The sequence below is a fragment of the Grampus griseus genome (assembly GCF_964374135.1).
Source record: "Grampus griseus genome assembly, chromosome: 3".
Lineage (NCBI taxonomy): Eukaryota > Metazoa > Chordata > Mammalia > Artiodactyla > Delphinidae > Grampus > Grampus griseus.
Window position 1 is genome coordinate 148,090,510 of NC_139019.1, and position 284,047 is coordinate 148,374,556.

Below are 284,047 nucleotides of genomic sequence, written 5' to 3' on the forward strand. Positions count from 1 at the left end.
GTCAGATCTGGGTTTGAATCTCTGTCACTTAACTAACCTTGAGGAACTTATTTTCCCCCTCTCAGCCTCAGTTCTCTCTTCTGTAAAGTGGGGATAATAGTGAGACCTACTTCATAGGGTCATTGTGAGGATGAAATGAAGCGATGCATATATGGTGCTCAATAAATGTCATTAGTTATCATCATTATTGTTATTAAATGGCAAAGGTTGCAGTGTCTCCTGACCAGGCTCACATCCCACCCTCAATCCTCCATAAGGTGTTGTGTTGGAAGGAGGGAGGATTGGTGGAAGGGAGCTTGAGAATCTATTATAAAATAGTAGACCTTATAGAATCTTTGGGAACAGCCTCTGTCTCTTTCAGAAGTCAGGTGTGGTTCAGGGCATTACCCAAAACCCATGATGTTACTGAGACTTTGTGGTCCATAAAACCACCTACAATTCTTCTGGTCCAGTGGTCTCTTTCTTTATTTCCATTATTCCAGGACCTCAGAGATTAGGGCTATGGGAGGGAAGGGTCCATCCAGGTTGGAGATCAGACTCATAAGGAAGCTTCCTGCTTCCCGAGGCTACCTTGGAGTCCCACTTGGAGGATGCTGGGATGCAGCTTCAATTGGCCCATCTCACCACACAACATGGCAACAGCCCTGGAATGTTTCCTGAGATGAGGCCCTCACTGACTTACAGGAATGAAGAGTCACCTTTAATTCTTGGTCCAGAAGGATCCCAAATGAATTTAGAACAACTAAATACTCTCAGTCAGTTCAGAAGGACACTTTAAAAAGCAACCAATAATTACAGTTTGGGAGCCATGAAGTAACTCGAAGAGACCACGGCCTGTCCAGAAGAGACCAAAGAAAGAAGTCTGTTTACCAACTTTTCATTTATGCTCCACCCACTTCCAAAAAGAATTTGGGGTGGCTGACTGGATAAAGCAAACAAGAATCCAAGCTCTAAGACTTTGCCCACTGCTAAAACTCCTGAGATGGATCCACTAAAGTGGGTTATTTTTCCAAGTGGAAAAAGAAACAGATCATGGAACCAAATAAATCACACGGACGAACCAGCTACTTATATGCATAATATATGTTGAAAAGAGAAACTATTCCAAATGCTTCTTTTTTTAGCATCATCAGGGAATGGAATTTTTTTTAATAAATTTATTTATTTTATTTATTTATTTTTGGCTGCATTGGGTCTTCGTTGCTGCTCACGGACTTTCTCTAGTTGCGGCGAGTGGGGCTACTCTTCATTGCGGTGAGCGGGCTTCTCATCGCGGTGGCTCCTCTGGTTGCAGAGCATGGGCTCTAGGTGTGTGGGCTCAGTAGTTGTGGCTTGCAGGCTCTAGAGCGCAGGCTCAGTAGCTGTGGCGCACGGGCTAAGTTGCTCCGCGGCATGTGGGATCTTCCCGGACCAGGGCTCGAACCTGTGTCTCCTGCATTGGCAGGTGGATTCTTAACCACTGCGCCACCAGGGAATAGAATTTTTAAAGCACATGTTGCCATATTTAAATTACTGATTCTTCTCTGTTCTAGGCACTGAAATTCTACCATTAGAATTCTTTTTTTTCTTTCCCTAATCCCTATTTTAATTAATTAATTAATTAATTTTTATTTTTACTTTTTGGTCTTGCCTCATGGCTTGTGGGATCTTAGTTCCCCACCCAGGGATTGAGCCCAGGCCCTCAGCAGTGAGAGCACGGAGTCCTAACCTCTGGACCACCAGGGAGTTCCCTACTGTTTGAATTCTTAATGCAAATGTTCCAGGGAAGTGACAAGCATAAATATATCAATTTATCAGGTGGTTCCCATTGTGACTGTTGGTCTATGAGTGGATGCTAATTTGTGACTGAAAATTTGAGGGTCCAGACGCTCGGTACTGCTGGGGGTAAGACAGCGTGGGCTGGGGTGGGGCACAGGTAGAGGTGGGTTGACTGCACGGGGTGGGTCTGGGGAGAGAGTGGGGAGTATGGTGAAATGAGTGGGGAGTATGGTGAAATGAGAAGGTGGGCAAATGTGTGAGAGCACGAAACTGACATTTGTTGAGCATTTATTTTACGTTTAGGCCTTTAAATGTTATCTTTACAACAAGGCTGTGAGATCAGTATTATTATCCGTAATTTTATTAAGGAGGAAACTGAAGCTCAGAGAGGCACAGTGATGGGTCTAAGTCACACAGCTACAAAGGAAGTGAGTCCTGGCTTGTTCGCAATGTGATCCAGCACCAATCGATCCAAAACTGTGGAAAGTGTTGACTCCTCAGCTCCTAGAATTTAGACCTGGGGACATTTTAGGAATTCTCCTGTTCATCTTCTTCTTTTGATGGGGAGGGAAGCAAAAGCCCAGAGACCCAAGGCATCTTGACTGCTGGGTGATAGCAGAGACTCACCCTGAAACTCAGCTCTAAAGCCCAGGGTCCTGCTGCTTGCTAACAACCACACACTTCAGCTGCCTGGACGGCTGCCATGACACAGCCTTACATGACAGAGCTCCCGAAAATTCTCTAAGCCCATGGACCATTTTCAAAAATGGAAAATTTCAGCAACCACACCTGCTGGGAAGTGGAGTCTATTTTGCACTGGAAGCCACTTTATTTACCATACCTGACCTTGATCTGCATCAGAGAACATTCTTAAGGATCTAGAGACATGCAGGTCAAATCCTGTTACAACCAGTACTTGGGGCCATGGGGAGGAGGCGGGGGGTGGGAGGAAATAGTTGTGTTTCCTCGTGTCAAGTATTTCCAGGCATAAGTGGCCTGGGGCTTGGAAGTATTTTTGACATAGTGTGCTTTTTGTTGCTTATGGGATTTTATTTTATTTTAATTTTAGGTAAATGTCAGCATGAATTCCAGTGCAAACACAGGCTTCTCTATATCATTCACAGGTAAATTAAAATTAACATCACTTCCACTAGTGTCCTGTTGACAAACCCGGGCAAATTTAGGCAATTGGGATATTAGAAATTAAGTTGTTTACTTTTTTTCTTTTAATTTTTTTGACCATGCCCTGCAGCATGCAGGATCTCAGTTCCCTTGATCAGGGATCAAACCTGCACCCCCTGCAGTGGAAGCACCGATTCTTAACCACTGGACTGCCAGGGAAGTCCCAGAAATCAAGTTGTTTAAAACTCACTATGACATATATGAAAAGGTTGGATATGTGAAACCAAGGGCATGTGCCCAGTTCTTACGGCGGGGAGGAGGGTGGAGAAAGCAACAATACATATAGGTGTTCAGAACTCTACAGCCAGTAAGCACATAACGGTAGGCAAGAGCTGCCATTTTTTGAGTATCTTTTCCCTGTGCTGGGCACTGTTTTCCCTACAAGTTATTATTTAACAGGAACTAGTCAGACTGCCTGGGTTCAACTCTCATCTTTGCCATTTACCAACTGTGTAACCTAGGGCAGTTTACTTACACTCTCTGTCCCTCCACTTTCCTCATCTGTAAAACGGGGACAGGATTGGTCCCTACCCAAATAGCAGGGTTGTGAGGGGAAAGGAGATTATCCTGCTAAGGCATTTAGCACAGGAGCCGGGCTGGAATAAACACTCAGTCCATGTTAGCAGCTATTACCTTTTGACTATCACAGATATGCCAAGTAAGTTTCCTTTTCTTCATTTTGTGAATGTATGCGGTGGGCTCATAGAGGGCTAACACACTGCCCAGAGCCATAAACAGTGTCTGGGGCAGAACTGGGGCTTGAAATCAGACCTTTTTACCTGTGAAACTAAACCCAGTGAAGAACCAGAGTGCGTGGTTTCAGGCAGGTAGATGGTGGCGGGAGGTGAGGTGCCTTTGAGGAGAAAGGCCATGCACACATTGTTTCTCCTGGGGTTGGGATGGGTCTTTCTATTTCACAAATGTAATGAGAGGAAGCACATTATAGTTACCATAAAATTGGTTGGCTTAAGAGGAATTCCATTTTAGGAAAAAAAAAAAACACATCTTACTGTTCTTATCTGATTTGAAATGTGAGGTCCCCTTGGCAGAGCCGATCACATTGGTCTTCTCTCTACCAGACACAATGGCTCCTTCTTACAGAAAATGCTTCGTAAAATCCCCTTTGCCATCCTGAAATGAAATGTATCTACACACGTAATTCCCCCTCCCAAATTAATTTAATGCTCTAGTTGTAATCGAAAAGAGAAATACAAATAAAGCGATTTATGATAAAATCATATGTGCACCAATATCTAGACACCTGGGCATGACCAGACCAGGGGATATAGCTTAAGTGATCAGATATGTGCTCTGAGCTATAATGACTATGTTTGGATTGAAGAGAAGTAAGACGATTATCCAATGAAGATTGTCAAAACTTCCTTTATAGTAAATAGTTTGAAAAGGAGTCAACTAAGTATGTGTGCCTATTTCAAACATAAAATCATCTAGAAATGTAGACAGATACAGGTGGGTTATATGGGTATCTCACGTAACTCAAGCAACTCTCCTGTCAGTGGCGTATTTCTTCTGAAATGGTGATTCAAATCTTGGTAAAGTTCCAAATAAAACAAAATATAATCATCTCTAAATTTACACAGGAGTTACATTCTGGGAAACTCAGTGTATATTAAACTGTACAAAAAAATACTTTGTTTATGTGTAAAGCTGAGCTAGGCTCTAGGTCAGATCCTTATAAACAGGTTTTTCATCTTCATGGATGTCTGATGGATCATTCAAAAGTGTGTGGGATTATAAATCAGAATGTGAAAGGTGAAACTATGAAACTTCTAGAAGGAAACAAAGAGGTAGGAAATGATGACTTAGCACAAAAAGTTATTAACCTCAAAGGAAAAGTTAATGAATTTTACCCTCTAAAGATTCTGTTTTATCAGATGACACTTTTAGGAGAGTGAAAAGACAAGTCACAGAATGGGTGAGGATATCTGTAATCCATATATTCATTGAAGAAGTCATACCTGGAATACAAAAGAGCTACAAATCAATAAGAGAAAAGACAAATGACTCAACAGTAAACTGGGCAGAAGACTTGAGCAGACACTTCACAGTAGAGGATATCCAGATGGCCAACAACCACAGTGTGATACCACAGGACACCCTCCAGAATGGCTAACATGAAACAGACAGTACTAAGTGTTGACAAGGAAGCAGGGCAACAGGAACACTTCTACTGGGCAGGTGGGAATGTCAACTGCTACAATAACTTTGGAAAACTCTTTGGCAGTAGCTACTAAGGCTGCGTATATGTCTGTCCTGTGATCCAGGTATTCACTTCTTGGTGTCTGCCTAGGAGAAATGTGTACATCTGTCAATCAAGAAGTGTGTGAGGGAATGTTTGTGGCAGTGCTACTCCTAATGGCTCCAAACGGAAAACAACCCACGTGTCCATCAAGAACTACAAGCAGCAACATGGAGAAATCTCACAAACATGATGTTGAGTGGAAGAAGCCAGACATGGCATGAAGTCATTTCTAGGAGGTCTAAAAAAAAAGGAATTCCTTAGAAGTGTTAGGAGTCAGTGGTGGTTATCCCTGGTAGATGGTCATGGCTGCAAGGGGATCCAAAGGGATTTGGGGATGCTGACACTCTTCTGGTTTTGGTCTGGGAGCTGGTTACATGAATATGTTCACTTTGTGAAAATGTATTGTGTGTACACTCAAGATATATGTACGCTTCTCTATTCATGCCATAGTTCAATAAGTTTACAGTGAATATTGAAAAAAAATGTCAACCCTTATCCACTGATATCACTGGCTCCCCGCCAATCATTGAGACAGCTGAAGATGCCACACTCATTTCCAAAACGGCCCCAAAGATCCCCCCGTGAGAACCACCGGCCCAAACAGAAGGGGTTAAGACAAAGGAATGGAGAAATTCTCTACACAGGAAAGTAACAGGGATTGAGGGGTATATTGGTTCGCAACCAGGAGCAGATGGGAGGAAGAGTCTATAAAGGGAGCAGAGAAGCAAGGAGGGGGATTGGAGCTTGGAAGGGGTTGCTCTAAAGCCACCTGGGACGCAGCCCCACGTGTTGGGCTGTGAGCTCAGGTGCAGCAGGGGCACCAGCTGGTGACGCTGTGTTGGCCCACACTCCATGCCCACGTGGTGTGAGTGCTGACAGCCAGGTGCTGGGGTGGGGGTGGGGGGCAGGTGGTCTGCCAGACCAGCAGGCTGAATGGAGGACAAGGTGAGAGGTTGGGGTTTGCATCCAGTGAGTGTCCAGGGGTGACCAAGTCAGTGAGAGGGAGATGGCCAGTGCTCCCTGGGGTGTTTCTGAGCCCAAAGAACAAGCCGTGAGGTCACACTGGTCACAGGTGGGGGCATCGGAGTCAGCAGGGCACCAGCAACCAGGTGGGAAGGGTCATGGCTCTGGATGTCAGCAGGTCCCAGCCAGCACCCAGGCCAGGGCCCCTTCCTTCCCACTCCGGGGTGGTGTGTGGCCCCTTCCCCACTCCTGGATGCAGAGGCGTCTTGTGGGCATCACCCATCAGAACACACACGAGGCAGGTGAGTTAGAGCAAAACCTCAGACCCTCACCACCCCAGATGTTAACCTTTCAAGTTGCTGGATTATGTGAGTCTGAGAGTTATAGGGAGAAACTGGGGACAGAGTAGGGGTACACTAGTGGGGCTTGAAGCAGTAGCTGTTTACAACCTGCGTGGTAGTGTTGATAATTTATCAGCCAGTACAAGTGTGTCTTTATACACTGGCTGAAGGTCAGCCCAGCCTCACCACTCTATCCAGATGAGGACTGGGGGGAGGTCATCTGAAAGACATTTTTATCCAAGAGACACCCAGGCAGCACACACACGTCTCTTTTATAAACAATTGTACAAACCACCTGAGAAACAGAACATCCTGGCCCACAAAGTGGGTTAAAGCAGTTCACTGGGTGTCGATTCTACATGGAGAGGGAGGGGAAGAGGTATCTCAGCTGGCAGTCAGCCCAGGGAGAGACGGTCTAATGGGTAAGATTAAGTTCATAGCAGCTGCTATGAAAGCACCGTGCCTAGGAAAGCGGTAGTTTATACACAATAATGTTGATTTTTCTCTCATTTCAAACAGTTCCACAAGTAGTTAGTCCAGGGCTGGTGTGGTATTTCCATGGTCAAAAGGGTGCCAGGTTCCTTCACTATTTCTGCTTCTCCATCCTTAGCCTTTGCTTTCATCCTCTAGTTTCCCTCATGGACCAAAGAGGCTGTTGCATTTCCAGCTACCTATTACGGATTCCAGAAAGAAGGATGGAGGAGAGGGGAAAGGGATACTCCATCTAGCTGGCTTCCTTCTAAGAAGCATCCTTGACATTGCCTAGTATGGACTTAGAGTGATTTCCAGGGTATCACAGGGAAAGTGAGAGAAGCAAGTCCTCAAGAAAACAGAGAATTGGAGAAGCCTTCCAGGCAGTCAGATCTGGAGCAGGCATTTTGCAGAGCATATTGGGGGAAAATGCCTTTTTAGAAATCAGTAGTTGAGTACTCTGTGATTTACGACCATTGGGAGAGGCAATTAGCAACAAGAGCTCTGGGCCCACAAAGCAACCTGGGAGAAGGTAGAGGGCAGAAGGTTAGGTTCAGTTGAGTCTAGATGCTGGAGGAAAAAGAGGATCCAGCCCCATCAGAACAGAGAGTGGCCTCTGACATACCTGTCCAGTGGGCTTCCTGCTCCTTGGTGATGCAGGGCCTGGTATTGCCAGTTCACCACCATGTGACACATGCATCTGTATCCAACCCATCCCACATAGGTAACCAGCTTCCTGGAGTCCTTCCTGAGTCCTTCCTTTCTCAAGACACCCGGGACTCTCAGACTCAGGGTAGTAGCCTTATCACAAAATTAAATCTCTAAGTTTAACCGGTGCAAAAACACGTTCGTTCAGTGGTGGCGATGCGAAGCTGAGACACTCTGGAGCCTTGGAGAAGTCCGTCATCTGGCTTCTTCTGATGGCTGAGCATGGGGACAACCTTCCCATCCCCATGCCACAGGCAATTGAGTTGGAATCCAGCCCCACTACCGGGCAAATGCAGGACCTTCTGCACTTCGTAGTGGACAGCCTCTAACCCCTCCATTGCCCCCACCCCAGGCCCACAAGTACATCATTTCAAATCAGATCTTTTGAGCATCTACTGAAAATGCCAGTGGTGTTCTAGGTGCTGGTGGTCAGGTCTGTCCCTGGAAATGTAAGGCCCGGGCAGGAGTACCGGGAAGACCCCATATCTTATGCTCAACAGTTAAGAGTTCTAATCAAGCCAACAAGCCATTGAAGTACAGTATGCTCTAAAAGTTTCTCTTGACAAATGTACCTTCCTAACTATCTTCCCCCGGGGGTGAGGCAATAGGGCCTGGTGGGCACTGTGATGAGCTGGAGTGTATGCCCAGTCCCAAGAAGGTAACTGCCCCATAGCTCCAGAGAGGCTGCCCATGTGAGGATATGGGCCCTTCACCTCATTTTATAAGCAAAGACAGAAATATGGATTTTATGTGAAATATCCCAACTTAAAAAATTTAAAATAGTGACCCCCCCCCCCCCGTTCAGTTTATCAGACACCAGGAAGCTGAACAGAGGACATCTGGGGGCCAAATCTGGCCGACGGGCTGCTCTGTTGCCACTTCTGTGTCGCCTACCTCTGTGTATTTCTCAGCATCCTGGAGTAGGTGGTCTGTGTTGGTTGATTTAGTTGTATTTCCCCCGATCCAGTCTCCAGAATTATTAAATTTTATGCATTTTCAACGTCACCCTTGAGCCGACAGCCAACTATGCAGGAAAAAAAAAAAAGAAAAAGGGATCAGGGAACTGAGTTGGATTCCAGAGACCCCAGACCCTTTCCCCGGGGGTTCGCAGGTTCGCTTCAGCCTTCAGCGGGCTGTGGTCCTGCAGCTCAGCGAGGGCATCTCAGGCTCTGCGGACCCGCGTTGCCGACAAGGAGGAGTTGCGGGCGCCCTCTAGTGGACAGAGGGAGGCACTGCCGAAAGCCGGCGAGCTGGCCGGGGGCGATGGAGAGCTCCCTCGGGCGGGGGTCGAGATGGGGAAGGCAGAAAACGACCTGGCCCGGGGCCCCAGGGGTCGAAATGACCTGACCTGGCACCAGGGACACACAAAAACAGGCGACTGTCTGCAATTCAAGAACTCGAAATACTAACAATATCAATAATAACAGTAACAATAATAATGAAGAGAATGACAAAGAAATATAATAATTAATATTTAACAGCTTATGAGTTACAGTTCACAAGAGGTTTTTATTGACTGTGCCTATTTCACAACTGAAAACACTTCACACTTTAGTAACATCAATGTTTTCTCATTGAACAAGATTCAAACAATATGGAAGAACATACTGCAAACGTTTTTAGGGCCTTTTAGATAATTTTTATTTTGAAATCATTCCAAACTTACTGAAAAGTTGCAGGAATAGTGCAGAACTTCTACACACCTTTTATCCTATTCATCAATTGTTAATATTTTGCCATATTGGCTTTATCATTCACTCTCTTTCTAAATATATATTATTTTATAAGTCTGAGCCATTTGAGAGTGAGTTGCAGACGTGATGATCCTTCACCCTTAAATAGTTCGTGGGTGTTTCCTAAGAACAGGGTCATTCTCTCCCCTGACCCAGTCCAGTTATCAGAATCAGGAACATTAATATGGATGCAATACTATTATGTCATCACAGACCTTATTCAAATTTCACCAATTGTTGCAATAATGCCCTTGCTAGCATTTCTGTTGTTGTTGATCTCTGTTACAAAATAGGAGAGTTCAAAGGTTTTTCCTCACCCTCTCCTCTCCCTTGCCCAGAGATGCCTCTCCCAACCATGGGGGGTGTTCTCCTATGAAATCCTATTTTCCACTTCTCAATATGCCTTGAGAATTCTTGTTCAATCTCTTCCCCAGCCGTCCAAGGGCAGACTTTCCCGTCCCATTGGACACCAAAGGGAACAGAGTCTCATCTCGATAAGGAGAGTGACTGTGGTGACAAAACTGGGACTCCAGTCCTGTCCTGTGACCTCAGGTCCCCAGACTTGCTAAGAAGGCAGGAGAAGATGACTGTCCTCAAGGGTGATTACAGTGCCATCGGCGAAGCCCCTTCCCTAGTCCGTCCTGTGCTGGGTCCTTTACACTCAAATCTTGCCCTTATCACCGTTCTCGGCTCCCATCTCTGTGGACCCACTGGCAGCATTTGGAACAGCCCGTGGTGCCCCCTCCTTTACACATCTTCATCTGGCTTTTCAGACACGTCTCTCTTCTGGTTTCCCTCCACTGCCCTGTTCTGGTTTCTCCTCACAGCCTCGCCTCTCAGCGCTGGAGCCCGGGGCTTAGTCCTGGACACCTTCTTCTGTGTCCCCATTCTCCCTGCACAGGTGAGCTCATAACCTCCTCACCCTAAGATGCACCTAAATGCTGGTCACTCCCAAATTTGTCCAGCCAGCCGGGAGTCTCCCGTGAACTCCGGGCTCATACATCCAGCTAGTTTATTTGACGTCTCCCCTTAGATTACCAATAGGTGCCTCGTGCTTAATAGCCCCAATGAAACTCCTAGTTTCCCATTCCCAGTCTGGTCCCATTCATCCCCAGCTCAGAAAGCAGCTACTCCTTCCTTCTAGTTGCTCAGGTTAAAACCTGGAGCTGCCTGTAATGCCTCTCTCCTCTCTCACACTCCACATACGATCCAAAAGAAAATCCTATCAGTTCTCCTTTCAAAACGCATCCCCAATCCAACCCCCCCTCACACCTCCATGGCTTTCCCCCAGGTCTCCGACCTGGGTGATCACAGAAATCTCACTAGTCTCTCTACTTCTTCTCCACCTCCCTTAGAGTCTGTTTTCTACACAGTAGACAGAATAATGTTTATAGAACATAAATCAGATCACGTCCCATATCAGAGCAAACGCCTCCTCTACTCTCTGATCTCTCCCCCTCCCTTCTTGTCCTGGCTGTCTTCCAGCCACACTGGCTTCTTTGCTGTTGCCTAAACACACCAGCAGGCTCTTACCTCAAGGCTTTGCACAGGTCTCCTCTGCTGGGAATGTTCTTTCCCCAGTGATTCCCATTGCTCAACCTCTTCCTGCATGACCTGGTTAACTGTCACCATTCAGTGAAGCTTCCCCAATCATTCATTCATTCAATTCATCCATTCATTTCTTCAACTAATATTTGTTGAGGGCCCACCATGTGACAGCACTGTTCTAGGTGTGGGAGAAACATCTTTGAACCAAACAGACCAATGTTGCTACCCACATGGAGAAAGACTATAAACAGTAAGATAATAAAATCAATATTAGAGGATAACTGCTATTTTTTTAAAGGGGGAAAAATGAGCAGGCCAAGGGAGATTGGGTATGCTGGAGAGGTTGCAATTTTAAATTGGATAATCAAAATAGGGCAATTCAGAAAATGCCGTTTGAACAAAGTTTTGGAAAGGTGAGAGCTCAAGTCATGAGGGCATCTGGGGGAAGAGCATGATAGGCAGAGGGAACAGCCAATACAAAGGCCCTGAGGCAGGGAGCATTTTTGTAGGTTCAAAGAACAGCAAGAAGTCCAGTATGGCTGGGGTAGATGAGCAAGGAGAAGAAATGGGAGAGGAGAGGGCAGAGGAGTGATGAGGTTTGAGGGGCAGAGGATGAGGGTGTCCACGTCTATATTCTGAGGAAAGCAGTGGCCACCAGAGGGGCTACCATAATAAACACCCTCCTTCTACCCAGTGTCCACACGCCCTGCCCTGCTCTGCTTCCTCACTCAGCAAATGTATGTGCCATTTCTAGGTTTGGGGGACCCAAGAGGAAGTTGTTGTTGGCTGCCCTCAGAAACTCCCCAGGCTGGTGGGAGGGACGGTGGTAGAGGGGTGATGACGGTACAGAGACTTACGTGGAGAGCTTTGTGGAGCGATGTGGGTGTGATGGGGTCCAGGCCACCTGGTCCTCCAGTGGCCTATGGTTGTGGTGGCCACACCAGAGGTTCTCAGCAGGTAGCCCAGCAGGCTGGAAGCCCATGCCTGGTGACACTGTTTGACTGGGCTCAGTGGACCTGAGTGCAATGGTAGAAGTAGGGCTTTGTTGCCACGAGAGTAGGGATAGGAGAGGTTCAGAGAAGGAGGATGGAGAGGACCCAAATCACCCGTGTGATTTTAACCCAAATCCTGGGAATTCCCTGGTGGTCCAGTGGTTAGGACTTGGTGCTTTTAATGCCGAGGGTCCGGTTCAATCCCTGGTCAGAGAACTAAGATCCCGCAAGCCCTGTGGTGTGACTAAAAACAAACAAACACAAATCCCTTGCAGCAGACATGGCCTCTGGCCCCAGGTCTCTTGGTACTGGGGACAGAGGACAGAGCTGAGTGCACAGAGAAGACTGCACACTCCCCATCCCAGCGCAGCTGAGCCGCCCCCTCCTAAGAGTCCCCGGATCTCAGTGGGGAACTGGGGACAGAAAGGGGTGCTGTGCCCATCTTCTGGGTCCTCCGCTCCTGTGCCCTGCTTTGTGGGACACTGTTCCCAGATTTTACTCTCCCTGGATCCCAAGAATTCGGACTATGAAACGCTGCCCTCTGAGGAGTTGGGTCACTGGAGGACCCGGGTCTCAGCCCTGATTTGGTCCCATCGGAGCTGTTGAAGGAAGTTGACGGCTGGTGTCCTGGGGGCCAGCAATGATGCCCAAGGGGTCACGGGGAGGAGTTTCTAGGATTCCTGAAGGCTGTAAGTGAGCATCCCGGCTTCGGAGTGTTTCAGTCCATGAGTGACATAGCCGGGTGCACAGTTTGTCCTTCAAGTTTTCATTCCCACCACACCATGTGCCGGCCCCTCAGCGGGTGCTGGGGACACAGGAGTCACAGCGTACAGGCCGAGCGTGGGGTCTGCTGGAGAAGACGGGCAGGTCAGCTGCAGGTCCCCTGCAGCGTGAGAAGTACCACCAGTCAGCAGTGGGTGGCAGTGGGGCTCAGAGGAGGCCACCAGCCCCGCCTGGGGTCCTGGAAGCCCTCTGATCAGTTTCCTGTGGCTATCACAAATGACCACAAACTCAACGGCTTAAAGCAACATAAATGTCTTCCCTTCCAGTTCTGGAGGCCAGAAGTCCGAAATCAGTGTCACTGGCTAAAGCCAAGGTTCCTTGTGGAAACACTGAGGGGAGAACCTGTTCCCTTCCTCCTTCTGTTTCCAGAGCCCGAGCCTGTTCCTCGGCTCAGAGCCCCTGACCCCGTCTCCAGAGCACACCAGCCCAGTCTCTGCTTCTGTCATCAATGGCCTTGTCCCCTGTCGTCAGATGCCCCTCTGCCTCCCTCTTTAAGGACGCTGGTGATGACATTTAGGGCCCCCCTGGCTAATGCATGATCATCTCCTTGTCTCAGGATCAGTAACATAATGGCATCTGCAGAGTCTTTGCCATACAAGGTGACACTCCTGAGGTCTGGGGATGAGGCCCTGGACCCCTGGGGGAAACCCCACCGCTTCCTGGAGCAGGTGACTGTGGGGGCGGGGGCAAGAGGAGTGCAGCTGCTCCAGAGTGGGCGGGGCTAAGGAACAGGGGGCGGGCGGACCTGGGACTGGAGCCGCAGTGATGTGCTCCCCCCTCTTTGGGAGGCTGTGACCACCCCAAGGAGGCGGGCAGGGAGGGGTGATCAGAACCCAGAGACAGCGGCGGCATGGAGAAGGTCACGGGAAAGGGGTGCAGCTGACCATGGTGAACAGGCAGGGAAGGATGCAGGGCTACAAATGCCCCGAACCCACTCTCCTCTCTCCCTCCCATGACTGCTGCCGCCCCCTGGACAGGGCAGCCTCGTGGCAGAGCAGGGAGGCGAAGGACTGGGTGAGGGCAGGGAGAGTGCCAGCACAGCTATCACTTGGGCAGTGGCACAGTCAGGTCATGTTCGAGAAAGTTCATTCTGGCCACACAGGAGAGGATGGATCCGAGTGGGAGAGGGGGAGGAGGCGGGAGGCCAGATCACTCTAAATGGCCCCAAGATCACTTTTCAAATCTGAATAACCCTACTTAGAGGCCTATTTACCCTACAGAGTGTCTGGGTTAGTTTTGGAATCAGCCGTGCCTGATAGGGTAAAAGGTGCCTGATAGGGTAAAAGGCATGCCATGCAGCCGTCACACCGTACACTAAATGCCTCCCTTTCAAAGATGCCAAAACGGAATTGATTACAGGATGCTGGGGGCTCCCAGTGTGTCCTGAGCAGCCCGAGGACCAGGCTGGAGGCCCTGCCCGTGGGAACACGGCCCAAACGTGCCACTGCAGGGCAGCTCCAGGGAGCAGTACCGTGGCCAGCACCTAGCAGAGCCACTACACCAAAGGGCCCAGATGTAACCGTGGACCTTCTGCCCCTGGACCCTGCCGCCTCCCCGCCATCCGTGCGAACCTGCTTCATCTGAGAGCCGCTGACTCTGAATCTGAGTCCACGGCTGGACCGGAGAGCCTGCTCCTGTGCCTGCACCCTAGTTTCTGAGAAAACAGAGTTTCTGGCTTCTCGGGGGAGTCAGAGACCCAGGAGGAGAGAATTCTTCAAAGCTTTGAAGGGTGTTCAAAATGCCAGACCAGCAGAAGGACAAATGTGCATTACAAGGAAATAAGGGAAAATCATTTTCAAGTTCAGGCCATCATGCACCCCATCATCGGAAAGGAGAGACAGCTTGTGTGCTAGTCGCTTTTGTCATTAGGGAGAATAATATGAGAGGGGCTTCTTCTTTGAGAATCCTACCCAGGGGCCTCCCCTGGCAGGGCACAAGCACCCCAAGACACACGCCAGCTCTGGGTCATGTGGTTTTGTCACCATGTGTAAAGTCCCCTGGGCAGGGTAGAGGGCTGAGTCAGTGCTTCCCTGGGGTACCCTTCATTCCCCCCACTTCCTCAGAAGCGTATTGACAACCTAATCTCTTCTAGACTCTGGTGGGGGGCGGGCATGAACACAATCTTGTCTCACTCCCAAGCTCTCTGAGACCCACTCTGGGAATCAGCAAGAATCATAACCCTCTCCCTTCCCAATCCATGGACTCCACGGAGACCAGTGGGCACAGCCCATGTTGCTGGGTGAGACCCACCCAGAGGCAACCAGCAGGGCCGCATGGCCTGAGTCTTTTGACTGTGTAACAAGTAAGAGACCTTCAGTGGAGGCGCCCAATTCCTGGACTTGCCCAGAAAAAAACCGTAGCTAGATCACCCAATTGATAACCTACATCCTCTCCTTTCTGCGTTGCTGCAGTGTTGCTAAATTTTCCCCTCCCCGTAACGGAAGTCCCCTTTCTTCCAGTTTCCACAGTGTATCCCTGCGCCTCTCCACAGGCTGTTCCTGCTTCCCGGCATGTCTCTGGTGGCAGTGAGGGCGATGGGTATGTTCACACACAATTGCTGGGAGTAGGGACAGAAATGAGGCAGTATCCGTGGAAATGGGACCCGTGCAGGCTCCACCTCGGCTCTACCCCACAGAGCCTCAACCACCCCTGTACAAGGCTCCTCTGCTGCGTCATTTATAATAGTGGAAACCTGGACTCAGCTAAAGGTCCCTCCAAAAGGGCATGCGTATACACAATGGCCGGTCCATAGCATGGACTGTGATACCCTGGTTAAAAACGAAGCATTCCAGAAGAGTGATTAAGCATGTGTGCTCTGAAGACAGAAGGCCCAGGTCTAAATTCCAGCTTGGCTACTTGCTGTGTGATCTCGGGCAAGTCATTTAACCTCTTTGCGCTGTGATTTCTCCATCTGTATACTGGATGATAACAAGGGCCCCTGCCTCAAAGGGTCATTGTGAAGATACAAGGAAATTAGTATATGTATATATACTAATTTAATTTAACTAATTTAATTTAATACTAGTATATGTATATATTCTATGTATACCATAGAATGACCCTCAAAATGTATTAAATGAAAACAGCAACTTCCAGAAATACGTATGTATAGATACACCTACATTCGTTATGGCATTTGTGAAAGAATTTTGCCCGCGAATCCAAATCATATCAATGCACACATATTCACATGCATAGAAAAAGTTCTGGGAAGATCCACAGCAAATATATAACCCTTAAACAAACAAATACAAACAATAAACCCCTGTGAGAGAAACAGCTGCCAGTTTGTGAGCTCTTCTACCCTGGGTGTAGCTTACTCTCTGATTTCATCTTGTCTGTTGGCAAGAGGATTTAGTTTCAAAGAGGAAGCCATTTCCCTCTAACCCACTGCTTGAGCATTAATGCTCATTTGGCGGGGGCTTCCTTGCTCCATCCTTGAGCATCTTGGCGGGGTGGGGGGGGTTGGGGGGGAAGAGGCGGGTCTAGTTCTTGTTGGCTCTCCCAAGACTCTTCTTCCCGCCCGCTCATAGCGCGCCCTCTGGTGGTCGTAACGTGTAGCGCTGTGGGCCCATAACACTTGGGGGGAAAAGCAGAAAAATGTTGCTGATTCTCACCGGGACCCAGCCCCGGAACCCTTGACTCTGGGTTGGAGGCTGGTGGTCTCGCCAGATCTCCGTGGAGTGGAAGAAGTCTTTCCCTTTATTGCTTTTTAAGTTGTCCCTATCTGGGGTTTTCAGATTTAGCAACAAAAAACACTGGGTGCCTGGTTAGATTTGAATTTTAGTAAATCACGGGTCATTTCTTTCGTACGACTGTGTGGCATAGTTGCACGGAACACCCTTATCCTAAAAAATTATTCGCCGTTTATTTGAAATTCAAATTCCTGTATTTTATGCGTCCTGCCGTCCTGCCCGTGAGAGAGGCTCCAGTTGGCATGGGGGAGGGGAGGAAAAGGAGGGAGTGAGAAAGCAAGGGAGAAGAGAAGGTTGGAGGGAAAAGTGCATGAGGGAAAGAAGTGTGGGTTCAGGTGATTCTTTTGCTGCGGGAGGCCATAAATGACATCGGTTTTCTGTAGGGCTGGTGTTGGCAGGGTCCCTTGCTCTAGGGCAGCGCTGCGAACCCAGCCGAAAGGACCTGGAAGCTCTGAAAACCTGATGATTGTGATGTCATTGGTTTGGTGGAAGGGTAGGCTCGGCACGTTTTTTTAAAGGCCTCAGGCAATTCAAATTTGCAGCCAATGTGGAGAATCACTGCTCAGGAAGATCTGGTCCTGCACAGGAGTGTGTGTGTGTGTGTGTGTGTGTGTGTGTGTGTGTGTGTGTGTGTGTGTGTGTGTGTGTGTGTGTGTGTGTGTGTGTGTGTGTGTGTGTGTGTGTGTGTGTGTATGCTTGCACACGTGTATCCCAGATGCCTTAAGTTTGCATATCCCCAAGTTCACCAGTCTGGGGTCCTCCTTCCTGAGAGCCCACATCTGCATATTACGGCAAAGCCTGGAGCTCTTTCCCAAATGTTCCCAGACCCCCACCCCCTGGGGCTTATACTTTACTGATCACTTCCTGCCTTTGATTTCCTGTTGGCTCTGAGCACTCAATCTCATTCCTGTCTTCCCCCTGGGACTGTCTCTTTCTTTCTGTCCCTGTCAACTTAATGCTGGTTTTCAATGACCACCGGCACACAGCTGTCAAGTTTAGCAGATGTTTCCTGAAATTCTGCAGTTAACAAAGGGTGTCATCCCCAAAGTAAATTACTCTGCCCTCAAGTCCCCCATTGACTCCTACAAACCATGCAGCTGCTAGCCAAGTTCCAAGCTGCTGTTCCCTTTTTTTCTTTTTTTTTGCTGTTCCCTTTTAATCAGAGCAATTAAACTGTTTTTTTTTTTCTACGCATCTCTTGCGTGTCTAGGTATTTCCAAAAGTGATGCACTATCCCTGTGTAGAACTGGGTGATGCTCTTCTTAGGCAAGCCAGCTCCAGCTGCAGCCGCGGTTTAACAAAATAGCATCGCCCTCTTCCTTCTACATGTGCAAATCTTCAGGGATTGTAGCAAGTTATCTTAACAGCTAGAGGATCCTGCTGACTTCAGCGCAAATATTTTGGCCAGAGAACCAAGGTCCTTGGATGAAACTGAATAGTCAGAGGGGTCAGGGGTTCCCTGGTCCCAGGAGAAGGCAGCTGGTGTCCTTGCAGATATTCCTAAAGACCCGGGTTTGGGCCACATCTGTCCTGTGGGGAGAGCAGGAAAAGAAGAAGGGCAGAAGAGAGTGAGGAAAGGAATGGAAGAGAAAGCAAACGAGGTGAAGATTAAACAAAATGATGTAGGAATCTAATTTTTAAAACTGATACAAATGAACTTACAAAACAGAAACAGACTTACAGATATGAAAAACAAACTTGTGGGGGGCTTCCCTGGTGGTCCAGTGGCTAAGACTCGGCTCCCAGTGCAGGCGGGCCAGGTTCAATCCCTGGTCAGGGAACTAGATCCCATATGCCACAACTAAGAGTTCACGTGCCACAGCTAAATATCCTGCTCACCACAACTAAAAATCTCGCATGCCACAACGAAGATCCCATATGCTGCAACTAAGACCTGGGGCAGCCAAATAAATAAATATTAAAAAAAACAAAACAAACTAACAAAAAACAAAACAAAAAAACAAGCTTATGGCTACCAAAGGGGAAACGTTGGGGGGAGGGATAAATCAGGAACTTGAGATTAACATACACACTACTGTATATAAGATTAGATAACCAACAAGGACCTACTGCATAGCACAGGGAACTCTACTCAATATTCTGTGATAACCTATATGGGAAAAGGATCTGAAAAAGAATGAATATATGTATATGTATAACTGAATCACTTTGCTGTACACCTGAAACTAACACAACATTGTAAATCAACTATACTCCAATAAATTTTTTAAAAAAATCAAAATGATATAAGTCCCCCTAAGATAGAGTCTCTAATCCCCAAGAAAGAAGTGAGAGAGAAACAGAAGGAGGAGGCCTCTTGGTGAGAACAAGGCTGGATTCCAGCCTCCCTGAGCTCCCAGGTTTCCTCTGGGAGGCAACCACAGCCAGCCTTGGTCATACGGGATGGACTCCTTCCAGCCAAGCTGCCTGGGAAGCCAGCTTCCCAAAGTCCAACTGCATTTCTTCCTTCTCCCCAAGGTGGCCCATGACCACTCTGTCTGCACATTATTAAAATGGAAAACTTTGGGGCTTCAAAGGACATCAATGAAAAAATGAAAAGGCAACTCACAGAATGGGAGAAACATTTTGCAAATCATATCTCTCATGAGGAGCTTTATAAATGCTTATGACTCAATAATATAAAGACAACCCCATTTTAAAAATGAGCCAAGGATCTGAATAGACAGCTTTTTAAAGAAGATATGCAAATGACCAATAAGCACATGGTAAAATGCTCAACGTCATTAGTCATCAGGGAAATGCAGATCAAAACCGCAATGATATATTACTTCACACCCACTAGCATGGCTATAACCGAAGATAGGTAAGAAGAAGCATTGGGAAAAATATGGAAAAACAAAACCCTCATAGACTGACTGCTGGTGGGACTCTAAAGTGGTGTAGCATTTTGGCAAACAGTCAAAGCAAAGATGGAAACACAGTGGCAGTTTCTCAAATGGTTAAACATAGAGTTGCCACATGATCCAGCAACTGCACTCCTAGGTGCATATCCAAGAGAAAGGAGGACATATGTCCACACAAAAACTCGTACACTTATGTTCCTAGAAGCAGTATTCATAACAGAAAAAAGTGGGAAACACCCAAGGGTCCATCGACTGATGAGTAGATAAATAAAATGTGGTGTATCCGCACAATGGAATATTATTTGTCAATAAAAAGGAATGAAGTACTGATACATGTTACAACATGAATGAATCTTGAAAACATTATGCTGGTCACAGAGGACCACATATTGTATGATTCCATTTATACGTAATAGGCAAATTAGGCACATTTGGAATAGGCAGAATAGGCTAATTTATAGAGACAGAAAGTAGATTAGTGTTTACTGAGCACTGGGGGAAAAAGGTTGAATGGTGATAGCCAAGGGATATGGGATTTCTTTTTGGAGTAATGAAGATGTTCTAAAATTGATTGTGGTGATAGATGCCCAGCGTATGAATACACTAAAAGCCATTGAACCTTATACTTTAATTGGATAAATTGTATGATATATGAGATTTTTGTACCACGTTTGTCATAAGATTCCAATCAGTTAATTGAGGTGGGCTATAACTTGAACTTTGAGTTTCCTAGTAGTCAAAGCAAAGAAGGAAACGAGATCCAAACAGTGTTATCCTCAGCAACATCCTCATAGTAAATAAAAGTGAAGTTCTTCCGACATCCTCTCATGGCATCTTTCAGCGTCCAAGGCAAAATACCAAAGCATGATTAAGAGAAAGTAATTCTGTAAGGGTCCAAAGATGTTTTTTCATATCTTGTTCTTTTTATTATTGACTTTAATATTTACAGGTGTAAATTTTTATCCAAAGAGGACAAGACTAATTTGGGCAGTAAGAACTGTGGTTCTGTAATGGGTTGGTTTCCCTTTAGTGTTGAGTAGAAACGTGTACGTAATCCAAGGCAGCGAAGCGCATTTGTCTCGCCTACAACTTTGACTGAAGGTAAGTTTATGGATAGGCGTTTATAAGATAATGACATGGACAAATATTTTGTATGAACCCAGCTTCAAAGATTAACATTAAAAGCTAGGGTTTATTCTTGGTTGGAAGAGGGTAGATGAATGCAGAAGGAACAGGGCCAGGGTAGAGGATGAGCTGATAAATGATGCCAGACATAAGGCAAAGATTTTCTTAACTGCTGGAAGCAGGGTCCAGGGGACTGTCTTTGAGAACACATCTTGGTGAGCTGCTTGGGATATAAGGTGTGACCCAGACTCCAAGGGCACGGACAAGAACCCTAGCAATAAAAATATTTTTATTCTTTTTCCTAAGAGGGGGAGCTAGAGAAGAGCCCAGGATGGGGGTGACTTTGGGGAATTTGTGGGGCAAGGGGACCAGTGGAAAGCGCCTTGAGACTCCAGAGCAGGTGACCATTTACAGATAGTGATGCCCAGTGTCTAGCTGGCAAGTATTTGAGTTGCTGAGACAAAAAATCCTCCTTCATCTCCCTCCATGCCCTTGAATTTCAAAAACATCTCTTTCTTCTAACGAATGCTTGGAGTCAGCGAGATTTTGTAGAAATCAAGGGAGGGGATGAGTTTCCCGGAGTTTGCGTACACAGGGGCAAGGACGCAGAGGAAGAACTGGGTTGGGGACATTGAGTCTCTTGCTTCCTTGGAGAGCCTGGTAAACCTGAGAGGTCTTTGAACCACCAGGGCCATGGGATTGGGGTGCAGTTCAATTCTTTTGAGGGGCTGGGGGGCTCCTGTATCTTCTTTCAAAACTGTCCACAGAATATTAGCAGTACACAAGTTATAAATATTCTTTTTCTTCTTTTCCCCCTCCTTTTCCCCTCCCCCTCCTCCCCGGAGAGCCTGAGCTCCCTGTGAAAGATCTGATTTAGCCAAGTAGCTACGCAAAACGCATTCGAATAGGATGTTGGTCCCAGACCCTTGGGAGCTCCCTTAAAAATGCCTGAGGAGGACTGAGGGATACTGGTGTGTCCATCTCTGGATGAATTACTAGCTGGGTAGACTAAACTTTTATAAATACCCCCGAAGTGGGAGAGCAAAGTAAATAAACTGGTAAATAGATTTAAAAAGATGTAAGACCAGATCAAAGATGCCAAGACTCGTAAGAAGGTGATGTAAGGGGGCAAACAAGGAAGGCAAAAGATGAAACCAAATCCGTTCATTTTGTAAAAGAAACTTTACATTTTCAAACAATTTTAGATTTACAGAAAAAATTCACAAAGGTCATACAGAGAGTTCCCATTTATTCTACACCCAGTTTTCTCTGTTATTAACATCTTATATTAGCATGGTAATCAAAATCAATGAGCCAATATTGGTATATTATTATTAACAAATATTAAGATTTCCTTAGTTTTTAAAAGATATACTTATTTTATTATTTATTTAGGCTGCAACGGGCCTTAGTTGTGGCGTGCAGGATCTAGTTCCCCAACCAGGGAGTGAACCCGGGCCCCTTGCACTGGGAGTGCAGAGTCTTAACCACTGGACCTCCAGGGAAGTCCCGAGATTTCCTTAGTTTTTACTTAATGTTCTTTTTCTGTTCCAGGATCCTAGATGGGATCCTTATATTTAGTGACCTTATATTAGCAACCACGTCTTTTTAGGATCCTCTCGGCTGTGACAGTTTCCCAGACTTTTCTTGCTTCTATGACCTTGACAGTTTGAGAAGTACTGCTCAGGTATTTTGCAGAACAGCCCCCAACTGGAATTTGTCTGTTATTTTTCTCATGATTAGACTGAGGTTATAGGCTTTGGGGAGGAAGACCCCAGAGGTAAAGTTCCATTCACATCACCTCATGTCAAGGGAACACACTCTCGACATGACTTATCACTGCTGACGTTGACCTTGACACCTGGCTGTCACGTTACTTTTTCCTCATTTCTGTAGGTCCTCTTTGGAGGAAGTCACTGTATGCAGCCCATACAGAGCAGGGAGAGTTATGCTGCCCCTCCTTGATGGAGGAGTAGCTACATCAGTTCTATAGCCCCGGGCTGTCTCAACCCTACCATGTCAGGTTGGCTGACATGACCCAGAGTCCTGCCATAATATACCCATGAGTTTTCCAAACAATAATGGAAAAAGTTTTCTTTTTTCTGCTCTTTTTTTAAAAAAAAAGTCAAATAGTTACAAAACCACAGCAAAATAATCTGTCTCGTCCTTTCTCCCCTCTTTGATTGTGTGGCCAGTGCTGAACTGTGTGTCCAGAGCTCCCAACATGACTTGCTCTCCCATGAATGCCCCAGAAGCACCTGGTCAGGGGAGATGGGGCCCTTGGGACTCGTGATTGGGTCCCAGCTCTGGGAGAATGCCACCAAGAATTTTTCCACTCTGTGATGAAAGGAAAGGCTCTTCTGGGTTGGGCTGTGCAATGAAAGGCAAAAGCAATTTGGAAAAAAAAAGATGTGGCTACTAACGGCAAAGGTTTTTTTTTTTTTTACTGCAGAGACCGGGTCATCGACTAAAATGCTGCCATTGCCAAAGTTTGTCAGGCCCTTGGGAAAGGTTGCGGGTGCTTTTCATTCCAGAGCTCACTTGCTGTCAGTGTCTCAAGGAGTTAAGCGAGAGCCTGGCCAAGGTCACACAGTCCCTGCCAATGGAGGTGGTGTCACCTAAGGGCTGGGGTTTGTTCGTCACATCATGCTGCCTGATGCTGCACTCCACCCACACGCCAGTACACAGGCCGCAGGAGACACGAATTTCTGGGTTGCTCTGTCCTTCTCCCAGACCTGAGATGCAAGTTTCTCACAGAGGTCGCGTGCCCTGTGCACGGCTCCATTGCAACGGGACAGAAAATATTCTCTAAGGGCTGTCTGTGGCCGGACGCAGGGCTGAGTGAGATTTCTGCATTCCTGAATCCTGAATTGAGAAGATGTGTCTAGCTGAGCCATTGCTCTCCTAGCAGCTATTTGAAATGAGCTCTCAGCTGCTTCCAAATGCTTGCTGCAGGCTTCACAGCCTCTTCCAGAGAGATGGGCAGAGTGATACTCACTGCTGGAGGGGATGACATGAAGGTGGATCCCAAACAATAAAGATAGTGCGCGGTGAAGAATATATTTCCTCTTCCTCTTCTGGCACGGATCTCCGGCTCTTGATTCTTAAAAAACAAAATGATTCCACATTTCCATTCCTTTAAAAAAAAAAAAGTATTCATTTGGTGCGGTGGGGGGCAGTTTTAGGTTCATAGCAAGATTGAGAGGAAGGTATAGAGGTTTCCAATATACCCCCTCCCCACACGTTTCCAGCCTCTGCCATTACCTACGTCACTCACCAGAATGGTACGTTTGTTACCAAAGATGGGTCTACATTGACACATCATAATCACCCACAGTCCAGAGTTTACCTTAAGCTTCACGCTTGGTGTTTTTTGGATGAAAGTATCATGACATGTAGCCATCATTAATTATAATGTCATACACAGTGTTTTTACTGCCTTAAAAATCCTCTGTGTTCATCTCCCCCTGCACAACCACTGGCCACCACTGATCTTTCTACTGTCTCCCTAGTTTTGCCTTTTCCAGAATGTCATTTAGTTGGAATCATACAGTGTGTAACCCTTTCAGATTGACTTCTTTCACTTAGTAATATGCATTTAAGTTTTTTCCATTGCTTTTGGAAGAAATGCTTTCTTCCAAACGCATTTCAGACTTTCTTCCAAGTCTCTTCACGGCTTGATAGCTTATTTCTTTTTAGCACTGTATGATATTCCATTGTCCGGATGTACCACAGTTTATTTATCCGTTCACCTACTGAAGGACGCCTTGATTGCCTCCAAGTTTTGGCCATTATGAATAAAGTTTCTATAAATATTGCATGCAGGTTTTGTGTGGACACGGTTTTTAACTCTGAGTAAATACCAAGGACCATGATTGCTGGATCGTATGGTAAGAGTATCTTTAGTTTTGGAAGAAACCACCAAACTGTCTTCCAAAGTGGCCATACCATTTTTTTTTACTGACGTATAGTTGACTTATAATATTATATTAGTTTTAGCTGTATAACACAGTAAACACAGTGATTCGATATTTTTATAGATTATACACAATATAAAGTTATTATAAAATATTGGCTATATCCCCTGTGCTGTACATTCGAATGGACCTTTGTATCCTTGTATCTTATCTATTTTATACATAGCAGTTTGTACCTCTTAATTCCCTACCCCTATCTTGCCCCCCCTTCCCTATCCCCACTGGTAACCATTAGTTTGTTCTCTATCTGTGAGTCTATTTCTGTTTTGTTATGTTTGTTCATTTGTTTTATTTTTTAGACTCCACATATAAGTGAAAACATACAGTATTTGGCCATGCCCCTCCCTACAGGACAAGGGTCAAGGGATGTGCCCACCTGGATCCTATGTCTCCCCTTACTTCTCGACCAGGCCCTGGGTACTCTGTACCCTGGAATTCCCTCCCCAAACGGCTCTGTCAGGTAGGACCCGGGTGACCCTGATCAAAGTATGTTGGAAGGAATGGAGATGAAGTACCTCACAGACAAACTCACTTTGTCTGCTCAGGCTGCAATTACAACATACCATAGATCGGGCAGCTTAAGCAACAAATTTCTTTTTCTCGTGGTTCTGTAGACTGGAAGTCCAAGATCAGTGTGCCAGCCTGGTCAGATTCTGGTGACGGCCTTCTTCCTGGCTTGCGGATGGCTACCTTCTCACTGTGTCCTCACATGGCAAGGAGTCAGAGCGCAAAATCTCTCTGGTTTGTTTCTCTTCTTATAGGGACACTAATTCAATTGGATCTGGCCTAACCTAACCTTAATTACTTCCATAAAAGCCCTGTCTCCACATACAGTCATACTGGGGGCTAGGGCTTCAACATACGAATTTAGAGGGAGGAGAGGACAGAAACATTCAGCCCATAATGCTTACCAAGAAAAACATGGGAGGCTAGGTGGTGAATGATTCAGGCTCAACGGTGGGACAGCAGTGGAAGCTGCTCAGGCTCTCATCTTGGGGAATCATGTCTGAACATGAACCAAGGGAACCAACTTTGGAGCCCAAGTGTGGGACACCACTGCAGAAACAGCAGATACAGAAAAGCAGGGACCACCCCACAGTGGTTTATGTGTCCACAGGGCTGTGCAGAACTGGTGTTCAGCAGTGCCCCCTTGTGGTGCAGAGAGGCAAGAGCTCTTATCAAAGAGGGATATGGGCTTTCCAGTTCTCCCTGCATCCGGTATTTCAGAAGCAAGACTAAGGCCCTGGCGTCTTCGGAATATTCAAAAGCAAGATATTAAACTTTATAATAATAGAGTTTGAGAGGGAGGGAGGATTCAAGTGATGAGTTAGGAAAAAAGAGATATGCCCAGATTCATATTGGTGATATAGGGCCTACCAGTTCCTCAGGAAAAGAATACATCTGCATAGCCACTAAGCAACTTGGTAATAAAAGGATTTCACCTGTTCACATTGGCTAACTTTTAAATATTCACAGTACATAAGAGCACAGGCATGCCTGAATATCCATAGAACATGGCACAAGACTTTAGTGGTTCTCTCTCATAAAATAAAATGCTTCAAATACTTTTTATAATATAAATTTGTTTATTTTTAATTTTATTTTTGGCTGCACACGGTATTTGTTTTTCTCTTTTTGGCTGCGTTTGGTCTTCATTGCTGTGCGCGGGCTTTCCCTGGTTGTGGCGAGCGAGGGTTACTCTTCGTTGCGGTGCATGGGCTTCTCATTGCGGTGGCTTCTCTTGTTCCGGAGCACGGGCTCTAGGCATGCGAGCTTCAGTAGTTGTGGCTTGCAGGCTCTAGAGCGCAGGCTCAGTAGTTGTGGTGCACGGGCTTCGTTGCTCCTCGGCATGTGGGATCTTCCCAGACCAGGCCTCGAACCCGTGTCTCCTGCATTGGCAGGCAGATTCTTAACCACTGCGCCACCAGAGAAGCCCGCTTTGAATACTTTTTAAAAGTGAAAATCCAAGGCAGAACCAGGGCAGGGGCCTCTAAAATGTTGGCCTGGAGGAGGGGTCCTTTTTGCCCAGGTCTAGAGCCAGGCTGCCTGAGCTCAATCACGGCTCCACCATCCACTAACTGTGAGCTTGGGGCAGGTTATTTTCTCTCCTTGAGCCTTACTTTCCTCACCTGGAAGATAGGGGTAATGATAGGACTCACCTTACAGGACTGTCATGAGGGTTAAATGAGTCCATCCATGTAAGACACACAGAATAAGGCCTGACATATGAGAGCTATTATTTTTATAAAACTCAGCCACTCTGAGTGCTTTCAAAATCATCCACTCACACATAGCAGCAGTGGTCAATGTAGCCTTTACTCAAGATTTAGTAAGTGGGCCAGAGGCCTGGGGTTACATTATGTTTTCCACAGTAAAAACCCTAAAGTTCTCCTTTCAGGAAGTTCTGTTCTCTGCATTCTCTTTGGTTATCCTGCCAGCAGGCTGTCTCTCCGGTGGCCCCCTGGCAGCCCCTACCATTCTCATTCCTCATGAACAGAATTTACCCTCTGTCCTTGGAGAAGACTCATTCCTTTTCCTGCCTCCTGGTCTCTGAACCATTCAGTCATATCGTTTTGTATTTGTACATGTGCTAAGGGTCTCACCCTGCATCTCGATCATTTTATCAAAGTACTTCTTTCAAGGAGATAAAACGTTCTCCCTCTGAGGATCCTGGCAGAGGACATTTTCTCTGTCCTTCTATGTGCGGGACTGAAAGCAGGGCCTTGTCGGGCTTGTGAGGCTCAGCTACACTATTTCAATGCTGCCTCTGAACCCACAGTTGAAGTGAGCTCCCCAGAGGCAGGCCTGACACCTTATTACAGACACTAGGGTCTGGCTTCCAGAGGCACAGACGGCGGGTGTGTGTGGAATGGCTGTGTGAGTGCTGCCCTTGGTCTCTGATGGGTCCCCAGGAACAGGGGGGCTCACCAAGCTCCCTCCCGGGAATGGCCCCTTTTTACCTCCCATGAGTCACTTGCATTTTTTATCTTCACCTGAGGGCTTCTGAGAAGCTCTGCTCTGTGCTTTCTCCTAGCAACACAATGTTCTCAGCTTTGGTGTTTAAAACCAGCCCTTTTGCGTTGTTTCATCTTAAATAGAAAGGGAGCAAAGCAACTCAAGTGCCAAGCTTAATGGGGAACACCCCCCCTCCCCCGCAAGGGTTCCCGATCAAGGCCTGATGTCCATCTCTGATGTAAAACGAAATATAAATTAAGATTTTGTGCAAAGGTATCTAAATCCACAAGCAACTGAGAGGTAATATTTTTATCAGGTCAGATACTAGCTTAGATAACTGCATAATTTTAAAGGTTCACACAATGTGACCTCCAAAAATGAATTGAGACAGCTATGAAGTAGAATTATAAATATATGTATATATGTATATATCTTTCTATTATATTGAGAACTAAAACCAAATCAGTAAATAAAGGATTTTGCAGCCTTCAAGCCATTATATTACTGCCACGTGGACAGTGAGCCCTGAGGGAACTCAGGATGGAAACAAGGATTGCCCGCCATCTAGCAGTCATCAGACTGCAGCCACCTCCGGACTGTGCACCTGAGAAAATTCAGGATTAGAAAGTAGAGGATACTGGCCCCAAATAGCTGAGGTGCATATCAAAGGAATGACTTCAGTGAGCCCAGGCTCTTGCATCTTCCCATACATAGAAGAGCACTAAATTCCTTAATGTGAGATATCTAGTTTTCTTTTATTAACAGTAAGCTTTTGTTCTGAACTATCTGGTTTGTTGCAAAAACTCCTATATGTCCTGGCTCTCCGCCTTCCTCTTCAGAACAGTTTTCTCAGCATTATCTGAGTTGCTGTCTCCCAGGCTTGAAGTCCTAAGAACGTCCGCAGAATGAAACAACTCTCAACTTTTAGGCTGTGCATTTTTTTTCAGTCAACAATATATACATATAACTTTTTTAACTTAACAAACATTTCATTGGAACTTGTCTTGTGCCAGGAAATGTTCTAAGCATGTTACAAATGTTGACTCACTGGCTCCTCATATCAGCCCTCTGAGGCGGGCCCTACTATAACCCCCATTTTACAGATGGGAAAACTGAGGGACAGGAGAATGAAGTAACTCACTCAAGAACACACAGCTGGTTGGGGGCAGCCAGGATGAGGAATCTACGTCGCGGGGCTCTGGAGTCCACACTTTTTACACCTATACTATCCTTCTAGAACTTCAAGGAGCCTAAGAAGTAACCTGTTTACCTGTGGGTCTATTCAATGACCAGACTCGTGGTGCTCACCCATGCTGGGCCAGGTCCACGCCGGGTGGTGGCCCCACAGAGGGGAAGGCGTTTGTGGTCCTTACCATGTCAGCATCCCAGTCCTGGGTCCACACTCAGCCCTGCCACTTAAGAGCAATGCACTCCTTGGGCACCTTACTTAACCTCTAGTCTCCATTCTTTCAGTTGTAGAATGAGGATCAGACCACTGACCCGATCGGGTGGTCTGGAGGGTGAAATGAATGAGCACTTGCAAAGCAGTATGTGAAGTCCTGATGAGTGCTCAATCCACGCCCTTCACCTTCAGATAAACATTTCCCACTCGGATTCTTGTTCCTATATCCATGTGTAGAGCCGTTCAGCAAACTTGCTTGTTTCACTGGGTGTTGGAGTGTGCTTGGTGCTGACAAAAGAAGGGTCAGCAGAGCCTGCGTGGCTCTGAGGGTTGACTCCAGGGCAGGTAGAAGTGATTTTCCAGGGTGGAGGAGGGTAAAACCTGGGGTTTGGAGCCAGACTTGGATTCCGATTCCAGGCATCCCTCCAACTTTATGATTTGGGGCCAGTCGTCTTACTGAGACTTCGCTGCTTCATCAGTGACGGCACCCATCACCTCGGATGGTGAGGGCATTCACGAGATGCTGTGTGTAAGGTACCCGGGGTGTGTACTTTTGTCAAGGCTGCTGCTGTGGTCACTCCTGGGGGCAAGGCCAGCGGGGGTCACTGAGGGGCAGATGCTAGCTCTGGGGTGGGGCGGGTGATGCCAGGCCCGTTGGGGTGGCGAGACAGAAGCTGGGGACTCGGCCTGGATGCCCTCTGGCTTCAGCACCTGTCTTGCTGCTTTGCCTGGCCAAGGGTCTTTCGTGGCCTGCCCTGTCCCTGGGCTCGGTCGTTACTTCCATCCAACCGGGCTGCCACCCTCCACCTGACCTCCTTCGAGGCCGGTGGCCTCCAGGGCCAGCAGGGAGCGCCTGTTTACTTACACTGCCTCTGTCTGTTTATAGCGGTGGCACTGATGAGACCAGCGCTGTGGTTGGGCCTGGGTGGCTGCCCCACGAAAACAGCTTTCAGGCCACACTCAGCTGGAAAACTGGGGGCAAAAGCAGGGTGAGATAGAAGTCAAGGTCAGGCCAGGATCTGGCTCAGGCCGAGAGTGAAACAGACAGGCAGTAATAATAACAACTACTCTTTTTTTTTTTTTTTTTTTTGCGGTACACGGGCCTCTCTCTGTTGTGGCCTCTCCCGTTGCGGAGCACAGGCTCCGGATGCGCAGGCTCAGCGGCCATAGCTCAGGGGCTCAGCCGCTCCGTGGCATGTGGGATCTTCCCGGACCGGGGCACGAACCCGTGTCCCCTGCATCGGCAGGCAGACTCTCAACCACTGTGCCACCAGGGGAAGCCACAACTACTCTTTTTAAAGTCCTTACTACATACCAGATAGTATGCAGGGCTTCACATGCGTTATCTCAGTAATTTACGCCACACGGAGGAGCTCTGCCACACGGAGGAGGAAAAAGAGAGGCTGAGAAACTTGTCCAAGGCTGCTCAGCTACTTTTTAGGGGAGCTGGGATTTGAGCCTGATCTCTCTGAAGTCGGAAGTCTGTGCCTTCTCCGGCTTGGTTATTCTGCCTCCCCAGGTAAAAATTAATACCAGTATTTCTGTTTAAAGAATTTCTATAGTCCTCAAGGCAATTTTATAGATGAGGAAACTGATGTTCGGAGAGGAGCAGTCACTTGCCCATGGTCGCACAGGTAGAAGTGACAGAGCTGGGGCACATCACCCAGCTCTTCCAAATTGTGAGGGAAGGAGCTAAGCAGCTCTCTTCTGATAGAAACTTTGCCTCTAGGAAAATGCATGGCGGGGTCTCACTGGTTCCTCCTGTCATGACCGCGCGGAGTGGATCCGAGAAGCACGGGTCTGCCATGTCTCTTTGGCTCTATGCTAATAACCGCAGCTTGGCTGAGCGATGATTAAGAGCTGCGTGCTGCACATTATTTCCTCAATTCCCTCAGCAGCTCCGTGAAGTAGGAACCACCATCTGCCCCATTTTACTGCAGAGGAAACGGGGGCTCAGGGCGTTAGGAAGACTTGCCCCAGATCACCCAGCTACTGAATGCGGTGCACTCACCCGGGTGGGTTTCACTTCAGAGCCCAGACCGGTCGCCGCTTCCTCCTGCTTTCTGCAACGCCCCCAAACTGCTGGGGACCCTCCTGTCCCCCAGCTCTCCTCTCTCCCAGGCTGCGTCCACACCTCACGCTTCCTATCTCTCTTTTCCCTTTCCCCGCATCTTTTGGATCTTGCTCTAGTTCCACGCCTTGAGCTAGGCTCCCTGATCTCCGGCAGGAGACAAGCCCTTGCCCCAGCTCTGCTGCCCTCAGGCCAGCAGGCAACCAGGCTGCTTCACAGCTCTGGACATCAGTTTCTGTAAAATGGGGGTATAATGGCTAGTCTGCACTCTGGGGTGTTGGTCAAATGAGTCATCAACAACAACACCTACTGCTTCTGTTGCTCCTATGAGCAATCACAATATTTAATGAGCGCTTACTACGTGCTCTGCACGGACCGGTAGTCTGCAGGCATGGGTCACTAACGGATAAATGATGGAAAGGGATGAACTCAGGGACGTGAGTGTTTCTGAAGTTCCTCTTAGCTGCTGTTCCCTCCCCTATTCCTATTTCTCTCCTATTTCTATATCCTATTCCTTTTCTATCCCTGCGGAGCCTGGCCATGAGTGGAGTGCCACGTCTCAGAGCCCATGGAACAAGAAAGCTGCCAGATAACAGAGGTAGTGGTTGAGTAAGGCGACCCTGTCCTTCGAAGATGTAGCTGTGTCACTCCTCACGAATGGACAGGCCACAAGTCAGTCTTACATTAGAACCTAAAAACCATCCCCTAGGTAACCTCTGGGAACCATGCACCTCCTGTTTCCAATTATTTTATTTTATTTATCTATTTTTGGCTGTGTTGGGTCTTTGTTGCTGCGTGCGGGCTTTTCTCTAGTTGTGGCGAGCGGGAGATACTCTTCGTTGCGGTGCACGAGCTTCTCATTGCAGTGGCTTCTCTAGTCGCGGAGCACGGGCTTTAGGCGCGGCGGCTTCGGTAGTTGTGGCTCACGGGCTCAGTAGCTGTGGCTCACGGGCTCTAGAGCACAGGCTCAGTAGTTGTGGCGCACGGGCTTAGCTGCTCCGCAGCATGTGGGATCTTCCCGGACCAGGGCTCGAACCCGTGTCCCCTGCATTGGCAGGCGGATTCTCAACAACTGCGCCACCAGGGAAGCCCCGTTTCCATCTTACAACCACCTTTGACAGATTTGTGGAAGGCCTGCTTTTGCCTCCCTTGGCCCCTCCAGTCCCCTTCACTCTGCACTTGGGTTTATCCCACCGAGGAGACCCCCCTGGCCAGGGGGAACAGCCCTTGTTGGAACAGTTCAATTCTAGGGCCCTAGCAGGGCAGCAGGGCTAGTGCGATGTCACTGGTCTCCACTCACAGGTCCAGTGCCCTGGTCGTTGCCTTTCTCTAACTGTCATATGAGATTAGAGTGGGCCCAGAGGTAACCCTGCTCCCTCAGGGCAGGCCCTGGCATCCTCTACCTCTTTTTCTTCTGTTCTGGAGGCATGTGATGAGAACACAGCCTGGCTCTATAGGCCCTGGTAGGGCCTTCTCCATATCTCACGCTGTCCCTCCCCTCTCTAGCTCCAGGACTCAGCTCTGCTCCACTCCACGTGCCCCTCCTGCTGCCCATCTTTCTCCCTCTCTTCCTCTGCCTCAGGTGGGAGAGGCCTGCATGCCCCTGGAGTGGTAAGTTCCAAGACTTGGGTGCAGCACCGGGAAGCAGGCAGAGCCGCCTTCTTCAGGCTGGCTTTGGTTCAAGGCCATCCGAGAGCTGGCTGGGGTGAACACAGCCCCCATGTGGTCCAGCTTGTCTCCCTGGAGTTCTGTGTCAGGGTTTAGGGCCAGAGGCTCCGCTGATCATAAAGGACCGCTTTGCCAGCATCAACTGTGCAAACACCTCCTCGGGGACTTGTAAGGAGGTGGGAGCCTGGGCCAAGGCAGGAGAGAAGTGGTCCTGGGTCTCCAGGTTGCATAGAACTCATCTTACAACTGCAAACCACAAAATGTTCCCAGGGTGAACTTAATGAGGAAAAGTGCAATGACATAACACAATACTCCTTTTACGGCGATTTCAGCGAATAACGTTCTCTGTGTTTTCATCCACACTTGCCAAGCGTTTATGGAGAGATTTGTGCTTGGAATGGACGTCAGTGAAATCCTAGCTTATTAATAACTTATGGAATATAAATAAGTTTCTGTTAGTTTCCACAGCTTGTGGACTTTCGCCAAACTGGTGGGTAGTTTTCAGGTGGTCTAACTTGGTGATGAGGAATAAGCAGACATCAGAAAGACAGGTGGCCTGCCACCCGAGGGGCTGACACTGAGCCATGGCAGGAGGACCCAAAAAGTGGATGGGGGAGGGGTGGGGATGATGAGACAGCAGGCACAAAGGAAAAAGGAAGAGTGAGCTTGACCCCAAGGCCTCTCTCTGTGGTCCCCACCGTCTGGGAGGTGACCCTACTGTTTCCTCTTGCGGACAAGCCTAAAGTCAGCCAAGCCACCTGCTCCACCGGGCAGGGGCTCTCAAGTGGTGTGGATTCGATTCCACTGCTCCTGCCGTTTCATCTCTTCACTCTCACCATCCCCTGGCCCATTCATACCATAGGACCTTGAAGTTGGGGTCAGGTCAAGGGTTTGCAAAGTCACGCAGGGCCACCAGGTGGGACTGAGCAAGGTAAGCGTCTTCCACGGAGATGGAAGAGTGGGGGAAAAACATCAGAGTGCAGTGCCGAGGGGCATCAATGGGAGCTTGAGGTGGTGACAGTGATGGGAGATGGGTTCTGAATCGTGGTACTGATCAGTGTAAATGTGTTTAGGATCATGGGAAAGCGGTAGAAAAACGATTACTCTTAAAGGAAGGAAGGAGACTAGTTGAATCCCGAGAGGGTCTGGGAGCAGAGGCACATCTAGCGCTCAGATTTGATTTTTAAATACCAGCCAAAGGAATCAAGCCTCCTTGGAAAAACGGCAGATTCCAAGGGGAAGTACAACATGATCTTGGGGCATCTTCTTGAGCCAGAAAGGAAGGAAGTGCTGAAAGAGAGATGGAGACATGTCCCACGGATACAAAAACCCACTGGCCAAATCTGGGACAATTTGAGCATCAAAAGAAATAACTAACCCTAATAGAACACATTGATTAAATAGGAATCCATGGGTCAACACGAATAGAAATAAATAAGAGAATAAGTAAATGAGGACAAGGGAAAGTTTTCATTACAGTAGGATGCCAACTAATAATTGTAGAAGGAATGATGGAATTAGAAAATTACCACTTGGCCCTTGTCACAGTGATACCTAGTTCAGCGGAGAAACATCAATAGGTGTGAATGTTTGATGAAGAGCAGAATGTTTACAAAGTCTAGAAGTATCTCCCCACAAGATATTAATTAATCACAAAGGGATAAAACAGCAACCTGGCAGACACATCTTCAATCAAGTGATCAAGGCGAACATCACCAGCAAAGGGACAATCTAAATAATGCACCTAGTTGGATGCTATGAAAAGAACACAGCATCACTTCTGTGATATTCCTGCCAAAGATGCAGAATCTGAATCTAACCACGAGGAATCGTCAGACAAACCCAAGGACTAGTCTACCAAAGATCTGGCCTGTTGTCTTTATAAAGAACTATACCAGATTGAAGGAATCAAAGGGGACGCGACAACTAAATGTAGCACGTGATTCTGAACGGAATCCTTTCTCTGTAAAGGATATAATCGGGAAAACTGGCAAAACTGAAGGTCTGCAGGTTAATGGTAGTAATGTATTAATGTTAATTTCCTAATGCTCTTACTGTGGCTATGTAGGAAATTGTCCTTGTTTGTAGGAATTACGTGCTGAAGTACTTGGGGGTGATGGGGCACCATGTGAACAACTGCTCTCAAATGGTTCTGGAAAAGAGTTATTTGTACTATGCTTACAACTCTTGGGTAAGTTTGAAATCATTTCAAAGGAAAAGGAAAAAGTTTTAAAAAGTTATTCAACATCTACTAAGAGTCAGGCATCTTTGCTCAGTGCTGTGGTTGAAAGCTAGGCTTTGCAAAATGTGCTGTGTGTATGCCACGGAATATTATACAGCCTTGAAAAGGATGGAAATTCTGACACATGCTGCAATATAGATGAACCTTGAGGACATTATGCTGAGTGAAATAAGCCAGTCTCAAAAAGACAAATATTGTACGATTTCACTTACATGAGGTACCTAGAGTAGTCAGACTCACTGAGATAGAAAGTAGAATGGTGGTTGCCAGGGGTTGGGGGAGGGGGAATGGGGAGTTATTGTTTAATGGGTACAGAGTTTCAGTTGGGGAATATAAAAAGTTCTGGAGATGGATGGTGGTGATGTTTGCATAACAAGATGAATGTACTTAATGTCACTTAAAAAAGTGGTTGAGATGGTAAATTTTATGGTATGTACATTTTGCCACAATAAAAGAAATTGGAGGGGGAGAAAAAGCTAGGCTTTGGAGGTGAACAGCTTCTCAGCTCTGACACTTGTTACTGAGATCTCAGGTGAGTGCTTGTTTCTTTCTTTGTTACTGGTGACAAGGACACTGTCTTCATAGTGCAGAGTCAGAGACCCCATGGGGAAGCCTTTCATGTAGTGGCTGTAGTGGACAGCACAGAGCAAGTTCTCAAAACGGACTACCTCCTCTTATCCTGATCATTACGCATCACTGACTCCATAACTCCGCAGGGCGGCTGCCGTTTTCCCCACTACCCCTCTTCCCACCTCCAAGACTTGTGGACTATTCAGCCCCCAGCCCACTATCTTCCCTTTCCTAGGAACTTCTTCTGTGGACAGTTAGAGAGGTGGAGTGTGTCCCAGCTGAAGACAGATATGAAAACTTACATGCTTATATATGCACAGACTGTCTCTGGAGAGGTCTGTATAGACCGGGTAACAGCGAGGGTATCTGGCAGCCTGGAGGGACACGGTGGGAAACTTCTCCTGTTAAACCCATTTGTACCCTTGGGATGTCTTCCCACATACAAGCATTATTCCTTTAAATAAATAAGATAATTAGCTGGATCAATCAAACAAATTACCCAAAGAGGGGGCCCTCAATGACAACTGAGTTCCTTTTGGAGGGTCTGTCTTTAGGCAGCTAAGAGGCGTTCAGACAAAGCCTCTCCCTGCATTTGCTCTTTCTCAAGGGCCTACAGCTCAAAGTAATCAGTGTGCTAAAGCAGCTTATTTTGTGGAGGCACGTCCTCAACTCCCACTGCCATGTTTTGGAGCGGCATATTCTGCTACCCTTCCCTCTCATTCACAAAACGTTAAGCTACATACACTGATTAGTTCCACACATAAGCCTTCTTCTGGCCTTGGCTCGGGGAGACTGCCTCTTGGGGCACCTCTCAGAGGCTTCTGAGAACACTGGGTGCTGGTTTCTGCCTGCTTCCTCCTTGTACCTCACACCCGCCTCTCCATGCTGTCTACATCCTGTCACCCTCACGCATCCTCGGGTGGTTCTATGCAGACACCCAGACAGGGATGTGAGGGAACCGCAGGGACCCCTTCCTCTCTTGAAAATTCTAGAACCAAAATCGGGTAGCTTAACAATCTAGTCTCATGGCAAGTTAAGGTCTAGATGACAGCTAAAGAGATCGTTTTGAATAATTTAAAATCATCACAAGATAATGACCCTCTAGGGCAAGTATTTCCAACTCACATGTCCTCAGGGGCCAGCAGGGTGATGGAGATGGGTGAAGCCAGCCTGTGGCATCTGCGTGTCCCACTCATCTGAAATGGTGAGCTGCTATCAAACTTGGGCTGATGTTATCCAGTGGGAATATGAAAGTGTTTCCAAACCTTGACATTTTCCTTTAGGAGCCAGAAATACAGATCTATATGGAAATCTCCCCAGTTAAAAATATCGGTAATTAATAGACAACAGTCACAACTCCTTGGTCAACAGAATATGGTTAGAGGGCACAGCAGAGCAGCCTGTCAGTTGGCAAACTCTGCCCTGTGACGTGCACTTGAGTGAGGGGAGCAAAGGCTGGCTAGAACTAAGGGCATGTGTTGAGATGTAGGAGGTCAAGTTGATTTGATTTGGGGCTACCTTTGGAATGAAGGGAGGACCCCGGAGGACTGACAAGTTGGAACTTGTTCTGTTAAGTAATAGGGCGGCAGACTAGCAAACGGCGAAGCGGACGGGGAAATATGGGCTTTGAATTCAGAGAAGCTTGGCTTCAAGCCTTGCTTCCCTATTTGATAGCTGTGTAATGAGTAAGATGCTTCACCTCTCTGAGTCTTGGTTTCCTCATCCATAAAAGGGAGGATAGATCCTACCTAACAGGGTCATGAGAATTAAATGAAGTTGTGCCTACGAAAATGTCTACCACCTCGTAGGTGCCTAGTTCACTTGATCCTTCCTTTCAAAGGTTTGTGAGTGAGGACGATACTTGCTGAAAGCAGTGTTTCAGGAGGAATGGCCAAATGGCAGCTTGGAGACTGGAGTCAGAAAGACTGGCTAGGTCTCAGGCGGTGTGACCAGTTTGAGAGCACAGGTAATCATTACTGCACGGCCTTGGAGTTCAGCCCATCCCCAGGGACAAGACCATAAAAGCGGACCCCCTGGCTCCTCCACGGGTAAGGTGATGGACAGTGTGCAACGCGCAGTGCTAAAGAAAGCTTGGCTGCTCCTGTCTGCTTCCCACCAGAGTCTGGCCTCTTGCCACTGCTGACCCAGACGTGATTTTCGAGCCCAAACCTCAGTGCCGGCCTCAGGCACCAGCCAGGCCCTGACCTTTGCTGGGTCCCTGCACGTCTCTCCTCTAACTTTAGGAGCCACTGAAGGCCCTTCTGCAGAGTTCCTGGCAAAATTCTGAGCTGCTTGGCAAACTCATCTTCAGAAGATGGTTTATAGCTTTTGAAAGCTAAGGAGGTTTAAATTACATGCAGACATTTCTAAGCCAAAATGGCCAAATGCACAGTCCTTGCAAGGGACTAATGGGAGAATTAGCAAAAAAAAAAAAAAGAGCGAGATGGTAAGTCTTGCACCTCAGGAGCAGAAGAGACGCTGAGTTTATACACTATGTAGACACTATGTTTATCCACTAATATAATCAAACCGTCATTACCAATCAGCATCGCTGACTTTCCAAAGTGTTCCTAAAGTGAAAATGATTTTTAGTGTGCATCAGAAACATCTGGAAGGCTTGTGGGCCCCTTCTCCAAGTCTCTGAATCGGTAGATCTGGGATCAGGGCTGCATTTCTAACAGTTCCAGGGTGATACTGATGCTGCTTGCTGGTGGTTGGGTGGCATGCTTTCAGAAGCACTGCTGTAATGAATCTGCTAGTATTCATTCAGTCCACAGTGCTAATGAGTGTTACAGAATGCATGGGAATCCCGACATCCATCCCCTGATGAGTAAATAGAAGTTAATGTTAAACAACAGAAATAGGATAAAACAATGATTGAAAATCTGATCTAGGAGCCACCAACTTCACTACAAGCCAAGAAGGAGTTAGACAGTCAGGACTAGGTGGACATGCTGGTTTGGCAATACCAGTCAAGCACTTAGGCTAGTAACTGGGAACATGCTGGGGGCGATCGTCTCCAGTAGTAATTGTAGACACTGCCCCAGGTCAAAGAAGTGGACTACAAGAATGAGCATGGGGTTCTTTGGATCACCGTGACTCTAAGGCTTTGATGGTTTCTAAAGGTTGCTAATATTTGGTGATGTCTTACAAAGGTTAGTTCTGTGCTTCACGAGGCTTTTGCAAATGGCAGTGGTTTTTCCAACTATAGGGAGAGAAGCCTTGAGGTCCGAGACTAGTTTCTTGTTTAGGAGTGAATACAGCAAGGGAGTTTCAGGATGAGCTATTTTTCGGTGGCCTCATCCTCCTCAGGGAGGAATTCTTCTACTTTATCTCAGAACACATGAATTTTCTAGGTTCTGCATGCCTAACCTAATACACAAGCATGAGGACTCCACTGACAATGCAAATAGGCTTCGCGGGAGAGAAGGAGAGAGCAGAGGTGGCTCTGGGCTTCCCAGCCCCTCTGGTGCTGTTTACCTGGTCTCGTTTTCCCGGCCTGCCGAGTTAACTACATTTACTCAAGGGAATATGGGCACTACTTCCATTTCAATTGGGCTCAGCTAAGAGTCCAAGTCAGCCCTCTGTCCCAACAGTAGTGAGGAGTTTAGTTACTCCTGTAACCTGATGATTTCATTTGAAAAAATTATCTCTAGTCTACAGTGACTTAGTGGATGTAACACTGATTTTAAAAAAAGAACAAAACTCCTTGGTATCTTGGCATATTTAACATTCTGTGAAAATTAGGGTGTTTCTCATCAACTGGTACACCCTTCTCTCATAATGGAAAAAAAAGAGAACTGAGATGGACCAAAAACTGTCTGCCAAAAAGCATACACAACAGTCACTTGGGCATTTGTGGGCAGAAGGACACCTTCTCTGGGTTGCTCTATTCTGCCCTGTCACTGGGTTGAGGTCAGTGTTGGATGGGCAGGATTTTGGCCGAGTTGACAGAAAGGGGCTCTGCTGAGGCCTCCGTCCGGTGGCAGAGGCCTCCCAGGGAAGGAGGTTCATGGTATTGAAGAGGGGATACTAGTCTGAGAAGCTTCCTTGCAGAGCACAGGACTGGTAAGACTGGTCATTCCATGTTTACCTATTAGTGGAGTGAAGAGGACTAGAGGGGCCCTTCTCTGGGTACTGAGGACTTGGTAGTTGAATCCTAAACTGAAAAGGACACCAACCTGTTTCAGCGGGAAGCAGAACACACTTCAGAGGTAACTGCCGCCTGCCCTAAACACGTGGTCAACTTGCTTTAAAGTAAGGGCACATGTTGCCCAAACATCTTGCTAAATACGGAAGTGCAGTCCTAACTTACAGGTATTGATGGTAAAGGTGGAAGTCTAAACAGGTTAAAGTCTGAGTAACAATATCCAGGAGTAGACTCAACTAAGAACGAAAGACACTTAGTTTGAAGTAATTTTTGACATCATCCAAGGCTTGGGATGCAATATGCCGAGTCATCACCTGGAACCTGTCAGAAACACTCTCGGGTCCTCCCAGAACTTCTGAATCAGAATATGCATTTTTTTCTTAAAATCCCCAGGTGACACTTCCGCAAACAAGTTTGGGAAACACTGACAGAGCACAGTACGCTCAACTAAAGACTGACATCAGGGATAGTCTGGGGAAGAGAGGAACGTCTTGCTCACTTCCAGCTACACCCACTAGCTGCAGGACGACGGTAGTTCCAAGGCATGTCTACCAGTCCTTCACTGCCATTAAGTCGTGTTGTGCACAGGAATGGCATGCAGGCCGAGGACAAAGGTTACACTGCGCACCTGGGGTCTAAGAATTAGTCGAAGCTTCAGAGTATCAAATGATTTAATTACAAAACTTAAGCCACTTATTAATTATTCACCTTCTAAAAAACACAAACATGAGAATAAAATAAACACACCCAAGACTCACTAGCCCTTGCAGGATAGGAAGCAGCCCTGGACAGAGAGCCTGCAAATGTTTTTCCTTATACCTAATTCTACATTTCCTCATGCATTCTAGGGTCCCATGTTTTGACACCTCTTACAGGGGAAAGGAAACGGAAGCTAAAGAGTCATGGACAAGAGGGTCACAACAACCTTAAAGCTATTTGATGCTAACGGCCTGTACACTCTTATTTGAAACTCTGAGAAACAGTATCAAATAAGCATTGTCAAATACCTACTCCTGGCCAACCTTTACTGTCATTCTTTGAAATTGCATCTTTGGGACTGGTTATGTGCCTTCATTGTAGCTGTTGCTTATCCCCAAGCACAAACCCTAAAATTCATACACAGTCTCTAAGTTCAAGTACAGAGGTTTGTTTCAGGACAACCCCAAGTTGATGTAGTGTTTCTTAATGTATCTGTAGTGTCTAGTGGGTGTCACCGCTTGGACAGGCTGGCCAGACGGCAGCACGACGTGGGGCCCACATGGTCAACTCTCCTACTGGCCCACTTGCTCCCTACTTTATCTGGACACCGCCCCACAGTCAACGTTGAATTGTGAAATCAGTGATGACCTTGGCCTGTCTTCACTCTGAAGTTGTACTCTTATGTAACTGAATCCAGTTCTTCACCATTAATTCAATGGAGCTTCCAAAACGTGTCAGGCATATTCTAAAAAGAAAAGATAATCATATCAAAATGTTAGTTTTGTGTTATGTTTAATTTTATATCCCCAAAGGAATTAAACTAGAAAGACAGACTTGAAATGAATGTTTTCCTCTCCATAATGGAATTGAGGTCTTCTCCTAATATAGACAGGTACAAAGGGACAATTTCTCTCGAGTGCCCCATGTGAGCCTGATGTTCTCACTTTGTTCACTCACTGATGCTTATTTTATTTATCAAAAGTAACAGCCATCTTAAAGACTCTTACAAAGAGAACACCGAAGTAGCATGAGGGGATGAGGCACACCCTGATGGTTACCAACAATGGCTGAGCTGAGTCCGCCACTGCTTACTTGGTGATCGCTGCTTATGTTTACTAATGTCTCCCAAGCTCTGCAAAAAGCATTGTTTTGTGTATCTAGAGCTGATTTTTAAAATTAAATTTCAAATGTAAAAAAAAAAAGAAAAGGAGTGCTCATAACAGAAGAATCCCACGGTAACTGACAGTGGTGAATTGAAATCCTTACTAAATACAAGGAAATCCAGCAGGGCTTAAAGCAGACTCTGAGCCCCATTTAGGATGCCACTTTAGAATGCATTGCTTGATTTTACATAAAAACTGTAAACCCAAGTTAACTCATGTCCAGGGGAGAGACTCATTTAAACAATTTCAGAACAACAAGACTTTCATGTGAATTTGCCTTGTGCACACCAATCATCCCAGATGGTTTCTAATGAAACATCTATTCACAGCTTAAACGTTTAGCTCTGCTGGCACAGAAAATCATACTCACAGACACAGGAAAACATTACTAATTAGTTCTCAGTAAAAAATGACTCATAACAAAATGAAGTCCATTTGCAGTAAATACTTTTCTGAATAGACAAGAAACATGACCCTCAGTAATGGCTTACCCCTTTTCTATCCATTTTCTATATCTATAAGCCAGAGGTGAATGTTCCTGGACAAAAGACGGGATACTGGGGCTTCCCTGGTGGCGCAGTGGTTGAGAGTCCGCCTGCCGATGCAGGGGACACGGGTTTGTGCCCCGGTCTGGGAAGATCCCACATGCCGTGGTGCAGCTAGGCCCGTGAGCCATGGCCGCTGAGCCTGCGCGTCTGGAGCCTGTGCTCCGCAACGGGAGAGGCCACAGCAGTGAGAGGCCCACGTATCGCAAAAAAAAAAGACGGGATACTGGACCTTAGGAAGCATCCTGGGATGGGGCTGGAGGGTCCTGGCTTTCAGGCTCTGGAGGGGGTGCTGGCACAGCTTCTTTTTTCTGGGCTGCCAGGAACTCATGAATTGCTCGTTCTATCTGTGGCCTGAAGATGTGGTTTAGTTTGGGATCCACCACCTGGGAAATAATTCTGTCCACTCCAGCTTCCAACATCCCTGACCTTGAGAAGACAAATAGATCATTCCATTATTTAGCCTCCAAATGTCATGAGAGAGCCCAATAAATGTCCACCTGGTGCAAAGTAGAGCCCCTTGAGGGAGTTCTTTCACAGGGCGGTCCACTTACCACGTAGGGTTCAAGCCACGATATATCTAGAGGGCAATTCGTGACCAGCAGCTATCATTATTCCTAATACACAATCTCATCCACTCCCACCTCAACCTTGTACAAGAGAACCAAACAAAACTGTCCCAAAGACAAAGAGCAAGTAACAATATGGTAGGAGAGAACCGACGGCACGGGGAGAGTTGAAAACCTCAGTCTGTCAAAGCCAGTAAGCCTCCCACTTGACTCCATTTCCTTCAATATCTATCCTCTCACAAGTCAAAGTAGGAGAAGCAGCCTCCAGCAGCAACCTGGCTAGTAAGCCCTAAATCTTATATAACACAAATCAGTCAGGGCTGGGAATGTTTACAGCATCACCAGCAATTCAACAAGGCCTTCGGCTGTGGTTGTTACCTATGACACATACTAGGTAACTTGGAAGCAAACAAGTAAACAGACAAGAAACAGACTGGTTCTCAGTTCCTAAGGGGCTAAAATACATCCCTAATCCTTTCTGAAATAGAGCAAAAATTAGTCAAGATGTCTGTATTCAAACACCAGGGGTGGGTAGTGAGGAAGATTATGGTCACAGGAAACAAATCTCATTTGAAGGGTTTGGAAAATAGTCCATGCAGGGTCAAACTGAATTGTTCTCCTCGAAGGATTAAAACAGTCAAATACCATCACAAGCATGGTGGACAGGTTTTACTTACTTTCCTTTAGACTTGAGTTCTTAGCCCATTCAAGCTTTTGCTTGGGTAAAAATAGGTCCTGCAGTAATGGGGCAAATGGTGTGTCAGGGTACAGCCAAGGAGACAACTGGGTGAACACACACAGTGATAAGTGAGATGAGAAACAGGCCTTGAACTGGTTAGGCTGAGTAGTGAATAAAGTGCTTCCTAGATCCAGTGGGAACTGACAGCTTATCAACAGAAAGCCTAGATGTAAACAGACCACCATTACAGTACAGGGGCACTTTGGGGCAGACCCCAATAGACAATGTGTGCCCTTAGAGATGAGCACCGTGGAACACAGAGAGGCCAGCAGCAGGCCATGGGTCAGTGGGGAAGCAAAGCCACCTCTCCTTAGGCACAAGCCAACGGCTGTCCACCTACACCACCCCGCTTCCCAGGTCAGATTCACAGGGGTCTTTACTGGAGGTGAAAGCCTGACCAAGGAAAACAAAGTACCAAGAGTGTAGCTCCCTTTCTTGGAGATTTTAAAAGTGTTCGGAGAAAACAGGATCTTGTCAGGAGCCTAAAACGGAAGATGAAATGAACAAATATGCAGTTAAAAGACTTATCAGTCATAATTAGGTTCAACAGTAGAGCCTGATTTCCTGTTAAGCCCTCCACGCTGCAGAACTGGGATACAGGTTCTGGGCCTGAAGAGCCAGGCCAGCCAGCCAATGCTGAGGGCTGCAGTGTTTCATCTACAGGGTTAAGCAGCAAATCTTCACTTTAAAACTTCATTAGAATTTGCCTCAAATTCAAAATGTTAGCAAGAATCACATAGAAGTGTCTCAGTACTACATCCAAATTCATGTTTTCAGGTTAAATACATTCTAGCTCAAATCAAAAAGGAGGAAATATTTACATAGGTGGTAAAACTATGAAAAAAAAGCAAGGAAAGAATGACCATCCAACTCAGAAGTATGGTAACCTTCTGAGAGGAGGAAGGTATATCAAGAAAGGAGGGAGGCAGGGCCGGGGTGTTTTGGAGGGTGCTGGTAAGTTCTATTTCTCAACCTGGGTGGTGACTACAGGGATGTTCTAATTACTTGTTAGACTGCATCTCTGTTCTAAGCACCTTTCTGTGTTACATTTCATATTAAAGGTATATAAAGAGAAGCGCCACATGCATACTTCAAGAATGACATCATTGTGTATTAAAAATTAACAGTAACGTTGACAGTTTTCATACCATTAATGGCACCCTTTCAAATATTTGGTGCTTAGATTTAGTTTCTTAATATGCTTTTAACCCTTAAAAGGCAGGGTTAAAAAAAAAGTTTCATCTGATTTGTTACTGCAGCTGTCAAATATGTTTTTTGTAAGGATTAGCGATAACACATATAGGGACCAGTGCCAGACATGAAATAGTTGCTCAGTAAGTGGAAGCTATCGTCCCCTTCTCTCTGAAGGATCCCTGTGCCACAGTCTGCTCCCTAGAGAAACAGAAAGGCAATGGGTGATAAATCCAGAATGACAAGGCACTGGGCATCTTTTGGTATCATGCTTCTTCCCTAACTCTGAGAGTTTTTGTAAATTTTAGTTTCGTTTAAAGATTCAGATTTCATCAGCCATACAGCCATACTGCAAGTGCCAGCTTGTTAATAAGCATCCTTTTCTATTTTACAAAACTTATTTTGAAATTATATATCCATAGAAAGTTGCAAGGAATTACATAGGGAGGTCCACGCACTCCTTTACCCAGCCACCCCGAATGCTTGTACTGTACACGACTGCAGTACAACATCAAAGCCAGGAACACAGGAAAAAGGAAAAATTCTGTAACTATACGTGGTGATGGAAGTTAACTAGACTTACTGTGGTGATCATTTCAAAATATATACAAATATTGAATCTTTATGTTTGAAACTAATTATACCTGAAACCAATATGCTGTATGTCAATTAAACCTCCAAAAACAAAGGGGGTGGGCGCAAAAACCCAGAAAACCAGCACGGGTACTCTCCTGACCTCGGTTACATCTCAGTTACAGTTGCACTCACGTGCGTCGGCGTGGGTAGCTCTGCACAACTTTATCATGAGGACCTTCATGTAACCACCACCACAATTAAGATACTCACCTGTACCCCACCCCCTTCATGCTACTCCTTTCTAGCCACACTCACCCCCCGACCCTGACCCTAAGCCCTAGCAATCACTAATCTATTCTCCATCCCTATAATTATATGTTAGTTCACGCATGTTACAGAAATGGAATCGTGCACCACTACCTTTTTGATACTGGGTTTTTTTGACTCGGCACAATTCCCTGATACTTCTGTTTTTAAAGGGGAAGGCTTCACAAGCTTTTAGATATTCCAGGAGAGACAGTGGATCAAGAAAACCTGAACATAAGTGCTGATATGAAGAGCAAAAAAAGGATTCTGAATGGATTAGAAAAAGCTTATCTTAGGACACTGGATTTCATGAGCCACCACCACTTTTGTGACAGTGACACTGAGAAGTCACTTGGATGAGCGATCAGTAGCACCTCATTAACTAAGGTTCAGTTTGCTGCTGTGAAGAATATACCTTAATAAGACTCCATGCCTTCCTGAAAGCTGCCATTACACTTTAGAGGGGCCGTGTGGATTCAGAAAATTTGTATAACCCACACTGACTTGTGAGAAGATCCAGCTGCTCTTGCCCAAGACCCAAACATTGATATATCGGTATGAACTCCAGCGTATGTTCACATTACACTGAAAACTTCAAAGAGTGTGAAATATGTCTTACAATTTGGAATATCTTTCCTGGTAGAGGTGTGCATGGGAGGCCTATGTGGGTAGCAAGAATTTCAATTGAGTTCTTTGCTTACTTGAACCTTAATTTTAATAGGGGTGGAGTCTGCTGTAACTTGTATGTCACATTTGCTGGAAAGTACCATGCACCTTGACCAAATAGTGCCTTGCATTGGCCTTCTTGCGAGTCACGCTTGTGATAACTGCCTTTACGCTCTCAATTCTGCTTACTTACTGAACCACACTCTGCCTCAGACCATTTCGCAATTGGTTTTTGTTCATCGTAGGATTCCACTCCTGCTTGTCCAGATGTGTTGACACAAAATTATCCACTTTCTGCCTCAGGTTTTGGTAAGCTGGCTAAAATATTAAAAAGAAGGGGCAAGGTCAGAAGTTACACGCACCAAAGTTTTGGAAATTAGTCATTCAGAACACTGCTTTTCATAGAAATGCAGAATTTCAGGTCCTTAAATACACTCCCATCGTGTCCATGAAGATCATCACGCAGCATGGCAGAGCATGGATTAATGACCAACATGTGTGCCTGCTACAATGCCAGATGCTTTATTACCCCACTTACTTTTCAAATAACTCTACGAGGGAGGTCCTGTTGGCTCTCTCCTGCTCTCATGTTAGACGATACAGGCTTAGAAAAAGTAAACAACTTGCCTACAAGGCTAAAATGTGGCAAAGCCAAGGTTAGACCCAGGCCGTTTCCAAATCAAAGGAAATGGGTTCTAGTCCAGGTCCATTGCTTACTAGCTCTCTGACTTTCGACAGGTCAGCCAACCTGAGTCTCAGTTATTTCCGTCTGTAAAACAAGTATTACTGCCCTGCTTACCTCACAGGGTCTTCTTGGCCACAAGCAAGGCCTCGGGAAAGTTCTCCGCATAAAATGAAGGCCCCCCCAACCCTCAGCATGACTCATGAATGCAGACTGAAGTCAACGCCTACGGAACACTGGGAAAGGCTAAAGGGAAGCAAAACTTAAGTCCCAAAAGGAGCCTGAGAGGCACTTGTTGGTCTCAAATGTTCTAGACCCAACTAGGGTCAGAACAAAGTCACAAAGGAACTTGATGAACACAAGGAATCCATGTGAACATAAGGAATGCATGTTCTAAGCCTCCAAGACCTTCTGGCACCACTAGTTGTTCTTCTCCAAACCAGGTGTAGCAGTGTGCATTGCTGTTCACACTTCATTCCTCTCTCCTCCCACTGTGGGCAGAGAATACTTCCCTACCCCAGTGACACTGCGTTTAGCAGTGTGATCTGCTCTGGCCAACAGAGTGTTAGTGACAAGAGGTCCTAAATGTGGCTGTGCCACCTGGCTTGGCTCTTGTACTCTGGTGACCTTTGATGAGGGTAGTCCTTTGCAGCCCCTGTCCATTTGGCCTGGGACCTCGGATGAGCACATGTGCAGCAGACCTACCCCAACCCACAGCTTGGACCCAAGCCCAGGCCACCTACAGCTGAGCACCGAGCCTGTCTAGATCAGAGGAACTTTAGCTGACTTGTAGCCCCATCAGCATGAGAACAAATGCTTGTTGTAAGTCACTGAGATTTGGTTTATCATGTAGTGTTACTGTGACAAAAGTTTGCTAACAGTCAGGTCAATGAAACTGACAAAGGAATCGATTGGCCTCAACTCCATGAATGGGCTCTTCCCAAAGGCCATGACTCACAGGCATAAAGACTCTCCACCAAACCTGGAGAGAGTAAGGCAGGGAGACGGGTGAGGACTAAAATTCAGATACCCCTGTACCATCTGCCTAGCAACTCCTGTTTCCTGGTAACCATCTTCCCCTCTTCATTACCCACTACTGTGGGGAGGGCAGTGGGTGCCACATTCTCCTGGCTACAGGGGTGGGTGCCTCCCCATGCTGAGACGATGCAGACACTTCCTGGGATTTTTTGAACTGGAGCTGTTTCTAGAGGAAGAAGCTGTAAGATGTAACCAATAGATACTAGTAACCAAATGGATGGCTCTGCTCTGCAGTGACAGTTAAGAGAGTTATGAAGAGGCATGAAAGACAGCCCTAGTGGAGCATCCCTGGTTCCAAATGCATCCCTACCCTTCTGGCAGTTTATCCATTCTAGCTTTCCTTAGAGCCCATGAGCCAACAGAGTCTCCCCTTGGCTTACAGGAGTTAGAAGTAGATTTGTACCTTTTAACCATTAATCCTGATACTATACCTTCTACGATTCAAAATAACTCACCCAGTTTTAGATAGAAACGGTTCACAGGGAAAAGGACAAAGGACAGCTAATGTCACCACCAAACCTTAAGAGACCCTGACAATACAGAATAATCCCTTCAGTTCATGAAGTGAAAGGACCTAATGTGCCTGCCACTGACATTTTATTATACTTACTATCACTATCTCCGTCTCTTCTTCACCTATCAGTTTGTTCTGTTTGTTTATATTTTGGATGCACTGCAAAGTAAATTACAAACACCATCAGTACACTTTTTATGTTTGTAGTCTGGGGTGGAGCCTAACAGTAAATCTGACAAGTTGTCAGGTGATGCTGATGATCTAGGGGCCACACTTTGACAACCATGGGACCAAAGCAATAAAGGATGTGTCTAAAACACACTATCTTCAAGAATTAAGACAGGGCTTCCCTGGTGGCGCAGTAGTTGAGAGTCGCCTGCCGATGCAGGGGACGCGGGTTTGTGCCCCGGTCCGGGAAGATCCCACATGCCACGGAGCGGCTGGGTCCATGAGCCGTGGCTGCTGAGCCTGCGCGTCCGGAGCCTGTGCTCCGCAACGGGAGAGACCACAACAGTGAGAGGCCCGCGTACCACAAAAAAAAAAAAAAAAAAAAAAAAAAATTAAGACAACCAGGTGACTACCAGAAAGAACATCTAAGGAGATGTTAAGTGGTGAAGGCTCCAATTCCCTCTCCCCCAACAGATTCTCAATACCGATTTAAAGAAATGTATACTACATTGATTAAGCCACACAAAACCCAGTGAGACAAATGAAACATGAGTGGAGAACTTGCAATGGGAAGTTGAAAACACCCAGTACTGGAAAAGGTGAAAGCTCTGTCAATATGTACCTGGGAACCTTAAATAAGGAAAATTAAACACCCCATTTCAAGGATAGCACTTCTCCTTGAGTTTTTAATCTTGGAGAATAACAGCATACACCACTTACTATTTATACTATCTGGTCTACGTTTCAGTTTTCTACCCTAGAATACAATCTTTGAGGACTGGGTAGTGACTTGCTCGTTCCTGTATCCACAAGCCCCATCAATAAATGTTTAATGGGTACATGGACAAGGTCTTTCCCTATTTTTAAGGCCTAGTTTTAAGCTCACAATCTTGCTGTGAGGTACGCAAAAGATTTCCATGACAGGCTCAGAGGGGAGAAATCACTTCCCTCTAGCAGCCCATTCAGGAACAGAGCCTCCTAAGTCTTGTTGGAGAAGCTTCTGAAAAGGGAGTAAACGAATATTCCAGCAACTGCTGTTTGTCTGACACTTAACACACGTGACTTCACTGAATACAAATGAACCTTGGCAAGTAGGTAAAGTGAAACAGCATTGTACTATCTGTTGACTTGGTTGACCTATGGCATTAGGATCTAAGATAGGCACCAAATCCCTTTCAGTCAATGATAGAGAACAAAATAGTGTGCTGGTTCTACAACAATGTACCTTAATTAACTGTGCATGCAAGTCTGCAAATCACTAAGCTAGAGAAAAGGAACAGTTATTATAGGCTGATGATCGTGCATTCAAACCATTCACGCTTACTTACCTGGTTTCCTCCACTGTTTTTAACATCTGAGATTTGTTACTGAGGGCTTTAAAGGAGTCCCATCTTGGGAAAGACAGGAGATAGGCAGGCTGTGAAACCGGTGTTGGATCCCCAAGTTGAGAGATGCGACTGGGCTAAGGTCGCACAGAATAGTGACGGGGCTGGGAGCCGAACCCACGTGGGCAACCCTCAGAAAGCTTCCTATACTGCCCTAAGCGGTCTCCTCGCTGCTGAGATTTTTAAGGTGTCTTTTGTTTTTCTCTCTCCTTTGGAAATGCGAAATGCAACCCTGGCAGCCTCATGCCCAGCCCGGCCCGCCTGAGCCCAGGCGGCCTAATCTACCTTGGTGTCCACGTCGGCCAGGCAGTCCCGGCGGAAGCTGTCAAACAGCCCCCGGCTCTTGAGCTGCTCCACGATGAGCGCGATGAGCTGCGGGTCGCCGGGAGGCAGTGAGGCCGGGTTGATGGGGCCGCCGCTCCCACCGGCTCCCGTCGCGCCTGTCGTCGCCCCCGCCGAGGCTTGGCCGGCGCCGCCGCCGCCCACCGCGCCGGTGCCCCCTCCGCCCCCGCCGTCCGCCATGGCTGCGCCCCGGGCCCGCGAAGGAGACTGAATACGGATTCCTCTCAAGGACAGAGGACCTGGGTCGTGTAGAGGTGGCCGAGGGGCCGGAGAAGGAGGAGGCGGCGGCGGGGGAGGAGGAAAGGGTGGCGGCGAGCACGGCGGCAACGGCAGCTTCTGAGGCAGCAGAGGTGGCGGTAGAGGCGGCAGAAACCGCCCACCCCATCCATGGCGCTCTCCGGGTGACGACACCGCCGACCTCTGCATTGTGGGGCAGGAGGTTTTCCGGCAGTCATCTCCGGCTTTCTTATAGGCAGAGGTCTGGCCGACGAAAACTACATCTCCCGGCAGGCTCCGGACTCTCGTCTCCAGTTTGCGGGGCAGTATGGGACTTGTAGGCTTAGGCCCTCGTGATTGCTGCAGCCTGGGCTGGCCTTCCTCTCTCCGTTACTGCCCTCTCTCTTTAAATCAGCGCGTCCTCAAAGTGCCTGATTATAAGAATCGTCTGCTAGGCTGATTGAAAGTATAGATTCACAGGTTTGTCCCTTAGAGATTCTGATTCAATATTTCTGGGTCGGGGCCTAGGAATCTGTGCTTTTAACATGCATTCCCGCGCCTTTCTTGAACAATACGATACAGGAAATGTGGGAAGCAGTGGACTAGTCAAATTTCTTTTATTCAGAAATTGTGGGTGTATTTCCCCTTCTGATTTTAATAGAAATGCATACTTATTTTAGCAAATTGAAAAATAATGGAAAACTGCTGTAAAAAAATTTCCCTGATTCTCTATTTTATGTATTTCCTTCCAGATATTAAATATTGTCAGTAATAATAAACGAATATTGAGTAATTGGAATATTACAGGCATGATGCTAAGTACTTCACATACACTACTTCACAATCTAAAATGCAGATCTTGTCATCGCTATTTTACAGAGGCAGAAATGGAGGCACAGAAAGTTTGTTACCCTGATCACGTAGCTAGAGGTGGAAGAGGAGGGTTTGAACAAAGGTTTCCTGAATCCAAATCTTGGCAATGTTTAACCTAAGGTGTTCTACATTCTGAGAGCTAGCTGGCATCAAAGGTAAGGCTTTTTTCTTGATTTTTTTGTAGCCCCAGTTTACTGTTGGAACTGCCACCACTGTTCTCTCTTCCATTCAGCCTTTTGTCCATTATTGACTGAACTCCTGCCCACAGCCCCTGGCAATTCTGCCTGCTATTGTTATTTCCTCATCTTCCATAAGCAGTGGAGGGGTTGTAAATAATAAATTCTTCAATATCCTTGTTTTCTGGGAAGAGGCATAATAGACAGAGATCTGGGATGCTCTCCACTCCACCATTTCCTATTTAACAGAGTTTAACCCTTAAAATGAAAATCGGGATGTTAGTTTATACTCATCCTTTAACTCAAGCTAAATCTTCCTCAAAGGTTAAGTTAATGACCAACATTCTCTCTTAATACTTCACCATCCTGGAGATTACCTAATGACTATTCTTCCTAGTTGTCCCACACTCATCACCCACCTTTAGCCCCAGGAGAGGCCCTATTCAGACCACCTGGGCCTCATGTCCATTCTCCTCCAAGCTCCCTGACTTTGACCAGCCTCTTCTCCATTTTGGCACAGCACACCTTACTCTCTTTCTCCAGGGTAACTTTTCTGACCCTCTGACTTAATCTGGTCTTGTCTCACTGGTATAGACTCTCAGAGCCTCTTTCTTGTACCAATTATTATAATCAAAAGTGAATAATTTATAGGCTAGTTGGCCACCTGGTTCCCCTGCTACAGTGTAAGCTTTAGAGCTGGAATCACAGCTTGCTCTTCATCACTGTGTTCCCAGCCCATAGCTCAATGCCTAGCTCAAAGTAGATGTGTAAATTTTTGTCTATTTCCTATAATCATGGGGTAGAGTCAGAGAGAGAGAGAGAGAGAGAGAGTGTGTGTGTGTGTGTGTGTGTGTGTGTGTGTGTGTGTGTGGAGCGGGGGAGGTGGGTGGAGGAGGGTGTCATTTGTAGCCACTACTTTCAGAAAAGAAAGTAGGAGATGATGGATTAATCCATCATGACCAAATGGGTCAGTGATCCTGGAGATTGGCAGCAAATGGTTTAACCCTTTGTCAGTCTCATGGGGACCTTGTGTCCTAGTTGCTAGAACTCTCAACTGTGAAAAGAGGCTGCACCCTATACCTGTGACCTTGCCTCTGGAACTGATATAAATTGGGTGTGGTGGGGTCGGGGGAACGAGGAGTGAAGGAAATCAAGACTAGGGGAGGCTTATTGTTCGTCCAAATTTGCAGTAGGAAGCTTCCACTACATCCAAAATGTATTCCTCCCCCAAGTCAAGGAGCATGTAATACACAATAATTGTCACCAGGGAGCGCCATTGCTGTATTAATAATACAGGACCTTTAGAAATTTCTATGCAGAACACTGTTTTAATTTTGGCCCAGGTGGTGATCTCATTTTCAGATATCCTTTAGGAAAAAATAATTGTTGCCTCTCATTGTTAAAATTTGTCTGTAACAAGTTTCCTGAGCCCAGTGAATTGTACATATTAGGTGTTGGAATATTTTATGTCAAAGACTGCAGGCCAAACCCAGATCTCAAAGGAGGAAGGGCAGAAACTAGAAATGAGATACACAGTTTGCCAAGGGAGATGTGAAAAAGGAGCCAAGTGCATGGGCTTTTTGCATCAGGGGGCACTGGATTGGAAGCCCAGCTCCATCACTTTGGGGTGGTGTGACTTTGGGAAAGTTGCATCACCTCTCCGAGCCTCAGTTTCATTTTAGCAATCCACTTAGCATAACAATTCGTGGTCCTCAGCAAGTGTTGATAACATATTACAGCCACAAATTCACATTTGGGTTGGGAAGTTATTTGATTAACCACTGTCTCCTCTGCTAACTTCTAAATTCCATGACGGAATGAATTGTCTGTTTCGTTTATCATTGTGTCCCCAGCACCTAGAACAGTGTCTGGTACATATGGGCTCTTTGTAAATATATGATAGATGGATGGAAGAAGAAAGTAATGAATGAGTAAATGGGAAATTTGCTCTTCTAAGTGTAGGATCAGGCCATTCAAGATTTTTTTTTTTTAATGCGGTACGCGGGCCTCTCACTGTCGTGGCCTCTCCCGTTGCGGAGCACAGGCTCCGGACGCGCAGGCTCAGTGGCCACGGCTCACGGGCCCAGCTGCTCCGCGGCATGTGGGATCCTCCCGGACCGGGACACGAACCCGTGTCCCCTGCATCGGCAGGCGGACTCTCAACCACTGCACCACCAGGGAAGCCCCATTCAAGATTTTTGATACCTCCCTCCACCGAATGGCAGAATATACTCAATATATTGACTATATATACAGAGGGGTTAGATGTTCTAGTGAGCTTTCCATATGTGTGACTGAACTGGACTAGGAACCTGGGGCTGGGAGCAGGCCCCAGGGTTAGAAGTCAGTCTGTGTGTTGCCTTGGTAACCTTCCAACCTTCTAATCCAAGATCCGGTTATATAAGCAAGAGCATTCCAGAGCCCAGGGCTGCATTTAGACACCACATCCACTTGGGGTAGACAGGTTGTGGGTCCTTATTCATATTCATGGTGTGGCCCTTTTTCTCCTTGCTTCCTTGTTTTCATCCAAAGAGCCTTACTAATTCTTAGGCTGGACAGGTATTCATTTCTTAATTGACAGCATCCAGCGTTTCCCGAGATTACCTGTCTGTAGTGTATTGGCTACATCTGCATCAAAGGATCTTGGCTGCTTTTTGTTTGTTTCTGTGCGATGTTTTCCAGCATCTCTAATGACAGATTGGATCCAAATACACACTCAGAAAACAGGGCTTTGATAAGCAGGCGTCCTCAGCACCAATCGATACTACCACTGCCTCTCCCACCTAACATGCATCTTAGATAACATTTCAGGCTGCAGTGTTTTTAACACGTCATTTTTAATTATCATTACTAAAGAACGCTGAGTGGAAGAGGCAACCTGATATAATGGAGAGAAAAGAATGGGAAGTTTGGAATCTGGCTTGGGTTTGGATCCAGCACCTCTGCTATCGTCTATGTGACCTAGGACAATCTTCTGAGCCTCAGTTTGTCGTGAAATGTAGAGATAATAGATATGCAGAAGGTGGCACATGGTAGGCACTAATATGGTCTTGAAACAACATCCTAATGTACTCATCTGTAGTCTGTTGTGGGCAGAAATCTTGAATAATATATATTCAGAATTAATGCATATTTAATTACTTTGCTAGTTTTAATCTTGTGATGACATAGAGAACCACTCAGCCAGTCCCTAACTTGGTGGGCTCAGGGAAGCCAAGTTCACAGTCGAGCCCTCCATGCTATTGCTGCTGTGGTCTGGATCCGTCCTCTGCCTTTGTCTTCACACCTACAGTGCCGTCTCTCATTCTCCAGTGACACACATATCGAATCATTTACTTCTAGTTGCCTATCCGGTATCCATTCCCCTTCTTTATCAACAGAACCCAATTTTGTCCGGGGCTTCGGTGTGCCCTGTTGAAGTGTGTACTTCCCTAGATTCCTTTGTTGCTAGGAGTGACCATTGGTGCCATTTCTGGCCAAGGAGATAGAAGCTGAGGGTATCTGGGAAAGCTTGGCCTTGCTGATAGAAGCATTACCCCTTCCTGCTGTGGCGTCGAGATGCAGCAGTCCTAAACCAACACCCTAAGGGTTAGTTAGGGGCCAGTTACAAACTGGTTCTGGCCAGTGAGCTGTGAACAGAAGTGAGAGTTGTGTCACTTCTGGGCCAGGACATTTAAGTACCAACATGAAGCTGATTCACTTTGCTGTACAGCAGAAACTAGCACAACATTGTAAAGCAACTATACTCCAATAAAAAATTTTTTAAAAAGTACCAACAAGAGACCCTCCAAGAATTCTCCTTTCATCTGCCATGATAACCAGCGCAATTTGAGATAGTGGCTGATCTATCATGCTGAGCCCCAGAGTGAGGGGACATGGAGTAGGGGCCCTGGTTGGCCCCTAAGGAACCAGCAGGAGTGAGAAATAAACCTTGGTTGTTTTACGCCACTGAGGTTGTAGAGTTGTTTGTTACTGCAGCATAATCTAGCCCATCCTGACTGATATAACCCTGACCCCATTCCTTCACTAAACCCATCATTTATGGAATGACTGAATGTAAAAACTAACTGACAAATGATTAACTAAAAGCATGACTGAATTAACTTCCTTCTCCTGGGCCCCATCCCTTCAGATCATGTCTAGGAATTACTATAAATCCACCTAGTTTACTCTGTGTACCTTTGTAGACAGCTGAAGTCAGTCTTTCTTCAACTTTGGCGTTCATCAGAATTCTCTGAGGGCCTCGTTAAAAATACGGATGCCCCGCCTTCCCCTCAGATCTGCAGAATCAATCCTTAGAGGTGGGTTTTGGCCATCTGCATTTATTATAAGTTTCCTAGGAGGTTCTGACAATGGGCCAAAGTTAGGAACGGTTGCCACTTCGGGTAGAAAATTCAGACCCCCATCAACAGGTCTGAAAGGGTGATTGTTTCTGGCATGTGGGTTTTCCAGCATCTCTCAGTCATCCCTGCCTCAGCTCCTACCCTCAGCCCTCCCCCTTGTTCCCAGGTGGCTACTTCTATCTAAGTGATCACCTTTGATTAAAGGTTCCCTTGAAAATATCAGCGACATCTCCCCTCTGGCTCTTGCATCTCTTGTCTGTAAAAAGAAGGGAGTTTATACCTAGAGGGAGGCCATCAATAGTGGTGCTTGAGAATGGAGGCAGGTACGAAGGGTGCAGAGGAGTGCCGGTAACTGATCGAGGCAGCTCTGGGGCCGTCCCACAGAAGGTGGCATTCAGACAGGGTCCTAATGAGGGTGGTGGGCATCGCCCTTCTTTGTAGAAGTGCCTTGGAACATGTTCCTGCATTTGGGCCCTCCCCACCTTATGAGTCTTGGCAGGCTGGGGAGACCCCCTTCTACCTGGGAGCCCGGAGACTTGCTTTCCCAGCTTCCCAAACATGTGGTCTTGACTTCAGCCATCAGAGGACGATCTGGCGCTTAACACAGCAGGTAGCATGTGAAGAAGGAAGCTTCATAATTGGGGGAGGTGGTGTCTGCCTCCAGAAGGGCCATGGCGGGGTCCCGCAGGGCGTCCGGCACCTGCACGGGCAACATCAGAGGCACCTGATGCTGTTCTGTGCCAGCACTGGGACAGTGGCATCTCCATGGTGTGATTTGGCGGTGGCTCCTGTCCATGTCGTCTCCAAGCCTGGATCTCTGGCCCTCCCAGGGATTCTGGAAGCCACCCCATATTCTTTACCGCATACCTTTACTGATTAAACCAGCCAGAATTCATTTCTGCTGCGACTAAAGGACCTATCCTGGATAAGTAGGTAGAGAGGAGAGAGGTTCAGGGTCCCAGGCAGAGGGTACAGCTTGAGCAAAGGCCCAGAGTCTTGAAGAGCGTGGATATATTCTGAAAAGCGTTGCCAGTCCCATGGGTTGCAGAGCATGTATTTGGGGTGGAGTGGGGACCAGAAAGAGATGAGGTTGATGAAATAAGCTGGGACCTCAAAGGCTACCATTTCAGAGGCTGAATGTGACCTTGGAGTGGAGACAGTGGGTTTTAAATAGGGCAGGGGCAGTATCAGATGCAAAATTGACAAAGATTTCTCTGGGACAGCACAGAGTATGACTGGACCCGGTGAAGCTGGGGGCAGGGAGACGGATGAGGAAGCTAGAAGGGGCATCTCATGTGGTAGGTGTTGGCTAGGGCGTCCCTGCCCCTTGAGATCTGGCTAAGACTGCTCACTCCTTCCTCATCACCTCCCCCCGCCCCACCCCATTGCCTTCCTAGGCCCTGCAGAAGGCCAGGCGGGACCCCTTCCACAATTCCTGCAACTTCTCCGTGGTCATCTCTGCTTCGGAGCTCCTGCCTCTGCTGTATTCATTTTAGTTTATGGATTTTCATGTGAACCTCAGCACCTTGATTCTTTGGCACAGGTTGAAGTTCTGAGAGTATCAGAGGAGACACTGACATTTCAGCAACATTAAAAACAAACAAACTGCAAATTGTACTTTCAACCGTCTTGTTCTTAGAGGACTCTACATGTCCCGAGGGATTCATGGTCAGCTATTTCTCCCCACGGGTGCACCAGCCTCAGTGCAACTCATTACCTCTTCTCTCCCCTCCCCGGTTCCGCCTACCTCTTCACTCCCACCCTCATGGTTTGCCTGTGAAATGCCAGATACTCCTGACGGGATGCACCACAAGTCAGCCCTCTCAAGCCCTCTCTTCCAAACTCAGCTCCAGGCCCACTTTCGCACCTCCAGGCCCATGGAGGAGGCCATCCAAACATGAGGTTATCCTCTTAAAAAGCTCCACACCCCTTTGAAGATAGCAGTGTTAACAATTATTTTTCTGCCTCTATGATAGCTTTTCACGGTTGAATTTTGCTGTTAGTAATTGTTTTATTTATTTATTTACTTTATTTTTTTTGTCTGTGCCGCGCGGCTTGCGGGATCTTAGTTTCCTGACCAGGGATTGAACTCGCACCCTCGGCAGTGAAAACGCAAAGCCCTAACTATGGGACTGCCATGGAATTCTGAGCTGCTAATAATTGTAAACCACAAAATAGAAGAATTTTGTCTATCTCATGTAAAAGTCTGGAGGAAGGCTGACAGGGCAGCTCCATGACCGTCAGGCTCCCAGGCTCCTCCGCCGTCTTGAGAGCTCTGATCGAAGGTGGCTGCCCAAGTCTCCAGGCCCGAGGGAGCTGCGGGCAGGCTGGGAAGTGTTGCTGGACCTTTGTGTTACAACCTCTGTTTAAAATTTGGTGTTCATGTTATTAAGGAAGAAGGGGCAAATGCACATTGGGAGGAAACTAGTGTTCTGGGCTGTATCTATGAAGACCACTTACCTCAGAAGTTAACCTGAACTTTTCCCTGGACTGGGTATTGAAGGAAGCTTAAATGTTTAGTCTGTTGGTCATGGTGTACAATGGTACCAAGAGTTGTTCTCACTCCTTTAGAAGTATCAACATTGCAACTTCAGGAATGGCTGGGGGCCAGTCAGACCCGGGGTGTTTGAGGCCCCTCATAGGTACAGGCAGACCCTCACTCATAGGGCTTTGCTTCCCTGTGTTTTCCTGGGACTCAGTCTGGCCAGTCACCTCTCTGTAGCTGAAATAGAGTATGGGCCCAAGAGGCCTGTGGATACACCAAATAGCTCAGCTCCTGCTGCCCGTAGAGACTTTATTTCTAGAGGGATACTAGGGCTACTGAGAAGTGCCCATCATTCTGGGGAGACAGTACAATGGCTAAGGAGCCTATGAGTGAGGACGAGGCTGCCTGCCTGCCTGAGCTCCAGGAGGCTGCCTTGGCTCCTGGCTCTGGGTACTCCTGGCCCCTCCAGTGCTTCATTGGTGGGCTGTGCTCTGAGCATCTGCTGCTGCCATGTGCAATTTGAGGGGACCACTTCCGTGATCACACTCCAAAGTTGGGGTTTCCTCTGTCCCTTAGAGGTGCTAGAGGAACGTAGAGGTCCCAGTGGCTCAACCTGGAATGAAACTCGGGTCTCCTGACTCCATTTCAGTGCCTTTTTCTTCTCCTCCCTCCCTAGGAAGGCTCTGGTTGGCGGGCTCCATGTAGCAGACTGTGGGCATCATTAATGCTGTTCACTGGATGGTCTCAGCTCTCTGCTTTCTAGACCCAAGGCAGGATTGTAACTGCCGGCCTCAAGGCAGGACCATGTGACTAGTTCCAACCAATGAGCCATGAGTAGAAGTGATGTCACTTCTGGCCTAGAGCCTTCAATGGCTGCTCCAGATCTCTCTTTCCATCTGCTGAGGTGACAGTGGCCAGTGATGGTGGGTGCTCCATCAGCCTGTGACCGGGAGCAGAGCCCGCAGCTGACCCCTGATGGATCTGTAGCGTGAACAAGAAATAAATCTTTGGCATTTTAAAAATTTAGGATTTTTTTTTTGTTATCACAGCATTACCCATCCTAACCTAACAGTGCACACCTACCATCTATTTGGTTGCCTGACATCTCAATGCCCTTCCTATTTTGGGGGTAACTTCTACCCTCTTGAGACTTGTTGGGAGGCAGAGCCTTCCTATAGATGAAAATGCCAGGTACCACTTTCCCAGCTCACCTTGCAGCTCAGGTGCAGGCATGTGGCCAAGGCCAGAGAAGATAGTGCTACAGCAGCAGTACCATGGGCTCGGCATTTGTAGCAGCTGCAGTGGGTGACGTTGTTGGGCTGGTTCCATTGCAAGAGTTTGGGCTGTGATTCTGGCTGTGTGGCCTCCCTTTTCTCTTGCCTACTCCCTACGCCTAGTTCTCCAGCCTTCCTGTCTCATCTGTGAGCTGCTCAGTATCCTTTCGATAAATTCACATTCAACTTAAATCACCGAGTTCATTTATGTTGCTTCCCCGACTAAGAGACGTGGATGGATGCAACCAATTTAGAGGGCAGCGTGGGGCGGCACGGGAGCCAGGAGCTGGAAGGAAGGATCTGGCAAGATGAACTGACTTCTCTCCCCTGCACGAGCTGCTTCTCTGGGAGCAACCTTTGTCTGTCTTAGGCCAGAGCAAGCCAAAGGGTGCTGGGCAGGGGCTCTGGTCAGACCTGGTCAGCCTTTGGGCATGTGAACCTCACTTTTCTTATCTGTAAAATGGGGCTAATTATAGGACATCACTTATAGAGTGGTTGTAAGGAATGTATTTGAAAGAGAATGTATTTGAGAGAGTTCTGGGAACCATAAAACAAAACCCCAGTGCAAGTTCATCACTTTATTCTGTGTTAGCTTGCCCGACTATATCCAGCTGGGGAATCTTGGTTGGCGTGACAGGGTTAAATGAAAACTGTTCGTCCTGATGCCACCGTCCTATCACTTACCTCTTGGGAGGTCCCAGGCCAGTCCTTACAATTCAGATCCATCTGAGAGTCTACTCAAGAGACCAGAGACCTCAGACTGGAAGCAATGAAAAGATTCCTGATGGGCTTGGTAAAGGCAGAGAAGCACAGAGATGGGAAAGGATATTAGGAGTTGTTTTATTCAATCCCCTCCATTTTCATAGTTCAGAGAGGGAGAGCCACCAACCCACAGCCACACAGCCACTCTGTGGCTCAGCTTGGGGTTGGGATGCAGATCTTTTCACTCTGACAGTGTGCCTTAATCTGGAGCTATGTTTGTGCTGTAATCCAAGGATGCAAAGTAAATTTTGGGAATAGGATGACTCTCCCTCAAATGAATAACCCCCATTTCCTAGCAACCTATGGTCAACTGGTCCTTATCCCACCCTACAGAAGGATCCCTGGAGTACCCCTTCTCTTTTTTCTTTCTCAGCCCTCTAAAACACTGTATTGAGGAAGGGTGAAAAATTGCTGAATCGATCTTTTTCAATTAGCATGGCATCTGAATCAAAGAAATTTGGAAGAAGAGAACTTTCTCATCCGAGTGGCTGCCAACACCCCCGCCCCAGCTGAAGTGCTCCCTTGTTCTCGCCTGCTCTGCCCCAGATCCGTGGGCCACTCTCCGAATCGTTGGCAATTTTCTCTGCACTGTCCTGACAACCTCCGGCCATGAAAATTAAAAAACTAGTTACCGAATCTCGCTCCTAACGGCTTTGTCCTTGTCAGCGATTCGACAGAAAAATCTGGAAGAGGGAGCCTCCTTAGGCCTGCAGTGGGCTGAAATGCCACCAGAATGACAATGGGCTTTGCCGTGGGAGGAGGGGAGAATGTGCAGTGTGCCAGGAGTGAATGAATGAATGAAAGGGGGAGAGAGAGAGAGAGAGAGAGAGACAGTGCGAGCGCACAAACTTTGGGCTTCAAATTAAAAAATTCCAGTGTCTCAGCAGAGGTCCTGGTGTCTGTACTCCAGGACCTTCTGCCAAATGCTGAGCAGGGCGCTTTTCCCCACGCCATTGCCCTCTGGTCCTCCGCCAGGGTACAGAGCTCTGGGCTGGAGAGGGGGGCAGTCAGAATTTGGTGAGGAAATGGCTCCAAAGTGGGGAAAGCCCTGGGAGGCCGGCCCACCTAGTCAGCTTGCTATCTGCCCAAGCTTCCCCCACCACCTCAAGGGTCTCCCCTGATTTCAGACATTAGTACTCACTCCACATACTATCACCGCCCCCCTCACCACCCTGCTGAAGGAATTTTAAGAAATCCTCAAAAACTGGAGGAATTTTAATTACCCTTGATTAAGAAAAAACTTTCTAGAAGACCACTGTGATGGGTGACTCACTGCGACATGGGTGTCCCTGAGCTGCAGGAGGGTGGGGCTCAGCCTCGTGGCTCTGTGTCCCCAGCCCTTGGCTTTGGGACCCACACAGAGCAAAGGCCTGGCAGGTGCTTGTTGGGTGAAGGAGTAGGAACGGCTTCATTCAGAGAGTTCTTGTTCCTGCCTCATCCCCCCGGGGGCGTGGACTTGCAGACTGACGTGGGGATTTGCAGGGAAGCAGGAGAGAGAGGTATCAAAGCACTGGGTCCTCAGGGCCAGGCCGAGCGAGGTCTGTGACTTCATAGCCAAGAGACCTTGAACAAGTTGCTTAACATCCTCAAGCGTGTCTCCTTATCTCTGACATGGGAATCACCATGGTGACCACGCGGAGGGAGGCTGTGAATTAAACAAAGGCCTGCAGGTCTGCTTGCTGTATAGTCAGTGCTCAATAAGAAGAAAAACTTAACCAGGCCTAGACCCAGAGCCCCTCCCGAGATAGGGAGACTCTTCTCAAGGGCTTCTGCCTCATCATCCACGGATCTTGGGATTAGTCTCATTACTGGACAGGCCTGGCATCGAAGGGACCCCGGGAAGCTGGGCTGGTTCTTGCTGTTGAACTGAGCACGTGCATTCACTCAGTCAGTCTCTCATTCGTTCATAAAAGTATCAGTATTTATTGAGCACCTTCTACATGCTGCCTTGTGCTGGGGTTTGGGCTAAAAGAGTAAGTGAAAGGTGGCCTGATCTCAGTTCTTGAAGCTAACAAGAAACAAACAAGCAAAGTCAAGATCAGAATCATTTGGGGTCCAGATCAGTAGGTGGTCAGGGAAAGCTTCTCTTGCGGGGCAGTATTTGAACCGAGATCTAAATAACAAGGAGCGGCCATGCTCCGGCCGGAGGGAAGAGGGACCTGGGAAGGAAGCAATAGTTCAGAGGCTTGGAGGTGGGGACAGGACTGGTTAGGGGGCACGTGTGGCCAAGGTTGATGGAGCGGCGGGGTGGGGGTAGCAGATGGTTTCTGGGAAGCCCTGGGAGAGCTCATTTCATAGGAAGGCTGCCCGGAGGACTGGGGCTGGGCCCAGAGTCCAGAACACGTACTGAGGGTGGAGTGCTTTCACCAATGTCTCCCTGGAGGCCTGCTCTGGCCCCTCTTTGCCCTACACCTGCTGTGACTCTGCATTAAAGGACAGATCGTTCAGAAGAGAGGTGTAGTTCCGCCATTATTATGTGTGGCCCACTTTCACACAGTGCATGTCTCCCTGACCGTGGGGGTCGCGCCTGGGTGGAGGGGGTGAATACGCTCTCCTGTCTGCCACCAGGCTCTCCTGCTGCTCTTAGCGTGTGGAGCACACACTGGTGCTGGCTGCCAGGGGTGCAGGTAGTCCTGCTGGAATCGGAGATACCCTTCCCCAGCTGGGTCCTGATTGGGGCAGTGGTCAAGCAAGCTCCACGGTGGGCCCATCCTCCAGGCCCCCAGCCTGAGATCACTCCCATGACCAAGCCCTCCTTGGTCCCAGCTGTGCAAACAGAGGACCTGCAGCCACCCTGGATGTTGGATCTGGGGTCCCAACACACGTCGGCGTGACCAGCCAATTCACAAAGGGCTGCCTGCTTGGGGTCAGGCACCAAGAGACATTTAACCCAGCACCATTCATTCATTCATTCAGTAAATGTTTGTTAGGTACCTACCATGTGCAATGCATTATATTAGTGCCATGTTATATACTATACATGGGGAACTGTGTGGTGAACAAAATACAAATGATTCTGGTTTTCACAGACATCAGTATTTTTAAGGGGGTGAAGACACACAAAACAAGGAAACCTACAAATACGTAATTCTGAACACAGTAAGTGAGAGAAAACACAAGACATACAGCATATGTTACAGTTTGGTCAAAACTGATCTAATGGTCCAGGTATGAAGGCTTAGGTAAGGTGCCAGCCACATATAAATACCCAGAATGCCCGTATCATCTGTGAAGTTCATTACTAATAATACTGCCAGCATGAATAAATATGAAAACCATGTTGTTGAGAAAGTCTGAAATGTGGCCAGTATTGAGATTAGCTGGCGAATCCTGATGTTAACGAAAGTGGTTAAATTTGACAGTCACTGACTGTGTTTGTAAACTCAGAGATGGGAACAGGTGAGAGGTTTGTGGAGCATCTCCTGTGTCAGGCTCTGTGGGGGGCACTGGGGGTCCCCAAGATGTTAAATGTTAACTAGAAGTAAAGTGCCCCTGCCTGCCCGCCCCTTGGAGCACCTCACAGGGCCTGCCCGCGCCGTGCCACGTGAGGCATGGCCAGGCTGCAAATTCCCGCTTGGCTGTTTTGTTTTGCTTCAAGATTTGACCTTGTTGCCAGATTTCTGTCGAGATTAACCCGACAGAGTTCCGAATGTACTTCATTCTACGGCGGGTTAGGTTTCCACAGTCCATGAAGTCAGTTATGCCTTACATCTCCGTGAAGCAGGCGCAGAAGGGGAGGTTTGCATGGCAGAAAAATCTCTTTTTAGATTGGGCAGAATAGAATTCATGCTTGAGAGGCGTGCTATTTCTGTCTCCAGTCTCATTTTGTACCCATTTCTGTTTGAAGCTGTGTCCTATTCCAGTGCAAAACCCTCTTCCTCCTCCTCCCCCCACTCATCTCCTTCCCCCTCCCCCCACTCATCTCCTCCTCCCCCACTCATCTCCTCCCCCTCTTCCCCCTCCCCCTCCCCCTCATCTCCTCCCCCTCCTCCTCCTGCCACTCATCTCCTCCTCCTCCTCCCCCACTCATCTGCTCCTCCCCGCACTTATCTCCTCCTCCCCCCACTCATCTCCTTCTCCTCCTCCTCCCCCCACTTATCTCCTCCTCCCCCCACTCATCTCCTTCTCCTCCTCCTCCCTCCACTTATCTCCTCCTCCCCCACTCATCTCCTCCTCCCTCCTCCTCCCCCCACTCATCTCCTCCTCCTCCCCCCCACTCACTCCTCCTCCCCCCACTTATCTCCTCCTCCCCCCACTCATCTCCTCCCACTCCTCCTCCTCCTTTTCCTCCTCTTCTTCCTCCCTCCTCATCTTCTCTCCCCTCCTCCCCCTCATCTTTCTCCCCTTCCTCCACCTCTTCTCCCATACCCCCTTCTGCCTCTCTTCCCTCTCCTTCTTTTAAAATCAATCCACATTTATTTGGCTTTGATTTGGGGTATAGTAGCAATTAGGAGATTTAGTGTTAGAGGAAAATCAGATAACTGTGGAGCTGCTGACCTAATTTATAGGAGTTCCTCTGTTTTTCTCTGTAAAATGGGAATGGTTCAATCCCACATGTATTTGCGCATATATTTGTTTATGCCAGTCTTCTGGGTTCTGTGAGGAATAAAAAAAGGAATTAATAGGACAATATCCTTCTGAGTAACTTCCTATCTCAATGGGAACCTCCTATCTGATGGGGACTTTCTGTCTCAGGACACTCGAGACAGATCACAGTATGTACATAATTGAAAGACAGAGCGAGAGGCACAGACATGAGATGCTAGCAGAGATTGGGGTCACTGTGGGCTGGAGGAAGGCTCTGTAGACAATGTGGTGCTTAAACTGAGTCCTGAAGTTGGAAGGGTCTGGAATTGGAGGGCTAGGCACTCCTGATTCTGGTGGAAGGAATAGGTATGGTCACAGAACCAACTTGTCTGTCCCTAGACTCCCTGTTCCTACACTGCGGGGACCTGCCTTCTTGTTTTCCTACCTGTCACCCCTGCACTGCAGTCCCCTACCCCCAGATCTTTTTGGTATCGGGCTTTCCTCTCCCCTTTCCTCTCACTGACAGTGACCAGCACTGTCAGCTGTGCCCATTGTCCGGGAGAGGTTTCCCTCGGCTCTCCCAGGAGAACCAGACGTCCTAGTACAGCGGGAGCAATGAACGTGGCAGGAAGGGCTTGGGCTCTGAGCTCACGCTGACTTGAGTCTGGATCCTGCTCTGACTGTGGACCTAGGCAAGCCAGTTGACAAGTTGAGCCCCCCAATCCTCCTGTTTACAGGAGGAAATAAGATAATGCATGGGTCTGGTGCAGGTGAAGGCTCTCCCAAAATACTAGTTCCAACTTTTCCCCAGTTCATTTCAGCTAAGCGTGATGGATGGCAAAGAGAACCAGCCAGGGCCCCAGAGCGAAAGCCCTCACACCATGGAGCTGATCACACTGGCCTTGGTTCCTGGTTCCTGGGTCAAGGAGAGGTATCTTTTGGATGAGTGACTTATCCACTGGGAGGTGCACTTTCCTCATCTGTCAAACAGAGGTATCCAGACTCCCCCCGGGGCCGTGCTCAGCGTGAAACTAGACAATGCAGGAGAAGAGTTGCACCCAGGGGCTGGAGTATAGAAAGTGCTAGCTGTGGTGACCGCGGCTGATCCAAGGCCACAGAAACGGTACCCTCCGTGGCATCGGGCAGAATTTTTGTACCAACCTTAGAAAGATGATGAAACGAGTGGGAAATGGCATCAGGTCTTTGCACGGAGCGGCTCACCATCTCTAATAACAGTATCTGCAGGCCGGAAGCATGTTTGGAAATAGGACTCGGGAGCCCGGATGTAACTGATTTGCTTGTGTTGCCCTTTGGAGCTCATGCACACATCCTGCCCTCCTCAGAATTCACACAATCCCAAGAGCTCATCATATCTGGAGAACAGAGTAACCGAACCTGAGGCAGCTCGCATTCTAGGGCGCTTTGTTCACTGACCTTAAAAACAAACCCAGCACACTGACAACAGCCCGCCAGCCTGCTTCAGGCGGGGCAGGGCCCAGGGACTGGAGAGTTCTCCTCACCTGCTGATCAGAGTGACAGCAGCAGAGATCAAAGTTCAAGGCACTGATTATCTTTCTGGTTCGGGGTGCCCAGCGGGACTGAAGGGGCTCGGATCCCAGAGAGGGTGGTTGGGTCGAACTGAAAAAGGAAGGCGGCTCAGCTGATACAAAGCCAACCCCACTGAAGTTTTTTTTAATGAGGGCCCTGAGTGCCCTGGGCCTTCTCTGCGACTCGCCTGGAGGGCCTGGCTCAGTTATTTTCAGACTTCTCAGGTCCATGGAGGTTTGGCAGGCATGAGGAACAGAACAGAGGGACCCAACTGGAATAAGTCCCCAGGAATAGAACTGCTTGCAGGAAAATCAAAGTAATAAATATCTGGACATATTTTCACGCTTCTAGACCGGCTTAAAATGCATCTTGTTACCGGAGCCTGCCCTTATTATGGGAAAGTGGGCCATGAAACTGATAAGAGCAAGAAGGTGCTCACCCCCACTCCCTTAATATTTGACAGCGATAATTATTATTATGATAACAACAGAAGCAGCTCACACTGATTGAGTCCTTCCTATGTGCCAGGCAGTTTTCTAGGCGCTTGACGTACATTAATGCATTTAATCCTCACCACAACTCTATGAGGTAGGGTGCTGATATCGATTTTACAGAGGGGGAAACAGGAGGCTCGAAGAGCAAGTGCAAGAACCAAGAGATAATATTCTTAGACCATGTGGTCCCAGCCATCAAAGAGCCTGCAGTCCAGTGATGGGTCATTAGGTTCGAGGAGTGGATAAATGAATCGATCAGTAGCTGTAGGCAGACCATGATGCATGATGTGAACTCAAATAAGAGGTGCAGACAATTAGAAAGGAGAGGTTGTCTGAGCCTGAAAAGACTGGTAGGATTCCAACAGTTGATCAAGATGGAAGGGGGCAGGGACTTCTGGTGGAGGTCACTGCTCAGGAAAAGCCCGAAGCAAGTCTGGATGAAAGGATCCTAGTGTGGCCGGACTTAGGATTCATGGAAGGCAGGGCTAGGAAAGGGACATGGAGCTGGATTGGGAGGCCTTGAATGCCGAGTGGAAGGGACTAGGTCTTTTTTGGTCAACTGTAGGGAGCAGCTGAAGTTTGGAGCACTGGAGGCCCAGGACACTGCTTAGGGAAGGAAATAGAAAGAACAAAAGTGACCTTTGGAGTCAGGCAGTCGGCTTTAATCTTGATCTTCCTCACATGTTTGCTCTGTTGTCCTTGAGGAAGTTACCCAACTTCTCCAAGCAAAGCGGATACTTAGCTGCATTTCAGAGGTTTTTGGAGACCATTAGATATGATAATGTATGTAAAGTGTAAGGTGTATAGTAGGTGTTCCATGGTGGTGGCCAATATTATTAATAATATGAACTCTCTTGTTTATTTTCTTTATTGTACCTGTTTCCAAAAGCAGGTCTGCACACTGCTAGGGATTCCCCCAGACTCTTTTAGCAGGTTCTTGAGGTTAAAACTGTTTTCATAATAACTCTGGGACATTGTTTGCATTTTTCATCCTGTTGATATCTGGACTGGTGGTGAGTAAAACTGCTGGCATCTTAGTACACACCAAGGAAGCAGCACCAAAGTGTACAAGGAATCGTTGTGTCCTTCACTATCACACATATACCAGTTTCACTTAAGAATGTTCTAAATGAAGCAGTAAAATGATTAACTTTAGAAATCTCCTCCCTTGAGTACCTGTCTTTTTAATGATCTGTGTTTAAAAAAAAAATAAAAAGGACAGCTACATAGAAAGCACTTCTGCCACATACCAAAGCACACTGGTTGTTGAAGGTAAGGTCAAGAAAAACACGTGTAATTGAATTGTCCACTGGATTGGTCACTTTTTTAATGGTACATCATTTTTACTTGAAAGAACAGCTGATACACCAGGGTTTTCAAATTTGGGCAGATATTTTCTCAAAAATGAACAAAGTGAGCCTGTCACTTTAACGAAAGCAACAGGCAGTATTTGTCACCAGTGATAAAATTCAAGCTGTTCAGTGAAAATTAGAAGTTTGGAAAACTTTATCTGCCACTCTGAGCTTGACATCTTCTCGTGAAACAGTCTCTGATGAGAACTATGGTGATACTAATGAATTGGAATTTTTTTTTTTTTTTTGGGAGGTACGCGGGCCTCTCACTGTTGTGGCCTCTCCCGTTGCGGAGCACAGGCTCCGGACGCGCAGGCTCAGTGGCCATGGCTCACGGGCCCAGCCGCTCCGCGGCATGTGGGATCTTCCCGGACCGGGGCACAAACCCGTGTCCCCTGCATCGGCAGATGGACTCTCAACCACTGCGCCACCAGGGAAGCCCCAAGACCAAAGATTTTTGAGAGATGCTGCCTCATGGCCTGGCACATAGTAGGTGTTCATTAAATAGGTGTGGAGGCCAGGCCTTTGGGGGTGGTGGCAGGCCAGGCCGCCTGGTCCCCATGTCACTCTGTTTCTCTGTTCTTTGAAGGACAGTGTCTAGACTGCCTGGTCCTCCCTCCTGTGACTCTAAGCAGGAGCTGGACGTGGTGACCTGGGAGCTCCCTCAAACCAAGTTCTGCTGCCCAGTTTATGCTAAGTAGGATTACCCATGAGCCCTCACATCCACATCCCAACTCGCCTCTGCAGACTGCAGGTTCTAATTCCATTTGTTTTCGGCCTTTATCGCTGGGTTTAGGCCAGATTGGGAAGCCTGCAGAGTTGCTGAGACAGTAATTTGCAACTAAATGTAAGACATGTTAGGGGTCAGGCCTGAGGCAGATGTAGGCTATTTTTAAAGATGGGCCACTTAAGAAGAGTAAAGGTGGACCACTTAGCACTAGGGCCTTCCTCGGCCTGGCTTGGGATATTGCCTTCTGCAGGAGGGGAAATGCTGATTCCGCTCTCCTTGCTCAAAGGCAGGAAGAGGTGGGGGAGCGGTGACTGTTCCCTGACACCCAGCCATCCAATCTCCTCTCTCCTTTTCTCCTTCTCTGGGCTGCTCCCCGTGGGCCTGAAAGAGCGCATCTTCCCCAGTGGCCTGAGCAGCTGCCTGTCATCAGAGTCAAGGCCACGATCCACTTGATGGGATCAAGTGGATCCCAATGGGGCCTGGGAACAAAGCTAATTAGCTAATGTACTAAGATATATAAATAAAGAAATCCAGCCACCTCCAAGATTGGCTTGTGGAGGTTGAGGTGACCCTGGGGCTTCCGTGCCGCCAGGGCCCTTGGAGAAGATCGGATGCACCTGTGCTCCCTTTGCTTGGGTCTGCTTGGGGTGGGACCGCTGGGGAGACAGGGCTGGTTGCAACGCTGGTTGGGGACAAATGCTTTTGGACGGCGTCTTAGATGGAGTTTCTCAGGCAACAGACTCTGAGAGAGAGGGGCTTTGGGGGAGCAGGCTTGGGAACCACACCTGTGAGGGAGGGAGTGGAGCGAGGCTAGCCAGAGAAGGTGGGCTGGGGTGCAGCTGCAACAGAGGCCTCAGCCCATCCCCCGGGGAGCTTTGGTGGCCCCGCAGAGTTGTTCTGAATTGAATCAAGGGGTTTCAGTTTTGTTCCCCCATGATGGTCAGTCCCTGCTTGCCGGCTGCCCCCAGGGGGAATGACTAGAACCGACATCCACGCAGTTCTCTGTGGTCTAGTGCAGTTCCCAGTGAAGGACTCAGTGAGGGCCACCAGCAGCCGCCAGCGCTGGAAGCCAGAGGGACGAGTGCCTGGGTCCTGATGGGCCACCTGGGCAGTGTACCATGGCACGGCCCACAGAGGCAATCGGAGGCCATTTGAGGATGGCAGGGAGCTGGAAACAGCAAGTTTCATTTAAAAATAAGCATTGCTTCAAAGGAACCACAGAAGATACTCAATGCATATCTGTTGAATGGCTGGATGAAAGAATGAATCGAAAAATGAAATTGTATATGGGAATCCAACATGTACAAAGGATAAGGACTGCTCTTGGGCAGGTATTTAACCTTTCTGTGCTTCCAATTTCTCATCCATAAAATGGGACTAGTAATGGCACCATCGTCATCAATGTTTTTGAGAGGATGAAGTAACTTAATATGTGTAAATGCTTAGAACAGTGCCTGGTGCATGATAAAAGCTATATAAATGTTCAGTCTGATGGTGGTTGTTACTACATCGCGAGGGTTGTGGTTACTGCTGTTATGCAAGGTGCTCACCCATCGCGGCAGGCCCCAGGTACAGCCATGGAGCTCGAGGTCTCCAACGAGCATAGTTACAAACCAACAGCTGCCGGGAATGGTGGAGACACGTGTATGGTTGGGGTTTGGCTCAGATTTTGGTTAGGACAGAGTTTCCCCAAGTGTTGGGGACACTAGTAGTATCTAGGGTTCCTGTAGTGGGGGACGCAGACAAAGCATCAGAGAGAGCATCTCTCAGCCCTGATTATATCAAGAAGCTCTCAGGCTGGTGCTGGGGTGTCCCTAACGCCTCCCTAACAGTAGCTCTTCTCTCTTTTTAATGACAACGAGAGAGCAGGCTGCAGGCTTAGCAGCTCCCCGAGTTGCAGAACCTGGCTGGGTTTCAGGAACGTTATCTTGTTTTCAGTGTTCTTATTTTTGTGATGATCATCTATCTATAGCAAGTGAAACCTATTTTCCAATTGCTGCGATGAGAGAAAGATTCTTCTTAACATACATTTTATAAAATAGCAATCGGTGAGTTGATTTCAGGAGAAATGTGACATAACTAAGAGCCCAGGTCCCACATGGATATGGCAAGCATGCAAAGGGTTTCCACGAGTAACTGAAGTTTGAGAAGCCCTGGGTTTAAGGAAACAGACAGGAAGTGTGAGGGAGGCAGACTTGGCGGGACTGGAACCTGCTTCCATCGCTTTGCACACAGAGAATGCCCCTGCCTTCTCACCTCTGTGCGGCTTGGATCCACACCTTTCCCATCCTGGCTCCAGGGCCACTTCCTTCACCAGATTTTCCCTGGTTCCATCCCAGGTGACAGTTACCTCTCTCCCTGCTCTATCCCCATAGCACCTAGGAGGCAGTGAGGCTCTTCTGTTCTGTTAGACTAGTGCACCCCCAATTCCAGTCATTTGCAGTGAGCACAGCACAGAGCATGCAGCAGGTGCTCAATGAATGTTCACTCTGAATCTGCATCTTACTCAACCATGGCCAGATGATAAGCATGTGCACTGCTCCAGGTAAATGGAACCCATGGCAAAGTACAGCTGCCCGTTGCATGGGCATCCTGTGGTTGAAGACTTTGCAGTGATTGCACATAGCTCAAGCTGAACTCGGTGGGAAGTGGGCCTCAGGGCTGGGCGGTGAAGGCCAGAGGTGGGCAGCCACTATCCCTGTTTCTGTGAGGTGCCGCGGGCAGCTAAGGGCCATGGGAGTTCATCAGAACTGATGTCTGTGGCAGCTCTTGTCCTGTCCCCAGGAGCCATCTGCTCTTATCAGAGCCACTCATCCTCCTTCCCCCTCCTCAGGACACTGCCGTGTCCTCCTCCCATCGTAGATGACTGGTGCTCTGCCCTGGTGGTGGTAGCTGCTCATTAGGAGGGGACAGGAGCTCCCTTCTCTCAACGCCATGATTACCTTTCTCCTGTTCCCATCTGGGGAGAGATAGTGTGGCCTGGTAGGAAGCTCCGCAGGGTACCCTGATGCCATGCAGACTGGGTTTTGAACCCTAGCTCCTCCATTGATGGCCTTGTGACCTTGGCCAAGTGACCTCCCTCTTGGAGTCTCAGGTTCTCCATCCTGATCCCTGCCCTCCAGGTTGTACCAACCGGACCAGCATAGTGATGGGTGTGTGGCAAGAGCTCCTGCTTGACAAAGCTTGGGTTCCTTCGCCTGCTGTGCTCCAAGGTTGCAGTGGGGTGGGGGGGTGGCACGGCTTGGGAGGAAAATGCTAAAGGGGAGGTGCCCCTGCCTCCACCCTTTGGCTGCAAATGAAGAGTTTGATTTCCTCTTAAAATGGAAAATCCAGAATTTGTAACCCTCAAATTTTAGTGAACGTAAGCACCATCTGAGGATGCTTGCTAAAATGCAGATTCCTGGGTGCTGCCTCCCGAGAGTCTGGGTGGGGCTGGAGAAGGCACTTTATTTTTTTTTTTATTTTTTATTTTTTTCCCTGAGGTTTTTTTTTTTTTTTTTTTTTTTTTTTTTTTTTTTTTTGCGGTACGCGGGCCTCTCACTGTTGTGGCCTCTCCCGCTGCGGAGCACAGGCTCCGGATGCGCAGGCTCAGTGGCCATGGCTCACGGGCCCAGCCGCTCCACGGCATGTGGGATCCTCCCAGACCGGGGCACGAACCCGTGTCCCCTGCATCGGCAGGCGGACTCTCAACCACTGCGCCACCAGGGAAGCCCGAGAAGGCACTTTAAATAGTCCCCTCAGGGGTCTACGGCAGGTGGTTCCTGGGAACATCTCCGAGAGCCCTGCCCTAGGTCACAGGGCTGGGCCGTCTAGTCCGGAGGCCACAGCTGGGGGACCACCCCTCGAAACTGAGAGAGTTTTCCATTTCTATTCAGCTTTCTTGTTCTTTGGGAAAGTGTGGAGCATTGGCAATCCTGGGCCTGCCGTTCTACACGACAGGGGGCCAGAGCTGAGTTGCTCCTGCCCCCTTCAAACGGGGCTGCCGTTGCTATTTAAAGTCCTGGCCTAAACTCCGGGGTCATTGGCATCTGCGGCCTCTCGCTGGTCCAGTCCCCTCAACCCACAGACCAGGAAACTGAAGTCCAGAGCGAAAATAGCTCAGGCGTGGAGAGCCAGGTTTGGTGAGGCTGCAGGAAGCAAAGGCCAAGACGGGAACGTGAGGAGAGAGAGTCCTCACGACGTTACTCAACTTCTGGATCCAGCTTGTTTCATGAGTTAAAAGTACCCACCCCACCTAGGGTCGTCAGATAAAACACAGATTGGCCAGTTAAATTCGAATTTCAGATAAACAAGGACTCTTTTTTTCTATAAGTATGCCCCATGACATATTTGAGACCTATCTATACTAAAAGTTATCAGTTGTTTATCTGAAATTCAGATTTAACTGAGCATCCTGTATTTCTGTATTTTTGTTTGCTAAATCTGGAACCCCAACCTCACGCCTCTTTTGGGCTGAAGCCAGTCTGGTTGGGTTTCTGAGTCTTACAACTAAAGGGATCCCAGTGGAAGCAGGCAGTTGAGAAATGACTCAACTTGCCTGGCATCACAAGGCCAGCAAGTCACAGTGGCTGGATTGGAACTCAAGTCTGTGACTCAGGAACCTGTGATTACTCCTCCGAGAGGCTGGGGTGTGGTGGAGAACAGATGATCTGGAAGCTCATGTGACAGAACTGGGCTTGAACAGAACATGGGGCAGGGAGGAGGGCGAAGAGAGAAGGAGATAGGGACTTGTACCTTTGCTGACTGACAGATGACAGTAGTTTTTATTATTTGCTAATTCGCTCACTAAATATTTATCAAGTACCTATCAGGGACAAGGCACTGTGCTTGTTTCTCTGATATCTGAAATGGGCTGCTACTATCATTGTTTATCTTTTGCACTGTGCAGGATGGGAGAGCGATGCTCAGTGAGGCCACAGGACTGGGAACTGAGGGAACTGGGGTTTTTCCAGGCCTACTGAGCTCCACGCCCCACCCTGCCAGCCCACATGGAGGCCAGTCTGCTCTGCCACTTGCTGCATGTTCAAACCTGACTCCCCATCCCCTGCCTGGGCAAAGCAATGCAAATTGAAATTGCTAGTAAAGGCTCAGGCGGCACCCGCCCTTGGCAGGTACATCTATTGTGAAATATCTGATGTTTAATCCTGACAGCCTGTGTCCCACACCTGGCCACAGCCCTCCTTGCACACCCCTAGTGTGGGTGCCCAGCTGTGTCTCCTTTCTGGGTTGTGGGATGGAGGCTGCTGGGGGAGGGGGATAGGAGCTCTGGGCCTCAGCAATGCTGGAAGTTGGATCCAGGCCTCTGGTGCCATGGTGACGGTTACTATAGAAACACACGGTCTGCACTCAGCACTCCTACCGGGATCTGTGGGGGGTTTTCATAGACTGGAGTTGATAGAGAGGGGGGACTCAGTAGTGGTTAGAGTCTTCCTTCCACAGTGAGGGCCAGGTCTGTTATTGGGGCTGCCCCACCTGTGTCTCCATCTTCCTCTCCTTCCACTTCCCCTCCCATCCCGTCCCGTTACCCCGAACAGTCTGCGGTCCAAAGGTGGCTTTGGCTGTGGCACTCTCAGCCTGGAGGACCCAGGCTTCTTCCCTTGGCTAATTCCTACTCATCCTCCAAGCCTCGTCCTGATATTCTCTTTCATTCAGCAAATATTTATTGAGTGTCTACCAAGTACAGGACACTGTTCTGGCCACTGGGGACCAAGACAGACAAGGGCCCTGCTCTCATGGAGCTGCCAGTCTCGGTGGAGAAACAGGCATGAAGGAAGCACCCAAGAAAGTGCACAAGAATACATTCTGACGGTGCCATGGAGAGAGCGAGGAGGGCGATGAGGCAGACAGTACGGGGCTGTAGGGATTAGGGGTCAGGGAAGGTGTGTCTAAGGAGTGACATCTGTCCTCTCTGCACCCTCCAGCTATCTCACCTGCATAGTCTGGTCTCTGAATCACAGCACTGATGACGCTATAATGTCACTGCCTGGCTCCCACCCTAAACTGCTTCCTCCTTGAAGGCAGGAGCAAGGTGTCATTTGTCTCTGTGTCCCCAAGGTCTGGTGCATAACAGGGGCTTGATAGAGCACACACACGTACCAGCTGTGACCCAGGGGTCAGGCAGTGTCACAGATGGCCTCTCATGTCCTCTTCATGTTGAGTCCAGGACATACGTATAATTTGATTATTTCCTATCACTTTAGAGATAGTGGAACCAAGCTCAGCTAGGTTAGGAAACTAGCTTCACACCCCGCCTAGTCCACAGAAGGCCTGAGAGTCAAACCCAGTCCGCCCTCTCTGTGCTCCTTTTATGTAACGTGGTAACAGCTTTATGGAGATATAATTCACATACCGTACAATCCACCCTTTTATTTTTTTGGCGGTACGCGGGCCTCTCACTATTGTGGCCTCTCCCGTTGCGGAGCACAGGCTCCGGACGCGCAGGCCCAGCGGCCGTGGCTCACGGGCCCAGCCGCTCCGCGGCGTGTGGGATCTTCCCGGACCGGGGCACGAACCCGCGTCCCCTGCGTCGGCAGGCGGACTCTCAACCACTGCACCACCAGGGAAGCCCCAATCCACCCTTTTAAAGCGTAAAATTTAATGGCTTTCAGTGTATTCACAGAGTTGTGAAAACATCAGAACAATCAGTTTTAGAACATTTCAATTGCAGCCCCCCAGATAACCAAATTCCTCCAGCCAGGGCCCCCAACCTGAGCCTCGCGGGAGGACTTGAAGTTCAGAAGTTGGCTGCAGTTGTAAATTTAGAGCTGAGGGGTTCTGCGTGGGATGGCTGCCTCTCTCTTGGCATAGCAATAATGAGCTTTTGCTTGTTGGCATTTTAAGTGTATATGCTTGGCTTCTCTGAATTAAGACACTGATTCTGTACTGAAAATTTCAAAACAACCTACAGACAAATAAGTTGAATTCCAGGAGAGCCTTCAGAAGGCTTTCCTCGCTGGGACATGGCGGGTGCTATCCCTGCAGTGGCTCAGAATGTCCGGAATTCACCAGACTCTGCACTTTTAAAGCCCGAAGCTTTCTGGAAGCCTGACTTTGTGGCATGTGCTGACGTAGAAGGGACTGCAGCCAGGAGGAACCGGGGACTCTTTGAACCCCAGGACCACTCTGCCCCCACTCTTCGTGAAGGGCCCATGGTAACCAGTTTAACCCATATGTCCAGATCACTTAGCCCCAGAACCAGTGAGTGGAGTAGGCAATGGATTTATCCTTTCCTCAGTGCCAGGGGAGGCTCCATTGCCCCAAATTTTCACATCCTTCCCCCCTCCCTCCTTCAACTAACCACAGGTGCCTGAAATTCACCTCTGAAGATGTATTTATTAAACTATTGAATGGGAGCGGTTTAACTTTTTCCCCAGCTTGGTGCACGAAAGAGGTCACGTGTCATTTTACCATGCACACCATAGCCCCCAGTTGCCCAGTTTAGCAGAAGGTTTAGAATCTCTCTCCTGGCTCCATCTCTCCCTCCCTTGGAATCGTGCAAGAGATTCAAGTTCTTCATTGGTCTCCAGGGGTCAGGCTGCAGTCAAAGATGGGTGACGCGAGCTCTGGAGAACCTTACCAGTTCTTGCATCCTTTTCCTCATGGCCAGCTCTGCATTTACTGTCCCTGCTCGATTACAGGAACCAAACCTGGCCAGTTGAAGCAGGAAAGGATTTCTTAAAGGTTGCTTGTTGACTAGCTTCCAGAGTCTTTCCAAGGGCCAGAGACCCAGGCTTGGAGGTCGCTCAGCTAGGAACAACTTCCAAAACCACACGACTCTTCCTCCACTGGGTACAGGCTCTGCCACTGGCACCACCAGCACTAGCAGGGCTGGACCCCGCATCTGGGCCTGATGTTGCCACTGGAAACCGGATTCAGCTCGTGGCTGCCATGCTCTCCATACAGTCCCTGCTTCCCTGTGTCATTAGTGCCCACGCTGTCCTGAGAGGGCATGTCTGATAGGAGAAGCCTAGCTCACGGGCCATCTCGCTAGCTACACGGGAGGCTGGGAAGTGAATTTCAGCTTTTGTAGCGGGGGGTGGTCTCTGCCCGCCGGCTAGACTCATGGGGTGGCGAATTCTCCCTCAAATGAGCCACACAAATGAATGCTCCGTTACCAGTGGCTTCTGTGCAGATTCGTCCATCTCCACCCTGTACCTGTGTTCCATGGGGTTTGAAGAGGGACAGCCATTGGCCCCTCCTTCCCCCTTCCCCCAGGACCATGAGTGTCTGCCTGGCATTTCTATAACTGAGAGGAGCCACACGTGACTGCACGGAATAAAGAAGCCTACTTCAAGGTGACCATAAAACCCACATGGACCCAAGTGGGAGGAGCTGTTCCCCAAAGGAAATCAGGGTACCGTTTCCAAAAGCCGGGATGCTGGGCAGGAAAAACGACACACATTCACCACAGCTGAGGAATCCTGTGGCAAATCAGTTAGGAAACAAAAGTAACACATTAGAGAAGACACAGAGGGGTCTCAGCGAGTACCAGTGTCTTCAGTGGAATGATCTGGAATGTGCATGGCTCTCAGCCTAACACCCTGTTGCCCCCTCAGGATTCCCTTTCCTCTCCTCTTTGTCCTTCAGGGGAGGCCTTTCCCCATTCCACCCTACCTGTTCCGGAGAGGCTGTGAGGCCTTCATATGGGTATCCATCCCTGACAGGCGGTGCGCTCTGGGCTTAGAGGTCGGGCTTTGGCTTTGAGCAGATCTGGGTTCTGCTTGGACTCTGCTCCTTTCTTTTTTAAAAAAAATTTTCGGCCACACTGTGCGGCATGCGGGATCCTAGTTCCCCGACCAGGGATCGAACCCACGCCTCCTGCAGTGGAAGCACGGAGTCCCAACCATTGGACCGCCAGGGAAGTCCCAGACTCTGCTCCTTTTTTGTAAATTGGGTAGCTTTACCTTTCTCAGCCTCGGTTTCTTCACCTCTAGCATAAATAAAATGATAGTATTTATGTCCTAGGATGGTTTTGAACTTTAAATGAGATTGTTCAAGTAAAGTATGTAACAGCGCATGGCACAATAACTTGATAAAAGGCAGTCGTTTAATATTACTGATGGCAGCATAAATAATCATTATTATCATTTAAGAGTTGGGGCAAGTTATTCACCACCTCTGAGCCTCAGTTTCCCCCACAGTAAAGGGTGTGAAAATATGGGTCCCCTATTGCTTGAACCATGTTTAGTGCAGAACAGTGGTCCAGGAAATGTTCATTATTCAGTGACATCATAACGAAGCTTTCCCACAAATGTTTGTGGAATGAGGGTAGGGATTTTTATAAAGGGAGACTGGTGCTTGTAGCCGTTCAGGCAGGGTGAGGTGGAAGGGATGCGCGATTACAGACTCTGTGGGCAAAGCATCTTGGGCCAGAGGGACCCCAGGGGCACTGTGTAGGCCTTGATCAGTTTAGCACTTCCTAGGATTTTGATGTCCTCTTTCCGTTCTTTCACGACTCAGGCATCCAAGGTCACCTCGTTACGGTTCTGTGTGAAGACAGCACCCCAAAGGGGCCATCGATTTGGAACATCTGATCGGCTTTCTGAGTCGGATCTACTAGCTTGTAAAATCCAATAAATGTCAAAGATCTGTCAGGCCCATTAACCTCTGGAGGTCTATTAAAAGACTCTGCTTTCGCTAAGGAGATTCGGTTTCTGTCACACAGACGCCAGGGCGGCCAATTCTAAAACGCTGGAATTTAGGAAGTTAGGAAGGGGGCAGGTTTAAAACGGGATCCCCTGGTCTCTACCAGTTTTGCCTTAAGACTCCACCACCTCTTCCACTGGTACATACAGAGCCTCTGTCAACGTGACCAGCCCTGTGGTAAGTATGTGGGTGGGTGGCCTCCTCCAGGAAACGGTCCAGAACTTCTGTACCTGCCTCCGAGAAAACGAACCCAGTCCTTCCCTTCAAAATAACCCTCCCCCATCTCTGTTTTACCCCTTACAACACTGAAGCATGATTACTTGCTGCCCGTCGGTCCCTTCCATTAGTTTATGAGGGCCTCAAGGGTGGAGTGTTGGTAGGGATCTCTTTGACAAGAAGTGAGGGAAACCCGAACCCAAATTACTTTAGCAGGAAAGGAAATTTGGTTGGCGCGTCTGTCACAAGCCCTCCCCGTACATGACAAGACGAGTGCTGGCCGATCCCATGTGATGGTAGGGCTGCCTGTAGCAGCTGCCGGCATCCTGCGGCCAGCCTAACATTCCTGTGAAAAGGGACTTCCTTTCCCAGTAGAGCCAGCCAATCTGCCACGCTGATTTCCGTTGGCCCGGCCTGAATCCGCCTTCCAATCCCCATGCGTTCCTCTGGCAAAGCACTTAGCATGTTGTGCTGTAATTACTGCTTTGCTTGCCTGTTTCCTACCTGGAACTGTGAGTTCCCTGATGGGTGGAACCAATTCCATCTTCCCAGTGCCTAGGTTAAGGCCTGGCACAGAGTGGGCACTTACTAAATGTGTTATGAATGAAATTAACGTTGTTGACAGTCTTCTGTGTATTAGGCACTGCGAAAGTCTTTTTGGAGGAAATTATGTTTCCAAAGTGGCTGCAAAAATATCCCCTACCTCCCATGCCTCTTTGTGAGGAGAACTGCTATGTCCACACCAGTGGCAGAGCCCATTTGCCCTGGCGTTGAATCCTTTGGGGCTGGCCCTCACACCTGTTATGACCAACAGAATGTGATGGAGGTGACACCGGGTAACTTCTGGGCCTTAAGAGAGCTGTAGCGTCTGTCTTCACCTCTTGCAATATCCCTCACGGCCATTCTATGAGGAAGCACAAGCAGCCATGTGGAGAGGTGCATGGAGGAGAACCAAGATTCCTGGCCAGCAGCTCCAGCTGAGATCCCAGATGGTGGTCAGAGCTAACTACTAGTCCTATGGGCAAGGCCATTTTGGGCTTCCCAGCCATCCCTGAGCCTCTGCTGCACCACGTGAAGCAAAAGAACCACTGAATCAATCTACAAAATCGTGAAACATAATAATAACACAATTTTATCCTCACATCAGTCCTATGGAAACAGGCTCAGAGACATTAAGCAGCTTTCCTTCAATCACACAGTCCTTAAACAGTAGGGCATCCGACTTACAGCCAAGATGTGCCCGTGGAAACTAATTTTGCCAGCAATTAATAATGGAAATCGGTAATTGGAAAGCAAATCATTTGGCAACATCACAGGAATGCATCTTAGAGCGAGGCAGTGGATTTGGTTTGATTCTTACTGAGGACTTTAGCATGGTAGCTAGATTTAGCATAGTAGGACATAAGGTAGGGGCTACGTCAGTAGCATAGTGGGAGAGATGTAGGCTGCTGTGCTGTGATAGGGGATGGTGAGGACTGTGGCAAACAGGAGAGGGCATGCCTCATCTAAAAGAGATAGCTGTCATGAAGGCCATGCCTTTTGCTGCTAGGTGTGTAGGTTGGCCCAAGAGCACCAGCTCCTTCAATACTTCAAAAGCACTGAGTATTCAAATCCCTCAATTTTGTCTGAGTCGGGGGTAAGTGGGGTGGAGAAGACATTTGCATGCCAGATCTGACCCACAGAAGCCCAGTGTCTGACTTTCTTCCCAAAGAGCCCTGCCAGTTTAGTCTCTAGAGAGAGAAACTTACCCACTGCCTTTGTTCCAACAGAAAAAAAGCAATTTTTTTCACTATAAGCTCTAGAAAGGGTTCCAAAATGTTCCGATTTTTTTTTTTCCATAGTTAAGATAATTCACAGGGACCTGCTGGTCCATCTTCCACCTCCCAACTGGCTTTTGCTTCTCTGAGCTCATCTCATCTTGTGAAATGCTGCTGCTTCCCAGGGAAGGCCAGCCAGGGAAACTCCTTGTTGAGAGGCAGGCAGCTCCTGTTTCCCTAGGCCTACCCAGCCATGGGTCCCCATCCCAGGCACGGGGCCCCTGGCAGTCTGAAGGGATGTTGTACTCCCTGAATACATGTGGTCCCATGGAGCCATCCTGGGCAGAAAACATCCCACTAAGTGAATTCACTTACTGGGTCCGTGACCCGAAGGTGGAGGCTTCTGCAGAGAGCCTGATCTAGGCCTGTGATGGCCTCAGAGGCCCTCAGAGAGGCTGGGCGGTCGTGCTGTCCTCATCCTTGACCTTGCCTTATGGCCAGCCTCAAGCTCATGGCCTTTGTTTCTATGTGTTCTTCTGCCCTTTTACAGAATGGTAACAACCTCCCCCGCTTCTCTCTGTCTCCTGATGCTTCACGCTGCTGCTTGGGTAGCTGTTTACAGCTACATCAAGTGTTTCACATCCATGAACTGTTTAGCATTTACTGCTGCCCATCAGTATTGTAGTGGTGCCTGACCAGGGCTCCAACGGTAGGCAACTTGTTCAAGATCAATATGGTTAGTGAATGTAGTAGACCCAGCTATTGTCTCATTATTTCTGTTTTTCACTCAGCAGATTTTAAAAGTAATAGTGGTAATAATAATTCCTATGTTAATCATTGAAAAGTCCCCTTTCTTACCCTGATTCTCCTATGCCCAGTCTGCTCCTCAGAAGCAGCTGCTGTTACTGGCTTTTTGTGTGTCCATCTGGATATCAAATGTAATAAAATTACATGAAGTTGGGACTGGTTGGGATTAGCCAGACTCCACAGGCACTTGACTAATGATCACTGCTTCTTGGAGAGAGCCTGGTGTGTGCTCAGGGATGCCCATGCTTGGTCACTGGTAGTGGTGACAATGCAAGGCCTTTCACCAGGGTACTACAGTGGACCCAGCGCCTGACCTGGGCATCAGCGGCCTGATACAGGCCACTCAGTTTCACAGGGCAGCACACTCCACTTTTACAAGATGAACCAGGAAGTTCCCAACGTGGGTGTCCATCCGAATTATGGGAGTGCTTTACAAAATTCAGATTCCTGGGTGTCACCCCAGGCCAATGGAATCAAAATATCTTTTCTTTTTTAAACAATTCACTGTTTTTTTTTTAAATTTAGTTACTTATTATTTATTTTTGGCTGCATTGGGTCTTCGTTGCTGCGCAGAGGATTTCTCTAATTGCAGTGAGCGGGGGCTACTCTTCGTTGTGGTGAACGGGCTTCTCATTGTGGTGGCTTCTCTTGTTGCGGAGCACGGGCTCTAGTCACGTGGGCTTCAGTAGTTGTGGCTCATGGGCTTAGTTGCTCCGCGGCATGGGGGATCTTCCCAGACCAGGACTCGAACCCGTGTCCCCTGCATTGGCAGGTGGACTCTCAACCACTGCGCCACCAGGGAAGCCCTCAAAATATCTTTGAGAAGGCCCAAGAATCTGTCATTTTAAACCTCCGTAATATCCTTTAGTGAATTCACAAAAGTATACAAAGATTTACGTATAAGGGCTAGAAAGCTTACTGCTGCCTTGTTTGAGCACGTAATTAGAATGTCCATAGATGTCCATCGATAAGGGGCCAATTCTGTACGATGGAATACTATGCAGTCATAAAAAATCAGTTATATCTTCATGTCCTGGCATATTGATACAAACATCCAAAGTACACTGATAACAAAAAGAGCAGGGAGCAAAATGGTGTGTGGACTGGGCAGCCAGGAGTGTAGAGGACAGTTTTGCTTGCACATACATGGATTGCCTTTTGGAAGGTACATAAGAAAGAGTGGTTGCTTCTGGAGAGGAGACACTGGGGGACTCTTTACTGAATACCCTTTTGTACAGCTGGAGGGTACAGCGGCGTGCATGCAAAAGAAAACCGTTCTCATGCTAGCATCTGCGGAGCTCCCAGGTAAATCTGATGAGCCCCTAGGCTTGGTAGACCGCTGGATTAGATGATTCTTGCCCTCCTGGGGATGTTTCAGCTCTAAAACTCAGGCCCTGGGATTAGTGACTAATACACGTGACAGAGACTTGTGAACTGTAAGGTGACATCAGAAGTGCGGTGTCACCATCGCTAACCCCCATGAATCGGTCTGGAAGGGCCTCAGCGATGACACGTTCTCTAGATGGGGCTGAGTGCTGCTGTCAATGTATGCAGTTCATCAATGCCAGCCCCTTGCCAGTGGACACCAAGCATGGGCTGTGCTGGACCCCTGAACAGTGGTTGGCCTCCCCAGCTTTTTAGGGAGAAGGACGGTGATGGGGCACACCAGTAGGCCAGAGCCGGAAGGCCCTGTGGAAGAGGCCCTGACCTGGGACTCCCTGCCCGTTCCCAGGTGAGTGCATCACAGCTGCCGTTTAGAGAGCGCCTACTCTGAGCCAGGCACTGGACCAGGCTCCTCTGTGTGCACTGTCCTCTTTACGTCACTTTGTACAGATGGGAAAACCGGGGCTCAGAGAGATCAAGTGATTTGCCTTTCTGAAAGAACTTAGATCTTTCTGACTATAGAGCAAGTCCCGTTTCCCGGTTTTCATGACCCAAGTGACCTCCTACTGTAATGGGACCTGCTGCCATGGGGTCCCACGTCCCCAGCATCCTTTCCTATGTGCCTCTCTCAGAGCCCCCAGTGACCCAACTCCCAGGGGTTTAGGTGACTGGAGTCTCTGGGCTTTGAGCTCAGAGTCACTCCAGTCAAGCGTGTGGGTGGTGATGTGGGAAAGAGGCGAAGGCACCTTGTGGTCGCAGAGTTCAGGCAGACTGGGTGGGTGACCTTGGCGAGTGCCTGAGCTCCGGCTGTACTACGGGATCGCACCTGCTGGGGTTTTGTCTGCGAGGATCAAGCAGTGCACCGCACGCGCTTGCAGCAAGCTTGGCACGGGGTAATTTTACACATTCACTCTACCAGCAATGGACCCTTCGATTATCCCACGCCATACTGCTAGCACCTTGAATAGTGCCTGGTACATAGTAGGCACTCAATAAATATGTTGCCTAAAGGAACAAATGAGCCGTTGACGTGTTTGCTGGAGCTGCTGCTGACAAACTAGGTAACAATGGACCCGTTCCTTCCCCTCTCCTAGCCTCAGTTTCCCCAGCTCCGAGGAAGTGGGTCCCTTCCACCAGGTCTCAACCCACCCAGCCCAGGTCTCATCCCCTTCAGGGACCTGTGAGCAGCCCAGAGCAAGTTGTCCTGTTTCCCTGAATATTAGTCTTTGAACTAAACAAATCTATTTGGAGTATTCAGCATTGCCATGGTATTACAACTGCTCTCGCGCTCTCTCTCTCTGTCTCTCTCTGTCTCTGTCTCTCTCTGTCTCCCCCAAGCAGCTGAGAAGTCCTTTCCTCCTCCCAGGTCCCCTCCAGCCCCACCCCAGGAGGTGGCCCACGGGCCTTAAAGCCCAGCTCTGCAGTTCCCAGAGAGAGATGTCTTCTGAAGTCACAGGATAGCTGTTGCTTCCTGGCAAGGTGTTCATTTGGTTTTATCCTTTGGGGAGGCAAATTGTAGCTATAGGAGCTGTGGAGTCAGGGCTCCCCAAGGAAGTGGTGGCTCTCCCCAGGCTGCAAGTGGTGACTAGCCTACACCTGAAACGTTAGAACCTCATGCCACCTGTCCAATTCGCATACCAATATGACCCCAGATGCAAGCTGGGTGGGAAATGGGAATGACCTCTAAATGGGCCCATGGACCAGAGGACCCTGGTTCTGTGAAAGGCCAGAGCACTACAGACATAGTCCACTCCTTTGGGGCAATAATTAATGTTGGTTCAAATTTGAGACTTAAATTTAGTCATGGCTGCTCTCTGAGGCCACTGCCAGAGCTTCGGGGCTTTGGGGATGGAATTTTCTTTGCCCACTTAATTGAGATGTAATTGACGCATAACATTTGTAAGCTTAAGGTGTACCATGTGGTAATTTGATACATGGATATATTGCAAAGTGTTGGCCCTAATAAGGCTTGTTAACACATCCTTCACCTCACATAATCACCATGTTGTTGTCCTGGTGAGAACATTTAAGATTTACTTTCGTATCTACTTTCCCAATTGTTCGCTGTAGTTGCCATGCTGGAGGTTATTCATCTAATAACTGAGAGTGTCTGCCCTTTGACCGGCACCTCCCCATTTCCCCACCCCCCAGCTCCTGGTAGCCATCTGTCTCCTCTCTGTTTCTGAGTTCAACATTTTCAGATTCCACGTCTAAGTGAGGTCATACTGTATTTGTCTTTCTCTACCTGAATGATTTGGGGTGGAAATTCTTAAAGGCACTGCCATGGTGGGAGGGAAGGGCCAGCAGCTTCCGTTAGTAACCAGATTCTGGCAAGGGTTAATAAGTAATAATACCTTTTTAGTATATAAATAATTATTATAATAAATGAAACTTGTGTGCCTGGTGTGTCCTGCACTAAGTAGTAACATCCCCATTTCACTGATGAGGAAACAGGGGCTCAGAGGGGTCCAATATTTGACTGAGGTGATTTGGACTGTGTTGTTCGGAATCCGCTTCCCTGCATGGCCCTGGGTGTGGCTGGGGGAAGGAGGCACGTGTGCGAGAATCCGGAAGTGGAGGTGAGCGGCGGCCATACTCAGCTCGGACCTCGTTGGATGTGGTGGCGGTGAGATGCTGAAGGGCCAGTGGTGCCTGGGGGCCTTTGCTCTCTTTGACTCTGTGTCCAGCTCTCCTCCCCCAGACACTCTGGCAGATGCACGAAGGCAGCAGCCCCCTGGTTTCTCCCCCACCAGCTCCCCCTTCCCAGTCCCATTCGGCTTCCCGGATCCACCAGCCCATCAGCCATCTGACCCTCCCACTCCCCTGTCCCAACCTTCCTTATCCCACAAGGTGTAAGGTCGAACTCCGATAATAAAGCCCTTATCCCATGACCCTAGTGGCCTCTTCCCCACTTGAATCCTGACTGATCCCTTGACAAAGGCACGGATACTAAGAGGTGTAAGAAACCTCGACTTAAACCCAACTCTGTCCGACGGGGGAGCCTCTATTCTCCCGGTGATGTGCTCTAGGATTTTCATCAATAGGGAGTTGTTGGTCAGCCAGGTGCCCAGTGCTGTGTTAGACCATGGATGACACTGAAGAAAGAGAAGCCAGGCCTGCTCTCAGGGAGTTTTTTGTCTGTTAGAGAGAGAAAATGAACAGGCATGGCACTTTGAGGACATATATGTCAGGGTCTTTCTTAGCAGAGATGATGTCAGTTTACTAGAGTTTAATTCCATAAGCTTTATGTGTAGGGCATAAAGCCACACCCTGGAGGGGCTGCAAAAGTGAGCCAGCCGTGGGCCCTGGCGGAGTAAGGTACGTAATTAAAGAGACGTACAGCCAAAGAGCCGATGACATCTACTGTGTGTGCTTGGAAGGCATCCCAGCCCTCTTCATCCAGAAACTTGTTCCTTTGGGAAAGGATGCTTCCTCTAGTCTCGCCCCATGTGATCTAGGCGTGGCTGACCCTTCTCTCCGGCCACAGTGAGTGGTCCAGGGCGCCGAGGGTCAGTTGAAGGACTTTCGCTGGAGCTATGGGAAAGGGGGCTCTTTCTATGGACTTGTCATGCTGGCAAGAAGTGAGCCTGGGTCCCTCAGGGGCTGCCACCTGGACAAAGGTTGCCCAAAGGTGGGCGGGGAGGCAGGGTGAGAGGTGTAGAGACAGGCAGCTTCCTGCCGTCCTTACACCAGCCCTGGGTCTGCTCTGGCAAGTATAGATTTGTGAGTCTCTTCTCCCAGTTGGGTTTTGTCCTGGAAGACCACCTGACTTAAACGCAAGGATTCAGGAGGGAGTGGTCACACTTGGTGAGGGCCTCAGAAAGGCCTCCTGGAGGGGTTGGCTTGGGTCCTTGGGAGAGAGGTCAGGAAGGGACAGATGAAAGCAGGGAGAGGGGAAGGTGTTGGGGGGAGTGATGAAGTAGGGGAGGGGAGGGGACGCTCGTCCCCTGGGAGATGTACACTGGGGCAGTTTGGCTGGGACCAGGCTCTGTGGGACAGGAGAGTAGGGTGAGGTAAGGACGGCACAAGGCCAAGGTGAAGCAGGCCTTGAGTATCAAGCCAAGGCCACGGGGAGTCATGGAGGGTTTTAGATCAGCGGTGCAGTGGGTGTCATGCCTGGTGGTGCTGAAGATGCCACCTGTTCAGGGAGATGGGTTTATCACCATCGAATGAGCTGGGGGGACGTCTGTCGGAATTCGAAACGTGTTCCATGGCATCTGAACTGGGAAAAGGCCCGGGTGACTCGCTCCACACCTGGCTGCCTTGGTCTCGAGAACATCGCTGGGTCTGAAGCTCATCCGCCTCAGAGGACAGGATTGGGTGACCCAGATGAACGGGGGCCAACAGGAGGCTCCCCTGCATTCCGTAGTGGGAGGACCGCAACCCCATCAGGCCAAGGGCTCAGGAACCCTCTTCTGTTTTTCCTCTGTGTCCCTCATCGCACACGTGATCAGCCAGTAGGAGGATTATCTGATGATTGACTGTCCCTCTCAGGTGCTGACAAGGGCCAGAGAGCTGATAGGACTGAGTGTAAGTCCACAGAGAGTGGGAGCACTGATGGGGTGCTGAGGTCATGACCATCTCGGGGGGGGGGGGGTGGCAGGAATTAAAGCCAAGAGGGAATGGAATCCTCCAGCTTTTTTTTTTAAGAGAAGCCAGAAATCTAGACTTTGATGTGAAATGGCCTGTTTTAAATGTTGGAAGCCATTTTCTTTTAAGAACAAACAAACATGCCCAGGGCCCAGGTGCTTTTAGCACCCCACCTACTCATCCTGCACCAGCTCTAAATACCACGAGGACAGGACCAGCTCCGTTGTAGCCCCAGGGCCCGGATCAAGGAAGGCTGTCATCGTCTGCCGTGTGAATGAAGGAATGGATGAATGAATGTTTTCCGTGGTATGTTTCTGGCTGGGCCATGGCATGGGGATCCAGAGAATCCTCCTTTTTCGGATGCATTGTTATGACTGCCAGGACTCTTTGGCTGGCCTGGGGGCCTGGAGTCGTCACGAGTACGACTACCTACCTCTTTGCCTCTCAGGCAGCTGCAGAAATGTCATTAGCATTGTACAGCCCACCAAGAAGGCATCCCCCCATCTTCCCCAGCTGCCTGGCTGGAATTTCTGGAGCCCGAGGAAGGTACTGGCCACCTTGCCAGCTTCCAGGGCCCTATTGAGCCTTGGGCATCCTTGGGCATCAAAGCTTGTGGGAGGGACCGAGGTGCCGCCTGTCTATGGGTGGCAGGTGGCAGCACCTCGCCTTCCAAATACCTTCCCCAGGTTTGTTTTCTCAGCAATCCAAATTTGCTCGTGGAGAGAGGTGCCCTGCAGTGAGCCCAAAGCCATTTTCCAAAGTCTGCCCGCAGCGGGGAAGAAGGAGGTCAGTGCAACCCTTCCATCCCAGAGAGACTGCCAAGGCCGTCCTTGCAGTGTGGTGACGGAGACCCTCCAGGAGTGCGTCCTTCTCCCCCACTCGCCTACAGGTCCCATCTGTGCCATACTTCCAGGCTTTAGCGTCTACCCATAAAAAAAATTTACAGCAGGCTTGCTGTGTGTAGGACCGGGGATGGGTGGGGACAGTGCCTACTCTCCTGTAGCCCCAAGTGTCAGACCGGGCAATCACAGACGTGTATGCGGAAGTGTCACCTTTGCTGAGAATCAGGGAGGGAAAGAAGGGCAAGTCATGAGGCATAAAACAGGGCATCTGACCTAGTCTGGGGGCAGGAGTCTTTGTCAGGGAGGAGTGTTTGAGCGGTGCCCTGGGAAGCGGTTTTCAGCAGGGATTCTGATGTGCAGAGAGGAAGGCCACCTCGGCTGCTCCAGGAGTGCAGGGTGATGGGTGCGGGGGCGCTGTCAGGAGCCTGTGACGGCAGTCCAGGAGGAGCTGGGGGTGCGGGAAGGCGGGCGGCAGCAGCAGCAAAGATGGGGCGGAGCAGTGGGCAGATTCGCGTTATATTTAGGAGGATTTGGTGACAGCTTGGACGAGTGAGTGGGCAGGTGCCAGGGTGCCACCTGTATTTGTGGCTTGTGACCCTGGGGGGCTGGTGGTACCTCTGCTGAGACGGGGGATCCTGGGGAGAAGCAGGCTGTAGGGGGGTGCTGAGGGGAGTGGGGAGGGGGACGTCTGAGCCAGCCACCCGACGTTATCCTCTCTCCCCAGATGTGCTCTGCTTCTCACGTGCCCACACTTTTCCACGTGCAGCTTCCCAGAAAGCTCTTCTTTCTGCTCTCTTGACCAAATGCCTGTTCACTCTCCAAGGTCCAGGTCAGATGCCGCTTCCTCAGGGATACTCAGCTGCACCCTTGGTGGGAGCTCAGCATCTCCCTTTGCTCATAGCCTGAGTCACACTGGACCCGAAGGAACATTTCAACTGGGGAGGAAGGAAGTGGGGAAGCTGGCAGCAAGCTGAGGGTCACCTTGGCTTCTGGGAGCAGGAGGACAGGGGGTGTGCATGTGTGTGTGTGTGTGTGTGTGTGTGTGTGCACGTGCTCGCGCGTGTGTGTAAAGACTGTGTGAGTGTGTGTGTGAGAGAGCATGAGTGTGTGCTTGCCTGAGAGTGGAGGGGGAGGCAAGTGCAGGGAGGCAAGGACGGGGAGGCTGGCCTTGCCTATCTCTGCCACTCCTGGGAGGACTATATGCTGTTTGCTCAGGGTCATGGGCGATGGAGACAGGTCCACCTGGCTATGAGTCTGAGCTCTTGAACATCATAAGCCCTGTGACCTTGGGCAGCAATATTACCTCGCTGAGCCCAAGGGGACTTGTCTGTAATGGGATTATAATGGCATCTGCCCCACTGGGCTGGTGTGAGAAGTGAATAAGATGATGCTTGTAAGAATACTTAGGCAGGACGTGGCATGTGAAAGCACTCAAACCTAGTGGGCATTCACCCCAAACTCCCTCACACCCCAGACACGCTGCCTACCACACAGGTCTTGTCTCCTGGTTATTCCTGCACTCATGTGCTCCCAGTGACACTCAGCAAAGCAACAGTCTTGTGTTTATTTATTCATGTATTTATGTGGTTGAAGTTATCTCCTCCATAAGCTCCAAGAGGGCTGGAGCGGGGTCTTGCTTTGCTCGCTACTGTCTCCTGGGCACCTAGTGTGAGTGGCACATAATGGATACGTAACAAGCTTTTATTCAATCAGTTAATGACTGTACAATGGTCGTCTCTTCCCCCCTAGCCTCCTTCCCTCCCTCTTCCCTGTTTCTTTGACACTCCACCCCCACTAGCAGAGCTGACCCTCACACTCACCCGGGACAGGACCCACTGTCCTCTCTGGGTGGGATAAAGCTGGTAGCCAGAAACTAGAAGGAGAGTGAAATGGCCAAGACAGATCTGAGGCTCCCCTGAGACTTCATGGTATGGCCAATGTCTGTCAGAGAGCTGGTGCTTCATTATGTAATCGATGGCTGCTGTCACCTTTCACACCTCTGAGCACACTTCAGAAATTACACTTTCCTTTTTTTTTTTAATCCTGAAGCTCATTATTATTTTTATTACTTTTAAGATCTCATTCCTTGTTTTAAGCCTCCTAAATTAAGGCCACTAATTCATATTCGGCCATAATGGCAGAGTTTTCTAATTTGTTAATTATTGTTGAACTCTAAGCTGCTAGGAGATCTTACCAGAAGGTATCTTTTGGCCTGGAGAACCCTTAAAATTGTTAACGAATTTCTTCCTGCTGTGAGTCCAGCCAAATAAAACAAATGCAAGAAAGCATTTCACTGCCATCTGAAAGATTGATATTCATCCTCCCAAAATAAAGCCGCTTCTTTCCCATTATATTTGGGAGCTGAGGCTCTAGATATTTACATGGAAAATGAGGAGCGGCTAGCAGTTGGATTTTTTCCCCCTTTTTTCTAACCTTCAGGAAATTGCTCTCTTATGCAAGAGAAATACAAGTTCACTCACAGCAGAGCAGTCATATGATAAGAAATCTGTTTGCAAGAGAGGGAGGCTCATATCGCCTTTGAGAAGCTGCATTTGTTTGAGGGAAACACGGAGAGAGAAAGCATTTTTCTGGGGGACAGCGAAGGGATTAAGGCATCATGACAAGCACATGGCTTAGAAATGAGCCCAATTAAAAAAACATGATCCCATCTGACCCTCATAGGAAAATCCGGAGCTGTCACCGTTCACTCCTTGATTTGAGAAACCAGCACAATTATTCTGGAGATCATTAAGATTCTGGGGGAATGAGTTTTCTGATTTTGCCTGTGATTTCCATTTTCTCATTACTGACAGAAGCTGCATTTATGGATCTTTCTCTTTTAAACAGGAGCTTCTCAGACTAGAGTATTAAAAATTGGCCTCCCCCAAAGGTATCATGCCAAAGCTTAAATGGGCTCATCTCGGCTGGTTCCGCGAGAACTGTCCCCGTCCCCCTCACCCCCTCACTTAAAACATATATATATATATATATATATATATATATATATATTTTGCCTTTGGAGATGGATTCACAGCCATGGGCAGGCAATTAGATTTCAAAGCCGGAGAACTCCGTTGCACTTTGCCAGGAACTGCTGAAGCAAGCAAGACAGCCCATGGGCTTTCAATGCCTGGCCCCGAAGCAGCCCCTCCCCATGCAGCTCTCCCAGGATGGGCTAGAGGAGTGTGTGTTTGTCTTTGTTCTGCAAAGGGAAATCTAATTTCATCCCTGGAGCCCTATCTGCGTGGTAGTTCCGTAGCTAGGTGATACTGGCACGTTCAAAAGGCTGGGAGATAGCCGAGTTCGTGAGATGCTGAGAGCTGGCAGGGTTTAGGAGAGGGTCAGCTTCCAGCGAACAGGGCAGCCCTCGGGACTGATTCTCAGGCTTTATCTGTGGCTCGGTTCCTTGGAGGGCTGCTATCTCTCTCAAGACTGAAGGCACCCTTGTGTCCCCACCCCAGCCTTCTCTCTTGCTGCCGACTGAGTCACGAGGTTTGGGAATGAGATCTGGTTTCCAAAGCTGCTGAGGACAAAATGCCAGCACTTGTTCCAGAAGCAGGCTGGTGCTGTGGCTAGAACTGTGAACTGGGAGCCACCTGGAGACGGACCCAGAATCAGTGGGTTGTGTCTGTGACCCCACACAGTGCTGCTTCTCTCATGGAGCTCATCTGCTCACGGGGAAAAGAAAGTGCACAGCTAAGTAACTAGAAAGATACTGCTAGTGATGAGTGCTGTGAGAACTGAGTGATGTGAAAGAGCAAGAAGGGAGGGCTTCTCGGTGGAGGTGACATTCAAGGCAAGACGACGAGAAAGAGCCAGCCAAACAGAGATCTGAGGGAACAGCATCCTAGGTAGAAGAAACAGCAAGTGCAGAGCCTCTGTGCAGGGAGTGATCTTGGCATGTCTGTTAAGCAGCGAGGAAGCATGTGTGGCCGGAGCCTGGGTGACCAAGGAGGAAAGGGCATGAGATGAAGTCAGAGAAGTAGGCACAATCATAGGAAGGAGTCTGAGGGAGATGCTGAATGTGTTTTGGTAGTTTGGAGGCAGGGGAGAGACAGATGACCTGATTTATGTTTTAAGAGTATCTCTCTGCTTTCTGGATGGAGGATGGATTGGATGGGCACAAGGCAAGAAGCAGGGTTGCCAATCAGAAAGCTACTCAGGCACTCCAGGTGGGAGAATGGAATCGTTTTATCTTCCAATGACAGAGACACCTTCCACAAAACAAATACAGTGCCCTTCTTCAAGAAAATATTTCTAGGGTTTTGCTTATTCTTGACATTGAGAGCCACGCCCCAGTGGACAGCTGGATGGAGGTTTGAGTGCACTCTGACGTATGTTTTACTAACCAGGCCCCAGAAACTCACCTGTGGGCAAGGGTCTGATTTTTTGAGCACCAGCAGCCCTGCAATAACAAGCCAGTGAGAGTGGACTTGAGCACGGTGGATACTCAAAGCAAACCCCCAGTGGAATATAGTGGAATAGCCACAGTCTGTGCTGTGTAACTGTGAGGCAAGGCAAAATAATATAAGCCATGTCTGATTTTCAGGGATGCATTCCAGACCACGGGTCTGATGCCTAGCTGTCTATAGAAATCAACATACACAGGGATAAATTTAAGACATACTATATACCTATGCCCTACATATTTCATAGCATTCTGACACAGTTATCAATTACACTGTACAAAGGAGAGCAGATCATGCCCATTTTATTGCATGTGATGCTGGACGACATTCAGATTTCTTAAATTCTTTGTGATTTCTGACTCTTCACAAGCTGAAAAAATATCAATGCCAAAAAAAATCAGAAAAGTTTCTTTGGGAAGATTTTGACAGTCATTCTCCCAATTGCTGTGTGACTTTGAGCAAATTAGTTAACCTGTCAGTGCCTTAGTTTGTTCTTCTGTGAGGGGGTGTCTCCTTCTCAGGGCTGCTGTGTGCATCGAGTCAGATCTTGACCACACAGAATTCTCGGACAGTGTTTGGGCCATAGTGCGTGCTAGAAAAGTGTTAGCTGCTCCTGATGAGACAGCTTTTCTTCATATGAGTAGGGCTGCATTGGACATGAAATGCCACAGTTGTAAATGCACAAAGGATATAAGCGTGACTCTGCAAATCAAACTGCTAGCAAGTCAAGGGTTACATGTCAACAACAATGGCAATAATAACTATACAGTGAACAGAGATAGTGCTACTGTTGTAAGGTATATTTACCAGGGTCCTGGCAGGAAATAGAACGTCATTCAGATGATTCTATTGAAGAGAGATTAATGAAGGCACCACTCGCATGGGAATGGAAAATTAAGAGAACCAAAGAATTTGAGGTATCCAAAAACTATGGTGCTAGGTTGCAAGTTATGGTCACAGATCCTTCCCTCTCCAGTATCCAGGCCCCTTTGCAAAAAGACTTTGCAGTTGCTCCTGTTAAAAGACAAAGTCCATTTTCCCACTTCCTGACTCTGGCCTAGTCTTGGGACTTGCTTTGGTCAAGTGCTAGAAGTGGTGTTGTGAGAGGTCCAAAGCAAGGCTTCTGGAAGCCTTGCAACTTCTGCTTTCACCTTCTCAGAAGCTGACCTGGACTTCCAGGTACAGAAGCCTAGTCTAGCCTACTAGATGATGAGAGGCCATGTAGAGGAGAACCAAGGCGCCCAGCCAACAGACAGCACCAATCCCCAATCAGGTCATCCACCTAGTCAACCTGTCAGATGATGGCAGCTATATGAGTGATTCCCAGACCAGCAGAAGAACTGCCCAGATGAGCCCAGCCCTGACTGCAGAATCATCTGCAAATAAATGATGATTGTCTTGAATCCCTACATTTGGGGTGATTTGTTACACAGCAGTAGATAACTGATACAACTAATAATAGCAGAAGCCATTACCATCCCCAGGTCTGAAGAGTCACACAACTGCCAGAGACCTGTGCCTTAGGAAGACAGCAACGGGGAAGAAATGCCCCAACCTCTCTCCCTTCCTCACTTCCCATTTCTTTTTAGTGCCTCCTATTGGGCAAACAACCAGAAACCAGAGGCTGAGTGAGACTGAGTGACACAGTCCAGAGGGGTCAACCTTCCAGGGCTGGGAATCGCTCTGGGGGTTGGTGGAGGGCACAAAGGGAAAATAGCCAGCAGAAAGGGATAAGTGTGAGGCCTCCCACTTATTCCACAAGAGTCCCCGGTCCCTGTGGTCCTGTGGACCCTCCATCCTCTGAAAAACCCAAGCACACACAGGGCCAGTCCTTCTAGACATCACTTGATTTCCTGAAGAAGAGAAAACAATTTGAGACTGCTCTGTTTGTCACTGTTTTTCCTGAACTTTAAGGGAGTGATTTTCTCCATGGCCCGTGCCGTGCTCACCACCACCCAGACACTCCCCATTTCCCGTGAAATATGAGAAGGGAGAACGCGCAGACATCAACTCAGGGACTTCATCTCCTGCCATCCTTGCCTCCCAGGCCATGTGTCCCACAGGGGAGCTCGTCAGTCATCCTCCAAGCTTTAAAAGAACTCCTGAGTCCCCGTTGCTGGGTTGCTGGTGAGCACTGTTCTCTTGGTCTTACCCTCTCTGCAGGACTGTGCACTCCTGCTGCAAAATCCTACTGGCAGTGCTCACCAGATGAGCACAAAGTCGGTGACCGCTGGGAACAAAAGGAACTTGTCATGGCCGACGGACCCCAAAGTTCTGCTCTCAGGCTTGGAAGGAACCAGGGGGCTTTTTTTTTTTTCAATCTCCACCCTTGTGGCAGGAAAAGTGAAACCACATTTTTAACACTGCTCTTTCATAGGCGGCAAGGAGAGCCTTAGCAAGCTGGTGATAATTTAAACTTGATTCTGGAAATGTGGAAGAGATCATCATTTTCCTGTTGTTTTGCCCTGAAATGCCATCAACAGACTAGAGAGTGGTCTAGCTTTAGAAAGTAGCAGGGCAGGGCTCCCTGGAGGGATGGGTTTATTGTGACAAATGCAGGGCTGGAGGAAAAAGCCCAGAGAAGGAATTGAAGCAGTTTGCTGACTGGGGAGCAAGAAGACTTTGCAGAAAAACCTGGATGTTGAATACAAGCAAAGTAACTCTTTAGCTTCTCACAAAGGAGCCCAAAGGAGGAGCCAGCTGAAGTTGGGAGGGCGGAAAGGGGGCTGTCTGAAGATGATGGGGTGCCTGAAGATGATGGGGTGCTAGCCAGCTCTAGCAGAGGTATAGCCTGACTCCCCGGAGCAGAGCAGGGGAAGCGCATCTCAGATGTTAACCCCCAGGATGGAAAAGCAATAGAAGGAATGTGAAAAGGAGCTGCTCCCCTGGGAGACAGACCTAATAGGCCTGCTTCATCTTGGGCCTCATGACGCTGGGGTCCTGTTTCAGGTAGTGACTTCTTAATGAGGCCCAGTGTGGGGAGGCTGCACGGCTGTGCTTATCTATCACACAGCCGTAAACAGGGCTCCACTGTTTCCTGTCCTTTTCTGCTGCAGAATCCAGTCCCATCCATCCTCCTAAGTGATGAGCCCTGGTCAACACCCCACTCTTGCCATCTATGGCCAGAGGATAATGATGCCGGTTCTCATTGTGCTTCCAGACCTTGGGACCCGAGGGATGAGGCTTTCTTTCCTGCCAGAGATAGGGAAAGGGTGGGCCAGGGTTTCAAACAAACACTTAACCTTCCTCCAGTTGAATGGATGTATGGAGGGGTGTGGAAAAGGGAGAGAGGCTGTCTGGAAGGCTCTGCAACCGCGCCAAGAGAAGCATTCAATCAGGGACCTGACATTTGCCTATTGACCTCTTATCAGAGTTGCTAAGTCACTGAGGCTTTTGTGCTGCAGAACTGGGAAGGAAGGGATAGCGGGGCCCAGCCAATCGCGCACCCAGCTCCCTGGCCGGCGCCCGCCATTAGCATTTCCCTGACATCTGACTGATATCTTCATTTCACTTTGGTAAACAGGCCACCTCCAAGGCCAAGGTGACGGTGACCTCTGGCGCTGCAAGCAGCACAGGATTCTCCCTGGAGACCCCGGTAAAGCACTTTCACATGGGCCAGGGCTCTTATTTCCCGTCCCCACCACACTGATGAGTGCTGACAAAAATAAAAAAATAAAAAACCATCCTGCAGGATAGACAGTTGGGGCGTGCCATGCAGAGAAAGAGATGCGAGGGAGGGCGCCAGGGAGGGTTAAGCAAAGCAAGGGGAAGGTCGGACTTAGAAGGTCGCCTTTGCTTCTCTGCCACTAAGAACAATGCGGCTGCCCAGGAAACACTACCAGAGACAGGCTGACTATTGATAGGCTGGAGCACGAGGCCGGCCAAGCTGCTGCATTTCTAACGTTTGGGAAGGGTCTCCAGTGTGAAGTTGCTCGCAGGCTTCGATTCTGCAAAGACAATTAAATATAAATCCTTTGGGGTGAGGGGTGGGTGGATTGTAAGCGGGTGCCACAATGCAATTTAATTCTGAAGGTTTCCGTGGATCTAGTCACAGGCTCAGTGAGTGCATTTGAGCACGTACCATGTGCCAAGTGCAAGGTACACCCAGAAGAAATGCACATTGCCCCCCAAAGAAACCCGTGGTCCAGGGGGTTTCCTTCCTCCTTCCTACAGGGGCCAGGCAGGCAACATAAATAAATGAAGCAGACAGGGTGTGAGACAGTAGGGAGTTGTTGGGTCTGCGTGAAAAGTACTGTGTCCTCTGCACAGGGATTAGGGAGCCACTCAGTCCCAGCTGACTGTTCCTACACAAGAATAACTGCTCAGTATGACTGTACTTTATGATTTTTAAGGAGAAAACAAATATTTGGAGTTTTGTATGATTTTTCTTTTCTGTCTTCTTTAAAACACTATGTGGGCCGAACAACGTCTGTTGGCCTGTTGGGTCCAGGGAGGATCTTACAATAACATACGATAAGAGCTGAAATAGAAGGAATCTCAGAAACTTAGGGGAGCCTGGGGTGGGGGTGGGCGTTAACCCAGCCAGTGTGGGGAATGGGAGTGTCTTCCCAGTGAAGATGAACTGAACTGAGTGTTGAATGATGGTAAAGGGAGCCTAAATCATGACAAAAAGATTGGGAGAGCCATTCCAGGCAGAGGAGTAGAAATTTCACTGGAGACATTGCCCGTGCCTGCCCAGCCAAAGACTGCATTTCTCAGCCTTCCTTGCAACCATGTAGCCAAGGGTGGCCATCTGGCTAATGGTGTCTGTCTTGTGTCCTTAAAGAGGGGAGGACATGCACTGCTCCCGCCTCACCCCGCGCATCTTACTGAAGGGTATGGTCGCCAGGAGCACAGGTGGTGGAGCTGGTGACTCAACCTCTTTGTTTTCTGTAAAACTGAGATACTACTATCTAAAAGAGTCACAGCTATAAAGTGTTTAGAATGGGGCCTGGCATGTACATGTGCTGCTAAAACATTATTCCATCAGTATGATTCTGCAGCACTCCAAGGAGGGCAGAGCAACAAGAGTGTGGGAGCCTGGGCCCCAGTTCCCACACTGCACTTGCACCGATATGTGGGGACATGCTGACTGCTCTCTCCTTTAAGCCACTGTGTCTTTGTATCTCTGATGCAGCACTTGAGCTTATATCCTTCCAATACAATGAATAAGTCAGAGGTCAGCTGGGGTTTACCAGGTGAATTGCCTCAAACTGCCCCAAAGTGCATGGCCCTTGAGAGTCCAGAGTGACACTAATACCCAGGTTCTGTGGCTCCTGGACCTTGTGAGCCCAGCTTCCTCTCATGCCACCCTAGCCTACACCACACCATGACCTTGAGTTCCCACAACAGTGACAGCAACCAGGTACCCAGGTGACACATAGGTGCACTGAGCTAACGTCACTGAAAGAGGTTGACTGAGTCCCTGGGTGGCAGGGCACATGACCATCACAGACTTTGATCTCCGGCTGGACCCCCATGTCTCCTTCTCCCCCACCCCGTGAGCCCATTTTTTCTTCCCGAGCTGCCTGTGACAGCCAGGGAATGCCCCTTGCAGCCCTCTGCTTACAGGGTGTGTAAGTGACTAAGGGCCCCTGCTGCATCTGTGTGGCAGAAAAACAAAGGTGGGCCATCCCTGGCAGACATAGGACTACTCTGACAGTAGACTTTGGCTCAAGCACGGCCCTCCAAACCATTGTGATAGCACAACAGCCTAGGACATCTCCACCCAATCTTCCCTCTCTCCCTCACTCAGGGTTAGAGTGCATCATGGTCTGACTGCTGTCCAAGCCCTCGCTCTCTCCCCCATTAATCCCATGGGCATTTCCTTTAATAAAACCCCTGTACATTTGCTCCTGTCTTGGCACATTCTTCTCCAGTAATACACATTGACCACGTTTCTTACAAGAAGAAAGAGATATGATTAATTCCTTCACAATTAGGGGACTTATTCTATCCCAGGACCTTTTGCCTACCTAATGAGAACCATGCCTCACTCAGAGTGGTATTCAGACACCAGGAATATATTTTGGTAATGGTAGAGCTTTCCCAGCTGCCTTTGGATATAAGGGTCTGCTCTGTCTTTATACAATTGGAAGGGTGGGAGTGCAATGCCTGCGAGTTGGGAGAGGTCTGGAGCTTTGACTAGGCCTGTTTGAATCTCTAGAAGGAAAGGAGAGGTGATTTCATGTGCCAGTTTGGATGCTTTGGGGAGCAAGTAACAGAAACCCAAACTCAGAACAGTTTAAACAAAGGAGGATCTATGATTCAATGTAGAGTGTCTTCGGGGCCTGTTGACTCCCTGGTTCTTCATGTTACCAAGCATCCAGTTTCCTTTGATCCCACTGCTCTGGCATCTTAGGCCTGTCAGTCCTGCCTTAGCCTGTTTCCCTCATGGTGCCAAGGTGGCTGCCACAGCCCAGTCATCACACTCAGTTGCAACAACATTTTGCCATAAGCAAAAGAGACTGAATTTCTCTGTGTTTCTCATTGTAAAAGTGAGCAAACTTTCCTGAGTCCTGCAGCAGGACTATGGTCAGAATTTTGTCACATGCAGTTTTGCACGTTTTACTGTCAGAGGAGTGGGACTGCACATTTGGCTTGGACAATTGGGATTTAGTCTCGAGCTGAGGGTAGGGCTACCTTGCCTGAGGGGTGGAATCTGAACACAGTTCTGATTCCATTTTTAGTTGGAAAATGTGTTGCTCTTCCTTCACTTTCCACCATTCAAGCTGTTCAGCCCCTTTCTATTTTTGCTGAACTGTCTCTTGGTCTCCCCAAAGGCAGGACGTTCTTTTTGGTCTCTTGATTGCTAAATTGGTTCTATTTAGCAACTTCCTGGCAGCCAGGAGTGGTCTGATTCCTGAGCTCATTTTACTAGTGAGTTGCCTTTGGCTGCAAATGATTAAAATCTTTTAAAGTAATCAGAAGTAACGAAACATCTTTTTTTAAAAAAATGACTTTCTGACTATGTGATTTCATATTAAAGATAATCTCTAAGTTCCCTTCCAGCTTAATGTCTGACCTTGAGAACATAAACTAGGTGTCCAGCATGGTGACCTGGGCTTTGCCTCTGGCATGCTATGAAATTTGGGATAAATAATGGCTCTTCTCTGGGCCTCAGAATCTCAATCCAAAAATTGATTGGGGTAGGCCAGATCTGGGACAGCAGATCATTTCAGTTAAGTGGCAGAGGCTGCCTGGAGCAATATGTTAAGAAGGACTCAGAAGTTCAGTGGGGGAAAGTACTGTGATCTATTGGTGATGTCTGCTGAGGGCACAAGAGGGGAAAGGGGTAGGACACATTTTGTTGACTCTGGGCTAGAAGGTCTTGAAGAGCCTTCTAGCTCTAACATTCTTTGGCTCTTATTTTTTCCTTCCCCATAGTTTATGCTGAGATTTTGAAGAGGCAATCCAGTGCAGTTAGGAAAGTGGCTTCTGATGGACCTGGTAGCTGTATGACCTTGGGCTTATGTTTCTTCAAATACAGCATTGTTTTGCCTCTAGAATTCCTCCATGAATACAGAGCCAGAAATAAAATCTTGTATCCCTTTGTGAATGAGTATGTTCTGCTTTGTGTTTTATAGATAGATATAGATAGGGATATGAATATAGACATGAATAGTGTGTGTATGTAAATATATGTGCTTGTAACAACATATACACATGCATATCCTCATATGTCTAGAAAGCATACCTAACGCATACTAATTCATTCACTCAGTCACTCAACACACATATATGTTGCACATCTACTATACGCCAGGCACTGTTGAGTGCTGAAGATAAACAGCAGTGAACAAGACGGTTAGTCTCTGACATCCTCAAGGGGCTTTTATTCTAGGAGGAGAGAGAGACAATAAGCAAATGAGTACATAATTGTCTCTTGTACAGAAATGTAGAAACCTGAAGGAGGGAAGGGAACAGCATGCCAGGCAGAGGGAATAGCAACTGTGAAGGCTCTGAGTCAGGAATGAACTTGGCAAGTGCAAGGGACAGCAAGGTGGCCAGAGTGGAAGGGACATGTTAGCCAGGGGGAAGCATCATGGGAGGGAGGATGTGAGGTCCGAGAGGCCAGGTCCTGCAGGGCTTTGTAGCAGGTGAAGGTGTGGATTGTGCCCTGAGTGGGACAGAGGCTAGTAGGGTTCCGAGCAGCGGAGGGACTTAGCTTTTAAAGGATCCTTTGGGTGCTGTGCGGTTGGAGAGTGGGAGGGAACACAGCAAGGGTGGAAGCCGGGAGCTGGGTCAGGAGGAGGCTGTTGTGACAGCAAAGGCAACAGGGGATGGTGCCTCGGGCCAGGGTGGTAGAAGTGGGGGTGGGGAGAAGTGGTCAATTTCCTGATGTATTTCCAAGATGGAGCTCAGGGAATTAGGGGATGGATTTTGCCCCAGGGATGAGGGAAAGAGGACTCAGGGATGACTCTTACATTTCTGGCCTTGAGCAGCTGGTGAAAGGTGGTACGGTTTACTAAGAAGGGAAAAACTGGGGAGGAGCAGGCATGGGGCAAGGAGATCAAGGTCCTACTTGGACAAGTTAAGATGATCACTGGACAGGTGTGGGAGAGCCCAGCGCTGGAGATAGAAATTAAGTGTTAGTTGCTGGTATGTATTTTAGGACCATGAGTCAGAGCCAAGGCTCAGAATTTTGTAAGTGTAATCTCCTTTAATCCTCACCACAAGATTGTCGGACGGGTAATACCATTTTTTATTGCATCTAAAGCTCTGTTGGCTGTATGGCATGTTCTGATTTCAGAGCTGCTAAAATGTGAAAAACTGTGCCTCTTAGAACTGATGAAATATGGTCGTATTGTTCCCATTTTCCCGATGAAGAAACTGAGATTCGAGTAGCTGGCTCGGGGTTTCCAAGCCAGTAATTGGCAGAGTTGGGATTCCTGTTCTTGTCCTATGGTTACTGCTCCTCATGCACGTGAAATGCTTAGCAGTGACTAAGTAGTCAGCCTCCTTAATGGGGTCATGATTATCAGCTGTTGAACGCACTGGATCATAGACACGCCACATACGTTCAGCAGGATGCCATGCACTACAGCGCAACGTACACACCTGTACAAAGGTCAGGAACATAAAAATGTCTTGGGTCTAAAAACACACATTTTGGTATATGATTGTGTAGCTTTTCATACCCAAATCCTCTGGGCTCAAATTTGCGTGTATTAAAGCAAGAAAAAGATATTCTTAGGAATGAACAGCCTCCATCCTGCCCCAGTTCAATCTCTCTTGCTTGGAGCATTCGCTTTTGCTCAAGACTTATCCCACAATCTCCCTTGATTTCCAAGGAATACCAGCTTCCCATAAGTGGAGAGACTCGAGTCAAAGAGCAGCTGCTCACGGGGCACGTGTCTGTGACTCTGGGGTTTTTCAGGCCTCAGCAGCTGCAGAGGAACTGGAAGTGAGTGAAGGTCATTTCCACCCCCTGCCAATTGAAAGCTACCCAGGTGAGAACTGCAAGATGTGAGGAACATAAGCCTACACTTGGTTCTTAGATGGTTCCAAGTTCCTCTCAGAAGCTCAAGGTTGCTCTGAGCAGGATCTAAGCAGAGTAGGGTTGGAAGATTTAGAAATGCTGCTCGCATTCTGACATGTGGAAGTTTGTCCACTTTCGTGGCCATGTGATGAGTTTGGATCCACCTGGATAATCCAGGCTCGTCTCCCCACCTCAGTGTCCTTAGCCTTAATCACACCTACAAAATCCCTTTTGCCATGTAAGATAACATTTTGATGTGGGCATTTTGGGGGGTCATTGGGTCATTATTATGGCGACCGCATCAGTCTATTTCCTTTCTTATCTAGTGTGTAGAACAGACCTGAAAATTAGTAGGTGTTCATTAAGTTTGTTGAATGAGTGAAGAGCTACCATGTGCGGGGCAGGGACCAGGTGGTGGGCAGATGTGAAATGCTGGAAATGTGGTTTCTCACTTGCTCTTTACCCTGGGTGGTAGGTTTTACCCCCATTTTACAGCTGGGGAAGCTAAGGCTCAGAGAGGTGACATTACTTGCCCAGGACCATCCAGCTGGAGAATGGCAGAGCTGGAACTTGAATCTGTGTCTTTCTGTCTCCAAAGCCCAAGGTCTATACTCCTGTCTTCTGTAGCTAAGGAGGATGTCTCAAGCCTGGGCCTGCCCCTGCCCACAGGTATCTTATTCACATCTGCTCACCTTTCCATGTTGGCATTGCCTGTTCCAAAACTGAAGATTGTTTCAGGCCTGTCTTCCTCCCTTTCATTTGGAAAACTCCTTAAGTTCTTTTGATGAAATCAGTTCCACCAGCCTGACGTAAGGATTAGATGAGGTTGGGGTATAAGCTTTGCTACTCCATGTGTGGTCCAGAGGCCAGCAGCACTGGCATCACCTGGAAACTGTTAGGAATGCAGACTCCCAGGGCCCCACAGCAAATGATTCAGGCTCTGTGTGTTGATACAGTCTCTGGGTGGTTTGTTCACACATCAGTCTTTTTAATTTATTTTTATTGAGATGTAATTGACATATTACGTTGTATAAATGTAAAGTGTACATTGTATACATGTAAGTTGATTTGATACATTTACTGTATTTATTGCAATAAATTACCATATTTATTATGGTAATTATGATACCCACCATAGCCTGTTAGCTAACACCTCCATCACGTCAAATAAATCAAATAATGATCATTTCTTTTTGGGAGGTGAGAACACTTAAGATCTAGTCTCTTAGCAACTTTAAAGTATATAATACAGTATTGTTGACTATATTCACAGTGTTGTGCATTAGATCTCCAGAACTTATTCATCTTCTAACTGCAAATTGTACCCTTTAACCAGCATCTCCCCAGTTCTCCCGCCACCCGCCCCCCCCCCCGCAGCCCCTGGTAATGACCATTCTGCTGTCTGTTTCTAATGAGTTCAATTTTTCTAGATTCCACATATAAGGGGTCTCATACAGTACTTGTCTTTCTCTGTCTGACTTATCTCACTTAGCATAAAGCCCTCCATTTTCATCCATGTTGTCACAAATGGCGGGACTTCCTTCTTTCTCATGGCTGAATGATATTCCCTTGTATGTACATATACCACACCTTCTTTATCCATTCATCATTGATGGACACTTAGGTTCTTTCCATACCTTGGCTATTGTGAATAATGCTGCAATAAACATGGGAGTGTAAGTATCTTTTCGGTATCCTGTTTTCATTTCCTTTGGATAAATACCCAGAAATTGGATTGCTGGACATGCAAAAATCAACAAGTGGGGTACTGCATCAAACTAAACTAATTCTGCACGGCAAAAGAAAGGATCAACAAAATGAAAAGGCAACCTAAAGAATGGAAGAAAATATCTGCAAATCATATATCTGATAAAGGGTTAATATCCAAAATATGTAAAGAACTCATACAACTCAATAACGACAACAACAAAAATCTATTTAAAAATAGAACTACCACCCATCCAGACACACTGTAAATGCTCGATAAAATGTTAGTTGATGACTGCAGGAAGCTGGACCTATTATTTTTATGATAAAAAAGAATCTCAAATTCTCCTGTGATGTAAATAGTCTCGAAGGTCCTTTTAAGTCAGTGTTTTATCTAAATCAGAAATAGAAAGAAAATAAGCAATGGGCAGATTACAAAGACCCAGATTCTTTGGGCGAAAAAAAAAAGGGAGAAAGAAAAGAAAAATATATTGAGTGTAGTGAGTGTTTCCTAGGCCATCTGTGTGAAGAAATAACAAAACCAACCTTGAAATACCGGCAGGAGAGAACACTGGATAGCTTTACTTGACAGAATTATTGGAAATGGTGCTTCCTGGTTCAGGAAAAAAAAATTTTTTTTCGAATATATTTGTCCTTTTCTTCCTAGCATGTTTACAACTCCCGGTAAAGCCAACAATCGGTTTTCAGCTCTTTTTGATTCTACTCATCCTGTGGTTAATAATTTCCAGTTTACCCAGCAGGCTACGTCACCTCCCCTTTCCTGGGAAAGAATTTCTGTGCCCCGGCTGGCAGCAAACCTGTCTTCCTAGCAGCTGCCCAAGTCATGCAGCCCACCCCTGCCTTCTCTCCAACAGGGACCCTCCCGGTGGGTGTCAGAACAGTGACTCAGTGTTCTGCATGGGGGAGAGGGAAGAAGAGAGGGCTGTCTCCCTGTCCTTTTATTAATCTGGCGACGAGAAGAATTTTCTGTTTCCTGGGAAATAGCTGATAAAGGACATTTTGTCTGCTGCTCTTTATGTATACCTAGGCTGAACGAATCCCCAAACTCTGCTCTCCCCAGCCCCCTCTGGAGCTGGAACTTTGAAAACAGGGGACAATAATGAAAGCCTAGATCCGGCAGCCTGATATGAGCCTGGGTACCCCATCTCCCCTTCCTCCTCTCACCTGCTGTTGAAAGCTATGCCAGCTGCTGCCACATCCAGGGGTTGGCTTCTCAAACCTCCATGGCCCTGAGAAATGTCTCTTTGGGCCGGTGGGGTGGGGTGGCATGAGGGGATTTGGCGGAAAGTGGGCTAGAGTAATCAGAGGGCACATCCCTGCAGCCTGTAGCACCACCCATCGCCTGCCCCCTCCCCGGGTGCAAATCTTTGCCCAGCAGCCTTGCTATCACCAGATCTGGCCAGCGTCAGTGCAGGGGGAGGTGCGGGCTGCCAACAGGCTCAGTGAGTTTCTGATCATCCTCTCCCCAGTTTATCTGAATGGGCAGAATGGCTGCAGAATGAACCGGCAGAAAAACACAGGGTGTTCCTGAAGAGTGTACCTGCAACTTCCTGTTTACAGCTCCATGGGAGAAGCCCTGGGGACCAGTTCTGCACACGTCAGTTTTCTTTCTGCTTCCTCTGAGATCCCTGACATTGTGAGGGCAAAGGCCTTCCCTTTGCCACCTGGAAAAATAACACCCTGGGAACGGGAGCTTAACTGTGAAGGCTGCTCAGAAAAAACACCAAGCTGGCAAGTTGGGGTTTGTGACTAGGGTTGACTTGAGCCAGAATCTTCAGGTCCTTCTGAGAGCATCCCCCATCCTATTGTGGGGGTCACAGTCTGAGACCCCGTGAGATAGCCCACTTGGGGACTTCAGGGGGTCAGCCGTAGGGAGCGAGGAAGGCTAAGGCAAAGGCATCCGAGCCCCACCCTACCTGCTGTGTGTGCTTTGCTTTCCACATTTCCCTTTCCTGGACTAAAATGAAGAGTTGGGCATTCTCAAAGGGCTTTATCATGGTGATGCCAGGCAAATGGTTGTCCCAAGGACACCCTAACGATTGGGAAGATGTTTCTTTCAAACAGCCAAGCAGCAGAGGTGGTGGCCACTGAAAGAGTGTGCAGGGCCCAGCAGGATTGTCCTCCCCCTGGAGCTTGTTCGAATGCAGAGTCTCAGGCCCTGCTTGTCCCCACTGATCTGAACGTGCCTTTTAACAGCCTCTTCCCCCAGCCCTGCCCCAGGCGGTTCCTACACACGTTAAAAGAGAAGCGCTGCCCTAGGGCACCCAGCCCTGTGTCCTCCTTGGGTGGATGCTGCGCTGACTTTGGACAACTTGTGCTTTAAAAAAATCACATGGGCACTTTGACTTTTGTAACTGAGCTTGTTTCCCTCTTTGCTAAGAAGAAAAGGTTTAATTCAACTGAAGTGTTGGCTTATTTGGCCTCACGTATAAGACATGCCACATAGCAGAGACCTAATAAGGACACTGTTATGTCCTCAAAAGAAGAGTTTCTCAGATGAATATGATGTGTCCCGAGACCTGAAAATTCAAATGCCAGAGTGGGCAGGCAGGTGACAGAGATGCAGAAAGTGGGCTGGGTGGACCTGTGAGGACTGGACAGCAAATGTCCTGGCTGAAGGGGCAGCTGTTAACCCCGGCCTGTCCTTGTCATGCAGGGATCCAGCCCAGGGTGACCAGAACATGATATTTTTCAAGAGAAGCCTAAATTTGGATTGTTTTGAAATCACCCACTATTAAAATGTTGGCAATTAATTAAATTTTTTTTTTGAAAGAAAGAAAACATGGGGGTAAACCTAACACAGCATGTCAGGGAACATCTTGGGGCCATGGGTCTATAACCTCAGGTTGACTCCCGCCACCCTGGATGAGCTCTGAGACTAGTGAGGGAGATGGAGTATTTCGATATAATACCACAAGGGAACATGTGCTACCAGACCTCTGAAAAGAGGTACTGAGTTCAGCCTAAGGGCATCTTTATTCAAATTGTCCATTCATTATTCAGAAGTGTTTACTGATCCCCTACTAGGAGCTGGGCTTTATGCTGAAGCTAGGGATAAAACAGTGAACAAGAGAGATAGAGTCCCTGCCCTCAAAGAATATGCAGACTGGAAGATGGGACCAAGAGGCTAGACATGGGAATGGTGTTCCAGGCAGAGAGACTTGCATGTGCAAAGGCCCTGAGGTGCAAACAACATGTTGTAGGTGGGGAGCTACAAGCACATGGGTGCTAGGGGAGTTTGCTGTGTGATTGAGGAGGGGTGTGAGGCGAGGCTGGGAAGGGAGGCGGGGCCAGAAGACAGTGGTCCCTACTGTACCTACGATTAAGGAGCTTGAATTTAGACCCACATGGCTGGAATTCAATTTTCCTAAATTCATACTAGTTGCTGAGAGGAGGATGAATCTAACGAGCAGGGAGCGGGGAAATGCCAGAAGTCCAGAGAGCAGTCAGGGGAGACTTGGGCAGTGGTCCAGGAGTGAGGTGATGAAGGCCTGAACCGGGGGCATTGTGCAGGGATGGAATGGTGCGTGTGGATTCGAGAACTGTGCAGAGTTAAAATCAGCGGGATGATGCTAGCTTGATGGGGACCGTGGGGAAGAAGGAGGAGCCAGGGTTTCTGGTCTGTGTGCTGGGTGGATGTGGATTGCTGTGGTTGGTGATAACAGTGGTTACTTGCATGGCCAACAGAGGTAGAGCGTGCCTGGGTTCGAATGCCAGCTCCACCCCTTATTCTGTGAGTGACCCTGGCCAAGTTCTTTCAACCCTCTGAGCCTCGCGCTCCCCATCTGGGGAAGGCGGCAGGAATACTGGCTTAGTTGGTGTGAGGATAAGATGAGATAAATGGTGAAAAGCACACATCGGCATGCACTGTGAAACCTACTGGCCCCCTAGCAATAGAATGTAGTTCAAAAAACACTAAAATGGTTTACAAGGTACCTGTCATGGCCTGAATGGTGGCCTCTCAAAGATATGCCCATGTGCTAATCCCTGGAAGCTGTGAATGTGACCTTATTTAGAAACAACGTCTTTGCAGATGCAATTAAATGAAGGATCCTAAGATGAGATCCTCCTGGACTATTCGTGTGGACCCTAAATTCAATGATGGGTGAAGAGACACACAGAGAAGAAGACATACAGGTAGAGATTGGACTGATGGAGACAAGAGCCAGGGAATGCCTACGGCCACCGGAAGCTGGAAGATGGAGGAAGATTCTCTCCTAGAGCCTTCGGAGGGGGCGTGGCCCTGCCGACACCTTGATTTCAAACTTCTGGCCTCCGGAACTGTGAGGGAATAAGTCGTTGTTTTAAGCCACCCAGTTTGTGGTGATTCATTACGGCAGCCCCAGGAAATTCACCCAGTGCCCTTCCACAGCGTCTCACCTTGAAACCGCATGAAAAGTAGAGGAAGTCAGTAGGTGGCCCTGGCTATGCCCATTTTACAGAGTAGGACATTGAGTCTCAAAGGGGTGGAAGCAGCGGCTTGAAGACACACAGCCAATGAGCTTCACGAGCCTAGAACTCTGCTCTCCTGAGTCCTCTTCCACCCACTGGCCTTTCTGGAACATTCCACCCTCCTCCCTGCACCAGGCACCAGTGGGTTATGAGGTGCGGTTCACTGTGTAATCAGGGAAGGTTTGCAGGGTCCCAAAGCAGCTTCTTCCAAGACCAGGCAAACAGCTGGTGGGGATGAGGGCCCTTCTGAGAACGGGGAAGGGGGCAGCTGTCAAAGGGCATCCGCCCTGTTTGGTTTCATTAGCTCCCAGCTCCCCTGAGCGGCTCCCAGATTCCCTCCTAGAAACACAGCCGAGAAGAACCGAGCTGGGAAAGCATTCACACGTTTGCTGGCGAGAGGCGCTACTTTGAATAACTGAATAACTTTACAATACTTGTACTACAGATATACCTGGTAGTCTTACATGTTTCCTAAGACAAGGTAGGGTTTAACAAACACCAACAAGCAAATCAAAAGAAATAAACATGTAAGTAAATGTTATGGTCTTGAATATTTGTGGCTAAACTTGCCTTTAGTTAACGTCATATTATGAATTTAAATTTATTGGAAGGACTCATAGGGTAACCAGCTCTTACCGTATTGAGTACGTAACGAGTCCTGCTGTCTCAGCAAATCTCCGTACCATCCTTGTGAGGCTATATTACTACCGCTGATTTTTAACAAATGAACACATCAGGACTGCGGTGAGTTGAGTGCCTCATGTAGGGCTGCACTTAGATGTTCCAGAACCAGGATTTCACCCCAAGCCACTCTAATCCCTGAGCTTGTCCTTTTGATTTAAGCCCCTGGTTCTCAACCCTGGCTCCACACTGGGAGCACTTGGGGAGCTTTGAATGATCCTGCATCAGGTGCTGCCCCTGTGAGTCTGAACCAGTTGGCCTGGGGTGTGGCCCCAGTGTAGGATTCTTCAAAGCTCCCCAGGAGATTTTGAATGTGCAGCCAGGGTAGAGAACCCCTGCTTGAAATCCATGTCACATGTTGAAGTTCAGAGAGCCAAGGGGCTGGTTTCAAGGCCAGGCTTCCCTTCCTGATTTTGCTTTTTGTAATCCCAGGTTGGGTTAAAGGGAAATGTACTGCCACACTTTAAAACAAAACAAAACAATTGGGATTGATGGGGCGTGCAATGTGAACCAGAACCGTGCTAATCGGTTCCCTGCGTGATGTAATGTCATCCTCACCACACTGCCCTCATTGTTCAGAGGAGGAAACTGAGGCCCAGAGGGTGGAGGTGTTTGCCGAGGTTGCAGAGCTGGTGGGTGGTGGTACCAGGATTCAGACTTGGGGCCCTGTTTCCTGTCCAACACCGGTAACTGCTCTGCTGTGTGCTCACAAACACACACATGTGCCCAGCATTCTTTATTTCTGTTTGTTAAGGTTGTGGCATGGGCTTAGGAAGAGTCAGTGGTGTGTGGGGTTGGACGGGGGGGATCTGGTTTCAGTACTAGCCTCCAGGGGCCCAGGGAAGTGTGTGCTCGGCTGGGCTGAGAAGGGGCAGGAGGGAGACAGAACCACCATCCATCCCTGAGGCCTGGCCTCCTCTCTCAGCAGAGGACCCCTTGCTGCCCCTCTGCGCCCCTCCAGGTTTGGCTGCCCCAGCTGTGTTGGCAGAGGGGATTGAAGAACCAAGCACCCCCAAACTCCTGTGACTTCACTTCCTGCCTTTACTTTTAGACCTTGTATTCAGTGTGAAGGCTGTTTGTACCAGGATGACAATAATTAAAAACTTAAAAAATAAGGATTCTACCGTTTCTTGAGAGAGTGTTACATGTAGGTAGCAAGAACCAGCAAGTAGTACGAATCAGCACTCTCATTCGAGTCTCATAACATGTCACAGAGAGTGGGAAAATTGACCCCATTTTACTGATGAGGAAAACTGAGGCCCACAGCTCACATGACTTTCTTAAGATCATCCCACAGCTAGGAAATGGCAGGTTTGTTATTTTCACCTGCATTGTTAAACTCCATGCCGACTCTGCTGCAAAAGAGGGATTTTTCCTGCCCCCTTAGCTAACCACCTTCCAGGCTACACTGCCCAGTGCTGGCGAAATTACAGGTGTAGACCGTGCTTGCAGACGCATTCAGGGTCTCATACCCTGAATCATAGCTTACCAGTTAAAGTTGGAAACAATCTCTGCAGAAATCCAAGCCCAATCTCTTTGCTTGACAGATGGGGCAACTGAGGCTCAGTGAGGCAAAGCGACTTGCCCAAGGTTATGCAGTCAGCTAGCTCTGGACTAGGACTAGAACCCAGGTCTCTAGACTTGACATCTGGTTCTCTTATCAGCCATAGGCCAACTAGTTTCATTCATTCATTCATTCATCTCTTCAGTCTGTTCATAGTATTTTGGTGTGTTTGTGAACATTATTTCATTTGACTCTTGAAACAATCCCATGAGGTCAGTTATATGACTACACATGAGGAAACTGAGGTTCAGAGGGACCCCAGAAGGCAAGTGGCAGAGCTAGAATTTGAAGCCACGCCTCCTGAGAGAGGGGAAGAGCTGCAGAGTCAGGAGGGTGGCAGCACAGGGCTGCTGCACGGGTAGATCAGGGCTGCCTCGGCCTCGTGGGCTTTGCCTCTGTTCTGGAGGTGGGGGTCAAGTCATTGCGCTAGCATTGAGGGTGGGGGTGGGGCTGGGCCTGTGGGTGAAGGGAGGCCATGGAAACAGGTATCTCTGAGGTGGGCTCCTAGGAGGGATCACGGATGGTCCTCCCTGAGAGGTTTCTGAAAAAGGATCTGAGCAGAGCACACTGGGCACAGTCATCTTACGAGGGCAGGGTGGTTCCTGCCCGCTGAACCACACAGGGACCACCAGCAGGGCATAGCCCCTCTCAGGGGTGTCATCCAGGTCTGCTTCACTGGGCGGGAGTAGAGGGGACAGGGGGCGTGGCCCGGTGCTTCGTGCCTGGTCATTTCCACCTGTTCTATAGAGTTGATACATTCACTGCATTGAAGAGTTTTCTAGCTGGAAACGCCTTTTAAGATGATCGGGGCCAGCATTTCCCAAAGTGCAGGGCAAGTAGGTGGGATATTACCTGTGGTCTGCAAGAACACGGAGGTGGTCCACACACCTGGTACTAAAGGACATTGTGTTAACCAGCGAGGCATTCCCTCTTCAGGTCTCCTTCAACCTTACGATGCTGCAGGGAGAGAGTCTCACCTTGCTAAAGTCTCACCTGTATGTTGGGGTGTCTTTAAATACCTCCCAGAACACCTGCTAATCTCCTCCCACCCCCTCACCCCACCCCTCCTGAAGGCCCAGAGTCTTCAGGAAGTGACAGCATCTGACTAACGATGTATCACTGTGCTGTGTTTACAGCTATCTTCTATCGATGGCAAATGATACTGGCTCTTCAGTTAGGGCAGTGTTATAAAGTTTTCGTTTAAATGAGTGATTTAAGTTTTTAAAAGGGTGTGCCTCGGGCTTCCCTAGTGGCGCAGTGGTTGAGAGTCCGCCTGCCGATGCAGGGGACACGGGTTCGTGCCCCGGTCCGGGAAGATCCCACATGCCGCGGAGCCGCTAAGCCTGTGAGCCATGGCCGCTGAGCCTGCGCATCCGGAGCCTGTGCTCCGCAATGGGAGAGGCCACAACAGTGAGAGGCCCACGTACCGCAAAAAAATAAAATAAAATAAAATAAAGGGGGGTGCCTCTGTTTTGAGACAAATGTCAAGCCAATTGTCCTGCAGGCTTCTCTGGCTGTGGCAACTTGTGAAGTAGAAAGGAGGTGACTGAGGCAGAAGGCACCGAGCCGGGGCCCTCCCATGCTGGAGGTGGAACCGTAGCCTTGCCTTGCCTTAACTTCCAAATCTGCAGAATGGGGGAACAAGCCCATCCCTCCCAGCAGTGACATTGGGAAGGGCCTTGCCCAGAGGCTCGCAGTGAGGCCAGGCGAGCAGGCACCTTCTAACCACTTTTCACTCCTGCGGCCCTAGAAAGCCTCCTTCGGCTTCTTCTATCGTTTATATGTCTGGGAGCCAAGATTGGGTGGGTGAAGTTCTCCAGTAACGTGTGTCTTTATCCCAGCCTCCTCGGATCTGGCTGTACCTTCTGATCTTGTCTCTGACTTGAGGGGCCCCCCGCCCCCGGGCAGATTGCCCGCTGCTCTGGGCAGCAGGTGTCTGTCTGCCCCTCTGGGGACTCCCGCTGCCGGGACAGGCGACTGTGTTTCTGACTTCCGGGCTCTGACTCCGCTGTTGCTCTTCTACATAACCCCAACCCACCCTCCCCGACTCAGAGGTAGTATCACCTTTTGGATGATTTCCCAGGTCCCCAAGGCTGGGGTGTCCCTGCTCCGTGCTCTCAGCCCCCTGCTCTCTCCTCTGTCACAGCACTCATCATGGGATATTGTCATTCTCTAGTCACTCATCCGGAGGCCCCATTACATAATGCACTCGCTGAAGGAAGGACAGTGTCATTCTTGACTTGGCATTCCCATAGCCTGGGGCCTGGCACATAGAAGGCCCACGTGAAGTTTGTTGAGCAATATAATAACAACAACAATCATTGTTCATTGAACACTCACAAGGTATCCCCATTTTATGAAAGAGGACACTGAGCTCAGAGATGATAAGCATCTTGCCCAAGGACACACAGCAAATGACAGAACTGAAACTTGAACCAAGGGCAGCCTCTGGAGCCCACATTCTTGTTGCATGTCACAGCCATTCTCTCTGTCCCTCTCTCTCTCCACACACACACACACACACACACACACACACACACACACACACACGCATGCACCCTACACACGCCACACACAAACATGGTGAGGCTGGAGAGGCTGATGCAAGGTTCTGGCCCTTCCTGCTTCTCCCCGGCTATTTGCTGTTTGCTAACCCGGCCTCTGTCCCTTCCGGGAGCCTGACTCTGGCTGCCTGTGGGTGCAGCCGCCCTCGCCATGCGGACTCGCCAGGCAGCCCACTAGGGCCTGGCTGCCCACCGGGAGCCCATTAGTCAAGTCATCCTACAGCAGGATTATGCCTTCGCCATGGTGATTTCAGGCCCAGCTGCCAGGCCCATGTGCAAATTTGTGCTGATTTGATTAGCTTGTTTAGTCATCGCTGCTGATGAGAGCGGGCTGCGGCCACCAAATGACATTCTGCTGCCTGCAACTCTGTAATCGCTTTTGGAAGGGATATTATGTTAATATCTCACACAAGAGCCTCCGATCACGCAGAACGTCGGGGCGGCCAGGCCCAGACCATATGGTACATCCGAGGTCCTCCTTTGTAATCCTGGGTAATTGAAATCCTCTGCCTCATTCAAACGTGGAAAGCCTTCCTCCTGATGGGTACCAGAGGGCCCTTTGGCAATTTACTCACCACTCCTTATGGGAACATTGTCTGGGGGATGATGGCAGGGTGGGCGGGGATTCAGGCCAGAGAAACTTGACCCTTTTTAAGAACAAAAATCCCTGGTACCTGATTGTTTAAGAGGAAAACCAACAATAATAATAGTAACTACCAGTTACTGAGCTCTTCCAATGTTCTAGGCACTGAGATAATTACATCCGGTGCCTTATGGCAAACAGCCAGACAAGTGTTACTCCCATTTCAAAGATGAGGAAACTGAGGCTCAGAGAGGGCGACAAGCTTGCCCAAGACCACCGGCTAGGAGTAGAGGCACCAGGACTTCTCCCAGGTCTGTCTGACCCCACGCCCTGGACTTTGCCAGCCACAGTCAGACTGGGAGCTGGAAAGGGTTTCGAGACTGTCAATAACCCCCAGACAGCTACCACTTAATGTGGTGCCTTGAAATCGTGAGTGTCAGAAACCGCTGGAGGTCTCATTAAAATTCACAAATTTCTGGGCCCCACTCCCAGAATTATGATTCAGTAGATCCAGGGTGGAACCCGAGAATTTGCATTTCTAGCCAATTCCCTGGTGCTGCTGAAGCTGCCGGTCCGAGGACCCCACTTTGAGAACCACTGGTCTAGGGAATACCTACTGTAAGCATGGTACTACCCAAGTATAAGAGGTTTTTCACCCCATTTTTCTGAAGAGGAAACTGAGGCTTGGAAAGCTGAATCGCTTTCCTAAAGGCTCTGAGCTAGCATGTGGGATTTGAAAGGACGTGACTTGTCCACAGCCCGAAGGTCACAGAGCCAGGATTCAGCCCAGGTCTTTGATTTGCGATCCAGAGATGTGGCCTCGGGGAGGTGGTTGTTACATTTTGATTTTGCCTCCACCAGAAAAAACACAGAAAACTGTGTCAGTGCTTGCTCTTAACAGGCTGTCTCTGTTGTGGGCCCAGGAGGTCGCTCACATTCTCCCGCGGGCCTTGGCTTGGGCCACGGTGGGCTCTTGGTGAGTGGACGTGTGCACAGGCCAGCCTGTCCTTTCTGAGGACTGGCTCAGGTCCCCTTTGAAGCTGACTTGTGCTTGAATGGAAGGACCCCAAGCTGGGCTAGGCAGCCTGAGGGGCCAGAACCTGGGGCAAGTGAGGAGCTGGGAGGCTCGGGGTGGAGTGCGTATTCTGCCTTCCGTTCCGCTATCCAGGGTGTTGCATGCTCCTCAGGGAACCCTGGTGACAGTTAATTACAGTCTCCTCCTTCTTTACCTAGTGACCAAGGTCTACCCAGACTGGCCAGCCGTATACTCCCTGGCCAACCTCCCCTCCCTGCCTTCCATATTCCTGCCAGGTGAAGGAAAAGGAAACCGTCAATCACAGGGCATCACCCCAGGCTGGGTGCAGACCCACGCCCTGTCCTATATAAGATGCAGTGTTCCCATCATTCCCATTTTACAGACGTGCAAACTGAGGCTTGGAAAGGTTCCTGCCAATGTCCCCTGGTTAGTGGGACAGAGCAAGGATTTAGAAGTGAGGCAGGCCAACCCTGAACCCAGGCTTCTGTCCACTCCCCTAACTGCCTCCCTCCTCCCTGTCCCCTTCCTTAAAATGCTGATGAGCATTTGTCAGTCTCCTGGAGGAGAAGTCTTGTTTTCAGTGATTCCCAAGCACATTCGTCAGTGGAAACTTTTTTCTTTTTCTTTTTTTTCTAGTGCAGAGTGCCTTATGAGAATCAGATGCTGGGGAATCGAGGTCTTCTGATTTGTGCCCTTGACTCCAAAGCACCAGCCCTCTAGCTCAGGCAACTGGGCGCCTGTGACAGGCTTGCTGGGCTGGGACCTGTGGAAGGAGCAGGAAGGGGTCCTGTCTGCTGTCTCCAATGCTGTGTCCCCAAGGCTGGCACAGGCTGGCGCTTGATATTGGGTTGGCTAAAAAGTTCATTCGATTTTAAGTAAAAATAAAAGACATTTTTCATTTTCACCAAGAACTTAACTGAACATTGTATTCACTGACCGAACGAACTTTTTGGCCAACTGTGTGTGTGTGTGTGTGTGTGTGCGTGTGTGTGTGTGTGTGTGTGTGTGTGTGTGTGTGTGTGTATATGTATATGTTTGTGGCAAACGTTTGTATCTTATAACTCAATGTATCTAGCAGGGCCACCCTCTGAGAGCAGAGGCCTCAGATCCCATCCCATTTGGCTCTTCAGAGGCTGGGAGACCTTGGGAAAGTCACCTTTCCTCTCTGGGCCACAGGGGTTCCCCTCCGTGGCCTCTCTCCTCCATCTCTCCCAGGGTCTGTGCCAGTTTGGCAGGTGTGAAAGGCTTCTGTGACAGGGGACCACGTTGGCGAGGTGAGTTGTCATGGCTGCATTGGTGAGAATAAGAATTTGGACTAAAAGGGAGAGAAGTCACAGCACTTAGACAGGAACCGTTGAAGTCTGCCCTGTCCAAAGTGGGAGCCACTCGGCACATGTGGCTATTAAACTGATTAATTTATTTAACTAAAATGACACATGCAGTTTCTCTGGTGTGGCAGCCACATTTCAAGCGCTCGATAGCCACGTGTAGCTGGTGGCTACCGTATTGGACAGGGCAGGTAGGGGACACATCCACCATAGCAGAGTCCAACTGTTCTGTGCTGAGGAGCTTGTGCTGCGTCGTGACGTTCCTAGCTGTTCATTGTTTTCACGTCCTCACATGGCTAATGACATTTAGCCTTTTGGAAGTCCTTTTGCACCTGCTTTTAGGAGGAAGAGGGAAACATGCGTTTGGAATCAGCTCTTGTATGATTAATGACCTCCTTTGAAAAACAAACAAAAAAAAAGGAGGCGCAGTGGCTGAGAGTCCGCCTGCCGATGCAGGGGACGTGGGTTCGTGCGCCGGTCCGGGAAGATCCCACATGCCGCGGAGCGGCTGGGCCGTGAGCCATGGCCGCAGAGCCTGCGCATCCGGAGCCTGTGCTCCGCAACGGGAGAGGCCACAACAGTGAGAGGCCCGCGCACCGCAAAAAAACAAAACAAAAACAAAAACAAAATCAGATAACCTGAAAAAAAATCAGATAACCTGAAATTCTTGAAGAGTTAGCTGAGATTGGTTAAGTGTCCTCCCTCCCATTTTAGCTCTATAAAACTTTTGAACACCTAGGACAGCCTGGACCTCAGCTCAGCCCAGGCTGGATTGACAGTGTGTCCTGCGTTAGTGATATCCAGATAAATGAGGCTGTTACTCTATTTCCTGGGCTGACACTTCTGGATGGCGTCAAGATCCCAGGTCCCTCTCTTCCCTGGAGCACAGCACAGTGGGGTCTCCCCACTGCTGTCCCTCGCAGGCCATGCAGGCAGAGGGTGACTTGCTGACCTAATGACTTTGGACTGTGACTTCCAATCTCCCCAGGAATGCCACTGGCGTCCTCTGGAGCCCCCTGCACCATCCTATTCTCAATGATGGCTACTGTATTGGCAGGTCTAGTTGGGGTTCAAATTCTATCTTTGCAACTTCAGCTGTGTGACGTGGGCATGGGACTTAAACTTTCTGAGCCTCAGTTGCCTCTTCTGTAAAGTGGGAGTCATGCCGTCTTGCTCTCAGTGTGGTGGTGAGTTCACATGCAATAGTACAGTGTTTCTCAACCTATTCTATTCCGTGTCTTCTTTTGTTAAATACAAAAATCTCTGCCTTCTTCCTCAAAGGCTCCACCTCTCCATGGCCTGTTGATAAATATCTCACACACATCCACCAACCAAGAACACTTTGTCTAGTTTTCCCACAATTTGTATTATGAAATAGAAGCTGTCCCCCCAAAGTATAAAATCATATTATTATTCTGGCTCTATTGTTTGGAGCTATACACATTCCCCTCTCCTTGCCTCTCCCCATCTTTGTTCTGGTACATCTCCTAGAAGAATGAACCCCTTTCCCCACTCCCATAGCAAATGTAACAGGTGGGCAGTGCCCGGTGATGAGCTGCACAGAACAGGCACTCACTAAACAGTGGTTCCCTCCCATCCCTGCAGACAGATATGCAACCATGGCCAAATGACCATCAGCCAGTTTATGGATTCAAGCAGCATCTCTGCAGGTGCTCAAGTGTAGCTAAAGCCCCCTGTTACAGTCTTTTATAATCGTCTTCACTTTTTTCAAAAATAGACTTTATTTTTCAGAGCAGTTTCAGGTTTACAGAAAAATTGCACAGAAAGTGCAGAGGGTTCCCATATACCCCCTCTCCCCCCAGGTTTCCCTATTTCTAACACCTTGCATTAGGGCGGTGCCCTTGTTACAACCGCTGAACCAACTGGGACATTATTATTAACTAAAGTCCATAGTTTCCATTCGGGTTTATTCTGTGTTAAACAATTCTACGGGTTTTGACAAACGTGTCGTGCCTACATCCACCAAGACTGTATCAGACAAGGTAGCTTCCCTACCCTAAAAATGCCCGAGCTCCACCCACTTGTTCCTCCCCCTTCCCTCTGAACCCAGCTTTCTCCACTTTTTCTTCAGTGCCCTTATTGCAGTGTGTAATGATATAACTGTGGGCTTATGAGAACACAGGAGGCTGAAGGGAGGAGGTGTCAGGGTGAGAGGAGGAAGCACTACCCAAATCGACTTTGCCTATCCCAGCCACCTCCCTGTTAGGAAAATGATGTGGCAAGACGATTGCTCCTGAGCAAAAAGCAGCTGTGTCATGTGGGGTTATCCTGGCGGTCAGCGCAGCCCATCCTCACCCCATCGGCATGGCAAGGTAATGTCACAGGAGCTCAGCCCTGAAACCGATCAACAGGGTACAGTCCACCACTGTCTTCATCATTGTGACTTTTGGAGTCACCTCCAGATTTTTTGGCCCAGTAAATGACTAAGCAGTTAAATAAAGACGGATTCATTAAGGAAACATGCTTCCCTGCGTATCTGCCCCAGTTACTCCTAAATTTAATCTGTCCATGAGCCAATTTCCAGGACAAACACACACTGTCTTTTTTTTTTTTTTATCTCCAGAGCCTTAACCTTGAAGTCATTCATTCCTCGGGGCTTTTCTTGATTCCCCTCTCCCACTTCCCCTCTCCTCAGTGGCCCAAGGATGGGGTCCCTTCCGCGGGCCCACCCCTGGGCTGTGAGGGGCCACAGGTCCCAGGGGGCAGATGCTTGGAGAGAGGACAGGACACCTGCGGGACATATTTTGCAGGCAGGGAGGGCTGAGCCCATGAAAGCACCCTTTCTTCTCTGCTACGAGGGAGCTCCAGAGCGTAAGCGGATTGAGTTTCCTTGGTGGACAGGTTGGCTTTGTTCTGTCCAGATTTGCGTCTGCTGGCCTCCCCGAATCGCTTCTCGAATGTTCTGTGACCTGGTTTCACTGAGGACACATCAGACTTTTGTGGGGGTCCACAGGGGTGGCCAGAGCACAGGGCTGGGGGAGGGTTGGGTGGACTTTAGGGGGAAGAAGGGCAGCGAGGAGCCAGGCCAGCCCATGCAGGATTTTCTCATGTCAACTCGCGTGTCATCTGCCTGGCTTTCTGCTTCCTTTCCCTGTGCCCTGAGGGTGGGGCCACGAGCCCCCCTCCTGGGCTTCCTCGCAGTGGCCAGGGTGAATGGCACCCTGGGCTGCAGTGCTTGTAATCAACAGGCCAGGAGGGGACCCCCGGGTCCCCTTCCAAGGCTCTGCAGCTCCCCTGAGCCCTGGATGTCCTCACTTCTGCTGGTCCCGGGGTCCTCCCTGGGTGAGGTGTGTGCAAGGAGGTTTTTGTTCGTAAAAACACCAGGAGGAAACCTCTTTTCCCTGAATGCTGAATAGAAAGCTGTTAAAGGGGGACTTCTTTTCAGTCTAGTTGAATCCTGGGTAAAGATGAGTGTCCAGAGGGGAGGCAGGGACCCCCCGGGCTTCCTCCATTCCTTGGCAGTCAGGGCCCTGGTGGTATGTGAAGCTACAATTATGGGCAGCTGCCGTGCCCACAGTCACTCACCTCTCACTCGGGCCTCAGGGGTTGCATCTGTGCTGTCCCCCTCCTGGGAGCAGGTGCAGCCGTTTTGGCTATGGGCTGGGGCCCGTGAGCCTCTCTGCACCGGTGCCAGCACCCGACCTCTCCCGGCCACTGGCAACGCTCCAGGGGAGGACAGGGGACCCAGGCGGAGCTAATCAGGATCCTTTCCTATGTTTGGTTTATTTGTTTGAGTTTTGTTTTTTAGCAGGAATTGGTGGGTGTGTTAGAAGGTAAGTGAAGGCTGCAGGCAGCCACGTTCCTGCCCCTCTGGTCGTGGTAAACAGAACAAAGGCACCACATTCAGAGATGTCAAGGTGGGGATGGAGAGGTGAGAGTGTCTGCCTCCCTGGACCCAGCGGGCCCCGATGTCTGCTTCCCACCTTTCTTTTCTGGATTTATTTTTGTCATCCACTAAGTCCTCCTTTTTGCTTATGTTCATTCATTCGAATTGTTTTGGTTTTTGTTTTTTTGCAAGTAAAAGAATGCTGATGGATTCAGGACTGGGCAAGGGGTTGGCCCTCTCCATCTTGTGGGAGATGGCCTAGCAGAGTGGCAGGGGGTGCAGGGGCCAGGCTGCCTGGGTTTGAAGCCTGATCTCATCACTTATTAGCATGTGTTACTCTGGGCCACAGCCTCGATTTTCTGTGCTTTGGTTGCTGATCTGTAAAATGGGAATAACACAGTACCTACCTCGTGTGGTTGGTTATGAAGATTAAGTGAGTTAACATGCACGGAAGGTTAGTTAAACAGTGCCTGCTGTGCAGTCAGCTCAAGAGCTGCTATTATTACCACCTCCCTTGGGGCCAGTGGCTTGCGAACAGAGCCTCACTAGGCCCAAGTGCCGAAGGAAAGGGAACAAATTCAGAGAGCGATGCTCTCTCGTGACCTAGTTAGTAGCCAGCTGGAGGGTTGCTGGTCTTGCTGGCAGATGAGGGGCGTGTGAGGTGCCTGCCGAGTCCTGGGAGACGACTGAGGACTGGCCTGGGCCTGCCTGCACACGGCTGCCTCACCCCAGGCTTCCCGCATGCTGGCAGCAAGGTCCACATTGGGGAGGTCGGGCCTTGCTCAGGACAGAGGCTTGGAGCGGACACTGGGCCCCGCAAGCCAGTAGTTCCACCCCCAAGGTTGCCTAGAGAAACTCATGCACAGGTGCTCACGAGCTATGCCCACGAATGCCTATAACAGCACTCTTTGAGATGGCAAAGAGCTGGATGCCACCCAAAGGTCTGCCAACAGGAGAATGGGTAGGTAAGTTGGGTTATATATGCACAATGGTATACACCATATACTTGTGAGAGTGAATAAACTACAGCCACGTACTGGGAGAAAATATTTGCAAATGATATGACTGTTAAGGGACTAATATACAACATATATAAAGAGCTCATACGTCAAACAAACAACCCGATTAAAAAATGGGCAGAAGAACTGAATTGACATTTTTTCCAAAGAGAAAATGCAGATGGGCAACAGGCACCTGAAAAGATGCTCAACATCGCTGATCATCAGGGAAATGCAAATAAAAACCACAATGAGATACCACGTCACACCTGTCAGAATGGCTCTCACCAGAAAACACAATTAACAAATGTTGGCAAGAATGTGAAGAAAAGGGAAACCTCGTACACTGTTGGTGGGAATGTAAATTGGTGCAGCCACTGTGGAAAACAGTATGGAGGTGTCTCAAAGAACTAAAAATAGAACTACCATATGGCCCAGCAATTCCACTCCTGGGCATTTATCAGAAAAAAACCCCAAAACCACTGATTTGAAAAGATACATGCACCCCAGTGTTCATAGCAGCATTATTTATAATTACCAAGATATGGAAGCAACCTACATGTCCATTGACGATGAATGGGCCAAGAATACATGGCGCGCACACACACACACACACACACACACACACACACACACACACGTGATGGAATACTACTCAGCCATAAAAAATAAAATTTTGCCATTTGCAGCAACATGGATGGACTTGGAGGGTGTTATGTTTAGTGAAATAAGTCAGACAGAGAAAGACAAATACTGTATGATATCACTTATATGTGGAGTCTAACAACTACAGCACACTAGTGAATAAAACCAAAAAGAAGCAGACTTACAGATATGGAGAACAAACTAGTAGTTACCAGTGGGGAGAGGGAAGGGGGGAGGGGCAATACAGGGATAGAGGAATAAGAGGTACAAACTATTAGGTATAAAATAAGCTACAAGGATATATTGTACAACAGGGGGAATATAGCCAATATTTTATAATAACTATAAATGGAGTATAACCTTTAAGGGTTGTGAATCACTATATTGTACACCTGTAACTTATATAACATTACTGTACATCAACTATACTTCAATTAAAAAAAAACTACAGCCACATGCATCAACATAGGTAAATCAGAGACACAGGATACCGAACTTAAAATGCAGGTGGCAGAAGGATCTAAGATTCATTTTTTTTTTTTTTATGTTTCCAAGGAGAACATTGGCTTGACTTTGCTGTTAGGTATGTTTCTCCCATCCTTCTATTTTCTTTCTTCCCTCCCCTCCACCCCACCCATCTCTCTCTCTCCCTTCCTTCCTTCCTTCCCTCCCTCCTTCTCTTCTTTCTTCCTCACTCCTTCCCTCCCTCCCTCCCTCCTTCCCTCCCTCTTTCCCTCCCTCCCTCCTTCCCTCCCTCTTTCCCTCCCTCCCTCCCTCTCTCTCTCTCTGTCTCTTTCTTTCTTTCTTTCTTTCTTGTATTTTAATGAGCAGGGATAATTTTGCCTCTAAAAAGATAAATTACAAAACAATTTTCAGTCCTTCTGTCATTGCCTGGATGCCCCCAAAGCTCCCTCCCAGTCTCCATCCTCACCCCCTCCACTTCAGCCTCTACTCAGCCTCAGAGGGATCTTTGAAGCCACCAATGGCATTGGGCCACTTTCCTGCTTAAAACTCACCAGTGCTTCCTGAAAGCCCAAGGCTATCTGAGTCCATTGTCCTCTGTAGCCTGGTTGATCCCTGACCTTTGTAACCAGAAGTAGAGTTCCCTGAACCACAGAGCAGCCTCCTGCCTCTGGGCCTTTGCTCAAGATGTACCTGAGAGAACAAGTCAGGTCTGGGCAGCTTTGTCAGGATTTCAGGGTGCAGCAGCCAAAAGAGAACAGGTTTGGGCTCCATTCACTGCAGGGCTCATTTTAGGTAACACTTCCTCCAGGAAGCCTTCCCTGATGCCCACCCTTTGTTCTCACAGCCTCTCTGCTAACCACATCAAAGCACCCTGAACTGTTCACAGTGCTTTTAAATTTCCCACCTGTGTGTCTCTTCGAGTAAATTACGGCACCCCAAAGGCAAGAACTGGGTCTTAGTTTTCTTTGTTTCAGTAGTGACTGCACAGACTCTGGCACTGTGGCAGTCGAATATCAGCTCCACGAGGATGGGGATTTTGTCAGTTTTGTTTATCTGTGAATTCCAAGTGCCTAGAACAGTGCCTGGTACATGTAGACATGTCATGAACGTTGATTAAATGAATGAATGGATGGATGAATGGATGCTACACTGTACTGAGTAGAATTCTACTACTTAGTAGCTGTGTGAGCTTGGGTCAGACACTTAACCTCTCTGCACCTCCCTTTCTTCCTCTCTAAATGACGATATTAAATAGTACTATTCTTTTTTTGTGTGTGTGGTACACAGGCCTCTCACTGTTGTGGCCTCTCCCGTTGCGGAGCACAGGCTCCGGACGCGCAGGCTCAGCGGCCATGGCTCACAGGCGCAGCCGCTCCGCGGCATGTGGGATCTTCCCAGACCGGGGCACAAACCCACATCCCCTGCATCGGCAGGCGGACTCTCAACCACTCCGCCACCAGGGAAGCCCGATAGTACTATTCTTGAAGCATCACTTTGAGGATTGGTGAAAAGACGCATGTGAAAGTACCTAACAAATGTCAGACACATAACCCAAGCTGGTTGCATGTGAATCTAAGTCTGACCCCAAAGGCCTGGGACTAATTCCCGATGGGCCTTAGGTTGTCCATCTGAGTCAGAGGCCCTCTCCCCTCCCTATGTGGTCCACAGGAAAAGCCATCACAGGTCTGTGCTCCTTCTCCTCGGCCAGGGGCCCTCTGGGGGTCACCTCTGACCGCCGGGTCTGTGAATCTATTGTGCAGGGGCTGTTGATGGCTGGGCAGCTCCATCGACTCCCCAGAGCCCAGCTGGTCCGTGCAGCCACGGTCATGGTCCCCATTTCCTGAATGGCTCTTTCTTTAAATAGAGGCGAACTCTTTGGCAGCCACAGGCAGCTCCTAACTCAGCCAGCTGTCTGACCACTGTCTCAGGTCACTTTGGGTTCAGAAATTCTAGAAAGGAGGCAGCAGGGAGGTGGAATCACACAGACCTGGACTCCAGGGCTGCCTCCCCCCACTTCTGTCTGTGTGACACTGGGCAAGTAACTTCATGTCTCTGAGCCTCAGTCTCCGTATCTGTGAAATGGGGAAACCAGACCTATCCAGTGGGGCTGTTGTGAGGAGTAGAGACAATGCATATGATTGTCCTGGTAAAGTGGTACTCACTAAAGAGTTATATAAATATCATATATATATATATATAATCTTATAAAGGAGTATAAGATGTGATAGTTATATAATTATGAAGATGATGATGACGGTATCCGCATTTCAATGAACTACTTTATGTAGACCTAGCATCAGGGAGAAGAAAGAAGCAATGTGCACATGTGCTTGTGCATATGTGCGTGTGTCTGTATATTTATAGATAGACATATATGGTATATAAATACTTTGCATTATGCAAGAGAAAGTGACGTCACAGGAAAAATGCATCGATATTATTGGGCATGTTTGTGTAAATGAATGGGCAACGAAGCACCTGGAATGCCCGCTCAGTGGGGTAATGGTGCCTGAACACAGGCCAATGTCTTCCTGTTGCTAATACATAAAGAGAGGGCTCCTGGACGCGGCCTCCTAGCTCTGCAGCACCTGCTCGTCTGTACCACACTCACCCACGTTCTCGTTGCTGCCACCACATGGGGCTTTTCCTGTCCCCCACACCAGGACCAGTCACCCTGTAACAGAGCTTTATAGCACTGTTGATTTCACCTTCAAAAGTACTTGCCACCGTTGATATTTTACCCTTATTTGTAATCATCTATTTACATGTCTCCTCCCAAAGCGCACTGTTAGCTGCAGTGAGGGCAGAGGTCCCATCTGATTTTGCTTTCCATTTTATCCTCAGTACCCACTGGAGTGTATGGTACAGTGTAGATGCTTGACTGGATGGATGGATGGATGGATGGACCTATGGATGGATAGTTGGACGGATAGATGGATAGATGAGTGGTCGGATGGATGGAAGGACTGATGGATAGATGGATGGATGGATGGATGGATGGATGGATGGTCAGATGGACAGTTGGATGGATAGATGAGTGGTCGGATGGATGGATAGATGGATGGATGGATGGATGAATATCACAGACCTACCCTTGAGGAGATTACTGTCCATTTGGATTAACAAGATTTAGACCCATAAAATGGTCAGTAGTAACTCAAGGCACTTTGTGGTCCAGTGTCTTTGATGGAAGGACCTATTCCTGTGAGAGGAATGAAGAAGAGGAAGGGCCTTATGGCTGGCAAGTGGGGAGGAAGCCCATGATCATCTCCTTGAAGGACAGAGATTTTGTTGGTATGAAACAGGAGACACATTCTCAAAAGACCCAAGGACAACCTCTTCCAATCGTGAACACCCTTTCTGTGTCTTGGCTGAAATTCCATACTGTACTGTTTCAGTTCCTCACGTCTTTATTAGCCATTCCCCCTGCCAGGCCCTGGGCCAGGTTCTGCTGACACAGACAAACCAGAGGGTGCTTGTCTGAGAGCCTCAGAATCTGAGAGACAGATCTATAAACATAGTACAACCATGCAGGCCACAGAAGAAGGGTGTCAGCACAGAGGAGGAGCATGACAATCTGACCACTTTGGTGAGACAAAGAGTCAGAGGAGGTGGTGTTTAAGCTGATTCCTAAAGGATGGACAGGAGATTGTCCTGGTAGAGAAAGAAGCACAGGCAAAGCAGAAGACCAGATGAGAGCTTGTGGCTTCCTGGCCTGAGTGCCTACTGCTCACGGGGAAGGTGAGAGACGACGCTGGGAAGTTTGGTGGCCCCACTGGTTGGCTAAGGCCTTAGACTTTATTCTGGAGGTGATGGGGAGCTCTTGTTGGCATTTAAGCAGGAGGGAGACCTGGTCACGCTTGAGGCAGAGTAAAAAAGGGGCAGGAGGGGAAGAGGTGGAGGCAGGGAGGCTGGTTGGGAGGCCACAGCAAATTTGAAAGTGGTGCAGGTCTAAATAGAGGCTCCAAACAGATTGGGCACTTCCTTTATTCATCTCTAAAAGTGGAGGAGAGGCAGGTAAAGATTTCTTATCCCACTTTCAACCCACGGGGGTGGGGAGTTGATGATTGTTTTTCCTGCTATAAGAAATTCAAGACATCTGACCCCGCCCCTGCCCCACCTCCCAGGTAAAGAGCGCATTTCACAGCGCTGTCTGGCCTTGGATCCTTTTGCCACACACCACCCGACCCAGATGCAGAAAGGAAGGGCAAGCCCCTCTGAGCTGCAGGAGGCAGAGCACAGGGCTGGGCTTCTGTAGGGAGGAGGGGAGGAGAGGTACGTCATGGGCAGGCAAGGGATTGGGCGGCGGGGCGGGAAGGAAAGAATGTGGGAAAGTAAGCACTGTAACACTTGGTAAGATCCAAACTGAAAGGAAAAGTGGGGAACCTAGAGAAAGGGCCCGACTGTGACCACAGGCAGGATTTTCTATCTGCAAGTGGATATGAGGAGGAAGATTTCATTTGCCATGTGTTTGGGAGAAATGACTCAGGGTTACACAACAGAGGTAATATGGTACAGGTGTATGTATAGCTCTGTCTCCCAAAACATTTTTTTACAAAAAAAACCACTCTAGGGCCAGAATCATAAATGCATGACTATAGGACAGGGCAGGTCACATAAATGAGGGAAGTGGGCCACGTGTTCAAAACAAAGTAGGTCAAATATAATGGTACACTGCAGGCAACACCAGGCTGTAGTAACCGGGAGGCAATAGAGAGGGGTGGAGACTGTGACAAACAGAGTGCACAGAGCCAGCCAGAGGAAGCAGCACCAGGTCAGCTCCAACAGCTTGTTGCCATGAATGAATACAGGTCCAGGGTGGCCCCGTCTTCTGATTAAAAAAAAAAAAATTCAGAAATTTGGATTTTTATATGAAACTTCCTGATTTGTAAATTGTAGCAACTAGTTCAGGTATTTTTCTAATCATTGTGCTGCCTGTCCTGTACAAACAGGCAAGCCCACCCAGCCCGTGGAACACCTGTGTGCCCCTCTGCTCTACGCCCACCTTGCAGTCAACTGAAAACACATGTTGTGTAGGTTCTGCTGCCTTCACTCGTGTCCCCGGCTCTCCCAATGGAGGTCTGGAGAGAGAACTGAACTGGGGGTCAGGGTGTGGCATTTACTCCCCAATCCTACGTCTAATGGGATTCCTAGAGCAGGCCCTTTGACCTCTCCAGGCCTCAGTTTACCCCACCTATATAATGGCAGGAAGATCTCTAAGGGCTCCGCTAGCCAAAATTCTCTTCTCCGGTCTCACCTTCCTTAAATCACTACCACCTTCCATTACGTAAGGCCCTACTATGTGCCAGGCCCTGTGCTACCCCTCCCAAGCTCACACAGCTATTAATGTAGCAAGAGCTGGTTTCCGGCCCAGAACTGTGTGACTCCAAACGCCATTGGCTTAAACACTCTATTCTACCATCTCCAGGAAAAGCAAATTATTAAATAATTCAGGCGATGCTCAGGGGAAAAGAAAAGAAGTTCAGTTGCTTCTCATGCTGCTACCCAACTTCTAGGAGACCCAAAAAGCGATTTTTGGTAGCTCATGGGCCAGTACAGATTTTTGATGATTCCAACTTTGCAAAAGGCAGGAGACTAGAGAATGTCACCAGAGGCCAGAGGAACGACCAACACCAGATGCACTGGACGTCTCAGCTTGGCAGCCCAAGCTGGGCTCCCCCAAGGCTTTAGGCAGGCCTTTAGACAGGGGCTTCAGTTTGCACGAAGGGCAGAGGGAGCCCCAGGGAAAGAACTGACCTGCAGAGAAAGAGAGTTGGGGTGCATGGGCAGGCCAAGAGCATGGCCTCTGCTAGGGGTTGCTGGTGACTTTTCAGGCAGCTCAGGCTTGTCCCTTTACTCTAGTGTGGGGACCGGGATGGAAACCAGAAGTCCTATTTAATTAAAGTCCTTCCCCCCAAAATTGCTTTTTCTTCAGTTAATTCAAATGTCACCACTTTCCACTCAGTGGTTGAAATCAAAACTCGGACGATCCTTGGCCTCTTCTTTCCTCTCAAGCCCCAAATTCAATCCATTGCCAGATTCTGTGACCCTCCCTGAAATGTCTCAAGAACCCGTTAGCTCCCCTCCGTCTACATGTGACTCCACAGCCTCCCTGCCGGTCTCCAGGGTCATTCTTACTCCTTCCCAATCTACTCTTAACCCAGCAGCTGGAGAAATTTTTATAAAATGCAGATCTGGCCTTTTTCACTCTTCTGCCCTGAAACCCGTTGGTGGCTCCCCAGGGCACCATTAATAAAACCCAGGCTTTTCTCCATGACCTACAAATCCCTCCATCCTCTGGCCCTGACGCACTACACTCCAGCCACCCTGGCCTATTTTCAGTTCTTCCAATGCTTTGAGTTCTTTCTGGCTTTGGAGTCACACTGACCTGGATTTGAATCCCAGGTAACCTTGGGTAGGTGACTGTACCTCTTTGAGCCCCACTCTGCTTACCTCTAAAATGGGTATAATTGTGTAGCTTATTTCAAGGCTTAAACAATACAACCAACCTATGTGGAGCACTCTTTTGCCGGAAACTTACGGAAAAGGGAGAAGAGAGGATGAATTTAGTCTAGTGACAATTTTACCTGCCACCTCTACTTTAACAACAAAATAAGTCGAGATGTTCATAAATTTTGGCTTCTTTTTAAGTGAGCTATACAGTGAAGTATCAACTATTTTCAGTTTTTAAAGAAAATTACAAAGTCTATGCCACCTTGTTTTGAATGTTGTATTACTCCCTCCCTTGCTTTTCTTTTTTTTTTTTTTTTGCGGTACGCGGGCCTCTCACTGTTGTGGTCTCTCCCGTTGCGGAGCACAGGCTCTGGATGCACAGGCTCAGCGGCCATGGCTCACGGGCCCAGCCGCTCCGCGGCATGTGGGATCTTCCCGGACCGGGGCACGAACTCGTGTCCCCTGCATCGGCAGGCGGACTCTCTACCACTGCGCCACCAGGGAAGCCCCCTTGCTTTTCTTTGTATTTGTATGCCCTGTTTATGGATTCCTAAACAATGGATAGCTAGTTTTGGCTGCATGGGAACTTTGCATAAATGAAATCGTACGTATGTGGCCTGTGACTTGCTTCTTTCACGCACATTAGGGTTTGGGAGCCCCCAAGCCCACGCACGCAATGGTTGATTTGTCTTCACTGCTGTGTTGTGTTCTATTGGAGGAATATCGCCTAGTTTCCTCACATGTTCCCCTCTCTGTGGACATTTGGGCTGTTCCCGTCTTTGCGATTGTGAATGGTATTGCTGAGCACAAGAGGGTGCATCTCCCGGCTCTTGTGTGCAGGAGTTCCTGGAGGGTTCACAGATAGGAGGGCAGTTGTGGATCCCCGGGTACACGTGTGTTCAGCTGAACTGGGGAATGCCAAACTGCTTCCAGAAGGATCATTCTGCGAGGATTCTCCCACCAGTGACGGATGAGAATGCCCATCGCTTCACATCCAAGGGCATCTCCTTTCAAGCTTAGTTTGTAAGAATGGTCAGGGCATCGTGCAGCACCTATAGTTTCTGCCTGAGCCCACCAGAACCTTGGCTGGACCTCTACTCGGACCCTCCAGTGTAGGGCCTGGACTGATGGCAGTCTTGAAGAAGCCCAGAAACAGTGGAGCCTGCTTTTCTAGAACAAATTTGAGACCCCTCAGCCAGTCTGGCCGGGGGAAATAAGACCATTGTGTTCCTCTGCCCAAAACCTTTCAAAGGCGCCCAGCTCATCTGCATTAAAGTTCAAAGTCCTTCCTGTGCCCGCGTGCCACCATCTCCTGCACTAACCTCCTTCTGTGTTTGAACTCACCAAGCGTGTCGCTTGGGGATTTGCCCTCATGGGTCCTCTTCTGGAACACTCTTGCCCGGGTTTCCCCTTGGCCCCTTGCCCCCTCAGGCCCTTCGGGTCTGTGCCCAGGGACCTTCTCTGGTCACCCCATCTAGAAGATAGGCCACCACCCATCACTCTCTGTTCCCTGCCCCGCTCTATTTTTCACGCAAACGTGACCACGCAATGCAACGCTTTATACACCGGTGTTCATCTGTTTGTTGTCTGCTTCTCCCCCTGGATGTGAGCTCCAGGAGACAGGGATGCATCTCATTTCCTGTTGTGTCCACCGTGCCTAGAGCAATGCCCGCTTAGGAAGTATTTGTTGAATGAATCAATGAATGAATGAGTCACTTGTCATACTTTAAAACCTCAGCTTTGGAGACTGGTTCAGTACTGAGTTCTTTTCATTTAACAACATTCCTTACTAAAGTCTTCTGCAGAAATGAACAAAGTAGGGTTCTCTCATTACTATGCGTGAAAACACTCAATGATCCACATAATCTATATATACACATATATACAAAAAGTAATCTCTCCATATTCATTTTGTTCCACCTTTCTTGCCCAGCAGCTAATGTTAGTAGTCGTCACGCTGAGACACACACAAAAATAGGGCTTTCAGTTGCTTTTACCAAAAAGTGGGATTCTGTTATTGACATTATTCTATATATTGTTTTTCTCATTTAACTGTGTCCAGAGACATCAATCCAGATTATTGGCTATATAGCTAATTTCTTTTTTAAATTGCATTAATATTCCATTGTGTGGGTGACCCATAATTTACTCAACCAGTCCCCAGTTGATGGACATGCAAGGATTGTTTCCAGATCTTTGCCACTACAAACACTGCTGCAATAAACATGTGATACTTATAAATCTTGTCCACTTGTGTTTGTTATGTTGGATAGATTCCCATGTAAAGGATTACTTGGCCCAAAGATATGCGTAATTTTGTATTTTAATAGATATGGCAAGGTTACTTTCCAAGAAGTCATTTGTCCTGCCCCTTTGCTTTCCCAGGTGACTTTCTTCACTTATGTCTTCCCCAGTCCTGGCCCCCTACTCCCATCCCACCCGAGGTTACCCAAAAGTTGGATACATCCTGAACTTCTTCCCTGGAAGCCTGGTTTCCAGGCACATAGTTGCTCCTGGCCAGTCTGCTTATTTAGGGAAAGAGATTCCAGCCCGATTCTCCTGCAGGTGCCTCGACCACATTCTCTTCAGCTACTCAGCTAAGCCCAGTCTGGTCAGGAGAGGCGGCTTCAGGAGCAAACACAGAGAAAGGGCAAGGGGAGGAGGAGGAGAGAGGAGGGAAGTGGCTATTGGAATAAGGGCATGTTCTCCATGGTCCCCTTTCTGTTCCGACTGTCTTGTAGCTAATGTCATCCTAATGATGATGATGACAATCATAGCAACAAAAATAAGAATAACTGTCAACATTTACAGCAGTGATTCTCAACGGGGGGAGATTTTGCCCCCGCCAGGTGACATTTGACATTGTCTGGAGACATATTTTGTTGTCACAACTTGGAAGGGGGGAGGCTATTGGTATCTAGTGGGTTGAGGCCAGGGGTGCTGCTACACATCCTATACTGTGCTGGACAGCCCCCAACCACACAAACACAACAATGAATTATCTGGCCCCAAATGTCAATAGCACCAAGGCTGAGAACTCCTGATTTACGGTGTGCTTACTGTGTGATGAGAGCTGTGCTAGGTGCACCATCTAATTTAGTTCCCACACTATTCTTTGAGCTAGGATTAACATCACACCCATTTTTCAGATGAGGAAACTGAGGCTCAGAGAGGTGAAGTTACCTGCTCAAGGTCCACAGCTTTGGGGTGGCAGCAGAAGCATTTGAACTCTGGTCTGCTTGACTCCACTATTACAAATGGTCTCTGGTTCCCCCATTTTTCCTGTCCTTGTGACTGAGTGCCAGGGTCAGGTGGCTTCGTGCTGTAGCAGCAGTTGGAGTGTCTAATACAAACCATGTGCCAAAGACTTGTGTGGGGTGAGGGCCTGGTGTGATCTCGGTCCCTCCCATGTACCTCTGGGACAGTGGAGCGGTCTCCTTCTGATTCCCTCAGCCCCTGAGCTCCCTGTGGGGACGGGGGGGGGGTACTTTCCTCCTTGCACCCAGACACGTGGCTCAGGCCCAGCTCACATCATCTGTGAACTGGGAAGCTGGCAGCCAAGGGGGCACGTGGGCAGCCGATCCTATTATGTCTGATGTGACATTCCCAAGCGAAAGGTGGGCTGTTCTGTACTATAGCTGGGAGTATATATTCACATCCTCTGCTTGTGTGCGTGTGTGTGCGTGTGTGTGAGTTCACCTGTATGTGTATTGATTTGTATGTGTCATGGTGGGTCTGTGGATGTGAGTATAAGTTTGAGATTGTGCTACGTGTCTTTGTGCCTAGGTATCTTTCTTTGTGTACGTGGTGCCTTTCTTTCTGTTTGCCTGTGTTTGAATATCCAAGCGGACATGTCTGCGGGCTTGCTTACTTCTGACTGTGTTAGTGCTGTGTCCGTGTGTCCGTGTATATGTAGGTGACTGTGGGCGTGGTTGTGCCTATGTGTGTGTGAAATGAGTCTGTGTACCTGTGTGTGCACACACGAAGGTGTGTTGATGTGTTTTTATGTACACAGATGTTTGTGGGGGATGTGTCTGTCGCTACCTATCTGTGTTTGAGTATACAGTGTGTCTGCCTGTAAACGCGTACCAGTGACTATGTAGGCTGTGTGTTTGTGTGTGCATGTAGATGGCGGTGACTGTGGGCAGTGTCTGTGTGTGTGTGTGTGTGTGTGAGAGAGAGAGAGAGAGAGAGAGAGAGATTCCAGGATGTTATCAACACAGACAAAGCTGCAAACACTGCTCTTCATTTGTTCATTGCAGCCTCCGAGGGTCTCAGCATCTTACCTCTGCTTAGGTCAGAAGAGGTAACCATGGGCAGGAGCATCATGGGACCCAGGCTCTCCCTCCCTGCTTCCTGCTTGCCCCCATGGAGCCAGATGTCAGGGACAGAGGTTCTATAGCCTTGCGCTGCCAGCCAGTCACCGAGGTTGAACATTTCCTGAGCCCTGAGGCTGTGTTTGCTTATAGGGTCACTGCACACAGGCAAACTCTGGCTTGAGCGCTTTCCCTCTGTGGGCTGGGGCGAGTGGGTGCTGGGCAGCAGGTAAACTCGGGTTGCAGTTTCCCTCCATGGAATGGGCTGGCTTAATCAAGGTTTGTTTCACCTCAAGAAGTTTAACCTTGGCGGTGCATTCACTGCCTCGTTCATTTCAAGCAACATGTGCTAAACTCTGATGTTTTTGCCAAATCTGTACACATCCTCTAACTGTTATTTACTTAACATTTAAAAACACTGATCTGCTTTTAAAAATGTAAATACCTAAATTTTATTTATTCAAAGCAATTATATCTTATGTAATCAAAGATTAGATGTGCTACTTACACATATATATATATTTTAAATTTATTTAATACATATTAAAATAAAAGGCACGAATCCCAATACTCCTTCAGATCATCTCGCTTGCCCCGTGTCGGGATGCGAATGGCCTGCAAGTCCCCTCTTGCCTTCAGCTTTAAAAGCAACAGTCTGTGTCAGGAGATCTGATTTCCTTACGACTTGCTCAGAAAGACACCTTTTGCGTGAAAACAGGCCGGTCTGGTGTACCTGCCTTCAGTTACTGGGAGAGAGGTTTCCACACCCCCAGATGGAAAATGCTTAGTCTCCTCAGTCAGAGCAGGATGCCCAGGGAGCTGGGAAGGCAGTGCTGGAGGGCAGCTTCAAGGAGATTCTGAGGAGCTCCTGAGGAGCTCTCTGCCGTCTTTCCTTGGTCAGGATCCTCCCCTGGGGAACCGACAGCTCAGTGGTGTCACTGCCTTGGTGATCCTGGGCGGAGTGGCAGGCACAGAACTCCTCCCTTTGCAGGTGGAGAGGATAGAAGGGGAGGGTGGGGGGGAGGTGGGAGAAGGGAGGGAGAAGAGGGGGACAGATGCCCAGACAGATGGGCCTGGCGGCCAGCTCTCCCGGCCTAATGAATTTCCTTCCCTGGCCCTCAGGCAGGTCAGAAAATGAGACCAATGACAGCATCTGGGATGATTCCAGGACGAGGCTCATAAATCAGGCGTGGGATGAATCCTGCTTTCCTGGAGATGGAGGGAGGCAGGCGAGGCACGGGGAAAGCTGGGGAGTCCCTGGGGCCCTGCAGCAGCCGGCCTTTGGGTGACACCGGAAGGAGCGCCCTTCTGACAAGAGTCGGTGGCCTTGGAGGCACTGGTTGTGCAGGGTTGGGTCCCCAGAGCTGACTGGTGGGTGGGTACGGGGGCTTCCTGACCTCTGGGCCTCAGCACAGACCCCTCTCCTCCACTGTCACTTCATTCATTCCTTCAAATCCACTGTTCTCCAGGAAGGCATCATTCCTCTTCAGGGAAGCCTTCCTGGACCCCGAGGGGCTCCATCCATGTGCCCCTAAGGGTCCCTGCACTTCCACTCTCAGCTCCCCCGACGATACACAGGCAGGATTCATCTGCTTCTCTTGTGGAATGCAAGCTCGTGGGGCAGGGGTGGCCCCTAGCCCTCGTGGCCGGTGCAGTACCTGGTGTGTAATAGGTGTTGAATATTCATTCAGTTATCGTTGAGTGAAAGAAAGGAGGGAGAAGCTAGAGGTAGTAGGGATGGTTACTTCTCTGGGGGAGAAATCCCACCCGTCCCTGGATGGAGGAGGCGGGAAGAAGTCTGGGCCACTCAGGCAACCTGCCAGGTGCTTCGGGCTGGTCCCGCCACTAGCCCGGGACGCGGCTTAGCCACCTATTCACCTTCCTGAGCCTCCAGGTTCCTGTCTAGGTTGTGCGAATCCAATCAGGTAGGCTATTTGGAAATGCTTTGACGGGCGTCAAGTTTCTCACACCTGCCAAGTGTTAACTATGAAATCACACACTCTCCATCCAATGGTGGGGAGGGAATGAGAGAATACCTCCTTCAACTTCATTTAGCAAAAGGGCAACCTCAGTCCCGATTAGGGCAGTGAACTTGACCCGGCTCAGACACAGGTTAAGTGAGCACAGCACTGGCTCTGGTAGTCCAGTTCTGGAACCAAACCGCCCGGGCCAGAACCCAGCTTGTGACTTGGTGGTTGTGTGCCCACAGGCGAGTCACTCACCCTCTCTAAGCCCCACTGTCTCGTCTGTGAGGCGAGGGTCCAAACGGTACCTTCCTCATGGTGTGGGTCACAGGATGAAACAAGGTATTAGTAAAACTACCTTTTTATGGACTGCTGGGAGTAAAGTCCATTTCTGTTCCTGCCACGTGTTCCTCCTCCCCTGCCCCAGCCCACCATCTACATGCTAATTTCCTCCTGCCCTCTTTGCACATCCCGGGGAAAGTCTGCATTGTCCCAGGGAAGAGGATTGTGGGAGTGTGGTGTGAACGTGAGTGTGTGTGTGTTGGATGTCGGAGGCATTTGCGGATGCTCCTGTGCCCACGTGCACATGCGTGGAAGTGAGAGGGCTGTATTGAAGGGCACGAAGTACTCTGCGAAGTGCAAATTTGTATCTATAAACGGGAGCGTGCTGTGAGAGGGTGAGTGGGCGTGCATCTGTGTGTGTGCATGTACATGTGTGTGTGGTGCGGCTGTGCGCCCCGTGCATGTGCACCCCCCGCTTCCTGGAGTAAAGGGAGCCGAAGTAGGAGGGAGATCTCTGTGGGTGAATTCCAGATGACAACAGAGAGGCTCTGGGCTCAGCCAGGAATTCTGGGGTTTGCCCTTCCAGGCCCAGCTGGGCGAGGCTCAGGCCAGAGAAGGGATGAGGAGTCAAACCTTTGGAGGGGATATTCTGGGGCCAAAGTGAGGCTGGCCCCTGTGTGGGCAGCGTTTCCGTGGAGAAATCCCTAGGGGAAGCAGGCTGTGGCACTGAACAGTGCATCTGCAGAAAACCGCCCCTCTCCACCCCCCAGCATCACGTGTCCTCAGGGACACAAAGCAGGCTGTCTCAACTCTCAAATGTCTCTCCGAGAATTTGCTACCTCTTGATTGTTGAGTCGAACATTTTGCACATCCTGTCACCTGGAGAAGGACTCACCTCTTCCCTCAGTTCCCTTTCAGAAAGACCTTCAGAAAGGGAAGGTCTCTGATTGGTCTGGGTTCAGCCAATCAAAACTGCTTGAGGTAGGAGGGTACCATGATTGGCTCAGTTTGGACCAAACAACAGAGGTTGGGGAGCAGGGTCATATGCGACATGGCCTCTCCAGAGAGAGGTTCAGTGGTTGGAGTGGGGACAGAGTTATTCCCAGGAAAGGGGAGTGGCAGCCAGGCAGGTAGGATCATGGTTATTGATTACACCCGGTCCTCTGCCCAAATGCTTGAATTTTCTTCAGAGGTTTATTCGACTGGACCCCAAAGGTGTTTCAGTCTCCAGGGGCTCCTATTGAAACCCCTATTAAACTCACGCTGAAGTTGAAATCGGCTGCCAGGGATTTGAAATCCTATGGGAATAGGGTAAGAACAGATGCCTATGGGACGGCTTTGCAATTTGGCTCCAGGACCTGCTAGTGCATGCATAAAACATAAAGAGAAACAGCTTGGGAAAAACACAGGCTTTGAAGTCAAACGAGGCTGGGATCAAATCTCCATTCGGCTTTCCCAGGAGCTGGCTGTGTGGCTTTGGGCAAGTTACTTCACCTCTCTGAACCCCTGTAAAACCAGGAAATGAACACAGTGGGGCTGTCATGAGGCCTTCTGGATGAGTTCAGGTATGTCATTCACAGCTTATCGATGCTCACTGAACAGGGGCAGCTGGATGCCTTCTTTAGTTCAACCTGGTTGGTCCTTATCCTCTGGTGACCAGATCACAGATCTTGTGAGCTATGTATCCTTAACCAGAAAATGAGGCCACACATTCTCCTGGCAAAGCAAGCACTGTGCTTTCCTGATTTCCCCATTCAGTTAGAGGCAGCAGGGAGAAGTGGAACAGGCATAGCTTTGAAGTCAGGTAGAACCAGGCTTGAATCTCACCAATGCCACCATCTAGATGTGTGATCCTGGGCAAGTCACTTCTCCTCTCTCATCTGATCTTTAAAAGATAGGTAATTCTTTCTCAGAAGCTGCATGTGAGGATTAGATGCAATAAAACACATAACTGCCCAGCATACGATACCACTGCCCAGTCACTGATTTTAAAAGATCATACTGAGTACCTACTATTCATTCAATTAACTGACAAGTATTTATGGAGTGCCTCCATGTGCCAGAAATTCTACTAGTTGCTCACAGCCACGTACAAAACAGACTGTCTCTCATCATCACAGCCTAGCATATGTGATGGAGATAGACAACAAACCAATAGATGAATAAAAGTCTGGTGTCAAGTAGGGGTACATTCTTTGAGGAAAAACAAAGGGAATGGGGATAGTAAGCGATGGGACAGGTGTTTGGAGCAGAGGATTCAATGTGAGTTCAAATACTGCAAGCCAGTTGTGTGAATTGCCAGGGGCCAGAGATGGAAAGACCCAGTTCCTCCCTTCTAGGAGCTGGCATTCCAGCGGGGAGACAGAGAGAAAGCAGAAGGTGTGGTTGGAACTGGAATGGAAACATGCAGAGGGAGGCGCTCTCTACAGACTCGTGTGCTTACTGAAGCCTGGCTCTGTCCCCCATACCCTTTCTCTCCTGGGAGGGAACTAACCCTGCTCATAATCCCGTGGGATTCAGAAATCCAGTTAGCAGCATCGTGCTCCCCTGAATGCTGCAGGCCCCAAGCATTTCTTTGGACATCTGTGGAAGTAAGATTGTACCCTCCCTGCCTACTCCCTGTCTGCCTCCCACTCCTCTCTCCAGGGTGCCCTGAGCAGAGGCAGGAGGGCTTGATGTTCAGTGGTTCTAACCCTGACTCGGTGCTTACTGGCCGTGTGACCCTGGATGGGCCCTTCCCTTCTGAGCCTCACCTTCCTCATCTGGGAAATGAGCATAATAATGGTGCAGTGATAGTGTTTCGAAAGCGCCTCTCCCAGGGTCCATCCAACCAATGAGATGCCACTGCCCTGCTCTCCTCTTCCATCCCCTCTCCTCCTCCTCTTAGTCCGCCCTTGTTTGAGTTCTCTTCAATCTGGGGAGCTGGTCTGTGCTCCCCTTCAACATTCCATGACACACCAAGGGTGGGAGAGGGCGTGGCATTTCAAGTGAGGAAAACGTGAAGTCTTGGCCATTCATTGCATTCATGTAATCTGGGACACTCCCGTACCCTCTCTCTCCCTTATCTCCCTCATCGGTCAGGCACAGAGGAATAATGATCCCCGCCTCCCAGACAGGTGGTGAGGGTCCGTGAATATAATGCAGAGAAAGGACCTGGAACATCTCAGATGCCTGTTAAGTGGCAGCTGTTGTCTTTCATTTCTAGACCTCGGCACTTCATCTGAAAACGAGTGACGTTTACCCAGCACTCACCATGTGCCAGGCTTTACCTGTATTAGCTAACACTGTGGTATTTTCATTATCTGCCTTCTATTTGAGGTTACTGAGCCAGGAGAGGTTAAGTAACTTGCCCAAAGCCCCTGAAGTTAGTAAGTGCTGGGTTCAACCTTCACAGCTCAGTATCTGGTTCTGGGTAGATCCAGCCTAGAGTAGCCACTGCGGCGCTCTCTGCCTCTCAGCTGTCAAATCACTCTAATTGCTGTTCCTGGCGTAGACTGCTCAGCCCCTGAGAGCCTTGGTGCTATGAGAAGATGCACTCGGCCCAGAGCAGGGGCCGAGTCCTACTCTGTCTCCCGGTGCACTGTTTGAATTCTCTGCAGAGCATCTGTCACTCCCACAGGGCTAGATTGTCAGTGAGGGCCCCTCCTGCCCTCGAGGAGCCGAGAGTCTGGTGGCAGAACATCATAGGGTGGCCAAGCAGAGCTGAACAGGTGCTGAGTCCAGCAGCCTGCATCTGAAACTCAGCTCCAGCACTTAAGAGCTGTGTGCCTTTCGGTAGGTCTCTGAGCCTCAGTTTCCTCGTCTGCAAAATAGGGATAATAATCCTAGTGCTACCCCTGAGGGTTGTTTGAGGAGGGAGTGACTATACATAAAGCACGTAGAAAAGCCCTTGGCTCACAGGGAGTGCCCAGCGATGGTCGCTTTTAGAGGAGGAAGAAGCCAGAGCGATCTGCCCCGTATGCGGGGCCAACTAGGGCGTGTGCTCTAGGAACGGCTCCGGCTGGCTCCTTGTCTCTGCTTCCCAAGGCTGGTTCCCCGCGGGGATCCATTGCAGGCCTCTGTCTCCTCCTTGGGAAACTCATCTACTCTCTGAGCTTCCCAAAGGATACCTTTATTTCAGGTTCCTGTCCCTCAGGTGTCCAGCCTGTTTGCCTGTGGGTGCCCAGCTACCAAGTACAATCAAGCAGGGTCCCAGTAAGAATTCATCATTATGTGCCAGGATGGCCACCAACCCTGGGCAACTCCCATTCACATTCCCCATCTCACACCCTCCCCACCATCTGTGGCCAATTCCAACTGGTCCCATCTAGCACTGCTCTGAGGGCCAGCCCTACTTCTCCCCCACCCCCCCAGCCCAGGCTGGCCCACCCCATCCTGGCCCACCCCATACTCAACTTGGGTCTTATTTAAAGCCATCTTCGGGGTTTCCCCGGTGGCGCGGTGGTTAAGAATCCACCTGCCAGTGCAGGGGACACAGGTTCGAGCCCTGGTCTGGGAAGATCCCACATGCCGCGGAGCAACTAAACCCATGTGCCACAACTACTGAGCCTGCGCTCCAGAGCCCGTGAGCCACCATAAAAAAAAAATTCCCTCTTGCTTGGAGGCCTGTCTTCTTGTTCTATTCAGGCCTTCAACTGATTGGATGAGGCTCACCCACAAAATGGAGGGCAATCTGTTTTACCCAAAGTTCACTGATTTAAATGTTAATCTCATTTAAAAACACCCTGCAAGGTGACACATAAAATTAAGCATCACATATGTTATCTGCCCAGTGCTCTGCTCCATGCTGAGGAGAATACCAAAAAAAAAAAAAAAAAAAAAAAAAGAGAGATTCTTGACATTCTAAAGCTCAAAGTTTAGTGAAGAAGTCATCCTGATTCTGTTATCAGTCTCAACCTGGGCTTTAAGCTCTTTGCCCGCTCCATGCCACTTACCATGCTTGTCTTTTCTGAGGAGGGACGTGAGCTTTCGTGCTGGTTCCCACACAATCCTCTCTCTGTCTCATTCCTGGCTCCTGGGAGTTCTGCTGCCCTGAAGGGGTCACCATTGTTTTATCTTCCTGGCACTTCACCCACTTCTTTGGGTGAACTACTCCTCCTGCTCCTACCTCATGATCTGCCTACCCCCTGCCCAGGAGTGACCATGTGACCCAGGCTGGGCCAATCAGACACCTGCCTTGGGAGTTTGGGAATGAATGCTGATGGTAAGGGGCAGAGAGTCCTTCTCTGTGGTCAAGCTGAGATGTGAGAGCTTGGAGCCCATTAGCCGCCCTGGTTCCAGGCTCATAGAGTAGAGCAAGGTTGATGGGGCTAGAGAAGCAACAGTGAAAGATGAAAAGAGGATATTCTGGTGATTTTCCAGTAGCTGATTCTGTGTGTCTCTGAGACCCAGCCTCACCCCTGCCTTTCCCACCTTTTGGTCACATAAGCCAATACCATACCTCCCTGTTCCCCCACCTCTGTCTTATTCTAGCACAGAGGCTCTCAAATGGGGGTAAGTTTGGCTCCCCAGGGAACATCCTGGAATATATAGAGCTATTTTGGGTTGTCACAATTCAAGGGATGCTCATGCATCTAGTGGGTAGAGACCGAGGATGTTGTAAACAGTTTACAGTGCACAGGATAGTTTCCCACAACAAAATGTCCTGGCCAAAATGTCAACAGACATTGAGGAATCCTGACGTAGAAGACCTCCTTACCAAGACCATCCCTGCTACTCAAAGCACCTCTATGGTCACATTTCTGGACTGGATTCCCTGCTTTGAAGTGTATGAGCTGGGTGACTTGAGACAGAGCATCTCACATAGCCAAGCTTCCACTTCCAATATCAAAGCTGCAGCGTCCAATATGGTAGCCACGTGCGCCTACCGTGGGCTTGAAATGTGCTAGTCCAAACGGAGGTGCACTGTAAGGATAGAAGACACACTGGATTTCTAAGACTTGGTAAGAAAAAAGGATATAAAACGTCTCAACAATTTGTCTATTGGCTACATATTGGTATGGTAATATTTTACATGTATTTATTGGACTCAATGGAATATATGATTTAAATGACTTTCACCTGTTTCTTCTTACTTTGATTCATGTGGCTCATAGAACCATTAAGATTAATGATGTGGCTAATATAAAAAGATGAGGAGCGGTCAGGACCTTCATGAGGTGGATGGGCTGATAGACACGGAGCCACCTTTCTGATGCCAGGTACCTAGTGCTGACAGACCTGGAAATCTGAATCTTGAAAATTGCCTTAGCTTCTCACTCCAGCATCTAAGCCAGAGCCTGGCAGACAACAGTTTGTGCTTGTGATCTCAAGGCAAAGAGCAACCCCTGTGCTTGGGATCTCAGCACAGGTTAAGTCTTAAAAAGGTTTCTTTCTCTCAGCCTGAATTTGGGTTGATCCCATGTCTTCTCGCTGCATTCTTGGTTAACTGAAAAGGTAGGAAACGTGACTTCCCCTCCTTGTCAGCTCCCCGCAGTGCCCTGGTGTGATTTTCTGTTCATGGCTCTCACTTTCCAAACACGTTTTAGGTGACTCTGCCATTGTTATGGAAAATTCAGGGGCAAATTGGAAGATGCTGCCTGGTTGCCATGGCAATGCCAGCTACTTCTGCCTTTGCACAAGGAGAAAGCGGCCATGGGGCTGACAAGATGCGATTTGAGCCTCTGAAAACAACACACACAAGGACTTTCCAGTCTCTTTTAACACCAGCCTTCTTCCAGACCCTCAGCACCGCCACCTGTTTTCCCGGGGTGGATGGGGGCCATCCTACAGCTAATCTGCTGGTACAGTGAATGAAACACATCCCTCTGGGTAGAAGTGGAGGCTTGCATTGCCCTTGCCAGCCACCCTGAGGTGCAAAGACCTACTGCGTGACATCTTTACACATAGACATTAGTGATTTCAGCTCCTACACCAGCCTTCATGATGCTGACAGAGAGCCCTGCCCTGTTGGCCTGTTTCCTGAGCTACTATCACTGGAAATTTCCCTTTTTGGAAAGAGAGGCGTTTTGCAGTGAATGTGACAGCATCTTTTCTGATTCCTGGATGATGAAAGAAAATTATTTGTGTCTGAATGGATGGTGTTCCTAAAAAAGAGGAAAAGGCAAGTACCCCGGGCATCTTTAGGGCTTTTGCATCCCCGGGTGAGCCCTGAGTAAGTGCTCAGCAAAGAGATGTTAAATGGCTGATGGACTGCTTTAGATGGTGTTTAATCTTTACCACAACCCTGTGGATTAAAGAGTCTCATTATCCCCATTTTATAGATGAGGAAACTGAGGCTTAGCGAGGCCAAACAAGGTGCCCAGGATGACACTGCTGGCAGGCAGCACAGCCACGATTTGAATAGAGACTTCTTTTTCCAGAGGCCAAGGTCTTACACAACTTTGTAGCACTATTATGAACAAATGTGAGGGTTAACTTTTATCACCCCCAATTTACATCTGAGGACACTGAGACTCCGGAGGTGAGATCAACTGCCCAAGGTCATTCAGCTAAGAAGATGCAAAGCCAGGATTTGAAACTCAGTCTATTGCGTTCCTACCTTTGCTCACCCTGCTAGGTCACTGGAATCGGCAGAAAAGCACCTTGGACACAGGAAGGTGCTTTCCGGCTGTGAATGGGCATTTCACAAGCGGAAAGCGCTCTCAGAGCCCCCAGACATGCCCAGAATGCACGAGTCCTGCCAGGCTGGGGGAGCCAGACTCCCGTCAGAGCTTGGGGCTCGTGCAGTGATCTGAGCCCAGGAAGCAGCTGCACCCACAGCCCCCTCGGCAGGCCCCGTGGTGAATCAGGAGCAGGTGATCCTGCCGAGAGGGGCTGAGAACGCTTAGCTCGCTTTTGTGCCACGAGGCCCCGGCATTTGCTCGGGGAGGTTAGTCATAGCTGCTTAGCCCACGCAGATGTAACCAAGCCACTGACAACTGAAATCTCTTCTAAACATGCCCCAAGACCCCAGGGAAAAGCGTGGCTCTCTTCCTAAAAATCTACCTGGACCTTCCAAGGAGGAAGACACATGCGGGAGGAGTCTTCTGAGGACTGTCAGTGGGGAGGAAATTTCAGGCGCAGCCTGTTTCAGGGGTTCAGGAGAGATTTGCTTTCCTAGGGATTTATAGCCCAGAGAAAAGCAAGGGAAGACATCCAAGAAAGAAAAGCAAAATACAAGAGCCCCCAGTTTGTAACCAAACCACTCAGTCTTGTGATGTCACCCTGGGCTTCAACATCCCAAAGGCTGCCTCGGGCTTCTGTCTCACGTGCATTTGGGGGATCCCCAGCAGGCCCACGGCCAACCTCGTCTCCACATTTTGCTTCTCTGCTGCTCCCCGCTGTTCCTCACGGTTTCTCAGCTCCAGAACGGACCCGCCTCTTCCCCCATTTCCTTCTTGGAAGAAAACAGGCTTTCGGATTCATCCGGACCTAATTTTGAATCTTCATTCTACCATTCTTAGGTGTCTGAGCAATTTGCTTCACTTCTGGAAGCCTTCATTTTCTCCTCTGTAAAACTGAGAAGGTTACACCTGTTTCTCTAGGTGATTGGGGGAGCACATGAGAAAGTGGAGGTGAAAGCCCCAGCTTAGCTTAGCCCTGGCCCATGGGCGGCATTCATCACAATTCTCTTTCCCACCTTCCCTTCGTGCTCTGCAGGGCCAGCGTGCGTGTGGTCTGGAGCCGGCTAGATGCTGAGCTGGTGGCCAAATGAAGTGCTCCTGCAGGTCTGGACACTGCCCACCCCTCTCTACCCCAGGCCACTCCTTGCTGTCCAGCCTGCCCACCTCTCATTACAGAGCCAGCCTGTAATTAGTGTGCTGCCTGGCTTCGGAGAACGTCCCGGGCAGCACCCCAAGCTCCCCGCCTCTGCGGGAGCCCCTTGATTGTCGATGAGACCTCAGCCCTGGGCACAGAGACATCTTTGAAAATGAAGCCATGTCAGTTGTCCCCATGGCCTCCTTAACTCAGGGTTGATGAGACAAGGCCCGCATGACATGGATGGCTGGAGAGAGGGATTACCAAGGAGGCTTCTGCCCTGCCAAGGCCCAAGACTTCAGTCCTAGCAGGGAGAGTGAGGAAAAGTGTCCTGGGAGATAACTCTGAAATGTCCTCCACCAAGCTGCAGGCCACCTCACTGCAGATTCTGGAACAAGTTAAGTTTCCATGGGATTCCTTGGCATGACGGTCCTCATCCTGACATCTCAGCCTGAGACAGAGGAGTAGAGGGTACCAGAGTCAGGCAGACCTGATTTGAATCCTGGCTCTGCCTCTTATCAGTTGTGTGACCTTTGGCAGTTGACTTCACTGTCCTGAGTCTCAAATTCTCCATCCACAACATGATACTTCTGCAGCTTGTTGTGAAAATTAAATGGATGCAAGCACATGGACATATATCACTCCAAACAATGAGTGATAGCTATTTTTGTTTTCTTTAGCCTGGTCCCATCCTGTTTCTGCCCTAAATAGGCCTTCCATATTGCTGTGTTTTGCACATGCGGGCCCCTCTACCTAGTTCAACAATCTCCTATGTGACTTGCTTAGCAAACTTCTATTGATCCTCCAAGGCCCAGCTCAAATGTCACCTCCTTTGTGAAGCCTTCCCAGACTCCCCAAGCAGTTAGTTACTTTTTCCTCAGTACTCTGACAGTAATTTGCTTATGCCTTTTATATGATCCTATCACATTGTATGGTAACTATATGCAATTGTCTCTCTCATCTTTTCTGCCCTCTGCCATGCCCTGACCCCTTGACTCAGCTGTGAGTTCTTGGAAGATAGAGTCTCTACTTGTCCTTCCTGGTAATTCACAGAGTGAGTGCTTTGTAATTCTTTAATCAATTGAATAAATTAGTGCATGGAACAAATAAATGAATGGGTCAGCAATTACAGAAAAGGGAACATTAGACATTAATAAAAGAAAACACAGAGAAAACCTTCCTCTTTCACCACATTTCACTCAAGCCCAGGCTGGGCTAATTGTTCAGGAAGAGAAGGAAGCGTATTCTCTGCCTAGAGACCACCAAGGATGGAGGATCATGGCCAGAAACTGGAGAAGAGGCTGAATTCTAGACCCACCTGCCCCAAGGACCTGCTGAATGACCTCAGGCCAGCCTCTCAGCTTTTCTTTGCTGTAGCACAGCCAGTTTCATCGGGCGCCCAGCCCTGGAGGTGGGAGAAGAGATACATGATCTGAGGAATGTGGAGGCCCAGCTAAGGATGCATTCCCCACGGCCCTGTCCTCTGAGGAAGGCCACACTCCTTGACCCATGATAGCAGGGATTGGTGACATGGGCCTGGCCCCACCCAGGGAGCAAGCAGGACCTTGACTACAGTCATAGCTGTCTGTGAGCTGGAATGTTTCCAGGAGAGGCTGCTGGGTAGGGAGACGGCACTGGCTCCTGGAGAAAACTCCAAACCCTTCATTATAGATATGGGCCGTGTAGGTCTGGGCCTGACCATGCCCCAGGGCCTCATGGGAGCCACGGTCGAAACAGGCCGTCAGTCACCCCTTACACCACTCTATTCTCCCCGGCTCTGCGGGCTTTGCACTTGCTACTCTATGGGCTGGCTCTCACTTTTCTGACTACATTGTAAAAGTCATCTCCTCGGGGCCGTTCCCTGGCCACCCTCATCGCCCCTTCAGTCACTCTAATTCCTCATCCAATTTTATTGTCTTCACGGCACTCATCCCCACCAGAACCATTTCATCTGCTTCTGTGTTGATTGTCTGCCTCTCCTTTTAGACCCTCAAATCTGTGAGGTCATGATTGGGTTTCTCCTGTTCAGGATTGTACCAGGTCTTAGCACAAGGCCTGGTACAGCATGGGGCATAGGAGTTGGGTGAATAAATGAGTGAGGTAATGAATGAATGAGTGAGTGAGTGAATGAATGAGTGGGCCACATTCTCTGGGCCTGAGTGGGAACAGGCCTCCACGCTTGGTCCATCTCACTAGCTAGACTCTGTATTGAGACCTTGGAGCCCCTCCATGGGTTCTGGAGGGTCTGATTCTTGGCCGAAGCCCCAGCTTCCAGGACAAGACTAGGTACAGAGCAGATGCCCAAAAAAATATTGCATGCCCGCATCCAATGAATGGACGGATGGGATCCGATTCCCGTGGCAAGTGCTGCTATGAAGAGCCTAAAAGCATAGCTCAGGAATCAGGAGCCGACTACTTGGATTCGAATGTTGGCCGTAGCACTTTCTTGCTCTGTGAGACGCAGAGCATGTTTCTTACCCTCTCTGAGCCCCAGTTTCCTTCAGTACAAAACAGACAAAAATGGTAGCGACCCTGGGGGGATATGGTGAAGACAGAGATAATGCTTGTATAACCGCTGATGCGGGGAGGCCCTGATGACACTCACATCAGCAGCCTGTAGCTCCGGCACCTGCTGAGGGCCTGACCCACCCACAGCAGGCTCAGGAGGTGCTTGTTAAATGAGGGAAGGACCTTACATGAAATCTGACTCCCAGGCTTTTCAAGGAGTGTGGCCTTCCTCAGAGGACAGGGCCGTGGGGAACGCATCCTTAGCTGGGCCTCCACATTCCTCAGATCATGTATCTCTTCTCTGAGATTTTGAAGGGAGTTGAGACCCCCTCTGACATCCCTCTCTTTCTGATCCTGCACCATCACTGTAACTGGGCTATAGTTATGTCGTGGATGAAATTAGCAGGGTAACACGTGTCGCAGAGAAGAGCAGGGAACACCTTCATTTGTTTGCCTCGGTCAGGGGGCCAAATTGGCGATCGTGGTCTAGCTGCCTAATCTGTGAGTGCTGGGAAGATGAGGCTAAGGAAAGAAATCCCAGTCATCTCAGATAAGCATGGACTTGCCAGCTGGGAGAACCTAAAGGCTCACGCAGACATCTCACTTTAGAAAATGGGGAAACTGAGGCCCAGAGTGAGAAACAGGCTGGCTAGCTCATGGCAGAGCTGGGACTCACTCCTGGGCCTCTTGGCTTCCAGACCTGCTGTTCTTGCTGAGTCTCGGGCCCAGGAATGAAGCCTTTAAATGTCTTGAGAAAAATTTAAGTTGTACTTGGAAACTAATTTGTCTTTTTTCAATTTTTAAAAATTTATTTTTAATTTGTTTTACTTTGTATCTGTTAATCCCATAGTCCATATTTGTCCCTCTTCCTCTCCCCTTTGGTAACCACAGGTTTGTTTTCTTTGTGAGTTTGTTTCTGTTTTGTATATACATTCACTTGTATTATTTTTTAGATTCCACATATAAGTGATATCATATATTTTTTGTCTTTCTCTGACTTATTTCACTAAGCTTAATATTCTCTAGGTCCATCCATGTTGCTGCAAATGGGATTATTTCATTCTTTTCTATGGCTGAGTAGTATCCCATTGTATATATAGTGCATCTTCTTTATCCATTCATCTGTCAATGGACATTTAGGTCGCTTCCATGTCTTGGCTATTGTGAATAGAGCTGCTACGAACGTTGGGGTCCATGTTTCTTTTCGAATTAGTGTTTTCATTTTTTTGGGATATGTACCTAAGAGTGGGATTGCTGGGTCATATGGTAGTTCTATTTTTAGTTTTTAAGGAACCTCCATACTGTTCTCCATAGTGGCTGCACCAATTTACATTCCCACCAACAGTGTTTGAGGACTCCCTTTTCTCCACATCCTTCCAGTATTTGTTATTTGCAGACTTTTTTTTTTTTAACATCTTTATTGGGGTATAATTGCTTTACAATGGTGTGTTAGTTTCTGCTTTATAACGAAGTGAATCAGTTATACATATACATACATCCCCATATGTCTTCCCTCTTGCGTCTCCCTCCCTCCCACCCTCCCTATCCCACCCCTCCAGCACCGAGCCAATATCCCTGTGCCATGCGGCTGCTTCCCACTAGCTATCTACCTTACTACGTTTGTTAATGTGTATATGTCCATGACTCTCTCTCGCCCTGTCACAGTTCACCCTTTTGATGATAGCCTTTCTGACAGGTATGAGGTGATACCTCGATCTGGTTTTGAAGTGTGTTTCTCTAATAATTAGTTTTAATTTGTTTTAAAAATACCACAACTATCTCTCATACAGTTAGGAATCTTAAAAATAAAAATGAACAACAACAACAACAACAAACCTTAGACTGGCTTAAACAAGGAAACAGCAAATTTAGGGATTGTCCAAACCTAGAACCTACCCTTCATTCAACTCTACCCTACTGGTGCAATGGCCTTGACCTCCATCTAGATCCCCTCACCACACAAGGTGACAATGGGTGAGACAGTTGCAGCCTTCACATCCACATACCGTCTCTTCCTATGGCTATTCTAGAAGACCCCAATCCACCTCCCTTGCATCTCATTGGCCCAAGTTGGGTCACATGCCCATTTCTTTTTAAAAAAATTTTATCGAAGTATAGTTGATTTACAATGTTGTGTTAATTTCTGCTGTACAGCAAAGTGACTCAGTTATACATATATACGTTCTTTTTCGTATTATTTTCCATCATGGTTTACTACAGGGTATTGAATATAATTCCCTGTGCTATATATAACAGTTTGCATCTGCTAATCCCAAACTCCCAATCCTTCTCTCCCTCGTACCCCACCTCTTGGCAACCACAAGTCTGTTTTCTATATCTGTGAGTCTGTTTTTGTTTCGTAGAAATGTTGATTTGTATCATATTTTAGATTCCACATGTAAGTGATATCATATGGTATTTGTCTTTCTCTTTCTGACTTATTTTGCTTATTATGATAATCGCTAGGTCCATCCATGTTGCTGCAAATGGCATTATTTCATTCTTTTTAATACATGCCCATTTCCAAATCAGTTCCTGTAGCTCTTTTTGGCTGAAGACTGGATTAACTTATTCCTCTTCTCAACATATATTTAAGAGCCTACTACATGCAGCATAGTGATGAACAAAACAAAAGTTCCAAAAATGGACTTATATTCTAGAAGGAGGATATAGACAAAAACAAGGAAGAAAGTAAAATACACAGTATTTTGAGATGTGATAAGTAGAGAAAAATATGGAGAAAAATAAAGTAGAGCAGGGAGATGGAGAGCACAAGTCAGGGACGTTGCAATGTTAAGTAGGGGGGCGTCTAAGCAGAGACCAAAGAAGGTAAGGGAGTGAGCCATGAGGGCATCTGGGGGAAGAGTATTCCAGGCAGTGCAGGCAGCCTGTGCAAAGGCCCTGAGGCAGGAAATGCTTGATATTTGTGAGGAACAAGGAAACCAAGTGACTAAAGTGAGGAGGAGGGTAGAGGAGTGAGGTTAGGGAGGTAAGGGGAACAGCGGGTGGTACAGCCCTTGAGGCCTGTGGTGAGAACTTTGGCTTCTACTTTGAGTAAAATAGGAATTCCATAGAGGGTTTGAGCAGAGAAATGACATGATCTAATTTTAAAACAGAAATTTTCAATCTTGGCTGCACATTAGAATCACCTGCAGACCTTTAAAAATACAGATGCTGGACTTCCCTGGTGGCACAGTGGTTAAGAATCCGCCTGCCAATGCAAGGGACTCAGGTCTGAGCCCTGGTCTGGGAAGATCCCACGTGCCGTGGAGCAACTAAGCCTGTGCGCCGCAGCTACTGAGCCTGCGCTCTAGAGCCTGGAAGCCACAACTACTGAGCCCGTGTGCCACAACTACTGAAGCCCACACGCCTAGAGCCCATGCTCCACAACAAGAGAAGCCACCGCAGTGAGAAGCCTGTGCACTGCAGCGAAGAGTAGCCCCTGCTCGCTACAACTAGAGAAAGCCCATGCACAGCAACGAAGACCCAACACAGCCATAAATAAATAAATGCATACATACATACATGCATACATACATACAGATGCCCGGGTCCCATCCCCAGAGGTTCTGATACAGTTGTGTGGAGATGGGGCCTGGGAATCAGGATCTTTAAAAGCTCCCCTGAAATCCACATGATTCCAATGTACACCTGGGGTTGAGAGCCCTGGGTCTATATGCCAAATCCTTATCTCTGACTTAAAACTCTCCCTGGATGTCCATGTTTGAGTTAACTTCTAACTCCAGGTCTCCATTTGGATGCCTAATAATCATAATAATCATCTCCCGACTTAACCTGGCCTCAGTCGAATTCCTGACCCCTCCCCAAACCTGCTGTGCCCGTAGTGTCCTCTGTCTCAGTGAGTGGGTTTTCTATCCTTACAGTCCTCATGCCAGAAGCTTGGCATTGTCCTTGATTCGTCTCTTAGTCTCACATCGCACCTCCAATTCTTTAAAAGGTCCTGTTCACTCTACCTTCAAAATATATCCAGAATAGGGACTTCCCTGGTGGCGCAGTGGTTAAGACTCTGCACTTCCAATGCAGGGGGCCCAGGTTCATTTCCTGGTCAGGGAACTAGATCCCACATGCATGCCGCAACTAAGAGTTCACATGCCACAACTAAGGAGCCCGTGAGCTGCAACTAAGATCTGGTGCAACCAAATAAATTAAATAAATAAATAAATATTAAATATATATATATATATATATATCCAGAATCCACCACTTCATATTATATCCACTGCCACCCTCATCAAAGTGCCCATAATCTCCAGGTCTTGCCGGGCATTTAGCTGGTTCCCCTGCTTCATCTCCTGCCTGCAGCAGTGGTTCCCAACCCAACTTCAATGGATTCATGTGGGGAGCTTTAAAAACTATGATGCTGAATCCTCAGAGTTTGGTGGGCCATAGCCAGGCATTGAGAATTTTAAAACCTCCCTAGTGATTCCATTGTGCAGACAGAGTTGAGAACCACTGAAATGGAATTTAAATCCATGAATTTGGCTGTGATCACCTGGGCAAGGGGTGTACTTCGAGAATCAAAGAGATGCATAGACTGAGTCCTGGGTTCTCCTACATGCAGAGACTGGGAAATGAGGAGGAACCAGGAAAAGACCAAAAAAGAGACTGATCAAATCACTGTGGCAGAGTTAGAAGGACATTGACCCAATCAGACACACCACTTGAGTTGCAGGTGGGAGGCCAGAGTCCCCCAGCACCCAGGGCAGCACAGACAAACAATTGAATGGATACCTGAATCAGCTACTCCTGGAGCAGGGAAGGAGCAAGATGTATGTTGGGTGGTCAAAAAATGTCTACTAGTCCAGTTTGTTTCTTCTGCATGTAGCTGCCCAGTTTTCTCAACGCCATTTATTAATGAGGCTGTCTTTCCCCCATTGTGTATTTTTGCCTCCTTTGTTGTAGATTTATTGCCCATATAAGTGTGGGTTTATTTCTGGGCTCTCTATTCTGTTTCACTGATCTATGTGTCCTTTTTTTGTGCCAGTACCATACTGTTTTGATTACTGTGGCTTTAGAATATAGTTTGAAGTCAGGGAGTGTAATACCTCCAGCTTTGTTCTTCTTTCTCAAGATTTTTTTGGCTATTTGGGGTCTTTTGTGTTTCCATACAAACTTTAGAATTATTTGTCCTAGTTCTGTTCTGGTATTTTGATAGGAATTGCATTGAATCTGTAGATTGCCTTGGGGCCTATGGTCAGTTTAACAATATTAGCTCTTCCAATCCATGAACATGATATATCTTCCCATCTGTTTGTGTTATCTTCAATTTCTTTAATCAATGTTATACAGTTTTCTAAATATGGGTCTTTTACCTCCTTAGTTAGATTTATGCCTAAATGTTTTATTCTTTTTGATGTGATTGTAAATGGGATTGTTTTCTTAATTTCTCTTTCTGATAGTTCGTTGTTAGTGTATAGAAATGCAAAAGATTTCTATACATTACTTGTGAACCCTGAGACTTTACCAAATTCGTTGATGAGTTCTAATAATTTTGGGGTGATGTCTTTAGGACTTTCTACATATAGTATCATGTCATCTGCTTTTTCACACCATATACAAAAATAAATTCAAAGTGCATTAAAGACTGAAATGTAAGACCTGAAACCATAAAACTTCTAGAAGAAAACATAGGCAGTATATAAGCTCTTTGACATTGATCTTAGCAATATTTTTTTGGATATGTCTCCTCAGGCAAGGGAAACAAAAGCAAAAATAAACAAAAGAGACTACATCAAACTAAAAAACTTTTGTACAGTGAAGGAAACTATTAACAAAATGAAAAGGCTGCTTACTGAAAGGGAGAAGATATTTGCAAATGATATGTCTGATAAGGGATTAATATCTAAAATATGCAAAGAATGCATACAACTTAACATCAGAAAAAATGAACAAGCCAATTAAAAAATGGGCAGAATGGCAGAATAGCCTCACATCTGTCAGAATGGCTATTATCAAAAAGACAATAAACAATAAGTGTTGGAGAGGACGTGGAGAAAAGGGAACACTTGTGCACTGTTGGTGGGAGTGTAAATTGGTGCAGCCACTAAGGAAAACAGTATGGTGATTCCTCAAAAAATTAAAAATAGAACTACTATATCATCCAGCAATTCCACTTCTGCATAGTTATTTGAAGAAAAGGAAAACACTACTTAGAAAAGATATATGCACCCCTATGTTCATTGCAGCATTATTTTTAATAGCCAAGATATGGAAGCAACCTAAGTGTCCATCAACAGATGAATGGATAAAGTATATCTATATCTATACACACACACACACACACACACACACACACACACTGGAATATTACTCAGCCATAAAAAAGAATGAAATCTTGCCATTTGAGACAACATAGTTAGACCTGAGGGTATTATGCTAAGTGAAATAAGTCAGACACAGAAAGACAAATATGATCTGATTTTCACTTACATATGGAATCTAACAAACAAAACAATGAACAAACAAACAAAACAGGAAAAGAGTCATAGATACAGGAAAAAACAAATTGTCAGAAGAGAGGGGTGGGAGAAGGAGAGACATAGCTGAGGGAGATTAAGAAGCAGAAACTTTCCATTTGCAAAATAAATGAGTCACGGGTATAAAATGTACAGTGTGGGGAATATAGTCAATAATTATGTAATATCTTTGTATGGTGACAGATGGTAACTAGACTTATCATGGCGATCATTTTGAAATGTGTAGAAATATCAAATCGCTATGCTGTGTAACAGGAACTAACCTAGTGTTGTATCTCAATTATACTTCAAAACAAACAAACAGACTCATAGAAAAACAGATCAGATTCATGGGTACCAGAGGTGGGGAATGAGGGGAGGGGGAATTGGATGAAGGCAGTCAAAAGATACCAACTTCCAGTTATAAGATATATAAATACTAGGAATGTAATATACAACATGATATATAGAATTAACACTGCGGTATGTTATACATGAAAGCTGTAAATCCTAAGAGTTCTCATCACAAGGAAAAAAATTTTTTTTCTATTTGTTTAATTTTGTATCTATATGAGATGATGGGTGTTCACTCAACTTATTGTGGTAATCATTTCATGATGTATGTAATTCAAATCATTATGCTGTGTACCTTTAACTTATTCAGTGCTATATGTCGATTATATCTCAATAAAAGTGGAAGGAAAAAAAAGAAATGTCAACTAAACCAATAATGATGATGACGGTCATGAAAATAAAAATAACGTTAATTGTATTAGTTAGCTCGGGCTGCCGTAACAAATACCACAGACTGGGTAGTGTAAACAATACAAATATATTTCTCACAGTTCTGGAGGCTGGAAATTTCAAGATCAAGGTGCAGCAGGGTTCAGCTTCTGGCAAGAGCTCTCTTCCTGGCTTGTAGGTGGCTGCCTTCTCACTGTGTTCTCACATAACTGTTCCTTGTTGCATGCACATGGAGAGCTAGAAAGATCTCTCTCTCTTCCTCTTTTAAAAAGGCCACCAGTCCTATTGAATAAGAATCCCACCCTATGACCTCATTTAAACTTAATTACCTCCTAAGAACTCTATCTCCCAATACAGTCAGTTGGGGGTAAGGGCTTCAACGTATGAATTTAGAGGGGACAAGATTTCAGTCCATAGCGTTAACACATCCATGAAATGGAGAGAACATTAATGCCTACTTCATAGAGTTCTTGAGAAGATTAACTAATAGCTGGCTCAATGCCTCGCACACAGCAGGAAGTCAAGGAATGTGGGCTATCGTTAGGTTGATTGTGCATTGTTAGTATTTGCAGACTTAACCTCAAGTAAAGTTAGTCCACCAAACCTACATTCCTTCACTTTTCCATCTTTCCAAATGCTGTTCCCTCCTCCCTTATCCTCTCCAGGCTAACTCCTACTCTTCCTGAAGGTTGCAGATCAGACCCCTCAGCTAAATTTCAGGGCCCTTCCTCTAGGCTCCACAGCCTCATATAGAAAGATCCCCCTCCCATCTTAGCCCTCAGCCCACTGCATTATATTTGGACCTGGTCCCCCATTTAGACTGTAAGCCCCATGAGGGCAACAGCTGGGTGTTAGCCTCTATAATCTCAGTGCCCAGCCCAGGGCACTGTTGCAGAAAAAGAGCTCAATAAAAGTTAGGTGAACAAATAAGTTAATTAATGATTGATTAATTATAACCATCAACATAAAACAAGTCTCAAAAAAGGCCCATTCTTACAGAATAGATGTGGCCTTCATAACCACACCGGAAAGGATGTTGCCGCTTTCTTAGGAAAGGAACCTGATAGAGTGATTGAACCACAGTCACTGGACTCATGGTCTCTTGCGGGGGAACCCTAAATCCCTCTCGCTATAAATACCAGTTAAACTTACTTGGCTATAGGCCCCAAGATATTACAACCAAGTGTGATATTAAGTGTGAATGCCTATCTGCCCTCTTCTGGCCTTAATCCAGGCCAAGCCCCAGGCACACCCCAGGCACACCCCGGGGTTGTATCCAGCCACCTTTCTGTCCCACCTCCAGGCACATAGGGCAAACAGGAAGTCAGCTCAAAAGACAAAGTAACATTTAAGCCAACACCTGAAGAATGAATCAAAGTTATTTAGAATATTAGTCAAGGTAGGCCAATTACTGTAACAACCCCAAATCTCAGTGGCTTAAGCTAATACAAGTCTATTTCCTGTTCCTGTCACAGTCCAAAAAGTTGGTGGGACTTTGCTTCACACAGTCACTCAGGGTCTCGGGTTCCTTATGTCTGGGCTCTCCTCTAGGTCTTTGGAGTCTCCTCTCTTCGGAGAGTGGATGGGGAAGTGGGGCAGCACTGTTCATGGGACGTTTTAATAGGCTGAGCCTGGACATAGCAACGTACTCCACTCACATTCCATTGGTCTGAACTCAGTCTCTTGGCCATAGCCAACTGCAATGGCTGCTGGGAAATGTAATCCAGCTGTGTGCTCAGGAAGAGGAGGAACATGGATATTGTTGCTGGAAGGGGTGCTCTAGATAGGGAACCATTGTGTGCAGAGGTCTGGAGGAAAGCTAGCAAAGGAAAGCTAGCAAAGCATACTGGGAAACTAGCACACGCTCAGCCTGGCTGTCACTATATGTAGAAGGAAGGAATGGTGACAGGAAGTGACCTGGGTATCGTGCTCACCCTGGCCCTTAAAGGGGGGCCATGGATAGGAGCTTATGCTCAAGAACATCAGTTTGGGTCAAAGAGCTGAAGTTTTTTCCAACTCAGACTATCAAGTAATTCTGTGAGCATGTGATTGCATAGGATTTTAAAAATAATTCTTTAATTTTTTATTTATTGATAGGTAATACACTCATATGGTTCAGAATTTTTAAAGGGCACATAGGTAAATCATGAAATTTCCTTTCCACTCTATCTCTCAGGCACCCACTTCTCCCTGGAGGTGGCCAGTGCTATCAGTTCCCTATATATTCCTCCAGAGATGTTTTGTGACATGTAAGTACCATGTGTATTTATATTTTCCCTTTGCCCATTTTTGCACTAATTGTAGCATGCAATATCAAGTACCTTATTTTTGTCTGAGAGATTTTTTTCATGACAGTGTGTAAAGAGCATCTTCACCTTTTTTAGGCCAGCAGAGGATTCCACTGTATGGAGTCTTAAACCACCAAGGTAGTCCCTTATTGATGGACATTTACGTTGTCCCCAATTTACAAATTATCTTGCAAAAATTAAGTTTGTACACGTCACTTCACAAATGGGTGAGTCTATTGGTAGGAAAAACTCAGATGAATGGAACTTCTAGGTCAAAAGGTCACACTATTCAAACATGACAAGACATGAACCACCAGGCCACTCCCTCTGCCCTGTCTGAGCTCTTCTCTATTCCTCTCCAGTGATACAGACCTGGATGACACCCCTGAGAGGGACTGTGCCCTGCCATGTGGCCCCTGGTGTGGTTCAGTGGGCAGGAATCACCCCTCCCTTGGAAGATGGCATATACTCTCCTCAGAGTTTTGGTCAGAGACCTCTCAGGGAGGAACATCCCTTGATCCCATGGCCCAAGCTCATGGCTTCCCTTGGCACACCATGGCTTCCCTTCGCACACTAACCCAGCCCCACACCCACCTTCAGCTCCAGCCGAGGAAGTTGTGGTAGCCAGAACAACGCCCCCTGCAAAGATGCCCATGTCCTAATTCCCAAAACTTGTGAATATGTTGCCTTACACAGCGAAAGGGACTTCACAGGTATGATGAAATTAAGGATCTTGAGATGGGGAGGCGATCCTGCATTATCGGGGGTGGGCGCAATTAATTACAAGGGTCCTTAAAATATGGGAGAAGGAGGCAGAAAGTGAAAGTCAGAGAGAGAGACTGGAAGATGCTATACTGTTGGCTTTGGAGATGTAGGAAGAGGCCATAAGCCAAGGGATGTAGGTGACCTTTACAAACTGGAAAAGACAAGGGGATGTACACTCCCCTAAAGCTTGCAGAAGTGACACCCCAACTGTCAGGTAATACATTTACATTGTTTTAGCCACTATGTTTGTGGCCGTTTGTTACAGCAGCCACCAGAAACCAACAGCAGCCCAGTACTTTTTCCCTCCTGACTCTCCAGCCTCCTCCGTTCTCTCAGAAGACCTGACCTCCAGTCCCAGTTCTGTTTACCCAGGGGCTGCTCTTGGGCATCCACAGTATCTCTTTGGGACTTGGTTCTCTCATCTGCAAAACTCAGCTCATGATCAAACTGACCCCACAGGCCTGCTGTGAGGGTTAAATGAAATTGTGCTTGTGAAGTCTCTTAGCAACAGTGGCTGGCACAAAATTGGTACTTGATGATATTTTTAGTTGTTGAGCATAATTCTGTAACTTTCATTTCTGCTTCTAGAACCACCTCCTGCTCTGGCCCTGACTAGGGCCCTACCCCTCCCTGAGGGGTCAGCCCCTTCCTGCAGTGCTTGGACCAGCAGGGACCCTCAGAGTATAAACTCTCTCCTTCCCACAAGTCCCTGGGGACAACACAGCCCTGAGCACTGCCCTCATAGCCAGGAGGAAACTCAAACTAGGTTCAAATCCTTTCTCTGCCACTTCCCAGCTATGTGATGTTGAGGGAGTTACTCCAGCACCCTGTTTACTCCTTTGTAGAATGTCCACAGTGAGGTCTCGCCCGGGGTTAAGTGTGCTCTTGGCTGGGCTTGTAGAAGATGCTCAATAAACACCATTAACCACTGGTCTCCCAAACTAAGGAGGCCTGCCTTCTCAGCCAGGACCCAATCCAGGTTTGGTGGACCCTGGAGCCTATACAATTTGTGGTCTCTCTTTAAGAAAGAGCACCCATTCTGGAGCTAATAAGCAAGTATAACATGTTGCAGGACACAAGGTTAATGTATAAAAGTCAATTACTTTCCTCTATATTAACAATGAACAAATAAAATTTCAAGTTAAAAACACAGTATCATTTACATGAGCACCCCCAAAAATTAAACACTTAGGTATAAATCTAACAAAGTATATTCAAGATCTATATGATGAAAACTACAAAACTCTGATGAACAAAATAAAGAAAAAAAAACTAAAAACATGTTTGTGGATAGGAACACTCAAAATTGTCAAAATGTTAGTTCTTCCCAACTTGATCTATAGATTGAACGCAATCCCTATCAAAATCCCAGCAAGTTATTTTGTGGATATCAGCAAACTGATTCTGAAGTTAATATGGAGAGACAAAAGACCCAGAATAACCAACACAATATTGAAGGGGAAAAAAAAAAAAAAAAAAATGAGGATTGACATTACCCAACTTCAAGACTTACCAGAAAGCTGCAAAGTAATCAAGACAGTGTGGTAATGGCAAAAGAATAGACAGATGGATCAATGGAACAGAACAGAGAGCCCAGAAATAGACCCACATAAATAGAGTCTACTGATCTTTGAAAAAGGTCAAAAGGCAAACAATAGAGCAAAATAGTCTTCTCAACAAATGGTGCTGGAAACTGGACTTCCGCATACCAAAAAAGGAATCTAGACACAGACCTTACACCCTTCACAAAAATTACCTCAAAATGGGTCATAGACCTAAATGTAAAACACAAAGCTATAAACCTCCTAGAAGATAATAGAGGAGAAAACCTCGATGAACTTGGAGATGGCGATGCTTCTTCAGATACAACACCAAAGACATGACCATCAAAGACATAATTGATAACCTGGACTTCACCGCTAAAATGAAAAACTTTGCTCTGCAAAAGACTGTATCAAGAGAGTTAGAGGACAAGCCACAGACTGGGAGAAAATATTTGCAAAACACACATCTGATAAAGGACTGTTATCCCCAATATACAAAGAACTCTTAAAATTCAATAGTAAGAAAACACACAACCTGATTAAAAAATGGGCCAAACCCACACCTCAGCAAAGAAGATACTCAGAGCATATGAAGATACAGATGAGCATATGAAAAGATGCTCTACATCCTAAGTCACCAGGAAAAGGCAAATTAAAACAACAGTGAGATACCCCTACACACCAGTTAGAATGGCGAAAATTCAAACACAGACAACACCAAATGCTGGAGAGAGGATGTGAAGCAGCAGGAACTCTCATATGTTGCTGGTGGGAATGCAAAATGGTACAGCCACTTTGTAAGTCAGTTTGGTAATTTCCTACAAAACTCTTCCCATACAATCCAGCAGTTACAGCCCTTGGTATTTACCCGAAGGAGTTGAAAACTTACGTCCACACAAAAATCTGCACACAGATGTTTATAGCAGCTTTATTTATAATTACCAAAACTTGGGAGCAACCAAGATGCCCTTCAATAGGTGAATGGATAAATAAACTGTGTTACATCCAGACAATGGAATATTGTTCATCCCTAAAAAGAAAGGAGCTATCAAGCCATGAAAAGACACGGAGAAGCCTTAAATGCATATTACTGAGTGAAAGAAGCCAATCTGAAAAAGCTACATGCTGTATGATTCCCAGTGTATGACATTCTGGAAAAGGCAAAACTACGGGGACAATAAAAAGTGGTTGGGACTTCCCTGGTGGTTCAGTGGTTAAGAATCCGCCTGCCAATGCTGGGGACAAGGGTTTGAGCCCCAGTCCGGGAAGATCCCACATGTCACGGAGCAAGTAAGTCCATGCGCCACAACTACTGAGCCTGCTCTCTAGAGCCCGCGAGGCACAGCTACTGAAACCTGCGTGCTTAGAGGCCATGCTCTGCAACAAGAGAAGCCACCACAATAAGAAGCCTGCACAACGAAGAGTAGCCCCCGCTGTCTGCATCTAGAGAAAGCCCGCACGCAGCAACGAAGACCCAACACAGCGCCCCCACCCCCCCAAAAAAAAAGTGGTTGCCGGAGGTTGGGGGAAGGGAGTGATGAATAAGTGCAGCACGGAGAATTTTTAGGGTAGTGAAAATACTGTGTAGGATGTTATAATGACAGATGCATGTCATCATACATCTGTCCAGACCCATCCCATGTACAACACCAAGAGTGAACCGTAATGTAAACTACGGACTTTGGGGGATTATGATGTGTCATGTAGGTTTATCTTGATGACAAATGTACCACTCCGGTGAGTGATGCTAATAATGGGGGAGATACTCATGTGTGGAGGCAGGGGGTATATGGGAAATCTCTCCACCTCCTTCTCAATGTTGTTGTAAACCTAAAACTGCCCTAGAAAAATAAAGTATTTTAAAAGAAAGAAAGAACAAACTTTTACCGATGAGAAGTAGGGTCTTGGAAGACACCTGTGCCAGAGAGGGTCTCCATTAGCTTTTGCGTTCTGCTCTCAACCCTTTCTCCTCCATGGTACCTGTGCTCAACAGCTTCCAGAAAAATCCCTCCAAACAGGCTAAGTGTCAGGGGCAGTGACCACTTAGGCCTCGCTGCAGCCTCCAAGCTCCCTTGGTAATTGAGCAAGGCCTCCAATGAAACAGATGCAAACTCTCTCCCGAATGAGGCTTGCTCCCCGGGACAGAGGGAAGAGCGAATCTCCTCTTTGCTCTGACGGTAAGGTTGCCGAATTTGGCAAATCGAAATATTGGACACCCAATTCCATTTGAATTTCAGATAAACAACAAATAATTTTTTAGTATAAGTATGGACATTTTGCAGGGGACATTTAGCAGGGTGTCCTGTACGGTACCTGGCAGCCCTGTCTCACAGGGACCCAGCAAAGTCAGGTTCACTGCCATGGGAAGCAAAAATTGATCTTAGTAGTGAGGCTTCTGACTCTTCTTTCCCAAAGAAGGATGTGGCTATTCAAACTCTGGGTGTGTCTTTCAGAAGCATTCCTGCTCTGGAAAGTGGGGGGAGATACCTGATCTTCAGCAGAAGAGTAGCCAGTAGCAGAAGGGATTTGGGGCAACTGATCCCCAAGCAGGTCGGTGACTGAATGACCGACCTGGAATTGTGAAGATCTCACTTCTCTCTGAACCTTTTTCTCCACCTGTAACATGATGCTTCCTATGCTCTTGGGTGGTGTGAGCATGAAATAGGAAAATATATATGTAAGATGTATGCCTAGGAGTCAGTGGTAAGTATCCCTATGTTAGGTTTTTGTTGTTAGCTATTCAGGAAAAAAACGTTTTCCCAAACTGTTGGACCTGCTTTGCTGAAGCTGGCAAGTGCGGGCTCTTGGGTCCATGTGGTCACCAGCCGGGTCCTCCTCCGTGCGGAACCCTCTGCTCTGTGTTGAATGAGCCTATGTCCTTTGTTCCTGCAGTGGGTTCTGGCAGGCTGCCCACTGGACTGTTTTTCCAGGGATCCATCCTGGAGCCTCCCCTCGCTTTGCCTCTGACAGCTGCAGGCTCCATGGTCCCCGAGCACAAGCCCCTGCCGCCTATCTCCTGCTTCTGCTCTCCCTCTGCACAAGCCAGGGCCCTGCCCTCAAACACACCAGGAGCATCTCTGGAGTGCCTCCACCTGTCCCTGACGAGTGACCACGGCACACTGAGATGTGGGTTGCCCTCAACCTGGTACATTTTGTCTTACGTGAGCCTTGCGGCCGCCCCTGAAAGCAAACATCAGCACACCCGCTTCTGCAGATGCAGAAACCGAAAGTGGTGGAAAGAACACCACGTGAGCAGACACCTGTGCTGGCGTTTTACATGCCTGATCTCATAGTTTAGAGCGGGCAGATTTTGTTGTTGTTGTTCCTATGAATGGAATACATTCAAACATTAGAAAAGCATGATATTAAAAGTAAGTCTTCAGGGGCTTCCCTGGCGGCGCAGTGGTTGAGAGCCCGCCTGCCGATGCAGGGGACGCGGGTTCGTGCCCCGGTCCGGGAAGATCCCACATACCGCGGAGCGGCTGGACCCGTGAGCCATGGCCGCTGAGCCTGCGCGTCTGGAGCCTGTGCTCCGCAACGCGAGAGGCCACAACAGTGAGAGGCCCGCGTACCGCAAAAAAAAAAAAAAAGTCTTCATTCCCAGCTTCAAGAGCCCTCATGTCTCTCTCGGCAGGGTTTCCCATTTGGGGCCAGATAGTTCGTTGTGTGGGGCTGTTCTGTGCCTTGCAGGATGTTGAGAAGGGTCCTTGGCCTCTACCCACTAGGTACCAGTGGCACGCTCCGCCCCCTCAGTGTGACAACCAAAATGTCAGATGTCCCTGGGGGGCAAAAATCACCCCTGCCGAGAACCGCCACTCTAGAAGAATCACTGTTAATAGCTTCCTGAAAATCTTTTTAGAATATTTCTAAACACATGTGTGTGCCCTTATTTTCTAAACAAAGATGGATTAATATATACAACTCTTACACCACTTGCTTTTTTACTTAACAATATATTATGTGCACACAAATCTGCATTTCGCCTTTGAGAAAACAACTGCATGTTAGCTCTTCGTGGGTCTAGCTGCGATTGATGTAAACTGATGTCCCAGTTTCCTAACAATGGGCATTTGAGTTGCTTCCAGTGTTTTGCTGCTACAAACAACGCTCTGATCCCCATCCTCACACATATATCTTGATACATCCACGGAATAAACACCTAAAAGTAGAATTGCTGGGTTAGAAGTATGGGCATTTTACATTTGAACTGCCACATTGTTATCCAAAGTTACTCGCCTGCCACTAACATCTTGATTAAAAGTATCAAAATAGGGCTTCCCTGGTGGCACAGTGGTTGAGAGTCCGCCTGCCGATGTAAAGGACGCGGGTTCGTGCCCCGGTCCGGGAAGATCCCACATGCCGCGGAGCGGCTGGGCCCGTGAGCCATGGCCGCTGAGCCTGCGCGTCGGAGCCTGTGCTCCGCAACTGCAAAAAAAAAAAAAAAAAAGTATCAAAATATTTAGTGATCATTCATTGTATCTCATGAGCGGTGCAAAACAATTTACGTGTGCTATCCTATTTAATTCTCATGACAATTCTATTTGGTAGGTACTGTTATTTCCATTTTACAGATGAAAGAACTGTGGCTTAGAGAGATTAAAAATCTTCTCTAAGCTTGCACATGACAGTACTCAGACCCCAGCCCAGAGCTGTCTCAGACTAAAATCTGTCCTCTTAAATTTCATAAACATCTTGTGAGGAGGGCCCCATATTCCCATTTTCTAATAAGACTACTGAGACCCAGAGTAAAATGACTTGCCCAGGGCCACAGAATCCAATAACAGATTTGAGCTTGACTCCAGAATCTGTGCTTTTCCATGGAGGTTCCAGTGGCACCTCCTCCAGGAAGCTCTCTGGCATTCCTCCAGTGTCCTTCTCATCTGACCTCCAATAGCAGCTTCCTGGGAGCCCTGGAATCTGCAGCAGGGTGCAGATTCTGCATTCATTGGCCAGAGTGGGTAGGTATGTGGGAGTGTGGGACTTCACGGGCACTGGTGTCACACAGACCTAGATCAGGATCCCCCTCTGCCCTCTACCCACTGCGAGTGAACTTGGGCAAGAGACCTCCCCTCTTGGACCTTAGTTATTCATCATCATGATTCTTGTTTTTATTGTTGTTAATTGTACTAGTGATAAGTGCAGTTGCCAGTTATGGAGTGCCTTCCCTGTACCGTGTTTTGCAGCGGACAGTGTCTTAGTTTGGGTCCCCAGAATCAGACACTGAGACCAGGATTTGGAGCAAGTAGTTTAGGTAGGAGGCAACCCCACTAAGCTTGGTGAGGGAGTGGTCATGTGACATAGGGAAGGGAGGAAAACCATTGAGTGTGTATAACGAACAGCTTCCCTCCCTGGGCAACTGGGCTCCATCCTGCTGGGGGCCCCTGAGAAATCATGTGCCTCATCCCCTCAACTGTCATCCTGAGGGAATCCGCCACTCCTGTCCCTCTGTGGTTGGGAGTCAGTTTATTGAGGGCAAGGCATTCCCGCAGCCTCAGGTGGATAGGAACTGTCTGCAGATGCTCAACAGCCCAGCCTCCCCACAGGAGTTTCAGGAGCTTTAGAATTAACATTTAATTACCATTGACCTTGTGTTTTCCCAGCAAGTTTTTTATCCCTTTTGTGGCGGGGGGTGGGGGGGGGTCTATGCTTTTTACCTTATCTAGGTTTCTCACATCACCATGTTAGGTGTGGAGTAAACCTCCATAAATTCAGGCTGACCAGATGGTTCTTTCAGTCATCAGCACAGATTTACTGGATACCTACGATGTGCTAGGTATGTGTTGTTCTTTTTTTTTAATTAATAAACTTTATTTCTTGAGCAGTTTTAGGTTTACAGAAAAATGAGTGGAAAATACAGACTGCTCTAAACCCTCGAACCCCATTTCTCCTATTATTAATGTCTTGCATTAGTGAGGTACATTTGTTACAATTGATGAGCCAATATTGATACGTTATTATTAACTAAAGTCAGTAGTTTATACTAGGATTCACTTTTTGTGTTGTGCATTCTCTGGGTTTGAACAAATGCCTAATGACATGTATCACATAGACTAGTTTCACTGACCTCAGAATCCCCTGTGCTCCAACTATTTCTCCCTCCCTCCACTGCCCCATCCCCTGACCCAGGTGCCATTTTTAGTGCTGGGGATACAGTTGGGACAAACTGAAATTTCTGTCTTCGTGAATCTGACGTTTTAATGGAGGAGACGGACAAGAAACCCCTAGTACCAGACTGTGACTGTATTTGGAGATAGGGTCTTTACGGAGGTAACTAGGTTAAAATGCATTCCAATATGACCGATGGCCGTATAAAGAGAGGAAGTAAGGACAGAGACAACAGAGGGAAGCCCATTCGAAGGCACAGGGAGAAGGCGACCCTCTACAAGAAGAAACCAACCCTGCTGACACCTTGACCTTGGACTTCTAGCCTGTGGAATTGTGAGGAAATAAACTTCTATTGTTTGAGCTCCCCAGTCTGTGGTGGTTTGTGTGGCAGCCCTAGCTGACTAAGACAGGAGGCAAGAAGCCTGTCCTTCCATTGTCCCTCCCCGCCAGTCCACTCAGAGGTGTTAGGAAGGATGGACTGTAATAGGGAAGAACAAATCTGACTCCATATTGGATCTGTTTCTTTTACTTTAACCTTTGCATTCTATTGCTTTTGCTACAAGTTAAGAATGTTGCCAATAGCCTGAAAAATACAAGGTAGCCCATTCTCAAGGCTCTGACCTTTAAAGGAACAACATTTTTGCATTCATATAGAGATAAAAAGTGGCGGAACAGAGAATAACATTTGTCTCATTGGAAGTTTATAGGAACATTGTGACCACACCTGCATGGACAGCTGTAAGAGCAAAGAATTCCAGCACCCAGAAGTTTGCAACAATCAGCCACACCCCTCCCCTTTTAGCATAAAAGAAGCCTGAATTCTAACTCAGGAAAGATGGTTCTTTGGGACACGGGTCCATCATCTTCTCTGTTTGCTGGCTTTCCAGATAAAGTCAACATTCCCTGCCCCAACACCTCGTCTCTCGATTTATTGGCCTGTCCTGAGGCAAGTAATATGAGCTTGGACTCAGTAACAGTCTGCTGCTAGACCCAAACAATTTGGGTACAAGGGTCTGCGTGTCAGTGGCCTTCCTTTCCTTCTGGGGTGGCAGAGCTGTCCCCTGTCACTGCTGGTTGTGGTGGCCACTTACCGAGGGCCCACCAGCTGTGTCCAGAACAGTGCCGTGAGTAAGAGCACAGAAATCAGGAATCTGACAGACAGACTGTGGTCAAGGCCCACTCTTCCTTCCACTTAGCAGCTGTGTGACCTTGAGTGGGTTATTTCATCTCCACAAGCTATGTGACCTTGAGTGGGTTATTTCATCTCCACAAGCTATGTGACCTTGAGTGGGTTATTTCATCTCCACAAGCCTCAGCTTCTCCATCTGTCAAATGAGAGGAAATGACTGACTCCTGCCTCCTGTGGCTGTTGGGGACCAATGGCGAATGTTTGGGGTGCAGTCGGCACAGTGCCTGCCACTCAGATGAGTTAGCAGCTATTTTATTCTGTATAGTATTTGTCTTTACGACTAGCCTGAGATGGAGGTATTATTTTCACTTCACGGCAAGGGAACTGACCTAAAGGACCCCTTCTGCTGACCAGTCAGTCCGCCCACAGCCTTGAACCCCGCTGCAAATCCTGCGGTGGGATCTCTGGGGCACTTGACTGAGGCACTGACGTCACCGGCGTCGAGGTTGTGGGCGTGGCTTTGTAAATAAGTTTCGAAAATCCTTATCATCTTGTCTGTCCCTCTCCAGCCCCTTGAGTCAGCAGTACTGGCCCTGGAACAGACTTTCTGTGACATTTCCAGCTTTTTGCCCCCCTACTTCCATTCTAATTTACCTCTCTGGGCCTCAGTCTCCTTATCTGGAAAATGAGGTTTAGAGGTTCAGTGATTTTTCAAGGTTCCTCGTAGCAGCAGAACCATCCTGGAACTCTGCTTTAAATGCTGCTGGGGGATTGATGACCCCATGGTGGCAGTCACACTTAATGAAAACTCTTATTGATTGTGCTTCTGTGTCCGGGGCTTTTCATATATCATCTCATTTTGGTCAAAGGCTCTGACAAAGAATCATTGAGGTAGACAGTGTTGTCCCTGTTTTTCGGATGAGAAGACAGAGGTCCAGAGATGTGCAGTGATGTGGTCGAGGACTTGGGGCCAGTGCTTGGCAGAGCTGGGAATCAAACTAAAGTCTGTCTGGGTTCAAAGCCTGTGCCTCCTTGCACCCCTCCCCCTGCCCCCATCCTATATCTCGTGGCTTACAGGTTTAGGTTTGTTTTGTTTTGAGGCAGACATTGTTTTGTCTGGACTACAATTCAGTTCAGGTTTATGGAAAAAAATAACATTCATAACAACACAGGTGACCTTCAAGCTTTAGCAGCAATCTCAGTGCCTGGGGAATGATTTTTACAAAGCCCACTCTTCCTTTCCTCTTCCTTGTGAAGAGAAAAGACCTGTGCCCTGGGCATTTGCTTTAACTTTCACAAAAAGAAGCCAAAGGCAGGCGTGTCTCTCCAACTCTCCTTTGAAATGGAGGGAGTGAGGAACAGAGATGTTATTGAGGCTTGGGGCTGAAATTTGAGGGCAAATTGAAATCTTGGAGAAGTTGCCTGTGCTGATTTCCTTTGGACGTTAAGAAGTCCGGCAGAAGGCTGTTAATTGTCAGGGCTTCCCAGAGCTCAGAGGAGGTTCCCAGAATGCGCTGCAAGAGAGAAGGACAAAGACAAAGGAGAGGAGGCTGCATGGCCTTGCTTCCCTTTATTCTGCACGTGGCTTCAGATCTGGGCTCGTAGGAGCCTGGCATGATGGGCACAGACACACGTGCAAACACTTTGTCTGCTGGCGAGTGCAGTGAAGAGGGGGGTGGGGAGAGGAAGAGGCAGAGGAGGAGCCTCAGAAGGCCTGGATTCGGGCTCAGCCCAACCACCCGCTAGCTACCTGTGTGACCTGGAGGAAGTTGCTTATCTGGTGGGCCCCCGCCGTCTCAGTCTCTAAGAGAAGGTTGGACATTATACTATCTCACTGTTCCATCTGGGTCTGACAGAGATGACCTTGGCCAATACAATGCGGAACTCTGTTTCCTAGGAACATACTCTGAACAGCAGCAATAGGAAGAAACGATAAAAGTAGCTCAGGCTTATTAAGCGCTAAGTGTGGGCTACGCACGATGCAAAACATTTTGCATGGCTTATATCACTTGTGTCTCCTAATAAATGCAAGAGCTGGATACTTTTATATCCTCACACTTAAAGATGAGAAAACTGAGGCTCAGAGAGGCTGAATCGCTCGAGCTAGAAAGCGGCAGACCTAGGATTCGAACCAGGCATTCCCCCTGTAGTGCATCTTCATGTAGCAGCCATAGGCCTGGATGCAGGGGCGGATACTGCCAGGCCCCGTCGAATGGCCCTCACCCCAGGGTCCACAGAGCCAAAGGCTGACCTCCCCCAACTGAGTGTCCCTGCCTTAGGCAGGCATTGCTGGAGTGTAACGGGATGTGCTTAGAGAGGCCACAGCAGCCAGAAACCTGACCTGCTCCCAGACCTGTCCCTGAGAGGGGCTGGAGGACAGCTTGGGGCTTGGAGATCGGTTCACTCTAGCCCAGCTCTTCCCTAGCAGGCCAAGTGACTTTTGGCCCTTGCTAATGGCATCAGCTCAGATCAGTGCCAGGGGAGCCGCTGGCCATGTGGGGCACTCTGGGCGGGTGGCCCTTGGTCCCTTTGGTTGACACACCACCTGCTTCGAGTTGGCAAGGCAGAAATTGCAGCTGGGAGGGCTGCCCAGGTGCAGGAGTCAGTTTCATTCCTGCATGTGCCTTACTTGCAAGCCCGAACCACAGAGCCTGCTTGCAAATTCCAGACCACACTCCTGGAAGCCGACCTGATCGAATATTCATGGACACTGTTGCGTTGTCGTCCTCATGAATCCCATGATCTGCATTTATTGCTTTGACGCTATTTTATGATAGTGATTTTCCCTCCTTTGCTGTGTGCCACATGTTCACCATCCTCCAAAATAATCCGCCTTAGAGCTACGTGGACAGCTGTGGCTTACCAAAATTGTGCTCAGCCATCAACCTGGGAAAGAAAATTAATTTATATATCAGGCACTGATGACAGTGACAGAAGCACTTAAATATTTGTAGAGGTGAATGGCATGGAAGGAAAAAAAAATCTTCCAGTCAGACACTGGGTTTAGTCAAGGTTTAACACAGAGTACTCATACAGCACGTCTATGAGCTAGATGACGTTATTATTACCTCCATTTTTCAGATGAGGAAACTGAGGCACAGAGAAGTTAAGTAACTTGCCCAAGGTCTCATAAATTGCAAAAGGCAATTTGCTGAGTCCAATTTGTATTTATTTGGAAAATGGGGGATGATAATTCCTAATTTATTAGGTTCTTGGGAAGATAAGATTCTGTAAGGGAGGAGCGCTGAGCACATAGAATGTTCTCCTTTATCCCTCCTTCCCTCCCACATTCTTTCTTTCTTTCCTTCCAATGTTGATCAAAGTCGCCATTATGTCAGGTCTAGTGCTAGGTCCTGGGGGGATAGCCCAAAAAGTCAAACAGCGCCCTCATCCTTCCTCTCTCCTGAGAGACTGTCATTCTACCGGGAAGGGGGCAATAGACAGTGACCCTCACATTGTCTCACGCTCCCCCGGTCCCAAGGGGGGTGTCAATATTTCCCCTCATATGGCTTCTGCCTCCCGCCTGGTTCCGGAGGAAGAGGTGATTCTTACCGGCAGACAGAATCAGAGAATCTTTGCCATCTGTTACCCCTTCCTTAGCATTTTATGTGACCAAGACTCTGACCCAGGCAGAGGCCAGAGGAATGGAGCGTTTGCCCAAGGTCACACAGGGAGTAAGCAGCTAAGCGAGGATTTGAACAAGACACGTCTGACCCAAGCCCTGTGATAAGGCCGTGCATTCCGAACTCAGGCCACTCTGATGGGTGCAAAGTCCCTCCCTGCTTTGAGCCCCAATCCACAGCCTGCCATCTGTATCCAGCAGCTCCAGCCTTGGATCCAGCCTCGCCTGCAGCATTCCCCAAATAGAAGTCACTCCATTCAACTCCTCTCTGGCAAACGTTTGGCATCGTGACTCTGTCCTCACTCGAGATCCCTGATTCCTTCGATCTTCTTCTTAGAAAGAATGTGGAGTTCCTGTTCCTTTCCTGGGACACTTCCTAGACCTACTAGCCTTCATCAAAGTCCCCTTCTAAGCAAGATACCTGAAGTCGAATGGGCCACTGCAGAGGAGGGCTAAGGAGCGTTGTGGCCGGCTTCTCACCTGCCATAGTGAGCACTTGCTCTCAGGCTTCCTGCTGGGCACACCCAGCACAGCATCATCTTTGAGTCAACTAGAACCCCTAGCTGACAGGCACACCTGCTGCCGCTACTCAGGCAAAGCGTGCAGGCACCCACGTGCCTGGAGCCCCTCCTGGATTCCAGGCCCAATTCCCGTACAGTGCTGTTCACAAACTTCACCCCATCTCTCCAGCGCAGGCCTTATCAGCTCCATTTGCAGATGAGACAGCTGAGGCTCAGAGAGGGGCTGTACTAAGAAGCACAGGATTAAGTGAAAACCCCCAGTTTGGTATCCCTGTGGTCAAGTTTGGAGTCACAACGGGCAGGACCCGTAACTACCCTGTGAACAGCATGTGATTGGATTCAGTCTCTCATACATGCCATTCACAACATTTTAGGGTTCCGAGTATCTCAGGACCCTAGGTTGGGCTGTGACCCCTAACTTTGTAACTTCCGGAATTTAATCATCATGACATTCATCAATGTCATGAATAGGACACTGCTGAGTTCAGAGTCCTGACGTTTCTGCTAGAGACCTGCCCCTCTCCGGCCTTTACCAACTCACTGACTTTTGAATCTTGACCCAAGGAATCCAGCAAACATACTCTCATCCCCGCAAACTTCTCCAGCTTGTCCAAATGAACATTGCATGAGACCACTGTGGTGGACCTGGGTAGTTTTGAATCTGCCTCTGTTCCTCTTTTGGTATTAACATTTTTATTTTCCTTTGGGGAAGATGGTAGATTAAAATATTGCTTCTAGTTCTTCATTCCATAGAACAGGATTATACATCGTACCCTTCACCTCCTGGGTTTTCAGTGCTCCTCGGTCAGGTAGCTTTATCTCCCCATGGCAACACTGTTGGGCTTGGTCAAGAGACTTGCGCTGACCTATGGGATGTGGGTGGACACGAGGTGAGCAGAGTGTCTCGGTGTGCTTGTGAGGTCTGCCTGTCATCTGAGATGAGCAAATCATGTCTCCTGGTCCACATGGGATAAGGAGCAAGTGGCGCAGACCCAACTCACCCTGGAGCCTGGAGCCCAGCCCAGGCGACCCCAGCAGGGGCATAGTTTGTCCTCAGATGCGTGAGCAAGAAAAAAATGCTTGTTAGTGTAAGCCACTGAGTTTGGTGGTGGTTCACCAGGATTAGTGCAGTAATCGCCAGTTTCTGCAATGAAGCATCCCCCTTCCATCCTCAGCTGCTTGGATGGGGCTCGGCATCACCCGGGGGGGGGGGAGAGCATGCTCCAGGTGCGGTTAGCAGGCGTCCCTGTGCTGGTGGCTCTCCATTTGCCACCCCCCTCCCATCCACTCTCTGCCCAGCTGCAAGCCCAGGGTCCCTTTCTCCCCTGCAGTGTCCCCACTGGGCTGGTAACACTGTTTTCTTTCCTTACCCCTCAGGCCAACAGAAGGTATGAGATTCTGTCCGTGATCTTCCCAGCTGCCTCAGCATCTCTGTCGGCTCCCTATCTCTCTCTCTCTCTCTTTTTTCCTTTTTTCTTTTGTCCTACCCAGTCACATGGAGGTTTTCTTGCCCTTTTGGAACTCTGAGGTCTTCTGCCAGCATTTAGTAGATGTTCTGTGCGAATCATTCCACTTGTAGATGTTTTTTGTTTGTTTGTTTGTTTGTTTTGCGGTACGCGGGCCTCTCACTGCTGTGGCCTCTCCCGTTGCGGAGCACAGGCTCCGGACGCGCAGGCTCCGCGGCCATGGCTCACGGGCCCAGCCGCTCCGCGGCACGTGGGATCCTCCCAGACCGGGGCACGAACCCATGTCCCCTGCATCGGCAGGCGGACTCTCAACCACTGCGCCACCAGGGAAGCCCTGTAGATGTATTTTTTGATGTATTCATGGGAGGGGGTGAGCTCCACGTACTACTCCTCCACCATCTTGATTCCTCCCCCGTCGGCTTCCTAATTCACCCCATGTCTCCGTAAACAGACCAAGCAGTACTTCCATACAGAATCCCCCCACCCACGAGCGGACCCTCTGCTGGGATTCGGTCTGGTCCAGTATCACAGTCCTGATTGCAAATCCCAGATGCCCGTGGGCAAGTTACTTAACTTCATTTTTTCCCCAGTTGACAAAATGAGGATTACACTGTTGCCGTTTTGAGGTTGTCGTGAGAAAGAAATCAGATGACGGATGGGCAGTGCCCAGCCTTGTGCTTAACTCCTGGGGGCTGCAAGACAGGTCATCTCTCCCAGCCCATCTTGCTCTGGCCGGCATCAAATGCGGTGCCAGGCACTCACTAAAGCATTAATAAATATTTGTAGTTTGAAAAGCTCTATGGTAGATTTTCTTCCTTTGACCTTTTGATTATTTTCCCTCTTGAAATAGCACAATAAGGCCCCTAGTGCCATGGTGACGGTCTCTATAGAAATCCATAGCTTGTTCTCAGCACACCCACGGATGCCAGTGGGAGGCTGGCATAGATTTGGACCAATGGAGAGAAGGCATGTTTAGCCTTGTCCTGGTTACAAAGAACATGTTTTTTTTTTTCTTCTTTCAAATGGACCTTCCTGTCCCCAATTCAGCATCACCTAGGTCTCTCCTAATGTGGGTTAATTTTCCAACAGCTCCTAGAAAGAGTATATTTCCAGCCTCTCCTGGGATAGACAGAGGAGTTTCGAACAGGGTAAAGCAAGTTTCGATGGAGAATATTTGGATCCTGCCAAGGAGTCAGGTGGCTCTGATCTCATTCCTGCCCTGGAGTGGGAGTGTGTTTGCTTAGAACAGGTAATCCTTTTGAATGCTGTAATCTGAGGTTAGAAATAGACTTGTGTTGCTACCAGAAATCCCTGATGTTTTGGCCTTTTCTTTGTCAGGCTTGCCCTGGTCAAGGTTGGGCATATATTTGCTTAGGAATGGAGGTCCTTTATGAAACCAAGGAGGGCCTCGGTCCCTTTAAGAGGGTCCTTGAGGAGAGACAGTCAGAGAATCACAGAGATGAGGGCCAGATGGCCAGTAAACAGGATGACAGTGAGTTAGGGAGAGGACCAGCTGGGCCGTCTGCTTTAGTCACCTTGCAGCGGAGAAGCCTTCAGTCGGTGGCTGCAGTTGGAAGATTTGGGTGAGGGCTGGGCAGCCTGATCCAGGGACCTCAAAAAGGTTTGACTGACCCCACCTTCTGCCTGAACTGGGACTCAGAGTTCTAGACCTGGGAGACAGTCGGAAAGCAACAGAAAAAGTATGGGCTGTGGGGTCAGACAGCTCCAGGTTCAAATCCTAGCTGTGTTCCTTGGATGGTGATATAATCTGTCTGAGCCTCCAATTCCTCATCTGTGAAATGGGATGATAATCCCATCTCACAAATACACTGTGAGGTAAGTACAAATAATGGGTAGACTACCCTGCATGGGGTAAAGCTCAGGAAATTTTAGTCCCCCTCTCCTCTGGAGAGCATACTAATAACTTTTTAACCAAGAGGGGCATAAAGGAAAATCTTTCTCTGAGCGTCTGGAATCTTGGCAATTTAAAAGTGAAATCCCCAAATCCTGCTTAAATACCTTACTTAGAATGCAAGTATATCACTTAGGACTGACTGGTTTTTCAGCTCCCTGTAACAGAAAACCTAGATAATAGTGGCTTAAACAAGATAAAGATTTATTTTTCACTCATAGGAAACTGCAAACAGTTGAGGACTGGAATGGTGGCTCCCTAGCAGTTCCCTCCAAGGAGCCAAGGCTCCTTCCATCTTTTAGTTCCACTATACTTACAGTGTGGCTTCCACTGTGAAGGTCATTGCATGGTCATAAATGGTGCCAGAGCACCAGCCATCATGCCACCATTCCAGGCACCAGCAAGGAGAAAGAGAAGTATAAGAGTGTGCACCTCTCAGATGAGTCAGCATTTAAAAATTTTAAAAACAAACAAACAAACAAAAACCTACCAGAAACTCCATCCAATGATTTCTGCTTATAGCTTATTGGCTCCCCCTACAGCCAGGGAGGCTGGGAAATGGACTGGGTGAGTGGACCCCCCAATAATATAGGGGTTCTATTAATAAGGAGAAATGGGAGAATGTTGTCCCTTCCATAGCCGATTCAAAGCTTCTTCAATTTCACTGGAAAGGGCTGCCTAGGTCAACGCTGGGAATATTTCCCCAGGAACCAAAAGCATCTTGAGAACCTGGTCCTCCATAGGTTGTCAGCAAAGGTGAGTTCCTGTCTCCCTTCCAACCTCCGGTTGCCCCCTACCGCTTCCATGTTAGAAAATCTAGCATTAGCTTACATCCAACTTCAAATGCTACCTAGATTTAATGAATCAGAAAGGTTCAGAGTCAGAAGCTTAGGTGAATTACACACAAGTTCCATGTGGAGAATTTACTAAAAACCCTAAGACTGACCACTGAAATCGAAAATATTTTGCATTATCTCCCACCTACCTACCTTATCAGCTGCATTAGTTCTCTATCACTGTGTAACAAATGACCCCCAAACTTAGTGACTCAGAAAACAACACGGGTTTATTATGTCACAGTTCCTGTGGGTCAGGAATGTGGGTGTCCTCTGTGAGAAGCTGGGGTCCTCTGGCTCAGGGCTTCTCACAAGGCTGCAACCAAGTTATCCGATGAGGCTGCAGTCATTTCAAGGCTCAACTCAGGGTCGATCTGCCTCCAAGCTCACTCATGCGGTTGTTGGCAGGATTTAGCTCCTTGCTGGCTGTTGGCCGGAAGCTTCCTCAGTTTCTTGCCACGAGGGCTTCTCCGTAGGGCAGCTTACAGTATGGCAGCTTGCTTCATCGGAACAAGCAAGTGAGAAAACCAGAGACAGAGTGGGAGCAAGAGGTCTTTTATAACCTAATCTTGGAGGTGGCATCCCATTGCTATCTCATTCTATTTGTTATAAACAAGTCACTAGGTCCAGCCCAACTAAAGGGGAGGGAGGGGGGAACATTTTAGAAGCACCAATCAATGTCCTGCTTCATCACTCACCTTCTCTCTCTGGGTTCCTGACATAGGAGTCTATTTCCTTCCATGAACAAGCCCAGCTCCTTTCTACCACAGGGCCTTTGCACGTACAGTTCTGTCTGCTTGGTAGCTCTTCCCTTCCTCACTGCCTAATTTCAGATTTCTTCTCCAGCCTCATTTTTGCAGAGAAGCCTCTCCTGACCACCCTTCTCCTGAGGCACGGGAAGGAGGGGTGCCTTCACTCAGCCCTGGGTAGCCCAGGAGGTTACCTTCAAGCAGAAGCCTGGACCCTGACCATTCAATTCTCTCTCTTATGAGGTTGGCTGCATTGGGACCCTTTAGCTGTAGCTGTAATCATCAAGCAGACGGACTTTGGATCTAGCTCACAGATTTTTTTTTTTTTTAACATTTATTTATTTTGGCATGCAGGACCTTCACTGCAGCATGCTGAGTTGCGGCATGCAAACTCTTAGTCGCAGCATGCATGTGGGATCTAGTTCCCCCGACCAGGGTTCGAACCCGGGCCCCCCGCATTGGAAGCGTGGAGTTCCACCCACTGGACCACCAGGGAAGTCCCTAGCTCACAGATTCTTTTTTTTTTCTTTCTTTCTTTTTTTTTGCGGTACGCGAGCCTCTCACTGTCGTGGCCTCTCCCGTTGCGGAGCACAGGCTCCGGATGCACAGGCTCAGCGGCCATGGCTCACGGGCCCAGCCGCTCCGCGGCATGTGGGATCTTCCCGGACCGGGGCACGAACCCGTGTCCCCTGCATCGGCAGGCGGACTCTCAACCACTGCGCCACCAGGGAAGCCCAACTCACAGATTCTTGACATCTCATACTGGGCTGCCCCAGAAGTCCAAATAGGGGAAAGAGATGGACCCCTATTTCAGGTCAGGACCCAGCTCTGAATACATGTGTTTTTCTGGCAAAGCTTCTTTTATCAACTGTATTCATTCCTTCATTCACTTGTAATGGGTATGATTTTCAGTCTACAAACTCAGGTGTGGGATAAATAGAAAATAGGTATTTCTTTATTATACCGAACTAAGTTCAGTTTCTATTTTGAGCCTCCATTTTGCCGGGTTGGATCACAGCTGAGTCACAGCCAATCCATCCCCTCCATTCCCCGGCAATCACATCTGTGCTTGGTGTGCAAAGGTGATGGGAGGGAGGCCACCGGTCATCGATGTCAGTTTCAGTGGCATTTATCTTTCAGCCATTGGTCAATTCAGGTCACCATGTTTGTGCCCTGTCTCAGATCAGGTGACCCTGTTACCTCCGTGACGTTATGGGGCTCACAGGAGTCATTGTATTACTTCTTATGCCTCACAGGATTGTGGGAAACTCTGAGATGTCTAAGTTCCCAATTGCCTACATGCCATGTGGACACTTCTGCTCTTTTGGGCTTTCCTTCCTCCCTGGGGGTCCTCCTTCCCTTCTGCTCGGAGATCCCACAGGTTGTCCCTCTGGGAAATTTGTCTTTGTCCCCACACCTGGCCCTGGGAGCAGAGCATGCAGCCCTTTTTAGCCGGGACAGCAACTTTCTCATTCCTCCCCTTCCTAGTCCTTTTCTGTACAGCCCCGGGGGACATTTTTCTGGCCAACAGGGGAGTGGGGAGCACCTTGCTCTGCTCATCTCTTCCTCCAAATGTTTTTAACTAAACCATGAGATATTTCCAATCTCCTGAGAATCTCGTCTTAAAAACCCTAAAGCCAAGAAAGCCTCCTGACACCAGGTGATAAGTGACGCCAGAGGGTATAGAGGACCAGAGGAGGCGCCCCATCTGGGCTGACCAGATGGGAGGGGGTGGGCCTGGGAGGCCAGAGCTGGGCTGAAGAATGAGAGAGATAATCAAGGAAGGGGCCGTTCAGTCAAGGGAAGAGCCTGGTTAAAGGTGGGGAGGAATGGAGACGGGCCTCTGGGTGGCTGCCGCCTGTTTGAACAGAATGCAGGTTGTGCCTTGGGGAGCAGCTGTAGATAAGGTTGGAGGAGTGAGCAGGGATCTGGTAACAAAAGGTCTTAGATGTCAGGTCTAGACATTTGGATTTTATCTCCAGGAAATGTAGATCCATGAGAGGCTTTTTAAGCATGCGGTGAGGCGGCCAGCTTTGTGCTTTAGAATGTTCTCTCTGAGCTGGGGTGGAGGATGGGCTAGAGTCAGGGTACCAGCCACCTGGACAAGGAAAGACAGGGCTGCAGTGGGTAGACAGGCAAGGCGAGCAGGGGACCAATTCCCTGGAGACTAGAGGGCAGGGCCACCCGGACTTGGTAACTGAGGGGATGTGGGGACATGGAGAGCCAAGAGTTCAGGACGACTCCACAACCTCTGACGGTGCCGTTTACCGAGCTGGCAAGACGGCAACCCCAAGGTTGGTGAAGAGGCGGAATTCGTTTAGTCTGAAGTCCAGTTTGGAGTTAGGACCCTGTGGATAAGGAAGCTTCTCGGCAGAAAGCTCTAGAGCAGCAAAACTCATGTCAGAAGTATGTCAGAGAGGCAGCCTCAGAACTCCAGTATTTTAATTAATTAATTTATTTTTGGCTGCGTTGGGTCTTCGTTGGGACACGTGGGCTTTCTCTAGATGAGGTGAGCGGGGGCTACTCTTCATTGCGGTGCGCGGGCTTCTCAATGCGGTGGCTTCTCTCGTTGCGGAGCACGGGCTCTAGGCACGCGGGTTTCAGTAGTTGTGGCTCACGGGCTCTAGAGCGCAGGCTCAGTAGCTGTGGCGCACAGCTGTGGGCTTAGCTGCTCCGCGGCATGTGGGATCTTCCCAGACCAGGGATCGAACATGTGTCCCCTGCGTTGGCAGGCGGATCCTTATCCACTGCGCCACCAGGGAAGACCTCCAATACTTTCTAATAGTTGCTATGGACCATGGTCAACTAGGATGTTTCAACAGCAGATAACCATAACATGCACTCCTGGCCCAAATAAATACAGATGTTAGGATTCACTGAAGAAGGGAGTTCCAGGGCTGCTTTCAGGGGCTCAGCCATCCCAGCAGGGACCCAGGTGCTTGCTTGCTTTCTGCTCCACCATCCTCTGGACTTCTGGTCTTTCTAATGTTCCCTCCTGCTAGCAGATGCGTGCTGTGTCCTCAACTTCAATGTTTCGGTGAAATAGACCAGTTTTCCAGGAAACATTACATTCTCCTTGTTCCACCAGTGTATCAGCATTGGCACTTGAGACGTCATTTATCTCTCATCCCAAGGTGGACAAAGTGCAGTGTGTCTAGCAACATTTTAGTAAGACTATAAAACATTCGGGAGGTGATGGGGGTACAAGGGGAGAGTGTAGCCTTTGGAGACAAACAAACCTGCATCCTGGTCTTTCTGCAAGTGCTGAGTAGGTCACTTCCCCTCTTTGAATGTCCCTTTCAGCGTCTCTAAAACGGAGACAGTCGGGTACTGTGAGTGTTTGAGGAGATGACTTTTGTAAAGTGCCTGGCACTGTTCCCAGCCCACAGTGGCTCTCTCCTTTGCTGTGTTCGCATCCCTTCCTTCCCACCCATCTGCTCTATACAAGCAGAAGCTGCTGTTTTAACGAATAACCGCTCCCCTTACCGAGGACCAAGTTCAATCCCATGAAATGAACTGATCATGGTAGAATTTCATTCGGATGCTGAGGGAGAGAGGGGGAGAGGGATTTGAGGTGGCAAGGGTAGGGAAAACATAGGCTGCTTGGCTAATCTATATACTATATATATTTTAAAAATATATTCTGTTCACAAGCGCTATCCCAATGAATAGAACCAAAACTGGGAAGCAAGAGAGTGACTTAAAAGAAAAGTCTTAAAACCCACCTGTGTACCCTTCCCCCTCCCCTTGTCCTCAAGTCCATTCTCTATGTCTGCGTCTTTATTCCTGTCCTGCCCCTAGGTTCAGAAGCTAACACACCATTGTAAAGCAATTATACTCCAACAAAGATGTTAAAAAAAAAAAAAAACCCACCTGCATCATGTTAGGGTTCAAGCTATCAGAAATAGAACCTCCCTCGCCCTCAGATGGCTCTGTTCTGATCGTATGCCTGGCAAAGCTGTGAGTAAGCATGGAGCCTGCTTGCAGGGGAAGAGTGTCTGCCTGGCGCAGCCGATGAGTCACTGCTGCCTGCCCTGGCCCCCTGCCTGCGAGGTGGCCACTATCTTTGGACGTTTTAATTTTCCCTTGTGGGGAGGGGTAATTATGGCCTCCGTGCCCGGTGGCTGTTTCCATTTTGCACAGTGCCTGGACAGAGGCAGAGATCCTTCAAGAAATCCTCCTCTTTTTTTTTTTTTTTCAGGGAAATTGGTGGGGGCTGGTGGTGGGGATTTGAGCCTGTCTGAGGTGTGCAGAAGCAAGGCTGATGCAAGTGTAGCAACCTTTCAGGATCTGCAAGGTCCTTAACTATGCGCCATCAATTACTGCCAGATGTGGTTGTTATGCAAAGTAGCTTAATTGGCCTACTGGTTGGTTGAGTTTTAAACCCACGGATTGTACCAATGCAAGAGAGAGGAAAACAGATTTGACAGATGCAGGATGGGGCTGTGTGGTTTATATGGACACGGAAGCAAAACATCTGGGGACAGAATGGGCCTTAAATGGAAAATGGTCAGGTGATAGATGACAGATTGAGAGATAGATAGATCAATGGATGGATGGATGGATGGATGGATGGCTGTCAGCTGAGAGGGACCGAGGAGAAATGCAGACATCGGGAGTCTGGGGGTGTGATACTTTTATAACGCAACCATGACCATGTGGAAGATGCGCCAGACAGATGCTGGATACTGAGAAGTCAACCCGGGATTGAAGGTAATGATTCACTTAAAGAGTTACTCCACATTGTAACTGAAGCGGAGTTGGCTGTAGACGTCATCAGTTGAGTTGTGTCACCAGGGGAAAATGTTTATTCACGGAGACTAGAGTTAGGTTTTGAGTGTGTGTTCAACAGATTCCTGAGTTTGAACTGCCACCCCCAGGAAGCCCGGTAACCTTGGGTGAATTATTTAACTTCTTTGGATCTCAGTTTCCTCATCTACGAATGAATGCCTGTTTCGAGGAGAGTGTGGAATGCGGTAAAGGGCATGCCTGGCATATAGTTAGAACTTGGTCCATGGTTGCGATTATACTTTCGTGTATTGCTTTTCTCAACACACTTTAACTGTAATTGAGCACATACTTTGTGCCCAGCCCTCGCTAGGAACTAAGGATACACACTTGTTTGATTCATTTCACAAATATTTGCTGAGTACCTACGATGTGCTTGGCAGACACTGCTAAGCCCTGGAAACTGACTTGGGTAGAAACGGTAAAGACCCCTGCCCACAAGGTGCCTCCAGACTGGGGACAAGACAGACATTCAAATAAGGAAAATACTTGGCACAGACAAGTCCCTGCTGAATGCCAGAACTTCAAAGGGCTCCAGTGCAACGGGCTCATCACAGGGACTGCCAGCCCTTTCTGCAGATGAGAAAACTGAAGCCCAGAAAGGGGAAGAGACCTTCCCAGGTTCCCACACGTACTGACTGGCAGAGCCTCAGCTGGAACAGACCAGCCTGACTCCAAAGTCCGCAATCTTTCTCAACAGCACACAGCCGCCAGGGTGTGTTTCAAGTTTCTGGATCAAGACATCCAGCGAGGCAGGGTCGAGAATATGCACGGACACCGAGAGGTATTCCGTTTTCAGAGGCTCCCATTTGGGAAGGATGTAATCTGAGGGCTACAGAGGAGGGCTTTGAGAAGAGTAGGCTCCTACTGGCAGCAAGGGGATGCTGGGTGCGTCTCCGTGTGTGGATGTATGTCTGCGACCGTCTGTGTGTGCCTCTATTTCTGTGTGTGTATGAACGTGTGCATGTGCCTCTGTGTCTGTGTGTTTGCATGAGGAGGGGAGGCATGCAGGTATGTGTGTATGTGTACTTGTGTATGTCTCTCTCTGTGCGACTCTATATCTCTGCATGTGTCTGTATTTATGTGTGTCTCCGTGTGTGTGTTCAAGTGACTGTGTGTCTGAATTGGGGGTGTGTGGATAGATGTGTGTCTGTGCCTATGCATTTGTGGGCATCTCTCGATTTGCATGTGGGTCTTTGGAGAAGTGCGTGTGTGTGTGTGTGTTGGTGTCTGTGAGTGACTGTGCGTGTGTGTGTGCCTCTGTGGGTGTGTGTGGGGTGAGCTGCCGCCCTCCCCGTCCCCCAGGTGTTTCTGTGGAGCTAATCTAACTTGTGCTTCAGAACCGGGGAAACGACAGCGTCGGTGCCTTTTGCCTTATCTCCCAGGCTGCCGCTCTGCCAGAGGAAATTAGATTTGCTTGGCACAATCTGCTCCTTATGAGGTCATGCTGCTGTGATCTACACATTCTGCTCTCCTAGGTATTTGTCTTTTGATTGCTTGATGAATACCTGTCAATGTAGAGATTGAAAGAACATGAGTTTGGGTTTTTTTTTTTAAATAAGAAACATCCAGGGGTGGAACAGTAGCTGTCCATCTTCTTTCTGGACTTGGGAGCCATGATAAAGGAGACAGAGCTTTAGCTTTGGAATGTAAGAGCTCTCTTCAAGTTTCCAGTTGTGCCCTTCAAAAGCTGTGTGACCTTGGGGAGGACACTTTACCTCTCTGAGCCAGGGTTCTTTACCTGCAATATTCAGAAGGTTCTTTGGAGGAGCAAATATAATAATAGATGAAAATGCTCTCAGAAATCCACAAAGTCCTTAAATCCTATGATGTCGAAGCAGAGAGGCCGAGCGGGAAGACTCCGGGCTCGGAGGTCAGGCAGATGTGTGTTTGGATCCTGGCTCTATTCTCTTCCTAACGTATGACCTTCAGCAAGTTATGATGCCTCTCTGAGCCTCAGATTGCTTCTCTGTTAAATAGGCTATTATGGCAAGACATGGCCCCCGGAAGTGAGGGTGAAATGGACGATGTGATAGAAGTGATTTACTATCATTTGTTTTTACGACTTCAAGATGCAGAGTGTTCTTGGCATCACCATATTCCTGGCAAGCAATTTGCATATCATCTAGAACTCTGAGGCTGTTCTAGTTGCAGAAGGGAGCTGAGACTGAGGCAGCCTCCAGCCCAGAGTGGTCCAGGCCAACTGCCGGGGGCCAGCTTTTCCACATGTCCAACCACATCCCTTCTACATGATCCCCTCACTCCAGCAAGACCTCAAACCCCCTTGCCTTGGACCATGCTGTTCCCTCCCCTGGAATACCCCTCACCACCACTCCAGCACCAGATCGTCTGGGCTGGGCTCTAGGTGCCTCTGCTCAGGCTAAGACAGATGTCCCTGCTCTGTGTCCCTAGCCTACCCTGAATTCACCCCAATGTGCATGATGTCCAGGGCATTTGAACGGTCTGCTCTGTGTCTGGCTCCCTCCCAGCCAGTGCCCTCCAGGAGGGCAGGGACGGGGAACCACAAAGCCCTCTGTGGATGCTTGCAGAGTGAACACATGGAAATCAGCTGTCTTCTTTCATTTTCTGTCCCCACCTCCTTAGATGCAGTGCCTTTAGATATCAATCTGTTCATCTGGACCCATTTCTGACAAACATTTTGCTCAATAACAGAGATCCTGGAGAGCTTTGCTTTGTTGATTTGGTTTGCTTTGGAAGCAGATGGGTTTATCTCTGCTGGACTGCGTGTCTCTAATAAGAGTGCCGCGCAGGCCAGAGGACAAAAGATTCCCAAGCGTTTGACCAGCTTTATCCTATGTTTTAGGGCTAGCATGTGGGTTTGCCATCAGGACCGTGGTTGTCCACGTGGGCCTGTGACATCAGCTTTGGAGAGTGGTTGGGGACCTAGGTTCTGGGATTGGACTGCCTGGTTCCAAGCCTCAGAGTACTGAACCTCTTTGTACCTCAGTCTCCTTATCTGTAAAAGGGGATACGTCATAGTACCTACCCACCTCACAGAGGTTTTGTCAGCATTAAAGAAGGTCATTCAGGTAAAGCCCAGTGTCTGTTGTAGAGTGAGTATTCAATGAAGGTGAGCTAGTATTTCTGTTGCATTGCATTTAATGGAATTATGAGCCCAGGACCTCCACTGTGACTGTAACAGAGAATGAGCATCTGCAGTGAGACATCAGCCTCCATCCTGCCAGAGCTGGGCTCCAGGGACTAGACGATGGAATGACTCTTCAATTTCAAGTGAGTTTTTATGATCAGGTGGGCATAATTCAAGGAGAGATATAAGGTCTATCTGTACCTGCTGAGGTGTGAGCCTTTCTCTCCCTTAACAGCCACCTGACACATTTAGTTGGTCATCTTACTTGGTGCTTGGGCCACCTGATGACACAGAGCAGGGTCAGTAAATGACAGCTCTCAGGCCAAATCTGGCCCACAGCCTGTTTTTGTAAATAAAGTTTTATTGGAACATAGCCACGCCCATTCGCTTGCGTATTGCCTATTGCTGTTTTTGCACTATAATGGCAGAGTTCGGTAGTTGCAACAGAGATCACAAGGCTTGCAAAGTCTAAAATATTTTCTGTCTGGTCCTTTACAGAAAAGTTTGCCGACCCCTGGTGTTAGATTGAAGCAGGATTAAAGCTGACTGAGCTCAACCAGTACACTGGGCACCGTCGGATCTCTCTCTCCCTCAGCCCTGACATCTGGTTGATCACCAAGACCGGATTACTTTGCCCCACTCTATCTCATACATTTGGTCTCCCATCTCTTCCTCAAATGCCACAGCCTTAGTTAAGCCCCGTCCCTGCCCCTCTTGACTATCACACACGAGAGCCACCACCAGCCCATAAGGTGTCTGGGTGAATTAGATAAGGATATCTTCTCTGGGTAGATGCAACTCCACAGCGCATCATTGGGCAGCAGGAGTGCCTCTCTGCAGGAACCCCCCCCACCTAACCCTATCGATTATACCCAGTCAAGTAGGGCTCTTACACCTCTTGGTTCTATTGATTATACTGTCTCCTTGTCTCCCTGTCCAGGCAGCCCTCCACACCAGAGCTAGAGTGATCTTTCTAACCAACTATGTTCCTCTCCTGCTCGACCACTCCATGGCTCCCCCTGCCCTCAGGACAGAGCCCATGAACATGACAGTCAAGGCCTGCCGTGGTCTGGTCTCAGCTGGTCTCCCAGTCTCACGGCTCACCACCTACTCAGCCCACATCACACCTGAGCACTGTCATGCAATCTGAGTCCCCCCAGACCTAGACTTCCACACTTGCTTATACTTTTGGGATTGGCACAGTCGTCCTTAGTGAAATACTCTGCTCTTCCTCTCACCCATCTGGAACATTTCTAGTCATCCTTCAAATCTACCACAGCATCTTCTCCCTGTTTTTCCCTCCCTGATTCTCCCAGGCAGACTTGGGCCCTCCTTCTATAGTTCAATTCAATCTTCACAAACCATGGTCCGCGGCCCATAGATGGGTCAGGACAGCAGTGTAGGGGATCTTGACAAGCACGTCTTGAAAGCTGAACTAGACTAGAAAACACAAAAGTACATCGCTCTATGTCAGGTGTGGTTATAACACAGGATGAATAGCACAGGCTCTGGACCTGGACTGCCTGGGTTCAAATCTATCTCTACAGTTGATTAGCAATGACCTTGGGCAAGTGATTTCATCTTTCTGTACCTCAGTTCCCTCATGTAGAAAACAATGATAATGATAACACTTCCTTTATGGCCTCCATGAAGATTAAATTAATATACTACTGAATATATATTTATATATTATGTATAAATATATATATCTATGTATTTACAAGCATACCTTGGAGATATTGCAGGATTGGTTCCAGATCGACACAATAAAGCAAATATTGCAATAAAGCAAGTCACACAAATTTTTTGGTAACCCAGCGCATATAGGTTATGTTTATACTATACTGTAGTCTATTAAGCGTGCAATAGCATTGTGTCTAAGAAAACAATGTACATACCTTAATTAAAAAAAGATGCTATTAGAAAAGTGGCACTCATAGACTTGCTTGACACAGGGTTGCCACAAACCTTCAATTTGTAAAAAACACAGTATCTGAGAAGTACAATAAAGTGAAGCAAAGTAAAAGACCATGTATTATCTGCTTAGAGAGATCTCCGGGCACATGGTGAGTGCTATAAACATGTTAGCTAGTGTGTGTGTGCACACGTGCATGTGCGTGCACGTGTGTGACCGTGGTCTATGATGAGCATTACCTGAAATCCTGTGCTCTGGCTGGAATCTATTCTGATCCTTATTAAAGCAATTATTTGACTATGTTATGATTTTTTGGTATTATTTTGCTTTTCCCTCTCCTTTGCTAGACAGGGAGCTCCTGGGAGGCAGCAAGTGCGTCTTATTTATCTCTGCATTCCAAGCACCTAGCATCAGGCTTAGTCGATCGATGTTTTTTGAGAAAATGAGGCCGAGATGCTGAAGCTGAACCACCCCAGGGTCTCCTTCCTGCGATCGCAGGGCCAGTATCCTCCAGCCCGTCCCCCCAGCCCCCACCTTCTCCTGGGAGGAACACGCCAAGCCTGCCTGGGATTTGGGTGACTTTCTCAGGCTATCTGGTCCCCACGATGAGAATACGTAACCACATCTCACTGTCAGCAAGAGGGAGGAAGGCGTGAGGGACCCTCGAGCAAGAAACGGAGCTTCCAGACTGATGCCGAGGAAAATGGAAACTCCAGCTGACCTAAGAGATTTCTATAATGAGAGAAAACCAATTTAAATGCAAATAGCCCACAGCTAGTTGGGGAAAGATTCCGTGCTGCCAGAAAGGCTGGGAAAACAAACACAGCCCTCATCACGAGGTCAGTTCACCATTGGACAGGAGGGTTGCTTTATCCGTTTAGGATTAAAGTCTAAACTAGTGACAAAAGTCACATGCATTGCTGGCAGCATTTTCTGGTGCTTCATGGTGCCTATGAGAAATGGGTGTCCCTAAGGGGGGCTGTCGTCAGCCACTACCTTTTACCGAGCCCCTGGCAGGCATCGATAGCCTGGCAAGGCATAGAGGACAAAAGATGTCCCATAGATGGGCACTGCCTCTGAGGGGCTCACAGCCTAAGGACGTTTGGACCCTAAAGTCAATTCTGAGGCCATAATAAGAACTAACATTTTATGCAGCATTTGCTATGTGCTAAGCCCGTGGCTAAATACTTTATGTGATGGTAGCTCATCAAATTCTCACAGTGACCCTGTGAGAGAGGGCCTATTATTATTCCCATTTTATAGATAAGCAAACTGAGGTTCTAGGACACAGACAGGGTTCCAGGACTCTGACTCATAGTCCCCCTGATGTGCTGGGAAGAGACACGGGGTGCTTGTGCCCTGTTCTCTGCAGAGCAGAGGTGCGCAAAGTCAGGATGCCTGGGGACAGAGGCTGCCCCTGGCCTTGGCCTGGAGCAGCAAAAATAATTACCCTGTTCAATAAAACAAGAAGTGTGGGTTGCTCTGCCACTAACTGGTTCTGTGACCTTGGGGGTCACTTTCCCTCTCTGGGCCTCCTTTGCCTATATAAAATGAAGGAGGTAGCCTCAAATTATTTTAGGCTATAAAATCATATTATTCTAGGACTCCAGCTACCTTCAAGAATAGCCATTGTCCAGCTGATAAAACACCTTCTCCACTCTCCTTTGTGCCCCAGCCACTGCCCTCTACCCCTGCTGGCCCATATCTGTTGCAACAGAGCACTTTAATTTCCTCCTTTGGTTTCATAATTCAAGGACAGCACCACCTGCCACATTAAATCCACAGTTTCTGATGGCCTCCTTCTAAAACAAGAGATGGATAAAGGCTTCATCTGGTTATTTCATGGATGAAGCAAGATCTGGCAAAACCAAGTGGGGACAGCTTTGGCCTTGCAAGCTGCATTAATCCCCTGATCTTCTGGGAGGGCCCCAGAGCCCATTCTGTCATCTTCACCACCTACTCCGGCCAAGTCATCATCATGATGATGATGAGACGTGACATTTACAGAGGCGCTTCTGAGTCAGGCATTTTCTTAAGTGTTTTGTGGGTTCATTTATTTCATCTCTACCACATCTCTGCAAAGAAGGGGCTGATAATCACAGCCCCACTTAACAGATGCAGAAACTGAGGCCCAGGAGGCCTCAGAAACTTGCCAAAGGCTGAATTTGAACTGGCTGGGGAAATAAACAAATGCACCCAAAGATGGCCAGCCCTAGAGGAACTGGGCTTCATAGCTGCGTGTTCTGACTTCTGCTATTTGAGAAGTTGAGGCCACTCTCCTTTATCAAACATTCATTCAACACATTTGTATTGAGCCACCCACAGTGTGCCAGCTGCTGCTCTCCAGGCAGTGGGGGATAAGCCCCATGGGGGCCCGCTCTCCTAGGGCTGACCTCCTCCTGCAGGAGACGGGCCCCAAACAAGCAACTGAATATACAGACACAATCATTTTAGGAAAATACAATAGGGGGTGAGAGAGAAAGAAATGGGTGGATGGTCAGAGAAGGCCTCTTAGAGCGGAGAAATTTTGAGCGGAGACATGGGCATCCAGCCATGCCACGGGACTCCTCTGCCTTGGCATTGGGCCCTGATAATTCTTTGTTGTGGGGTCTGTCCTGTGCATTTTAGTATGTTTAGTAGCATCTCTGGCCTCTACCCACAAGATGCTGGTGGCAGCCCACTCTCTAGTGTGACAACCACAACTGTCTCTAGAGGTCACCAAATGTCCCTGGAGGGTAAAATTGCCCCTGATGGAGAACTGCTGTGCCATGAGGTCAGCAAAGCAGGCAAATGGGTGGAAGGGATAGCAAAGGAGGCTGAGTATATAAGAAGCAGAAAGAAGACTGGTTTGGCTGGAGGGCAGTGGGCTCCTTAGAACTCTCCAGAAAGTCCTCATCAACACTTACAGAGTGTTACAGGGATTGCACCAGGTGGACCCAAGGACACAGCACATGCTTCAAGGTGGTCACGGTCAAGGTGCCTGGGGAAGGAAGCTGCCAGCACGGGGCTGTCCATGGTAACAGAATATTCCGGACATAAGTCCAGCAGAGAGCTCCTTGGAAGGCAGTGACCACAGAGCTGGAAGCTCTAGGGAAGGCTGTGTCTGGACCACCTCGCGAAGAGGAGATAGCAGGTGACTGAAGCCCTCACCTTCCCAGCATCCTGGCCCTTCGATGTCCATTAGCAGCCCCCCCGCCCCCCACCCCCTGGGCCCCATCCCCCATCGCAAGCTGCTTTTGTGGATTTCTAATCACGGTGCCCCCCTAGCCTAGCCAAGGGGCTGTCATGAGACCCAGGCTTGGCTATTGAATTCTTTCTTCCTGGAATTAGAATATTGGGCAGAGAAACCCAAGGGCAGAGAATGGCTCAAGACAATTTTTCTAATGGAAATGGAACAAGGCATGTTCTTTTGTTCTGGCATATTTCTTACTCTCTCAACTCCCTAAGAAGCAATCGTTTCTCTCTCTTCCAAGGCCTAGTTTTTCAGCTTTTCCTTGTAATACCCTTTCAATAGATGTATATCTAGTTAATTTACCGGAATGGGATTCTGATGCTTGAAACCGCAATTAAAATAGAAACAGTGCATTGTGAACAGAGAAAAGAGAGGGTAGATTTCTGATCCATTGCACTTGGTACTTGATATTAAATAAGCTGTGTGTCCCTCTCTCTCCTGGCTGCAACCAGGAGATTCTCCAGGGCCAGAGCTATGCCTTTTCCTCTTTGTACCCACAGGGTTCTCAGCTCAGGGCTGGCTTCTTTTCTGCGTTCACCATGGCTTGTAATTACTTATGTCTTTGCGGGATAATTTGTTTACTGTCATCCTCTCCCCCTATGCTGAGGTCCCACAGAGATAGAGCATGTGTAGTCTAATCCAGCAGGGTGACCAACCATCCTGCTTTGCCTTTGTCCCAGGTGTTTCCTAGTTCTGGTCTTCCAGTGCCAGGACCAGGAAATCCTCAGCGAATCGAGACAGTGGTCACCCCACCAGGGCCAGGCATATAGGAAGCCTTTGAGCACCATTTGTCCCTGACACTCAAGAACTACATGTTGAAATGGACAGTAGAGGCAGTCCAGCATAAGACATACTCTTTTATTACACTCCATTTCCACACCTACTATGTGCCAGGGAACAAACTTGCCAGAAGCAGGGGATTCAAGGAAGGACGTCCCAGCAGCCACGGCGGCAAATGCAGATTGGAAGCAGATGGGAGGGGCTTGCACGTCAGGTTAAAGAATCTGGATGCGGCACAGGTGTGGCAGATCCCAGCCGATTTAGAAGCAGGTTGAAGACCTGAAAAGGGGAATAATTTAGGAGCGATGCCTCAGCAGCTCCTCCCACGCTCTCTGAGGAAGGAAGCACTTGCAGGGGCTGCCGAACAAGGGGATGAAACCTGAGGTCGTTTTGTCATTTCTTCCGAGGATCTGGGCTGGGCAGAGAGGGGTCTTGGCTACTTCCTTTTTCAGTTGAAACATAGCCATCCAACCGCTCGGTTCAACATGCAGAAAGTCCACCCCCGGGAAACGTGAATTCATTTGTGGCTGTGTGGTGAATCACACATCTTGGCTTCTCATGGAGATCCAGAGACCGGAACTATTCCAGGAAGCCATCCTCTGGATGGATTCCACGCCTGCTCCATCAGCAGGTAAAAAGCACGGATGGGCATCCAACATACTTTGGGGGCCTGGAAATCATCAGAGAAGAACATTTTTCTAATTCAGCCCCCTAGCCTTCAGAGAGGGCTAAGAATCTTCCTAAAATGACCTAACAAGTGAGAAGCAGAGGATGGGCTGGTCGCTCCTTAGCTTTTCTCAATAAAGAACTGAATCAGGGCTTCCCTGGTGGTGAAGTGGTTAAGAATCCGCCTGCCAAGGCAGGGGACACAGGTACGAACCCTGGTCCGGGAAGATCCCACATGCCGCGGAGCAACTAAGCCCGAGCACCACAACTACTGAGCCTGCGCTCTAGAGCTCGTGAACCACAACTACTGAAGCCCACATGCCACAACTACTGAAGCCCACGCTCCGCAAGGAGAAGCCACCTCAATGAGAAACCCGCGCACTGCAATGAAGAGTAGCCCCCGCTCGCCACAACTAGAGAAAGCCCACGTGCAGCAATGAAGACCCAATGCAGCCAAAAATAAATAAATAAATTGGAAAAAAAAAAAAAGAACTGAATCGCATAGAAGGGAGCCCCTGGCAGACAGGAGAAAGTCTAGAAGGTGAAGAGACAGAGAAATAAAAACACTGAATTGTGTGATTGGGAGTTTTTCCTCTTTAAATTGTTTTCAATCCTTCTTATTACACCAAGAAGACAATCTTACTGTGGTACTAATAGGTCTGTCACACCTCTCCAAATCTCTCTTTTAAATGGAAATCAAACAGGCTTCAAGAGCCCAGAGTCTTCAATGGGCAACCCTATTCCTCTAGAATTCAATAATACTGCTTTATTTTCATGATATTTCTTTTTATGAGTAGCTTCTATTTGTGGCTTTCCATTTATGGTAATGAGTACATCTCCCTTTTGAATAAATGTATTTTGAGTTTTAAATGTGAGACAAGTTCAAGAAAAATGAGGGAAAGACTAGACCCAGTGGTATACAGCTGTTGCACAATTATTGGTGGTCCTCAAATAACTCAAGCTTGAAAACAGGGGTGGAGGTCAGAGGTCCCGTGACCCCAGGCCACTCACCGGAGGAGGCTCCATTCATGTCATTAAGCAAATGTCAAGCCTGAAATGTAAAAAGTGGCTCCTTAAATGAATTAGAGACAGACACTGGAAAATGCCAGGGAAGTCTTCCCGTGACCTTGAACAGACAGAAACCTCCTGAGATGGGAGAGAGTAGATCTATTTGTTTAACTTGGCAAAGGACCCTCCTGGTGGGTAAGGGGTCTCCTTTCTAAACAAAAAGATGGACAGTGAATTTATATGTTTCCTATGAAAAACCACTGAAGCAGTAATAATGGTAGGCATGGTGGTAGAAAGGCAGTAGCAGAAACTTCTACTGCTTGGCACCCTGTGTTAAGTTCTTCTGTGGGCTTCCGAAAGCTTCTCCCTTAATGCAAGCTCCCTATAATGCTGACATTATCTGACATTTAAGGAGCAAATGCTATGTGCTGAGACCTCTTCAAAGTTCTCTATTCATTCATTTAGTCCTAACACGAGCACTAGGAGACAAGTATTATCACTCCCACTTTACAGATGAGAAAACTGAGGTGTTAAGAGGCTAAGCAGCTCCACAAGGGCATAGCTAGAACAGGGTAGAAGTAAATTCAAGCCCAGGCAGCTGGACTCCAGAGCCTGCCCCCAACTATCACACTTCACAGAGGTGAACGAGTACAGACTTTATCTCCATTTTCCAGAGGAGGACTCAGGGCTTGGAAGGTAGAAAAATTAACCTAAGATCATGCAGCTACTGAATTGTGAAGTCAGCTAAACCACTTCCCGAGGGTAAGCAGCGTTTTCCTGAAAGCAAGTTATTTCATTAATTAACAAATGTTTATTGAGCATCTAACATGTGGGCAAGACCCCTCTTCGTGCACACACGTGCTCTTGCACTAGCCATTTGCAGTTGGGGGTTGTAGGTCCCTCCCACCCTCCCCCAAGCAGGGAGGAGTAATTCCATGACTTCTTCCTGGGGCCTCTGGGTATCTGGTTGCATCTAAGGCAGACTCGCCCAGAGGCTCGGCTACGTGGCAAAATCAGCCAACCTGGGCAAAGGCTGTAGAAACTTGATTCTGGTCCCAGTTCTAACATTTTCTGCACCTTCCAACCTCAATTTTCTCACCTGTAAAATGGAGCTCATTAAAATGGTCTGACTTAACTCACGAGGTCATTGCGAAAATCCAATGAGACGGCGTGGGCAAGAGTCTTTTCTTACTGCAGTTCCACGTAACTGGCAGCCATTGGCTCACACTGGTGAATTTTTTTTTTTAAGAGAAATTATTGTTTGCTTCTAACTGTCAAAGTTTGGGAGTTACAGAAAAACACACAGAAACAAATAAAAAATTGTTCATTACCCCACTATCCCTTGATGATCTCTATTAACCTGTTGATGTATTTCCTTCTGGTTACATAAATATAAGTGTAAATATAATCATTGCCTGACTTAAAACCCAGTAGCATCCCACTGCAATTAGAATAAAATCCAAACCCTTGTAAACACCTCACTTTGGTTTTCAGACTCTGCATTACCCTGCCTGTGCCTGCCTCTCCCCTACCTCTTCTCTCCCTACTCACACACTATTTCTCTTCCTTTATTTTTTTTTCTAGTACTCCAACTGCATTGTCCCTCAAGGCCTTTGTTGCTCTGCCTGAAAGGCTCTTCCCCAGATCCTCATGACTAGATGTTTTTCAACATGCAGGTGGCAATCAAAATGTCAGCTCCTCAGATAATCCCTCCCTTGTTACTCACTCTAAACTCGCCCATCTTATATCTTCTTCATGGCATTGTACTACTCTCAGGAATTACCTTGTTTATTCCTGAACACAGTCTATATGCTCGTTGTCTGACTTCCCCCAAGTAATACACTAAACTTGCTCCCCTCCATACCCACAGTGCCCAGAATATTGCCTGGGACACAGCACATTAACTACTTAATAAGTGAATGAATTAGATTAATGTACTTTCAAGCTGGGATAATATTATATTAATGTTTTGCAACTTGATATTTTCATTTAATATGGTGTGACCACAATGAATTTTGTGGTTTTTTTGTGGTACGCGGGCCTCTCACTGCTGTGGCCTCTTCCATTGCGGAGCACAGTCTCCGGACGTGCAGGCTCAGCGGCCATGGCTCACGGGCCCAGCCGCTCCACGGCATGTGGGATCTTCCCGGACCGGTGCACGAACCCGTGTCCTCTGCATCGGCAGGCGGACTCTCAACCACTGCGCCACCAGGGAAGCCCCACAATGACTTTTAATGGCAGTGTAGTATTCCATTGAAGGGATATATCATCATTTTTTTTTACTTTATTTTGTTGAAGTATAGTTGATTTACAAGGTTGTGTTAATTTTTGCTGTACAGCAAAGTGATTCAGTTATAATACAGATACATTCTTTTTCATATTCTTTTCCATCATGGTTTATCACAGGACATTGAATTTAGTTCCCTGTGTTATACAGTAGGACCTTGTTGTTTATCCATTCTATATGTAATAGTTTGCATCTGCTAACCCCAAACTCCCAATCCATCCCTCCCCCATTCCCCCTTCCCCTTGGCAACCACAAATCTGTTCTCTATTTTTTTTTTGGGGGGGGGTACATTTCTGATTCTTGTGTTGGCAAGTGATACTATTGCAACTGTCCTTGTACACACACTGTTTTGCACACCTCTATGACCATTTCCCTGGGATTAATTCCTAGCAGTAAAATCATGGGAACAAAGGGGGCTTGCATTCATCCTCTTGATATATATTGCCAGACTGGCTTGAAGAAAAGGTGTACCATCTCTGAGTTTGCTTTGATGACCCTTAGCATTTGTTCTTCTTAGCGGAATCCTCTGAAGGCAAAGGGAATGTCATTATCTCCTTACCTAAGGTTGAGGCCACTGGGCAAGACAGGTGATGTCTACTGACTCTGCAGAAACCTCCTTCGTTTTCAACAACAGGTACACCTTCGAGCACTGCTGCCTAGGCCCAGCACGTGATTTGTAGGCATCCTCTAAGCAGTGATGCTCTAAGGCTAGAAATCACTCAGCTGGGCTTGAGGTGTTTATCATTCTGGAAACCGATGACAGCCTGCCCCAGCCAGATTCTGTCCCAACTGGATATTCCTCCTTTTGCTTCCAAAACACACCTTGGGCTCGGCCAGCTGGCCTCTCGCTGAACACTGCCCATACCTGGCCAAGTCCTGTGTGCTTCTGCTCACCTGCTTTCTCTATACCCTCCTCCATCTCCTTTCTCAAGGTCTAGTGCTACTCCCCACACCCAACTTCTAGGAAGTCCCTCAGGGAGCCCCTCCCAGCCCAGAACTGTGATTACTCTGATGGCCAGTCTCTCCTCTGGCATTTCATCATCCCACTGCCCTGTGCTGTCTAGTTACCTTTGTGCCTGAATAAGTTGAAATCTCCAGCTGAGGGTTTTTCTCCCTCTGGGATCTGGTCCATTGTAGAATAGTCAGGACCTTTGGAAGAGTCAGGCCTGGGACTGAGCCTCGGCTCTGCTACCTACTAGCTCTGTGCCTTTGGATGACGTACTGAATCCTTCTGAGCCTCAGTTTTCCCAACTATAAAATGGCATTATAATAGTACTGATCTGAAAGAGTTGCTCTGAGACTCCGATACTAAGTACTTCGCAAAGTGCCTGACACAGAACAGTTGCTAAAAACAATGGAAAAATAGGAATGTTTATCTTCATTTCATTTGTCTCTACCTCCACAGAGGCTGAACCAGTGACATGAACAATGTTAAAGGACACATTTGTGGATGGAATGAACATATATCATATAAGAATTCACTGTGTGTGTATTTACCTTACTAAACAGCACCCAGGGGGACCAGAACCAGCCATCTCAGGGGCAAAACCAGGAGAAAGGAATCTCTGTCATTAGCTGACTTCTTGCTAAGACCTGGGTCCAGCGCTCTCTTGAGAGTGAAGATACGTTATCTGATTTAATCCCCACACCAACCTGACAGGAAGATATTTTTAGGTCTCTCTGATAACAAAACCTACCCTTTTCGGACCATCTACTGTGTGCTAAACCTAGGCAACACACTTGTAAAAAATGTTATTTCACTGAAACCCTCACACTATCTTAATGAGATGAGGATTATTATTCCTGAAGATGAAACAGGGTCAGAAAGTTTAAGTAAACCGTCCAAGGGCTGACGGGTAGTAAGAGAAGAGGATGAACCAGGATTTGAAAAACAAAACAAAAACAAAAACAAAAACAAAAACCCATTACCACCCCCCCCCCAAAAAAAACTAGAAACTTCTGCTACACCACCTGACTTATTGACATTCTCACAGAACAGAGCTCTACATTCAGTTGGCACTTAATAGGAAGGGGGTTGCAGTCGTGTGGTGATCTTGGACCTTCTAACAGATGCTTCAAAGAGAGCAGTTTCTATTTCCAGTGCCCACCGCGATCTCCAGGGAGGTTGCTCCCCGCCCCCTCCTCTGCCTATGTTCTTGTTTTTCTCCAGGCCCTATGACTCAGCACTCAGCTCCAGATGGCTTCCTGCATTTCCAGCCTTGTTGGCTGGGTTGCCGAGGCCCTGGTGCAGTAAACTAAAACCGAAAACATGTTACAACTAAGAATGGAAACCCTCTCTTCTCTGCCCTCTAATATGAAGACCGTGGGGTCCACGACTCATGGTGGTTGGTCCCTCTAAGGCCTTCCCTTACAGTGTTCATCCCTTCAAGCCCCGATACCACCACCACACTCCACCCCAGGGCATCCTTGATGCCTTGAAGATGGCATCCCGGGGCTAACCTGGGGGCCAGGTTCTGCCACCGCTTTGGTGGATTGACCTCAGAAAATTTTCCTTCTGAGCCTCAATGATCAGATGGGGACACTGATATTGCCTGCCTGTGAGGAGTGTAGGGTTAGGGTTGCCAGAAAAAAATACAGAATGTCCAGTGCTATAAACTGAATCCTTGTGTCTCATCAAAATTCATGTGCTAGGGCTTCCCTGGTGGTGCAGTGGTTGAGAGTCCGCCTGCCAATGCAGGGGACACGGGTTCGTGCCCCGGTCCGGGAAGATCCCACATGCCGCGGAGCGGCTGGGCCCGTGAGCCATGGCCGCTGAACCTGCGCGTCCGGAGCCTGTGCTCTGCAACGGGAGAGGCCACAACAGTGAGAGGCCCGCGTATCGCAAAAAAAAAAAAAAAAAAAATTAATGTGCTAAATCCTAATGCCCAATGTGATGGTATTAAGAAGTGGGGCCTTTGGAAGGTCATGAGGTCAGAGGCTTCCTGAATGCGATGAGTCTGATAAAAGTGACCCCAGGGAGCTCCCTTGTTCTTTCCACGTGAGGACACAGGAGAAGTTGGCCATCTGTGAACCCGGAAAAGGGTTCTAACCAGACACCAAATCTGCCAGTGTCTTGATCTTGGACTTCTCAGCCTCCAGAACTATCAGAAATACACGTTTGTTTTTAAGCCACCTAGTCTATTGGTATTTTGTTATAGCAGCCCTAATGCACTAAGACACCCAGTTAAGTTTGAATTTCAAATAGACAAAGATTTTTTTTAGTGTAAGTATGTTTCAGATATCGTGTTCAGCTTTAACTAAGGTGTCCTGTACCTTCATTAGCTAAATTTAGCAAGTCTATGTGGCATATGGAGTGAGGTGACAAATGTGAAAGTTCTTTGTCACCTGTCAAGAGCAGTACACTTAATCATGTCTTTACCATGAGACATGTGCATATCAACCCCTGGGCCACCAGCTTGGTCTGGAGAATAGAACAAATAGTCTTACCATCAGGTAATGGAGAATTTGTACCCCCTCAGCCTGTGAATTGGGAAACCTGGGTCTTGTTTGTCAATCGACTGGTCTTTGGACAGTTCACCTCTGGGGCTTCAATGCTTCCATCTTTAATTCTCCCAAATACTGGAATGAGAAACTTTAGGAAAATAAGTACCCAGAACTCTCTTTATGGCTGATGGATTGGCACATGTCTGGACCAAATCTCCTTTTGACTATAGGGTTGAAGAAGGAAAAGACAGCATGACTTACAAGTGAATTGTGCAGTGAAGGATGGATTTAGCTCCAAGAGCACTGCTTAACATAGAAGAACAAAAGGAAACAACTAGTATAGCATATAGAGACTACTTGTTTATTTAGGGCTTTGGATGTCTCCTCCTACCAGAATTTTGAGGGCATAGATTTTTTCTGTTTTGTTCCCCAGTACTTAGAAGAGTGCCAGGCCCAGGCAGTGTGGACTATTTGATTACCCGAAACCAGTTCAGCTAGCTACATTAAAGACAAATAAACGTCATAATCTATGGGGAAGGAGCTTTTCTGAGACCAGTCATCCACCCTTCCTTGCTCAGGAGATGGTATTCACGGCCCCACACGGCCCCAAGTTTATTTTTGTTTGTTGGTTTTTTGTTTTGTTTTGTTTTTATTTTTTGGCAGCACCACGCGGCTTGTGGGATCTTAGTTCCCTGACCAGGGATCGAACCTGGGCCCTCGGCAGTGAGCGCGCGGAGCTCTAACAACTGGACCACCGCACGGAGCCCTAACAACTGGACCACCAGGAAATTCCTGGCCCCAAGATTTTTTGTTTTTGTTTTTTAAGGAACTAATTTTTAAAATAGATATTTATTTATTTATTTTTGTCTGCATTGGGTCTTTGTTGCTGCCTGCAGGCTTTCTCTAGTTGCGGCGAGCGGGGGCTACTCTTTGTTGCGGTGCGTGGGCTTCTCATTGCGGTGGCTTCTCTTGTTGTGGAGCACAGGCTCTAGGCGCACGGGCTTCAGTAGTTGCGGCACGCAGGCTCGGTAGTTGCGCCTGGTGGGCTCTAGAGCACAGCCTCAGTAGTTGTGGCTCAGGGGCTTAGTTGCTCCGTGGCACATGGGATCTTCCCGGACCAGGGCTTGAACTCATGTCCCCTTCACTGGCAGGTGGATTCTTAACCACTGCACCACCAGGGAGGTTCCAGGCCCCAAGTTTGTAGAGCAATTTTTACCACCTGTCAACAAAATCTCCCCTAATCAGTGACCAACTCAAGTGTCCAATGACTAGGGCCCAAGGGTTGGGTTGCCTGGTCTGCATTCCCCCAAACTCCTCAAAGATCTGCCTCCATGTTTGTTTGCTTGTTTTAAAATAGATTTGTTATTGGCTATCAAGACACTAATGAATGCCCAGTACCCAGTGAGTATTTGGATTCCATGACCGGCTGGCTCCACCAACAAAAGAAGGGCAGGCTGAACTCAGGAATTCCTTAGCATTCAGAAAGTCATCTTGGAATTTGTCTCTTACAAGTAACTCTCCAAAAGGGGGCCTGATATTTTTGGGGACTTGGGAGTGGCTCACTGATTCTTGCAGCTGCATTTAGGTCCTCTCACCTCGGTGTGGTCCTTCATTCAGCTCTACATGAACTGTCACTATGTCAGCATTCTCCCCCTTAGTTCTCAAAGCTGCTCCCCCATCTCCTTTCTTGTCACCTGCCCTAATCCAGGCTTCCCCATCTGTCCCAGGACTTGCAGACTTTCCTCCTCAAATCCATCTTCCCCACCACCCCAGAATGATCCTTTAGTAAACCAAATGTCAGCTGCGGTCAGCTTATCCCTTATCTCCCATTCTATAAAATTTAGGAAGCCTGATGCTCTCCTTAAAACGTTTCTTTGTGGGAGCTAGGGGGACAGCGGGGTTATACTCTCATGGCCATTTCTGGCTTTGAATACCTGCTTCCATTGAATTCGCCCAGGATAGGAACTGAATACCTTGCACACGCATGGATGCCATCCAATCATAGATCACATCAACCCAGCTGTGGCTTTGGCCCTTCTCCCTATGTCTCAACGCCCAAAACTCATACCAGTCATTTTTGTGAGCATTATACTTTTCCGAATTTTTCTGGATGGAGAAATTTATGTCAGCAAAGCATCAACTTAAGTGTTTTTAATTATGTACTTTGAAATAAATATGAAATACATGAATTCATTCTCTTCATTAAAAAAAAAAAGTTAAAGCATCAGAGATAAAGCTAATTAGATGGAACGGGAAGATGGAGGAACATGATTTCTCAACATCACCACTGAGTCCCCATCCAGCCCTGGACTGCTTACCTCTTGGACTTTCTATTGCGAGATACAAACTCCTACACACTAGGCTACTGTGAGCCAGGTTCTTGGCTCCTTGCAGTAACACACTCGTATCTGACACATTCCTCATCTGGCACTGAACCTGCTGCTTCTCATCAATTTCTAGCCTCTTACCCATATTTGCTTTTCTACCTAGCATTTCATCACTAGCTGAAGATACACTATTTCTTAATGGTTTACAAGTTTGCTGTTTTCCCATAAGAACGTTGGCTCCCGTGAGGAAGGAGCTGGTCTTGCTGCCATGGTGTCCCTAGGGTCTAACACAATACTTGGCATATAATAGGTGCTCCATATGTCTTTGTCAAATAAATGGGTGAATACAAATTTGATCATGTCCCTCCATGTTTAGAAGATAAAATCCAAACTGCTCAGATGGGCAATCAAGTCTATTTCTGCCCTGGACTCTGCCTGTCCTACCTGCCTTGTCCCAAACCGCACTTTTTGCTGCTGCCTCTGTCTGCACTGTCTGCTGAGCCTTTGCCCAGGCTGCACACACACATTATTGAGCACCTACTCTGTGTCAGGCAATCTTTTAGGTCTAGGCGAGAACTCAATGAACCAGACAAATAGAGTTTCTGTCCCTGAGGAGTCCAGCAGAAAGGACGGATGTTGATCAAGTAGCTACAGTGTGGCCAGTCTTAAAAAAGGGGGGGATAAGGGAATTATGAGAGCTCCTCAATCTCTAGGCAGCAAACTCCTATTCATCCTTTAAAGCCCAGTTCCAATATTACCTCCTCTAGGAGGCCTTTTCCATGTCTCTGGCCTGAGGTAGGTGTTCCCCATAGACACTTGCTACACAGCCCAAGCCACAGAACTCAGTACACTTTATTGTCTTTTCCACCTCCTTGTGTGTCTCTCCAGCCAGTCTAGGAGCCCTGTCTTACTGCTTTCTGTATCCCCCAGGTCCAGTGCAGGGCTCGTCATGGACGTTTTTATGAGTTCAGCAACTGACCTGTCCCTTCCTTGGCCTGCCCCCATCCTCCCCAGCCCCCTTTCCCTTGCTCAAGTTTCAGGCTGCCTTGGTCTCTCCCTTCCACACTCAGCTCCCCAGGCATTTCTTCATCTTATTCTGAATTAACCCTTCCTCTCCTGAGGGAAACTGCAGATTGGGGAAGTACTAACTTCCTCCTGGGCTGTCTAAGCAAAGTTTAGGTAAAAGGCCAAGAAAGATCACCCTACCTAATAGTGATAGATTTTATGCTTTTGTTTCCCTTTATTCCTCAGGCTAAGCCCCACTTGCCCTCCTCCCCCTCCTTGTCTTGCGTTGTCACCCAACTATACTCTCTTCCCAGAATGCACCAGATTTCTCATGCCTCTGCACTGCCACACATGCTGTTCCCTCAGCCAGGAATGCTGTTCCCCTACCACTCCTTCTTAATGAAAGCAACCACACCCTTTGAAACCCAGCTCATGTGTTAGCTCCTCAATATGGCTTCTCTAATGCCCCCGCTCCCATCCCCAAGCAAAATGAATTGTTCCCATGGTGTTCTATGCTTCCTTGGCTATGACCTCATCCCAGGACATCTCAGAGGTTCGTCCATAGTACACTTACTCTCAGACAGCGAACTTCTCACCATCTGGATCAGTGACAAGTCTGCGCCCAACCCCTCTTTGTCCTGCAAGTGTTCCGTTGAGGGCTTGGCAGCCTCAAAACCAAATAAATGATTGTTGCTTTGTGTGGATGAGGTCTTGGACAGCAGGTGAGAAGGAGCGGCTACCCCTTCTGGTAATAGCACCTGGATTGGACCCTGAGGAATCATCTCCCCCCCTTTCCACCCATCTGGTTTGGGTGGTACTGATCAAGTCTCAGGGCAGAGCATATGATCCAAGGCAGCCCAATCAGAGAGCACAGCTGACCTCAGTGCTTGCCCAGCGCTGGTTAGGTCATCCAAGCATGGCCAGTCAGAGCATGGCAGCAAAATTAAAGATAAGTATGGAAATTGGGGGAAAGGAAAACGAAGGCAGAAGAAAAATGATACACCAAAAGTAGAGTCAGTGCCCCTAGAAAGCGTCCATGAAGTCCAGGATATCTGACAGTCTGGCTACTCGTGGCTCTGTGCTTCCAAAGGACCGAAGTGTTCCTACCCTAAAAATCTGTGTGGGAGAAACAAGGTCCATCTAGAGTTCAACTAATCAGGATGAGGCTGTGGTCAAAGAGCATGCACTTTGGAGTCAGACCATCTGAGTCTGAATCTTAGCCCTGCTGTTTGCTAACTGTCCTTTATCTCTCTGACCCTCGGTCTCTTCATCAGGAGGAGGAGAAAGAGGAGAATATCAACTGGCAGGGTCACTGTAATAAGTAGGAAGTGCATGTAGGTAGCAGTTATTCAACTACTACTGTTATCCTATCGTCATTATTAGTTGGTGGTCTGGTACAATAATCCAGGGTAGGGATACCAAGGCCAACGACAAGGCTTAAGCTAGGGCTTAGAGAGTAAAAACAGAGAGAAGATAGAATAAATATTATCCAGGTGGTGTTAGAAATCTTTTGTTTGCAAATGACAAAAAACCCAACTTTAAAACATGCATAAGCAAAGGGGAAAGTATTAGTTCACGTAGCTGAAAAGCGAGAGGTACATTTTGAGTTTCACAGATGGCTGCAAGGCTGGGTGTCCTGCTTGCACGCTCTCTCGATCCTGCTTGTCTCTGGGGTGACCTCATTCTCAGGCGACCTCCATGCATGCAGAGGCTGTAGTTGCTACAAGCACCTAGCAATCCCTGTAGGAAAAAAAGGAACGTCTCTTTCCCAGCATTCCTGGTGAATATCTTGGAACTGAGTCTCACTGGTTATGGGTCCACCATGTTCCCATCCTAGAGCCAATCAAGGGCAAGAGAGAATGCTCTGATTGGCGATGCCCGGGCCATGAGACCAGACTTAGTGTTTGGGAGGAGGAAAGAATCCAACTTCACCCCGGCTGAGGGGGAAGCGGGTCTCCACGGAACACTGGGGTGCTGTCACCCAAAGAAAGGGGGATATGCTGGGAAAAAACCCCAAAACAACAGCTGTGCTCTACAGAAGGAGATTAGTAGGGCCTCAGCAAGGATTAGACGTGGAAGCCCAGAGAATCAACAAGCTCAATGCTAACCGGGCAGTTTTGAGCCTGCGGCCCCCGACTTTGGTCCCCCACTGGCATCAGGAACATGACTCAGCAAGGCTGCCACAGATGGCGTTTTGCAACTGACCTTTCCCCTCCTCCCCAGCCCTGAGTTGGTGTGTCCCAGCTGGACCCAGCTCCTGCCTGGAAATGCCCCCTGCCTGGGCCTCTGCCAGTTTCTGGGAGAGGGAGGGTCTCTGGCCTCCTCACCCCAGCGCTCACATTTCACCCTTCCTCCTTGCCCTGGGGCAAAGTCTGGGGATTGTTGAGAAAATGGTCAACCGCCACCTTGCACTTTGGCTGCGCAGCACGTGGCCAGTGCTGTGTGGCTCCCCTGCCCCCAGCCAAGCAGGGGAGAGACCAGGACTGCTTTGCAGATGCCCCAGTGCCCAGAGACAAGCATGGTCAAGGGCTTCTCAGCCTCCAGAGTGATAAAATGGGGATAATAATAACTGTCCCAATCAGTCCTCGGTCAGTAAATAGCAGATAAGGTCACACTGAGAGCACACCCTTTGGGGGGGGGGGGCTCCTGCCCTCAGTTGACCTTTCCTAAGCACCTCGAGCATCCCAGGCTTGAGTTGTTTAGTAGGACAGAGAGGACAATTAAATCCAGTCCCTGCCCCCAAGTTGCTCGGGACTTAGTTACTCTAGGAGACAGACAGGTAGCAATCAGCCCACAGTATACAGTTCTTTTATAGAAGGAAGCACCAGGGGCTTGGGCAATACACAGGAGGCAAGGCAAAGAGGAGACAGCCTGGGGGCAACTGGGAGGGGCCAGGCCAGGGGGACAGGGACTGAGCTGACTTCCAATTGAGAACTTGCCGGCTGGTTGGAGAAAGGAGGGAAAGGGCATCCAGAGGCAAGAAGCATGTGCAAAAGCAAAAGTTGCTTAGGAAGCTGTTAGTGGAGCCCAGGGCACAGGGAGTGGAGATGGGAAGAGAGGAAATTGGAGCAGCAGATGGGACCAGTGTTTAGAAGTTCTAAATGGGGGAGAGGTCAGGTCTGATAGAGACCTCTGGTTCAGGTCTTTTCATCAGAAACAATTAAACAGAAGCGCTGGCAGAGTAAAGGTCTCCTTTCCATAGGGAATTGACTTAGCGAAGATTTGGGGCTCCCGGGGAAACATACAGGGAAGGCTGACTTCCCAAGAAAGCCCATCCCAGCCTCTTATATCCATTGGCACATCTGGTGCCAGTTTTTATTTCCTACATGGTCACCCCCATCAATCAGTCTCCTTCCTGAGAAGTCACAGGATGACTGGACTGTAGCAGTAGTCAGAAGGAGACGGCACATGGCTCCTGCCCACCCCAGCTGGCCAGGTCAAGTAGCCATGCAGATGCCCAGCCAGCAAAGCCTGCATGTGCTGAAGGGGGGGCTTACGGGAGGGCCTTCTCTTTCTGTCCCCTTGTTTTGTCATTTCAAAGTTAAATTGCTGTTTGTCTGGGAAAGGCGAAAGACCCTTGGCCATCTGTTCCTGGCTGTGTGACCTTGGCCAAAGCCTGTGAGCCCGAGCTTCCTGAGCTGAAAAGGTGATGTGAAGGGGCCCTAGATTCAACGCTCCTGTGTGAGGGGGAGGCTGCCACGCTCACTCCCTTCTCCCAACTCCCTCCTTCGGGAAGCCTGGGGGTCTCCTCTCCCCACCCAGACCATTGACTCTGTCACTGTGCAGCTGGGGAGACTGAGGTCCAGAGCGTTACGGGACTGGCTCAAGATCTCACTTGGAAATAAGAAAACCAAGAACCTGATGTTTTTTTTTCCTCTCCTTTCCCCCATCAGACCACGCTGGAGGCACTGGGTAGCAGCGTACACTCCAGGCAGAGATTCACCCCAGATCACAAACAATAGTCTACATATTTCAAAAGTCCTACACCAAGTTAATGAACAACTAAAATGTGTTTTACCGCCTAATGCGACAGGGCTTCCTAATGACCTGGAATTGGGCCTAACTGTAGTTTTACAGCAGAACATGGCAGCCGCCTTCCCATCCTCCGTGTTTTCTTGTGCTGTAAGGGGGCAAGTAGCCCACACAGTGCCCCCAACCCCCGCCCAGCAAGCAGCACCCACTGGCCACCCAAGAGAAGATGGAATGGGGGAGAGGCCTGCAGACACCTGGGAAGTGGGCTGGGACATTTAACCGGGAATCCCAGAGTCCCGGGAACCCAGAGTCCCACTTGGAGGGGAGATGCATGGCCTCCAACTGGGCACATCCCCTCGTTGGTGGGGATGGTGGGCCCATCCCAGGTGGGCCAGGCTTCATTACATGCCTGTTTACAGCCTGGTTGGTTCTCCCAAGCCAGGCCTGTAATCAGGATTTTTAAAGAAAATAAGTGAATTAGGCAAATGGAGAGGCCAGAGGGTTCCTGTGAGTTCTGCAGGGCTGGGGACAGTCCTGGTGAGGACAGATAAGGATGGAGGACGAAGGGCGGGGAGGAGAGGAGATGGGGGGAGGGGCACAGGAGGAAGAGCGGAATCATTATTACCATTTGGTGACTTTTACCAAAACTTTTATATAGATTTGCTCAGTGATTTAAGGATTTCACAGAGCAGTAAAATTCTCTCCTTTCCAATGCCTGATTTTGGGAGCTGAAAAATGAGTGAGTTGCTCATTTTTAATTTTGTCAAGGAAACACATTAAAAAAACAAATATCCATTCAATTGTTTATTCATCTGACAAATACTTATTGAGGGTCCACTATGTGTCAGGCGCTATTTCAGGGTTAGTGTGATATAGCTGTGAATGAAATAGACAAAAATCCCTGTCCTCGTGGGGAAAGTCAGACAATGGACCAAAACAGGAAATAAATAATAGATCCGATGGTGGTAAGTATCACATGGAGGAAAGACAAGGCAGGGAAGTGGATAGGGCACACCACAATGGGCTGTAATTTTAAACAGGGGTCAGGGAAGCTGTCCTTGAGAAGGAGACATTTGAATAAAGTTCTGAAGCTGGTGAGGGAGTGAGTCTTGTGGGTGGACAGGTGGCTGGGTTAAGGATTCCAGGCAGAACGGATGAAGAACAAAGGCCCTTAGCCCTTTCAACCGCAAAATAATAAAAATAGAGGAAAGATATAATCTCAGAATAAAGGCCAATGCTTCTTAAGGGAGGGCAGTTGGAAACCTATTATGGTGATAAATATCACCACATCACTATCTATGTCTATTTCTCTATCTACATAACATAGAGATCTATAGATACGGATAGATATATGTATATTCATTGTCATTATTTTTCTCGTTATGTCGTGCAAGAGTAAAAAACTTGTCCCGAGTCAGTATTTGTCTTCAGATTGACATATGGCAATGTATTGTTTGCATTTTTTAAGTGAGGAATCTGAGCTTCGGAGAGGGAGATGGGCTTGCCCAGGGTCATAGCAGCTGGTACCCACAAGGTCAGTATTTTACCTAGACCCAGAGGCTGTGCTCTTAACCATGAGGCACCCTGGCCTGCTTTGCAGCCATACCTCCTGACCCCAGCCCCAGGGCTCCACAGGTGCTGATTAAGAGAACAGCTTGGCCATCTGGCTGAACCTGATTTTTGTTCCTTTTCTTCCCCAAACTGTGGGCCCAGGAAGTTGGGGAGGTATGGCTGGCAGGACAGAGGGTTGGTGGGTAGGGCCACAAACTTTGCTCCTTTCTCGATATCAGTGGGCAGCTCCCTGGCACTGGGCCTGCTGGGGCCTTTGTGTTGGCATTTGCCCTGATCAGGAAGTCTATTATGCTGGCCGGGTGTGGCCTAGGAGACAGCATTGCTTCAAACCAATTCATGCCAGTGAGCATGTTCCAGGCACCTGCTCAGGGCCCCACTCCATGTTGGAAACTTTTTTTTTTAATTTATTTTTTGGCTGCGTTGGGTCTTCACTGCTGCATGTGGGCTTTCTTTAGTTGTGGCGAGCCGGGGCTACTCTTCATTGTGGTGCGCGGGCTCTAGGCGCGCTAGCTTTGGTAGTTGTGGCAAACGGGCTCATAGTTGTGGCTCACGGGCTCTAGAGCACAGGCTCAGTCGTTGTGGCGCTCGGGCTTAGGGGCTCCGCGGCATGTGGGATCTTCCCGGACCGGGGCTCGAACCCATGTCCCCTGCATTGGCAAGCGGATTCTTAACAGCTGTGCCACCAGGGAAGTCCCTATGCTGGGAATTTTGTAGGCCATCTCACTGAAATGAATCCTCTCCACAGCAGTGAAATGTTCATTCAGTCATTCAGACCTTCACTCCGCCAGAGTTTACGGAATGCTGTTTCACTCCAGAGAGCACGGTCTGAGCCTCGAAGGTGTGCCAGATATTGTGCTCTGCACTTGTATTCTTATTTAAGGAACTATTAATTAACCTATCTATGAAACCAGAAACAGAATCGTGGGCATAGAGAACAGACTGCTGGTTGCCAAGGGAGGGGTTTGCGGGAGGGATGGAGTGGGAGTTTGGGGTTAGCAGATGTTAAGCTTTCATATATAGAATGGATAAACAACAAGGTCCTACTGTACAGCACAGAGAACTATATTCAGTATCCTATGATAAACCATAATGGAAAAGAATATATACATGTATAATTGAATCACTTTGCTGTACAGCAGTAATTAACACAACATTGTAAATCAACAGTACTTCAATTAAAAAATAATTTTAAAAAATAGTGAAGTATTAAATCAGAGCATGATATAGGGAGAGATTCTTTGGGGTGAGTGGAGGGGTTTATTCAGATTGGAGGAGACCTGGAGAGGTTTTGAGAGGAAGTGAGATCTGGGCTGGGTCCTGCAAAGCCAGGGCCTTGGAAAGTTTAGGTGGAGAAAAGCATTCAGGCAGCGGGAATGGCCCAAGCAAAGGCTGGGCAGCCAAATAAAGAAGGGTGAGTTTGAAAACCAAGAGCTGAGCCTCTGGAATGGGATTTCCCTGCAGGACAGTGCAAAGAGAAGTGGTTAGTCGGAGAGGAGGCTGGGAAAGAAGGTTCCCCCACTGGTCTCCGCGTGCCCTTGGGCCAGTCACTTACATCTCTGACTCTGTTTGCTGTCCTGTAAATCACGCTTCATTATCCTCATCCCACCTGTCTTACAGGGAAGTTTTGAAGGTCTAGGGGACCTTATAGATTTTGCTATGCAGAGAAAGAGGTCACTTGCTTTCTTTGGCTTTCCTTTAAGTTCCCACAACCCCTGTTTTAGCCTCTGTCCCGTTGGGCACGTGGGACCTCAATAGTGTCCTCAGGGCTGGTCTCCAGCCATAGCTCACCAGGCCCCTGAGGAGCTCCTGGAGGTCAGGGGTGTGTCCTGCCCATCTGCATCCCTGGGGCCCACACATGGCCTGTGCATGAGGTAGGTGGTCAGAGCCGTGGGGTCAGCCTCACCCCAGTCTGAGTCCCCAGTCAGATACAGATTGGCTGTGTGACTCCCAGGGAGTCACTTCCATCTCTGAGCCTCAGTTTCCTCATTGGTGAAATGGGAGTGATAACAGGGTGAGACTGAATGGGCAGTGGCTGGCGAGGCTTCCTGGCTGACCCATCCCAGTGAGTCCTCCAGGACGGGCTGTGGTCACTGGTGTACACCAGGGCCCTCACCACCTTTCCCAGGAAATCCAGGGTCCAAGAAGGCGTTGCTGGTCCAACTCACAGGACTGTGGAGGCAGGAGGGGATCCCGCCTGACGGTCACTCCAGCCATCCTCTTGGTCGTTCACTGAGTCACTCACTCACTCATTCCCTTCCACAGATGTTTACTGAGCACACTCAAAACACCCAGCACAGCACTAGGTGCTTTGCTGATGCAAAATGTGTAAGACAAGCTTTCTAAGCTCAAGAGAGAACATAAAAGAGAATTGAAACTAGCCAGCAGTATATAACTCTGTGCCCCCTGGATGGAGCAGGCAGTGGTCTTTTGAGTTGAGAGACAGGAAAAGACACAGAAACTGGGAGTTGGGGGTGTGACAGGGGCACGCCTTAGGGAAGACCTCCCAGAGGTGGTGGCCTGTGGCAGGGTCTGTGGAACTCACATGGGTGGGGAGAAGGGGGCATTCCAGGTAAAGGGAACTACTCACTGAGCAAAGGTACAGAGGAAGGAACACCTGCTTGGCTGGATGGAACGGGTGGAATCTGGTTAGACAGGTGGCTGGGGTTAGGCCGCAAAGGGCCAGGAGGCTGAATACTTCCTGGAGTCTGGGAGTCCAGTCTGTTGACAGGATGAGGCTGTGACGTCATCAAACTCACAGGCTCCTGGGAGGTGGTTTGGTGGCCGGGTCAGCTATGGCTCCCCTCCATGCCCTTTCGGGCTCCTGCCCACTGGATAGGGACTGGTAGGAAGAAAACGGTATTTTTGGATCAGCCTCTGCTTCCAGTTCATATGCGACCTCAAGGAGCTCATGGTGTTTCTTAGAGCCTCGGTTTCTAAACATAAAATTGGAACGACTGGGCCAGATGATCTCAATTGCCTTTCCAGCTCTGGGACTCTAAATCCTCTGACTGTTGATTCCAGACACACGTGTCACTGCAAAGCTACCCATCCAGGTTCTTGGCAATCACCCTCCCCACCAGCCAGCCACATGGTCGGCCTAGGCTGCCATGTTTGTGCCACGTGACCTCTCCCCACTGGCCAAGCTAATTGGAGCAGATTCTAAAAGATTCCTGACCCTAAAGAGACATAGTCCATCCATACTCCATAGCAATCAGATTGATCCTTTGGAGAATTTAAACCAAGATATCCAGGTCCTGGATCAATTAGGATTAGTCTATACATCCAATATTCTGAAGAAAAATTACTAATATTTGTTGCACACTTTTTCCCCTGTGCCCTTTATTTCGTTCTCACATCACCCTGCAAAGTAGGCTGTGTTAGTATCCCCATTTTACAGATGGAGAAACTGAGTTCCAGTGAAGTACGATACTTGTCATGTTATGGCATGCAGCTGGTAAAGATACATTCCAATTTTCCAGGAAAAAAAAAATTCGATATATTTTTCCTCATACATATATTGAAAATAATTGTAAGGTATTTGTAGAAGAAACCATTTCATTTTGTTCATGTAAATACAATATATTGTATACTGAAATTCCAGTAAAAAATTCCAAATAAGTTCTATTTATTCTGAAATAAAGCATTTCTTGGAACTGGCACAAAGGATAAAGAATGTAAGAAATGAATTTAACATGGGCTTTGTATACCAGGGAGGACTTCCACCAAGATCATGTGACCATATGCCGTTAGGTCTATCTGTCATTTTAAGTCTTCATTATGGGCCTTTATTAATAATATAGACACATTGGCTATATTCAGTGGGGAGGGGAGAAGGAGGTATGTGGATGTAGAATTTGTCTACATTGCTGCCATTTGTCTATAATGTTACTCCATTGGCAGAGGCAGTAACAAAATTCCATAGATAGGATGGGACCTGGGTCTTTATCGTTTCATGCTCCTGTCTCCCCAGGGCATGATGCAGAGCTGGACCAGAGCTTGGAGCAGGAAGAGAAAACCTGCAGACAGTATGGCTCTGCCAGGGAGAGTGGATCACATGATCAGAGAAGCCGCCCCAAGCATGGAGCCATAGAAACATGTGGAAAGAAGGCTCTGGCTCCCCTGAAGCCGAGTGCATTTCCTACAGCCCAAGCCTGTCAGGCTGCTCTCTATCTTGATGATTGGCTCCCTTTTCCAAGTAAAAGTCTGTTCCTAGCAACCAGACAATTCCTGATGAAAACCTCAGTGTTATGATTATGTCCTGTTAATAAATGTTACAGGGTATGAATCCATAAACTTGACTGTGCAAGAAATGTTGCATTATTGTATTTCCTTGAAATCCAGTTAAATCTGACCCTGAGTCCACACTCTTGCCAAGGTGACTGGAAATTTGGTCTCAGTTGTTATTGAGGTGAGGGGAACCCTCTTCTTTAGGGCAGCTCACAAAATGGTAGACTCCCATCTGAGATGGGTCTTCAGGGCATGTTTCCAGCTGTGGTTCATTGTCCTTCCTGTGTGTCCCCCTTTCGGAAGGCATCCCTGCTGCTGCTGTACCAGGGTCTGGCCTCCATAAGTTAAATGTCCCCCCTCCCCAGTCGCCTCCACTGACACGGCTGATCTCCGCTCCCTTCCCTGTCTTGGGGAATCTCCGCTGTCTCATTGCACTCAAAGGCCCTTGGCTGTCTCTTCCCTGTAGGATAATAACCTCAAGTTCAGGCTTTTGAAATACAGAAGCCAAGGAGGCAGACCGTCATTGAGCATCTTCTATTTATAGCACGGGGCTATCTGTCGGCACTGGAGAAAGGAGGAGTGAGTATAAGAGCACAAAACACAAAGTAACACCCCAGTGGTTAATTCCGACACTCTGCAGGTGTGTGTTCCTGATGGCTGTGGTGCCCACTGCTTCTGCCGACCTCCCTGTCGCCACTGGACCCAGTTCCTCCACTGACATCTGTGTGGGTCACTGGAACTCCTGCCTAGAGCACAGACCTACTGGCTCCGTGGGATGAGGGAGAGAAGCAGCAGCTGGGTCCCAGCCCCTGGCCCACTTCCTAGAGACTGGGGTGCTGTGACAGGTGTGGTCAGCATGGGGACCCGGCATGCCCTTTCGGGCTCCTGCCCACTGGATAGGGACTGGTAGGAAGAAAACGGTATTTTTGGATCAGCCTCTGCTTCCAGTTCATATGCGACCTCAAGGAGCTCATGGTGTTTCTTAGAGCCTCGGTTTCTAAACATAAAATTGGAACGACTGGGCCAGATGATCTCAATTGCCTTTCCAGCTCTGGGACTCTAAATCCTCTGACTGTTGATTCCAGACACACGTGTCACTGCAAAGCTACCCATCCAGGTTCTTGGCAATCACCCTCCCCACCAGCCAGCCACATGGTCGGCCTAGGCTGCCATGTTTGTGCCACGTGACCTCTCCCCACTGGCCAAGCTAATTGGAGCAGATTCTAAAAGATTCCTGACCCTAAAGAGACATAGTCCATCCATACTCCATAGCAATCAGATTGATCCTTTGGAGAATTTAAACCAAGATATCCAGGTCCTGGATCAATTAGGATTAGTCTATACATCCAATATTCTGAAGAAAAATTACTAATATTTGTTGCACACTTTTTCCCCTGTGCCCTTTATTTCGTTCTCACATCACCCTGCAAAGTAGGCTGTGTTAGTATCCCCATTTTACAGATGGAGAAACTGAGTTCCAGTGAAGTACGATACTTGTCATGTTATGGCATGCAGCTGGTAAAGATACATTCCAATTTTCCAGGAAAAAAAAAATTCGATATATTTTTCCTCATACATATATTGAAAATAATTGTAAGGTATTTGTAGAAGAAACCATTTCATTTTGTTCATGTAAATACAATATATTGTATACTGAAATTCCAGTAAAAAATTCCAAATAAGTTCTATTTATTCTGAAATAAAGCATTTCTTGGAACTGGCACAAAGGATAAAGAATGTAAGAAATGAATTTAACATGGGCTTTGTATACCAGGGAGGACTTCCACCAAGATCATGTGACCATATGCCGTTAGGTCTATCTGTCATTTTAAGTCTTCATTATGGGCCTTTATTAATAATATAGACACATTGGCTATATTCAGTGGGGAGGGGAGAAGGAGGTATGTGGATGTAGAATTTGTCTACATTGCTGCCATTTGTCTATAATGTTACTCCATTGGCAGAGGCAGTAACAAAATTCCATAGATAGGATGGGACCTGGGTCTTTATCGTTTCATGCTCCTGTCTCCCCAGGGCATGATGGAGAGCTGGACCAGAGCTTGGAGCAGGAAGAGAAAACCTGCAGACAGTATGGCTCTGCCAGGGAGAGTGGATCACATGATCAGAGAAGCCGCCCCAAGCATGGAGCCACAGAAACATGTGGAAAGAAGGCTCTGGCTCCCCTGAAGCCGAGTGCATTTCCTACAGCCCAAGCCTGTCAGGCTGCTCTCTATCTTGATGATTGGCTCCCTTTTCCAAGTAAAAGTCTGTTCCTAGCAACCAGACAATTCCTGATGAAAACCTCAGTGTTATGATTATGTCCTGTTAATAAATGTTACAGGGTATGAATCCATAAACTTGACTGTGCAAGAAATGTTGCATTATTGTATTTCCTTGAAATCCAGTTAAATCTGACCCTGAGTCCACACTCTTGCCAAGGTGACTGGAAATTTGGTCTCAGTTGTTATTGAGGTGAGGGGAACCCTCTTCTTTAGGGCAGCTCACAAAATGGTAGACTCCCATCTGAGATGGGTCTTCAGGGCATGTTTCCAGCTGTGGTTCATTGTCCTTCCTGTGTGTCCCCCTTTCGGAAGGCATCCCTGCTGCTGCTGTACCAGGGTCTGGCCTCCATAAGTTAAATGTCCCCCCTCCCCAGTCGCCTCCACTGACACGGCTGATCTCCGCTCCCTTCCCTGTCTTGGGGAATCTCCGCTGTCTCATTGCACTCAAAGGCCCTTGGCTGTCTCTTCCCTGTAGGATAATAACCTCAAGTTCAGGCTTTTGAAATACAGAAGCCAAGGAGGCAGACCGTCATTGAGCATCTTCTATTTATAGCACGGGGCTATCTGTCGGCACTGGAGAAAGGAGGAGTGAGTATAAGAGCACAAAACACAAAGTAACACCCCAGTGGTTAATTCCGACACTCTGCAGGTGTGTGTTCCTGATGGCTGTGGTGCCCACTGCTTCTGCCGACCTCCCTGTCGCCACTGGACCCAGTTCCTCCACTGACATCTGTGTGGGTCACTGGAACTCCTGCCTAGAGCACAGACCTACTGGCTCCGTGGGATGAGGGAGAGAAGCAGCAGCTGGGTCCCAGCCCCTGGCCCACTTCCTAGAGACTGGGGTGCTGTGACAGGTGTGGTCAGCATGGGGACCCGGCAGCCCCCAGTGGGTTGCTGCTTCCTCAGACACATTTCCCAGAAACATCCTTCCAGGTCACTGCCATTGCTCCTGGATTCTTCCTTGGAGTAACTCTAGGTTGATTGCTATTAGATGTGCAAAAGTCATTTCCCTAAAGCTCACATCTGACCTCATTTCCTTGTTTAAAACCCTTGGCCTTAGGATCAACCCCAAACTCCTCAATGTGGCTTTCAACCCTTTGTGTCATCTGGTCCTCGCTCACTGTTCCAGTCTCAATCCACACATTTGCCCACTTCACATTCACTCTCTGCTCCAGAATCACATGCGTTCTTTTCCTCTCTTCCCCAGGTCCTCTGCCTGGGACTGTTTCAGCAGCAGCCTCATCGGCTGGCCCTCGAGCCATCCTTTAGTGTCAGGGAGTACAGGGAACACTGCCCTAAAGACCCTAGACCTGGGTTTGAATGCCAGCTCCACGCTGGCTGAATGTGTGACCTTTTATTCTCTGAGCCTTAAGCATCTCATCTGTAAATTGGGCATCTGTAAATAAGCCAGTTTCATAGGGCTGAGGTGAGGATTCAGTGAGGAAATGGATATAAAACACAGAGAAGGACTTTGCCGGTGGTCCAGTGGCTAAGACTCTGCACTCCCAACGCAGGGGGCCTGGGTTCTCTTCCTGGTCAGGGAACTAGATTGCCACATGCCAAGATCCAATACAGCCATATACATACATACATACATACATACATATTTTAAAAATAAATAAATAAAACACAGAGGATGGCTAGAAAACATGCCCCTCTGCCATGTGCTCGGTGAATCAAAGCTTCTCTTATTTCTTTGACTGATGTCCCCTCTTGGCGCTCTACCCCCTGCTGAATAGAAGCAGAATATAGTTTATTGAGTTTAACTGGTGCCTGACAAAAAGATCCTTGGCCAGGAGTTTGAGTAATAAAGTGAAAAGAATGAAAGCAACAACCGTCATTTATCGGCACTTACCGTGAGCCGGACCCTGGCCCCGTGGGCAATGCTTGAAGGCATCACCTCATTTAATTCACAGATCCCCAGAGCAGGAGAGTTTTTATTTATCTGTTTTTATGGACAACAAAACAGAGGCTCAGAGAGTTTGTGATTTATCCAATGTCCCAAGCTTATAAGTGGCACTGTCCAGTCGGAATTGAATCTGAGTCCAAATGTCAGGCAGTTAAACACGCCCATACACGTATACACACATATGTATGCTTTGCACTCACATCCACAAATGTGCGCACCCATATTCACACACACACACATTCCATGGTGCGTTCTCCAACACCACCAGCAATTCACTCAAATCTCAGTGAACACCGACGGGGCATCCTACAATTTAACTCAATTCAGGCACTATTTACCTGGTGAGAGCATCAGATCCCACAGGTTAAGGGCTCGGTCCTACAAGACTGTCCAGTCTCCCTTTCAGATGCCAATCACAAGTCCAAGTTGTCACCTGTGTTTCTGATCTGTCAGTTACGAATCGGAACCCATGACCCTCTCCTTGAGGTTCAACTAATTTGCTAGGGCAGCTCACAGAAGTCAGGAAAACATTGTGCTTACTAGACCACCAGTTTCTTAGAAAAGGATGTAACTCAGGAACAGCCAACTGGAAGAGGTGCATTGGGCAAGGCATGGGGAAAGGGGCTTCCACGTCCTCCAGGGGTGCCCCACTCTACCTGCACGTCTGCGTGTTCACCAACCGGAAGTTCTCCAAACCCCATCATTTTGGGGTTTCATGGAGGCCTGGGGAGGGCAGGTGTGAGACTGAAAATTCCAACGCTCTCTATCACATGGGAGGCTGTCAGAAAATAAAATCCAAGTCCCTCTCCCCTCACATTAAAATCTGCATTTTAGCAAAATCTCCGAGTGATTCATACATATGTTAAAGTTTGAGGATAACTATTCTAGAATCCTTGGTAAATAGTAGATGCTCAAAAACTGTCTATCGAATAAAATAATAAAGAAAAAGAAAATTCCAACCTGCTAATCCTGGTTGGTTCCCTGGTAACCAGCCTCCCTTCTCAGGGGTTTTCCAAAAGTCACTTCATTAACAAACTCAGGTGTGGTTGAAAGGGGCTTGTTACAAACATCCAAAGCAACTTTGTTGTTCTTATCACTTAGGAAATTCTAAGGGTTTTAGGAGCTCTGTGTCAGAAACTGGGATGAAGACCAACTACATATTTACTATGAAGCACAATATCGCACGCATACCTGCACTCATACACACACGCCCCCACACACATATGTACACACACATAAGGAAGGGTACAGGGGACGTATTATGGGGGACTGGACCTACGGCTGACTTGGAAGAAGTAGATGACACGAACAGTGAAGGGGACAAATGACGCCGCTCCACTCTCAAACAGGGAGAGGAGAGCAGGCTGAATTGAGGACCCTGGGCTCTCCCTTCACCTTGCTTCACTGACACTGTGGTTTCACTGGGGTGTAAGGGGCTGCTGCCTTTTTCCTGAGACTCTCTTCTTCCTCACAGCAGCCCGCATGATTGGGGCCTGCAAAGAGATGTGCTCACTTGGAGGAGGGAGTTGGGGGGAGACTGGGCCCTGTGCCAGAGCCCTCCAGACCTTCACCTGACCTGACACCAGCAACAGAGACACACGGATCCATCGGCAGAATACTTTCCTGATTTCTCCAGCTTCCTGACGCTTTGTCCATGGTGCGGGCACTTTTCATTTCCATGGACTCTGATGCACACGTCACTTGCGTAGACTTTGATTTAAATTTGCTTTCGTGAAAGAGAAAATCTTAAAAAATAATGTCTGTGAATGCCTGTCAACATTTTAGTCTTTCAGACATGTCCTCATTTTAGAAGTGACCAGTCTTGTGCCCAGCAGGCTGGCCCATCCGCAGTGTTACTCATCCATCCCTTCACTCATTCATTTAAAAAAATGATGATGGAGCACCTACCATCAGCGGGTCACGTAATAACAACCAGGAACCAAACAGACAATGTTCCTGAATCCGAGGAGACATGTGGGGACATGGAAATCAGGTTATCAAACAAAGGAATAAACAAACTAATTTCAGGTAGTGGTGTGTTATAGAGATGATTCAAAAGGTTCTGTGATACCCAGAATAACTGAAAGCAGGGACGCAAACAGATGCTGGTATGCCAGTGTTCATAGCAGCATTATTCACAGTAGCCAAAGGTGGAAATAACCCAAGTATCCATCAACAGACAAATGAATAAGTAAAATGTGGAACAGACACACAGTGGAATATTACTCAACTTTAAAAAGGAAGGAAATTCTGACTGCAACATGCGTGAACCTTGAAGACATGATGTTAAATGACATAAGTCAGACACAAAAGGACAAACACAAAAAATGATTCCACTTATATGAGTTACTTAGAATAGGCAAACTGATAGAAAGAGAAATTAGAATAGAGGTTACTAGGGGCTGGGAGAGGAAGGGGGATGAGGAATTATTGTTTAACGGGTACAGAGTACCTTTTCGAGATGATGAAGGTTCTGGAGATGGATGGTGGTGACGGCTGCACAACACTGTGAATGTACTTAATGCTTCTGAAGCGTACACTTAAAAATGGTTAAAATGGTAAATTTTATGTTATGCATATTTTATCGCAGTAAAAAATATTGATTTTTTTAAAAAAAGTTATATGATAGAATGGGAGGTCTAATTTACCTAAGGTGGTTGAGGAAGGCCTTTCTGGAGAAGGAACATTTGATCGGAGTGGAGGAGGCAACAGGATCCAGCCAGCTCGGCCAAACGATGGTAGGCGAGTGGGGTAAGATCATGCGGGAGAGGGGGGCAGGGCAGCACCACGTGGGACTTTGTAGGCTGGGGTAGGGAGCGCAACTTTTATTCCAAGAGAAATGGGAAACTGCAAAAGGACTGTAGCCGTTGGCACAACATAATTTCACACTTTCGAAAGACCACTCAGGTCTCTGTGTGGCACAGAGATTGCCAGGGGATGCCGAGGGCACAGTGGGGAGGCAATAGGGCAGTACAGGCAACAGGTGAAGTCTATCTCCTTACACATGTCACCCTCCGACACCCTCTCCCTGACTGTTGCCGCGTCATGGGGCCAGTGGGCCGCATGTTGGGAAAGGAAGATGAGGAAATCAGAGTGTTGAAATCTGCTGGTGCCTCTGTCAGAGGCAAAGGCTCCTCACTGCTGGGGACGGGGCCTGGCCCACGCGGCCCCTCCGTAAGCCTGATTAACCCAGCTTGCCAGAGGAGGGAAAGGCACAGTGAGTGACCTGATGGCAGGGCCAAGAGCAGGCAGGCAGTGGCTTACAAGAGCACGGGTCGGAGAGCCTGGCAGAGCTGGCTTGACCCCAACTCTGGCACCAGCGGCATGCTTTGGGCAGAAGAGTTCACCCCCCTTAGCCTCAGTTTCCTCATCTGTAAAAGCATGATAACCGTACTTACTTTGAGAGGTCGTTGCAAAGATTCAGTAACATAATGTGTGTTAAGCTTTTAGCACAGTATCTAGCACAGGGTAAACACTCAGTAAAGATTAGCACCCTCGGGCTTCCCTGGTGGCGCAGTGGTTGAGAGTCCGCCTGCCGATGCAGGGGACACGGGTTCGTGCCCCGGTCCGGGAGGATCCCACATGCCGCGGAGCGGCTGGGCCCGTGAGCCATGGCCGCTGAGCCTGCACGTCTGGAGCCTGTGCTCTGCAACGGGAGAGGCCACAACAGTGAGAGGCCCGTGTACCACAAAAAAAAAAAAAAAAAACGATTAGCATCCTCATCATCATCATTTTGCTCCTGTAGATCTAAAACATTTATTCACTCTGCTCTGGGTACATTAGGACCATGAGACATCCTCATCAGAAGATTATAAATTAAGTCCCTTTGGTTAATAGGGTTGGCTCCTTTTTTATACTCTGTGAGCATCTCAGGGGCAGAGTCTGGATCTTCCTTGTTATTTTTCCCCCTTTGGGTCACACAGTAGGCTCGGCCATCTGTGTCCCTTAACACCTGGAGCTACACGTCCAGTGCCTATTAGACACGCTCCATTAAGGCAAGACCGCCCCTCGCCCAGGCGTCACCGTGTTGACAGGCACTGATGAAGAATCTGGGCTTCAGGCACATATCCTAAATAATTGAAAGCAAGATCTTGAAGAGATACCTGCACATTAACATCCACAGCAGCAGTATTCACAATAGCCAAAAGGTAGAAATAACCCACGTGTCCACTGATGGATGAATGGATGAAAAAAATGGGGTGTACACATACAGTAGAATATTATTCAGCTGTGAAAAAGAAGGAAATTCCAGTCCATGTTACAGCATGGATGAACCTTGAAGACATTATGCTAAGGGAAATAAACCAGTCACAGAAAGACAAATACTGGAGGATTCCACTTAGATGCAGTACTTAGAGTCGGCGAAATCGTAGAGACGGAAGGTAGAGTGGTGGTTGCCGAGCTGTAGGGAGGGGAAATGGGGAGTTGCTGTTTAATGAGTTTCACTTTTAAAACATGAAACGAACTATCGAGCTGGATGCTGGTTGTGGTTGCACAACACTGTGAATATATTTAACACGACCGAACTGTACACTTAAAAATGGTAAGATAGTAAATTTTATGTGTATTTCACCACAATAAAAATTTTTTTGAAAAAGAAATGTACGTAATATCATGTGTCTTCTGTGATCAAAACCCCCAATGACCTCTCTTTTTACTCAGGGCAAAACAAAGCCCTTACAGAGGTCTTCAGAGCCCACATCACTGGCCTGTTACCCCTGTGACCTTGACTCCTACCACCCTCCCACTGGCTCTCTGCTCCAGCCTCCCTGTACTTCCTGCAATTCTTTGAACATGCTTAGCAGGCTCCTGCCCCAGGGCTTTTGCACTTGCCCTCCCGGAACCCAGAATGCTCTTCCTGCTGATATCTCTATGGTGTGCTCCCTCCACTTTTTCAGATCTCTCCTCACAGGTCATCTTATCAGCGAGGCCTTTCTGCCTCCCTTATGAAGGGGAACGTCTCTCTAGGACCGCCCCTCCCCCTCTATGCTCTTTACCTTGCTATCTTTTTCTCCATAGCATCTGTCACCATCTGACATGCTACGTGTCACACTTATTAATCTTGATCATCATCAATACCCTCTCCCCATGAAATGTCAGTTTTGTGAGGGCCGGGATCTTGCCTGCTGTCTGGGATGACCTACTGTCTTCCCAGAGCCCATCTCAAGCACATGGTGGGTCCTCGGTACATATGTGCCCAGTGAATGAATGCATGAACTCAGTGTGCTCATCTGCAAAGAGGTGGTGACCTGCAGGGGTTCTCAAGCTGTAAGAGTCTATGAATGGGGACTTCCCTGGTGGTGCAGTGGCTAAGAATCTGCCTGCTAATGCAGGGGACACAGGTTTGAGCCCTGGTCCGGGAAGATCCCACATGCCGAGGAGCAAGTAAGCCTACAACTACTGAGCCTGCGCTCTAGAGCCCGCGTGCCACAACTACTGAAGCCTGCTCGCCTAGAGCCAGAGCTCTGCAACAAGAGAAGCCACCGCAATGAGAAGCCCGTGCACCGCGACAAAGAGTAGCCCCCGCTCGCCGCAACTAGAGAAAGCCCGCGCGCAGCAAAGAAGACCCAATGCAGCCAAAAATAAATTTTAAAAAAAAAGAAAGAAAAGAGTCTATGAATGGTTGAGACTCACTGTGTTGTGTCTTTCCTAGAAGAAAGAGCATCACTGTCTTAATCACCTCAAATCTAAACACTCCAGATGAGTTTACTGGGTAATCCCATGGCCTGGCCCAACCTGGACAATGAGAGTGACTGGGTTTTTTCCCCATTTCTGCAGTCAAGTCCCTGTCTAAAGGCAGCCCCTCTAGCTGGCACCTTTACTAAAAGGGTTGCTGTGTGCCCAGGGTGCCAGGACGGACTCCTGGATTCTCTGGGGAAAGGATAGGAGAAATGCAAACGCTTCTCCCTGGGATGCTGAGTTTGCCGGTGACATGCAGCAGAACACACAGCAAATTCTTTACAAGCAGAGCACGAACTTCTCTCCCAACCCTCTCCACCCAACCTGGGAATTTTCCTTCCTGTGCACTGTGGCAAGCCTGCCCTGGTCATGGCATCTGGCAACTTTTCCCCGAGTCCCTGGCTTTCTCTGTACATTGCTATGGAAATGGGTCCCTGGCTCTCCGGAAAGACATATTCCAGCGACGTTCATTGGCACTTCTGAGGGTCCGAAAATGCGTGCATGCACACACACACACACACACAGAGTAACCTTGGTGCAATGGCTCTAGCTGCTCCGTGACACCACCAACATAAGAATGAGAGTCACATGGCAGGGACTTAAGACTCACATGGACCGCTCGTGTGGCTCACGTGCAAAGAGGAGGGGAAATAAGCTCGCTTCACAAATGCTATAATCTTTGCGGGAATCTCTTGCTCTCTCCCCTTGCATTCAACTAAGCAGCAAAACCAGAATTTGCCTTTTTGCTCTAAGGCAAATCAAATCACTGTTCTAGGTCTCCTAGCAGGGAGACCAGTGCCTTGCTCTACTTAAGGGAAGCTGTGACTGCTGTTCCTTCCCAGCGTGCCTGCCTGTAAGAAGGGTATGTCCGCCTCCCAGGCTGGTGAGGACCCACGCTCTGGTCTCAGGCGCTTTGGCTTCCCACAACTTACCAGAGGGGTCGTGGAGGGAGCCTCGTGTATTGGCACATGTGAGGCCACGGGGAAAACCCATTGTTTGGTGTTTATAGGTGAGATCTGGATGTGCACATATAGCTCAAGTACACACTTCACATACACACACATGCGTGCATGCGCACACCAGGCGTACACCTCCTGAGATCATCTCCACACGCCGAACACACAGTGTGTATCTACGTACAGACATCCGGCCCTGCATACTCTCACAGGCACAAACAGACCCATATACAAGCCTTTTCTTCTACTCCCACACCTACCAAGCACATATTTGCTCATGGAGCACGTTGGTGGAATGTCAATTTACCAAAAGAGGACCAATTCTACCGCAAAATGATGAACTCCTCCACCTACGCAGGACCTACAGAGGTGGGGGACAAAATCTAGCTTTGTAACCCTGAGCCCAACACCCACTGGAGGGTATCAAAGCATTGAGACTGAAAAAGTTGAGAGGAAAGACCCTCTTGGGAGAAGTCGGAATGCTCTCGGCCCTGCCTCAAGGCAAGAGATGGGAGGGAGTACTTCCTTCTCACCTGAGACCTTCAGAGGACCACTTGGAGAGCTTGGCCTTTGCTCCTGGAGTTTGGGGGAACATATAGGGCTGGCGTTTGCTCCCCATCCAAGAGGTCAGTGGTCAAGACGAGGCTGGGCTGGGGAAAGAAGAGAGGAGGGGTGCTGAGCTGGGAACGGCCATCACTCCAGACATTTGGTGGGCAGAAAATGCATGAGCATTTCCCATGGATGTGGGGATCGTGCAGAAGAGAGAGCTGGCTGGAGGCTTTGTCCAAAAAGGCCACCCAGGTGCAATGACCCCAATGAGGAGTCTACAAGAGGTGAAGCTGGTACAAAGCCAGCCAGCAGAGATGATCTGTGCCTTACAGTAATTGCCGCTGGGAGAACCCCAGTGATAAAGGTTTCCAAGCACCCATGGGATACCCAGGAGAGAAAGAGTCAGGCTTAACCCTCTGCCAGAGCCAGGGGAAACCAAAGCCAGGGACCATGGGTACCAGGAACCATAGAAAGATGAGCTCTACCCAGCCCCACCCTCCATTTTACCTGGAGGGGCCAAAGATGGCCTGGGCAGGGGCCCTAAGCAGACCCCCAACTTGGGGGAGGAGACACACCTTCACTTTAAATAAAACTTGGAGTTCCTTTAATTATCCAGACTGGAAATTTTAATTATGGAAGTTAGACTATGCTTGGGAACATAAGTGTCTGGGGAAGATTTGTTACCATGTAGCATAAGTGACCGAAAAAACGATGGCTGAATTTCCACCTCTCAAAGATTTTATCCAAGATAGCTGGGAAAAAGGAGTCAAGCTAACAGTTTACAAGGGCAGTCAGAAGAAAAAAGAAGTTCCTTGGTTGGTGCCTGTCACCGAAAGAGCTGTGCTTTTCTACCAAGAACTGCACCTCCATACAGGGTCAACCTGAAGAAAAGATCTAGCAGAGAGCTTTCTGTATCCGGCCCACACTCCCACCAACACACAAACGCTGTCTCTTTGTGACGTTGGGCAATGCAATAGTTTGATTTCTTCACCTAACCCCTGCCCCTCCCCCTACACATACACGGACTCACTCACCATTAACGCTATGGTTTTGCTGCAAACCAGCCACAGTCAAACTAGGAAAGAGGGTTTCGGCAACCTTTACCAAAATATACATTCTTTCTCCTTTTACATTCAAGGACACCACGCGAGAAAAGCAGCAATTTGAGACCCCCGGATGATGATGTCTTCTCTTTTAACGTTTTTGTCTTTGGCCAAAAACGTCGTAGTGTGACCTTAGACCAAATATTAGGTTGAACCATAGAAATTGCAATGACCTGCAAAACTGACTATTTCACGTTTCTATCTAAAACTGTATCTTTTTGAGATTCTATGTATCAAATGAGGATAATAATTCGTACCTAAAGGATTGTTGTACAGATGTACAATAAATACCAGGACCTAGCTTGGTAGCCAAATCCACCAGTTTGCAAATGCATCTTTGCCAGAGAGTGATGGGAACAAGGTGCCCTGCTGCCCAAAGCTGTGGCTTAGTTTTCCGATGTGTTATCCTCGCTAACGTCTGGGAGGGCAAAGGCCTTTAGAGTCCCTATTTTGTTCTCCTTTTTCAAAAGGGCTCTTTCCTATCCTCTGACCTTTCATTTATACAGCCTCTTATTCTTGTCTTAGGGATGGGGCTGCCAGCCCTCCCTTTCTGAGGATATCATTGCTATCGTTCTTCTTCCTGTTCCTTGGCAGTTTTCTTTTGCCCTCAGCATCATGTCTGTGTGTCTGTTGTGTTCCCCTCTTTTCTGTTTGTTTTGCTCCAGAGGCTTTGGCTGCTGTTCATGGTTAAGAGCTGAAAAGCTGTTTGAAAACTCATCGGTGAGGCTTGTTGATTGGTGAGCTTCACTATTGTGCAAAAAAGTGGTGAACTGGTTTTGCTCTTAGGCTAGTTAGCTTCCCTAGAGAGGAGTCCTTGAACCTCCTGCCTGGGGGTTATTACCCTGGTACCCAGGAGGGATCTCTGTATTCAATAGGGAGACTTTCATTTAATACCTCTGTAAAATAGTCTTTTGCACCTGACCTAGCTGTAGGAGGCTCTCTCCAATTCATCTTCCCCCCAAAGATAAGCGTCCAGGCTTTTGTTGTCTGCATTTACCAGCTGAGGGAGGGAATGGTGGTGGTGCTGCTGGTGCTGCTGGTGCTGCTGGTGGTGGTGGTGATGTTGGTGCTGGTGGTGCTGGTGCTGATGGTGGTGGTGGTGATGGTGATGATGGTGCTGGTGGTAATGGTGGTGGTAGTGATGGTGGTTGTGGTGATGGTGGTAATGGTGGTGGTGGTGGTGATGGTGATGATGGTGATGGTGGTGCTGGTGGTGCTGGTGCTGGTGGTGGTCGTGGTGATGGTGGTAATGGTGGTGGTAGCAATGGTGATTGTGGTGATGGTGGTGTGGTGGTGATGGTGGTGATGGTGCTTGTGTTGCTGGTGATGGTTGTGGTGATGGTGGTGATGGTGCTGGTGGTGCTGGTGGTGCTGGTGGTGGTGGTTGTGGTGCTGGTGGTGGTTGTGGTGATGGTGGTAATGGTGGTGGTAGCAATGGTGGCTGTGGTGATGGTGGTGGTTGTGGTGATGGTGGTAATGGTGCTGGTGATGGTGGTGGTTGTGGTGATGGTGGTAATGGTGGTGGTAGTGATGGTGGTTGTGGTGATAGTGGTAACAGTGGTGGTGGTGGTGATGGTGGTGCTTGTGGTGCTGGTGCTGGTGGTATTTGCTGTCTCCTACTTCTGCAACCATTCCTATTATTTTCAGCTCCACTCCTCACCCCATCTCCAAGCTACCTGCTATCCAATTCCTGCAATGTTTTGGGGTCCTCTGACTTCTCTCTTGTAGGCTTAGGTTAAAGCTTCCTCTGGTTGGCAAAGCTGATTACTATTCACCTGTATGTTGTCCCTTTTCATAAAATTAATTGATATATCTGAGTTCTTATTTTTTGGTAAACTATACCTTTTATGTTCCTTTGTCATTTTAGTGCTGTTTGAGGAAAAAGCAGATGAAAATGAATGGATTTGATCCCTATTTTAAAATTAAAGTTCTCCACTGCTCTTTTATAAACCTAAATTTTGTTTCTTTTCATCTTATTTTCGGCTTTTTTCTATTTCTCTTATTTTATTTTCAACATGAAGAATAGGATCCGTTTGCAAGCACCCTGAATGGTCCAAAATGCACGAAGAGCTACAAGCTTCTCTAAACCATACGAACTCAGACACCAGGGGCCTGGATTTCTCAGAAAATAAAACAGCCCTGGGCCACTTCAATTTTTTCAGTATTTCTGAGTAAATTTTTTAAAAAATGAAGATATGCTGAAACAAAATTTAGGAAAATTGAGATAGATTTTAAACATTTGCATTTGCCAAATGTATGCTTTCAACACTGAAAAAAATTCCAAAGCAATATAATTATGCTATTCACAAGATAATTACAGGATTTATTAAATATATTAACTCATGACACACAGGCAGAGTGGTACAGTAATGAGATGCAAGCTTAAAGCACTACGATGAATATCTTCTTTAAATTGTCTCAACTCGGTTAGAGGTAGCATCAGCCTTCTAGCCCTTGGGACTTCCATGAATAGGGTGACATGGAGTGTGCTTCCATCCTCCATGCGCCCCTGCCTCCGCGCAGCACTCACACCCCAGTGATGAGATGCTCCCCGAAACATCAGCCGGGCAGCTCCCACTGAAGGCGGCGAGAGCAGAGTAGCAGGGGCGGTGAGCAAATACTGGCCCCTGTGCCGTGGGCAGGCGAGCCAGACTCGCTCAGCAGCGTGCCACAGGGCAGCTGATGCTTTCTGCTCCTGACTCCCAATCACAGGCCTGGGTCTTACACATGACTGTCTCTTTGCAGCTGAATGTCTCCTGGGCCCTGACAGCGGAAAAGGAGTTAAGTGACCAACACGGTATCTCCCTTTAAGATATTCAGTTTACCCAGACTCAACCCTACAAGGGCTTGGAACCTTCAGTGTATTCCTCTCTTTTCAGGCCACCCTAACATTGAAAGAAATGGTATACAAAACAGAAAAAAAAATTACCCCCCATCTCACTGCTCGCCAGCCAAGTAAATCAACCAGATTTTCTTCCCATGTTCTCTGTGGATGCTCTGATGATACAGATACACAGACACACAGGTACACACTTGTGTATCCTAAAATAAATAGAACACTGGCTCAGAAGTCAGACAGGGCTGGATTCAAGTCCTGTCTCCTTTCCTTATCAAATGCATGGCCTTGAACGTGTGACAACTTCTCTGAACTCCAATCTCTCATCTGTACAATGGGGGTAATAATAGTATCAACTTCAAAAGATTATCTCAGAATAAAATAACGTGACATAATGCATGGGAAATGCTGATCACGACGCCTGCCACATAGTAAGTGCTCAATAAACAGTAGTCAGTTACTGTCATTGATTCTTTAATTCAATAAACATTTATTCAGCATTTTTTAAGGTCAGGCAGCAGGAGAGAGAAAAGTGTGCCTTTCCTCCTAAAGAGTGCCTTTCCTCCTAAAATGCATCATCTAGGGCCAGAGGTGGACATGTAGACAGAAAATGAGAATTTCTATTGCATGCATGCTAGCAAGGATGAGGCCTGAACTGGGCTAGACAGGAAGCTAGGGAGGAAAGACCAGACTGATAAGGATCTGGTTAACACGGGCTGTCGGGGGTCTGGGAGAACTTGCAGGGAGACAATTTGGTATTCTGCCTTTTTATGCTGAACATTAAATTACAAGCACTTTAGATGTTGCTACCTAATCTTCCCGTCAGTTTTAATGACTGCATAATATTACACTGCTTCAAAGGACTGTATTTTCCCTCACCTTTCCCCTGTCATTTGGTTCTGAGGTTACCAATTTGGAGCTATTAGAGATATCACCACAATGAACATGGGTGTGACAGTTTTTCCTTTCAGGAATTATGTCTGTAGGATAAATTCTAGGTCAAAGGGGATGAACATTGTTTAATAGCTCCGGCAGCTCACTGCCAAGTTGTTGTCAACGGGTTCACGCACTAAATACGATCATCACTTTATGTGTTTTGTCAGAACAGGTAAAGTTGGTACTTCAGTGTTGTTTCTGTTTCCATTTCTGTGATGAGTTGTTTGGTGGGGGAAATTGAATGCAAACGAGTGTCTTGGGTAGATCTAAGGGAAGGAGAGTGCAGGAAATTGTGACTGCGGGGACTGGGTTTGAGAGGCGGATTTCTGCCATGCCTCAGTGAGGCAGAGGAGGAGAAGGTGTCTTATAAGCCAACGCCAAGTGCGTTTCTTAATTGCATTGCTTGTATTTTCCCTCTCTTCCATGGCAGACTAAATGAGTCATTAACATGGTAATCCTCACTCCTGTATGTAAGCATCACAATGTATGAAAAACTTGTCATTTCTAACCCTGACTGCCTTCTCAGGAAGGTGGGGACTGTTGAATAGCGGCCCTTTGTTCCGCTGAGCCCTGGGAAATGTTTGGAAAAGCAATTGAAGGCAGGATAATATTTGCGGATCTTCCACTATTGATTGGCAAGTTGTTGGAAGTGTTGCAGTTCTCTGCCTGCTCCATCTATCATGGCCTCAGGGAAGGAACAGTGTGAAGGCCACCCCAGGACAGAGGAGAAGATGAGATTGCCATGAAGTCCTGAGCTGAAGGAGGCAAGGAAGGGGAGGCCTGCTTCTTCTGGTCCCGTGTGACTGTTCCATGGAGAAGAAGATGCTGAGATGAAGAGGCCAGAAGGATGTGTGTCTGGTTTTTCCAGGTCAGAGAGGACCTCCATAGGAGGACATGGTAGACACATCCAGGTGGGAGGGAGGATGCTGAGAACAGGGGATGGGGTGGGGGAGGAGGCGTGCTTGTGACTTGCTTTCCTGGGCATGGTGAGCAGGCTGCATAGCTGAAGGGGGACACTACACAAGGTCATGTCCAGCTGTCAGGGACAGCAGCATATGTCCCAACAGTGCAGGGACAGGAGTGGGCAGCTGGATAAATGAACCCGAGTTGGCATGAGGTGTGCGAGGTTTTGGCAAGTTCCCAGGGGCCCCAGCAAGGGACACTGAGACACAGAGAAGGGCTAGTGTAAATGGGCTTTAAAACCAGAGGCAAATAGCTGGACCACGGACTTCAGCGATAGTGGCACCCAATGCCCCAAAGGCCAGTGAGAACAGTTACCCTTGGCAGGCACCAATCCAGAGACCAGACTAAAGTAGGCAGTCCACAGCAGAATGGACACCAAGAAGAATACAGAAGAGGGATTAACATACATACACTACTATATATAAAATAGATAACCAGAAAGGACCTACTGTATAGCACAGGGAATTCTACTCAATATTCTATAATAACCTATGTTGGAAAAGAATCTGAATAAGAAGAATGAATATGTGTATATGTATAACTGAATCACTTTGCTGTACACCTGAAACTAACACAACACTGTAAATCAACTGTACTCCAATAAAAGTTAAAAAAAAAGAAAAAAAGACCACAGAAGTCTTACAAGGCTCCATCAACCCTGACACCAACTGCTATTTCATGCCACCCATATTTGGGAGAAGATGCTGAACTACTTTGGGTAACAAAGGGAAAAGAATTTAGAATTCTGAATTTTAGGAATTCTAGGAAGGAGGGAGAAAGTAACGGAGATAGATGGGAAGATGTCTCAGACAGCTTGACTCCTATAATGGAATACCATTGACTAGGCGGCTTAAATGACAAACATTTATTTCTCACAGTTCTGGAGGCTGAGAAGTCCATATCGGGGTGCCTGCATTGTTAGGTTCTGATGTAGATCCTCTTCTTGGTCTGCCATCTTCTTTCTGTGTCCTCCTATGGCACAGAGCAGAGAGAAAGGAATAGCTCTCTTCCTCTTCCTATAAAGGCACTAATCCCATCACGGGGCTCCACCCTCATGACCTAATCACCTCCCAACCCCACCACCTAATACTATCCCATTGGAAGTTAGGGTTTTGACACATGGATTTGGGGGGATAAAGCATGCCGGCCATAACAGAAGGGAAGAGACGACTTAAACGCCAGAAAGATGGTGGAAGGCTGTGTGCTTTGAGCTAATCTTCCTTCCTTTGACCCCTAAATTTCCACTAAAATCTACTCACCTAACTTAACTGCTTGTCATCAGCTGATATTTTGTACAAAGCAAAAAAAAAAAAAAAAGTCATTTTCCAGTCCATGATGTGAAATAGCTGTGTGGCCTGGCCAAGTCACTCATCTCTATGCCTCAGTTTCCTCTTCCGTAACATGGGGCTGGTTATGGCACCATAGGATTGCCTGTAAGCCATCTAGTAAGTGAATGGCCACAAAAAGCACTCAGTGAATGGAAAGTATTGTTGTTGATGTTATTATTATTACTTTTGTGCCTAGAGAGCATCGGGGTCACTTAGAGGGCTTCTTAAACACAGACGGCTGGGTTCTACCCCTAGAACTTCTGATTCAGTAGGTCTGGGCTAGTAGGATCCAAGAATTTTCATCTCTGCCAAGATTCAGGTGATGCTGATGCTGCCAGCCCGAGAACTGCACTTTGAGAACCACTGGCCTAACTTGCTGCTTATGAAGCCACAGGGCAGGCTGTGGTGCTCAGCAGAAGGCAGTGAAGTGGTGCAAAGAAGTGAAGGAAGAAAGGCAACAAAATCTTGGCAGTTCCAGCACAGAGCTTCCCAGCCCGTGTATCGCGGCTGGAGATGTGTGTGCCCAGAAATTGATCCCTCATCCTCAGCAGGATCCTGAAGACAAGGGCATCCAGCTTCAGCTTCAAGGGGAAATGGGGCTGAAACCCCCAGACAAGATGCCTTTCCCTGATATGCATATGGTCCAGCCCGTAAGGGGGTTTGGCAGGGTGGGGGAACACTGGGATACCTGGCCTATTGCCTCTGGCCTTAATCATGGTCAACTATTTACTCCAGGCGACCGTACAAGCATGATCGTTTCTGACATGTGCTGTGACTTGAAAACATTTGGGAAGCCTTTCTCTACAGCTGCACTGTCCAATTCAGTAGCCGCTAGAAACATGTGTCTAGTACAAACTGAGATGTGCCGTAAGTCTAAAATACATACCAGATTGTGAACATTTAGAACAAAAATGAGAAACTCATTAATAATTTGTTTTATATTGATTACATGCTGAAATGTTAATATTTTGAACGTATTAAATATGCTGCTAAAATTATTTTTACTGCTTTCTTTTTAGTTTTCTTAATGGGGCTATTAGAAAATTTTAAATTGCATATGTGGCTCCCATTACATGTACGGAAAGTGTTGCCCTAAGAAGAAAAGTGAACACTTTGCAGAAACCGTAGGTGGTTTGGCCTACCTGCAAGGTGTGTGTGTGTGTGTGTGTGTGTGTGTGTGTGTGTGTGTGTGTGTGTGTGGTCGAGCTATCAGGGGAGGCAGAGCAGACCCAGTGGCAGGCTAAGTACTTGGACTTGAGTCTGTAGGAGACAGAGACTGATTCAGAAGCTGTGAGAGGCAGAATGACAGGATTAGATGTTTAGAACGATACCTAGAGGCAAAGTGGAGGAGGGATTGGGAGGTCTCACAAAAAACAACAGCCCTGAGAAGCAGTGCAGTGGAAGTGAGAGAAGCCAGCTGATGGTTGGTCACACAGCTCAAGTCCACACCAGATATATTCAGGCTCAGGCCAGCCTAGTGGTTAAGAGTATGGGCTTTGGCGTCAGACTGCTCTATTTGATTCTCAGCCCTTCCACTTAAGGTCAGCTGTTTTACTTAACTTTCTGGGTCTCAGTTTATTCACCTATAAAATGGGAATCAGTATCACTGCGTTGTTACGAGGCGTAAAGTGGTGCAGAGATGTAAAGTGCTTAAAACGGTGTCTGTTTGGTCCCGCTTGGTCACATACTCCTCTCTCATTTTTCCAGGAGGATGTGGTCTTAGGATTGGATCAGCCTGGGTCTCGTGCCCAGCTCAGGTGGACAGGCAGCTGGATCTGTTACCCCACGAAGCAGGGAAGCATGCCAGCACCCACAAACAGCAGCTACCCTGTCTGCACCACCCTCCTGGCTCAGTGACCTTGGGCAAATGACTCAATGAATCAGAAGCCCAACTTCCACTTCTATAAAACCTTTCTAGAGAGACTGTAAGGATTACACAATCCCTGCCCCCACCGAAGGTGACCAGCAAATAATTTAAGGCGGTGATGCCGTCATTGGCAGTAAAGACCTGGGGCTAGGCAATTATCTGAATTGGGGAGCTGTCCTTTCGGGGGGGTCAGATCACACCTCAAACTCTCAAATCAGTGTCAACAGAAAGGTCAGCGGGGACTCTGGGGCTGAGATCTGATGGGTGGGTCCTGGTCCGTGTCTGTTTAATAAACATCCCCTAGCCTTCTGGAAAGCTTCCTTCACTGGCTATGCAGTTTTGGTCCAACCTGTTCTCCTTTTTGTGAGCTGGGGTTTCGTAAGAGGCCAAATTCCAGGCTGGGGCAGGATAAACAGGATCGCATGGCTGATGATTGGTGAGCCGGCCTGGAATGCAATTTACTGCAGATTTCCGTGGAGGAGAGCCGGTCACCCCCTGGACAGTTTACAGGGAGGCTGTTAAAACAGGAAGGAGCTTCTAGGCTCTGCAGGATGGCTGCCTGGCATTTTTCTCTACCCTTTTTAAAGGAATGGAGACACCAGCTACCAGCTGGGAATTCTCTGCGTCAATCTGCTTTACAAAGAATTAAAAGCCTCTTGGCCAAAGCTTTATGTTTGTCCAATGCTTTGCAGCTTACAAAAGATAGTCAATTCTAGCATCACTCCAGTTTTGCAGGTGGGGAATTTGGAACTCAGAGAGGGGAAGTGACTTGCCCAAGGACACATAGCCAGGACATGGCAGGGCCAGGATGAGAAAATTTTCCACAAAGCAAATCGGGCAAAAATAGTGTTTGTGCTCAGTCTTCTAGTTCATCGGCTAACCCTTCTCACCGGGGGTTAGCTTGACTTGAGTACAGTCTGAGGGTGACGGGATTGAGAGGGTCCCTTGTTCCAACGTGAGTATCATCATGAGGAAATCTTCTTCCTTTTACCTAGCTCAGAATTTTAGAAATCTGTTTTCTTTTTTTTTGAATCTGGTCAGTGTATATTCATTATTTATTCATTCATTATGCAATCTTTTTTTTGAAAATTGAAGCATAGTTAATTTACAATGCTGTGTTAGTTTTAAGTGCACAGCAAAGTGATTCGGTTATATATACATACATACATATGTATATACCCACATGTATGTGTATATACACATACGTATGTGTATACATATTCTTTTTCAGATTCTTTTGCATTATAGATTATTACAAGATTTTGTTGAAATCTGTTCTCTTGACCTCACACTGTTCCCTTCTCTTTAAATACAGCCCCAGCCTCTTCACCCTAACCCTGGTACCTGTCCCATCTCTAAAGGGATTTCAAGGCAGCTAGGTCAGTAGGCAGAGATTTGAGTTCAGTTCCTAGCATGGCTACAACCCTACTGCCTGACCTCTCTCTGGACCTCAGTTTTCTTATCTGAAAAAGGGGTATATAAAGTGGGGCTGAGCCCCAAAAGCCCATCCATGCTTCTAAAGCTTCTAGTCTGAGCCCCTGCCTGTAGCTCGACCATGGGAGAGCTGGGGCCCAGGGCAACATCTGGCCCTTCCCTGCTCCTTGGTGACTTGCCCTGTTGGGGACACACACAGGCCTCCCCAGGCCTCTGAGGGATGGCCCTGGCTGCCCTCTCTGGTGAGCTAAGTGCAGCATCCGTGAGAACTGATGGTGGAGATGAAGACAGCCCCACTGAAATAAGGCACGCTCGCCCTCTGCCCCAACGCAGCCTGCCTTCCTCAAGGTAGCTGCCGACTGGCCTGGGGGAGGACTCCTTGCCATCCCAGAATGAGCAGGGCTTGGGGTGGGCAGGTTCCATTAGCTCATTCTCCTAATTGTTCTGGCTGGGGATTGTTTCTCCTGATTAATTTCCAATTAGCACCAGGAAGCCCAGTTTGGGGTGGATTCTGCCAGTTTTCCAGAGCCAGTTCTCAGCTATTTCTGGCTTGGCCAGACCCAGGACCTTCCTGCTTCCGTGGGAGCTGCCATTCTGGGAGGGCCTCCTGGGCACTGACACCCTGTTGCCACCCTCAGGACAACACTGAGAAACTCGTCTCATTATTGCCAAGTTACAAACGTGGAAACTGAGGCTCAGTGAGGTGAAGTGACCTGCCCAGGTTCCCGCAGGCAGTAAGTGAGCGGTGAAGTTGAATCCTGCCTTACAGATTTTCAAACACACGTGCATTTTCCTAAAACTGCCGCCTCCATGTTCTTCTCTTCCCAACGCAGTGCCTGAATCATTTAGAAACAGTTAATCCACAAATAAACCTCGGGCTTTGTCTTTCCAATTGGAAACCCAGATTCTGTGACAATCGGGCCTTTTTTCTAAGCTAGCCAGGAAATCTGGTCATATTAGGAAGAAGCAAAGCCATTTAGGTTTTAATAACATGGTGAGAAAATAGTGTGACTTTAAAGTCTTTATGAGCCCTGGAATGCATTTTCCAAAGCGGGAATTAGCTGACACAGGCAGAGTGTCAGCTGGAAAAACAAGGTCTGTGTTAGGTGGCCCAGAAAAAAACCTGCTTCTGTGCCCAGAGCCTCCCATTGATTTCAATTGCTGGTTAGCACAGGCCAGCAGAACAATTGTCCCATCGGTGAATGTGCCATTAGGAATGACCCCACGCAGCTAATGGGGGTTTAATACTGGCTTGCTTGGTCCTTGGTATGGTTCCTGTCCTCATTTTCAGTAAGACAATTACCTGTGTCTGTCATTCCCTTCAAACTTGTACAGTAATAATTAGCCAGCCCCCAAAGAGAAGCTGGTTACCTTTAACCTTGGCTGGATGAAAGCTCAGTGACCCCTGAAAGTGTGTGAAGTCATCGGACTCTGGCCGGCTAGGGAGGAATGCAGCAGATATTTGGTAGCAAATGGTTATGATATGTCACATTTGTTCATCATTTCACAATCTTCAGAGCTCAGGGTAACCTTGAGGTCATGAGCCAGAATTCTCACTTAAGGGTCAGCAAACCATGGCCAGCCACCGGCCAAATCAGGCCCACCCCGTATTTTTGCAAATGAAGTTTCATCGGAGTACCTCTATGCCCGTTCATTTACATATTGTTTGTGGTTGTTTTTGCACTGCAGCGGCAGAGATGAGGCCCTGTAACAGAGATTGTGTGGCCAGCAAAGCCTAAAATATTCACCATCAGACCCTTGATAGAAGTTTGCTAACCTCTGCTCTAATTCACAAAAGCCAAGTTTGAATCCTGGATCAACCATTCACCAGCTGCTTGATCTTGGACAAATTACCTCCTTTCTCTGCTTCAGTTTCTCCATCTGTTAATTAAAGGTAGTGTCTATGTGGTAGACGCTACCAGCTCTCACCAACTCCTTCAGTTACGCACGCTGTCTTGCACTTAGGCGTGACCAGGGAACTTGCCCTTAGCAATGAAATGTAGGTGGAACTTCTAGACAGAAGCATTTAGAGCTGGGGTTGGTTTTCCGTGCTCTCTTTCTCTGCCACTTAGACCAAGGAGGCCATGTGACCTGGATGTTTTAATTACAGGAGGGTCGGTTGGGTTCCCAAATTCTTGAAATGAATAGAGATCCCCTCAACTTACAATGGATGTTTAGTATGGTGAGAAATAAATTTTTGGTGTTTAAACTACTGAGATGAAAGTATTATTTGTTACTTCAGCAAGATCTAGCTTATGCTAACTAATCAACCTACTTCATAGGGTTTTTTGTTTTTTGTTTTTTGTTTTTTGCAGTACGCGGGTCTCTCACTGTTGTGGCCTCTCCCATTGCAAAGAACAGGCTCCGGACACGCAGGCTCAGCGGCCATGGCTCACGGGCCCAGCCGCTCTGCGGCACGTGGGATCTTCCCGGACCGGGGCACGAACCCACATCCCCTGCAACGGCAGGCAGACTCTCAACCACTGCGCCACCAGGGAAGCCCCTTCATAGGGTTTTTGTTAGGATTAGATGAGTTAGGTGTATAAGACCTTAAGAATAGTGGCAGGCATATACTAAGTGCTCAGTGAATGCTAGTTGATATTAGTTATTACATCAATTATTATGCATTAAAATAATATGCATTATTTTTATGAAATAAAATATGAAAACTTTTTTCATAAATTATCTCATTTTTAACTTCATAATAACTATGAGGTGGTAATTATTATCCTCATTTATTTAGTCAATAAACATTTAATGGGTACCTGTTTTCTGTTAGGTAATATGCTAGACTATAGGATGTAGAAATCAATCAGAAAAGCTTTATGTTCACAGAGGCGAGGTCTGTTGAACCCAGATTTTAGAGTGGAAGTGATGTTAAAGGAAGTTGTTGCACAACTGAATCTTGGAAGGTCAGTGAGGGTTTACCAGATGAAGAAGGTGAGGAAAGGCATTCCAGACAGAGGGAACCATCATATGCAATGACATAGAAGCTGAAATTATATGCTCTGCTGGAGGAACATTGAGTGAATTGGTGCATTAGAGGGACAAGATTTTGGTTAGGGATATAGCAGATAATATTGTTTGGCTGCTCAACATATATTTGCCATCTACTTCTCTCTCACCAGCTTTACACTACAGAGAGAGAGCAAGGTATATGATTTACCAGCCTCCCTTGCAGCTAGAGAAGGCCATGTGACACAGTATCATCCAAAAAAGATGTCAGGAGACATTTCCTTGGAAATTTCAGATTAAAGCAAAGAAGCCAATGAAGAGAGCTCCTCACTGTAGGGACTTCCCTGGTGGTCCAGTGGTAAAGAATCTGCCTTACAATGTAGGGGACACGGGTTCAATCCCTGGGCAGGGAAATAGAATCCCGCATGCCGCAGGGCAACTGAGCCCACGCATCACAACTACTGAGCTCGCATGCCTCAACTAGAGAGCCTGCATGCTGCAAACTACAGAGCCCACGTGCTCTGGACCCCACACGCCACAACTACAGAGCCCATGAGCCCTGGAGCCTGCGTGCCACAATTAGAGATGAGAAAACCCCCATGCCACAACTAGAGAGAAGCCTGCCCACCACAACGAAGAGCCCGCGTGCCTCAATGACGATTCCGCAGGCCACAACTAAGACCCAACACAGCCAAAAATAAATTAAAAATAAATAAATAATAAATAAATCTTTGGAAAAAAAGGGAGAGACAGAGAGCTCCTCACTGTTATTTGTGAGTGTAATGCCTGGAGCTGTGGCAGCCATCTTGTGATAATAAGGGGAAGGCCAGGAGAATTGGGGAGACATGGAACCAATATCTGGACCTTGAGCTGCTGCTGAAGCAACTCTGGAAGCGTGTCCCCCCAGACTTCTTGCCACGTAAACAATATACATCCTTGTGATTTAAAAGACTGCTCATTTTTTATTTGTAGCCAAAAGTATCCTAATGGGGAGTTGTGAGAGGTGAGACTGGAGAGGTTAGCAGGGCCTAGATCATCCAGGGCAATAGGGGCAAGTCAAGGATTTTGCACAGGAAGGGGAAACGCAGGTTTAAAGAGGGCAAGTCACTACCCAGGATCCCACTGCTAATTGGTGTCAGGGCTGGGATTTACACAGAGATCTTCCAAGCCAAGACCAAGTCTCTTTCCACTGATGTATAGGGCATTTTGCCTCTTCAGCTGAATGGTCCTAGCCAATCTCTACAGGAGAGACTTGCTCATGGCTTGTTTTGGCCCACTGGGGTCATTTTGAAACAGGAGGGAAGGAGGCTGGGCACAACTTTTGAAAGAATGACATAGCCGGAGGACATGACATAAACTGATTAGAACCAAATGGGTCTAAGACGGTGGACAAGTCACCTTCCACTAGACCTTGAGCCGCAGTATATGCTCACATCAGCAAGCTAAATGACACCCCCACACGGGCCATGACAGTTCCAAGACTGACCATAAGGATCAAAAAGTGGGCGGTGGCCCAATTCCTGGAAATCCCCGCCCCTTCCTGAAATAGCTAGAATACTCCTCTCACTCATTAGCATATGAAATTACCCACCCCTTTAAAAACTAACAACCCCATACCCTGGTGCCTTTCTCACCTTCTGAGATGGCCCACACTCTGTCTGTGGAGTGTGTTTCTCTCTAAATAAACCCACTTCTTACCAACCACTTTGTCTCTCACTGAATTCTTTCTGCGATGAGACATCAAGAGCCTGAGTTTCATTAAGTCCTGAAACCAGGTGTGTGATCTCACTTGGAAGACTGTAGGTTTTGGCTGGGTTCGAGTCCCAGCTGCGTAGGTTCAAATCCAATCCGAGGCACACAGTTTCAATTTCTAACCACATGCTGTATAATTCGGGATTTTGCCAAAGCATCTTCCTATTTGGGGACCACATCTGTGAACTTCATAAAGAAGGAGACTTGAGGAGGTGTGTGGAGAAATCAGAGAAGGTGAGAAGGTAAAGCAAATTAAAACCGAACTGGGGACTTCCCTGGTGGCACAGTGGTTAAGAGTCCGCCTGCCAATGCAAGGGACACGGGTTTGAGCCCTGGTCCTTGAAGACCCCACATGCGCGGAGCAACTAAGCCCGTGCGCCACAACTACTGAGCCTGCGCTCTAGAGCCCGTGAGCCACAACTACTGAAGCCCGCGTGCCTAGAACCCGGGCTCTGCATCGAGAAGCCACCGCAATGAGAAGCCCGTGCACCGCGACGAAGAGTAGCCCCCGCTCGCCGCAAGTAGAGAAAACCCGCGCACAGCAACGAAGACCCAACACAGCCAAAAATAAATCAATTAATTAAAAAAAATAAAACTAGATAGCTTAAAATCTATAAAAAAAACAAAAACCGAATTGGGTTTGGGGGAAAGACTCACAAAGACCCAGGACATGGAGGAAATTAGAAGCAGGAAGAATAGTGCCAACCTTTCCACCATCTAGGTTTCATTGGCTGAGAAGAAAGTTTACAGCCACAGCCTCCTCCCCTGCTTCTCTGTAGTTTGCACCTCTCTGACACATGTTACTGCAACAGGCAGCTATGAGACCCTGAGCTCCTCAGGGCCAGGACAGTGCCGGACCCAGCTGTGTCTCCCAGAGCCTGGCTCCGTGTGTCACCCAGATGGGCACTTACCATATCTGCCCCATGTGGACTGAAACTTAAGGTAAAGTAAAATTAGGAGTGACCTCATCTCTAGGGTGGCCACCCCCTCCAAAGATAGTGTCATAAGTTATCCTAATTTTTTTCCCCCTAGGCTCCTTAAGCCAGGTAGACCCAACTCACACATCAACTCCACACCCACCCCTGAAAATATCATCAAAGACCAGCTGATATTCAGTCTAGTTTAACAGTTAAGAGACCCAGTTCTGAGAGCCCAGTTCTGAGAGTGGCTCTGCCACTTCCTGGCTGTGTGACTGTGGGCAAGTAGTTTACCATCTCTTCTTCTTGGTCCTCTCATTTGTTTAAGAAAGTATTGATTTCATATACTTGTGAGGATGAAGTAACACAGAGGAATTGCTGACATGCACTAAGCCCTTGATGTATGTTATTATTATATTATTATGATGATGTCAGTTGTTACTGTTATGATGATCATGATTCAAGGCAGCCCTCAGGACCCTGACCCTCACTTTCACCCTCTCTGGCTCCTAGTGCTTATAGAACACGTATCTGGAGACTCTGGACTGCTGACATCTATCCTGCCGTTATCCACTCTGGATTTGGAATCAATGTACTTGTCCCCAGGACTTGGAGCCCAGCATTCCCCTATAGGTCCTGGCTGAGTCAGCCCCTCAGGCCCCCGTGTCCCGTGTGTCCCCAGGTAGGACCAGCCCTGACCCCACACTACCCCCGTCCCTTCCAGACTCGCCTCCAGCCTGCCACCCCTCTCCGGTCTCATCCGTGGGGGGACGAGGGAGGGGACGTGTGCCCTGGCAGCCCTGGCTATGCTGAGCCTTGTTTGTGTATTTCCACCTTCACGCTTCAGTGGCTGTTGCCCCTGACTCATCAGTTAGTTAACAAGCTCCAGAACCATGCCTCTCCCCTGTGACACTTCATCAAACAGCCCATCTAGGCTGCGAGGGTGCGGGCTCCGTGGGGATGTTTCCGTGGGAGAAGTTTGCTTGTCTGTTTTTCGATGCAGCTGCCCTCCCTTTCTCATTGCACCGAGAGCATCTCAAGGGCAAAGTCTCTGTTTCTTCTTTCTTTTGCAGTTTCTGAATATGGGTGGAGAATTTTGCTTTTCACAGCAAGGAGTCATGAGCCGTCTGGCTGGCTGATGGGGAAGGTGATTATTTTTAACAATAATAGTAACTCACACTTACTGAGCACTTACTATGAACCAGGAAGTCTGCAAAGCACTTTCTGTGCATTAACTTATAGAATTTTCACAATAATGCTGGGAGGGCAGGTGCTTTTTTAAATTACTATTTTACAAATAAAGAGACTGCGGCTTAGAGAATGACTTGCCCAAGTCACGCAACTAGTAAGTAACCAAGGCAGGATTTCACCCCAGCCTTTCTGACTCCCAAACCATGCTTCTCAAACTCTGGGGGACACAAAATCACTTAAAGACCTTGTTAAAGTGTAGCTTCTGGGTTGAGACCTAAGATTTAGCATTTCCAAGAAGCCCTCGCAGGATGGTGACGCTGCTGGTTTGAGTATACACTTTAAGTAACAGAGATCGAAATTGTACTATATTCCCTCCTGGTATGTTAGGTTGACAACAGGATGTTCACTTAAGTTCTTTCCTGGAAGGAATTTCCTGAAACAGAGTCATGGAGAGGGTTCGTGGCTAGGAGTGCTGGGTTTGAACTCCAGCAGCTATTTAGTTATCATGATCTCAGGCAACTTCCATTCTTAGAAACTCAGCTTCCTCCTGGGCAGCATGAGGCTAATTGTACCACCTGATGAATGATGATGTGATAATGGCCCTGAGACAGGGCTCTGTAGACTGTCCAGAAAGGATGGTTATTCAAGGAAGAAAAACCAAAAGAATATTTTTACTAATAACAACTCCCACTTGAATGGATCGTGCGCAGAGTCATTCAAGTTTTCATTCATTCCTCAAATTTTTTGCCATCTGATGATCAAAGGTTAAGAGATTCATCAGTGTTTCATTGCACTAATTAGGAGCTTTCACTACCTCAGTATCTGAGTCCTATAGAACCCTCGGTGAAGTGTGGTTTTATACCTACAGACTGATTCTCCCAAGCCCCTTCCATCTTTGGCATAATAGATGAAACAGGAAAATAGCCTGGGTCCAAAAAAAACGAGATCACAAGGAGAGGTTGCCTGAGCAGGAATGCTGAGCAAAGCTGACACCCACCACTGCATTCCCAGCCATGGACATCCAGCGTGGAGGGCAAGAGATGCCTGGGATAGACATTGCTGGTCTGACCAGCTGACAGATTAATGGGATTTTATGTACTTCTCTTTCAGTCTCTTAATTTGTCCTCTGTAAAAAAACTAGATACAGGGGGTTCGTGATGGCTACAACTTCTTTGCTGCTTCTCCCATTAAGAGATGGAGACCTAGTTTTCCTCCCCTTGAATATAAGCTGGCCTTGAGGCTTGGTTTATAATAACCAACAGAATATGGCAAAAGTGGTGTTCTGGGCTTTCCAAACTCAGGCCTTAAAAAGAAGACTGACAGGGCTTCCCTGGTGGCGCAGTGGTTGAGGGTCCTCCTGCCGATGCAGGGGACACGGGTTCGTGCCCCGGTCCGGGAGGATCCCACATGCTGCGGAGCGGCTGTGCCCATGAGCCATGGCCACTGAGCCTGCGCGTCTGGAGCCTGTGCTCCGCAACGGGAGAGGCCACAACAGTGAGAGGCTCGCGTACCGGAAAAAAAAAAAAAAAAAAAAAGAAGACTGACAGCTTCTGCCTTCTCCCTCTTGGAAGCCAGCTGCATACTCTAAAGGAGCTTCAGCCAGACTAGTGAAGGGTACGAAGCCAAGGCGTGGAGAGAGGCCCTGAGGGTGAGAGGCTGCCCTGAGCAGTGTAGCTCAGCCAAGATTCCAGTGGAAGGCAGGTCATGAGTGCCCTCAGTTACACCATGTGGAGCAAAAGAACCACCCAGCTGAGCCCAGTCAACCCACAGGATTCTGAAATATAATACATTACTGTTGCTTTAAGCCCCTACGTTTGGGGATGGCTAGTTGTACAACCACTTATAACTAAAACATTGGACATTTCTTTTTTTTTTTTTTTTTTTTTGCAGTATGCGGGCCTCTCACTGCTGTGGCCTATTCCGTTGCGGAGCACAGGCTCCGGACACACAGGCTCAGCGTCCATGGCTCACGGGCCCAGCCGCTCCGCGGCATGTGGGATCTTCCCAGACTGGGGCACGAACCCATGTCCCCTGCATCGGCAGGCGGACTCTCAACCACTGCGCCACCAGGGAAGCCCCATTGGACATTTCTTGAACCTAAATTTTTTTCTAATCGTCCTTTCCATTTATACATCCAGCAAATATTTCCTATGTGTTAGGCCTGTGGCTCTCAGTGTGATCCCCTAAGCAGCGGCATCACTGGGAAACTTGTTAGAAGTGCAAGTTCTGAGCTCCACCCCAAGCTACTCCATCAGAAATTCTGGGGTGGGACCCAGCAACCTGAATTAAGGAGCCTTTCAGGTAATACAACACTCAAATTTAAGGACCACTGGGCTAAGCCAATGTTTCTCTACCCTACCTATGCATCTTAATCATCTGTGAAATTTAAAAATCTATACTTGCTCAGGACTTACTTACCCCTGACCTACTGAATCAGGTAAGGCCTAGGTGTATGTGATGTTTAAAGAGTTCCATACTGATTCTGTTGTGTAACCATGTACCATGGAGGAATGAAAGCTGACCCTCATGAAGTTGGGCCCTGGAGACCAAGGCTTCTCAAACTTTAATGCATAAATGATTTACCTGAAGCTTTGGTAAAAGTGCAGACTCTGATTCAGTAGATCTGGGATGGGGCCTGAGGTTATGCATTTCTAATAAACTCTCATGTGAGGCTGCAAACTTCAGTTGGAATAGCAAAGCTCTAGGGAGTCACCAGCTTCTCTGACTGGTAAATGGCTTAAAAGACAGTTTTTTTTTTTTTTTTTTTTTTTTTTTTTTTTTTTTGCAGTACGCGGGCCTCTCACTGTTGTGGCCTCTCCCGTTGTGGAGCACAGGCTCTGGACGCGCAGGCTTAGCGGCCGTGGCTCACGGGCCTAGCCGCTCCGCGGCATGTGGGATCTTCCCGGACCGGGGCACGCACCCGTGTCCCCTGCATCGGCAGGCGGACTCTCAACCACTGCGCCACCAGGGAAGCCCCAAAATACAGTTTTATATTACACACACACACACACACACACACACACACACACACACACACACACGTGCGCGCGCGCGCGCGTGCGCACAGAAACCCACACATACCCTTCTATAAATCTATAAATTCTTCAGTCGGAGATAGGTCTAAAAAGTGCTGTTGAGGCAGCCTCACTGTCTGCATTGCACAGCCTTTAAGGCCCTGCAGGAGATGTTATTTGAGTTCGCCTCAACAGATGAAAGATGAAAAGGATTTTGTCCAATAGACATGGAGAAGGACATTCTTTTTCTCTTTTTAAATTGCGGTAAAATTCACATAAAATAAAATTTACTATCTTAACCAGTTTTCAGTGTACAATTCAGTGGTATTAAATACATTCATAGTGCTGTGCAACCGTCACCACCATCCATTCCCCATACGTCTTTTCATTTTTTAAAGCTGAAATTCTATATCATCAAACAATAGCTCTCCATTCCCCTCTTGCCTCAGCCCCTGGTAACCACACTCTGCTTTCTGTCCCTAGGGTTTTGACTTTTCCAAGTGTCTCACCGAAGTACAGTATTTATTGTTTTGTGACGGGCTTATTTCACTCAGCATGATGTCTTCAAGGTGCATCTGTGTTGTAGCGTATTGTGGAATCTCCTTCCTTTTTAAGGCTGAATAATATTCCACTACATGTATATATCACATTTTGCTTATCCATTCATCCATTTCTGGACACTTGGGATGCGTCCATGTTTTAGCTATCATAAATAATGCTCCTGTGAACGTGGATGTACAAATATCTCTTTGAAATCTTGGATGCAGTTCTTTTGGGTATATACACAGAAATGGAATTGCTGCATCGTATGATAATTCTATTTTTAATTTTTGGAGGAACTGCCATACTGTTTTCCATAGCAGCTGTGCCATTTTACACTTTCACCGACAGTGCACAAGGGTTCCAATATTTCCACATCTTAGCCAACACTTGTTATTTTCTGTTTTTATTTATTTTATTTTATTTTTTATAGCAGCTACCCTAATGGGTGTGAGGTTGGGAAGAGCCTTTGTTAAGGGAGCCGAAAAGAGCCACTCACAGTGGCTGGGGTCTAGCTGGGGCAGCATGGGGAAAGGGAAAAGAAGCCAGCAATGGTTTGTGGCTAGATTATGAACGACCTTGAATTATCAGGCTTTAAAAGTCGAATTTTATCCCGTGGTCCCTGGGGAGCCATGGAAGTTTCTTCAGCAGGGGAGTGATATTTCTATGCCATCAATTCTGAACCTGGTTCCCACATAAGGTGGGAGGGCTGCCCTGATTGCCCTGATGACTGCAAGATGTGTATGATGAGATAGAGTGACACAGAGTGACTTGGGGGCTTAGAATGAATGCAGCAGACCAATATTTGGAAACCAGGGTGGCTTGTCTTCCTTTAAAGAGATCAGTTTTCTAATCTCTTTGAGGAATTGTCCCAAGGAGGAGGAAGAGGAAGGTTTCCATTCCCAGAGAGCATAACTCTGGTCACATGTTCCAGTAAGTAATGTTCTCCTTACCACGATGAACAGAAAAATGTACGTGATGGAATGAAAATCCCACAGGCCAGCTTGCCGTGGGCAGCCTTGCTTACTATGGAAAATTCCTGATAAAAGTCAGCAGAAGAATTTCCTAGCTAGTGACTATTATTAACAGGCGCTTCAGCCTTGCGCTGACATTCAAGATTGGGTTCTTTCATGTGCCATTGCACAAGCCAGGTGATTAAACCCCTCTTGTTTTTTAAAAGCCAAGAGAATGCACCCAACTTTGCCAGGCTGACTACCCTTTTTAATAACCCACACGTCCCTGCTCAGTTAGCATGAGAACAAAACTGCAACCATGAAATTATTTTAACAAGTACCATAAAAAAAACAATTTGCTTGAGTGATGTTTAAGGAGAAGGGGGGACCCACCCCCCACCCGCTCTCTAAACTAATTAAACTATGCTATATGTCCTTGTGTAGTTCCTGACATGTTTCTGGTTCACTCAGTTTGAATGGTTGCGCAAGGATCAGCGCCAAGCTCCCAAATGGCTAACTCAAAACAAAAGCGATGTCTCCAGGGTATTCTCGAGCATCCAGCAAATTGAGGGAAAGTTATTTTGGGTTAATCAATGTAACTTCAGTTGCAATCACATCTTGCCTCATAGATAAGACTGAACACAAATAATCAGTGTTTGAAGTCCAACCCAGAATGAACTAGGAAGTGACACTGGCCTTACTTTATTCCTTTTATTTTAATTTTTTGTAAAATCATACTCTGCCTGGATAAAACCGTTGACAATGTTCCCTCATTGTCTATCCACTCAACGCCCCCCCCCCCCACCGCCCTGATAACTTATGTTTTTCCCACTCATACCACCTATTCCTGGAAGCCACTGGCAGTTTCCTTGAACATCTTTACAGGCAAGTGGTCTATTCTCATCCTGATAGGGACCAGACATTGATTAATGGCTGGGAACTTTGGTTTCTGGCAAGACAAGCCTTAGTTTAGGCTGGAGAGGCCTTTGGGTGTTGGTCAGGCTCTCATCAAAGCCAAACTTAAAAGCTTAATAAGAGTCTTGGACACAGCACAATTGCGTACGTGTGAGACGTGAGACCCCTTCTGAGAAATGAGCTGGGGGAATATCGTGCCCTTATACTCCTTCAAACCCATGTTTACCAACCCCTTTGGAGTTTAAAGAAAATGTTCCCTTTTGAAAAGTTCTTTACCATTGACAAAACAGTAAAATTTGTGGACTACCGGCTCCCTTTTAAATTCCGAAGAACTGCAAAGCACAGATAAAACATATAATTCAATTCATTTCCTTTTAAGCATAACACAGCCAGCACCTGCCACGTGTGAGATATTAATGGGGTACCATCCTTTGGGTGAACAAGATGAAACAGATAGAGGTGCTTCCTGCCTTCAAGGAAATTAGACTGTTCTAACTTAAGAGGGGAATCAGTATGATAAATAGGAGAGCTGCTCATAATGATAAACCCTAACATTTTCGTTACCTTCTACAATGTGCAAAGTCCATGCATATCTGTGTATGTGTATACACAACTACGAGGCTGTTCTTATCTCCTGGCAGTAGATGCTGGCAGTCTCTGACTGGTCTGAGTGCTTCTCCAACTCCGTGGAGTCATGGGTTCCCTGTGGACGTGAAGACGACCAGGTGATTGACTAAGAAAGTACAGACTTTTGGAGTCCGACAGAGATGTGAGTCCTGGCTGCACCATTTACTAACTCTGAGCTTATCCCATGAGAGGTACAATGCCCACCTCTCAGGGTCACTGAAAGCCATCTCCAAGATAAAACATCCTAACCCAATCCCTGGCACATGGCTAGCTCTCAATGCCTATCATGTCCCTTTCCCTCTCATGCGGTTCTTGCTTGATTAATCCCAAGCGTGCCTTGTAGAGCGGTAGCGGGCCATGCCGAAGCTCTGCCATGCTTCCCAGGGTCCCCCGTCCAGGGCCATTCATGTCTCCAGCCCCAGAGCTCCACGAAGGGTGTGGTCTCACTGTGGAACAGCTGCCTTGCCTCTGTCTGAAGGAGGGGCTGCTGAGAAGGGAAGCTGCCAGGAAGAACAGCAACCCAAGTTGGGCTACTTCCTGTTTTGAAACCCAGGGACTCGCTTGCAATAAGGATGAGTAGTAGAGGCGTGGGGAAGACAGTTCCCAACTCCCCATGCCTAAGGACTGCCTGTCACCCGTGGTTACACGACTGGTGCTGTGCTCTTGAGTTTGCTTCTGGCTTTGCAGTAAGCCCTTCCTCCATGGGGTTCCTTTTTATAGAAATCCAAGATCAAAGGAAGGCATTATCTGGTGGCCTGACCTGATATAGGAAGGATAGCCTGTTATTCAGCCTTGCAGATGCGCCCATGGTGTGTATTGCCTCACCTTGGTCCCTCTGGCATCCTCTGTCCCTATGCACACGGATAAGAAGAAGCAGAGCTACTAGTAGAGCTGGGAGAACGCATTACTCACTGCCCACAGCTTGCCAGGAACACAATGCCTGGACCTCACCTCTGGCACCACAGTCACCACCCTCTTTCAAACCACGACCATCTCTTGCCTTGATCTCTGCAATAGGCTCCTAATCAGTGCTTCCCACGCTTTCCTTTCTGCAACCCCTGGTCCATGCCCACGCTGCAATCAATATCATCTCTCAGAGTGTAACTCTGTGACCCAAGCCAGGCCAAGGAGAGTACAACATCCCTCTGGCCAGCATGACGGGTCCAGGGATGGGCTGTAATCCAAGCTACTGAATAATTATAACTCCCATCTATTAGGCACTTTCTGTGTGCCAGACATGGGACAAAACTGCCGGCATCTCACTCTTTACCTGCACAATAATCCTACGGGGTCAGAGCTGTTATTATTAGAGGACGTAGATAACTGGCCAAGGGAATCTAGTGAGGGCACAGCCAGAACTTGAACTCGATTCTTTCACACTCCAGAACCCAGGCTTACACTTAAGTGAGAATGTGGACGAAGAGTGTTCTGGAGATGTTTTCTCCAAACAACAGGATTTGTCCTTTTTAGTATTTGTCTTCTAATAAGGATGGCATTATGGTGCAATATGGGCAAAATCAAGGAAAACTGAACAGCTTGGCTGCCCGAGGCTTGTCCCCCTCTGTCTCCCGCAAGCAATTGTGAGGGCAACGTATTTGCCACCTTATAATGAACATTTTATGTTTTGTACATAATACATCACCGCGTTATAGCAATCTGGTGGATCTTGGTGGCATCTTTGTGGATTGATCAGTTTCTCCCTCTGAAACTGATGTGGACATCGTTGTGCATTCATCTTGGGATGAAATCTCCTGTAAGAGTCTTCCTTTGGGGTTTGATATGAAATAAAATTGGCTTTGTGACCAATACCCACATCCTCAGCAAACGTCACAGACTCCCCAGAGAGGAACAGTCTCGTGCTCTGGGGTAGAAACCTGGGGTCAAAAGGACTAGTCTTAAGAGCTGTCTGATCTCTGGCAAGGTGTGAGAACCCGCTAAGCCCATCAGTCGATGGGATAATCCATCCTCTGAGGTCTGGGGGAGGACTGGGCTCATGTATGTCACCTGCTTAGCGTAGAGCTGGGCACATAAAAAAGACTCAATAAATTGTAGCTCTTTTTATTCATTTTTCTACCAAGAGGAAAAATTGATTTCAAAACTCAAGCCTAGAATCCTCTGTTTGCTTGTTTATGTTCTAACTTCCTTCCTGGTCTGAATCTGTTAAAATCTATCTTTCCGTAATCTTGATTTGGTCTCTATTTGTAAATTTCTACTTTATGGTATTATTGTATTGTATAGTATTATTGTACATATATAATATTGTGTGTGTTTTTGTCAGATGCACATAGAAAGGGGTCAATTAGATATACATAAATTGTTAGTGGGAAAATAATTTCTCAAAATATTAAAATTTAAAAAATCTGCCGTTATCACATAATCTTGTAAACCCAGATGATAATGAAGCAGATTGATGGGGGAAGGGGTTTTGTGTGTGTGTGTGTGTGTGTGTGTGTGTGTGTGAGAGAGAGAGAGAGAGACAGAGACAGAGACAGAGACAGAGAGACAGAGAAGTTTCAACCACAGCATATATAACTCTATAGTCTATAGTCGGCTTGGGTCCTGGTGACAGTTTGTCACCTGAGACAGTTTGTGATCTTTACATGCTATCTTCTGATAAGCCTGGGTGACTCATTTCTCTCTGGCCTGCACATCTGTCACAGCCTCTTGGCCACTCCCTGGGCTCCAGAATGGGCACATTTGATCCACTTCCTATTGGGTCCCAGTATTACCCACAAAGTAACCTTTGAACTTCCTAATCTAGTACAACCCTCTCATTTTATAATTGAGACTCAGAGAGGTCTTGGGACTTTCCTGAGATAACACAGCAAGTGAGTGGCACAATAAAGACCAGAATTGAGGTTTCATTCATTCCTACAGGTGCACATTTGTTTATTCAAAAAATATTTTTAAACATGAATAGGCATCAGGCATATTGCAGGCTCTAGAGATGCAGCAGTGGGCGAGATGAGCACAGTGCCTGCAGTCTCTGGGCTCCCATTCTAGAGGGGCAGATGGACAAGGGGATTTCAGATTGTGCTAAGGGCTACACAGCCTATGAAGGGGCTCTGGGCTACAGAGTGAGGGGTCGGTGTGAGGAGGTGACCGAGGCCACTTTAGGGAAGGTGGTCGGAAAGGGCCACTTTGATTGTGACATCTGAGCCAGCAGCCAGCCCTGGGAAGATCTGGGTCTGGGCATGTGCATGAGGTCCCGGGGAGGACACCAGCTTGGTTTGTTCCAGGATCAGGGACGTGCTTTGTGGGGCTGGCGCCCAGGGAGCAAGCCGGAAGGAGGCCGCAGGAGAGGAGGTTGAAGGGAACGGTAGAGCCACTGTAAGGTCTCATGCTCTGTCCGCTGGGCCTTTCCTTCCACATACAACCCAACCAAACTCACCCCTTCTCGCTGGATCAGATTTACACCCGGTGGTATTTTTAGCCTTCTCTCTCCAGCTCAGCGAATGCACCCCACATGAAAGAGGAGACGCATTTATCTTCGTGGTTGAGAAATGCTCACATGGGAGAGGCAACGTGACAGCAGGAAAGAGCACGGGCTTTGAAGCGCAGGAAAGCTGGGTCTGAACCTCAGCTCTGCCACTGAACTAGGTGTCCTTAAACAAGATTCCCTCACTGCTCTACACCTTGGTGTCCCATCTGTAAGATGGACTTAGTGATAACCAGTGTTTGTATAGTGCTTGGGCGGAGCCAGGCACTGTTTTAGGTCCTTTCTAAGTAGTATCTCAATTCATCTTCTTAAGGACCCACTTACGGTACCTCATAAGGCAGGCATACCTCACTTTACTGCACTTTGCAGATACTGCGTTTTTTTCTTACAAATTGAAGGTTTGTGGCAACCCTGAGTCGAGCAAGTCTTTCAGTGTCATTTTTCCAACTGCATCCCCTCCCTTTGTGTCACCGTGTCACATTTTGGTAAATCTTACAATATTTCAAAGTTTTTCATTATTATTATATTCGTTAGGGTGATCTATGACCGGCGATGTTACTACTCTAACTGGCTGAAGGTTCAGATGATAGTTAGCATTTTTTAGCAATAAAGTATTTTTTAATTAACGTATGTACATTGTTATTTTAGGCATAATGCTATTGCACATTTAACAGAGTACGGTATAGTGTAAACTTAACTTTTATACGCTCTGGGAAACAAAAAAAAATTCACGTGACTTTCTTTATTGCAATATTTGCTTTATTGAGGTGGTCTGGGAACAAACCCCCCAAATCTCTGAGGTCTGCCTGTATCATCAAGCCCATTTTATACTGATGAGGAAACTGAGACTCAGAGAGGGGAACCCAGAATTCAAATCCCAGCGGTCCTGCATCTTGCATGTGATGCTGCTGTCAGGAGGCTTCAAAGAACTAAGTTCGCAGCCTGGGCCCTCACGGTACTTAATCAATCTTCTGTTTCCCCTAAGGAAGCAGATGGATGGTGTCGCAACCAGATGGTCCGTGGCTGCAAATGTAAGGCAGTGGAGACAAGCAAAGCTGGTTGGCTGTGTTGCTCACCGGGATCCCCAGCTCAGCAGCTAGATGCCCAGGACATTCCTCCTGCCTTTCTGCCATGGAAAAATAAATGGGTTCAACTTCTTCCCACTGTACTTACTAGTGGTCCTTCAGCTATGATTTTTTCCTCTGAAGTTCAACATTCTTCAAGGTCCCTGTGAAGCAGGCAGAGTGTGGCCCTCCTCTGGGCTCCGACTGCACCCTAGACATCCTGCATCAGCCCTTACGAAGCTCTGTGGTAATTACCTTACTTGCCCAGGGCAAGAACACAGACAGAGGTCCACATATCATAGGTCTAAATATTGAAAGTTATAAATCAAGCTAACAAACTATTAAATAAAATATGTCCTATCCACATACCTTGAAAAATACATCTGCCTAACAATCTGGAAGCTAAGATGGAATTGAGAAATCTCACACGCCTCAGAATTCTGTGCCTCAGTCTGATGACGTTAGGAGAGCTGGTCCCCAGCCCCAGGCCTGGCCCCTGCCCCACCCTGATCTCTGTCCTGAGATGGGCCTTGTGCAGGCAAACACCTGACAGTACCCCAGCCTCATGTCCAAGCCCCATCATCTACACCCTCTCCCCTCCAATAGCTGCCCTTTGACCTCCACTGGGCTTTCAGGTTTGGACATAGGCAGCTTGCTCAGCCTTTGGGAGGACAGATGGGGGAAGGAGTCTATGCAGGGCCCAGAACTGGGCTTTTAGCCATTTGGGCAAGACTTCCATGGTCCCCAGAATGTGTGCATGGAGGATGATCTAGAAAAGCGCTATCTGATAGAAAAATAACATGAGCTACAGGTGCTGGCCACATATGGAATTTAAAATTTACTGTTAGGACTTCCCTGGTGGCGCAGTGGTTAAAAATCCGCCTGCCAGTGCAGGCGACACGGGTTCGATCCCTGGTCCGGGAAGACCCCACATGCCGCGGAGCGACTAAACCTGTGCACCACAACTGCTGAGCCTGCACTCTACAGCCTGCGAGCCACAGCTACTGATCCCGCGTGTTACAACTACTGAAGCTCGTGCGCCTAGAGCCTGTGCTCCGCAACAAGGGAAGCCATTGCAATGAGAAGCCAGTGCACCGCAACGAAGAGTAGCCCCCGCCTGACGCAACTAGAGAAAGCCTGTGTGCAGCAAAGAAGACCCAACGCAGCCAAAAATAAATAAATAAACAAATAGGTTTAGTTTATTTAAAAAAAATAAAATTCACTCTTAGCTCACATTAGGAACAAAGAGTAAAAAGTAACAGGGCAGGGCTTCCCTGGTGGCGCAGCGGTTGACAGTCCGCCTGCCGATGCAGGGCACATGGGCTCGTGCCCCGGTCCGGGAAGATCCCACATGCTGCCGAGCGGCTAGGCCCGTGAGCCATGGCCGCTGAGCCTGCGCGTCCGGAGCCTGTGCTCCGCAATGGGAGAGGCCACAACAGTGAGAGACCCACGTACCGCAAAAAAAAATTTAAAAAAGTAAAAAGTAACAGGGCAAATTAATTTTAGTAATCCATTTTATTTAACCCAATATATCCAAAATACTATCCCTCTAACATGTAAGCAAATGTAAAAACATATTCACGAGAAATTGTGCGTCCTTTGTTTTGTGCTAAGCCTTAGAATTCCAGACAGCCCATCTCAGTTAAGTCCAGCCACATTTCAGATGCTTGACAGCCACTCAATAGCTAGCGGCTGCCTTGTTTGGCAGTGCAGGTCTAGAACCCTGCTGCTCCAAGTGTGGTCTGGGGACCAGCAGAATTCACAGCACCTGCAGAATCTCAGGCCCCACCCTAGACAGAATCAGCCTTTTAGCAAGATCACCAGGCAATGGATATGTATATTAAAGTTTGAGAAGCTGGCTGCTACCAAACGCCCCTGAACCCACTGACTCCACTGAGAGAGGGCTGGGCAGGGGTTCCTCTTTTTTTTTTTTTTTTTTTTTTCCGGTACACGGGCCTCTCACGGTTGTGGCCTCTCCCGTTGCAGAGCACAGGCTCCGGATGCGCAGGCTCAGCGGCCATGGCTCACGGGCCCAGCCGCTCCGCGGCATGTGGGATCTTCCTGGACCGGGGCACGAACCCATGTCCCCTGCATCGGCAGGCGGACTCTCAACCACTGCGCCACCAGGGAAGCCCAGAGGTTCCTCTTAAGGGAAGCTTTGCCAGACTGTTTCTACTGATCCACACTGCCTCCCTTTGAGCCCTTTCAGCTGGGCAGAAAACACCAGCACAGGTTGAAAGGGGAAAATGTGCAGGGCTTGGGTATAGGAAAAGGATTCATAGGAAGTAGGAGTAGAGACGTGAAAAGGAAAGCAGAAGAAAAAGCCTGGTCATAAGGGGACAGCAAGCCAAGAGGCAGGTCTGGGGAGGGAAGCTTTGAAGAGACTCCACTATAATGAGAGATAATGGTAAATAGTTACACTGGTTTCTGGGCATGATTAGGTGGGTGTTTAGTAAATGAGAGAAATCCAGAGTCACCAAGTGGGAGGCTTCTGAAAAGAGCTGTACAGGGAAATTCTTGATCTCAAGCCCTTCCACTGCAAAGGTTTGAACTGACAGTTTGTACTGAAGGTAGAAGCCAGTCCCATATTGCACATTTCATGGAGGTTTCTCAAACATGCTGGAGGTGAGAGGTTCTATGGGAAGTTACACAGGGGAAATTTCACTGTCCTTTCCATTTGCATAATGAATATTTTTTGAGAGCAGCCCTCCAGGTATATTTCAGACTGTTAGTTCAAGCTGGACCTGTATCAAGCTGGCTTGGGTGGACAATGACACCTTTTCAGATGTCTTCAGATGAAAATAAAGACAGAACGAAAGAAACTAAGGTCTTCCTGAGCACTATGGCTTTGCTTGATACATAAGGTATCTCCAAGAATGGGCATAATCTTCTCAAATATGTGCAGTAAGCTCACTGCTGCCCCTCCAATGCCTGAACAAAGTTATTTCCTATTAGGAAGAGCCAATCGGGGGTGGGGGTAGGAGATGACCGCTTGCAGGCAACCAAGAGCCTGCAATGGGGAAAATTATTGCACCCATTTTACAGATGTGAAAAGTACAGTTCAGTGAGGACCACATACCTAGAAGATTATGAAGTTGAGTTTCAAACCCATTATTTTTCTGACTCCCAAAAATCTTTCCACTGCCTTGTTCTACCTGTGGATTTATTAATAACCCAGACACGGGAAAGTTCCTGCAGTAGAAAGCATTCAGATACAGATTATAATTTGGACACATGCTGTCAATAGAAAAGAGGTCACCAACTGGACACCTTGCCTGTGCTTTGCTTGGCAAGAGACTTTTTAAATTTTATAAATTCATGTTTGATATTTAACATTGGGAGAGATTCCACATTAAAATTCCAGTTTCTGGGTATAGCTGAAGAAACATGAGAAGATCTGGCATCCCTAACCTGACATTCCCTCCTGGCAGAAGTCACTGGGAGCTGGGTAGCAGCGGCTGCATTTGGATGGAGCAGGGCACCCTGATTTGCCTCATTCCCCACCTTTCTCTACCGCCTTACCCTCGGCCAGTGCACCTGTTTGTGTCATTGGCCTTGTCCCAGTTGGCCTTTTGCAGTCTCCCCCACGGATCTGATGCCTGCAGTGCTGATGGTAGGATCCGATGGCATCTGTTCCTCACTCCAACCACCTGAATCTGCAGCCAGGAGTCCTTGAAGAAGGGCAGGGATGGGACAGTGGGAGCATTTGGAGGGAATTTGAGTTTTCCCGTGGGACCAACAGTACGGGGACTCTAGGACTTCTTCGCAGGCACTGCTCTACAGCCCAAGACCCAGTCCTAGGCAGGAGACCTGGGGCATTGCCCCCCGGGTGTATGGTGTGGGTGCGAAGCCCCAGCCTGCGAGCAGTTTGGGCAAGGGGGCTGGGATCAAACAAGTAGGGACAAGCCAGGCTGCTTTAGCTCCCAGAAGCTGGCTTCTGCTGAAGCTCTCCAATTTTCCTGTGCAATTTCACATGCCTTAGACTCTCCATATGTCCCCTGGGACTTGTTTGAGTTGTAAAACATTACCCGGGGACTCATTCTCCTCTTGTTGAAACCACTACCACAGGAAGTTGTGTATAAACTTTGGGCTTCTTTCTTTAGTTGTTCAATTCTGAAATGCTGTTTGCTTGTTGTTTGTTTTTTCTTAAGTACATTTATGAATTCCTCTGGACAGGGTTGCCCCAAGAGTACTCCCTTACAGAGGTGAAGCAAAAACAATAATAAAAATGCTGCTGATGGTAGTATAGCTAAGAAATGAGGTAATGCAGGGGAAAAGTCCTAGCCCAGCTCTGAGCCAGCTCTGAGGACACAAATACTCAGGGAATTCTCAGTCCAGTGGGAGAGCCAGACACATAAAACAGGCCATTACAATGGAATCCGAGCAGGGCGGCTCCAAAAGTAAACAGAGGGTATTCTCGGATCTTGGAGGATTGACGCCTACTCTGAGATGGGAAAGCTGCTGGAGGAGGTGATGACTGAATCTTGACAAAAGATTCAGCAGAGCAAAGAAGAGAAGGATGATCCAGGCAAGAGGAATCGTGGGAGCGAAGGTCTGGAAATAGACAAGAGCACGGTGCACAGTGGGACCTACGTGTTCTTGGAACTTGTTGAGAAAGGTTTTGGAGGAGGCTGGAAGAGTAAGGAGCAAGCCAGTGAGGACTGTAGATTCATCTTAAAAGAATGGAGATGCCATGAAGGGTCTTAAGTATCAATGTGTCATGATCAGACGTGCTTATTGGAATAATCACCCAGGCTTCAGATCTCCTAAGGTGGGAGGATAAATCAGAGTGTGGATCTGAAGCCAGCAACTGCTCAGTACTACTGCCTACTAAGAAAAGATGGAAATTAATATTCACCTTTCTGTCTCCAGGGTTCTTGATCTCTGTAACTGGAACTTCCATCCACCCAGTTGATCAAGTCAGAAACTTGGACATCTTCCTTACCTCCTACCTCTCTCTTACTCCCTGTATCACCAAGACATATAAAGACTACATCTTCAGTATCTTCCCAAAGTGCTTCTTTTCTCCCTGCCACTGCCAAGTTGACATCATCATCACCCTTAGTGACCTCCTAACTGGTCTCCCTGCCTTCTGGTGTTCTCCCTTTCCCAGGCGTTCTCCAAGTCACAGCCAAAGTGGTCTTCGTAAAATGCAGACTTATCCTGACACTGCTTAGGAAAAATGCCTTCAGTGGCTCCCATCAGTCAGGGTTCCTACTGCAATCAGAGCTCCAGCCCATTTACACAGAAGATAAATTTATAAAAAGGGTATAGTGCAGCACATGAAATCGTCAGAAGTTTGCTTGTAAGCTATCACATAGCGAAGGACATGACTTACTCTGCTGAGCTCCACACGGGGTTGGCAGAGGCTACTTTCATCTAGAGGCACAGCTCAGCTGAGATGGCTTGCTCTTGTGGTTGGTCGTTGGTCCTGGCTGTCAGCTGGGAGCTCAGCTGGGGCTGTCAACCAGACGACTCTGTTCTCTACATGGTCTCTCCGTGTGGCATGCGCAGCTGGATTCCAAAAGGACGTATCTCAAAGGTGTGAAAGTGGAAGCTGCGAATCTCCTAAAGCCCGGCCTCATGAGCACTTCTGCTGAATTCTCTTAGTCAAAGCAAGTCACACGTCAATCCAGATTTGAAATCGACTCTTCATGGGAAAAGAGGCAAAAAATGTGCAGCCATCTTTGAATGCACCAGCCCTTACCTGCATAACCTCCTGAATCACCTACATGGAGTCGGATTGGGAACTGAGTGATCAATGGATTCCATCATTTACTTATTTATTTATTTGGGAATCACTGACCTTGAAATAGGTTAACAGTCTTCTTGGAATAAGTGAGAAGGCAGCTCCATATACTGAAGAGAGCTCACCAGACCTGTGGTCAGACCTTGCTTCTCCTATGACCTTCGGTAAGTCACTTAGTCTTTTTGGATCTCAGTTTGCTCATCAGTAAAATGGGGATAACTACACCTACAGATGAGAATAATACCACCCACCTCACAAGGTATTTCCAGGTTTCACTGGAAATGTCCTAGCCTTGTTGGTTAATCTTGAGGTGGTATGACCTAGTAGAAGAAAAGCTTAGTCTCCAGAGAAACAAGTTTATTTTGGGGAAAAAAGAAACAAAAGAAAAGAAAACAAAAAAACCTCTTATGTTACTTTAAAGCAAACCATCTGGAACAGTTAGAACACTATCAGCAAAGAAGACATTGACTTTTTACTTCATAAAGATTGTTCATTGAAGAAAGCCCATAATAGAGGTTGCCTCTGGGGGACCAGGAATTAGAGATGGAGGGAAAAGCTATGCTTTAGTGCTTACCCCTTGGCACTGTCTAGATGTTTTTCCTCATGTACATGTAGTCTTTATCATTAAAAAAATTAAGAATTTAAATATGGGAAATTCAAACGTTGAAACAATTTCTCTTTGGTCATGATTATTTTGCTGAGCACATAGCTGGTCATTAATACAACTCACAGCTAAACACAAAGAAGATCAATCCCGTTTTCCCCATAACAAGAAGTCTCGAAAAGAGCACACAGAGTGGGACTCTTCACCTGACTTGGTTTCCTCCCGGACCCTCTATTTCTGTAGGGCAGGGGCTCCTGTTAGTGAGGGTTCCTGCTGCAATCAGAACTGCAGCCTTTTTAAACAGAAAATGAAGTTATAAAAAGGGAATCGCTGTTTTATAATGCTCTTGAAGTGCTTCTGCCTTTGTTCATTAAGTGCCTGTTCAGACTGCAGACAGCTTGGGCTGTGTCCCATCACTGCTGGAGACGATGCGTCTACACACCCACAGCCTCCTCGCCACACACCCTCCTTGGTGGCCCCTGCTTCTGCTTGGCTGGATCCTAATCTGTGACTTTCAGGCAGCCTAACGCCTAAACTTATTTAGCAAGATCGTGATGTGGGATATACTGGGAGCCAATTGAGGAAGGGAGAAGAGGACGGAAAGAAACATGGATGGAAGAAAAGAAAGAAGGAAAGAGGGGGGGAGGGAGGGAGGGGTGCTGATTCTTGCCTTTTTGTAGACAGCCTCTCCAAAGCTTCTCTTCCTCCAGACCCTTGCCCCTTGCCCCAGGCTTCCCTTGTCCCCTCTGCCCTTGCAGTCCCCTGCTCTTGCCTATTACACTGACTGGTGCAGATAGGTACATGTTACTCTGAAACACAAGAAAAGGGGATTTTTCAAAAGCCTACTGTCATCTCCCAGTCACCCTCCGCTACCCCCACCCAACACTGCATGTGTCCTCAGGTCCTGTTAGTTCTATGAAAATGATCTGTCTAATCGCCCACCCCTTGGGGTCTCCACCACTACCATCCTCGCCTCTCTAATAGGAATGGGTGTAAGCCAAAGTGTGTAAACACTGCTTAAGGTCATTAAAAAACAAACAAAAAAAAGGTTGCCCTTAAATTTTATTGTGGCTCCTGATCTTTTTCTTTTCTTAAATCTTTTTTGCTAAACCCATCTCCAAGTGGCAGTCAGACCCCTACCAAGTTGACCCCCCCCAGTCTTCCGCAACAGCTCTGTTATCAGTTAAATTGCGTCAATCAAAAAGATATGTTGAAATCCAGACCCCTGCCCCCAGGACCTTAGAAAGTGACCATATTTGGACATAGGGCTGTTGAAGATGTAATTAGTTAAGATGAGTTCAATTTGGAATAGGCGGGTCCCTCATCCAATAAGACTGGTGCCTTAGAAGAAGAGGACACACATAGACACATGGGAGAAGGCAGAGATTGGAGTGCTGCAGCTACAAGACAAGGGACACCAAAGATTGCTGGCCACCACCAAAAGCTGGGAAGAGGTGAGGAAGGACTCTCCCATAGTCTCAGAGGGAGCACGGCCCTGCTGATGCCATGGCTCAGGACTTCTGGCCTCTGGACCCGAGAGAGAACAAATTTCTTTTGTTCTAAGCACCCAGTGTGTGTACTTTGTTACTACAGCCCTGGGAAACTCAGCACAGCTCCGCATAGCTGTCTTCGAATCTACCACTGAACAAGAGTCTTTCAAAAGGAACTAGGTGATAGATGTCAATTGGCTCAATTTGAATAGAATTTTGGAAGCGAAGCACATTCACTTTTCACCGGATACTAAAATGGCCTGTCTTCCTCTAAATGTCCTACCAAAAATACAGAGACATTCGAAGATGCAACACGGCTCTCTTTTTCTTATCCTCAAAAAATAAGTTCTCAGGATAACAGGGAGCGAGAGAGCAGAATCATGCAGAAGGTAGACAGAGGGAGAACGTGGGATCTCAGAGTCACCCCTTCCCTATCAGCTGCGTGCTCTTGGACAAGTGGACCAGTCAGCGCCCTGGAGGAAAGACCCTTCACAGCACGTGGTTAGGGGACAACCAGGGATGCTGAGGCAACAGAGGGAAGCTGGGAGCAACCCTAGGGCTGGAAGACAAAGGGAGGAAACTGAGTTATTGGAGGTTATGGAAAATTTAGTCATGGAGGGACACAGCTCCTGGCAGAACTCCCTCTTCATTCTGAACTTAGTTTTTTCCTCTGCCATTGGGGGATAAGACCACTGACCTGATAGGCTTGTGAGTAGTTAATCTGGTAATGAATTTTAAGGGACATAGCACGATGCTTGGCACAGAGGTGCGTCCTCCATAAACATCTCGTAAAGGTACAGTGATGGCAGAATGAATATTTTTATAAGGCACACACGTAATAATTTTCTTTTTGTAAAAAAAAAAAGTCTCAAATGATAGACTTGGATAAGTTATGCCTCCACTCCGTGTCATAAAAAGTACAGAGGGAATTGTATAGCATATAAGAGATAATTAACTCCAAGTTGAATCAGGGCTGCCAGAATTCAGAAAGGATTCCTCTAGTCAATCTTGCCCTAAAAAGGCACCGAGGCACACGTACGGGAAGAAAATAGAAGCCAATTAATTCAAAACATTTGGTACCTTGTAGCCTCAAGAGGTTTAGATGGAAGCACTCAGTGACTGTGACTGAAATAGCAAGTGCATTGGTGGCACGTGGTAGGTTGGACACAGCTGATTCAGCCACCATCCAGAGGAGTCCATGGTGATGTCCATTTCCGGTCACTGTGGACTCAAAGGCAAAAATGCAACATTAGGGCCAGTGGGCTTGGAAGGGGCGTTGACAGCTAGGGCTCTTTCTATTTCTGGGGAATTATATTTGAGTCTACCCAATTGCAAGACGGAAAGGAAGGGAAATAACTGGGCTCCTGCAAACGTGTTGGGTGATGGGCTAGAAGGCTCCTGCACGTTGCTTCTGCGAATCCTCATAGCACGAGGAGAGGCAGAAGAGGAAACACACCCAGGGAGGACAAGGGTCTCGTCCAAGGTCCCATTACAGCTGAGTGGCCCAAGAAGAACTCAAACTTAGGTTGTTTTCACTCTTTGCTGTGTATGTTTTCCATCCCATCATGAGTCAAACATGTCGGCCCTACTTTTAAGGTGTGGCCATAACAACCCCAACAGGAACTGTATCACCACACTGGAAGATAAACAGAAATCAAACCACCACATAGGAAGAGAAACAGGGGACCTGGATTTAAATTCCAGTTCTGCCTCTGCCCCGGAGGTTGCTGCCACCATATTTCAATGATTTGAACTCACACTTATTTTTTTTCCCGCATTTTAACATCTGAGAAATCAGAGCATAATTCACAATTAATAGCATGTCATAGTCTGACAGTGGTGATTCTTTCTTAGTAGTTCATAAGATAATGGTGTGCTTTATAATTGCTGGTGCCTTTATTTATGAAATACATGATTATCACCTTCATTTCTCATGGATGAGTAACAGCCTGCTCACAAGTAAATCGGGGGTCTCCTGCCCATCTCCCTGACCTACCCTCCTCCTAGGACACCTCCCTCTTGCTACATTTGTCTTCTCTTCCCACCTCTCACCACAAGCTTGTGCCTATTTATACTGGGTACTGTTGGTTGTCTGGTTAACACTCTTTCCACCTCCCACCACAGCTAACAGAATCCTGATTTGGATAGACATGTTCACCCATGGTGGGTGGGCGGTGGTTATCGTAGCCCATCGCAATTAGATGCCCAATTTAATCATGGATAATGCCATTTCTCTCACTTGTGATTGGTTTGGGGCTGGGCTTGTGAGCCAGTTCTGGTTTAAGAAAAAGTGTCCTGTGTGTGTGTTGGGGTGGGGGGTGGGGTCTCCCGGGGAAATCATCTTCTCTTTTCAAAATGACCCATGAGAAGTTTTCTTCCCTCTCCTAGACACAGGTCTAAATGTGCCTGGAACTACAGGCAGCTATCCTAGGACCCTAAAGGGGATCCAGCCTTGGGATGCTGGGACTGGCAGAGCAGTGACACGCGCAAGACCCCACATTCTAATGACGTGTTTGAACACTGCTGTGTTCCCCGCTTTTCACCCTTGGACTTGAGAACTCCCAGGCAGGGAAGTCAGAAACTTCCTTATCATTTAAGCCACCTTGAGTTGGGTTTTCCGTTACTTTCAGCTGAAAATGTGTGCATAGCCTCAAGGCTTTTCCTCTTGCCTGACCCTCTCCCCCTGGCTGGCTCCACCCCATCCTTCAGGTCCACCTCTGAGGTCACTCCCTGTCACTTCCCTGTTGGATGTGCCTCCTGCCAATCACCCCATCCCATCCTGTTCGGTTTCCTGCAGAACCCTTGGGAACTCATGAAACCTCTCTTGTTTAGGGACAGCACCATCCTCCCTTGTGTTGGAACATAGGGCCCATGAGGGCTATTCAGCTTGCTTTCCAGGACCTAGCCCAGTGCCTGGAATGTAGAAAGCACTCAAGAAATCATCTCCGGGTGAATGAGAAGTGGAGAGCTGGCATTCTAATCCGAGGCACCTCCCACCTTGCTAGACGCCACCTTTCAGAACCCTTCTCCTCCCTCCTTTCGGATTCAGGTTCCTTGTTTCCCTAGCAGCGTGGGCTCCCTAACTTGCAGAGGCAAGTTCCAGTTGATTAACCTCCCTGGCATTTCCCCCTAATGATCAGCATTCTCCCTTTGCACTTGAACCCTTAAGAAACAGACAACCAACACATAAGTAACTTCCTGGCCTGCAGTTGGTTTCTCTGCCCAGGATTGATGCCTACGGTCCCTAGACTGAGATGCCGGGCCCAGGATTGGAATGGCTTTATTGTCCACCTCCCTGCCTTCTCTGCCAGTAGCGCCCCACCTGATCTGCTGCAGTGGGGAAAAGGTCACATTGGCAATGGACCCCAAGAATTCCTCAGAAGATGGAAATTTTAGCTCAGACTGGGAAAATGATCTGGCCACAGGCAGTGAGTGGAAGACGACCTTGGTTTCCTCTCTTTTCAGATTCCAAGATCTTTTCAATAACCTGTTACTTCTCTTAGATGGAGACAGAGAAAATGGAGATCAGATGCCTGAGTTGCCATTACGTCCAGGGTAACCTAGAACACGTCATTTAAATTCTGTGAGCCTCTGTTTACCCATCTGCAGATTAGTGTGCTCAGCCAGCCTCATGGCTCTGTGTGTGTGTGTGTGTGTGTGTTTCGTAGAAGATTGTGCAAGCGCTGATATAATGCTTATAAAAACACTAAAGCAGCTTCTTCTCTAAGGCCAGTTTCAATGTCCATCTAAAGCAGGCATTTAAAAATTTGACCTCTTATAAACATGCATCAGTGTCCTTAAAAGATGCTTAACCTGAAACATCCATTTTCTGCTTGCCTCATCTGACGAGCCATGTCCCCAGCTCCCAGACATCTGGTGCCTGCAGCTGACCCATTAGCTGCCTCTCCTGCCCCCATAGCAGAGAGATCTGTCCTCCAGCTTGATCCAGGCCACCATGAAATATTTAAGCAGCCCTGACAGCAGATAACTTATTTTGACTGGATTCTGCTAGGATCGTGGATTGGATTACAGATGAGAGGCCTGACCAGCTAAGAGAAGTCGGAGGTCTGAAGCAGGGCTGCCTGCAACATGGAGAATGAACACTTAGAAAGAAATTGCAATTTAGGGTGCTACTTTTTCAACAAACGCAAACTTTGCAAGTTCAGACTTGCTGCAGACTCCTAAAACAGTGGCCGAGACCTGAGAACCGATACCAGAGAGAAGAGGATTGCCGTCCTTAGAGTCATAAAGATCTGGGTTCAAATCCAGCCTGGCCATTTTCTGGCTCTATTCCCCTGGCGAGTTACTGAGTTATACTGAGACCCAGTTTCTGTCTGTGTAAGTTGGGGAAAATAAGGCTTACCTCCCAGTGTTGCCATGAGGTCTCAATGTGATAAGATCATTTGGAGGTACCTGGTAGGTTCTTACTTTATATAAGTTTCCTCCTCCCATCCAGTCCGGGGCTTCTTACCTAGGTCAACTTTAAGAGACAGCCAGGCATTACCTGATGCATATTGGGTCACCTGGCAATGGAACCAAATTCACTCCATCCACACACTTAGAACCTACTCGAGACTCCTAGGATTTCCTTACCATTCACCTCATTCTACCTCAAAAGGATCTGAGGCTGTTGACTACATAGTGTGTTTATATACACTCCTGTTAATAAAACAGGAGTAGGAATAATAACAGATAATGTTTACAGAGCGCTTACTATATAGCAGGTCCTGAGTTAAGTGCCTTACCCACATTAATGATTTTCCAAAGATTGGAAATAAAAAAAGGAACTCTCTGGCAAGCAGGTGAAAGCAGACCTGCTAAGCATTGGTGGCCCATTTCTGGTTTTAATGCCAGCGCAGCCCCGAGTTCAGGGCCATGGTTATAAAATAAATTGTTCCGATGGCAGAAAAAAATAAGGGGGTTTGGACTAGAGAGCTTTAGCGTCGCAATAACACAAATAATTTTTCCTCCAGGAGTCCCAGCAGTAGAAGTGTTTCTGTAGCTGGGTGTTCACAGCCTTAAAACCTAAATGTCAGCAGCTCCTGCTGTGTTGGATCATGTGCCATTCCCCTTACGGCCACCAGCTCTGACATCGGGGCAAAGTATCTTAGGTATTTTTTTATCCTCTTTATCGTCTTTTTCAGCCAGTGTTATGACGAAGTCTCTCAAAGCAAATGTTACAACTTCAAAGCCATTCACCTATCATCCTTGTGGTTCCCTCAGGGGGCCCGGTAAGGCCAATTGTATACCGTAAATAATCCATTGGGTTATAGCCAGTTTGCACAATGGACACTCACACTACAGGAGAAAAGTCTATGGTTGAGGGCCCAAGATCTCTCTGAGCTCCCTGGCAGCCCATTCCCCAAGGGAAATTCGGTGAAGTCCGGAGGGTGTTGGTGCTTTGGCTTGGCGCTTTTGAAGTGGGCACCATCTACCAGGCTTTGGGCTGGTTACTTTTTACCCCTCTGGCTGTGGCTTCCCCGGCATGAACACAGGATCTGTCTACTCGCGCAGTGCAGAATGCCTGTAGGATTTGACAGACCCTAGGCTCCGCTCCCATCGTTCCCGGAATGTGTCAGTCTCTGTCTACCTGCCCAGATTCCACACACACCATTTCAAGGACTCTTGACAAGTCCCCTGTGAGGTAGACAGTATACTCCTCTTTGACAGATGAGGAAACGGAGGCTCAAAGAGATAAGGCAAGCTGTCCAATCTCACGTAACCTGCGAGTGGCAGAGCCTGGGCTAGACCCCAGGTCTCCTGACTCCACTGCAGCTTCAGAGGGGTCCAAGGCTGGGCTTAACAGCACACAGAGGTCATAGTGCTGGGACTCAAACCCAAGGTTCTGGACACGGGTCCAGCACGCACCCCATAACACAACATGACTGCCTAGCTGCTGTGCACCCATGTAATAAATTTTTGCTGCCCACTTACCAGGCACTAGGAGCTATTGGATGTCATGAGGACGCAGCTGTGAGCAAGACAGACAGGATCTGTGTTTCTTGGGCTCACCTTCTAGTGGGGGAGGGAGACTCTAAAGAAGGAAGCTGATAAATTGACAATCACTGTGGTTGGGATGAGTCTCATGGTGGAAATATGCAGGGTCTGTGGAGGGAAGAAGGGGTGAGGGTGTGGGGTCACTGCTTTAGACAGGAGGTCAGGGAGGGCTTCTCTGCGGAAGTGACATTATCTGAGAACTGCATGATAAGCAGGAGGCAGATATGGAAGAGAGAACAGGACGGGGGAGGGCCTGGAGGTGCGAAGGCTCTGTGACAGGGACAGGGTAGAGTGGCCAGCAGGTCATGAATGAAGACAAGAAGGGCTTGGGGTGAAGTTGGGTTAACCACAGGCCTTGAGGACACATGGAGGGGCTGAATATTTTCCTATGAGCAACACCGAGACACTGAAGTTTTTAGGCATGGAGGTGACATGACCAGATTTGCATTTTAGAAACATTACTCTTAGCTGCCGCCACTGCTGTTGTTGCTGCCGCCGTGTGTGTGTGTGTGTGTGTGTGTGTGTGTGTGTGTGTGTGTGTGTGTGAGTGCACACGCATGCATATACACGCACTGGGGGTGGGGATCAGGGAAGCCAGAGAGATGCTGCTGTGGGAGCCCCAGCACACCTGGACCAGGCTGTGGTAACAAGAATGGAAGAAGAGGGCAGATTTGGGTCATGCTGAAAAACAAAATGATCAGAACTTACGGATGGCCTGAAAGTGAGCAGCAAGGGAGGGGAAGGTGTTCAGAATGACTTCCAGGCTCTGGGCTCAAACACACCAGGTGCAGAATAGGTCTTCTAATTTGGGGCTGTTAGAATGGGTCCGTGAGGGCGGGGCCTGGGGGAGGGTCAAGGACCTTGCCAGGAGGCTTGAGTTTTGAGTCCCACCCTGCAGCAGGAGTCCTTCCAGCAGCCACCAGACCCCTCTGCCCACAGAGCAAGCAGATAACAATCCCCACTGTGCCCAGAGCCTTCCGGGAGCCCCCGCCAGCCAGGCTCTGCAGCAGCCAGGGCACTGCACTCTCTAGATTGGGTTCCTGGAAAAACTGTTCAATAATTGATAAGGAGCCCTCCTGACATCAGTGAAAGATGAAGAGGCTCTCTCCTCGCTTAAGTAAGGCCTCTCTGGCCTGCAGATCTGGGTCCTGCAGCTCAGCAGTTGGAATGTGAGGGAAGTGAGGGAGGGGGCAATGCAACAGCCATAAGAAAAACACGCAGCACAGAATAATAATAATGACAATACTGTCATAACTATCATTTTCTGAACACTTGCTGTGTGCCAGGCAGGGTTCCAAGGGACCACATGTTTCTTAAGAACTCTAAGAGGGAAGTCCTATAATTATTCCCACTTTACAGGTGAAAAAACTGAGGCAAAGGGAGGTTAAGTTGTCCCAGGTCACTTGGCTTGCAAATGGTGAAGCCAGATTTAAACCCCAATAGTCTGGCTCCAGAGTCCCTGGAAACCCTCTCTGCTCTGTACTGTCTCCGTATGCTAACCGAGGTGGAGAGCTGGAACTTGCAGCAGTGGGGGCTACTTTGTCTCTCCTCATTTAAAATGAATTTATTAGGGGCTTCCCTGGTGGCGCAGTGGTTGAGAGTCTGCCTGCCGATGCAGGGGACACGGGTTCGTGCCCCGGTCTGGGAAGATCCCACATGCCGCGGAGCGGCTGGGCCCGTGAGCCATGGCCTCTGAGCCTGCGCGTCCGGAGCCTGTGCTCTGCAACAGGAGAGGCCACAACAGTGAGAGGCCCGTGTACCGCAAAAAAAAAAAAAAAAAAAAAAAAAAAAAGAATTTATTAGATAGAATGATGTGGGAAACATTTAACTAAGGCCCCTGTTAGGGGCTTATGTTCACTACTTAATTTGATTTACTAGCCCCCTGTGAAATGAGGACATGCCAATTTTACAAATGAGGAAACTGAGGTTAAGAGACATAAGAAGTTTTATCCAAGGCTGGGCAGCTAGGAAAGGATAGACCTGGAGTTTGATCCTTGGTCACTTAACTCCAAGGGCAGAGACCTCTAACTTCACTGCACGTGTAGGTATATGTATATCATATCTATAAATTGCTCAAGTTCATTGAAAAGAATCTTACTCTTTGGACACAGAGCTATGAGGCATATCCTGATGCTATGAGGTGGACCTTCTGAGCGTGTCTATCCCCACAGAGAGCCCAGTGAATGGTCCACTGGGAAGCTCAAATTCCAGCTGCTTCCGTGCTTTCCTTTCTCTGATCTTGGGAGTGTGCCTGTCTTTTCGTGGCCTTAGAAGAAAGGAAGTTAGACCCTAGACCCATTTCTCTAATCTTCCATCAATTTACTGCTTTGAAAAATTCTGTTGTTTCTCTTTATTTTGCTATCTTCAACAGTTTTCAATATCCCTCCTTCTTCTCCTTCCTTGCCTCCTTCCTTTGTCATTCAAGGAGGACATTTACAGAGCACCTGCTCAGCAGATGTAGCTGCTGATGTTGCACAAAGATCACTGACGGTGGGGCTACACAGCTGGTGCTCAATTCCCAGCTCTGCCCTTGACTAGCTCTGTGGCCTTGGGCAACTTCTTTCCCTACTCCCAGCCTCAATATCCTCATCTGTAAAATGGGTTAATTGTACAATCGATTCCACATGGGTTGCCACAAACAGGAAAGATGGTTACAGTTATGAAAGTGTCTGATGTGGAAAGTGCTCGGTGAATGTGGATGGACACTGAGACTTTGAGTGTGAGAGGAGACAAAAGGATCAGATGCAGACGCTGCCCTTGAAGAGCCCCCTGCCTAGAAGGGGAGATAGGGCCATAGGAGGAGACACTTAAAGTGTCCTGAGGACTGGCAGGCATTGTCATGGAAATGCCTTCAGTTCTATAGAACAGCCTAGAAACACTTTCCTTCGTCTCTCTCTCTCTCTCTCTCTCTCTCTCTCTCTCTCCCTCTCTGAGGGGTCAGGAAGATGTTTTTCTAGGCCAGATTCAAATCTGCCCTGAATCTTCAGTAAAATAGGGCAGAAGGTAATGAGCAGGAATCGAGGTGATACTACCTGTGATTGAGGCCAGCAGGTTTAAAAGCAGCAGAAAGGTCCCTTGGGCTAGTCTCATCCACGGGCAAGAGACAGAAGTCCAGATCCGCCCTGAGTCCGCACTCTGTCACTTCCTAGCTGTGTGACTTTGGACAAACACCTCACCATCTGGAAGCCTCAGGCCCATCACCTGTAAAATACAGTTAACAATAAATAGTGCTATCTTCAGGGTTGCTATGAGGATTGAGAGAACTATATGCAAATTCAAGGCATATGGGATATGCATAACAAGGACCAGCTTTTAACTTTTGTTCTCTTTTTGGTGGGTGGGGGTGTGTTTGGGGATCTTCTAAGACAGGTGGATTTTATTGGGCAATTAGAATTTTGGCAGCTCCGCTGCAGAACAACTGAAGGGTAGGCACTTGACAATTTCATGTTTTCAGTATTTGAAAGAGGAAACTGTCAGAAATAGATGTGCTCTGAATCAATGGGAGCAAGCCAATTATGAGAGAGCCAGGTTCCTGCATCCAACTTGGAGCTGAGTTCAGGGGCAGCATCCATCGGATCTGATCTCATGGTCATATTGCAGGGTGGGTTTAGGGAGACTTTACAGGGAGGATATCCATGAGTGCTTTAGTTGGCAGCAGCCATCAACCTGGGATGAGCACTGTGAACAGGTCAGCACCATCAGCGATGTTCAGAGCTTCACAAACCACATACACACACATAGCCTCCGCTGAGCTCATTCATGCAGTCAGCTCATGCATATGCAGGAGGTTACTGTTCAATGACCAATCAGAGGACACCTTCTGAGCAGGAAAGGAAAGAGCATTAGACCAGGGAAGTGGAACTCTGTTCAAATCCAGGTTCTGCCTCTTTCATCTCTCTGAGCCTCAGTTTCCTCATTTGTAAAAATGGGGAGAATAACAGGGGCTGTTGGGAATATTAAATTAGAGAACTGATATGAAAATGACCTGACACAGTGCTTAGAAAGTGGTAGGGGTTTAATAAATGCCGGTTAAATTGGAATCTGCTGAGGACTATAGGGACATAAAGATTTAACGAATATTTTTGGGATCCTACAGTATGTCAGTCTCGTGTCAGGTACCAGGCATACAGAGATGAATAAAACATGCCAGGGGCTTCCCTGGTGGCACAGTGGTTGAGAGTCCGCCTGCCGATGCAGGGGACATGGGTTCGTGCCCCGGTCCGGGAAGATCCCACATGCCGCGGAGCGGCTAGGCCCGTGAGCCACGGCCGCTGAGCCTGTGCGTCCGGAGCCTGTGCTCCGCAATGGGAGAGGCCACAACAGTGAGAGGCCCGCAAAAAACAAAAAACAAACAAACAAAAAAACATGCCATTGTGGGGTCTGTATTTAAATAGTGGGACACATGCACACAAACATCATGAGAGACATCACAAAAGGGAAATGTATGCCACGTTTGAAGGACACAAATGGGTTTGTAGTCAGAGACATCCTGTTTGCAAAGTCCTCTTTGGCTACTTCTGGCTTTTAAGAGAATATAGCCATAGAGAAAAATGAGATTCAACAGTTGATTCAATTCGAATTGGTTGAGAGACTCCATCCAAAGTGTGGAGGGACAGAAGGTGATGTCAGGCTCCCAGCTGGGCCAACACGAGTCTAGTCAGGTACCAGCCATCCACCTCCACATTCCCTGGAACAGGCCACCATCCCTAAGATCCAAAACTTCTCTTTGCCTTTGAATCTCCAGTCCCAGGGTGGGCAACGGCCTCTCTGTGGTTCCAGTTGAGAACCAGTGTCCCAGAAATCTTCCCTGTGCCCATCCAGACCCATACTCCACCCACTTTCACCCTGCTCTGTGCCTGCCCCTGGGAGGCTGACCTTGGTGGATTCAATCAATGGAGCCCCTTACCCTCTGGTTCCTGGTTAGGCTCAAACAATGGGGAGCCTGAACAGGCGATGGGAAGGTGGGAGGAAGGTGAGACTGGGGTATTTATTCCTCTCCCTCCGCCTTGCTGGGCCTCTGTGGGTTGGCTGAGTCCCTCTACCCAAGGCCACAGCTCCTGCCAGGTGGAACTCTCCACACAGTACTCTGTCTCACGGTTCTGGTCACCACTTTTCCCCCTCTCTCTTCAGGCCTTAGGGGAGGTGACAGAACTCAGTTATTACCAGTCCCGGGGAACTGGGCTATCTTTGTGGTTCCCCCACACCTTTGTAAATAGCTCTTTTATTAAACGCTCCTCGAATTGCCTAATTTGAGCATGCCATCTGTTTCCTGCCAGCCCCTGACTGACACCTCCAGGTTCTCAGCCTGGAGATCACTTTGCTCCGCGCATATATTTTTCTGGCCCACGTGGAAAATGAGGTTGGGAATTTGGCCATGATGAAGCTGCCCTTCCAAATCTCTGCACATCCTGTTTGCTCTTTGGTTTGGACCAGCCAGTCACTTTTTTCCCCAGCTCTAAGGAAAAGTGGTTTTCAAGCCTCATCTGAGATTAGGAACCTCGAATATATGTGTGGACAGAATTCACATGAGCCACCAGGGCCTATTCATCTACCACGCATGGTGGTTCTCAGAATTAATTTGCAGCTACACACGCCAAACCCTCAGGAGGACACCTGGTATACAGTAGGCACTCTTAACCTCACTTGGTTGTATCATCGGCTTGCCTATATTCCCTAATGATTCACAGATTCACACAGACATTGTCTCAAGCATCCATTCTGCTCTGTCGCCTTGTCATTTTACATCTGCAACATGTAGAAATATAATTCACATTTTTTTGAACTCCTATGGTAGAGAGTGGAATTGACAGAGTGACTAGACATGCTGACTCTACCCACTCCCCGCCTTATTTATTTACCAACCTGTGACCTTGAACCAGTTACTTAAGGCCCTTGTTAATGCCTGTCTCCTCATATGTGAAGTGTATACGATAATGGTACCTACCTCCCAGATTTGTTGAAGTGAGTTAGCTGTGTAAAGCACTTATATATGCTTATTATGATTATGTACTTACTTTATCCTCACAGGATTAGGAGCTATATGTGATTGTCAGAGCTCTGCAGATCTGTCTGACTCCAAAGCCTGGTTCCAGCACACTGTTTCTATGGCCATAGGGATTATTGGGGGGACAGAGCTTGAGAAGGGATGTAATGAAGATATTAACAATGGCTGCCGTGTGTTGGGTCATTACCATGCTTGTCAGGAACTGTGCTAAGCATCTTCCATACGTTATCCCGATTTCAACTTCCAATGATGCAACAAGGAAACCATTATTAACCTCATTGTACACGAGGAAACTGGGGCACTGAGGGTTAAGTTACATACGTAGGGTCATGCATATTAAGTGGCTCTGGCAGGATGGAATCCTGGTCTGCTCTGACTCAGACATTGACGTTCTTAACCACCAAGAAGACAGTACCATGCTTCTCAACTGACAAAACTCAGGGATCCTACAGAAGCCTGTCTGGGGGGATTCTGCCCTGTGAATTGCATCCCAATATAAACGAGGTTGGCATCATCCTCTGCTGCAGCAGTGAGACGCGTAGCTTAGCACTGAGGCTGACAAACACAGCATCTGATGTAATCTATTCCATTACTGAATGCGCAGTAGCTCACATTAAAAAAAATAAATAAATAAAAGGAAAGAAAGGAAAAACAGGCTGTAGAAATGGTAGGAAGGCGGGAGGCCCAGAACCCAGACAATCGAAAAGCAGTGGCTGGTATTATCCAAGCTGATCACGGTGGCCATCAAACAGGAAGCAGGGGAGGACCCTAACAGTTGAGGTCATCACCACCCCTGCCTGTGGGACAATGAAGGATGAGGGCACTTTGACAAGGCCCGGTTCAGCCAGGCGCCCACAGCCAGGCCCAGCTGTACACAGCAGTGTCACTGCCTCAGAGGAGACCATCTGGGGGGACAAGAGCCCCAGTATATAGTCTGTCCTCTGCCTCCCCTGGCTGTCTGCACCAGGGCAGGGGGAGACTACCCTGTTTCCTCCTTAAAGGCCTTCACTCACAGAGGAGAGATGGACAAAAAGCAACAGGAAAATAAGATCTGGCTTCATCCAACACCAAAGGGGGACAATGTGTGTCAATCCCAGCATGAAAGAGACTGGGGACAAAGCTGATGAGGGAGGGGCCCTGCTGAAAGGGAAAGCCAATAGGACCTAGCAGCGGGCAGCTGCCACTATGGAGGGCTGAAGCCTTGCTAGAACCAGATCCAAGGCAGGTTGACATCTTCTGGCTGGGTTGGCTTCAAGAACCGGATGCCCTGGATTCCACACCCAAGTCAGCCTCCTGGCTGGGCTTCCAGCCACGGAGGCTATCCTCTGTGATCCCGCCCCTGGGCACATTCGATTGGGCTGGGGGAAGAGGTCAGCTGACCTGAGATAGACCAATCAGAATCTCACTGGAAGGGACACCACCACCAAAGGCAGCATTTGTTTTGGTTTGTTTCTTTTTTTCCTATTTTGTGCAATGTTAAATCCCAAGTGCCTAAGATTATGCCAGGCACAGTATATATTGAACTGACTCTTTCTCTGCACTTGGAATCAGGATTTAGCCAACTGTCCTCTGCAGGCCTGGCACTGAGGGACACTTAACCCGAGAGTTGAGGCAGCTACAATCTGCAAAAGGATTAAGGACTGTGCAGAGGGTAAAGGAAGAGGAATAAGAACCAGAAAGGAGAGGGGTGGAGGCAGAGAGGGCCGAACAGGCTTCCAGAATATGTCCCTGTATCTTTATGACGATGTTCTTCTCCCCGCTTTCTCCTTAAGCTAGCCTGAGTGGGTCTTGAGATTTAAAACCAAGTCATTCTAACCAAAACATGCCTCCTTGAAGTCCTTCCCCAAAGGGATTGTGAAAATTCCTGTGAATCCTTGAAGTATTTTTAGCTGCGTATACTTGGACAACTTTAGCCCTTGTCTGATCTGCCTACTGAGACACAGAAGTGGGAAGGCAGGATGGCAGTCTAGAGCCTGACTCCTGGCTCCCAATCCCGGCCCCTCGCCATCCATCCTGCAACCTGTGTCAGATTATCTCACTTTTCTGAACCTCAGTTTCTTCCCCTGCAAAATGGACATTATAATAGCACCTACCTCTGTGGTTATTTTGAAACTATAAAGTGCTTTGCACAGTACTTAGCACATGCTTAGTGCTAGCTTAGGAAAAATAATGTATCCAATACATTGAACGAGCAGGATTCTTATAAAAACAACTTGATTTTTGTCTCCCATTTCCCTTTAAACCTATTCATTGCAAGTAATCTGTTCCTCACTCCTGAATGAGATTATGAGCAGTCCCGTGAGTTTTCTAATCGCTGTTAGGTAATAAAAGGTCATGTGGTCACTTTAAGTCAGGGACAACTGCCTCAATTCGTTACTTACTTCTTCTCCCCTCTTTCCACCAGGGCCTGCTGCCAGCAGGATCCTGCGGGTTGGGTCTTTCTGCTCCCCCACTAGCATGATAACCTAGTTTCTGGTCCCTCCAAGGATCACATGAGGATAGAGAAGGAAAGTAAGGGGGATAGGAAAGTTCTCAATTGTTTGGTACTGTCAAAGGCTGGCATTGCCCTCTCTGAGTCTGACAGATGTTTGAAGCTGACAGTTTCGCACTTAGGTTTTCTAGAGATATCCCTGCTGGACCACCCATGATGACAAGTCCAGGCTTTCCATTTGGCCAGTCCCCGCCATTCCCCATCTCGGCCTCTCTCTTCCAGCACTTCCTTCAGGACAGGATCTCTTTCACAAAGATCCCAGGCTGACATTCCTACTGTGGTTCTGAATGTGACAACCCCCCAGTCCCCAATACCTGGCCCCCGTTTCACCTATCTCTGGCCTGCCATCGTAGGGCCATGTCCCTTTTCCCCTTCTCTGCTGCCACCAGCCACTGTAGCTCCCTTGAGCACAGGTCAGGCCCAGGCCCACCACATCCTCCAGCTGCAGGGCACACAAAACAAGCTCTCTGAGAGCCCCAATGGGCTAAGACTCAGGGTGAGCGCACAAACTCCTTCTCCAAAGAAGGCATCACAAAACCTTCCCAAAATTTCAACAGCCCACCCCTTTCCTACCTTCCAAAGTGGTGGAGAGCCTTGAGAAGGGTTTGACTGGTTTTTGGAATTTTCTTTTGTAAATTCTGCTCTTGGCTGGCCTTGCCCCTCCTGTGGAATGCAGCAGCTGTCATACGTTGGTGCCTCAGCTAGAACTTCAACTTGAACCTCCTGTTAATAATGAATTGACATGTGCATCTAACCTCTCCGTTCACCAAATGTGATCAGATGCATTATCTCACCTATTCCTCACAGTAACTGTATCGAGGTGGCAATTCTGCTCTCCCCATTTTTCTGATGAGGAAACTGAGAGGTCAGAGAGCTTGTCTTAGATCACTCAGCTGAAGACTTAGAGCCACATTGGTGCTATCTGCCTGACTCCTTTCCACTGTAGCACAGCTTCCCGAGGAAGAAGGCATATCAGGGCTCTGTGCCCTTGCCCTGTGCTACCTGGCACTTGGGCTGTGGGCCTTCCATGGCCCCAGGACACTCCTGACTCAAGGGATATCCTAAAGGCCTGCCTGAAAAGGCAGCAGCCTCCTCAATACAGAGCTAAAACACAGACGGGAGACTTGCTTGAAGTGGATCGAGGCAGCCAGCCCTGTGACTGGCAGCTGGGTTCAGAGAAGCAGCCAAAGAAAAGCCTCGCTTCCTTTGCACATAAAGCGTCCATTCTCAGCCACACACACTGGCACAGACACTCACAGACCAGCGCCTCAAAGGGCCGGACAATGAAACAGACACAGGCAAGAGCAAGAGATTTTTTTTTTCCCTTTCCAAATGTAAAACTCAGATAATACTCAACATTTATATACAATTTGCATATGAGCTGACATTTTTATAGGAAAGGCAGAGATTTCTCGTGCCAGAGTTTTGGGGCAGATGGCTGGGGGAGGTGTCTATAAAGACAGCTTTATAGCCTGTGGTCACTTCTTCATGGTGATCAGCACATGGGCCAAAAATATACCAGTTCCCTTTCCCCCCATGTTTCTTACCTTCTATCCGTCTTGCTCTCTCCTCTCCCTCTCTCTCCATTATTGATATTTTCTAGTGGCCAGCCCTGGAGATGAGTGATACTCCACCCTGCCCTCCAGGGGCTCACAGTCAGGTAGGGGAGCTAGGAGAGGAAAAACCAACAATGAAAATGCGGGATAATAAAGTAAAGATGGAGATGCATGCAAAGTGCTGTGGGACCCCAGAGTGGAGTAAGGGAAAGAGGGATGGGCCGGGAGGTCGGGGGGATTTTCCAGATATTTTACAACTGGTACTAACGTACCAGGCAGAATGGTCACCTAACCCGTCAGAACAGATTCCAGTCTTTACATGGAATTGGGTGAATATCAGCTCGTGGTGGATTGAGAGAGAGCTTCACAGAGGAGGAGATGCCTGAGCTGAGTTGTGAGGGCTTGGTCATTAGGCAAACAAACTTCAAGAGCAGAGACAGGAGAGAGAGTCAGTTAGGGGGCTATTGAGACTTCTTTATCTCTGGTCCCTTAGAAGCCCAGAGTGGTCAGGAGATGTTTGTTGAACGAATGAATGAAATGGAGGCCGTGGGATGGGTAGTCACAGGGGATGAAACTGAAGAGCAGCGGTAAGACAATAATGGAGCTGCCATTTCTTGTAGTCTGCTACATGTTCCCTGCTGCCTGTCAGAGGGAGATGAATTGCCAAGATTAGAGGAGCGAAGTCACATCACCTAAAATCCTCTGGCACATAGCAAGTGTTATATCGGTGTTAGTTATTATTATCCCAAAGTTACAGATACACATGTGGAAACTCAGAGGAATATGATAACAGTTTGGACAGCCAGACCTGTCTGACACCAAATCTTATTCCCTTAGCCCATACCCTGCAGGGGAGAAGGACTGTTTCACTTATGTAAATTGCACTATACATATTTGAAAAAAAACACAACATTTTAATTCCCAATGGCCTGCGCCCTGAAGTAACTATGAGGTGAAGCCTGATTCATCTCTCTTCCCACAGGCCTCTCATGGCCAAAGCATCTCGGTGTGACTTCCACACAGCCAAGTTCCTAAATGCAAACATATACTCCTTTGGGGGTTCAATCAAAGAAACCATGATCTGGTCCAAAAATGGAAGCTAAACCATCTTACTGTACCACATACATCGGATAGGCAAGTGAAGGCATTTGCAAGGGTGGTTTTTATAATATACATTGTAGTACAAGCTGTAGTATATGGTACGGTGCAGTTGTGCTGTGTACAGCCTCCAGGGTTAGGAATGGTGAGCTGGTATTTGGGTTAAAGGTCCTTGGCTTGGCGGTCATCCTTATGCCCCTATGTCCTTGGAGTGTCTGGAACCTCCTGATTCTCAGTGGTCAAAACACTCAGATTTTGTCTGAAACCCAATATTGGTTTTCCCAGCTGTGGGAACACAATGAAAATCTAATGGACCCCACTGGATGCTACCCCCTGGTTCTCCACTGCCAGTCTTTCTGTAATTAACCTTTGGACCCAGAAATGAAAGCTCCAAAGCAGGGTTGGAAGGTTCTCTCCAGAACAAGATGGAGCTTCTGAGCTGAGACCCTTTCTCTTGACAATCTGAAAATCGAGATTCAATCAAGGAGAACAGCCATCACCCATATTTCTAAAGTGACCAGCCTGTCAGGCACCAAATAACATCCAAATGTTAACCCACATGGTGAGAAAGAAAGAAAAATAAGATCAGGCTACTTCATCATTAGTCTCTCATAGATGCATCTTATGAATATTTTTCTTTCAGAGACATGTACTGAATACTTGGGAAACAGTATTTGTGTGTGCTTTCATTAAGTCTCCGACTCCGAAACACATTCTGGGACTAATTATTTTTTAACTAACTAATCAGCATGTTTCATTCATAAATTGGGATTTATCAGTATAGCACATGAAAGGAGAGAACATATTATTCTTTTAATTTGGCTAATATGCAAAAACGCGCTGTGTTTGTAATGACCTGCTTTCAGTGAATAGAGGCGGGCTGGAAATAGTAGCAGCTTCCTCTAATGCGGGTGCTGGCTCCTGGCCCCAGCTGTTCACCACCAGACACTCAATGTGCTCCCTGACCTATCAGAGCACGTGTTCCTCCGGTGAGGACGCAGGAGCGATTTCCTCACCAGGGGAAGAACTGATGGCCTTGTGTTTGTTCGACTGATGGAACCAGTTACACCCGCTTTGTTAGTGAGAAGTAAAAGCCTGGGGGAGGAGGGTGGTGGGAAGGAGTGTTCATTTTTGTTGACTATAACACACACACACACACACACACACACACACACACACACACACACACACACACACACACACACACACACACACACACACACACACACACACACACACACACACACACACACACACCGTGAACCTGTCAAGAGTTAAGGCCCAAATCTATTAATAAGAGATTCCACCGTAATCTAGTGATTCTTGTCTTTCTCACCCTATTGTGCCTGCCAACCAGTGTGCAGCTTGTCGGCTATGCAAATAAATCCTCCGCTCTGAAGTCCCCTGATAAAGGGATTTATTTATCGGCCCGACCTGAGTGTCCCATTTGTTCCTGCAAATTTGCTCCTCCCCGCTCTTGCGCACTCTGATTTAGAGCCACGGACGCAGGTTCGCCTGGTTGATCAGGAGCCGGGACAATCTCCCCCGCCTCGAAACCCCAGGTCCGGCTTTGAACCCGAATCCTCTTGCGCCTCTGGTCTGCGGAACTGCTCTGGCCTCACCCAGCAGGATCCGGGGGGGAGGGGCGGGGGCCGGAGTCGCGCTGGCCTTCCCGTGACACACTGGAGCAGGGTCCAGCCGCATTCTTTCTGTCCAGCCCTGGTGCCAGCCTGCCGAGGACTCCGCCCGGGGACATCCTGATGTGGCACATTTTCCAGCCAGGCGCTGCTTTTGTGTTTTAAAGGAGGACGCTTCCTCTTCTGTGTTTTTGTTTTGTTTTGTTTTTCTCCCGTTTGTTTTCAAAACTTATTCTAGGAGCTTTTTTTTTTAAATTGAAGTATAGTTAATTTACAATGTTGTGGTAGTTTCAAGTGTACAGCAAAGTGATTCAGTTATACACATATGTTTTTTTTTCAGATTTTTTCCATTATAGGTTATTACAAGATATTGAGTAGAGTTCCCTGTGCTCTACAGTAGGTCCTTGTTGTTTATCTATTTTATATACAGTAGTGTGTATATGTTACTCCAAACTCCTAATTTATCATGCTCATTGTAGAAAATTTAGGAAAAACAGAAAACTAGCCATTAAAAAAATCTAAATCCCACTGCCAAGAGGCAACCAGCTTGTATACTCCCGTTCGGGGTATTTCCTTCTGATCCTCTCAGCCAGTGAGACCAGTCTGGCTTCCTCTATTTGTGAAGCAAATGCTAAAGCAGGATGGAAAAAAACTGTGCTGTATTTTAAATATTTACAGGCAACAATCAGAGTCACATGATATTAGCAAGAGTATATCTGTGACTATGTGCGAGTATCCCTATGATTATTTATAGAACTGCATTTAGAGATGATGTCAAAAATCTAAATCTGAGACCTTAGGTGAACATGAGGCGCAGTCAAATAGCTCTCCTGGGTCCCTTACCTCACCCCCGTGGGTCTTATGTATGTGTATTTGTGCTTATACCATATTTGAGATCATTCTACCTTCACCTTTTTATATTAATATGACTTTGGTCACATTTTTACAAGTCGACAAAATTCTTCTGCAACAGGTTTTGATGGCTACTCAGCATTCCATTATGCAAACTTACCATTTAAGCTGTCACCCATTACTGGACATTTCAGATGATTCCCTTTTTTTTTCACTCTGATAAATAATAATGCATTGAACACCTTTATATGAAAATCTTTGTGACTCTCTGGGGTTATTTCCTTTGGCTGGACTCCCAAGAGGAAAATTACTGGGTCATAGGGTAGGAACAATTTAGTGTCTTGTTTCATGTTGCTCAGTTCGATTCTGAATAAGTGGTACTGATTTACCCTGAAAGAACATTTTCACCATTTTAGTTAACCTTTAATTGCAGAAGTCATTCACAGCATACACGCTCCTTGTAAAAAGATTTAAAAGGTAAGGCCCGTATCTCTTATCACCACTTCCTCCAATCTCTGAACCCCTCAAAGGCAGCCACCGTTTTCAGTTAAAGGGCCCTTAATCAATGCATTTAATTAGTTATCTGTGTGCTTATATAAAATGTATATCTATGAACTAATAAAAACTCTCATGTCTCTGTAACTATAGAAAACATGGTGGTTTTTGTGTGTGGAATTTTTTTACGTGAATGATATATTGTATGCGTATTATGTAACTTTTTCCCTCAGCTATCTGTCTCATAGCCTTTACTGTGTATATATAAATCAACTTTACTCTTTCTAACTTTCCATACATTTCTATGGGATAGATTCAGCCTAGTTTTGACAGCCATTCTTCTATGCATAAATATTTGGGTTGATCCCAACTGTTTTTCATTTTGACAAAAAGTGCTGCAATATATACCCTTTTACACAAGCAAGTGATTTGAACAGGTTTTGTCTCTACAGTAGGAACCAAGAAATAGAATTTCTGGATCGTGGGATATGCACACTTTTTATTTTAATAGATATTGCCGAACTGTAGAGGACATTTTACATTACTTTAATTAGGGATCATGTAGAATGCCTTGGATTTGGGCTTAATTATCAGGATGTAGTTCTGAAGTATCCTATCAGGTAGGATGTCACCCAAAGGTCTGTTCATGTATTCATTCACCAGCCTAGCCATTTCTGTCTTCTGAGGACCCAGCATGGCCCCTGATACATAGTGCAGAGTCACTAAATGTTGCTAAGGTCCTCTCCTCTGCACCAGCCACACCCTCAAGGGGCCTCAACCCAACACCCGATTCCTTTCTGCAGCTGCCAACCCCCAGCTCAGCTTTCCAGACAGCTCTCAAATATCCCCTCTTCTTGGAAGCCCTCCCTGGAGCTCAGGCTGAGTAAGGCAGCTTCTCTTCCGTGTCCCCATGGCACCCTTATTTATAGGCTTGTCATGCTTATTGCAATTTGGAATTTAGTCACCTCTCCCCTGTTACACTGGACAGTCTCAGCATTTCAGTGGTGCATGGTATTTAGGCATCACCTGATCAGGGTTTGGGGACGGTTGGCAGCACAACAAGCATGTATGCATGGCAGTCTGTTGGCTTTGAAAGAGAGGGGGCCAAGTGTGGGCAGCATTCTTCACATCGAGCTGAACAGAAGAAGGCTGTAAAAAACTAGATGGCAAATATTTGACCCTTGACAGTGATCATGATGTTGATAAAAATGATGAATGATCGCTAAGTAGGGTAAATCACAAACTCTCGCACGCACAAAACTTTAGAACCACATCACTCACCTCTTGGGAAAATGTTTGTAATGCTCCTCACTTCAATATTTCTCCATGAAATCTAGAAGTTTCTCATGCAATTTATCTTTTAAAAGGCATCACGGGGAGTGACAAACAGCAGCCAGAAAGCCGCTCGAAGTTTGGAACATGGCAGCTTATTGTCATCAATCTCTGGGTAGGATCTCAACTCTGAAAAGAAACATGAAAAAAGACTGAAATGAATATATCAAAATGTTAATAACGGCTTTACCAGTGGAATGAGGGTGATGTGTGATGCTCTTTTCTTCTTCTTTTTACTTTTTTTTACAAAACCTTTCAGATTATGTTACCGTGTACATAAATTCATTTTACATCAGAAAAACAAATAACCAAAATCATTTCTAGCAATTAATGAAGTTGCTAAGGAGACAATTTTAAATAATCTGTGATGTGTGGACATCTATGACAGAAGATAATTCCAAGGGGACTAACCTGAACTATCAACTCTCAGGTTAGACAGTCACTCATTCAGTATGAATTGGGTACCCCAGCCGAGGACTGTGCTAGGGGTGAGGAGATGAAGTGCAAACATCAGGTATACTTCCCACCCTCACGAAGCTCACAGTCTACTGGGAACCACAAACTCAGCACTAATGGGGGTCAGGCAGCAGGGAGAAAGGAGTGAAATCCACCAGCAGGCCCACTCCTCATATTTTGCAGGCCCTGGGAAAAAGTTTAAATGGAAGTCCATCTACCAGATCACTAAATACTTTACAAGCTATAAATCGAGTTAACAAATGAAGTAACTTCTAGTCTCCTACCCTGACAAATGTACCTTTATAATGACCTGGAAGGCCAAGTTCAATGTAGAATTCTCAGACTCCTCAGGGTTCCTTACCTGAAGATGATGGGGAGAACTGGTCCCCAGGCCAAGGGTTTCCCCACCCCACTCAACACACCGTCTGCTCTTCTTCTCTTCCCATGCCTGACTCCATCCCCCACAGCAAGGAACTCTGTACAGGTGGATGGACACCAGGGCCTGCACATTCAAGCTTCAGTCCCTTCCCTCCCTCCAGCTTTTGTCTTGGCCACCCCTTGGGCATGGGGTATACTCCCTAGCAGTGCTATTCGCCCTTGGGAGAACTAACTGGGAAAGAGGTCTCTGCAGGCTCTGGAAGCAGGCTTGGGTCACGTGGCCAGGGCCCAGCAGCCTGGTCTAGACGAGGCAGTGCAGGCATCCCTTGGTTGCATGGGGTCAAGGGCAGGGCCCCCACTTGCCGGAGTCTTAGGGCAGCACTGTCGCCTTGGGAGTGTTGTAGAGCAGATGCCCCATCGTACAAGAGCAGCAGCTACTCAATGCCAGCCCTAATTTGCCATATGTGGGGAATGGATTCAGATGGCTACACCTTCCACTTTTTTTAAAGAGAGAACACAAATCTGGGTTTTCCTATGAAACTGCATAGTTTTTACATTACCAAGTAATAATAATAATGAAAAAAACACAAAAATCATCCGGCTGGCCAAATTAAAAAGTATCTGTGAATCACTGTGGCCTCTATGAAAGGAAAGAAAATTAAAATTCCATTTACAAGTTGCTTGACCACCATTTAGTTTTGAAAATGATATTCACCAATTCATTAATGTCACTTAAGCCCATAAGTAAATGGTATGTCTCCACTGCTGTATATATGTCTGAATTTCATGCACTTTCTCCTCCCCAGCAGAAATCCAATTTACTTGGTACCTCCTAGTACTGATGTATGTCCCCCATAAGCTATCAGGAAAGGCCTGATTTGGGGATCTGCTCATTTTTCTTCTCTGCCACTGACTCTCATCATGTCCTCCTCTGGCCTGCCATAATAACCTGGGAACCTACCTCTCCCTGCACTTCCCATGTAGCACTGTCATTAGCTCTGTACACGTCTGTCACTTCAAGAATTACCTCCATGTCCCCAGGGCCTACCACAGAGCCTGTCATATGGTAGACACCTAGCACATTTTGTCTGTTCTGGACTGAATTTGTTGGTGGTTGGTTCTCTGTGATGACCCACATCTCCCCAATCACAAATGAATAATAATCATAGGGGACATTTCTTGGACACTTGCTATAGGTAGGCACCATCCTAAGAGCTTTACATGTATTACCTATATAATCCTCTCAACTAACTGCTCAACAATTTTTTATCCCCGCTTTCCAGATGCAGAAACTGTGGCTCAGAGAGACAAAAAGACCTGCTCATGAGTCATTCAGCTGGCAAATGTCAGAGGTGGGACTTGAACCAATCTTGCCTGATTCGAAAGGTACGTATTACTCAACCAGTAAGCCAGGCTTCCCTAAAAGTGCCACCGACGGTTTCTGAGATGTCTTTAGATGGCACAGAAGAACTCTTATTTCTATTACTAGGCATTTGCTTGACTCATTTATTTTAGTGTGGGTTAGGAAAAAATAAATGACAGCATCCATTTATGGCATGGTGTATTGATTTTTCTATTTACATTGGTGATAACAGAATTTTTCTTTCCAACTCATTTAGTTAAGTTCTAAAACATTGAGTCCATATGTATACGTATAGCTGATTCACTTTGCTGTACAGTAGAAACTAACACAATATGATAAAGCAACTATACCCCAATAAAAATTTTAAAAAATAAAAGTAATAGGGCAATGAAAGAAAAAAAGGAAAATTCTTGGCTCTATCCCATACCTATTTAATCAGAAATTCCAGTTTAACTAGTCTTCCAGGTGATTCTGATGCTTACTAAAACTTGAGGACCACCGAGCAGAGGGAAGAGTTTTGAGTCAAGATACCTGGGCAAAATGGTGGGTGAATAATAAGATAGGTCATACAACAATAAAGCAAAAATTATGTGTCTGAGATAACAAAAAGAACTAGAATTTGAAAAACACTGCCTCATCAGTTGCCATACATGGATTAAAAAGACATACACACACACAATGAAACTAATTTGTAAACTCACTTGCTTAAAAAAACACATCCCAGGGCCTGCCTAAGAGGACTCCAACTAGCCTCTAAACTTCTAAATTTGAAGCGTGTTTCTTCTTCCTCTTTCTATTTTTGGAATTTAAATAGCCAAATGGATTAAAAACAAACAAACAAACAAACAAAAAAAAAACCCTGCCTCTAAATAAGAAATGAGCTAGGGGCCTGGAGCTCTCCTCTGCCTCATTTCAACTCCAAGCAAATGGTGAATTACAACACCCCTGGACATAGTGGTTTCTAACTACCAAGCTGCCAGGCTTTTAAATAAGAGCAGCACAGAAGTGCGGCCATAATGCTACCTATTTCCCTTGCTAAATTATTTATGCATTTATTATATTTTACATGGGCTGTTGAACCTGACGGTACTTCTGTGGGGGCCAGGTCATTTCAAGAAACCCATTACTGAGAATCAACTCAGCTATGTTAGAAACTGGCACATCCAATTGTATGTGATATTGTTCGTTAATATTATACAATTACTGCCTCTGCCATTGTTTTCAGGTGGTGATAACTTTGTGTGTGTGTGTACGTGTGTGTATCTGCACTATTCAATGGCTTCAAGGCACACTTCATTAACAGGCTGTTTAACATGGAGGGTATATCAATAAAGACTAGCTTTATGCAATCGTGGAACTGCACCTAAGATGACTTGGCCAAATGAAGCTATTACCCTGTACAATGTGTTTTACACAAGACTGAAATGGTTTACTAAGTTTATAAAGCCACTTGATTCGCCAAAAGATCAGCAGTGTGGTAGAAGTTTTATGCTATGCCAATAGAAACTTGATGTACGCTATTAGGAGATTCCCCAAATTTTCCAAGGCTGCTTGTTAAAGTCAACCTAACATTTATTACTTCGGACTTCCTTATGACTTGTATATCAAGAGGAAAGAAAACTGATTAATTCAACCTTAAACACTCATTAAAGGCCTACTGTGTGCTGGGCATAATGCCGGGCTTAGGGGTTCCACAACAGAAAGAAAAGTGCCTGACCTGGAGGAGCAACTCCAGTGGGTGGATCTAAATAGCCAATTACATAAATAGTCAGTTATGTGGCCAAGTGTCTGTGCCAACCTGGGAGAAGATGCCTACCTCTGCTGGGGGGGTCAGAGAAGGCAGTGAGGGTGCTTGAGTCCGATCTCCCCTGGCAAACGAGATAGCTGTTCTTGGCAGACAGACATACACTGAAAGGTCTAAGAAAGTGAGCATAGGACACGCTTGTTGACTCCTCCAAAGACTTTCCTGCTCCTTCACTAGCAGAATTCTGATTCTGTTTGTTTCACATTGGGATCCTTTGGTCTCAGGGAAGGTGGGCCCAGATCTCGTCTAGATCAAGGCATGTGACCCCATCCTGAGCAAAAACATATAACAGGAAGTGTGCTTGGAGGGTCCTTGAGGTAGACCTTTCCTCCCTGATCAGAGGAAAGCTCGTGACCAGAAACTCTCAGCTCTTTGAAGCCCTCTGTGTCTTGCTTCTGAATGTCATGGTGTGATGACTGGGGCTGTGGCAGACATCTTAAGACCCTGAAGGTGAGGCCAAGAACATCCAGAGATTCCGATCCACAGCCCTGTCGTACTTGACCAGCCAGCATCAGCAACTGCTCACCTCTAGACTTCTTGATGTGTGAGAAAAATCACCACTTACTGTTTGTCACTCTTACTCATGCATTCTGTTACTTCCAGCAAATAGTATTCATGACATTGTAAGTACTTGGAACCTCAAGTTTTTCAGAATGGTTGGAACAGTGCTCTCAGAGAGTGGCAGGAGATGATGCTAAAATGTTAGGCAGGTGCCACTTCATCAGGTGCATGGGGTGCCACACTCAGGAGTCTGGCAGTGCCTTCCAGAGAATGGGTCCCTTCCCAGTGGGGTATATGAGATAGTTGTAGGTGGTACACAGACAAGACAGTATATAATCTTGAATCACACAATGAGAAATTTCGCTCCTTTTCCATTCTTTTTCAGCCCTTCTCATTAGGTAAAGACGACCTTTCCAGGTTGGGCTAGTAAGTCTTTAGCACCTCTCTCTAACCTTATTAATCTTCCTTTTTAACAAAGAGAAAGAAAGCCTCAGACTTAGGGCCGGTGATATACTCACAGGATCTAGGAGCAATTCAATACCATTATTTTGTTTTCATTATTTTAAATGTGATAATTACCTTTTGGTTATAGCATTTCGGGTGGCTAATCAAGTTGTCTTGACTGCATATTTATTTGTTTGTTTTTTTAAAGATAAACCAGTTTATAAAAAATGTTAAAGGAATGACAATGCAGGAACTACATCCATATGGCAAAAACTGGGATGCTGGAATGAAAATCACTCAAGTTTGAAAAATAGAGTTGAATACATAAGGAAGCCACTTGAAAGTATTTAAGCAATGGAGTAAGGTCATTAGATTCTCTACTTAGAAAAATTCAGTGAGCCGGTCCAGGAAGGAAATCCAAAAAAGAGGGATATGTATACGTATAGCTGATTCACTTTGCTGTACAGTAGAAACTAACACAATATGATAAAGCAACTATACCCCAATAAAAATTAAAAAAAATAAAAGTAATAGGGCAATAAAAAAAAAAAGAAAAAAAGGAAAATTCTTGGCTCTATCCCATACCTATTTAATCAGAAATTCCAGTTTAACTAGTCTTCCAGGTGATTCTGATGCTTACTAAAATTTGAGGACCACCGAGTAGAGGGAAGAGTTTTGAGTCAAGATACCTGGGCAAAATAACCGAGTTATATTAGACAAGGCCCTTTCCTGGGCCTCAGTTTCCTCAACTGCAAAATGAGGGCATTGACTTGGCTATAAGACCTCAGGTAGTCATGAAACCTCTCTGGTCTACATGCCCCACCCCTAATATCCATCTCCCTTTGCTTCTTTGATAATAGAATATACATTTTTAGCTTAATACATAAAGCATGAAATAAAGACTATACTTCCCAACTTCTTTTGCCATTAGGTGTGCCCATATGGCCAAATTCTGGCCAATGAGAAGAGAACGAAAGTGATGTGTATGTCTTCTGAAGTTCCCTCAAAGAACGGTTGTGTCCTTCTTCGTCTTCTTCTATTTCCTTTGGTCTGGAATACAGACATGATAGCTGGAGCTAGATCAACTATATTAGATCCTAGGTAGAAGCTGAATTCTGAGGAGGGAAAAGCAATGAAATGAAAGGAACCCTGGTTTCTGATGACTTCTTGAAACTACCCCACCAGCGCTATATGGACTCTTGCAAACTTCTTTCATGTGAGAAAGACACTTCTTTTAGGCATGCTTCATTTGGATTTTCTGTGCTTTGGCATTATTATGAGAAAATCTTTAGTACCTTATAACTTTATGAGAAAATACTATGAGAAAACAATCAGAATATCGTTGGGGCAGGGCCTGGGAATTTGCATTTGATGGGCTCCCATGGGGACTGCATGCTAAAGTTTGAGGTTGGATGCTTACGAATCAACTCTTATAATTGTTCTTTAGTTTTATATATATATATATATATTCCAAGAATAGGGGAGCAAGAAATTTGGACATAAAAGGAAAGGACCATCTTTAGTGTTTTTTTATATAGATGACTTTCTCTGAAACTTTACTGCTTACGGGTTCCAAAGTGAAACTCCTTTGGCAGTAAAAATTCTGGCTGAAAGGAAATCATTGGACAAACTGGACCAGTGCCTGTGAGCTCAAGGCTATGTTGGGGCTAAAATTTTGGTCTCTGACTCCCAGATCTCTGATCTCTGGACTCTGCAGCTTCCCTGTGAGCTCCAAAAAGCTCTTCTTTTTCCAGCATCGTAGGTGAAGATCCTCTAGTCTAGCCACAGAGTGTGAGATGGTGGCTGTTTGGCAGCCTGGCCATGGTTTTGATACAGGGAAGTGAAGTGTGTCCAATCAAAACAGCCAGGGGTAATCTAGGTCAACAGCCCATCCACATATGTGGCTGGAACCACAAAAGAATCCAAGTCATCCCATGGGATACATGTCACAGTTTGGAAGGTCAACCCTCCATTCCAGCTCACCTAAATCT

At 47.7% G+C, this 284,047-nt stretch overlaps 1 protein-coding gene and 2 long non-coding RNA genes across 7 annotated transcripts; 2 read left to right on the top strand and 1 right to left on the bottom strand.

Annotated features, from left to right (window-relative positions):
- Positions 1-40,120: 40,120 nt before the first annotated feature.
- Positions 40,121-50,414, bottom strand: BOD1 (biorientation of chromosomes in cell division 1). Of its 4 annotated transcripts, none has more exons than XR_014296494.1 (5): positions 49,988-50,414; positions 46,109-46,233; positions 43,592-43,658; positions 42,101-42,297; positions 40,121-40,905 (listed from the first exon to the last, which is right to left on the bottom strand). XR_014296494.1 is itself a non-coding variant. In XM_082650835.1 (5 exons), exons 1-4 carry the CDS (start codon positions 50,222-50,224, stop codon positions 42,102-42,104), a joined length of 621 nt encoding a protein of 206 aa, XP_082506961.1. In that variant the 5' UTR covers positions 50,225-50,414; the 3' UTR covers positions 40,121-40,905; position 42,101. The 4 variants fall into 4 exon arrangements, 3 of the variants coding, with proteins under 3 accessions (XP_082506961.1, XP_082506959.1, XP_082506960.1); XM_082650835.1 differs by lacking the exon at positions 43,592-43,658 and adding an exon at positions 48,246-48,308; XM_082650833.1 differs by lacking the exon at positions 43,592-43,658.
- A 196-nt stretch (positions 50,415-50,610) lies between these two features.
- LOC309819691 lies at positions 50,611-210,924 on the top strand. 2 transcript variants are annotated; one of them, XR_014296455.1, is made up of 3 exons: positions 50,611-50,740; positions 51,140-51,288; positions 210,631-210,924. It is a non-coding gene; the product is annotated as an uncharacterized lncRNA (long non-coding RNA). The 2 variants fall into 2 exon arrangements; XR_014296456.1 differs by lacking the exon at positions 210,631-210,924 and adding an exon at positions 60,608-60,774.
- LOC309820698 lies at positions 179,750-182,238 on the top strand. Its single transcript, XR_014296539.1, has 3 exons — positions 179,750-179,836; positions 180,438-180,530; positions 182,193-182,238. It is a non-coding gene; the product is annotated as an uncharacterized lncRNA (long non-coding RNA).
- Positions 210,925-284,047: the final 73,123 nt, after the last annotated feature.

Excerpts from the sequence above, each read along its gene's own strand:
- BOD1 (XM_082650835.1), bottom strand. The coding sequence starts at position 50,224 with ATGGCGGACGGCGGGGGCGGAGGGGGCACCGGCGCGGTGGGCGGCGGC. Across the intron at positions 46,234-48,245 it reads AAGAGACGGAGATAGTGATA|CCAGCTTACCAAAACCTGAG; the intron begins GTAAGTATAATA and ends TTAATATTTTAG. Across the intron at positions 42,298-46,108 it reads CTGAGGCAGAGTGTGGTTCA|GTCAGGGATGTTGGAAGCTG; the intron begins GTAAGTAAGCAG and ends TGTCTTCTCAAG.